At 40.5% G+C, this 247,242-nt stretch overlaps 3 protein-coding genes across 4 annotated transcripts; 2 read left to right on the forward strand and 1 right to left on the reverse strand.

Annotated features, from left to right (window-relative positions):
• Positions 1 to 7,311: 7,311 nt before the first annotated feature.
• gtf3c3 (general transcription factor IIIC, polypeptide 3) lies at positions 7,312 to 27,388 on the reverse strand. The gene is made up of 19 exons (XM_075477444.1): positions 27,118 to 27,388; positions 26,841 to 26,907; positions 25,102 to 25,436; positions 24,900 to 25,023; positions 24,538 to 24,729; positions 20,786 to 20,951; positions 19,769 to 19,916; positions 18,455 to 18,611; positions 18,084 to 18,184; positions 17,808 to 17,979; positions 14,028 to 14,230; positions 12,287 to 12,388; positions 11,976 to 12,108; positions 10,196 to 10,421; positions 8,967 to 9,021; positions 8,669 to 8,804; positions 8,110 to 8,234; positions 7,880 to 8,032; positions 7,312 to 7,652 (listed from the first exon to the last, which is right to left on the reverse strand). The coding sequence occupies exons 1-19, from the start codon at positions 27,208 to 27,210 to the stop codon at positions 7,530 to 7,532; spliced, it is 2,811 nt and encodes a 936-aa protein (XP_075333559.1). The 5' UTR covers positions 27,211 to 27,388; the 3' UTR covers positions 7,312 to 7,529.
• Positions 27,389 to 29,179: 1,791 nt separating this feature from the next.
• Positions 29,180 to 86,872, forward strand: sonb (SON DNA and RNA binding protein b). Of its 2 annotated transcripts, none has more exons than XM_075477446.1 (20): positions 29,180 to 29,297; positions 29,704 to 29,910; positions 32,045 to 32,079; positions 36,072 to 36,286; positions 39,933 to 40,123; positions 41,012 to 41,220; positions 44,137 to 44,287; positions 45,770 to 45,963; positions 49,121 to 49,273; positions 50,042 to 50,217; positions 52,708 to 52,842; positions 53,050 to 53,136; positions 57,313 to 57,519; positions 62,316 to 62,426; positions 63,613 to 63,729; positions 66,355 to 66,502; positions 67,939 to 68,007; positions 68,344 to 68,459; positions 78,224 to 78,325; positions 85,856 to 86,872. In XM_075477446.1, the coding sequence occupies exons 1-20, from the start codon at positions 29,215 to 29,217 to the stop codon at positions 85,931 to 85,933; spliced, it is 2,784 nt and encodes a 927-aa protein (XP_075333561.1). In that variant the 5' UTR covers positions 29,180 to 29,214; the 3' UTR covers positions 85,934 to 86,872. The 2 variants fall into 2 exon arrangements, with proteins under 2 accessions (XP_075333561.1, XP_075333562.1); XM_075477447.1 differs by having other exon boundaries at positions 57,316 to 57,519.
• An 8,180-nt stretch (positions 86,873 to 95,052) lies between these two features.
• LOC142391593 (muscarinic acetylcholine receptor M4-like) lies at positions 95,053 to 182,044 on the forward strand. The gene is made up of 7 exons (XM_075477448.1): positions 95,053 to 95,471; positions 128,147 to 128,745; positions 134,392 to 134,555; positions 136,434 to 136,638; positions 138,082 to 138,165; positions 163,297 to 163,563; positions 171,931 to 182,044. The coding sequence occupies exons 1-7, from the start codon at positions 95,417 to 95,419 to the stop codon at positions 172,174 to 172,176; spliced, it is 1,620 nt and encodes a 539-aa protein (XP_075333563.1). The 5' UTR covers positions 95,053 to 95,416; the 3' UTR covers positions 172,177 to 182,044.
• The last annotated feature ends 65,198 nt before the right edge of the window (positions 182,045 to 247,242 follow it).

A 247,242-nucleotide genomic window follows, 5' to 3' on the forward strand; every position in this document is an offset into this window, starting at 1 on the left:
TGGTCAAAATTATTTGCATTTCAATATCAATAAGCTCCAACTCCAACAAAAATCTTTCTCTCTCGGTCGCCATCGTTCACTGTGAGAAGTGGAACAGAGCCGGAAGGTAAACAATCAATCAACGACTTTCACGATAGACGTCGTGAGATTGGGTCGTCTAACGTAGCGACGCCTACGGGAGGTTAATTGCCTTGCGTATCCAACATCCCAACGGAGAACTTCGAAAGGTTTTTTGACCACGGAGTCGGATAGCGACGGAGAAGCATACCGAGGCCTTTATGTTGATTTGTGTTTCTGTAGACCACACACACCCACATCTCCTCTCATGTCATCACATCCTTCATTAAACCAAGAAAAAGGAGTTTGTGTTTCCAGTGTTTTAATCAACACACCGTGGCGACGGCTTCCTTCACCTGAACCACTGAGTTCAGGTGAGTCTCACTTACAAATTGGTCCTTTTAGCCGGATAGAGCCGTTACCATGCCAACCAGTAGACGCGATCATGATAGAACGTCAAGTCCTCGTTCCCGCAGAACGACCCACAGGCCTTCTCACTTTAAAGATTATGTTGTTGATTATGGAGATGAAGGAAATGGATTGACAACACCTTCCCCCAGGAGTGTAGCAAGCCGAGCAAGTAGCCTTGGATCTTTATTACGGAGCCCTGGTCCATCAAGCCCTCCGACTCACCTTATGCAGCAGATTGTTGAGAGCTCTTACAACAAGTCCTTCTGAGATCCCCCATACAGACCTCCGCCACATCTTCAACAGCAGCATCAAGGCAACAGTCACCATGGTCTCATCTCCAGAAGGTAGATGGCACTGCAGGCACTGGATAGAAGGTATGGACGACCCTATCAGTTTGTCTTTAAATAACTTACCCCCATCCGCGCGCTGCAGATTCAAAATTCAAGATTTTATTTATCCCGAGGGAAATTGCTGTGCAACAGTTATGATATAAGAGGGAAAGTACTCAAGTAAAATAAAAAATAAAAATAAAAATAAAACTAACATTAAATGGACTGTACTTGTATAGTGCTTTTCTAGTCTAACTGACCACTCAAAGCACTGCTAACACTACATGCCACATTCACCCATTCACACAGCACATCTATGTCTATACACACTGGCCCTCATTTATCAAACTTGCGTAAGACGAAAAACATGCGTAGGACGTGTGTACGTTCTTTTCTGCGCAAAGGTTGGCATTTATCAAATCCATCGTGAGCGCAGGAAAGATGAAATCGCCACGACAGGTCTGAAGCCGTGTACGCACTTTTCCATTTTGACTTGCGGTGACTGCAATAGCATACATAAACAGCAGCGTCACTAGTGCGTGCCTCATGAGTCGCAACAAATCCCTAGGTTAAAATTACAGACTTATCACTTCAAAGAAGGCCCATGTTTTATTTGACTTCAACATAAATATAAACATAAACGCAAATTAAATAAATTAAACAAGTACAACTCCGTAATTGGAAGAGTGATGGCTCATTATTCAACCGCCTATTTAAGAGGTGATTCTAGCGGCGCGGTAATGGCGAAACGATGGCAGATCTGGCTTTGTTAGAGGACCTGAACGCGCGCATCAGGCGCGAGAGAGTGTTCCGGGACCGGCAGGATTTCTTTCGGGAAAATGATGAGTGGCTTATGAGCTGTACAGGAGAGGCGCTTTAACACTGCGCATACGCATACGCATACGCATACGCGTGCCACTGTGGAGAGGTGTATAGGGCTCCTAAAGGGCAGGTGGATCTGTCTCTCGGCTGCGGGGGGAACCCTTCTATATACGCCCGAAAAGGTATGCAATATTATTATTGCATGCGGGGTTCTCCATACATTGCCCAAAAAAATGGAGTGCCATTTCCAGATGTACATCCAGAGGACCCCGTACCCAGAGATTCCTACCACCAGCCTGCACAGCCAAGAGCGCTCAGGAGGAGAGAGGAACTTATTCAGCGATTCTGACTTTTGGTAAGCATTCTGTTATTCAAGGAAAAAAGACGTAGCTCCGATCAGGCCAGCCACCCTCTCCTCCAAGGCACTCAAATCCAAACCTGGATCGGACAGCCGTCCCAGCTGTCAACAGCGTTTCTTTGCCGCCTTTTGTCTATCCATGTCGCAAATTCTAGAGGTGCGGCCTCTCAACCCCCTTTTGTAGAAGGCGTGGTTAGGATCATTACGATGGATTTCGGCCGCCGGATTTATCAACAGCCGCTCGGTCTTACGATGGGATTGGTGTGGTACGCATGTTCTGTAAATCTCACTTGAGCCTCTGCGTACGACGAGTTCTCTGCTCATATATATGATGCTTTCTACGACGGCCACTATGTGCATTCTAGTCATTCACACACACATTCATACACCAATGGATTTATCCGTAGGCAAAGTTGGATTCAGTGTCTTGCCCAAGGACACTTCAACATGTAGCCTGGGGAAGCCGGAGTCAAACCGTCGACCTTCCGATTGGTGGGCGACTACTCTTCCTCCTGAGCTACAGCCGCCCAATAACATAAGTAACTGAATACGATATGTAGTGTGCAAATTAACAGCCTCAATAAATAAAATAAAAATTATATATTCAAACAAAGTGATCTGGAGAAAGTGGCATTGGGTTGTGTTTCCACCGACCCTCTCTCTACCTGAGGTAGATGAATGAAACAGTCTGCTGGCCACAGGCAGAAAGGACTTCCTCTGGCAGTCTTCAGTTCAGTCTTACACAGGGGTGGAATGAGTCTGTTGCTGAAGGTGTTTCTGTGTGAGTTTAGTACCTGGTGGAGAGGGTGAGTGTTGTTGTCAAGGATACGATACAGTTTACACATTATCCTCCTCTCAGACACCACCAACAAAGAGTCAAGCTGGACCCCCCAGGAAATCCACCACCAGCTTCTTTGTCTTGGTGGTATTAAGATGCAGATGGTGAGTCCCACACCACCCGACGAAGGAATCCACAACACCCCTGTACTCCTCCTCCCTCCCATTTACTGACACAGCCAACAATTGCAGAGTAATCCAAGATGACTCTTCCTTGCATGTACAGGCCATCGTAGGTATGCTGAGAGCCCTCAATGCAGACGGCCTGGAAGAGCTGCACAGTGGGTCCAATGCAAAATGTCTCCTTAACACACTACCCCGCTCACAGCAGCAGAGATTCAGGAGACACCAGATTAGAAAGAACAATGAACCAAGTAAAAACATCTCTGCTAGAGTTTGCAGAGTGGCTGCAGTTGGAGGCAGACTGTCTTGAGTTTGACCCTGCAGACCAAGGCTTTCAGGCAAAAAGAGAGCAAAAGCCTCGGCCCCTAAATGAACAAGCCACTGTTATGCATGGAGCAGAGCACACTACTGTGGGAGAGCGGTCTGTTCAATAAATTCCCCATAAGAGGCTGACCACGACGAGTCCGACTAATTTTTCTCCACGACACTACATGTGTAGCAGGATGATTGCTTTCCCTGTAGTTCTGCCCGCCCACAGTATTGTCCCCTTTAATTGCCCAGCATTTAAGAAGAGGGATCGGTAGATCTGCCCTCTTTCGCTCTCTCTCTGGCAACGGGTGCATGTGTTCCTCTTCCAGGTTACCTGGCTGCAGGTTGTGCAGACGCTCTGCATTCTTCTCTCCTCTGGTGTTGTGCAATTTATGTTCAACCGCGCAGGTATGTTTTTTCCATCCGTGCACGCTAATTAATGTCATGTGTTTATGTGCAGGCGCTGGCAAGTGGACGGAGCATGCCTGCTCATTCCCCTCTCGGTGCCGGAATTATGCCACGCTGAGGGCTCGGCACCCGGCCAGTGGCGCCACCACGTGGTGGCTAGGAGTGGCTACAGCCACCATCAGATCACTAGCTGCCACCCCGTTAAGGCTGATTCATACTCGGCGCAAACGCCCAACTGTTCTGGCTCGAGAACCATTAATGACGTCATCGAAAGCGCCAGCCCCTTCACAGTTCCTTCAGCTCATAAGCGCAGTTTGCGCCGAGAATGCGTCACATTTGCAGTTCTCTCCAGACCAGCGAGCGTCACTGTTGAGGAAACAAGCTGAAAAGCACACGAAGAAAGCATACACAATGCCACCTGTGGTGTCACGTCAGCAGAGGCTGGCACATCTGATGCGGAATGAATTTACTCTGGGTGTAGAACTGTATATGTATCTCAGAGCTAAGCGGCTGCGGCAAAAACAGAAGAGAAGGTGGAATGTTCGTCCTTTGCAACAAGACGAACGTTGTCAAACGTTGTCCCAGTGTAACTTCATAGACGTGCCGTACAGATGTTTGTAGAGGCGCACCCTCTCAGTCACCGCGGTCTCTGCAGTGTTCATTTTTTCTTTTTCTTGGTCAGCTGTTTCCAGTTGAGCGCGTGTGAAGTCAGAAAAAAAGTTGTGTGCGCGCCCTTGCGCCGCGCGAGGATTTTCTAGCTTGCGAAGGGGGGCGTGGCGGAATTTTGGGACACGTGACCGTTTGCGCCATTTGCGACCAGCTAGTATGAGCGAGGTCGCGCCGAGTAAGAATCAGCCTTTAGCCACCACAAGGGAGGTGGCTAAAGGGAGCGCATACTCTCTGAAGTTAGCATGCTAAGCGGAAAGTTAGCTAAGTAACTAAGTTAGGTGAGTAACTGACCATTTTGCTCAATTGTCAATCTACAGTGGTCAAAGGATGAAACGGAAACGTGACATTTCACAGTTTTTCAAGAGTGGAGGTACTACAGGGGAGAAAAAGGAGAAGGAGAACCCAGACGAAGTTCAAGAAGTATGCAGTGAGGATGTGCCCAGGGAGAGAACAGGGACAGAAGGGGCACACGATGAAGCATCGATTCCTGGGCCTGCAGGTAACGTTCTGCTACTGAATAGGATGTTTCTGTTAATATACGATAACATCAGCAGTATTCTGGCATTGTTCAGTGAGTTAATATTATTAAAGTGTGACAGCAATAATAAGAAATCAGTGTTTTAATATATGAATATACTGTAAATTCAGTAAATCAATAAATAGGTGTTTTTTTTGGCCGGGTATGCCACCCCAAGATTTTGCCTTGCCCCCACCAGCCACCCTTAGGATTTATTTCTGCTGGCGCCACTGCACCCGGCTACCACGAGTTGAATCGCTCTGCGTCTAGGGCTGCTGCTGCTTTATATGGATACGATCAACTGCTTTATATGGATACGATCAACTGCTTTATAGGGATGCAACCAACTACCAACTGTAGTGTGTGTCAGGGTTTAGCTACCTGAAGCAACAGGAGGTGGAAAGCAATTGAGAGTTTCTTTAATCATTTTTTTGATGTTATTTAGATAATTTAATGGATTAGTTTCTTGAGTTAAGTCTGTATAATATTACTTTGATGTCATTATCCTTTTCTTTTCCATCTTTGTGTTGGAACGTTATTTATTGTTTTGGATATATTTTCGGTCTCCCACTAACTGTCCCTCTGTGATTCCGGGAGATTGGACCGAAAAAGAAAAAGTTTTCAGTGCAATCTGTTGGTTTCCTTAGCTAGGAAATTGTTTTTGAATTGGCTCTATATGAACGAATTGGATTATTTTATGAATAATTATGATTACAATGAATTGAATTCCAATTGGCTTGAATTGGACTTACTATCTAAGTGCCTTGAGATGACATTAGTTGTATTTGGCGCTATATAAATAAAAATGAATTGAAAAATTCTAGGTGCTCAGGGCCTCACTGGTGAACCCTTTTTGGTGATGGTGTCCCTTCGTGTGTAGCGCCCCATTCACTCCCTTTTTTTTTTTTTTGCTTTGCCCTTGTGTGTTTGTGTTAAATGTGGATTGCGGTGCTCCCATGTTAAGTTGGTACCTTCACTCCTCCCCTCACTCACCATGAGCACGAAGGCCCCAGCCCTGGAAGATACAGTATTCTTTGCAGATAAGGCAATCTTTTTTTAGCTAGTAGATTTGAACTGTTTTTAATAGTGATTCAAAACTTAATAAACTTTTGTATATTCTTTGGAAACGCGTCTCTTGCCTGCTCAGTGTAATGAACTTGTGTTGTCCTTTGTTTAGATTTAGTAATTTACTTTATTCATAATTTCCATTTATTTCCCTGGGTTACATCCTGAGGTGGCGTTGTTGGTTGTTGGTTTCCTTTTTCTTTAATTAAAATATAAACTATTGGGGCATTATCCCCTCCCCACCTCACGCTCGCCACACATGCAAGACCACCCCAGCAGCCGAACACCCAAGTGCTAGGAGCAAAGGGAAGGTTCACAGGCCTTACTGGAATAGCACCGCACACTATCTGAGCCAGTGCACCGATTTTGTTGCCCTTACAAGAGACCAGGCTGTACACTGGATCAAGGAGAACAAACAATGTGCCCGGGCTTATCTCGAGAAGGACTGTGACCTGAAGAAACCTTGCCACATCTGTAAAGGGAAGCATCTGTCCTCCATGAGGTTAATCAGCGGAGTACTACAGAGTCTACCGACACCCTCTCAGAGAGTGCCACCCTCTACAACTCCCGACTCTGAGCTGCTGTACTTGGACCAGCCCCGTCGTGGTGGGAGAGTGTTTCTCAAAGTCGTGAAGGTTTCATCACCGAGTGACCTGTTAGATTTTTGATTTTTACTGCAAACTGCTTTTTGAAGTAAGGGTTAGGGTGCGCTATTTGGTTGCTTCGACTTATGTCTATGCTGTACACACCCAGCCCGGATGTAAAATCATGACATAGGGATGAAGTCTTCTCATTGGGTAAAAAGCCATTTGCAAAATAAAATAAAAATATAAAATAATAGAAGTTAAATGTAACGCCTGCTGGAAATCAAACTGACATAAAACTGGTTGAGTCCTGCTCATACCCAGGCACACAAAGATGCAGCTTAGAAGGAAATAGAGGACATATAACTTCTAAGTTGCAAACCAGTGAACATGTTCCAGTGGCTCATCTAAAAACAATACTTTAGATCTGTACGACACTCAGAATGTGAGTTATTCTTTACAGTCACACCCTGCTTGGATTTAGCAGATATCTTCTTCATACAATTTCCACACAGTGGTAATGTTGTAGCAAAGGTCATCAGATGCGTATTGCAGTGTGGCTTGTAGTGACTTTAGACAACTGCTAAAAATGTAATGTGTAGCCTCCTTAACTCTCGTTTGTTACGATTTTTACATGTTAATGTTCAGCTGTCGTAATATTATCATGAGGCAGTACTGGTCAGCAGAGTCAAGAAAGCAAGAGAAACGGGTGTTGTACCCATCATAAATCAATTTCAGTACTGTTTTACACAACACTAGTAAAATAATTCAACAGCAAGAAATGAAAAAAGTTTGACAAGGGGATCAGATTTTTTTTCCCAATCTAGAATTATTTAAAAAAATATTTCTTAAAGCTTTTATTCAGAAATGCATTTTTATGAAATATTACAGTATTTACTATTGTATTGGTTTATTAATGAACACTGAATTCTAAGCCATCCATATACTTCCAATGACTTAGTTGCCAGAACTGAATTGGTGTCTCATAACTCAAAATCAAAGATGCCTGCAAACACCAGCTGAAGGACTTCAGTACATTTTCAAACTATGCAATGTGTTTTGATGAGCTGCTTCGCCATCTCCACGTTCCTACTGGCCAGGTAGATGAGTGACAAGTTAAAGGCAATCTCCCTCCTCAGATCAACCTGGTCATCTGGGATGCCCTGTGAGAAGAATGGGTGGTGAAAAGGTGGATAAGTGAAAGGGGTGAAATACAGAGGGAAAAAAAATACTTTTTTAAATCAAATTTGTTTACCATACTTGTGAGAAAGGGTTAATCTAGGGACATTCATCACGTTCAAGGCTAGTATGATGACTGCGCCAACACTGTAGTCAAGATAATATTTAGAATAAGAGAAAGTGGTATGAATGAGTTGAATGGTATACCCACCTCCAGTTTCTGTGCAGGGAGTGTCAGTGCCTTTTGGTAGTAATGTGTGGCCAAATGTGTAAGGCCCATCTGGTGTAGCGCTCGGCCTAAGTTGTACATACTCTCCTGACACTCTCCGCGCAGCTCCACATACCGCCACAGGAATGAGAATCCCTGAAGATACAAACATACATTTCAAAATAATAGAATACTGTTTGAAACAATACAATAAAATCAAATAGAGTGTGTACCTGCAGCACCAGTGCATGTCTTTTGGCTACATACTTCTGAGAGGCCATATGGAAAAAAGTGAGGCCCACACACAGGCTGTGCAGTGGGCTGTCAGGGTGAGTCTGTAAGGCCTGAACATACTGACCTGAAAACACATGAATGTATTGCAGAATTTAACTGTCACTGTGATCAAGCTTCTATTCAAAACAAAACAAAAAACAGTTTCACACGTATGAGTGGTTCATCACATGCTAGTATGTTTACAAAACAAGTTATACGTTTGCAAATGCTTTTTTCTGCATTGTATTTTAAAAAGCAGAACGAGGGAGGAATAAAAAAAAAATCCAAATTTGTGGATAGTGAAACATGAGGATCATGAAACATATGTGGGTTCTCTTTGTGTGCATGTTCCAATCAAAGTTTATTAGAAAGTTCCATAGACTTGAGTGTCTGTGTAAAACCCAAATAAAAAAAAATACAAATGATAAATTCACCATGTAGAATGTAAATAATACCTAAACAATTTGTAGTTTACCAAAACATTTATAAAAGCCAGTGTAGTACTAGTTTGTTAAGCACCAAGAGCATGTTTGAAGCTCCCCGACACCATGGCGTTGTGTCCACAGAGGACACACAAGGCGTGGTTGTCAGGATGTTTTAACAGTAGGCGGAGACAGAAGCGGTGGTGACGCTGATGTTGGGAGGTTATGGTCAGCTAGTGAGAACAAAAGAAATAACAATCAACAATTCAAGTCTGTACACTAGACATATTGGCAATGCATTGCAACATATACCAAACTTGCTTTATGTGAGATGAACATACGAATAAAAATTAAAAATAACAGTAGCTCAGCAAAGATATCAGGGAGGTAGACACCTGATTGAAAATGTTCCAAAGCTGTGGCTGATGCACATTTTCCATAAGCATCAATCTGCAAAGAAAAAAAAAATAAAGTGTTTCTTATTAACAAAAAACAAACATGAAAGAAAAAGTTAATTAGTGACATATTCTCCATCAATCATTAAAGGGATACAAGGTAGTTTAGCGGCAGTATAGCGGTCTCTATTGGTCAAACTGAAATTCTACACTGTCGTAAAAATCCCCACCTGTACACACCCACTAACTAAACATCGTGGCGAATGCTGCCATTGTGTTATTTAGTCAGTGCAGTTAGGTCATCTGATTCACAAGTGTAGACTGCCCACGTAAGATACTATAATCAGAGATTTTCTGTAGAGAGAACTCAAGATAATATGCTATAATCCTGTTGCTGGAGGAAGTGGCCGGGGACAGCTCGTCTGGGTTTCTCTGCTCAGGCTGCTGTCCCCGCGACCCGATCCCAGGACAAGCGGCAGATAATGGATGTATGGATGGACTGTTGCTGATCTTGAATGGGATTCTTCCCTCATCATGGTGTATTCGTGGAGTGATTCCTTTGTATTAGCAGACACTTACAAAAGTTACATCTTAGACAGATGCGCGCAAGCACTACCAACATACACGCCGCAATAAACGCAGACTAGCTCTACTCTATTCCGATTACAATCACAAATTAATCAATTTTCATTTGTAGATAACAATTCTTGTTCGGATCAAAACGCTATTCTTATTCTAATCAGGTCAGTCCGTGTATTTCTGAAGCTAGGCTACGTCTCGAACTCAGGAGGAATTAGAGCACCATCATCACCTGACTCTTTACGATCTAAAACGCAGATCACTATGGTAGATGAACAAGATCACGCTTGGAGAAATTTCACAAAGATGGGAAGTGCCAACATCGAACGTTTCATATTCAGTCTGTGAAAGGCAGAATATGAAACGCTTGGTGTTGGCTCTTCAACGCAAGCGAACACATAGCTACAACTACAGCTAGCATACAGTACCTAGCTAAGTGCCGTAAACACAAACGACTCTTCTCGCGCATCACGACACTTCAGAAGCGGGTCGCTCCTGCCGAAGTTACATATGGGATTTTCAGCATACAGACCCCTGTTGGGAGCGAGACAGGCTTCATTCGCTTACCTTTGACTTGTTTAACCTTTGTTAAACTCCTGAAGGCTATAATTTTAGGTGAAAATGCTACCTAGTGCCCCTTTAAAGTTTACCTGATGTAGTTGTACGCCTTGTAGTAGTTGTGGTCAAGGATGGTGGCAGAGAGGCCAAAGAACTCTAGCTCCTTCCTCCTGGGTTTATTGTCATAGAAGGAGTAAAACTCCATAGCTGACTCCACAAGGAGCTCAGCCTCTTCGTAGCGCTTCACCTCACACAACGTCAGCACGCAGCTCACCAGGAGCTGCCACCAGTCCTCTTTGGATAAAACGTTGGTTTTACCTGTGCAAAAAGATGATCAGGCCATCAAGGTATCAGTTCGTGTCTGGTTATTCTGAAAAAAAATTTCATTTTCTAACATGGTCTTTTTTAATCATCTTAGGGATCTGTAAAGAGTTCTATTCACTTAATTAATTTTTACTGTAAACATATCTTCAATTATGTATTTACGGGGTCTGGGTGGGTATATATATGTATATATATATATATAAAAATATACAAATAGACACACTACTCACAAAAAGTTAGGGACATTCAGCTTTTGGGTGAAATTTCAGAGTGAACCTAAAATGCATTCTAACCTTTACAGGTGAACTTAATGTGACCTTCTGTGAACCTTTGAATGCACATGTTCAACTGTTCAATGTTTCAGTAGTTTTCGCACAAGTTGCTGTTCTCCAACAAGGATGTTTAACGGCAAAATTCACAACAGGTGTTTGATGAATCGACCAATCAATTTCCTGGTTCAATTAGAATCGGTATGTAAACAGTCCTCCTCATCATGCCGTTCACATTTTGGCATCATGAGACCAAGACGACACCTAACAATTGATCAACAGTACCCCGCCGTTGCGAAGCTTCAAACGGGATGTTCTCAGACGGATGTGGCCACTGAGCTCAGAGTGTCACAGAGTGTCATCAGCAGGTTGCAACAGAGATACAGAGAGACTGGAAGAGTCACAGAAAGGCATAGAAGTGGACGTCCTTTGGCCACGTCCCACACTGATGACCGCTTCATTGTGAACAGCGCCCTGCGGAACCGGATGATGAATGCCACTCAATTCCAGGCACATTCAAGGGAGGTGAGAGGCACCCAAGTGTCACGTCAGACCATTCGAAACCGTTTACATCAGCGTGGTCTGCGTGTTAGGCGACCTGCAAGGGTACCTGACCACACCACCGGGCACAGGTGCCATCGTGTTGCATGAGCCAGGGAGCATCTACGCTGGAGACGAGGGACCAGTGGGACTCTCTGCTGTTCTCTGATGAAAGTCGATTCACGTTGAGCAGAAATGATGGACACCAACAATGTTGGAGACGTCGAGGAGAGCGCTTTGCGTCAGCCACTGTTGTCGACAGATGAGCCTTTGGTGGTGGTGGTGTTACAATGTGGGCAGGTGTGTCTAGTCAGTACAGAACTGCCCTACACTTTGTGAATGGTAACTCTGTATCCCAGAACCTCAATGACCTGAGGGCCGCCCTTCAAGAAGAGTGGGATGCCATGCCTCAGCAGACAAGGCGACTTGTAAGGCGACTTGTGAACAGCATGAGACGTTGTTGTTAAGCTGTAATTGATGCTCAAGGGCATATGACAAGTTATTGAGACATTGACATTTTTTGTTGTGATATATCTACCACTGTTGTTGGCTTTTGTTGCAATAAATTGTTTGAGATTAGGAAATCACCAGTGCATGCTTCTACTTAAATGCCCTACTTTCATGATATAATATCACTGTAGCATAAACTTTTTACATTTTCCATAAATTTTGCCAAATATCCCTAACTTTTTGTGAGTAATGTATATATACATATTGATAAATATGGATATATCGACACCTGTGTTGTCCAGATAGGCAGTTTCATGGTCATCGATCTCCGGTTGCATATTTTCAATCTTCACCAGCCTCAGGTGATTCTCTCCTGACAGAGTTACAGAACGCACACATACTTTAGCTCGCTGCATGGCCACCTATAACACATGCATACACAGAGAAGCTCTTAAGACAGGGAAACATTCATGTAAGGCATTAAAAAATAAAAGATTGTCAGTTTCATCTTTTGTATGTAATAATTTTTTTCTCACTTCAATCAGTCATTGTCAATAGACGTTTTCTAGGTAAAAGGTATTCCATGTGCTTGGGGGTTACCTTGAGCAGCATCGAGATCATAGTAATCATAGCATCCAGGTAGTTGTGCATTTGGCCTTGTGTCTTTAACAGTGTTGAGCGATGCAGTAAAAGCTTTAATTCCTAAAAAATATATAGGACAAATTGTTGAGCTACACAATATCAGAAAGAACTGACACTGCAATATTTTCATTTTCTGTAATACAAAACAAAGATTATATTAAAATAATTATAATAGAATGATGGGACTAATTTTGCAGTGGGCGCACCATCGTTAAAATAAGTTGTAAACCAAAAGGAAAAAAGCAAAACAGGAAGCTTTTATTTTACATATTTCAATTTCTGACATTCACTGAACCTCTTGGAGTTAGCTGTGAGATACCAAGGCTTTGGCAACTAGAGTTTAAAACTGTCCTAAAAACACAAGCATCTTAAACTTAAACTGAAATGAGTAAGGGGAAAGAGGAGAGAAAGCTATTAACAACTCATTTTAAAAAAAGAGAAAAAGAGGACACATTGACACTCTCAAATCTGTCAAAAAGATGGCTGCCAAGAAGACACAGGCCTGACCGGCCGTGAAATCAGTATGCACATGGGATTTTAAATTATCAGCAAGCAGTTGAGTCTAGAAGGAGATAAAAAATGTTTTCACGCATTTGGAGAAGCTGTGTGAAGTGATGAAGAAACATTTAAAGAAGCTGCATATTTCTCTCAAACAGCAGATATTTCAAGAAGAAAAGCCAACTGATCTGGAACCTAGATCAACGGAAAAAACAATATTTGCTTCTATGTCGAGAGAGGGGAGAGGAGGGTGAATTGATGAATAATGAATATATTAGTGTCTTTAACCTGGACTATCTGACAGATATTATCCAAAAGAGGAAAAAATAAAATGCATATTAAATAATCTTGAAGGAGACAGGCATCCAATTCAGACAGTGTTTACCAGGATGTGAATCCACTGGGACACAGAGGCTCCAATTTACAGCACAGAAGAGGCCAAGGTGGAATTTCTAAGTCAAAGTTCCCTTTAGACAACAAGTCCATAGTCTTCCAACAAGACTAAACAATGTAATAATTTGAATCCCTCCCATTCCTTTGGCGGTGAAAACTTTCTTGGTGTCTTTTCTTTTTGTCTCCTGCTAAAATTCTGGCAATGTTACAGCGGGTCATTGTTGATCACCTCTTTTACTTAAAACAGATATCATATTATAATCAAGTGAAATTGGATTCCTTAAATGTCAATGGCCTAAATAATCCCATTAAAAAGGAAATATTTGGCTAAAATGAAGAAAGAAAATCTATCCTGTTTTTTATTTGAGGAAACAGGCTTTTTGTTTTGTTTTATTTTTTTATACTGACCAAACAAGCCAGCTCAGTGTTATGAAAATCAACTAGAGTTTATGCCTTCCCAAGAGAGGGGAGTGGCAGGGTTCCTGGTTGTATGCAGCGTTGAGATGTGGTGTCAAATGGAGAGATAGCACTGTTAGCATCAAATGATTATCTTAGAAGATTTATGTATATTTTTTTTTTTGAAGATTTTCTTAGAAGATTTTTTTTGGTGAAAGCGTGTGCCCCGAGTTAAGTTTTCTTGTACATTTCAACATCTGAAATGCAGCATAGCGAACCATTTTAAATATTGGATGAAAACAAATTCCTCGATAGTGAGAAAAAATAAAAATAAAAGAAAGCAACATTTCAGATCACATAAAAAGAAGCCCCTAAATGAAGTCCGATACATTTACAAAGAATGTGTTCTCACCTTCTGTGCGGCAGATGAATCCTGTGCCAATGTTTCACTGTCATACATGGACTCCAGCGCTTTAAGAGCACAATCCATCCGTCCCAGCTGCTGTTGTAGTGTTGAAAGGGAAAGTCTGGCCTCGAGGTGCTGTGGTGCCATCTCCACTACTTTAGTATAGCTCTCTGCTGCCCCCTCCATGTGGCCCAGAGCCTTAAGACACTCTTCAACAGAGAGGAAATATGGATATTTGTAATCATCCTGTTAACCCAACGGTATTAAACGTTTAAACCAGTGCAAAATCATACTTAATATTTACATTTTTTACAATTCCTTGAGGGTTGTTTAAGCTTTCCATTGAGCTCTCAAAACCACTGTAGTCAAAACTAAACTTAAATTAGATTAGATTACATTAGATACAACTTTATTGTCAAAGAGCAAGTACAGGTACAAACCAATGAAATGCAGTTAGCATCCAACCAAAGGTGTGCTTTTATATATACAGAATAAATAATATGTACATAATATACACATAATATATACAGACTAAATATATACACTATATATACACTATGTAAATAAGTAACTGAAGATTAATAAATTAAATAATTAAATATAAATAGTGCATAGACAGTGCAAAACAGAGTGAAAAAGAACAGTGCAAACCAGAACTAGTGCAAACCAGAAGTTGTGCAAATGGCAGTGGAGTGCAAGATGGTGCTATTGGGTGGGAGGGGAAGGGTGGGCGGATGGAGAAGAGTGGGTGGTTGGAGTAGGGTGGAGGGATGGGTTAGAGCTCAGCAGGATCACCGCCTCGTGGAAGAAGCTCTTCCTGAGCCTGCTGGAGTGCTTTCCGGTCTGATGCGGAGCAGTTGCCGTACCATACTGTGATACAGTTAGTGAGAATACTCTCAATGGTACAGCGGTAGAAGTTCACCAGGATCCTAGGACAGAGGTGAGCTTTCTTAAGGCTCAGCAGAAAGTAGAGGCGCTGTTGTGCCTTCTTAACCAGGATGGAGGAGTTAATGGACCAGGTGAGATCATCGGCGATGTGGATGCCAAGGAACTTGAAGCTGGACACACGCTCCACTTCAGCTCCGTTGATGGAGATAGGGGTGTGTGGATGGCTCCCAGCCCGCCTGAAGTCCACGATGATCTTCTTGGTTTTGTTGTTATTGTTTCGCAGTCGTGGGTGAATAGGGAGTAAAGGAGAGGGCTCAGCACACAGCCTTGCGGCACGCCGGTTCAGGGTGATGGTGGAGGAGGAGAGGTTGTCTATTTTAACAGACTGGGGTCTGTTAGATAGAAAGTCCAAAGTCCAGTTACAGAGGGATGAGTTGATGCCAAGCTGGTTGAGCTTTGAGATCAGCTTGGAGGGGATCACCGTATTGAATGCTGAACTGAAGTCGATGAACAGCATTCTGGCGTAACAGTTTGGGGAGTCAAGGTGTGACAGTGAGGGGTGAAGTGCTGTGGAGATGGCATCCTCAGTTGACCTGTTGTGGTGGTAGGCAAACTGATTAGGGTCCAGAGTAGCCGGTAGGCACGGTTTTACGTGTGCAAGGACCAGTCTCTCAAAGCACTTAGCGATGATGGGGGTGAGGGCAACAGGATGGAAGTTTTTCAGGGCCGTAGCGGTGGAGTGCTTCGGCACTGGCCTGATGGTGGCGGTCTTGAAGGTGATGAGGACAACTGCTTGGGCCAGGGACAGGTTGAAGATGTCCGCAAAGACCCCAGCCAGCTGCTCTGCACAGGCTTTGAGTACGCAACCAGGTATTCCATTGGGGCCAGCTGCCTTCCGGGCGTTCACCATGCTCAGGATGTTACAGACCTCCGAGGTGGAGCGTGTGAGAGGCAGATCCTTGAGAGGTAGATCTACCTTGGACATCACCTCCCTGTTTTCCCGGTCAAAGCGAGCGTAGAAGTGGTTAAGCTCGTCTGGGAGGGAGGTGGAGCTGGTGAGTGTCTGTATGCCCTGCCACATACGCCGAGGGTCAGAGGAGTTGAAGTGTTCTTCAACCTTCAGTTTGTAGCCATGTTTGGCCTGTGAGATTCCCCGTCTCAGGTTGGCTCTGGCTGAGCTGTAGGCCTCCCGGTCTCCAGACTTGAAGGCTACATTTCTGGCTTTGAGCAGAAGGCGTACCTCTCTGTTCATCCAGGGCTTCTGGTTGGGAAAGGCTGCCGCGTCAACTCGACTCGGCTTTCGACCCGCGTCGGACCCTAGTCTTTTTGCCGAGCCGAGTTTGGTGTGAACGCAATCGACGCGGGTCAGACGTGGGCGTGGCGTGACGTGAGGAGTTTAAAAGACAGAATGGACAGCTGATTCAGAACAACAGCGACAGGTGAGGACAAGTTTTACTCTGTTTTAGCCTACATCAAGTTCGAGACATTTTTGAAGCTGGCCAACTGGGGAGACAAGGAGGTCCGCGAGCTCCTCAGCCTCCGAGCAGAGGACGTTATTTACCGCCACATTTCGGGGACTATAGTGCTCTTGTATTCTCCGCATATGTTCTTCGGCGGCATCCCACGTTGTGACCATCCACACCCCGTAAAATAACATCTCCATGAACTGCATATACAATTGCAAAAACGAGTCCTCAAGGTGTATTTAACCCTACCTCCGACGCATGGCTTGTGCCTACGTCATTGTACACGCCCAGCATTTTACTTCGTGTGACGCTCTGCCACTAGGCAACGCCCCCTGAACTCGGCTTCAGGCGACACGGGTCACCAACACGCCAAGCATTCACATTGCTCGACGCGGGTCGAAGGTGCAATTTGGACCCGCTAAGGTAGCGGGTCGCAGTGTGAAAGGGGCTGATGGTGGCCTGAGCGGAGAACACATTCCAGTCTGTCTGTTGGAATTGTTACTGAAGAATGGAATCAGCACCCTCGGACCAGATGATGATGGTCCTCATTGTAGGTTTGATCTGTTTGATGATGGGGGAGTACTTGGGGAGCAGGAACAAAGAGAGGTGATCAGAGCGACCAAGGTGGGGAAAGGGAGTGGCTTTGTATGCCTCAGCCACACTGGAGTAAACATGATCCATGCGCCCCTCAAGGTCCACCACGCAGTTCGGAACAGCGCCGCTAAGCCATGTTTCCGTGAAGAACATGAGGCTACAGTCCATGAGCCTTTTCTGAGTCAGGGTCCAGATCTTGAGTTCATCCATCTTATTCGCCAGAGAACGTACGTCGGCGAGGAAAATGCTAGGGAGCGATGGCCGATGTGGATTTAGCTTAGCTTAGCACGCAGACCCCCGCGTTTTCCCCGTCTTTGTTTGCGATCTCGGCGCCAACAACGAAAGTTACCGGTCGGCTGGATGACTCCGTAACACCTCGGTGACTTTACCAACTCAGGTGGGAGTTTGTTAAAGTTGAATGGATGGTCCAAAACTACGTTATTGCTAAGCTAAAAAAATATCCAGAAGTGACTGTCTGTTGTATGATCGGTTCGCCCCGCTGAATCGGAAGAACACACAGGAGAAAACTATATAAATAAGCACTAATTTGCTAAATCTAGTCAGACGCTGAGCCTCGCGATGTACACGCGCCGCCATCTTGGTCAATATACGTTTTCCCTTGGGCTAAGAAATACATACATAAACAAAACACAAAACAAAACTATACAGGAAGGGGTTTCTGTTTTATGAAACTATCAAAAGCCATACATACAAGAATTGGTTAACTTATTGGAAAAAATGGTTTCAATGCCCTACATGAGCATGTTGAGAGAAAGCAGAAAAAGTTCACATCACAAAATAACACAGTATGTTTCCACCAATAATGAAGAACAACTACCTGCATGACGCAGCCAGACGACAGCTAGGTTGTACTTGTCAGATATGACGAGGGCAGAAAGAAGAGGCAGAGCAGACATGTACTCGCCCTGCTCCAGGTAGGCTTCACCTACATCCAGGTACAGATCACCAATCTCCTCTGGACTCTGCTCCATCAGTGAGGACACTAAGCCCTACAAAAATGTATAAACTTTGCTTATTTTCTTGAGAGTTAAATTATTTTTTTAAAAAAATTTTAAATAGTCACCAGCTATGCAATCATGTTTATCCTGTTTACCTCCAGTGGTGTGAAGACGTGCAGGTGTATGAAGCAGATAATTAGCTTAGCCCTCAGGTCCACTGGGACACTGTCCGGTACTTGTACATCTTTAATTTCACCTGGATACACACAATACAATTAAAATGAGTCATAATGTAAAAAAAAAAAACGGCAGAAACACCAAAGAATACAAGCAGGCTGGTCTGTTATATCTCAACAGTAAGATGGCTGGAGGTCATTAATCCTGAGAATTACAGCCACCTTTACTACAGTTTTGCATTCAATGAAAAATAAAATCAAATACATAACATTCAGCATCAATACTGTGGTTCATTATCTCTGTTATGAGCTCGGTCATAAAAGGGAAATCTTTAAAAACAACAGCTCACAGTTCTCTGCTGCAATTTCCTCTGTGGTGTTTGACTTTGTGTCCTCTTCATTTTTGTCCTCTTGCTCCTTTGTCACGCTCTCTTTTTGTGACAGTGTTGTGATTTCGGATATGGATTGAGCTTTAACCAAGACGATACCTGCAAACTGGACCAAGACCTAGGAAACCAAACACAAAATGTAAATCATTAACTTAGGCAGCAACATACATTTACTTTGTCTTAATGACATGAGTAAACAGTCAGCATCGTGCACAAAGAACTAGGGATGTCCCGATCCGATCATGTGATCGGAAATCGGGGCCGATCACGTGGTTTCTGACTCGATCGGTATCGGACGTTTCATCCTGATCAGGGATCGGATATCTAGCCTATCTATATAGGTATATTTATTCTCATTCATTTATTTATTTATTTTTTAAATCAGAACTATAATATTTAAAAACAAATGGGGAAAAAATAACAGGTTAGTATTTACTGTTATGTGGTGGTACAGAGTCAGACCATCTCAACCATAGACATAATATACATAGACGCCTCATAGACTGACGCTGCCTATTGGAGCTGACGTATCTTGGATGGGTCTCTAATGCCTCCACATGGCCTTTATTTCGACTGAAAAACAACTCATGCGGCATGACGTCTCTTTGCTGTGTGACGTAAAGCGAAGCAGAACACGGCAGCAGCTTGAAGGGAATGTCCGCGGTGTGGAGGTATTTTAAAGTGGATGACAAAAACATTGCAATTGCAAACTGTGAGATATGCAAACTTGGGATTTCAAGAGGTGGCAAGGACATCCGTGATGAGAACAGGAACAGGCTCAAACCTGACAAGGTAGACATGTTGGTTTTCATCAAGAAAAACGTACATTTCCTTTTGTGAAGCCAGAGGAGGAGAGTAAGAATAAGGAGTGCAGTTAAAGCCCATTACTGGCCTTACTTTATAACACGGTGGCACTTTTATTTGCTTATTTATTTACATGCCTGCCAGGTATTTCAAGTTGAGCTGCTGCTCATTTTTATATTAGACATTGTTGCACTAAACCACAATGTGAAGAATTTGTTTGTTATTTCATTACCTTTTTTTGTTCAAGCTACCTCACAAAAGTGCTCTGTTTCTAAGTGTTAAATGATAAAATAAGTGCAGAAAATAAAATTTCAGGGACATCCTGGATCTGTTTTTTCGCCGTTCTTAATTTTTTTTTAATGTACTGTAGAGGTATCGGATCGGGACTCGGTATCGGCAGATACTCAAAATCAAATGACTCAGGGCAAAAAAAACCTAATCGGGACATCCGTACAAAGAACACATACAAACCTGCAGGGCCTCTTTGTACTGGTGGTTGGCGATATATAGCTCAGCTGCCATGTTGAGGAAGTCATCACTGACCAAGGAAGGGTGTCGTGCCAGAGCTTCCTCAATCACACTTATTGCTGCGAGGGGGTCATTACTCTCATAGTAACTCCTAAAACACACAAACATACAGGTAAATATGAGAGTCATTTTGATGGGTGCCAATCAAGCTACTGCCCGCCGAGAGACCTGCTTGTTGCCGAACATGAAATTCAACATGAAACAGCTCAAGTACAGAAATAAGCTAAACGATAGTTTGACATGAGATACTGGCTTGCTGTGGTGAAACCTGCCTGCTTTAGTCAGCATGAGGGAGGGAAAGCACACAGAAGCACTTTGTAAGCCAGAGACAGACACAGAGGAGAACAAACAGCTGTTTCAGAAAACATGAAAGTTACATTGAAAAAAATGTTTTAAACCTGGGAACAGCAAAAAGGTCTGCTGAAGACACTGATGTCATTTTTTATGAAGGTCTTAGATTAGAGAGACCTGATGCTATGGGTGGGCAAAGTACCTCTCAGGTAGAGTGTGATGTTGAGTGTGTGTGTGTATTAGGTTGCTTCATAGGGAAAAGATGAGGTCCAGTTGAATGACAGGCTGCTGCGGTGATGCAGTTTGTTTTAGTCAGACACAGGTAGACAGACTCGGAACAAAAATTCCCCCATGAGGTAAACCTGTGAAATATTTTTCTTTGATGGTGTGACATGTATAACATAGCTGTGACAACTCCTAGCTTTGTTCAACCGGGCTCTTTATTTTAAAATGAGGCTGAATAAGCCTTTCCTGGTTGAGGGACACAGAGATAATCTTTGTCTTGGTCAGAACAACCGTGCGGGAGTAGTTGCGCACCAAAACTTGTGACGGAAACAGGAAAATAATAAGTTTGCACAATAGTAATAGTAAATAAATTCCTGGGTGGATGAGTAAATAAAACACTAAATTTTGGATTCTGTTTCTATTTTCTATCATTGTATCCCTTACTTAGCCATGTCCTTTGAGAGCTGCATGAAGTGCTCTCCATCCTCCAGTGGGAGCAGAGACAGGATCCTCCTGTAGCCATCCATACACTGCTTGTGCTCTCCCAAACGCATGTGAAGGCTGGAGCGCTCCCACAGATAGCGCACATTGGTAGGGTCATATTTTATAGCTGCCGAAAAAGGGGTTATACATTAAAGCATATCAAAATATGAACAGAAATATTGAGCTCAAAGCACCATAACATCTTAAAAGATCCAAGGAACTGTAATAAATTCAATAAAACATGTATTTCTAAGCCCCATTGAAACCCCCCCCCCCCCCCCCCCCCCCCCCCCGATAGCTAGCCAGGCCCTTTTAGTGGCTGTGAAGCCACGAAGCGTAGATAGCCCTGTTAGCCGCCCCTCACTAAAATGAATGTTGTTCCAATGTGCAATTTTGCCAAAACAATGTCAGACTCCCTCTGGACCTCTGCCAAATCTGGCCAGTGATTACATGTTAGTCGCATGTCATCCTTAAAGGGGATAGAGAATCAAAATAGTCTTTTTCATGTTTTTGGTGTTAGTTCTGAGTCTCCCCGCTGTGGGGAGTACACACGAAGTGCCAGCAAGTGTCAGAACCTCTGTTTCAAGTACTCCCCTTTTTTGAATATCCCCCAGAAAAAGTGCCAATCCGTTTTTGTGAAAAAGTGATGTCACTTTTTTAACACAGTTTTAACAGCATCCCCAGTACATACAACCGCCGACTTTTCCTTTGCTCTGCGCATTTCACGGAGTACAGTTTCACAAACCTTGCACGATTCCGAGCAGGCTTCAGTCGGAATTTTGCTCAGTACAGGGTCAGTTCCGACAGGGACAGACGCAGACTGCAGCGAGCTGTGCGCTCCGCTGAGAAGGTGATCGGCTGCAGCCTCCCATCTATCCATGACCTGCACGTCTCCAGGACTATGGGGCGAGCAGGTCGGATCACGGCTGACCCTTCTCTATTTGCACCACTCCCCTCGGGCAGGAGGCTGCGCTCCATTCGGACCAGAACCTCCCGTCACAAAAACAGATTTTCCCCCTTGCAGTTGGACTTATGAACACTTCATAATCACCTCATAACCTGCCCCAGTCACTTTACCATCATTAAAATTGCACTAATGAAGCTGCACTGTTGTTGCTCTGTATATTGGATACTGTGTATTGTTGTACACACCTTGTACATTTTATATTCATTTATTTTTATTCTTTATTTTTATATCCTATGTTACATGTTTGCACCTTACGCCGCAGCAAATTCCTAGTTAGTGAACACTGTTCACTAACAATGGCAATAAAAACTAATTCTGATTCTGATGAGCTTTCTTTTCAGTCAGTGTATTACTCTATAGCTCTGTTTTCAGTGAGAGCAAGCGAATAGCGCCAACACCTACCTGCATTTCATAATGAGGTTGCCAGATAAGCTCTGAAACCTGCCAATAAGGGCAAACGACGCATTCTAAACCCAGCATAGTAACATATCTGTTTCAGATAGCCTTTTAGGGAGGTTCTGAGCCATTACAGACCCAACCAATTTTTTTTGGGCTACATATCACATCACAGAACAAGGATTAATGCCCCATTCAACCATTCTCTATCACCTTTAAACTGCTGGTTGTCTAGATGGTGTCCAGCAAACAACGTGGACTACATAGGTAATTGGCAATCTTTCTGGGGAAAACCTGGTCTGATGAGGAGAGACGGCATCACAACACTTTGGAAGGAGCGGCTCTAATTTCTAAAAAATATGACCGAATTTATTGGTCATCTAAAAACATGATAACTCAGTGTTGAGGCCAGGATGCAGAAATGTAGTCTTTCATAATTCTCTGCAGCTTCCCACCTGCTGCTATACCTTCAAAATCCCACAGTGACTGTGTCTGCTCTCAAACCTCTAAAATGTAAAGATTTCTTATACTTTATCTTAGAAAAAAACTAAGAAAATTTAACTGAACGAAAAATATTAAAGGGATAGTTCGCCTCTTTTGAAATGAATCTGTATGACATCCCATATTAGCAACATCATTTATGAACATTGACCTACCCCCTGCTGCGTCCTGTGAGCCGAGTTCCAGCCTCGTTTTGGCGTTGACGAAGGTAGTCCGGCTAGTTGGCTGGGGCCTCAAAAGTAAAGCGTTTTGCTTCTCAAAACAATATGCGTTCAAAAGAGTAATACATTTGCATCACAAAATCGTCCCTCCAGAAAAAGTCAGACCTCACAATCGCTTGGCGCTATTTTTGCCTCCCTTCATATCAATGCGTTCAGCCACCTGCCGATAGCCGCACCTGTTACTGTGTTTACTGCTCGGTCTGCACAGTTTACATAGCCGTAGTGATACGAAGGGAGAGAGAAAATAGCGCCAAGCGATTGTGAGGTCTGACTTTTTCTGGTTGGACGATTTTGTGATGCAAATGTATTACTCTTTTGAACGCATATTGTTTTGAGAAGCAAGACGCTTTATTTTCGAGACCCCAGCCAACTAGCCGGACTACCTTCGTCAACGCCAAAACGAGGCTGGAACTCTGCTCACAGGATGCAGCAGGAGGTAAGAAAATGTACATGCACGATATTGTTAGTATGGGATGTCATACAGCTTCAAAAGAGGCGAACTATCCCTTTAAATGTGGTTTTCTGAATATTAGATCTCTCCTTTCCAAACCTCTGTGAATAAATTAGATTTGTGATCATCCTATTGATATACGCATTTTGTCTTACAGAAATCTGGCTGCAGCAGGAGGATCATGTTAGCATCAATGAATCAACTCCCTCTGACTATTTAAACGTTCACGTTTTGGTTAATTAACCAAAGTCAAGTGACACCATAAAAACACACACTGTGAAAACATACAAGCAATCACAAATTCAAAAAAAAAAGTCATCAAAAGACTTTTGTACATTCAAAACATGTCTTTTGCTATGAAATATGAAACTATGAACTTTTTGAAGAGAGTCTGAGCAAATGTGTACAGAACTACGAACACATAATCGCCTGGGCATAGAGAACTCCTTCAGAACAGTTGGGAGGAGATTGGACATGATTTGGATTTGAGGTACAATATTGCCCTCTGGTGGACATATTGCCTAACAACCGTGCCAGCATAAAGCACGCATGGGAGTATGTGAGCAGTGACGCTTGGCAACGTTTGAAATGGAAGCGGATGTAAAATGATCACAAATTAGTCTTCAGTCTCACCTCCTTTTCATGGCTCGTTTTGGCTACACTCATTCGCTCTTATGTTTCTGCTCAGTCTTGGGGCTCTGCTTACTCTGAGCTGTATGGGCTAATCTGTTTTAGTTTTACCGTCTAGCTCATCCTGCATGTCACCACCAGCCCCCTCACTGCCATCTCACATTTGATGGCAGACGTGGAAGCAGCACCAAAAGGAAAGTCAGTGATTTTAAGGCATTTTGCTGCATCTGCCTCCACCACTTTCTTTTGTCTCTTAACTTTTTTGCATCAAGTAGAGCAGCTTCTACTTGAGGCGTCAAGTAGAAGCTGAGTTGAAAGATGGAGTTAACCAGTTGATATACGTTCCCACCTTCACTATGGTCATGAGCTGTGGGGAGTGATCGATAGAATAAGATCCCAAATATAAGCAGTGGAAATGAGCTTGGTCTTCTATAGCCTCAAATAGCTTTAACTCTTCCACCACCCCCCACCCCTTCTAATAAATAAATAGATGAAAACGTAGATCGAAACAAAGCTGAAGGATCCAATGACACAGCAACAAACTGACCTTTACTGTAGCAGATGACGGCTTGTCGGATGTTGTCCTGCTCAAGAGACATGTCAGCCAGTCGTATCCACTCATCACAGTCCGATGGGTTGAGGTGGGCAGCGATAAGACCAAACTGCAGCGCTTTGTCCATATCTTCATTATCCTCATAGATCATTGCCAATGTGGAGAAGGGCTCATAGGCCAGAGGAGCTAAACAACAGATTTATCATTTGAACTCGTCATGCTGAACAGAACTGCTTACTTTTAGTGAAGAAATTATTAATGTGTTTTTTGTGACCAAGTCTTCAAAGTTGTTCTCTGCCTGCATTGTCTACAAGATTGAGATGAATCTAAAAATAGACATAGCACTTGTTTCGTACCCTGTCTTATGATTTCCATACACATTAAGATGGCATCCTCTTTCTCTCCTCTAGCATAGCGGATGTTGGCCTCTCCCATCAAGCCCCTAAGCGCCTGAGGCAGCTTGCTACCATGACGTCGCCCCTGGACAGACACACGGCCATATAATAAATAAGAAGTGAGGAGAGGAGAGGTGGGAATGACATTTCTTTTCCTTCTTACCTTCATCAACTTCTTGTTTTCTCGGTTTAGCTCCATCTCCAGTGCGAACACGTCTCCCACAGAGACTTCCTCTGCTGTCTGCTCCATGCTCTGCTTCCTCCTCGCACCTCTTCTCCCTTCTCTCCCGCCTCGCCGCTGACTTACCCCTGACTCTTCAGCCTTAACCTTTACCCCCTCATCCTCCTCTGCATTGTAATCCTTATCATGTTCATCATCAACATAGCTCAAGCTGTCCTCTTCTTCCTCTTTCTCTTCTTCCTCTGAAGATGGATGCTCTACTGTTTCTCCTAGAATGGAAGCAAAGGCGAGCTGTACTCCTGGGCTGACTCCTTCCTCTGAGAAGACATGAGAAGCCTTGTCAACTGATGTCACTTTAACGTCAACATTTTTCATTTGTCATCAAAAGAAAGAAATTTCAAGTAGCTGACCAAGTATTTCATATCATTCTTTATAGTGTCTAAAGCTGTTTGCCAGCAAAAAACGAAAAGAAATCGTTAAGAAACTCATTTTATCTTATTTATTCATTTTAAATCTTAAAAGAAAAAAAAGATTATTTAGCAAAAAATGATGGCTTATGTGTTTCTGTAGATTTATGATCCATCTTCCACTTAATCCGACTTGGAAAATTAAACCATGAAGAACCAATTTTTTTCTACTATCTGAATCAGTTTAGTTATCAATGGATTGCTTTTGGCCATAAAATGCTAGCAAAGTACATAACTAATACCAGCAGCATTATTCCTGATGATCACACAAGAGTGCAATCTAAAGTGGAAGCAGATCTTTCAACAATTGCTGCATCAGCGTTGGGTTTTAAAAAGATATTTTCCTTGGATTTATGGCGAATGTAAACATTTGATCACCGTCGTTCATGATCATTTGTAGAAATTATTAACACAGCAGAACCATTACCTCCCTGATAAGAATGGATTTATCAATGTGACTTCTGAGGGGAAATTTGACTGTTATGACTGTCAAATCTAAAATACTCTCTGCTGGAGTTGAAACAATCTGATCATGGGCACAGTTCCCCATTACAACATGTTAAAAGTGTTCAAATGCAGGGAATCGGGCAGATCTCAAATCCCACAACCTCAGACAAATTGCCATGTATTGAGAGTGATGGCTTCACTTCTGAGAGTGTTCATGCAACTCTCCCCAACAGATTATCAAATTACTCCCTTCAGTCTACAAGGTTGGAAACAGGAAAAAAGTACTTCCTGAAGATCTTTTAGGTTACCAGTAACTTACACCCTTCTCCTTTACACCCTGTCCTATCCCCACAGAGCATACCACATCCTATGCCAAAGCCCCATAGAGTCGAATTACAGTGTTGTGTTGTGTTGTGTTGTGTTGGCCATTATGTAAACTGTAAGGTTTGACACTGAGCTGTTGTACAGGAACACTTGGTGACTGTTGTAATATGTCTCATATGCAGTATAGTGCGCTATGCGGAGTGATATGAGAGTCAGCTGCGACACCAACTGCTCTGATATGACTACTACCCGAAGGATAGTACATCTTTAGTCTCCTCTATCCCTTGTTGTTATTATTTACCAATCCAATAATACATAAGTGAAGTATTAAAATTGAAAAAGGTCGACCCAGCCACGAAACTATTCGTCTGCACAGACCGCCATCTTGGCAACTCCTCCGCGACGCACATCAGTTGAAAGCACCTTGTTATATGAAAATCGTTCATTAATGAATCCCCAGCAACTGATAAACAGTAATGTTACCGATTTTCCCATGTGCCTGTGCAGAGGTAGACGGCTGAGCATCATCTTCCACGTCTTCAGTTAATGTCTGTGAGTCATGAGGGGGAAAAAAAAAAACAAAGCATCACCTTTTTATGTTACTAACGAAAGTCACCAGACTCAACAATCCAACGATTTTTTTCTCAAGTCGAGCTGCTCAGATAAAGCATAATTTAACCAGCTCTTTCCGTCAGCCATCTTCCACAGAATATGAACTTTAAAGATTTATGCAATTTACGAGTCGCACTTTTTGATTTACCTCGATTTTCCGCTCGTCTCTCCTTCTGTCGAACTCTTCGAAAGTTATTCTACCCTCCAAATAATCGATCAGCTCAGCGCTGAAACCAGACATGTCGTTCTGCGTGTCCGCTGCTGAAGCAAACGGGAAGTGCTTCTTTAAGAGAATGTGTCACACAAATCTTTAACGTAATAAAAACATCAAATAAGAGGGACAACTCAGGTCTAGTGAGGCTTATGTTATTTGTGTCATTTCTGCCTTCTCGTATCCTCCATAATGTACAACCGGATCTACTGCTAAATGACCCGGATATTCATTGTTTTAGGTCCAATGACAGCTTGCATCCTAAACGTTGCTCACTGCCATCTTCTGGATGCAACAAGCTCCTCTGATTCTCCATGGTAACCCTATGAACAGGTATTATGCCGAAAAGTGCATGCCTGCCGAGAAATGCATCCCCATTCGCGGGAGCGCGCGTAAACCGTTTCAGGCGTGTGGATTATTACATTTTTCCAATAAAGTTACAGCGATGATATTGAGCTGACAATGGTTTTTCATTCGTTCATCTTTTTTCTTCATGTAGATGAATAATACATGTACAGTACACTTATGATAATCCCACAATTGTACAGTTTAGAGCATCTCTTTCACCTATTGTTATATTATTGTACAAATATTGCAAAGTAAGGGCTGTGACTATCACTTTTGCAGTAAGCCAGAAAGCCGGTTGGAGACATTTTCTATGAATATCAGTCTTTACTCAGAGTAGCCCAGATAAAATAATCCAAAAATGAACCTAGAACTATGAAATTTGACTATTTTAATTTAATTTTAGAGGCAATTTTGGACTTGTTGAAATACGCATCTGTTAATTTAATCAGGTAAACAAATTCTAATGTAGTTATATCATTCCATTCCAGACTCTCTTTAAAGCAGGGGACCTGCAGGGGATGCACTTCTCGGCACAACACCTGTTATGGACGGGATAGTTCTCCAGTGCTGGAAACTAGTTTCATACCTATTTTCTTCCCTGTACAGTGCTAACATATAATGGATGGAGAGGGGTATCTGCTCTCTTTTACAATTATTAGATGATTATGGCAATGTTTTAACATGTGATACTTTAATTGATAAATACAACCTTAAGTGAACTAAAAGTCACTTTGATACAGTCAATGAGGCAATCCCTCCTTCAATGATATCGTTACCCAAAGGTATACTGGCATAATTCTGCAGTTATTCCACAAAAAAACCTCCCCTTGGATTTAGTTTAGCTGATAAAGAAAATTTCATTATTGGGTTTAAGGACTACTCTTTCTTCGATATGATTTTCATTACCATAAAAGAGAAAACATCTGTTTGGGGAATATACCAATAAAAACTCACTGCCTCTCTTTTCCAATTCCACTTAAGGTAAAAAGAGTTCACTTTAAGACTCTGAATGACATCTACCCATGTAATGACATTTTACACAAAAGGTTTAATACTGGCCTTAGTGGCCAAGTCTCATGTGGCTCTAACATTGAGACAGCTGAATATCCTGTTATATACCTTTTGGAAGGTTTTCCAGCATTGGACAAGACAACGGAATCACACAATTCCAACTTTCCAAAGAGTTTGGATGTAGCAATTTGATAATTCTGACAAAAACTGATTTTACACAAATACTGCTTCTTTAAAAGCAAACCACTTTTCAATTTCTTTCTGAATTAATTAAATTTGTAAAGAGAAAACGTAATACTTCAGAAAAGCTTAAGAGCTACCACCTTTGTGTCTTTGTCGCGTTTATTTTATTTATTTCTATCCACGTGTGCATTCCGCATTCTATCTGACTGCCTGATTTCATGACAGAAGCAAAGGGTCTGACCCAGACGTCACCCAGCTGAACCTAAGTTAACTGGCTACCAGGTAAGGATACGTGAAATAAATTTAAAACAAACTATTAAAGCTAAGTATATTAGATTAATTTTTATTTCGACATTTTAATATTACGTGGTTTTCAAGCTAAAGTTCGCATTTGGATGGAGACAGGAAAACTCAATTGACACGTCTTGTGTGCCATACCGACGCAAGATTTCTTGTTCCTACCCGGACTTTCAACAAGATGCACACTAAAACATGGCTGCTAACATAGAACAGATTTTTCAAGCTTTCATATTGAAAAAAATCAAGGAAATTGAAGACCAGAATGGCGATAGGCCGTATGTTTTATTTATTTTGTATTCGTCATAGTTTTTTGTTTAGGATTTTCACTAGAACCGAGTTGTCCCGTTGAAGCTAACGATGAACGCTCTGTTAGATTTATCATACAAGCTAACTTCAGCGGCATACAGTATTTACCTGTTTAACGTATCAGTTCATCCTGTCCATTCTTTAAGGGGAATTTTCGGGCTGATATTAAAACACTTGAAAGTATTTTGTCAAGTTTAAAGGGGTTCATATTTCGTTTGATTTGGCGTTATGCAGTCGGGTTTTTAAAGAAGTTATTATGATTTCATTGGATAGTTTGGTTGAAAAAGGTCAAACTCTTTGCTTTTTCCTGTTATTAGATGACATAAATGTTGTCAGACTTCTATTGGAAATGTTCTTTTTTCTGACTTCCAACAGTGATGCCGACGGAGTGGATTGTGTCAGTGAAATGGATGAGGCAGATGACAATAGTCCAGAGAGAGACAAACATGTCAATCTTCGATGCAGTGGATCACAAAAGAAGCACAAAAAACACAAAAGTAAGGGGAAAAGGAGGAAACAAGAGAAGGACAGTAGTTCTGAGTCTGGACCAGAAATGGAGAGAGAGAAAAAACATCTACCAAGGTAAACATTTGTGGAACAGTGGTGGCAATTGGTCCTTAAATCTAATACTGCTGCTTAACGTTTGATGTCATGTATTAGTTGTCATGGTGAGGCAGTGTGTGCGTGCGGCTTGGGGCTTTAAAGTGCTATAGTTGTTCTCACTTTTGGAAGGTAGAAACTGGTTAATTATTTGTTGAACAAATTTAGATAAATAGTTGTTGGCCAGTCTTCAATCTTCAAATTGAATAAATACAGTGGATGTTTTTCATTATCTACAAAGTTACAGTGCAGCTTTAAATTTAGCTGTTTAAGCACTATAGTCATGCGAAAAGAAAAAATATATCTACTTTGAATTGTAAGGTGTCACATATTATGTCACATTAGAAAAAATGAATCATTTGTTTTTTTTCTAGGTCAATAATGTCTGGTAAATGCAATCTCAAATGAAGTATATCTTTGACATGTGTGTCATGATTTATTTAATAACAACTAAGCCAAAATCAAAAGCTCTGCATGAGAAACTAAGTACACCCTTACTGTTTTTGTAAGAATTAATAGGGTTGGTATATAGTTGCTGCTAATCAAAACACTTAATACTTTCATACTCTGCAAGTGTTACCACCTCTTTTAAAGGTTAAAGTTTTATGAGGCCATTTCTAAGCTATTTGGTTTCCACCATTTTACAATGAGAAATATTATTCACATAAAACATTCAAGGAGTGGATACCCCAGTAAGCTCACTCCAAGATTAGTCCGCGCAATCCTCAGTGGAATTGCAAAAGAACTAGGAGCTACACCTCAGACTGTAGACCTCAGTTAGCGTTTTGAATGTTAAAGTTCATGACGACACAATGAAGCCGTTTTCACACATGCACTGGAATCCTGAAAAGTTCCGGGGATGCTTTGGAGGAAAGGCATGTGAGAGCTCAGATGTCTGCTACATCTGTTGCGGAGTTCTTGCAGAGATTTTCCATTTAAGCCCCCCAGTCAAATCTCTGGGGGATCAATTGGTAGGAGACAAGTATGAGTGTGCAGCCTGGTAAGAGTAAATACTTAATTCTTCTTTGACCTGTCATGTTGCTTTCCCCTTCCTCCTTGCTATTATGGAGACATTTAGAGGCATGTCGTACTGACACCGGCATAACAGAGAGTCTTATCTGCTATTCATGAAGAGTTGTAATAAAATCACATGAAAAATAACAGGTTTCCAGACTGATTTCTGAAACATGACTCACCTGTGCACTCTAGACAGACATTGTGTTCATGTGTGAAAACAGCTTTTCAATAATTGCAGAAAAATGACTTATTTGGAAGGGGGGGGGTCACACACTGCTTTTGGAATTTTTGTGTTGTGTGTACTTTATTTTAAGACCAGATGATTTTTCAAAAAAGTGTGAAATGTTAGAATTGAAAAGTCTTTCATTTCCACAAAAAATGACATAACATAGAAATGACTTGATGTTTAACTGCAGAGATTTTACTCCCATCTATTGCGGTTCAGCAATTTGCTTGACGAGATCCAAACAAAACTTGTACCTAACAGCTACACAACTTCAGTACTTTGTAAGTCATAAAGATCAGACTTTAAATGTACATCTGATAAATAATTCAAAGTCTGACCTATTTTCCTGTGTCACAGCAGTTTTTATGGCTTACCCTGTAATGTTGTTCTTTCAAAAATCATATGCACAAATTGTCAGTGATATGCATGATTTTTGCCTCACTCTTAAAGCAACTATAGAACCAGTGGTCCTGCTGTATTGACTTGCGCCAGAGGCAGGAATAAAAATTGCACTTGAACGCATTGGCAAAGGCCAAGTCCCACTCCCAGAGAGGACATACAATTTATGCTTGCGCAAGGGGACATAACTGTTCAATACAAAATAGAGCGGTGGTTTAGCAGTAAGTTGTCAGTGAGGGAAACCAGAAGACTAGATTTTCAATAAATGTGAGTTTGGGTAAAATTGTTTCAATATTAGTTAAATTTTTATGATACATCATAGTTATAGCTCAGCTCAGCATGGTAAAGCTCAGTGTAAGTGTGTTCTTTTATCTTTTACATGGCCACTCACAATGGAAAGAAAAATCCTTCCATTTTCTTAAAAAATTCACTCTTTTCAAATTTGACTAACTCATGTTTTATTTCGCCTCATAGAAGTGGAACGCCAAAATCGGGAAAAAAGGAGCAAGGTAAGCCTGTTCTAATCTGATTTTGAGACTGACTGCATGTTAGCAGTAATCTTTTAAAGCTGAACTCAATATTGACCTGTTTTACACAAACAAGACAGTGGTATAAACACAGAAAGCTGGGTATATAGTTCTGTATAGAGCTGTTTTCTTAATGAGATAACTTAATAGTTACATTTATTTGTAGTAAATTTAAAATGAACACAAACATAAAATATGTAGTTCATTATCAATACTGTATGTTTATTAATTAAGAATGATTTTTAAAAGATTTTTCGTATGATTTTTGTTGGACCAACATGTTCTTTTGCATTTTAAAAGTCAGGTTTTGCTTGGAATAACATTGATTAGTTTTTGCCTTGGGTCATATTCACATGGTTAATCACTGCATTCAGGTGTGAGGACTATAAGTCATCAGTTCAACACAATGTAAGTTGTGTTGCTGTCTTGTTGGTAGAATGTGGACTTTTACAGGTTAAAAAAAAAATAAATGCTACAAAACTTCTTAACATTGGGCTAGGTGAACACGTTTATCCATGCTCTATGTACAACCACAATTCCTAAAAATGTGGGATTCTTTGTAAAATGTAAATGCATTACATTGAACCCATATTTTATTTAGACTGTCTATCCCTCCATCCATCCATTCTCTATACCCGCTTAATCCAACTGTAGGGTCGCGGGGGGGCTGGAGCCTATCCCAGCTGTCATTGGGCGAGAGGCAGGGTAACCCTGGACAGGTCGCCAGTCTATCACAGGGCCACATAGAGACAAACAGTCACACTAGGGACAATTTAGAGACACAACCTAACATGCATGCTTTTTGGACGGCGGGAGGAGGTGTGTAGCATCGCCTCTTCTTTTAATAAGAGTTCGTAAATCTCTGGGAACTGTTATATTTTTTTCTGATGTAGGATTTTCGCTGTTCAACAGTCCTGGTCTTTGTTACATTTTTTGAGTTTAATTATGTACCAACGTTTTTTTTCAGTAGAATAACAGTCTTGACTGCAGGCTGTGTTGCTCTAGGACCTGTTGTTTATCATAGATGGTGCCTTTCCAGATGTACCAGTAGCCAGTGCAAGTTAACTTAGTAAATGTTAAATAACATTACGCGAAGAGAAGCCTGCACATTCTTTCTGGTTCATGGTTAGATATGGCTTTTTCTTTGTTGATTCAACCTTCATTTGTGGGTAATCTTTGAAATTGAGTTGAAAGACTATGCTTGCTGGATGCGTAATTTCCAATTGTGCACAGAGATGCACTGTATTGCCAAAAGTATTTGCTCATCTGCCTTTACACGCATATGAACTTAAGTGACGTTGCATTCTTAATCCATAGGGTTTGATATGACGTCGGCCCACCCTTTGTAGCTTTAACAGCTTCAACTCTTTTGGGCAAGCTTTCCACAAGGTTTTCCAGAAGCACATTTGTGAGGTCAGACACTGGTGTTGGACGAGAAGGCCCGGCTCACAGTCTCTGCTGTAATTCATCCCAAAGGTGTTCTATCGGGTTGAGGTCAGGACTCTGTGCAAGCCAGTCATGTTCTTTCACACCGAACTCGCTCATATGGACCTTGCTTTGGGCACTGGTGCAGCAGTCATGTTGGAACAGGAAGGGGCCATCCCCAAACTGTTTCCACAAAGTTGGGAGCATGCAATTGTCCAAAATCTCTTGGTATGCTGAAGCATTCAGAGTTCCTTTCACCGGAACTCAGAGAGCTCCTGAAAAACAACCCCACACCATAATCCCCCCTCCCCTTTACATTTGGCACAATGCAGTCACACAAGTACCGTTCCCCTGGCAACAGCCAAACCCAGACTCGTCCATCAGATTGCCAGATGGAGAAGCGCGATTGATCACTCCAGGAAACGCGTCTCCACTGCTCTAGAGTCCAGTGGCGGCGTGCTTTACACCACTTCATCCGACGCTCTGCATTGCACTTGGTGATGTATGGCTTGGATGCAGCTGCTCGGCCATGAAAAACCCATTCCATGAAGCTCTCTACGCACTGTTCTTGAGCTAATCTGAAGGCCACTTGAAGTTTGGAGGTCTGTAGTGATTGACTCTGCAGAAAGTTGCCGACCTCTGCGCACTATGCGCCTCAGTAGCCTCTTCGTGGCTGAGTTGCTGTCGTTCCCAAATGCTTCCACTTTGTTATAATACCGCTGACAGTTGACTGTGGAATATTTAGTAGTGAGGAAATTTCACGACTACACTTGTTGCACAGGTGGCATGCTATCATGGTACCATGCTGGAATTCACTGAGCTCCTCCTGACAGCGACCTATTCTTTCACAAATGTTTGTAGAAGCAGTGTGCTTGAATTTATACACCTGTGGCCATGGAAGTGAACACCTGCATTTAATTATTTGGATGGATGAATGAATACTTTTGGCATTATAGCGTATCTCCGGATTCCCATAATCTTTTGATGATATGTACTGTAGATGATGGAATATTAGATGAAACCTCTGCCAAACTTTTTTTTTTTTTGAGGGACTCTGCCTCTAAGGCTACCTTTACACGGAAACGATCTGAAACCAAAACGCAAAAGTGGCGTTTCGTTTTCACTTTTAAATCTGCGTTTAGACGAGCGTTTTAGGGTGAAAATCTGCGTGCATACGGAAACGCAAAAGTGTGTGACGTTTCATATTTATCGATGCAGTGTTGCCACCTAGCCATCTGGCTAGGTGGCAACACTACAAAGACCAAGTATTTCTACTTCACTTATACCTGTTCACTCTAAGCGCGCGAAGTAGGCCTACAGTAAACAAAATGCTGTTATCTGATGAAATGACTCTTGAACGTCAATTACCGCGCCTAAGGCGAGTTGAAAGTCCGCAGGGACGGACATGTTGATAGCCTACTGATGTGTTTCCCACGGTTTTCTGGCGCTTTATTATGTTTGTCACGTCACTTCTATGTGAGGAGAAACGCAGTTTTGCGTTTTCATCCTTTACACGGTGGCGCGACAGTGGAGCGTTTTCAAGAATTCCACTCTGGAGGGCGGTTTCACTTTTTTGCGTTTTCATGCCCCCAAAACGCCGTTACCATCTAAACGATATAGTGCCCCTAAGATGCCTTTTTAACTGTTTTTATTTAGTGACACTTTTCTAGCTTTTTGTTGAAACCTGTTTATATTTTACATGTTAAAATTTAATGTGCCAAATCTTTTTTTGGAATTGGGGTTGTATTTCAACAGACAGTTTTTAGTGTATAAAGCTGTTTTTATTGAGATTCTTTTCTTAATGTTTCTGGTCTCAGACAGCCCAAATAGTCTGAAATAGTGACTGCAGTGCAGAGTGCGTGCAATATTTTTACATATTACATACCATGTTTTCATTCTAAGCAACAAAAGGATTAGTGTAAGTCTGTAACTGTAAGTAAGTACTGTAACATTTGTGTCAGTTACAGTACTGCTTCCCTTCCTCACTTCCTCTCACTAAACAACAGTTAAGTCAGTCACTCAATGTAATCAAATAGTATCGATTTTCCAAAAAGCTATGCTTGCCTGTCTTTGTGTGTGAGACAGGAAGAGGTACTAAATTAGTATGCTGAATGCAACTCCACAGAATAAGAAGACTTAACCATTTTAGAAAAATCACAAATAAATCTGAATGGGTTTACAAATATACTTGGGCATTTGGCTGGGCAGCATATCAACCTCTTAATTTGTTTATCAAATGACTAATAAACTCAGACACTACCAATCTATATAGTCTGTTGCTACCTGTGTCCCTTTAAAAATGTGCCAGTGTGAGTATTTCTCCTTTCACTAAGCACCGAATAAAAGAGTGCTGTATAGGTGCGAAGCATTTACAATTACAGAGCAAAAGCAATGGAAGAGCCACTCAAGGGAAATACATATATTGTTAATAATCGGTTAAGTCGAAAAATGGCTAGCAACAAATTTATAATGAACAAAGAAAAGGACAATGTTTTTCTGGCTGGTTAAGTATGTTCTACTCTCACAGACCTGCTGAACTCTTTGTCTAGGTGAGGATTACACCAAGCCCATGTGCCACAAGTATCACTCCACTGGAAAGAGAAAGAAGAAGAAGAAGAAAAAGAAGAAAAAGAAGAAAAGGACAAGTGGAGAAACCACGACGGATTCCGACTCAGAATTTGTGTCAAAGCAGGGGGATATTCATTGTGGTAAAAGCTTCTCACCAAAACGACAAGAGGAGCTACCTGACATAATCCCCAAACAGGTAACAAAAAAAGTTTGCTAAAGTTGTTGTTGTTCACATACAGTACTGTCAGGAAATGCCAAAAAAACACCAAATCTGAAGAAGAGACAATGCAAGTTAAGGTAAAATTCGGTAATGCAGACAATTAATCTTTTATTCTTGAAAAAAGAGAAAGAAAAAGCCATCATTGATTTCATCATAGCTTTGAAAACTAACCATGTGAGTGAGTTTTGCGGAGTAGCTTGCTTTATCCATTTAGATTGAAGGCATTGCCAGAGAATGTTTAGCGCTTTATTGAACTAAAGCTACCTGGCTTCTGAAAAACATATTAATTTCACTGACTCTGTCAGATTTCCCCCTTATAGCCTATGATCTTGTTAATTCCTGACCAATCACCCCTTCCTTTTTGTGTTGAAGTTTGTTTTCCTGCGTTTTTTTGTACACCTCCATGCTTTCTTATCTTCTTTTTCAGCTGTCTCTGTAAACTCACAGTAATTCATCCCCGATTGTAATTCATCCTACTTCCTTTTTAGTAGCTTTTTCAGGCCACTGGTTCATCGGGGCAAAATAAATTCTGCCATCTGCTGATTCCGTAGTAGAACTAATATAGCCTGTTGCAAGAAGACTTTGTGTGTCGTATGACAGCACTTTCAAGTTTAACCTGTTTCAATAAAACAAAATCTTTTATAAGAATCCAGATTGCATATAACTTCAAAGAAGACTTCAAATAAGAACTAGGAAATGATTGTATTACACCGATTTACAGTATGTTTTAGGATTGATTTTTAGAATTGTACTGTTGACTTTTAAACCTCTTAATGGCCTCTTACTCAGCTGCACAACTGACCTTCTATATAGCTGTATATCATCCTGCAGCACTCTGAGATCTTCTAGTGGAGGATTGTCAGTTGTTCCTTGAACACAACATAAAACCAGATGTGACGGAGCTTTCTTTAAACGTTTTTTTTCAAGCTAGTAAAACAGGGACTTGATGTTCTTCAAAGGGGTGCCAACAAAATTTTGAATATCATCTTTTGTTTGCGTGCAAGTGGGTGAGGGCCCATGCAGGCTTGGTCGAGAGGAGAGGGTTGCTGCTGTTATGTAGATATGAGAAGGAGGGCTTCGGAGTAAAGGAGTTGTAAACCGGCACACACTGCTTTGCAAAAGTATTCAACCCCTTTGCCATTTTTCATGTGTTGTTGCCTCACAACCTGGAATTAAAATGGATTGTTTGAGAGTTTGCACCATTTCATTTACAGAACATGCCTTCAACTTTGAAGATGTACTATTTTTTTTTATTTTGAAGCAAACAACAAATAGGACAAAATAAAAGAAAACTTCAGCGAGCTTAACTATCCCCCCCTAAAGTCAGTACTATGTAGAGCCACCTTTGGATAAGTCTCTGTCACATCTTCCCACTGGGATTTTTGCCCATTCCTCAAGGCAAAACTGCTCCAGCTCCTTCATGTCGGGTGTTTTTCACTTGTGAACTGCAATTCTGAAATCTAACCACAGATTCTCAATTGGATCGAGGTCTGGACTTTGACTAGGCCATTTCAATGTTTCCCCTTAAACCACTCAAGTGTTGCTTTAGCAGTATGCTTCGGGTCATTGTCCTGCTGGAAGGTGAACCTCCGTCCCAGTCTCAAATCACAGGCAGACCGACACAGGTTGTGGTCAAGAATATCTCTGTATTTAGCACCATCCATCTTTCCCTCGACTCGGACCAGTTTCCCAGTCCCTAACCCTGCTGAAAAACATCCCCACAGCATGACGCTGCCATCACCATGTTTCACTGTGTGGATGGTGTTCTTGGGGTGATGGGAGGTGTTGGGTTTGCGCCAGACATAGCGTTTTCCTCGGTGGCCGAAAAGTTAAATTTTAGTCTCACCTGACTCCAAACATTTGAAGAGTCGCCCACATGCCTTTTGGCAAACTCAAAACGTGCCTTCTTATCCATAAAGCCCAGGTCTATGGAGTATAGGGCTTATTGTGGTCCTATGTACAGATACTCCAGTCTCTGCTGTGGAACTGCAACTCCTTCAGGGTTACCTTTGGTCTCTGTGCTGCCTCTTTGATTAATGCCTGTGAGTTTTGATGGGCGGCCCTCGCTTGGCAGGTTTGTTGTGGTACCATGTTCTTTCTATTTGAAGATGATAGATTTAATGGTGCTCTGGGGATCATCAAAGATTTTGATATGTTTGAACCCAACCCTGACTTGTGCTTCTCAACAACTTTGTCCCTGACTTGTTTGGAGAGCTCCTTGATCTTCATGGTGTGACGCCTCTTGCTTGGTGGTGTTGCAGCCTCTGAGGCCTTTCAGAAAAGGTCTGTTTTTACTGACAGGTCACGCGACACTTAGATTGCACACAGGTGGACTTAATTTCACTAATTATGTGACTTTTGAAGGTAATTTGTTGCACCGGAACTCTTTAGGGGCTTTTACATATGCACATGTCAATTTTCAGTTTTTTAATTTTCTTTTTTATATATATTTTTCTCATTTCATTTCACCAATTTAGACTATTTTGTACAGATCCATCACATAGAATAAGATTTAAAAACATTTATATTACAGGTTGGAATATAACAAAATAGGTAAAAAGCCCTGGGGGGGGTGAATGCTTTTGCAAGGCACTGTATACAGACCATGACCTTTTTAGAATAATTTTAGTTTTTAATCTCAGAGTCAGTGTGCAAAAACTTACTTACTTGCTGTTCAGTAAAAAAAATACGTCAATAAGCACATAGTAAGATCATCATACCTCTCAAGAACATTTAGTTTATCAGAGAATCAAGTCCAATTGGAGTGCTACCTGGAACTAGTACTTAGTAGAGATGGTGCTCTTTGGTGACAGGCTTTGTTAATTCCAAAAGTTGTAGAATACCAAGGCACTCATCTTCTTAGTAGTTAAAATGCCTTTATTTTATGGGCAAAACATGATTAAAACACTTTGTGCCGAAACGCGTCAAAGTGTTTTAATCATGTTTTGCCCATAAAATGCATGTTAACTACTAAGAAGATTGAGTGCCTTGGTATTCTACAACTTTTGGAATTAACATTTAGTTTATGATGACCCAACTGTTGTTTCTCAAATTACACACTGTCTCTCTCTCAGTTGGATACAAATTGGTCCTGAGAAGGCATTTGTAGTTCGAAAAATTCAAGGAAAGGATACATGTGTAAATTTTGTTTGGACCGTTTAATAAAATGTCTTTTACAAGATATCTCAGATCCAATTTAAGTCATACAAGCTCTTTCTCCCTGACAGTGTCAATGTGATGCTTCACAAATAAATTAGTTTAATTTCCTCAGCTTTTATTAGAGTTCAATGTGCAGCATAAATTATTACAAATACAAATTCTTAGTTATTTGTGTCTGTATGCAAACTGCATGTTGTTGGTAAACTTAAAAAAAATCCATGTTGTCTTTGATGTGTAGCTTAACTGGTTTCTATGTGTGAAAAGGCAGTCAAATACCAGCTTTAAAAGCAGCCAGGGTTAAGTCACTGACCAGTAATCTGTCTTAGTTTGCAATTGCTGTTAAAAACGACCTACTTTCACAGATCGCTATCCATTTTAGATACCAGCTGCTCTATAACAATACTTCCTATGTTTCTGAAAGCGTGAGGACAAAATGAAACTTTTTAATATTTCTTTCTTACAGGAGTGCTCCAATAAAAGAAAAGGAATTGTGGATAAACATGGGATGAGGAGTATTTATTCACCGTCACATTCCTTTTCCCATTCCCATTCCCACTCATTGAAAAGGAACTCTCGCTCTCGGTCTAGACACCGCTGTCAAAGATCAAGGACTCCCTCCCAATCCACTTCACAGTTCCACAGGACCTGCTCCAGGTAGGCATACAAACCTTCTTGTGAGAAATATAGAACATTGAGAGATTTGGTCTGTACCTCTAAAGCTTGCATGTTTTCCAGTTTCTTGTTGATGCACTCACCAATTTTCTTTAAAATTTAAAAACACTGAATAACAACTCTAAATTCTCTGGTGATGACCTATTTCTAGGATTTGCTGCACCATAGTGGCAGCAAGTTGCAGAAGCTCATATCATATTGAGTGAATTTTTTACATTTTTCCTGAAAAACATGAGCTTGTTGAGAAAGTAACACGTGGTGGCAGAAGTTTAAACCATCTCTTCCTTCGTTCCTTATGAGTAATGTGAGATTACAAATAAAATGGATGAGCTTGTAGTGCTCGTGAGGAAACGGTAATAATTTAATATCCAGTGTTACATGTTTTACTGAGGCATGGCTGCAGGAGCGTATACCAGGCTGCAGCACATCTCTGCATCGCTTTCATACAATATGGGAAGACAGAGACATTAGTTAGGAGTGACAAAAGCAGAGGTGGAGATACTCCAGTCTCTGCTGTGGAACAGAGTTAGTAATTTTGAGGAGGGCTGATTCTTGTAACTACTGTACTTTACTTTGGTGCGCAGAAGCACATCTATCAACTTTATCTGAAATTAACTCTGTGTTATATCGAAACATGATTTGTCAGTACCAAACCGAAAAAGTCTTGGACAAAACACACCTTAAAAGATGTGTTTGTATTTGTATCCGTAGAAATAATAATTAATAAAATAATAATAGTGCCGGGAAAACACTCACAAGAAAGATTAGCTGTTTACATGGGACATAAAAATGATCTTTGTTATGAACCTTCCTCATTTTGATGTTGCTGTTTTTTTTTTCTATGATGTGGTTTGGTGTGGCTGCTGGTAGCTCCTCTGAGAAAAGAGAAGATTTGGACGAATCCATACAGTTCACAGAGTGTCCTTCAAAGCATCTTCATACTCATCAGCACACCATGAGCTTTACCCAAAGACACATCCAAGGAGAAGAGAGGATTGAGTCAAGGACTGCAGAGCTCCAGAGCCCTGACTTAAGGGAAACACCTGGAGAGAAAAGAGAAGAAAAAGCAGAAAAACTGGGTAGGGTCTTTTTCTTTTTACAATGTAGATCACAATGGTTTGATGGATTTTTACACCACAGTTGACTGCTTTTTTATTCAAGGTTTGTGCTTTCTATTAAAACTTTACTGTTTATTTTGCATTTACCAAAGGCAATACACATTATACGTCTAAAGCCGATGTGGATTGCGTTTGTTGTAGAACACTTCCCCTACTCGCCCTAGCCCACCTCCACAGCCCGTGCCAAGCAGTGAAATTTCAACTTGCCGTCACCTACTCAAACATTGAATTGTTTGTTCTGTAATGTAGCTCTAGGATTCCAAAGGGAGGTTGTTTTCCATTAATTTTCAATGTTTATTCTTCTTCTTCTCCAATTCAGAGTTGGCTGGAGTGTTGAATGGTCATCGTGACTACAAAAGCAATATATAAATTAAGTCCATTTATTATTTTACTATAATTTTAATTTATTTGCAGATCATTGAATTCTCATTTTGTTACTTTTTATATGTGGTTGTGTGGATACTATACCATAATACAACATCTTGTTGCAACTTTAAAAATTCTGTGGTTATTCTGTGCTGTCAGAAATCTGCCATCAATTACTGGAGAGACTTAGCTCAGTTCAAGTCAATAGATTAATACTTAATTAATCCCCATAGGAAAAATGTATTGCTGCAGTATAGATTCATTTAGATATGTTATTGTTACAGAAAGATAAAAGTAAATAAAAAATCTGTTGACAAACTCTAAACTACTTTACTAGGCTTGTTGTGATTTTTGTTGCGAAATAAACAAAAAAAAAAAAGCTCTCTTTGGAGTCCTTGAGATAATTTACAGAACAAACATAATTCCGAGTTTAAACGGGTCACCTGAATCAATATGTTATGATCTTTTGGGATTATTTCATCAATCTTCAAGTGGTGCAATTTTAAGCACTTTAGATTTTGTCTCCCGAAAGGATTCAGACTATATTCAATGTATGAATATGTGAAAACTGCTGTAATGACCTGTAATGTCCATTTAAAGGTTTTGCAGTGAGTGGAAATAACTAGTTGGCCTATAATCTGTACAACTTAACTCTCTTGAATGGAACTGAATCATTTTATGACAGAATCAACATTCTAATGACAAGATAGGGGCTGTAATTCAATTTAGGTAGTTAATAAACTGCTGTAACCTCTTATAAGGCAGCTTTAAGGGTATTGTAGATGATGGAAAGAACTTGTTGGACAAAATAACTAGTATTTTTATACATTTTTAGAATCAGCCATTTACCCAATACGTTAGCCTGATAAACCAGCCTAAATGGATTGGATGTCTAATTTAGTCTGGCACCGATCAATGGATACAACGGAACATTGTTGATGAGCACAACCCGTTGTCTTTCAAACCGCGTCTGTGCCTATAGGCCAACGCTCTGACCAATCAGCGCAACTGACTGTGACGTAGTAAGCGCGACAGAAAGCTTTGGTGGGAGGGGACTCTTCCAAAACTGATGCCAAGCACAGATTCTATAATAGGACAGATACGCCACTCACGGTGCATTTCCGGTTTCCAACGAGGCGATTTTGGTTGCAGTTCCACCCTCTTTCCACGTGGGGCGCCCAATTTTGGAGACCAGAATGAATGGAGTCCTATGGAGCTATACGCCCTTTCGTGCCCTTATCTCAAGATATAATTTTTTCTCTAGTAATTCGAATGTTGTTTTCGAAAGAGGGTGTTTAGAAAATACCCATGGCTGAGTTTTAGATTTTTAGAGCCACTCATTTGCTTAAAAAAAGGATTTCAAGTGTATATGACGTCATACATAGCTGGTCGACCAGCTGTCATTAGCACAATGCTAGCGCGTTGTGGACAACAAGAAGCCAACCAGTAAGAAATCAAAGGGATATATGTACTCGTTCAGTTGATTTTTTACTTGAAACCCATGTTGAGCTCTCAGAAACTACATTCAAATCTGAGCGCTCTTGAGGAGACTTAGGTGAAACTGACCATTTGTAGCATCTAGCTCCATTGGGCCCCATTCATTCTGGTCTCCACCGACGCTCCCAGTGGAATTCTGGTGGAACTGCAGCCAAAAAGCCGGTACAATGGGGCTTAATAGAGAGTGGCAAGGCTGTTCGTTATAATGGCTGTGTGCCAAGGCTGAATCAAACGAGCACTGTTCCATTGCCGCCGCCATCTTTCTTGTTGTGCTTTCGCTTGTCTATGTTCGCTTCCACTGCCCAACGTCGCACTGCTCTGTCGTCACTCCCTCAGAACCCTCTGGCCCGCCCGCGTTGATTCAAAACACATCTCTGCGTTGTGATTGGTTTAGTTGCCATCTGCCAGATTCAGGGCAGTATTTTCAAAATGACAAGTGGATCGAGGCCAGACCCAACCGCAGGCAAAACATTTTGCCGTCCAGCAGTTGGCGCTGGTTTTCCAGGCTACCAATACGTATGTTTTTTGGACGATTGAAAGAAGCCAGACGCATGCACAGGAGAACTGGAATGTGTATCGGGAACCCTCTTGCTTTGAGGCAGTAGTTCAACAAAATTACTAGTTTAGTGTGAACTAAAAAAATATTTGTGTTTTCAAAAGAAAGTTCAGTACTCTTTGATTAAGTTTGTTTTATGGAGGGTTTTCACAATTAAAGGTTTAGCTCTCATAAAGGAAGTTTCAGGTTCTTTCAGTGTCTCTGATTATCAGTAGGCAGTAGCTACAGTGGTACCTTTATAAAGAAATGTTTTAATGATTTATACAAATCTTGTTAAACATGTATATTCAGTTATTCAAGGTGTATTTAAGTAAGATAATGGTTCATCACTAAAACTAAAGGTTTTACTGCATCCCAGTCCATACCTACTGAAGCTGAACAGTCCCCTGAGACTTACCTACTTCATTGTAAAGCATCACAAAACCCCAAGTAATTTTATACCAATGTTAAATCACTAGCAAAGAAGAAAAGACATCAGTCCAAGTCTCCACAGAGGTACCAAGAAGATAAGACATCAAAAAAGAAGAAAAGATCCAAGTCACCTTATAGGGACTACAGGAGAAGATCAAGATCCAAGACCCCTTCAATGAAGAGGAGATCACGATCACGGTAGAGTCGCTGTTTGATTGTTTGACAAGATCTTTGTAAGGCTCTTATCGCTCAAGTATGGGCTTAAAATTGTCTCAAAAATAACTGCGAATGCACAGAGGGTTATCTACAAATATGCCTTGAGTTGCACATGTGTTTTGCTATCCAAAAATATAAATGTCCTATTTGTAACTTGCATGTTGGTTTTTACAAATATGTGTATTTGTAAATATATAATTTTCTATTTGTAAAACAAAAAATCCATTTGTGAAACTGAAAATTCTGTGAATCGTGACTGTGGATCACCAATCACACGTTCATATTTTTGGAGACATTCTTTCCGCAAATTCACACAGATCCACAAACAAATAGCTTTTGATTCACAAAGCACCATCCAGTAGATGGCACTTTTGTTCGCTGATGTATCTATGGCTCGACTTAAGAACGAGGAAGAAAGAAGATCGCTGATTAGCAGTAACAACATTTTGTAACAACAAAAATACGAACGTGCGATTGGGGATCCACAAATGCTGAGTCACGATTCACAAACAGACTTTTCAGTTTCACAAATGGCTTTTTGTTTTACAAATAGAAAATGATATGTTTACAAATACACATATATTTGTAAAAACCAACACACAAGTTACAAATAGGACATTTATATTTGTGGATCACCCTCTGTGCATTTGCAGTTATATTTTTAGACAAATTTAACACCATACTCAATGGTCTTAAATGGTTTTTCATTATTGTTGGGCTGCATATCTCTTTTACATCAGCATAAACCATTATATGCTTTCTCAGTAAAGTTAACAAAGTGATATACATCTTTCTTAGTTGTGTTGTACTGCTTTTTTTTAATGCACATTAGAAAAATGAATGGAAAAAGTAATAATTAGAAGAGAAAAAAATCTTCTGCAGAATGTTTTTGCAAAAATATTTTTGTGGAACTAGAAGTGTTTTTTTTTTTTTCTTTTTTTTTTGAAAAAGTGCTAATACATGGAAGGGGGCAATTACATTTTGTGAATAAGTTTTAATATAGTCCAAATGTAATTCAGACTATTCCCATGAATGATCAGGGTTACTTGTTTGTATAATTTTCCTTGTGGTAACCACTATTTTTATTGCAGTCATGCATTAAGCAGCCTTAACCAACAACCTCTGGTGAAATTATGTAGCCTGGAAACATTGCTGATCCACATTAGCCTGACACAATAATGAATACATTTTTAGTTCAAGTTTGTGGTGAAAAGCAATGAATATCACTCTGTTGCCTCTTTGTGCAAAGTTATTTGGTCTTTGCAGAGACACAGGTAGTATTCATAAAACCTTTAGGGTACGCTGTAATAAATCTTCCTATTCATGGACCTTTTTCTCTGAAGGGCAAAATTAGTAAGGTCAGTGTACAACTACCAATCAGTATGATAGTTTTATCAGATTTAATTTGAATGCTTTGTCAGTTACTTCATTACAAATCAATTAAACTACATGTTGTTTGTGTAGGTCAGGGGAGCGGAAGCCACAGAGGTCACGCTCACGGTCAATGTCATGCAGTTGGCGGAGGGTCGCATATTGCCAGAGGAGCCGTTGGAAACGTGAACCGAGTCACTCTCCTGTTCTCATCCTTCGCAAAAATAGATCCCCCTCTCGAAAAAACAGGAGTCGGAGTAACAGCCCACAACGCATCAGTGAACTGGGTCAGATATCATAAACTATTTCTTTTGAATGTTTTTCACTAAGTGCCGTTTCACATATTTCCACTTGCATTGTGGTATTGATGTTTATAAAGTGGGTTTCATTGCCATAAACTTACCGCATTTCACATTCATTTTGCTGTTTAGCAACCTCAGAACTTATTATTATCTCTGTCCATATACAAAGACAAACTGGAAGTATTGCTATGTTGGTAAGAAAGCCATTATGTAGAAGTTAGATCGTTACAACATTTAGAGAAATGTATTTGACTGAAAACCTATTTTCATGGGGCAGTCCTTCATCAACATACACACTCATCTGCTGGCATCTTGTTTGTTTTGAGATGTCTGTGTTTGGGCCATTTTTGGGCTTCTTCCTTTGGGCAGAAGGTGCATAACCTCCAGCTAATGACAGCGTTCAGATGTAAGGACTGAAAAAAACAATGCAATCAGTTGAAATCATCACACAGACACCCAGTCATGCAATAAAGTAATTACGCCCTCTTTCAGTTCCAAGGTTTTACATTTTAGTAGATAATTAAAAAAAAAAATCAAATCGTTACAGGTGTAAAACCTCAGATTAACAACAATACTTGACATTTTACATATTACATTATGTGTCATTATTCATCAACAAAAACTAAGCCACAATCCAGAGATATTATGGGAAAAGCAACCCAGGAATTATAAGGGTAAGTAGCAGCCAGGTGCTGCTAATCAAATGCACTTGATTAAATGATCATCAGCATGTGTGACCACCCCAATAAAGCAGACATTGTCAATTTACTGGTCTTTAGTATTCAGGTATGTATTAAGAGAGTTCCAGAGAGGAAATACATAAACATTGATCTTAGAATAGCAGTTGTTGCTTCTCATTCATTTCTGAAGGGTTATCATAAAATGCCATGTCTGAGTTATTTGGAGTCCATCATTCTACATCTTACTGAAAATATCTTTGTATAGCAGTGCTTCCTGGATTTAACAATATCTATCTGAGGTGCTCTTAGAAAAGTAGACTAGCAAAAAAAACTCCAAGAAGAACTCAAAAGACTAAAGGCATTTTATGTTATGTTTAAAGGAGAGTGCCTTGGAGTTTTTTTGGGGCGGGTATTTCATCATTTTACAATTAGAAAGATTTTACACAATTGGAAAACTATGCTGAATTACTGTGACTGCATGGCGAAATATATACCATATTGTGTGTATTTAGGATGTTTTGAGATTTCCATTGAATATTTTTTTTTTATAAACTTGAATTTATTTGTGATTCTGAAGCAGTAATGCTTCCAGAGTAGTGAACTTCTGGCAGTTTTCAATATCTGTTATGAGTTACCATGATTATGGAACAGTTGTTTACAAAAGGGGGCAGCTGCTGGATCACTCCTAATGCTAACTAAAGCCAGAAGAAAGACTCCAAATCATCAATGATTTGAAGAGTAGACACTGTGGATGTTGGGCAACAGCAAGATGGAGGAACAGGTTGAGAAAGTTTACACAAAGTCCTTTCTCGATACTGATGGGAAATGTCAGATCCCTAGCAAATTGTGTGATATTTAGTTATCCAAGAGGAACAAAAAGTCCCAAAGAACACAAACGTAGTAATCAGGAAGTGATGTAATCCGTCTTACCACAAAACGTCAGCACTTTAGTCATGGGTCTTAATATAGCTTCAGGAATATTTCCCCCAACATCAGGACACACTGAGACCTACTTTGCTTCCCGCTCCAGTCTGACTCCAGCAGACATTTGAAAAGCAGCTGGAGAGACTAAACCAAATGAAGGCTGGAAGTCCAAGTGATGTTAGTGAGCAAAGTTCCAGCCTCGTTTTGGCGTTGAAGAAGGTAGTCAGACTAGTTGGCTGGGGCCACAAAAATAAAGCTTCAAAACAATAGTTTTGAGAAGCCTGTTACGGTGTTTACTGCTCGGAAGCAGGGGAGTGCTCGGTCTGCACTTCGGTCTGCATAGTCTACACAGCATGCAGTGATATGAAGGGAGAGAAAATAGCGCCAAGCGATTGTGAGGTCTGACTTTTTCCTGGAGAACGATTTTGTGACTTAAATGTATTACTCTTTTGAACGCATAATGTTTTGAGAAGCAAAACACTTTATTTTTGTGGCCCCAGCCAACTAGCCGGACTACCTTCGTCAACGCCAAAACTCAGCTGGAACTCGGCTCACAGGACGCAGCGGGGGGTAACAAAATGTTCATAAATGATATTGCTAATATTGGATGTCATACAGCTTCATATCAAAAGAGGCGAACTATCCCTTTAAGCACAGCACTAAATCTACGGCAGAATGTCTGAGAATCAAAAGAATCAAGGTGTTACAATGACCACTTCCAAGTCCAGACGACAACCTGATTTAAATGCTCGAGTGGGACTTAAAGCAGCTATGCATAAATGTCTAGAAACTTAAGGCAATGTTGTAAAGAAGAGTGGTCTATGATGAGACGGATAATGAATATTTCAAGTTATTTCGGCTTAAGGTGGTTACAAATAAGTAACTAATAATGAGGTTGATAAACAATGACACAGTGTAATATGTCGTGCTCCGTTGTTCATCTGGGGTGGTATTTACACCAATTTTAACACTTTCTTGGAGTTTTGGAGTTTATTGATTTTGTCGTCAGTAACTTGGGGAATGATTTAAAAAAAAAAAAAAAAAAACAGCTTATACAGTCAGTACAACATATTTCTGTTCATCTTGATGTTGAGCAGAAAAGCTAATTGATATTGAGTGCTGCCATTCCACTCCCTGGGTACAGGAAACTTTATTTGGCGAAGGGGAGGAAGGACTAAGACTGAACTGTTCACAAGCTGTAACTGCTACTAATCTACATTGTACTATTTTAAAGAAAAGTAATATAGATCAGACTAAAATTTGATGTACACCAAGTTTCATGACGTTCAACTTGTTTATTTTTGTGTTGAAAACATGCCTCCACCAAATTTCTGCTCATAGACTGAAGTGAGCACATCTTAAGAAGTTAGGGTCTTGTGATTTTGCCACTTTATTGCATTTAGACCGAAGGCATCATTCAGACCTGACAGTGTAACAGACCTAAAACAAGGCAGATTTGGTGAGAGAGATGACATAACGTGTCAATGACAAGTCGTTTCAATAAATGACAGATTTTTGTTTCATCTTTGTGTGCTCAGATAAGGACCAGTTGTTGGAAATTGCCAAGGCCAATGCTGCTGCAATGTGTGTCAAAGCTGGTATGCCCATCCCTGCCAGCCTTAGATCCACAGTACATCACCTTGCTCTGCCAAGTATTGCCATGAATGCTGCAGTGGCCAGTATGACTGCTGGTATGATTTCTCTTGCTTCTATGATCTTTTTGTACTGTTACTGGTATGTTTGTTTGATTTTCTACATTTCCATCTCCTTTTAGATGATCAGTCTCTAAAAATATATTTCTGATATATTTCATTATATCAGGAATGCCGTAACTAAGCTAATGCAGTAAAAAAAAATCGTGGTAAATTAGCTACTGTATATCGTGAATTTATTTGACTTATTTGTTAAATTGATCACATGTTGTATTTAAGCTTTTTTATAACGCACCTCCATTTCCAAGCTTATTAACAGTGCCAGTCAGCTACTCATCAAATGTTGAATTCCAGTGTTTCTTGAGCCAAGCTTTTTTTTTCTTGTTTATTATCTCTCTCACCAATAGTTTCTTTAAAGTATTTCAACTATGCAGTCTGCCATTGTGAACCATTAATGAAGAATGTGTTACTTCTTAACTCTGTGACAAACTATTAAATCTAAGTTTTGATGTTATTCATGATCCATTTAGTCCCTGCTCCTCTTATCCTTGGGCAGTCCTCTGGAATGCAATATTCAATATAGCTTTTTTATTCAATTGTGTTTGAGACTTGGCAATATAAGCTTGGCGAAATTTTGTTACTAGTGTACAAGCCATCTTAAAGGCAACCAGTGGTGAGAGCAATATGAACATTATTTACTTTTAAATTTTTTTTCTATCATTACATAATTCCAGTTTTGATATTTTATTGTTTTAAATGTCTACGCCATCTTCGGTCATTTCTGCTCTATCTCTGTCTCCCTTTTAGCCACCGTGACAGCAGCCTTGTCTAACATGGGCACTCTTACTTCACTGCTTCCACTGCCCTCCATCAATAACAAGCCACCTCCTCTCCCTGCCCAGTCCAACATTGCTGCTTTGGAGGAAGTGAAGAAGAAAATAGCAAAGCACGCCAACAGCATCAGCATTAAGGAGTTTACTGATGTAAGAATACCGAGCATTCAAGTTGCATATTAGAGAATAGAGGTTGAGTACTATTCAATTAACCATAGTAATTGGACTGTTTCTTAAGAAAAAAAAAAAAAGAATAATGAGTGGCTTCATAAAATCTATGAAGGTGTATTATGATTAAAAACTAGAAATGGAACATTTGTATTCCTAAGAGCTCGAATAAGGGCACCTGGACTTCATTGTAGATCTTGAAGACATTTCACCTCTCATCTGAAAGGCTTCTTCAGTTCTGAACAAGATGGTGGGGAGTATCAGCTTATAAGCAGAGAGGGTCGCTACAATCACATGTGTCACTGAGCCCCCTGACCTATCACCTCTGAAAGGGCCTGTCTGAAAGGGCGAGTTTCGGTCACAGGATCCAAGGTGGGAATGATTATGAAACTGCCTGGGGAGGAAAGACGATGCTGTATTGTGGGTGCTGGGAGGGTAATACCTGAGACCACCTCCTCTGTTCAAAGATGTTTTTTCTAGTTTAACATAGATGGCTTTCCTGACTCCTCTCTCAAACCATCTGTCTTCTCTGTACAGAATGTGAACATTACTGTCAAAAACGAGTGTCCCTTTTCCTTAAGATGTAGATGCACTTATGAGTCTTGACCTGAGGAGGTGGCTCTCCTATGTTGTGCACACAACATGGTCAGGTGGTTCATCAACAACATTGGTATTGGTAGATGTTGACTGCAATTGACGAATCAGCAGATAGGATGACATCAAACAATGGCAGTGACTCATATTTATCTGGTATATCCTTGTTGCGTTACATTGACTTTGCCCTAAAACTGACAAGATTTATTTACTTTTAATGTCACGTAATTGCTGAAAAGTCACTGAGTTGGTCATGGCGCAACAGACTTAAGTCTTTTGAATTTTTTCTTTTTATGTGAAAGGTTATTTCAGTCAAAGATAGTTTGATGAAGGACTGATATATGTTAGAATGTTCAATTATCTTTTTCTTAAAGCAGTTTTCATTATTTCCCTGGCATCAAAGAGAAAATAAATGACAAAAACATGGCCAAAATAGGATTTTTAACATCTCTATTGGTCATAACATCCCTCTTAAAAGCTATCTATTGTCACACACAATTGTGGATTATGAACAACGCATTTATTTAAAAACTAAAAATTCAAATCTACCTGTGGTGCTGATGAGTTACCACTTTGTCCAGCACCCCAAAATACTTTAAATAATTATTTAAAACATGGTTAAAGTCCTGAATTGTATAAAACTGAAGTTAGATGAGGTTTGATTGCGTTGGACTGAATGTAGGTGTGTTTGTTCATATAATTTATCTAGTCTTTTTAAATTCTCTTTGACTAAAATTAAGCTTTTAACCTATCTTTGATCTTGTGAGGAGCTGATAAATTGAGAAGTTGATTCTATGAGGAAAAGTTAGCTGGGGGCCAGAAGGTGCCAACTAGTTCCATACATAGATATATGGGTGTGTGAGAGAGAACCTTTAGGTTGTCAGTTTCTCCTTGCAGCCACATCTGTGGTGGAGGTCCTAAACACTGTCCATTTGGATTGGATTGAATTGGATTAGGAGAGGAAAACTCTTGCCAGGTATGTCCGGCAGTTTTCCCCACCAACAGATCCAACTCATCACCAAGTGGTGATCAGTTGACAGCTCTGCCCCTCTCTTAACTCAGCTTTCCAAGAAATATGGCAGCAGGTCTGATAAAAATGACTACAAATTCGATCATCAATCTTTGGCCTAAGGTGGTCTGGCACCATGTTCAGGTACACTTGTACGTGCTTGTATGGTCAAACCCATGATTACCGCAGATGTCCAAAAACAAAATGCCGTATATGTTAAGTTCAGGAAAGGCTTTCCTTCCAATCACTCCCCTCCAGGTTACTCTGTCATTACTCTTATGGCTATTGAAGTCTGAGCTGCTATTTGGTGTCTAAACACAAACTCCACACAGCAAAATCCAAGCCGGGGTTTGAACCAGGAGCTCTCTTGGAATTAAATGTTTCATTGATTCATTATTTTTTTTTATATTGAGATGCTTTCATTTTCCTCTTTCTTAGATTTCAAAGTTAGCAACATGAGTTTGTAAACAATTATGACCACAAATAAAAATTCAATTCAGCACTCAAGATTTGAAAGTGCACTTCCACAGAATTAAAAAAAATAAAAAATTTGTTTGCTGAAAATCAAGTTTGCGTGCGTTTAAGGCTTTATGCAGCTTTCTTTCAAAGCTTTCCCCACAAACCTTTTATGTCAAAGCATCTGAATCAACTAGAAATAAGAAATAAATAGTCAGCTTTTATTGTAAAATCTTGACTTGTTTTTGTGTCTTGAAAACTATGGTGTAATGCTCACATTACATCAAATTTGAAAGGTAAAAGAACGCATGCTGCATCAATTATGAAAGCGGTTAAAACTCTTTTCAACTGTTGTGGTACACGATCATTTCTTTGTAGATTATGATAGATATTTCCATGCTCTGTTTTTGTAGAAATGCAAGATGATTGTTGACAGTACAGGAGAGCTCCCTGTGGCAGTGCCTCATATTTCAGATGACGAGGAAGATGACAAACCCTTTGGAGGACCAGCAATTCGAGAGCAAAAAATCATCAACTTCAACATTAACGTAACATCCACACATCCCCTTGTCTTGTATAAATGTTCATGTTACCAAATGTGGTGTTTTCTTGTCTTGTGAATCTGCATCAATACTTAGAAGACAGTGTTGAATAACTAAGCCTATATGCTAAAGCAATATATATGGTTTTAATACTTAAGTAGCTCATTAAAGGAATACAAAAATGATAACATACTAATCTCTTTGTCCGTTTAGAACACAACTATTCGTCCTTCAGTATCTAGTGATGCAGGCATGGCCAAGGAATTTCCAGTTTCTTCAGGGTCGCAACACCGTAAAAAGGTATGAATAGATCTATAGAAAGTTTCTGTGTTCTAACTCCCCTTTAAAGTTTTGCTCAAGAATTACAATATTCATTGGGTTATTTATACCCGAGGTTGATGAACAACAAAAGGTCTTAGAGATTGGACTGTAGGTCGTTTAATGAAGAAAAATATTGGGGGGGTGGGGGGGTGGGGATAGAATATCCATCTGTCTTGGATTTCAGTTGCTGCATTTTATGATGTATTAGGGCAGTGACATTGCAGATATAAACAAAGGGAGTTGAGTTTTTCAAAGCTGGCAGCTGGTTCCACAAGAGAGATGCCTGATAATTCAAGGCTCTGCCTCCCATTCTACGTTAGAAACTCCAGTGTACTCGTCTACTCTACCACAAGTAAGCCTGCAGTCTGAGAGCGAAGTGCTCTGTTGGGAAAATATCAAACTATGAGATCTTTAAAATGGAGCTAGATAGATAATATTAGATTAGTAAGTTCTATAAAGATGGCTCTGCAAAAGAGCAGTGCAAATAAAATACACATCTATAACTATATCTATTAGCAAAATACACAGATGTGGAGGGCAGTGATGAGTTCACCGATTGCACAGGTGAGCTGTTGTGCAGTGAGATGGTGAACAGTAGGAATATTTTCCTGAAGCGTTCATTGTGACTGGAACTGAATCAGTCTGTTGGAGAATGAGCTCTGCTGTCTCTTAAGTGTTTGAGGGGATGTGATGGAATTTTCACAATGAAGAGCTGTTTGGTCAGTGACCTCCTGTCCCTCACTGACTCAAACGTCTCAAATTTCTGTCCCATGGTTCTGCCTGCCTTACGGATCAGTTAATTGAACCTTTTGGTATCTCTGGCATTGATACTGCTCCCTCAGCAGAGCACAGCACAGTAGATGGCACTCGCTACCACAGACTGGTAGAAGATTTCCAGCATTTTGGTGCACATATTGAAAGATCTGAGCTTCCTCAGGAAATACAATCTGCTTATCCCCTTCTTATATACAGCATTCCTGTCGGTCATCCAGTCCAGTCTGTTGTTCAGGTGCACAACTAACTAGTGCTTCAATATCCTCACCCATAACGTCGATGGTCTTGGTCCAAGATCTGTTCATCCTGAAGTCAATCAGCATTTCCCTGGTCATGGTGACATTTAGGAGCAGATGGATTTCTGCAGGACCACTCAGTCCAAAGTTGTCCACCAGTTACCTGTACTCTGACTCCTGTCCATCCCTGATACACCCCACTACCCACATGAGGTTGGTAGGGAAACTGAATGGTGTCCAGAGAAGGTCTCACCTGTGGTCCCTGGTGGGCCAGAACCTTCATCACGTGATGTAAGGGCAGCTGGTCTGAAGTCGTTGAGGCTGGATTGGGGTGGCTTTCTTTGGTACCGGAACTAAACAACATGTTTTCCAAAGCCCTGGTACCCTTTCCTTAAACACACTTATGGCGCTTTTCCACTAACTCGCTTTGGCTCGGCTCGGCGCGCTATTGCGTGTTTCCACTAGCACGCAGTACCTGCAACCGGGTAGATTTTCCGTATCACCTCAGCCCTGGTTCCAAGCGGGCCGAAGCGTTACTAAAATGTGACGTCAGCCGACTGTCTTCCACTGATTGGCCGATGAGTGTCGTCACTTTTCAATGCTGTTTTGTCTGGCGGCCAGGAGTCTTCTCTGGCTCTCTTCTCTTGCCTTCTGTGCAACAAAAAGCCACAGGGTGAGCAGCAACACGCGCGCCTCCATGTCCTCCATGCTATCCTCCTCGTATGTTGTTGTTGTTCTGGTCGCGCAGCCGTGTTACGACGACCCCGCCCACGTCGAGGAGGCACGAAGTGATACTCGGTTGTAAATGGAAACACAACCATACCGAGCCGTGCCGAGCTAGTGGAAATGCACCATTAGGTTGAAGATGTGTTATATGATGCTGGGGGGTTGGAGCTTAGCACGAGATGATGGAGTGTGGGATGATTTTTTGACTGAGGAAGTGTCAAGACTGGTGGAGTGTTGAATTGCCCAGGAGGGGGTCCAGTGCTGAACCTGTTGAAGAACAGACCCAGTTTGTTGGCTTTGTCCCAGCTGCCCCCTGTTGCTGGTGATCTGCTTCATTCTCGCCCATGTCTTTGATGTTGTTTTGCTGTAGTTTGTCCTTCAGCTTGTCTGTAAAAATCATTACATCTCCTATTCAGCCCCATCTTCAGTTCATGCTGTATCCTCTTCAACTCGCCAAAACAGACCTTAAGGCCCTCTTCTTTTTTTTTTTCATTGAGAAGGAGCTTCAGGTTTGTTGGTGATCCAGGGTTTGTTTTTGGAGAAACGGCACACTGTCTTGGTTGGGATGGTAGCATCCTCACACAAATTGATCAGTCCGTAATTGAATTGATGTCCTCCCCATGTGACATGCAGCACATCCTAGTCTTTGGTGTCAAAGCAGTCCTGCGGAGACTCACTGGCTTCCTTTTAACTGCAGAAACATACCGAGGTGTTAAAAAGACCCGGTTATGATCAGAGTGGCAAAGTGGAGGTAGGTCTGTGGCTCTATATACATCTTTAACATTTACAAACGGAATGTCCAGTGATTGACTGTCTCTTGTGGTGCAGTCAACAAACTGATGAAAAGTGGGGACAGTACTGTACTGCAGTTATAGCTGCGTGTGTTTAGTCTGTACCTGAGCAACAGTGATGTGTATTGTATTGCATCCTACTGCCTGATGGTGCAACATAAACACCAACAAGTATGGCAGAGGAGAACACTCTGCAAATAATATGACTAAAGGATAAAGGATCAATATCCGGTGTGCACATACATTCTCTAATGGTAAAATGGAGAGAGCGCTAACAGCTGGTTGTGTGTGGACGTAATCACTGCTCTGCTGTGTGCAGTGCTGCTTCCTGCCGCAAAAAGTGAGAAAAGTGTCAAGAGGGCCAAGGGGACACAATAAAAGTCATGCGGATCCATGGTGATACATGTGCAGCTTGAACGGTGAAAATAAGACCAAAAAAAAGACACTAAGAGACATAAAAAACACTTAAAAGAAACTTGATTTTTAAGATGTGATTTTGGAGCTCGGTAATTGAAAGCTTTATATGTGAGGAGAAAACTTTTAAGAGAAGCTAAAACTGGACAAAGGTCTCTTGTTAGTTCTCATTAGAAGTCTGTCTACAGCATTTAGGATCAGATCAAGGATATTCAGAGAATTTTTTTGGACACCCCAATAATTGCTGTTGTCTGACCTTGAAGTAACAAATGCATAGATACGTGTTTCTCCGTCAGTCTGTGACAGGATGTTCCTAATTTTGGCAATATTGCGAAGGTGAAAGAAGGTAGAGACATGTTTTATATGTAAGTCAAAAGACAGATCCCGGTCAAAAATAATGCCAAGGTTCCTCACTGTTGGAAGCTGGAAGCCAAGCTAATGCCATCTAGATAGCTAGAGAGTTTTTTCCTGAGGTGCTCAGGCCCAAAGACCACAACTTCTCTTTCAGGTAGGGATGGCATTCCGTTGTATTGGACAGGTTGTGGTACATCATTTTTCTTAAAGCAATTGTGCTTTCCATGGCTTTTTTCTTTCGTTTTCTTCTATTGGACGAAGAGAGTCAGTCCTACACTGTGGGACTGATGAGTTGGTGAGCTACCAGCTGCTGTACTGACAAAGAAAAAAATCAAACGTGTTTTATTTTTTCTGCCCGTTGATACTGTCAGTCCCAAGGCAGTTTGTAAATGTGTGTTAATAAATAAAAAAAAATGGCCACACCAGCAGCCCTGTGCTCAGTAATCTTTGTGAAAATATGCTTGTCGATCTAGTTATGCTTACATCACTGCCAGTTGGGACTTATAAATACCAACTGACGACTGTTTCCTGATATGAGACTGATTGCTGATTAGATTGTTGAGTGTGAAATGGACTTTATTTTAATGTTATCTTGATGTTTGAACAGTTTACATATGCAGAGTTACTATTATCACTGAGGAGAAGAGTCTCTGTGCTATTATAAATGCCTGCAGTTTGCATGATACATACATTTCTGTGCACATACACTGAAAATAGACTTCTCATTGAAGCAGAATACAACTTGTGTTATATTTGTATTCTAAAAGGCTATTAGTATATGATTAAAATGATGTTTTAAAAAAACATGTCTTTTAACAATGTAATGTATAATGCATGTTGTAATTTGTTGCCCTGTCGAGGAGGGAGAGGGACTGGGTGCCTATGGAGAGTGGGTTCCAGTTGACAAAACTACGGACAAAGTGACAATTAATACCAGAAAGGCCCTGGCAAATGTCCCCATAGCCACGTCTACCTTACCATCAAGTGATACAGCAGCAGCGTTACCTCACGTTGAACAGCCAGTAATTGTGACAGACGACAGTGTTTTTCCTGACACGCTACAACAGGTGAGTAACTATTTGAAACATCTATGCTATGTATGAAATCTATTTAATAGGTTGATTTAACTGAATGATTCTAAGTAGGGATGCACCGATCCGATATTTGGATCGGATATCGGTACCGATATTGAAGAAAATTCGGGATCGGGTATCTGTGACAAAAACTTTTTAAGTTGGGACTACGTCTGATTTTTTTTTTTTTAGTCTTTTTTTTTTTTGTTTTTACCAAGCTAAAGAAGCTATTGTTTTGTTCAGATACTTTTATAATGGATGTTTAATTCCAATTTTTACTAAACTATATAAAGAGCTGATTGCTATTTATTTTAAAAATCTACCAACCGAGCTCGTGAAGCCATTGTTTTTTTTTTTTCTCAATTTCAGCTAAATTATCATATAAAAGTTACACTTGTCATATTTTTATGGTTAAGATTGTTTGACTGGTGCACAATAATTAAATAAATAAGTAATTCACTACATTTATATCTGTTTATTTGTTTTTAAAAAAAATAGGAAAGAAATGTTTAAAGGTGCCATGGCATGAAAATAAATGGAGGCTTTTATATATTTTTATAGGCTTTAATGGTCCGCTAATACTGTATCTGAGTTTTTTTCCCCAAAATTCTGCCTTGGTGCAGAATTACAGCCAGTCCCAAAATGAGTTTTTCTTAGGATCCTCAGAATGAGCTGTTTAGGGTCTGCAGCTTTAAATGCAAATTAGGAGGAGAAAGGCGGGGCAAAGATGCTAGCAACTAAAACTAGCAAAACCTGTTGAAATGAGCTTACTTTGACAATATGACGAACTAGTTAGTGAACAACTCTCCTAACACAGTCAAACATCAAGCAAGTGCTACACAAGACACAGCAAAAAAGGCGTGGGTGAAGGGGAAAGCAGGAGTGAGGATTTTGATATTCTCATCTGATTGCTCTGGTTTGCAAAGATGCACGTAGCGTGAGTCATTTCAATCAGGGGAAAGGCAGATATCGTGCGCGCCATAACACCAACAGCAGGACAGGTATCAAAACAACAAATAAGTACACAACACTCGCGTTACAGTAAATGAGGTGTCCACTCGCATACCTCATGCTATTTACCGTTACATTAGCGACAGTGACTGAGCTATTAGCTGCAGAGCTAACGACACAGACAGACTGAACGTTTTGACTGGAACCATGAATGAATCATTATCCGGATGAAATGCACTGAATTTGCGGATTCATTGTTCTTCAGCTTGAAGTAGGGGGTTTTGGTCTAAAATGAGCGAGCTAACCATTTAATGGGCATGCAAACACCTCCAACAGCCCAGTTGGCAGAGATAAGAGCTTGCTAACATGACACGCATACCTGATGCTATTAGCTGCATAGCTAACTTTACAGACACTTTCTTGTGGTAACAAGCTATGTAACTATACTGTACATACAGGAAAGCAACACAATTATAGAGCGTTAAATTACTTACTTGTTTGAGGTCTGTAGTTAGGCCAAAGAGAGTTGGTACTGATCCAGGGTTAATTTTCAGACGTTCGGCAAGGCCAGCTTAGTATTGGCCCAAGTTCTGGAAACTTTTGTCGGTCAAATGTTTGGCGCACACATACACAAATCTCTTCGGTTCTGTCATCACTTTCCCAGAAAAAACTAAATCTGTCCACTGGCTCTTTAGAGGTTCTGATGCAGGAGCTCTAAACAGATTTTTTACATCCATGTACAGAGCAATGAGCTGACCAAAGAGCTGTGGGCGGGGAAAGGCAGTTTGGGCATAGCCATATATGGGCTCTGGGGGGAAATAACCTCGACGTCATAAGAGGTGGCTTTCCCGATCAGGCCACCTGCATGGTCACATTCGCAAAGGCTGAGAATAATTTCCAGTGCATGGTTTAGGTCTATCGTCATTTTTAGCCACTGGGGGACCGCAGGCAGGCTAGGGGAACTCATATTAATGTTAAACAACCTTAAAAAGTGAAAATTTCATGCCATGGCTCCTTTAAGTCAAGTCTGATGTTGCCTCGCACAAAAGAATGATCCCAGTCTTTTCCACACTTATCGGTATCGAAGGTCAAAAAAGCGGATCGGTGCATCCCTCATTTTAAGCATCTATGTAATTTAAAGTTTAGGGTTCCAAGAGTCTTAAAAGTTCAAGACGGTATGGATAAGACTCACAGTTAACATGTGAATGTTAATTGGTGCAGGTGCATTTGTAATCTAATTGTGCGCACACACTGAACTGCAGGCAAGCCCCGTGCTCGTACACGAGCTATAATTACATCGTTTTAGCCCTTCAAATGAAACAAATCGGTTTTAAAACTATTTGCTTTACATCATTTACATGAGATCGACTATCCCTTTATTTTGACATGCTGAATGAAACACTGCTGTGTTTGTATTTAAAGTGTCAAACTTAGATCATGTTTCAAACTGGTCATTATACATGGCTTACAAATGTTTGGTGCATTTTGACCAACAGCACTCAGAACTTCAATGGTTAAAAAGAGTTCAAGGGGTTAAAAGATCATTTCAGCCCTCGGTCTGTTGCATTTCCTTTCAAATCTAAGTGACAGAGTAGATTATACAGATTAAGTTAGCTGACATGTTTTGCTTGATTCCAATAACTAAACTGAATTAAAAATCTGCCCGTGTTAGGTTTAGGTGTTGTTGTTTTTTTAATTTGTGTATAACTGCTGTAAAAGAAATCAGAGATTACTGTTTGATAGCTCTAAATCACTTCATTGTTATCACACCCACTGCTGCCATAGGTGTTCACTGTGGAGGAAGCAGTACTTTGCAGATCAGATCAGACCAATGTAAAGACCAGAGCTGAAGATCTTATTGCTCTGAATTTCACTGATTTCACTGTTTTTGTTCTCATTCTGGAGTTCACTTTATCACTTCTGCACACACTGTGTGCCCAGTCTTCTTAAAGGGATAGTTCTCCTCTTTTGACATGAAGCTGTATGACATCCCATACTAGCAATATCATTTATAAACATTTTCTTAGCCCCCGCTGCGTCCTGTGAGCCGAGTTCCAGCCTCGTTTTGGCTTTGATGAAGGTAGTCCGGCTAGTTGGCTGGGGCCACAAAAATAAAGCGTTTTGCTTCTCAAAACAATATGCGTTCAAAAGAGTAATACAATGTGGCCCCAGACAACTAGCCGGACTACCTTCATCAACGCCAAAACGAGGTTGGAACTCGTCTCACAGGACGCAGCGGGGGGTAAGTCAATGTTCATAAATGATATTGCTAGTATGGGATGTCATACAGCTTCATGTCAAAAGAGGCGAACTATCCCTTTAATGGTCACAATGGTGTATAAACAAAAGGAAATGCTGGTCAGCTCCATTTACATAAAATATATTAATATTATATTCAAGATTTTTTACGTGTTTTTATTTGTGCCTTAGAGTATAACCCCTGTGAAACAAGAGAAGATTAATACTAGCCCACCCACCTTTTAGCTCCCTGGTTTCTGCGGTTGAAACGAAGTAGGCTTTGAAAATGAGACCCTAAAAGACCCTGGATCACTGTCTTTAAAGTGATACTCCGGAGTAGATTCAACCTGGGGTCATTTGAACCGTGATATCCAGCCAAGTAGCCCACCCGAAGTTTTTTCGATATTGGCTGAACATCAGCTGAGTTACTGAGTTATCCCGAATAGCTTCGTACAAGGGTTAATGGATCCTGGCAGTATCTCCAAAATTACCACACTAAAATCACATGCCATGACACCAAACTTCTACAGTAGTACAAATATGGTCTGTACTCACCAAACGATGCATTTGGAAGTTTGAAAATAGTCCAGGAGTTTATTATTATCAACACAAGCCTGATAGCTTCTCTGCAGCTAAAGCTGCGTCAACGTCACTTCAGGGAGCTGGGAGCTTCAAAGTAAGATGAGGGTTGATCTACTACTGTAGACAACAAAGCAAGGCTGCTCAATATCTCCATTGATAAAATAATTTCACAACTCTACAACATAAAAATTCATAAAAAAAAACATGTAGAATATAGCATATACTTTGTTGTCTACAGTAGTAGATCAACCCTCATCTTACTTTGAAGCTCCCAGCTCCCTGAAGTGACGTCGACGTAGCTTTAGCTGCAGAGAAGCTATCAGGCTTGTGTTGATAATAATAAACTCCTGGACTATTTTCAAACTTCCAAATGCATCGTTTTGTGAGTACAGACCATATTTGTACTACTGTAGAAGTTTGGTGTCATGGCATGTGATTTTAGTGTGGTAATTTTGGAGATACTGCCAGGGTCCATTAACTCTTGTACGAAGCTATTCGGGATAACTCTGTAACTCAGCTGATGTTCAGCCAATATCGAAAAAACTGCGGGTGGGCTACTTGGCTGGATATCACGGTTCAAATGACCCCAGGTTGAATCTACTCCGGAGTATCACTTAAAGTATCCTCAAAATGTGAAAGACAGCGTGTGCATTTATGATTAAAGATTCAGATACAGGCTTACCGATAGGTCCCCGAAAGCACAACTCCCTGTGCAGTTGTACAGTTCACATACCCTATGCAATAAATCTACCTTAAGGCCACATTAGACATTTTTTACAAGCATTGCTTTCTCGGATAATTACAGTAGTTAATTGCTTTTTACTGGGCACAGTGAGACAGAGTGAGCGACCAATTGCTTTTTATTTGCATGTTTTTTTTGTGTCAGTTTCAAAGCTGTACATCATGCTGATTAAATATTTTTACATTGTTTTTACTCAGTTCGTTGAATGTGAATGTGAGCGCTTTTATTAACAGTGTAAAAGAGCTAATGGTAACTGTCTCTCTCTCTCTTTCTACAGCCAGTAGATATAACTCAGGCTGTAACTGAGAGAATCAAAGCTCAGAAGCGCCTTGCCGACAACCCCAATGACATCAGCGCCATTTGCATGCTCAGCCGGGCACAAGAGCAGGTATGATACATGTCATATCGTATTAAAGGGATAGTTTGCCTCTTTTGACATGAAGCTGTATGACATCCCATACTAGCAATATCGTTTATGAACATTGACTTACACCCTACTGCGTACTGTGAGCCGAGACCTTCGTATCACTGTGTGCTGTGTAGACTGTGCAGACCGAGCTGTCCCCTGCTTCCGAGCAGTAAACACCGTGAAACAGGCGCGGCTATCGGCTGGTGGCAGCACACAGTGATACGAAGGGAGAGAAAATAGCGCCAAGCGATTGTGAGGTCTGACTTTTTCCTGGAGAAAGATTTTGTAATGCAAATGTATTACTCTTTTTAACGCATATTGTTTTGAGAAGCAAGACGCTTTATTTTTTAAGCCCCAGCCAAGTAGCTGGACTACTTTCGTCAAAGCCAAAACGAGGCTGGAACTCAGCTCACAGTACGCAGCAGGGGGTAAGAAGATGTTCAGAAATGATGTTGCTGATATGGGATGTCATATAGCTTCATGTCAAAAGAGTCGAACTTTCCCTTTAATGGTTAAATGTTTCAGTGTCAGGTGTTGTCATGCTGGCATTAAAAAAGTAACGCTTGACATGTTCACATGAATTTGTCTTATTAGTGTGCTTAGATTTTAGAAATGCACATCGTACAAACTCAACTTAAGTTTAGATCGACATTGTTTTTCCTATATTTTTAAGATTTATAATTCAAAGTGGCCTTACTTACCAAAATGACGTTAACATCTTTCTGGGAAAAGGCTTAAGATTAGCATCTTACATCCAAATAAAAAGTAAAAATGGGGGACAGAATGTATTTTTTCTGTATTTGAAATCAATCACCTTCCAATGATTCATTGCTTTCCAGAGCACCCTCCTGGTAGACCAGTGGTAGAGGATAATAACCCACACACTAACACATGACTAGAATTTGAGATTCATTATTATACACAGGAAAATACTATATACCATTTTTGATACTGTAAGGAAAAATGACAAATTAAGAGGAACATAAAGGTTTTAATAGGTCGGGTTTCAGACTAGCTTTATCCCCTAGTGGCACTGGTGGACCTGCATGGGATTCACAATGTCTTTAATCGTCAGGCTGGAATGTGGACAACCTAGACAGCTACCTATTTTTTACAAGAAATATTTGATACACGATTTAACTGTCTGATCAATGTGTTTTGATAGGTAGATGCATGGGCCAAATCCAGTTATGTTCCTGGTCTTTTCACTGGTTCAACTGGAGCTCAGGTCCTTAGCTCAGAGGAGCTGTCTACAAGCGGACCTCAAGCATGGCTCAAGAAGGTAAGATCCATGCGCAACACAATTTACAGAAACCACCCAGTGAACATGAACATGTATAGAGCCTCATTTACAAAACAGTCAGGATGCTCATAAACACATAAAAACAGAAAGCAATGATTTGCAAATATTATGTTGAATTGAAATTAGTTTAAATATGTTGTCTTTAGACAGGTCTTGGATATCCTCTCCATCCCATCTTCTATCCATTTAGTCTAGCTTTGAGAGTGCCCACACTGTTGAAGTAGCTCTATTGTCTTAGCTGCAGCTCAGGCCTCACGTTTTATCTTGCAGGACTTTGGTTGTCAAAAAAAATCTATACTAAGATACTAATCGATACTAAAACATTTTTGTCTTATCAGATATGCAATTGCAATGATCATGATATAAACAGAATGGCCGTCAACTCCTCCATACAGCTCCACCCCTCACTACGTTTAGAACTATTACATGAACCACGTGACAGCCCTAGCGGCGACATCAAAGTGTGTCGTAACTCTGTATTTACTCTATAGCTCTAGCCTGTTGCTCTCACTTTGCCTCGTCTCTGAAAAAGAGTTTATTTTTTAAAGGAAAGAAGCAATCAGACTTTTGACTAAACTGTCTCGAATTAAAGATAAGGATAAGTAGAATCTGCAAATCCATCAGCAGAACATTTATTCCTTCCAGCAAGAAACTGTCATGCCACTTATAAGTTAAAGATAATGCATAGAAAGGGACATTGTATATTCCATGTACTGCTCTTGCTGTAAGCAAACATTTGTGGGGATAACTAGTTTGTTGGCCAAACCAGAAACTTTACAAGTGAAACACTCACAAAGCACAGATGAGCTGAAAATTCCATACATCTAATCATGTTGTAAGAGAGGAACTGGCATTCACTGAATTTATATGCCACGGCTGTAGCTTAGGAGGAAGAGAAGTCGTCATTCAGGAGGTCAGTGGTTCAACGGACCACATCTCCTGTAACATGGTATAGACTAAAATGTGCTGTATGGGTGAACATGGCTAATAGCGTAAAAGCACTTTGAGTAGTCAACTAAACTAGGAAAGCGTAAGTATAGTCCATTTACCATTTACCACATTTAATTGTTTAAAAACAGAGTTTAGGTGAGTCTGACTCCCATAGACTACAAGTGACACTCGTGCCAACCAATTAATTAAGGCAAAATAGTAACTCAACATATTATTTATTCCATCTTCTTCATGAATTACAGTTTTATGTATAAATGATAATTACAACATGTTCCCCACCGAGCCACCATTTGATAATGACTATATTCACACTGCAGGTCTTAATTCAGATTTTTTGCTGAGATCCTATTTTGTTTTGCGTGGTTCTTCACGTTATAATTTAAAAAGCGACCGCCATCAGACTCCAGTGTGAACAATCTACGGGCCTAAAGTGACCCACATGGCGTCACACGCAGCACGCGGCGTTTCTGAAAGTAAATACGAACACATGTCAGTGTGTGTGTGTATCAATTCTGAAGCTGCAATCGGAGCCATTATAAGGATTCTAATGAAGTCCAAAAGCTCACTTTCTTTCCGATGACTAGCTCCATTAAGGGTGTCTGCTATGCCTGTTCCGTCCATTGTTTGCATTTGATCTTGCCACGTTCCGCCCCCTCCAGCGCAGAATTGTGACGTCTGTCTCACTTTAATGAATGCGACATGACAGTTCAGACTGAAGTCACTTTGAAAAACATCAGATTTGTATCCGATTTAGGACCACATATGAAAGTGGGCTGTGTCTGATTTCAGAATTTTTTGATTAAAAAAAAAATAAAAAATTGACCACAGCCTGAGTCTGTTGTGGAGTTTTGCAGCTCTTTCAGGGTTACCTCTGGCCTCCTTGCCACCTCTGTAATGTTTCTCTTGACCGGCCTATGAGTTTTGGTGGTCTGCCCTTTCTTGGCAGGTTTGTTGTGGTAACATATCCTTACATTAGTATTGATTTAAACAGTGCTCTGGGGGATATTTATTTAAAGTTTGGTTTTGTAACCCAACCTAATTTTGCCTTTCTTCAGACCTTTGTCCCTAACTTATTTGGGAAGCTCCTTTTTCTTTATTGTGCTGCTTTTTTCACAATGCCCCTTGCTTAATGGTGTTGTAGACTGGATCATATGACAGTTAGGTTGTATACATTGAACTGATCGTGTGACTTCTCAAGGTATAATGAAAGAAACATCATATCTTATTTTACTGCTTCAAAGTATGACTGCACATGCATGCACTGCATTTTAGTTTTTCATGTTATTGAATTCAATTGATACGCATGTATCATATACACATATATGTTATGTGTGTGTGTGTATATAGCATTGACATCCTCTTGATAACGTGTTTAAACAACCGAGTGTGATTGGTTTAAGACGTCTTCAGCTCTGCAAAAATTAAAGGTACACGAGGTCCTTCTGCAAGCAGCAGTAAAAATTTATAATGAAAACATGTAATGATTGTTTAAGAAAAATGTAAAAAATAAAAATTACCGCAACAATATAAGAAAGCATTAGCATTTTACCCAGCTTCAAAACTTTATAGGATATGCCGTGTTGTAATGGTGTATACATTTAGTGTGATCCCTTCTTTCCACTGTATAATTGTGCCAATTTGCATCTTGGTTAGGACCAGTTCCTCAGGGCGGCTCCAGTATCAGGAGGCGTCGGAGAGTTCCTGATGAGAAAGATGGGCTGGAAGACCGGAGAAGGGTTAGGGAGGAACCGCGAGGGTACGGTGGAACCAATCGTCATTGACTTCAAGGTGGACCGAAAAGGTGTGAAACCACTGAATATTCATTTCCATTTTGAGTGTACTTGCATTAACTCACTTGCAGCGGGATCACATATCATTTACTATGGAATCAACCTGGGAACAGCAAATGTTATTTTCTGATTGGCTTACAAGTTGTTCCTGAGAGAGGTAATTACGCTGACAAAAACTCTTAATTTATTCTATATAATGGGGCACCTCTGTGGATGATATCCCTTACTTCCCAGTGTGAGAAATACAAGGTGTGGTGTCTGAGCATGTGAACTGCCTAAAATACATGTGTTTTGCGGTTGTTGCGTGAGATTTAGAGTCCTAATATCAGTGGCTCTGTCAGTCTGTTGACGGGATGGCATTCAGTTATTCACCCTTTGATTACTTTTCCATTATTGTTCCTCACCCTTCACTGAAGTGACTGGCGATATAAAACATTAAGCAGAAGAAAAATGAGCCCGAAACGTAGCGAGTTCTTTGCTAGTGGCACCAGGTTTTTGGTTGTGGATCCAGTGCTTTGAAGGTCAAAACAGAGAGAACTGGTTGGAAAAGTAGGACTCTAGCTCTGAGCCAAAACTGGAACCACTTTGCAAAAACTCAAAAAAATCAAGTCTTTATAACAATGTGTCTGTATTTTGTCATTGAAACTTCACACCAAGCTAAAAACAAAATGACGTTGATGGGAGCAATTGATTTATGGTCAGACGAAGAGCAGAAACGTCAGCTGCAGCACATAGTTTCCTTTCACTGATTCCCGTCGAAAGCTGAGAAAACAATTACTCAGTGTGCAGATGATTATCTTCGGTACAGCCATTGTAGTTTGGCTGTTGTTTGAGTGTAATTATACAATTGTTTATTGTGACAGGCCTACCGTTGAGGAGTAAAATTGGACATTGTTCAAAATAACTGTCAAGAGTGCCTGCAGCACTTCTACATGACTTGGGACTCTGCGGGAAAGGAGTGCCTTATAGGGCTGATTAGTCAGGTTAGCTGTGACTCTTGAGGTTCCAGATGCTAGAACAAGGTGAAAACGGCAAACTTTTTCCTGTCAGAGGTTTTGTTTGTTTGTTTTTAGGCAGTTTTTATACACTGCACCTGTCCTTTTATAATTAGTAACTGTGCAACTTTATTGTTCCACTGGCGCTGGAAAATTCTTTATTAACATTAGGTTATGGTGAAAAGAGCTAATTATCATAGATTTAACTGTCGACTGTATATGCAGAGATGTCTACATAGCAACGCATTTTAAAATGAACACATTTCAAAACCTCTAATTCCAGCAGAGAAACAACAAAATTTGATGTCAGAATACTTCAGAGGCTGCAAATATTGGTTCATGCTATTCTCTCTTCCACTGATACTCTTTAGGAAGATTTTTAACAGTTGATTATGAGAATAATGACAGTAATGCTGATGGCAGTGAATGCTTATGATTATTTTGTGTTTCAGGTCTAGTTGCTGAAGGAGAAAAGCCACAGAAGCAAACGGGAGGACTGGTTGTAACGAAGGACCTAATGGGTAACAAATTCACGACAAGTGCACATTTATTCCATTAGAGGATCATTTTGAGGATTTATGTACTGTAATATACAATGTATCACCATGGTGAGGGGTTGGTAAATCTTAAAAATGCCATAACCTTGAAAATGCATGAAAACTACTTGAATTTGACTTCGAAAGAAAGAGAAAAACCCAGAGTTCAACAATGACATTCAGCAATGACATGAGCGAAGGGCAGCTTCCAACTAGAAATGTGTATTAATTCTACTTGTACAAGTTCTGCCGTCCTCTTAGATTATTTTTTAATTGTAACCTCATGATCTTTTTTTTTTTTTTTTTTTTTTTTTATTACAGGAAAGCATCCTGTTTCTGCTCTGATTGAATTATGTAACAAGAGACGGATAATGCAGCCCGACTTCGTAATGGTTCATCACAGTGGTCCAGATCATCGCAAAAATTTCCTTTTCAAGGTGAGTTATTTTGATATACCCTCAAAGATTATATTATCAAGTATCAAATATTATAGATATCATATAATCAAATCATATGAGTGGTTTAACACGATCCACTCGTTTAAAGGGAAAGTTTTTTTTTTCTTTTGAGACCTGGACCTTATGTCTGGCATAAAATACGTCCATCTACTCACCGATAACAGTTTGGTGAAAGTCGGCGTCCTTCGGAAGATATTTAGATCACTCGAGATCCACGTATATCCCTATAACGGGAGTGAACAGGGCAGAGACAATAGAGCCTCTAAATAACGCATTATCTGTCTTTATTTCACCAATACTTTAAGATGAATGAACGCGTACTATTGCACTGTTAGCTCATAGCTGCCATGTTGTTGTTATTGGGGGCTATCGGGGGGCTTATGGGAGCTTTCTACACACGTCTACTGGGATGACTTTACCGACGTGCGCCGCTACAGCGCAGCTTATTTACTCCGTGCTCTGTGACAGTTGGTTAACTTCACACGGAGTTTGCTACTCCTAGTTTTGTACAACATGGCAGGATATTTATCAGATTTAATCAGATCTCTCCAAGGTCATGATATGAGATGTCAAAGCCACCGGTCTGTAGTCATTCAGCTCCACCGGTTGCCCTAATTTGGCATACTTGTATGAGACAAGAAGTTTTCCACAGCACTACATTTGATTCCACAAATGGAGATGGAGATAAGCAAAGTAAATGAACGTTAGAAAAATATTGTAGAATTTATAGAACCTAAAAATCCATTAAATTACTTGAATTGAAAGAAAGAAAAGGAATTGGAGAAATTCTATTTACTAATAACTAAACCCGAAGGTCACTCAGCCTGTGCATCTCTTTCCACTTTGCTCTAAGTTATGCATGTGCTTCTCATCTTATATGCTAGTTCAAGTGTGTGTCCTATCATGAAACCGAGAGCGAAAGATGACCAGAGCTGGCAGTTTTTAGGTTTTGTGGCTTGAAAACAAGACATCTGAATTATGGTTAAAATATGAAGTGAATATTTTGAATAACCCCATAAACTAAATGAAATTTAAATAAAATAATACTTAATTTATTCCAAAGGGAAATTATATTTTGCAGTAATTTACATTTTATTTATTTATTATTATAGGCTTTCATTATGTGTTGTTATTGCAGCTGGTAGTAATGATCTCCTGCATCTCTCTGTGTTACATCGTAGCGGAGGAAGCCTTATAATGATTACATTGTTTCAACACAGTGTTATGTAGAGCGTGGTCAGTGTTGTTCTTAATGTTCATTAACTTCCAGAGCAGTCCCCAGCACAGAACTAGCCTCTTATTTTTTTTATCAGTTTGTTATCCACATCAGTGCACAGTTTAGCACTAATATTAGAGGTCACAGAGCAAAACAGATACTGGTGAAAGCTAAAGCAGGTCAATTCTACCATTGATGCATTTGATGACAAGATAGATCTGACCCGTCAAAAACTGTCAGCACTTCTACTTACTACAATCACAGTGGAGGTCTACAGCAACACGGAAAAAGCACAGCTTTCACAACACGAGAAGAGCAAGGATTGCCAAAAATGGAAATTCCAAACCCTACAGCTAAGAGCCAATGCTTCTCGGGAACACATCTGTATCTGTTAGACAAGGACATGATGACACCACAGACATGGGCATTAAGGACCACTGGGCGAAGAACTTAGATAGGGACCTCACCCAACCAGAAAAGGACATTTTAGCCAAATGACTCAACTTTGCCATCTCTCCACAATAACTGTCAGTGGTGGATCTCATTATAGCTACTGAATCTGCAAGAAGGAACAACAAAATCTCTGAGACATAAGCAGAACAGCTGCGAATGAAGGTAACAGCAGCCCTCTCTAGTGCTAAAGGTCCTCCAAACCTCACATCACAGGAAAGGAAGGCAGTGATATTCCTCAGCAGAGACCAAAACATCACCATTTTGCCAGCAGACAAGGGAGATGCACCGTGATTCTCACTACAGTCGATGATCACAGAAAAATAACAGCATTGCTGTGTTATAACACTACTTATGATGCGCTGAATAGGGACCCTTCAAACAACATTAAGATAAAAGTCACAGATTACATTCAAGACCTGAGAAAGGATAAAGTTATTGACCACTCTTTTGACTACAAACTATACCCTGGGGAGGCCACACCATGCATCTCTGGACTTTCCAAGATACACAAGGAGAAAGTCCCACTTAGACCTAGTGATGGGTCGATGAGGCGTCATGAAGCGTTTCGACACATTGCCAAACTGTATTGATACTGTGTCGGTACTGTGTTGCTCAATACTGACACCTCCTGGATCTTAAAAATCATTACCGGCAACCCAGAGACAAACTCAACTGACATACTGGTTTAATGACCTAGTATAGGCTATACAATAATATAATTTAAGGTATTGTATTTTATATCGTACTATTTCATATCTTAATTAAAGTTTAAATATCTTTGATATCTTTAAGGTCATAACATGTAAAAATCAAAATGATGGTGTTGTGAAAGCGAGGATGCTTATGTACTTGTCCTTGACGCAGGAGGGGGATTTTTTTTAAATACTTTTTTATTCAAGAAAATGAGTAAAAATAACATGAATTAATTATCAATAAAGCGACCATGAGGACGTTTTAAAATGTCTCTATAGGCCTACCTGTGTATGTTCCTGGTGTAGTCCTATTTGTGGCCTCATTTTCGTGCCTGGCTCTGTAATGCCTCAGCATTGAAGAGGTGCTTTTATTAATTTAGGACAGTTCTGTCAAACAAATGCGACGTTTAACCTGCCGAAAATAAAATCATTTAAACTGAGTCACTTTGAAATGGATTTGAATTCTGATAGATCAAGTGGGAACTGGAAGGAACAGGATGAAACAAAAAGGAAATAAAAACAAATACCTTATTTGCCGATATAAGATCAAAATGGTCCCACAGGGCGGAAACTTTTCTTTTTCTTTCTGGCTCCATTCGGGCTTGTAGATAAGATGTCCGTTTGAAATGATTGCTTTGGCAGAGGTGCATCCCGTTGACAGATTCGCTTCCTTTTAAACACAGTTTGGCGCGCCGCGTGACAGGCAATACTTCAGCTGTATCAGTCACGTTACTTTCTTGAAGCGATGCGCGCACCGACACGGGGTTTTGCTCATTGAGCTCACCACATGCGCCGACGCATCGGTGTTGCCGGAGCCATCACTACTCAGACCCATTCTCAGCAGCATCAACTTGGTCACCTATGATATTGCCAAACAAGTTGCCCCATTTTAGCACCTCTGGTAGGAAACACTGCAGCAACTACAGAACTCCACAGACTTTGTGAAGAAGATCCAACATCTGTCTCCAGCCGTCTCCAAGTGAAACCAATGTGTCCTTTGATGCAACCTCACTTTTTAATTGTATACCGATTTCAGCAGCGGGGGACACTTGTCAGGAAATTTTAGTCTGATTTTCCTAATGTCGGACAGTCAGAGGAGCTGTATGCATCTTTAAATTTGCATGGAATAAATCTGATTTTTGGTTTTCTCTGGTGGAGCAGTCGACAAACTGCTGACAGGATGGAAGTGAAGCTGAGAAGTCAGAAATCACCGTGGATACGTTAAGTTTTTGCGTTTATAGCCTGCCAACAACTGAGCTGATGACATCACAGACTGTGTCAGCAGGGGCACCATACATATGTACACAGCTACTGAAATAAGACGGGGGAACTCTCTCGGTAGATAATATAGACATAAACTCACAGCTAGCAGTTTAATGTCCCAGGTACAGATCCTCTACTTCACAGGGATATTTCCAGGATCACACAATCTGTTGTAAGCAACAGGCTTCCCATGGGTCATGGAATTTCTGGAATATCATGGAATTTCATAAAAGTTTTTCCAGTCATGGAAAGTCATGGAATTTGACCATTTTGCATGCACAGTCATGGAATATCATGGAATTTTCTTAACAGTTGTGTAGAAGCAAAACTTGAGTGTATTTTGTTGCTTACTTTTTTGTTTGGTGTATAACATTGTTTCTTACTGGTTATAACTACAACGCTTCACCAGAGATGGTTTGGTTTTGCGCTGTAATGTGCAACATTCTAGAATGCAATATCTTCGAGCCCACTGAAGTCTGGCGGTGGTGGTTCGGCGTCAGTTGGCAAACATGCCTGGCAAATGCAGCTTCCAAGAAAGTTGGCTCGAAAATGACGATTTCAGAGGCTGGCTATCGCGAATTGATGACCACAGAGCTAAATGTGGCGTTTGTAAAACGGTCATATTTCTGTCAAATATGGGAGAACACGCGTTGCGGAGCCATGCGACTAGCAAAAAACATGCTTCACGGTTGCGGGCGGTGAGATCGTCGACCTTGACTGACATTTACACTTAAGTTCTGCATATCCGTGGTTGTGTAAACCTTCATATAGACAAAGAACAGCTCTAGGGGTGAAGATAATCTTGTTTTCACACTTTTAAAATCTTTTGAACATCATTTCTTTTTACGGAAGTGGTCCTGAAAATTTTGTTTTTTGGGTCTGGAAAGTCATGGAAAATCATGGAATTTTATATCTGACTTAGTGGGAACCCTGAAGCAAGCAATGCAATACCTCTACTTTTGCTTTTGCTGCTGCTCCCGTTTTTTCTGTTGGCTCGTTTCATGTTGAAGCCGGTAGAGAAGTGTTGAGTCTTACACTGTTTATGCTCCTGTAGCCATGTCTCAGTGAAACACAAAATACTGCATTCTCCATATTCTTTTGGAATATCAATATTCTTTCCAATAGTCTTTTGGAAAGCTCAATTGGCTGCTCCCATTTGTAAACGAGTCTTGCGTTCTCATTGTAACTCATCATAACAAATGTTGAAAAGTGTCAAAAATATAAGAAGAATCCACTCAAGCAGCACAGCTTCCAAACTAGTGCAGACAGAAAAATCTTTAAAAAAAATCACAGATTTGTGGACAAAATAGCTCAGTATGAATCACTTAAGTACAAAAATATACACAGTGCCATCTGCAACTTTCTGCCAACAAATCAAATCTTCAGCAATTAAAGTCTGCATAACAAAAAACACATTGTTCTACCATGTTCGAGTTTGGGCTTTTGAATCGCACAAAACACAAGTGTGGCAAAGAATTTAAGCTACTAGTCACATCTCATCCATATCTTAGATTTTGGTCTTGTTGTAGAGTGTGGTGAACGCAATATCAATAAAATATATTTTAGAAGGGACATTGTATCTTGGCTCCAAAGTGCTCGCAGACTGAATATACCATATTGAGTCTGAGTGGTTCTCAGACTCAATATGTCAATAAAAGTTGAGAAACAGTTTTGCACTTTGCTTCACTGTTTCTGATCTTCACGGAAGCTTTGACAATGCTTGATCAATGGTTCACTGGTTGGCAGCAAGTACAACCGGGTGTTTTACATTATCCCCTGGGTGGTTTCTTCTGTTTGTCATGTTTCCAAAATATTTTAAGTGTAACATCGATGAAGCCAGAATGCTTCATATGCTAGAAGCTAGCTTTTTCTACAGAGGGTGCCAGTCAGATTTTTCCCTTTGCCATCTTGTGCCTTTGTTATTTGCATATTGTATGCTATTTCAGGTTTTCCAGTTGTTCTGTTTAATTTTTCCAAATTCTGCCTTTTATGGAAACTTAATTGATTTTCCATTCTTGCCTCATCCTGTCTATCCAAGCTGTCATTGGGCAAGTAGCACAGTACAATGTGTGCAGGTTGCCGGTCCATTGCAGGGCCAACCCAGAGACAACCACGCACACTCGTACTTGTTCCTACAATAAACGTTCATGTCGGTGGACTTTTGGAGGTAGCCATCTGGAGAGAACCCACACGTGCGAAACATGCGAACTCCACACAGAAAGCCTCCGGCCGAGATCCATCCCCTCGATATTATTCTGTGGAACTGTAACTGGATAATGTAGTGCTAACATTGCAGCCTTTCATGTGTGTGTCCGGGGTTCGAATCCTGACCCTCGCATGAAAGGTACCACCTCCAGTAGGGGTCTTTAGGCAAGACCCCCTTATGCTACCTGCCAAACTAGGATATGGACTGTAAGTCGCTTTTGATAAAAGTGTCTGCCAAATGCATAAACATTTAACAATAAGAAAATGTAATTTATAGTTGTGAATAGATTAAGAGTCCCTGACTGCATTGATGCATCTGAGATTGGATTTTTCCCTCACCCCTAAAGTATAGTGACACTAAACAATAATTTCATTACTTATTCATCTGAGTGAATTCACCGGCTAAATCCAATTAAGGGTTGCAGGGGGTTGGAACCTATTTCAGCTGCCACCGGATAGTAGGTGGGAAACACTGGATGGGGCGTCAATCCATCACAGGGCCACACAGAGGCGAACGAAACAAACAGATATTTACGCTAACTCTAAAAGTCAATTTAGACCATCACCAATTAACCTAACATGCTGTTTTTGGATGGTGGGAATAAGCCGGAGTATCCAAGCATGTACGGAGAGAACATGGAAACTCCACACAGAAAGGCCCCGGTTGGGATTTGAACTAAGAATCCTGTTGCTAACCACCACACCAGCATGTAGCCCATCACTTCCTCATGTACTCATAACTTGAACTGGACTTCTTTTTGGATCTTGACGACGTTTTACCTCTCATCCTAAAGGCTTCTTCAGTTCTGGATTAGATGGCGGGGAGTATCAGCGTATAAGCAGAGAGGGACGTTACATGTGTCACTGAACCCCCTGACCAGTGTGCATGTTGTTAGTCATTATCATTATTATGATTACCATGACCTGCATGACTGAGAATCTTCATCAACACTTATTCGTGGAATATTTATTTATTCATTTTTATTGCATATGCATTTCCACAGAGATCTGAGATTCAGGGTCGCTTTACCAGAGTATGTCTGCTAAAGTTTGTTGCTCTACCTGTTTTGTGCGTGCTGAAGTCTCAGCACTGCAATACTAAGCCTAAAATCAAACCAAGAAGTGTGCTTTAGCTGTATCAACTTAAAACCTTTCCCTGTTAAAAATGTGTATGGGATTTTAGGCGCTTTTTTAAAATCTACCTTAGAGCATAACATTTTATTTGCTGCAAATCACAGAAATATATCACAACTGCTGCTGCCTCTGTGGTTCGCTGTAGAGGCAGCTATAGCACACGGACCAGAGCAAGCTACAAACCAGGAAGTCTGATTCAACTATATTTACTCAATATCTTTTCCATCCGGTTTTAGGTGTATTTATTTGTGTCTTAAAGCATAACTGGTGTGAATTATAATGAATAACGGGGCTGTATGTTGGTGTAGTGGTTAGCACCACCGCCTCACAGCAAGAGGTTTCCTGGTTAAGATCCCAGCTAGGAATGAGTGTGAGTGTGCATGGTTGTGTGTCTCATTTGTCTCTTGTGTGGCCCTGTGATGGACTAGTGACCTATCTAGGCTATTACCCCACCTCTTATACAGGGTTTATCTTAAGTAGACCCCTCAAAACCTTTGCCTTCCACAGATATTTATGTTAGATCATTACCCCTTAATAATTAAATGATACAGAATATATTTAGTTAGTTAAGCAGAGAAGTGTGTAAGACCACAACTCTGCATCCTGGTCTGAGCCCTGGGTTGTCATGTTTTAGGGTGACAAATAAATTTGTCCATATTTCTAGAAATGTGAGCCGCTCCTTCCAAAGTGGGATGGATGCCGTCTCTCCTCATCAGACCAGGTTTTCTCCAGAAAGATGGCCAATTATCTCTGTAGCCCACGTTGTTTGCTGGACACCATCTAGACAACCAGCGATTATAGGACGACATGCGGCTAAACATGTCATCACTGGTCAGATTTGGCAGGGGTCCAAAGAAAACTACAGAGTCCGACATTGTTTTGGCAAAATTACACACCGATGCAACATTCAATTTAGTGACCTCCGATTGGCGTAACCGGGTGTCATTAACGCCGACGTGAATAACTATTTTACTGTATTTACGTTTATCCTTAGCCAGCAGTTTTAAATAGGATCCTATGTCGCCCGCTCTGGCCCCTGGAATGCATTTGACTATGGCCGCTGGTGTCTCTAATGCCACGTTTCTGACTATAGAGCTGCCAGTTACCAGGGTTTTGTCCTCAGCGGGTGTGTCGCTGAGTGGGGAAAATCTATTTGAAGCGTGGACAGGTCGATGGTGAACAACGGGCTTGACTTTAGAGCTATGCCTCTTCCTGACAGTCACCCAGCCACGATGTAATCCCGGCTGCTCGGGTTCTGCTTGGGGGCGGCTAATGAAGCTAGCTACGCTAGGTGGCTCCACACTGGCTAAAGGGACCTGGCTCGCTATCGGTTGATTTTCAACAGTGCAGAGCTGAGCTTCCAATTCAGATAACCTCCCCTCCAAAACTACAAAAAGACTACATTTGTTACATGACCTGAAGTTCTTTTGCCTACCGATGTTGAACGCACTTATTGTAAGTCGCTTTGGATAAAAGCGTCTGCAAAATGACCGTAATGTAATGTAATGTAATGTTATCGCTAAAGGAGGCAGAGGAGTAACTAAACATCTGACACACGGAGCAGGTGAAAGCAGGAGAGAGGGAGAGAACTGGTAGCCATGCTAAGCTAGAGAGCTAGATACCCCGCCAAAAAGTGAGAATAAAGATTAAAGATCTGTAGGAGTGTGTTAGAACAGAACGGTACGCTATAAAGTTAACTATGCAAAATTGTGTAAGTTATAGGTAGAAATAAAAGTGGTTATCAGTAGTCCAAGAGGAGCAAGAAATTCCACAGTACACAAGCAAGGTAACAGGAAGTGATGCAATATGTCTTAAGGCTGAGTTATACTTCTTTTAACTGCCCTTGCGCTTGCTTGTTAATGGCTCGAGACGTTTATGCTTCATTTAGCTTTGTCGGCGGTTGCGTGTGCTGCGTGGCGATTCACCGCCAGGACAGTAGGTGGAATAGCGGGTTTTTTCAATGATAAGCCTACTACAATGAAAGGAAATTCACCGCCAGCCAGGACCTCTTCAGCAAGTCTCTCTTCGACTGGATTCATGCTTCTTCTTCTTCTTCTTGTAAATAGCCGGTATTTTGTCAGATTTTCAACACCTTGGGGGTCTAAACGACTACTTTCTCGCCTGAAAATGTTTCAAATGTTGCTAAAGTTATATATTTACAGAGTTTATAGCTTAAGGGAAATCAGCTTTTCAGGCCGGCTGATTTCGGCTCGGACAGGAGTGAAGTGCACTGTGTGTAAACGCTCTGCATGCTGTCTGATCGATGAGTATGCCGTTTTCAAGTAGTAGGCGGTTTCGAACACAGCCAGTGGCTTGCGCTTGTGTCTTGCGTGAAGTTTAGAAAATTGAGGTGACACACGCAAGCACGCAAGGGGGGGGCTTGCAACCGCGCAAGGGCTTGCGTTGCGTCTTGCGTTGCGTCTTGCGTCACCGACTATAAATCAGGCTTTACCGCAAAGCAAAGCAAAGCATCACCTGTCACTGTTACTATTTTCTGAAACAAACAGTGGTTTGCTTGCCACTGATTAGCTGTGACTCACATTTCCCAAAACAACAACTACAAGACAGCAAAAATGAGTTGGTACGAAAAAGATGCAGAATTGAGAGCCAGAATAGAACTAATGGGACGAAGGGGTTTCTCAACGTTGTCTAATACAACCTCTGGCTGATTTAGCTGTTCAGAGGCAGGATATGCTAGGAAGCCACAGTGCACATGGTGCACACAGTTTTTCCATTGAACATACTGGTATTGAACACATTCATATGCTCTGTTGTTTCAGGTGACAGTAAATGGTGTGGACTACCAGCCCCAGACAGCTAGTCCCAATAAGAAACATGCCAAGGCCATGGCAGCCACAGTTGCCCTGCAGGCTCTTGGAGAGGTAGTACCTGCTCAATCCTTTCTTCTATTCTAAAGTAAAAAGCTATAACATCAAGAGGGTGTACAGGATTTTTTAATTATAATTATACAGAAAACATTCTTTGTATTCAATTTTATATATGTATGTATGTATGTGTATGTACACACACACATGTGTATATATATATATATATATATATACATATATATATACATACACACATACATACATGCATATATTCTCTAACCCGCAGTAGTTGATTGTGAACTGACAGTCTGTATTTATTTGTTTGTTTACATACAGCTTCCCTGTTACCTAACTCACACAGTTTCATCTGCTACAATTTTACCTACCTGTAAAACTACATAGCCAATGTGATATTCAGTACTAAGTTGAAAAATTGAGTTAAAGCTACACAGCCTACTGTAAAGTAATAACATTAGAACTGCCTTGATTTGCAGCAATGCGTGCAACTTTCAGTTAAAGAAACACAAACATGTTGATATTGAAATTTGTTTATTTGTTTCCATGATTCAATGTGAATTTAGGCTACTGAATGTTAAATAGATGCTCAGGTAAAACCATAATTTGACACTGGGCATCAAATAGCAAAAATATATCATGCCAAGGATCTAACTTGGCTGATTTGTCACTGATGGTGATGGCGAACGTTATACAGTCGTTACCCTCCTAATCATTATCATTTTCTCCAAAGTTATGTGAATACTGTATCTGTGGTGGTAAGTTTCCATTTGTTCATCAACTCATGCTGAAACAATTTTATGCTGTACCATACGTCATCTGTGGATCAACATGTCTCTTCGTTGTCTGCAAATCAAAGAGGAAATCCTAAGGCCATTCCCTCATTACTGCTATATATAAAGCTCCTCTTGTTAATTTTATTTGTGATTACTGGACGTTTTAGTGCAGGGATCCCCAATCACCAAGTTGTTAAAGAGAAAAAGATCAATTTAATTAAGCCTATGGTGGTTTTTCCATAACGGCATCAAATTCAGCTTTATTTGCTGTAGTGGCTTGAATGCAGCGTATGCTAGTATAACAAACTTTACTGGAACATGCACTGTGATTGTGTCACTGTCTCCCACAGTCACTCTTTCAGTGATGGTGTGGTCAGTCACAATGTTTTAATTCTTATGAATAAAATAATGTTGTGCTTCCATTAACAATGACATACACATATATTTCCACAGCTGAAAAATAGCCTAGCTTGAGTAACACGTTTATGCCCCCCCACCCTAACACAGGCTATATCATAAGGTTGAGGACAGCTATTTGGACATTTTTAGTGCCCACCAATATGATATGTTTATGAATTTTAGTGCAAAATAATTTTGTGACTTGGATCAAAATGACAGAGCGCAGTTCCAATGTGTTTTGACATCTAGTGAAGTTTTGAAAAAAGCTTGATTACTTCTTCTGTAAGATAGTCCTTTGCCCTTCTCTAGGCAAGGCAAGTTTATTTGTATAGCACAATTCAACTACAAGGCGATTCAAAGTGCTTTACAGATACATTAAAACAGTAGATTGCATTAGATAGTACATTAAAACTTCTCTAGAGGGACACCTCATGTTGGTGCATTACAAAATTGTCAAAAAAAAAGAGTTCACCCCATATTCAGTAGCATTTGACGCTGTAAATGGGACAGCTGATTACTCCACCACAGTTCTGTAAGTGGGAGAATGAAAAGGAAAAGCAGGACAGCTGACTAGAAAGTAAATGTTAGTAAGAGAGAGGAAAATTGAGGCATTCTGTTACATCTACTGAAATGAAAAATAACTGCCTATGTACATACAATATCCTATTACAGCCTTATTCCCAAATAGATTAAATTAATCTTTTACCTCAGAATTCTACACACAATACCCCATAATGACAAAGTGAAACAAGTTTGTTTGAAACTTTTGCAAATTTGTTACAAACAAAAAATAATTTACATAAGTATTCACAGCGTTTGCCATGACCCTTCAAAATTGAGCTCAGGTGCATCCTGTGATCGTGCTTTAGAAGTTTCTACAACCTGATTGGAGTCCGCCTATGGTAAAGTACACACTTTTCTTTAAAAGGTCCCATAGTTGACAGCGCATGTCAGAGCACAAACCAAGAAATGAAGTCCAACGAATTGTCTATAGATCTCAGAGAGAGGATTGTATCGAGGCACAGATCTGGAGAAGGCTACAGAACAATTGCTGCAGTATTGAAGATCCCAATGAGCACAGTGGCCTCCATCATCTGTGAATGGAAGATGTTTGGAACCACCAGGATTCCCGCCCGTCCACTCTGAGCGATCGGGGTAGAAGGACCTTAGTCAGGGAGGTGACCAAAAACCCATTGGTCACTCTGACAGAACTCCATCATTGCTCTATTGAGAGAAGAGAACCTTCCAGAAGGACGCCCATTTCTGCAGCACTCCACCAATTAGGCCTGTATGGTAGTGTGGCCAGACAGAAGCCACTCCTCAATAAAAGGCACATGACATCCCGTCTGGAGTTTGCCAAAAGGTACCTGAAAGACTCTCAGACCATGAGAAATAAAATTCTTTGGTTTGATGAAACAAAGATTGAACTCTTTGGCCTGAATGCCTGGCTAATACCATCCCTACAGTTAAGCATGGTGGCGGCAGCATCATGCTGTGGGGATGTTTTTTATCAGCAGGAACTGGAAGACTAGTCAGGTTCGAGGGAAAGATGAATGCAGCAATGTACAGAGACATCCGTGATGATAACCTGCTTCAGAGCGCTCTAGATCTAGGACTGGGGTGAAGGTTCATCTTCCAACAGGACAACGACCCTAAGCACACAGCCAAGATAACAAAGCAGTGGCTTCAGGACAATTCTGTGAATGTTCTTGAGTGGCCCAGCCAGATCCCAGATTTAAGCCTGATTGAACTTCTCTGGAGAGATCTAAAAATGGCTGTGCACCGACACTCCCCATCTAACCTGATGGAGCTTGAGAGGTTCTGCAAAGAAACTACCCATAAATAGGTGTGCCAAGCTTGTAGCATCATACTCAAAAAGACTTGGGGCTGTAATTGCTGCCAAAGGTGCTTCAACAAAGTATTGAGCAAATGCTGTGAATACTTATGTAAATGTTCTATTTTTGTTTTTTTATTTGTAATAAATTTGCAAAAATTTCAAACAAACTTGTTTCACTTTGTCATTATTGGGGTATTGTGTGTAGAGTTTTGAGGTAAAATATTAGTTTAATCTATTTGGGAATAAGGCTGAAACACGGGATATTGTGGAAAAAGTGGAGTGCTGTGAATACTTTCCGGATGCCAGGGACGTTGCTAGGTATACAGCTGTACAGGGGCACAGGCCTCCAGCCAGAACATCACCACCAGATACTGTATACAGAAAACGAGCCTGTACTGGATGTATAAGAACATTTATTCAAATTTGCATGAACCTCAACAGGTTTAACAGAGCTATAGGTTATCTAAGTAAATAAAAACACTTTTGAGTTCAGCCATTTAGCTTTTCAATTCATCCTTCTGTAGCTCATCAAACCTAATCAAATAAGCCTTTTATAAGAGGCAATATTACTAAAAAATACAGTATGCACAGTGTTACAATTTTCAACAAATACATAATAATGAACAATATTTCAGTCCAGGTACTGAACATTTTTTAATCTTACTGTAGCACAGTCAATAAATACTTCTACAAGAGGGAATATTGTAAAATAAAAAGTCAAAATCTTAAATTAAGAGTACCTGATATGGTCCCCTGATTGAGTAGCCTTTTAAACTGGCCTACGCACATTTTACCCATTTATGATGCCTAAGACATTTTAGTAAATTGGCTATAATAGGCAGAATTGGATATTGTCATGACCATGTATATGCCATCGAACCAGACACTGTTTAAGCCTAAATGCAAACGTTATGTATTTGGTGTAAGAAATGACAGTGGCCTATAGGTAGGGGTGGGCGTCGACACAACAGAGAAAACAAATCTCTCACCTCCCTCCACTTCATGCTCAGTTCTCCTTGTTGCTTCTCTGTCCCTGACTCTCCTCTGTGAGAATTTCCTTTAGTCCATCACCACGATGACAGCAACCCATCAATGTGTAGTGGTTCATATAGCCTACTAAGCTTCGATTGGCAAAATGTGTGGGCTACTATCCGCTGATAAATATGACGTGCGGGCCGCAGTATCTTGCCTTCCAAATCTGATTTTGCACGCTACGCGTCACACACGGTCCATTTGCTTAACATGCACAGACACCCAATGCCTGCGAATACAACCTCTTCACTTCACTCTTTGGTAGACCTAAGCAGGCTAAAGTAGGTTACGTGGTTAAAATAGGGAAAATTGTGCCTATATTATTCTCCCTTGGCACATCAGTCTTAGCGTAGTCTAAAGGATGTATATGGGAATTTTTACAGGGGCACAACGCATGTTTACAGAGGCACGTGCCCTGGTAAAAAGTGCCTGGTGACGTGCCTGCCGGATGCACTGTACACGTCTCTACTGAGCTATATCCTTTAGTCAGCTCAGCTGCAATGCTGAAAAGAAACCAAGGGTTCTTCTTTTTCATCAATCAGTGATTGATGATAATCAGGTGTAGCACCCTGAAGCATTTTTTAAAATATTTTATTGAACTATCCTTCCAGACTAAGTGAAATGCTTTTAAATTGGTTGAATGCAAATTTCTTTCCAACCTCTTTGAGGTCAACTTTCAAGCACTTAACTGTAAATTTGAAAAAAGAGCCAGTCTCTTCCAAGAAATTACCTTATTTTTTAAGGAGGAACTTGGTCAAATATTGTAAGTGTCAAAATATATATATATATATATATATATATATATATATATATGTATGTATATATATATATGTATGTATATATATGTATGTATATGTATATGTATATGTCAGGAACTAAGGGGCCATGCCCAGTTCCTGAAAAGCAACCCCACAACATAAGTCCCCCCCCCCATGAAGCTCTCTACGCACTGTTCTTCAGCTAATCTGAAGGCCACATGAAATTTGGAGGTCTGTAGCGTTTGACTCTGCAGAAAGTTGGCGACCTCTGCTCACTATACGCCTCAGCATCCGCTCTGTCATTTTACGAGGCCTACCACTTCGTGGCTGAGTTGCTGTCGTTCCCAATCGCTTCCACTTTGTTATAATACCACTGACAGTTGACTGTGGAATATTTAGTAGCGAGGCAATATAGGCAAGGCAATTTTATTTGTAGAGCACAATTCGTACACAAGGCAATTCAAAGTGCTTTACAGCTACATAAAATCACAAGAAGGCAAAAAAATCATTCCAAAAAAACAAAAAATAATCATTAATTAACTAATTTAAAAGTGAAAAGTGCAGATAAAATACTTTCAGGTGTCATATGCACAGCTAAATAGAACTGTTTTCAGCCTGGATTTAAACATTGTCAGAGTTGAGGCCTGTCTCACATCTTCTGGAAGACTGTTCCAGATTTTAGGAGCATCAAACTGAAACGCAGCCTCACCTTGTTTAGTCCTGACTCTGGGCCCCAGCAGGAGACCCCTCCCTGAGGTTCTCAGAGCCCGAGTTGGTTCATATGGCTCTAACATGTCAGAAATGTACTTTGGAGCTAGACCATGAAGAGACTTGTACACAAGCAGAGCTGTTTTAAAGTCTATTCTCTGACCGAAAGGTAGCCAGTGCAGAGACCTGAGCACTGGACTAATATGGTCGTATTTCCTGGTTCTAGTTAGGACTCGAGCAGCAGCGTTCTGGATGTACTGCAGCTGTCTTACAGCCCGTTTAGAGAGCCCAGTGAGCAGGCCGTTACAGCAGTCTAACCTGCTGGAGACAAACGCATGGATCAGTCTCTCTAAGTCTGGTTTAGACACTATTCCTTTGATTCTGGCAATGTTTTTTAGATGGTAAAAAGCTGCTGATGTTTCTGATTTAATGTGGCTGTTAAAGTTCAGGTCTGAGTCCAATATTACCCCGAGATTTCTAACTTTATTATTTAAGAGAGAGAGTCTCAAGGTGACCGACAACACTTTCTCTTTGTTTCTGTTGGCCACAGACAATGATTTCAGTTTTTCTGAGTTTAGCCAGAGAAAATTGTTCTGCATCCACACACTGATCTGTTCAATGCAGCGACACAGTGTATCTACAGGCCCGTGTTCTCCTGCCGTCAGTGACACGTAGATCTCAGTGTCATCTGCATAGTTGTGGTAGGACACAATATAGCTGCGTATTAGCTGGCCTAGTGGAAGCATGTACAGATTGAACAATACGGGTCCCAGGATTGACCCCTGGGGAATCCCACAGGTCATAGCCATTTGGTCTGAGAAACAGTCACCGATTTCAACAAAATATTTCCTGTCCTCCAGATAGGACTTGAACCAGTTTAAAGCACGACCAGAGATTCCCACCCAGTCTTCTAACCTCTGTAATAAGATTGCATGATCAACTGTGTCAAAGGCAGCACTCAGGTCCAGCAGAACTAAGACTGTGACTCTACTTGCATCTGTGTTCAGGCGGATGTCATTTGTCACCTTGATCAGAGCTGTCTCAGTGCTGTGGTGGGGCCTAAAGCCTGATTGGAAAGTATCAAAAGCATTGTTAGACAGGAGAAAGTCACTAAGCTGTTGGGACACAAATTTTTCTAGGACTTTGCCTCAGAATGGCAGGTTTGATATTGGCCGGTAGTTGTTCAATACTGTGGCATCAAGATTGCTCTTCTTTAGAAGAGGCTTAATGACAGCAGTTTTTAAGGCCTTTGGAAATGTTCCAGTCTGTAGTGAGATGTTGACTAGATGAGCAAGTTGTGGTAACAAACTGCTCAGCACAGACTTTAGGAATCTAGTGGGCAACTCATCAAGGCAGCACATTGATGAACTCAAACAGCAGATGATCTCTTCGACTGTTTTGTCAGTGACAGGTGTGAAATGTGTCAGCTCTAGGTGTCTAGCTGGCTGCAGAGTAGTTATTTGTGTTGTGGAAATTATTGCATTTTTAATGCCTTGAACTTTGTCATTAAAGAATATTGCAAACTCATTACACTTGGATGTAGAAATGAGTTCTAAAGGCAGTGAAACTGGAGGGTTTGTCAATGGGTTTATATACTGTATATGCTTTATGAATTGGCATTATATGAGTAGAACTATAATGAATTTGGCTTTGTTGGATTTATTTGAATTAGAATATATTGGATTTGGGGTTTTTTTCAGTTTAAGGTGGACTGAGATGATACATGCTGGGAATTGCCACTAAATGGATGAAGTGAATTTAATTCATTAAGTGCTATGCCATTAAATGTGCTTATGATACCTATGACTCATGTCAGTAATTGAATATAATGATACATATTCCTTAAAAAAAACAATGAAATAGTGCTTGTGGTATCCTTTGTTTATAAACAAGGCTCTCCACAGTTCTGAATCTCTAACTTTGGCAACGATTACTGTAAACTCCTACGGTTAGAATTACAAGGATTTTGTCAATATGATAAGATATTAGATTGTGTTTGCTGTGCCATCAAAATGTTACATGCTGGGCTCTATTCAAATGTGTTCTGTTTTGTTTAAAGGTTCCTGCTGATGGACCTGGACTTTACACTGGCCCTATCTTCACTGCTGCTTCAACAGGCCCACTTTTCTCTACATAGACATACAAACAATATTGGGAATTCTCGTCAGACCTTTTTCACTGCAGAAATTTTTACTTGTGACCGTCAGGAAAGCACACAATGTGTTCCACTTACACAAGTTTGTGTTTTTAGTATATGTTATTTCACTGTAATGATGTACTTGTACAGGTAATTGAATTAAGCCATAACTAATTTTACTTATTTTTTCTCTCAGTCAAAATGTGAAGAAACAAATTATCTTTATGTCGGTGTTGTTGTCCAGATCCACTTGCAAGGTTATTAGGATTGATAATGTGTAATTAAATTAAAAGTGGATGAAGTATGCATGTAATGTATGTATATAAGTTAATGTACATATATATGATGTATGTATTGTATTGTAGCAGTTGTCTAACCCTAAGTAAATACAAGTTTCTTTTCAAAGCATTTGTTTGTCACAACCAAACAAAGCCATGTTGGTCTGTTAGGTGAAGATTTATACCTGTAAATTACTTTGTTTGGTTAACCTCTCTGTTTGACTTGATATTGTGACTGGCCTTATTACAAAATGATTGTCATACAGGCTGTTAAATTCTAAGCATAGCTTTCTAAAATATTCTACAGGAAATAAAGATTATATTTATGTAATGCTGTAGAGAAATCCCTTTGCCTCTCTTCTTTCAGTTTTGTTTAATAGGGTCCCCTGACTTTCCTGTCTTGTTTGTTCCATATGAGCAGTATTAACTTGTCCAGTGTTTGTTTTTGAGAGAATATGTGTGCAAAACTAAAGACATTTCCTTCTGCCTCTGCCATACTTTGTGAATGACATATTCTGGATATTTTTCTTTATCCAAGATGGCACCTATAATGTCATAATCCTCTGTCGCCTCATAATGATGTGGATGCAGGTATCATGCCTCGGACTGTAGGCATGCTGCCTTGTAATTTAGTTTATTAAACCATGTTTTTATATCGTCAGCCATTTTCCAATGTTGATCCTCATGCAACAGTTCATCTGTGGGTTGCTGAGCACAGATTATTTTGGGGGGGGGGCATAATATGTATAAAATATGAAGTGGTTATACAAGAATTTGCTCCTCTCTATTTCTTATGTGAGGGTTCTTTTCACTTTTCTATGATTCACTGCAGCTGCACATCTTATATCAGAGCAGTCATGTTGTTTTGCTAATAAAGCCACTTAATACAGCCAATTTCCACAAGATGGATGGTAGTTGTCCAGCCTGCCGACCTGCACTCTGCTGCCAGTCCTTAGTATTTTGCCCATTTCCACTTGGGTATTCAAAATCAAATCAAATCAAATCAAATTTTTTGTATATCACATTTCATGTACAAACAGTTCAAAGTGCTTTACATAAAATAAAAGCATTGCAGCAGGGAGTGTTCAGTGAATTCCCTCCTCTCTTATGGTAAGTCCATTGAGTAAAGCAGTCTTTGGTATTATGAAATAAGATTGCCCATTAAGGAATGTCTAGCTAAAGTGATGCAGATATCTTTAGTAGGGAATTGAAGCTATTTACTGATACTGACCTTCATGCTCCTGCCCATCCTTTGAGAGAACAGTTTTTAACAGCTTAAAAAGGAGAAAGTTGTTTACAAGCAGAAGCATCTGACTGCCCAGCTAACGCTTAGCAAAAAGACCCCAAATTCACAATAAGATGAAGGTGACATTACAAAGGTAGGGAAAAGGATAACCGACAGAAAGGAGAAGGAAGTTTAATCCATTTCTAGCCTCGATCATGTGTTATTGTAAGCTCACGGACAAATTGCACAACCATAAGGCACTCATTTTTCAGACTTGAATACCCCTATGCAAACACAAGGGAGGAAGTATTGTTGTGCTTGTTAACCACAAATGGCATAATCCTGTAAATGTTAGTGCACTCAAAACAAACAGTAAGTTGTCAGTCTGTATATTATTTAGTGTAAGAATTCAACATGTTATTTGTGTGTTTAATGTTTGTCTCTTACCCAATGCATGATGTGACATGATCAGCTTGGTCATTGGCAAGCTGCAAACACAGAACCCCAATCGTGATATGACTTAAATTAAGAATTCAGTTAAAACAAAAAACTGATTTTCTCAGAACTCAGTTTTTCTTTTGATTCAGTCTTTCAAACAATTTCAAAAAATGAATTATTAAAACAATATATTTAGGTTTTAACAAGAACTAGAAAATTTAGATTTTTTTTCGGACAGGACACGTTAAAAAAACAAAGATTTTTATGTGAAACCAAACACAGGCCCAGAAAGTATCCTTTAAAAAAAAAAAAAAAAAATTATAAACTGGTTTGAGCCATGTTTACAAACGTAAAACAATATCCTGTTTCCAGTGACAAAATCTTTTCCAAATTTGAAAATATACATAAATATTACCTAGAAAAGTACAGATATCTGACAGTGACACTGTGCACATTCATATTCACTTATAAATAGAAATAAAAGTGCCTCCATGGGAAAAAAAAAGTTTTTGTGTCCGATTACCCTTTTGTAAACATAGTATGCCACATTGGATGCTGTTACAAAAAATATTTTTTTTTATTTTCAAACATAACTTTAATCAAACTACATATTTTTGCAGTTAAAAGATACCTCTTGTATACAATTGTGGAAGATAAAGAGAAAATTCTCCAATGGTTGTCAACAGCAGGAGCACAGCAATGGGATGGTTCTCATCCTTTCTCTTGTGGTCAGTGGTGGACAGGAGGCTGAGAACAGATTTGTTGGACTACTTTGTGGCATTGTGTGAGAGCAGTCACATTTTTAATCTAAAATTTAAGCAATTCTAAACTAATCCTAGATATAAGTGGGAGTATGTATGGCTGTTAGTCTGTGGCCCTGTGATGGACTGGCTACCTGTCTAGGGCGTACCCTGCCTCTCGCCCAATGACAGCTGGGATTGGCTCCAACCATGGGACTTGCAGTTATCCAGCTAGCGCCTGATCTATGAACCTGAACCTGCTGGCATCCAGTCTGTCCCTGTTCTTGTCCCTGGGTCTGCAGGGTACCCATGCGCTGTAGTTTATCTGTCTGCCTCAGGGTTTGTGGGTATCCAACCAGCTCCAGCCCAAGAGGGACCCTGCTAGAGGGACCATGCAGACCTGGCCCACTGGGTTGGTTCCCAGCGCTTCCCCACCTTTGCCTGCTTTTTCTGACTTTCCAGTCCCACCTGCATCCTGGCTGGCCCCTAAGGGTTGTTTTTTTAAGCCCTTTCTTTTCCTTTCAGATTTTCTTGAAACACTAGCTATCATCTGTATTATGAAAATGACAAAGTTGAATGTGGTCATGAAGAACACAAATTACAGCTGAATGCAGATGATGTTTTAGCAATACATTACATACATGCAGAGTCATATTCTATCAGTATCTGCATTATGTCACATATTTACATTTAGATTTGAGTTGTTTCTTTTAGACATGAAATATTCTGAACTTAGAGTGTACCAATAATTGATAAAGCCTACCTCGCTGAAATATAACCTAGCACAAAAAAGTCAGATAAAGAAGTCAAGAAATTGGAGTCAACTAAACTTTGTTCCGGTTGCTATGTGCCGGCCTTATCGGCAGCAAGTCTGTGTAGCTCTGAATTTTGTTTGTCGTTTATACTGTATAATTATATGTAATTTTAGTTTTAATCTAGACATTTTCAGTGATTTTTTATGATCTGATTTTTATTTACAGTTTGTTTTATTTTCATTTTTTGACAATGTGAACTGCTACCAGTAGAGCACTGTACACAAGAGAAGAACTGTTGGCACTGTCAAGGATTGGACGCGGAATTATACATCCAATTCCGACCGAGCTAAGAAAGCTGTACCGTGGATGCAGAGCTGGAGCAAAACTAAAGGCAAAGAGGCACAACAGGGGGTGGAGATACAAGCCTTTTCTGCCCTCTGTGATTATGGGAAACGCTAACTCGCTACCAAACAAGCGGGATGAGCTAGAGGCGCTTGTGCGGAACCAACGGCTGTATAAAGAGATCAGTTTGATCTGTCCGAGTCCTGACTCATCGACAACACACCAAACTCGTGTGGACATACCAGGCTTCACAAAGCCATAAGGCTTTTTAACAGTGACTGCTGACGTGTTTTTCTCAAATGTATTTATTTGGTCATTTATTATTATTATTATTATTGTTGTTGTTGTTGTTCTAATATACAATCATTGTACTCCCTGGATAAGTAATATTTAAATTCACACATTTATTGTCAATTAAGCTCGGAAAAGTAGTTTACAATGTGGAGGAATATGAGTAAAATAGTCTGAATCAGGGCCAGTGATCCATGAATGTAATTTCCCCCCTATTGACATTTGAGATTACATGTAGCAAGATAATATCAGTTGCTATTCCTTGTCAGTGGTATAATATTGTACATTGTAAGTGTGCTTACGATGGATCTAATTATAGATAACATTTTATAACAAACTACAGGAACCAAGCAATCTCATAGGTCTTTTACATTACATTTTATTGCGTCTTTGTGTGTGTATTCAGGTTAACTTTTCTTTCCACTGCTGCATTACCTCACTATTAATATTTAATTTAATGGGTATCAAAACATCTCTAACTGTGTTTACAATGAATTGCTACAACACATAGTGCCAAAAATAAAGTGTAGGTATGCATGCTTTTGAATCAACAAGCTTACATAAGTAATTCTATCTTCGCCATTACTGGTTGAAGTGGGCTCATTTTGGCTCAGCCATCAACCTCTTACACAACCCACTTCAGTGAAAATAGTGTGGGTGTGCTTGTGTTTCTTTCTTTTCATATTATTCATGTGCTTTTTTGGCATTCAGATAATTTCTACAATTGGGGGTTATAGTTCTAATGTGCCCAAGTTTGAAGAGAGGGAGAATTAGACTTTTATTGCTCTGAAGCCAAAGAAAGATTTTAAAAATCACCCCCAGTGCAAGGTTGTGTGTATGACACACCATAGTCACACTATATTTTGAAACTAAATGAAGTTCACTGTAATTATTGAGAGATAAATGTCACAGTGTTATGTTGAACAGTCACAACTTAATATTGTTATTCAAAATATGGTGCAGTCCACCACATGGTGGTGTAACATTACATGACTGAGAAATTGATGCATTGACTTTCATGTCACTTAATCTATAGGTAACAACACTGAGTACAGTATTCATTATGAGATAAACTACTAAGATAAATTCTTGAAATAAAGTAAAGTCAACCTTTCGTGATTAAAAACTAAGCAACAGTGTCTTACATCATTGTGAGAGACTTTTAACATTTGACTCCTGAATGCTTAGGAACATTGGGTCTCATGCAACAACCGTTCGTACGCACAGATTTGTTCTTAAGTCGTGCGTACGAGTGATTTAAGATAATTTGTGCATTCAGCAATTTTTTCGTATTTTACGTTTTCTTTCAGGTACGAACAGAATTTACGAGTGATCAAGACCTGTCGTAGGAGATTCGTAAAATAGTTTGCTGTTATTCCAATCAAGTTTGCTTGACTATTTAATTACTTTGAAGCAAACATAAATAAATATATACATTATACCCCATAATGATGCTGACATTATTCAGTTTGACTTAAATTATGCACTAATTGAAGGTTAATTTAACTGTATATAACAAGGTTAATGGGAAGCGTAACCAGCGGCTGACTTTCTACTTTTGGATGCCTTAGTGCATGTGTGCTCCAAGACCGTGTAGACAGACGAATGGCTTACATCCCAATTTAGATTCCCAAGGACTATGCTGCTGCAAATATGCAGCTTGCTAGAGCCACAACTCCAGAGAGAAACACGCCGATCAAACCCAATTCCACCACACGTCCAGGTCCTCACCACCCTTGGAATTTTGGCCACTTGAACCTTTCAGAAGGAGATTGGAGACAGATCGGGGGTGTCCCAGTCCTCTGTGAGTCGTGCGCTCCCCTTGGTCATCAAAACTCTCATCAGATTATCACCCATGGTACATCAGATTCCCATACACCGCTGTCCAACAAGTACAAATTAAGAGGGACTTTCATGCCGTGGCTGGACTGCCAAACATAATCGTAGCACTAGACTGCACACATATACGCATCAAAGCACCCGTGCCGTTGTGGAGCGCAGCAGTGAGTTGAAGGCCAGGTGGGTGTGTCTCGACACAGCGGGGGGGCAAACTGCTCTATAGCCCAGAAAAGGCATGCTAGATTTGCACAATATTGCCATGAACGAGGGTCTCCACCTGAACCAGCCCAGGCAGACCAGAAGGTGTGGTGCCAGAAGACCCCCCTCATGGACCACCCCATCAGAGTGCCATCATGATGATGCAACAACTGATTGCACAGCTTTAGTTGCAGTCATAGAGCGCCTGGCCATGGCCAGACGTTTTTTTTTTAAGACATTTTCATATCAAACCATTTATTTTTCATTTCGGTTACATTACGAACTACAGGTGACACTGAATTAACAGAACTTGTAATGGCTTCCCATTTCTTCGCTTTAGCAGGTCCTGTAATTCCAATGCTGACTCTGCTAAAAATGACAGATTTTCCTTTTTGGATCTCTGAAAGCAGAACTTCAGTCTCAGAGCCCCTAAAGTTGTTCTTTTTGTGCCTTGATGCCATTCTTATGACTCAACACTCAACACTTCCTGGCACAGAAGAGAGGAAGCGAAGACTTATATGGTATAATTTTGAGCGTGGAGTATGCAAATCTAGTATCCTCGTGCACGTGCACTTAAATATGCACGGCATGGCGGGGAATATTAGCTTAGAAGCAGAGAGGGGTCATTCACACTTGGCGGGTTGTCACAGTCACGTGTCACTGAACCCCCTGACTAATGTGCATACTATTTAAGTCATACTCGCCTACAGGGGCGCAGAAGGAATTTTTGAACAAAGAATTATTTGAAATCATGGATAAACAACAATGAACATGGTAAAACAAAGGCCTACCCGATTAACACTAGCCATTGAAATGATAGAAATCACTTCAAAAGGGGGAATTGTAAAAATTGGCCTTGTTCTTAGACATTATGACTGTATTCTCCATGACCTAAAGTGATCCAGGATGGACACGACACATGACCTTAACTGAGACTGACCCAGACAGAACAGGGAACACTGAGAAACCAGGTGCGAAAAGCACACACACATTATCTGGGTTACTCAGAGACATTATTTGGCTTATGACGAAGAACCTACTCATATCCAATCATATTTGATCAATAAGGGATCCAACGTGTGAAACAATGAGACATATAAATACAAAATGTTACCGGAAATCGAGACTCTGTCTGACGGATTCCTGCGAGAGTTCTGTCATACCGAGTCCAGCGCTGAAATACTTCATTTGTTGCCAGAAATAAAGACTTCATTTTCACTTGAATTACTCCGGTCCGTTCTTGAGCTTTCAATTAAAGAATCAAATCTAACACCATACATTATGAAACTGTCTGGAATACCAATCACCTACCAAAACCTCATGCTTTACCTAAATACGTTTTATTTAAACATTTGTGTGTGAACTCACAAACTACAACATATTTTTATAAATAAAAGTAAGTATGCATATTGTCAATGAAACTCAAATTTTAAATGACATTAGTGGTACTATTTGGATTTCCCTATAGTGCAGCCAAACAAATTTATTTTCTAGAAGCAGACTCAATGAAGGACCCAAAAACATCTCTCCTCCTTTCATTACCCTGAACGTTTATTTTTTTCTTGAATTGAAATCTTCCGCTCCGTCAATCATCGGTTTTATCTACGATATTTGCCGCCTTAAGTACGGACGGGTTGAGGGTGACGAATCGGAGTCACTATGAATCTGCGGGGGTCACGCCCCCCCCCCCCGTCCCCAGTGCCATCTGCGCCCATGCTCACGTATGAATTGTCTACTTGTCTGAGAGAGCAAGTTTTGATCACAGGATCCAAGGTGTGAATGGTTGTGAAACTGCCTCGGGAGGAGAAACAATTCCGCATTGAAGGTGATACCTGAGACCACCTCCTTCGTTCAAAGATGTTTTTTCCCTGACTCCTCTTTGAATCCATCTGTCTTCTCTGTCCAGAATGTGTACATTACTGTCCTCAAAAGAGTTTCCCTTGTCCTTAAGATGTAGGTGAACTGCTGAGTCTTGACCTGAAGAGCAGGCTCTCCTATGTTGTGCCATGCGCTTGTGAAGCTTTTTGGTCTCTACTAAACAGTGGTCTGTACACTCCTCGCTGCACTGAACTGCATATGCAATGCCACTCAGTTTGTGTTTCAGTGTTTTGTCCTTTGGATGGAACAGTCTCTGTCTGAGGGTGTTCTTGAGTTTGAAGTGCATTGGAATGTCATGTTTGGAGAAGATCCTACTAACTTTCTAGGAGACTCCTGCCACATATGGAAGTACAATATGTTCTTAGCCTTTCGAACAGTGTTGTTTGGTTCAGATGTCTTTGCTAAGGCCCTTGGGTTTGAAGAGCTTTCTTGGAGTGTTGATTTACCTTTTGTTTTCCCTCAGCCTTAGTAGGATCACTCTCAGCCCGGTGATGTAGTGTTCTGATGAGAACCAGTTTGTGTTCTTATGGATGAAGTGTCAAAAAGCTGTGCTGTCCTCTTCAAAGTGCCAAAAAAAGGCAACTTGTGCTTTTGCATCCTCCCTCGTGAACTTGATGTTGCTGTCCACCAAGTTGCTGTCCTCCGTGAAAGCCTCAGCTTCATGAGTTTTAGTCTTGACCCAGGTGTCATCCACAAATCTGAACTGAATCTCATCTGTCCAAAATGATTTCGATCCAAAAGCATTGTGGTTTGTTCAGATACAGCTTTGCAAACCTTGCAACTATACTGAATGTTTTCCACTTGTGAATAATCTTTCTTAAGTCAAATGTCTTACTCCAAATCCTTTTGGAAAAGGTCTTACAACCCTTCCAAAATGGATGAGCAACACCTGCTTCTCTGACATCACTGTTGATGTCTCTCCTCTTTGGCATTGTGTTGACATAGACCTGAATGCTTCAGACCAGCAAATATCTAGGCTACATTTAGGATTCCAGCTCTGTCAATAATTTGTTAAATATTCAAAACAGCAAGTTACCGGTGATTGGCTGAAGAAAATTACATCACAACTCCCCTCCTCTCTCCCAGTCTTTCTCTTTTCCTCTCCCTCTCTTTCGCTGCTCTCTGTTGTGCGCTAGTTCAGGGCCAATGATTGTCTGCTGAGTGCACAGATGTGACAGGAACTGATCGCTCACACTGTTTCGGAAGAAACCATGAGCAGAAAGCACAAGTGATTGGTTTCTGTTATTTTGTTTTCATCTTCAGATATTATTCATGTCCAACCGTGTGACTGCCACGGAGAAAAACTACAATATAAAAATGTATTGATATTACATTAAAAAGAGAATTAGATCTGACCAAAAGAAGAAAAAAAAAGGAGAAAATATCGTCGGTTGTCAACAGAAGAGCACAGGGGAGGGTACAATTCAACAACGACTCAAAAGGGAGCATCATTCGGTGGAAAACTTCGGGCTCGATATTGTTATTCTTTGCCATGAAACATGGGAAATGACAGTCATGGAGTTTGGGGGTTTCAACCTCTCTGGAACTTCAGCGGTGAGTGAAAGGCTCGATTACTTTATAAAATTGTGTTTTTTTAATCATTTATTTCCTTTAACAATTGCAAGCTTTTGCCTGTCAGCTTTAACCATGTACCGCAAATGCCGTTGGTATTAAATAAACGAGGCAACAGAATCTCGATTATAATATAAACGAATAAGAATTAAAAAAAAAGCGTATCAAATTCAGTCCAGTGCGTTGTCCTGAGAACCCGATGTGTTGAAAGAATATAGTGCGCGTACCCCTCCCTTATTACATTACAAGGGCACTAGATGAGCACGATATAAATTATACTAATAAAACGTGTGTAATAAAAGTCAGTAGTGTGTTCAAATTTCAGTTAATAAATTAAAAGAATCCCCAAAGGAAATCAGCGAAAAAGAATCAGAAAACATACTCTGCAAGCATTTTATTTATGCAATGTTACTTTATTGAAATGATATCGGCTCAAATAAGAGATACGGTGTTCATTCATAGAAATTTCAATGAATAAGTGAGCTGCCAAGACTGCTTAGCCTGAAAATGTCTTTTTATTTGTCTGAAAAGCTCATTAGGCGCTGATTGTCTTCCAGGTAATTGAAGTTGATGCCCAGGAAGATGTTATTCTTCCATGAAAATATGTACATTTTTTGAAGGGAGGGGAGGCAAATGGCACAGACAAAGCATCTTCTCGAGGCAGAACAAGAATAAATGAAAATTATGAGAAAGGGTCATAAAAGGAAGAAAATGATAAATTATAGCAAAAATGTAATGACCAAAAAGAAGAAGGAATCTCTCTAATTTGACTGCTACTTAAATTGGGTGGATGATCACTTGAGTTGGATGTATTTATTTTTCAAAGTTGTGCTTGTTGGTGCCTTTTCAAAACACAATATGAAAATGAGAGACACTCATTTGTGCAGACATTCCAAGCAGTGAACAGTTTTTTTTTTTTTTGTAGTCACTCATTGTTTGATGATTATATTTATAATTATTATATTTATCATATATATTAATTGAATTATAATATTTATTACATGTACGTTTTAAAGTAAATGTACTACTGTAAATAACTTGCCAGATGGAGAATAGTTGCATAGTAAGGAATGATGGAAACCTCTGGAGTTCTAAAACAGCAGGTTGTTGTATCAATTTTTTGTTAAATGTCGAATTCCATTTCTACTCTAAGGCATGCCAGAACAATAGGCCATGCTAGAAAAAATTTACAGTGATGACTTCTTGTTGTTGTATAAATGGTAATTGATAGCAGTTTTCTACTATTTTTTTTCACCTGCATGATTGGTTTCCTGGCAAAATTTGGTGAAAGAAGATAGTGGAAAGTAGGAACCATACAGTATCCATAGTATTCCCTGCCTGTGCTTGAACATACAAAATGTCTTTTTTAGAACATACTGCTTGCAAGACATTGCATCATCACTCGCTTACACAAATATTCAACAAAAAAGAACACAAGGTATAGTTAGTTTGCCTTATACATTTACTCTGTAGATACTGTAGGAATTACAGATAATATTGTTCTGGTCATTGATGTAAGATGACAGCAAAAGATAAGATATACTCATGAGAGTTTTCCTCAGATGAGTTTAACATCAAATGTTAAATTTCTGTTTCCCTGGAAGGTGCCATCTACACAAGTAAACTTTAAAGTACCTTCCTTGCCCTGCGGTGGCTTGGACTGAGTCTTATTTTTACCATAGACAAAGGTGTGGGGGTTTAAATCCAAAGAAACACTTATTACAGCTATAAACAATTGTGACTTAATCTATATTTATGAAATCATAAAAGAAAATATTTTTTTAGATATACATTGAAGCTACAGATTTTAATGCACTGTAAAAAAGAAAAAAAATTATATTCGAGCTGCTTGGATGCCAGAAAAAAACCCAAAATAGTTTTTAACTCTAATTTTACATGAGATCCTATGTTTATTTGGGGGGTTTCCAATGTTAAATTAAGAATGCTCAAGCATGCAATAACATGGCAGATTTTAAACATATCTCTAGATAATGTTATTGTTATTGCATGCCAGACTTGTTGTAATAGGAGACTATACTGCTACACTGAACATTATCATATCTATTACATAATCTTAAACCCTCATTGATATGTGCAATCGACTGGCAAATAAGCTCTACTCTCCCAGAGGTAGAGTATAAAGAGATAAACAGCAGCTCTTTGTCACATGTTGCAGCAATAATGTTAAATGTTATGCCAATTGTTAATCAAATTTAACACTATTCTAAGCCATTCAGACATTGAAAACCACGACAAAATTCATTTTCAATAAAACTGAGCCACATTTGCAGTATCAAAAGAAACAATTTGGACTTGTCTCTTGTCTCCTGTCAGTCATTGAAAGACCAGTTCTTAAAAGGGTTAGCCTCAACACAACAATGTCACTGGCTCATCAAACGTTATGTCTAAATCTTCTTTCTTTTACTGGTCTGATAGTTTGATAAGTATGCCCATGTGTAATTGTGCAGGCAGCTGTCAGCACATGCTTATTTGATTAAACTTTTCCATGTTAGGTTGATTGGTGATTCTAAATTGACCACAGGAGTGGTCGATGAAGCGGGTATAGAAAATGTACTTACTTTCTTCATCATTCAAAAAGCTTAACTGACCAACAGTTGGGCTTATTGCTATAATGTAACAGAGGTCAGTTGCTAAATATTCTCATTCTTCAGCATGCTGGAGATATAGCACCTAAAATTGTTACAGATTCGATGAAGTTGAATTCCTGCAACATTCAAATATAGCCTTGTCTCTATGCAGACCAACAGTGACACATCTCTTGAGTTTAAAAAAGCTGTTGTTTTCACATATTTTTCTCTAGTTTTACATATAAAATGCAACCAAATGTAACTGTGTCTTTATGCACATGCATTAAAAAATGTACATTCCCATTTGTACTAAAATGGGCATTTTTGATTTAAAAACACTATGATAATTACTTACATATAGACAAATTGCCTGTGAATAGAATGAAAATATCCCTCAATGTTTTGTATTTGGTGTCTTGTTACATACATTCCAGTGTAAATAGATCTCATTTGGTGAATTCGCTTTTTTTGAATTTTTTAGTTTTATTTTAAAGGGTGTTCCTAAAATTCTGTTCTTAATCATTTACAGACCTCCAGGATACTGTGCAAGTTATTTCGACTGATTTTAACTATTTTATCTTGACCGGGGATTTTAACATTCACATAGATAATATGACGGATGGTAATGCCAAAGAATTTTCTTCTGTGCTGGACATGTTTGGTTTGTGGCAGCATGTAACAGAACCAACCCACCTTCGAGGTCACATTCTGGACCTGCTCATTTCTAAAGGTGTTGATATTTCTTCTGTTGTTGTTACTGATTTGGCCTTGTCTGACCATTTTTGTATTTTATTTGATTTACATATTACTCAGAATGTTCAAACAACCAGCTTCTCAGTTAAGAAGAGGAACATCAATGAGAAAACAAGTGCTCAGTTTAGGGAGGCCATAGCTATGTTACCAACAATGAGCGCAGAGTCGGTTGAAGGTCTGCTGGATAATTTTAACTTGAAAATTTTTAATGTGATGGAAGCTGTTGCACCGATAAGAATCACGAGCACCTTGATCAAACAGAAAACCCCATGGAGAAACACCACTACGGTCAAAAACCTGAAAAGAGAATGCAGGAAAGCTGAACGTAAATGGAGGAAAACAAAGCTTCAGATTCACTATGAGCTGTACAAAGAAAGCCTGCGTAGTTATAACAATGAGCTGTGCAAGGCCAGACAGCTGCATTTATCTGAAATCATTTATAAGAATGTCAACAATTCTCAAACTCTGTTTGCTATGGTTGAAAAATTCACAAATCCAAAGTGTTAAACGACATTAGGTTGAATACTGATTCTGGTAATGTTTCAGTCCTGGTTCTGTTGGACCTCAGCGCTGCGTTTGATACTGTAGATCACAGAATCCTGTTGCACAGGCTGGAAAACTGGGTTGGACTTTCTGGAGCGGTCCTTAACTGGTTCAGGTCCTACTAAAGGCTGATTCATACTCGGCGCAAACGCGCAACTGTTCTGGCTCGAGAACCATTAATGACGTCATCGAAAGCGCCAGCCCCTTCACAGTTCCTTCAGCTCATAAGCGCAGTTTGCGCCGAGAATGCGTCACATTTGCAGTTCTCTCCAGACCAGCGAGCGTCACTGTTGAGGAAACAAGCTGAAAAGCACACGAAAAAAGCATACACAATGCCACCTGTGGTGTCACGTCAGCAGAGGCTGGCACATCTGATGCGGAATGAATTTACTCTGGGTGTAGAACTGTATATGTATCTCAGAGCTAAGCGGCTGCGGCAAAAACAGAAGAGATGGTGGAATGTTCGTCCTTTGCAACAAGACGAACTTTGTCAAACGTTGTCCCAGTGTAACTTCATAGACGTGTCGTACAGATGTTTGTAGAGGCGCACCCTCTCGGTCACCGCGGTCTCTGCAGTGTTAATTTTTTCTTTTTCTTGGTCAGCTGTTTCCGGTTGAGCGCGCGCGAAGTCAGAAAAAAAGTTGTGTGCGCGCCCTTGCGCCGTGCGAGGATTTTCTAGCTTGCGACGGGGGGCGTGGCAGAATTTTGGGTCACGTGACCGTTTGCGCCATTTGCGACCAGCTAGTAAGAGCGAGGTTGCGCCGAGTAAGAATCAGCCTTTAGAAGGCCGGAGTTATTTTGTTACAATTGGCAGCTATGAATCTGAGCGAGTGGCCATGACTTGTGGAGTCCCCCAGGGGTCAATTCTTGGACCTCTTCTGTTTAACTTGTAAATGCTCCTTTTGGGTCAGATATTGCAGAATTTTAACATCAATCATCACAGTTATGCAGACGATACACAACTTTATGTGTCTCTGTCACCGGACGACTGCAGCCCAGCAGACGTACTGTGTCAGTGTCTGGAGGAAGTAAACACCTGGATGAGAGAGAATTTTCTACAATTAAATGAAGACAAAACTGAGATCATTCTGTTTGGTAGCAAAGAGAAGAGGGTCAGCGTTGGTACATATCTTGAGACTCTGGACCTTACAATCACTGACCAATTTCGTAACCTCGGAGTGTTGATAGACTCAGATCTGACTTTCAGCAGCCACATCAAAGCTGTCACCAAGGCAGCTTTTTACCACCTCAGAAATATCAACAGAATTAAAGGTTTCCTCTCCCAAAAAGACCAGGAGAATCTCATCCATGCATTCATCTCCAGCAGACTCCATCACTGTAACGCTCTTTTAACTGGACTTCCCAAAAAGAGCATTAAACATCTGCAGCTCATCCAGAACGCTGCTGCTAGAGTTTTAACCCGGACTAAGAGATCTGAACACATCACAGCAGCTTTAAAGTCTTTACTCTGGCTTCCAGTCAGTCACAGAATAGATTTTAAAAGCCTGCTGATGGTTTACAAATCCCAGAACGGTTTAGGGCCAAAATACATCTGTGATATGTTCAGAGAATATAAACCCAGCAGAGCTCTTAGATCCAAGGACTCAGGTCAGCTGGTCCAGTCCAGAGTCCAGACTAAACATGGAGAAGCAGCATTTAGCTGTTATGCTGCCAACAAGTGGAACAAACTGCCAGTGGAGATTAAACTTTCACCAAATGGAGACATTTTTAAATCCAGGTTAAAAACATTTCTTTTCTCATGTGTCTATGCATGAAATCTGCACGCTATCTTTTAACTTATCTAGACTGTTGCTTGTTTCTAAATTAATTTAAATTATTTTATTTGTTTCTCTTTATATTCTTTTATGTGTTTTAATGCTTCTTCCACTCCCTGCTGCACTGCTTTTATTTTATGTAAAGTACTTTGAATTGTTTGTACATGAAATGTGCTGTACAAATAAATTTGATTTGATTTGATTTAATTTGATCAGTCAGACACAGCATTATAGCTGACTGCCTAATATTGTTTTGGTTCTCATGATGCAGCCAAAACAGCTCTGACCAGTTAGGGTGTGGATGAAAAAACACCAGAAGTTGTCCTGGAGTGTTTGGTACTAGGACGTTAGCAGAAGATCGCTTGGGCCCTGTGGGTTGTGGGGTGGGATCTTGTTGAATGTGCTTGCCTCCTACAGATGTTCTCAGATCCCATCAGATTGATATGTGGAGAGTTTAGAGTCTGGACGAGCACTGTTCTGCAAAAATGTTTGATACTTGCTATCTACCGAAACATTTTTGCTCCCCAACTTATGGTAACAGTACTGTACTACAGTAGCAACCTCTTTGATAAGTATCCGCCTCCAAAGCCATTCAAACTCTCTTCAGATGCCAAAACAGCGATTGCCAATTAGCTCTCCACTGACTTTGGCTGTGGAGGGAGAGCTGTCTCTGTTTTGCTGCCCCTTCTTTAGAGTAAAACTGTTTGCACTGGGAGAGGTATCCCATTGTGAAGACGATCTATTACAAATCTCTTCCTTCCACATAAACACAGTCATTCGTGTAATCTTTCAAATCTCATTACACTGGATTCCTTGCTCTCTCCCATATGATGTTGATTTTTTGAGAGTTAGAACAGATATTGCTGATCACTTTGCTCAACCTAAACTTAACCTCTAATCTTCATTATAACAACAATAAGTAGTGTGAAACAAATTATTTACTCTCATTGAGCTGTTTACCATGGAGAATATGGATTTTATTTTCCTTAATAAAATGTGATGGATTGCTTTGTTTTTTGTCTGTTATTTTATGTTGGAAGACTTGCTTCTCATGATATATGGGGAGATGAGAACCCAGATGTGGGTAGAGAGCAGGCAGGACGCAGGCAGACACTGGAACAAGTTAACTTTAAAATAATCAAGGCAAAAGACTCTAATGGCAGAGAACTCATAGAACACAAATCCAGGATGCAAAACAGAACATGACTGGACCATATGTACTGACGAAGGTAATGAGAAACACTAGACAGGTGTGGCTTTGATGGAACTTGTTGTATGGTGTTGGTAATCATGGAAAAAACAAAGAATGAGGAGCAAAGCAAAACAAGTCACAAACCTGGCTTGACCCTGTGTATCCCAACAAGTGATGGAGTGCAGGTGCCAGAAGGTGAGCCAACCAGACAACGACCCCCACCCCCAGAAATTGACCAATATATAAAATATTTAATCACTTCACCCTGGCTAGATACAAGCACTCTACCTTAAAAATTGGTAGATCTTTGTTGTTTGTCAGCAGGCAACGTGGGGTTCAGTGTCTGGCCCAAGGGTGCTTTGACAAGTGACCTAGAGTTGAACCACTGACCTTCCAATTGGTGGGCGACTGCACTTCCTCCTGAGCTACAGCCACCCCAACTAATATAATGCTGTAATCTCAGCTCATTGGAATAGTACACAATGCAATATATAATTTTATACATAGAAATATATGTATATAAAACATATTATACATACAAAAAACATTTAAATTTATTAACTAAAGTTTATTAAAAAATCACTTCAATCATTCTGCTTGCTTGTTTTTTTTTTTAAATGCAGGATATTGAATGAGATGATGTAATTAAGATGTTAACTTTATTCTAAATCCCTGTCATCTCTGAAACGAATGTGTGCACAAGTAGCTCTATATCGCTTGTTGGCCTTGATATTCCGTACACAGAATTTGTGAAACACTTTGTTTTGCTCAAGATCAGCTATAAGCTTTTCAAATACCATACTTCATTTTGGTACAGAACACCTTCTAACATAATGTGGATTATGTGTGGGGGCAATAACTTTGTCCCATCAAAATAGTGCAACTTATCAAATTATATAGTGCCATCCAACATTTTTCTTATTATGCAGGATACACTAAATATGATATATGTGCACTTAAATTGTTCTCACAACTAAGCTATCTTCATGGATTTTTTTTATTGAATTATAAATGTATTGACATACAGTAACAACAAATGACCTAAGCCTAAAACCTATGACCTAAACCCTGTGAAAGGACCTGATCATATGAGCTGAGATTTTCAGCTGAAATAGTTGCTAAAGCAGCTGTCAAGAATAAGTGGTGGAACCAATATGCAGTCCCAGAAATAGAGTTAAGGTCTTGGATCTATTTATTTACAAGCAGGGAATAAAATTAGGAGTTGGTGGTGAGGGTCTGTACAAACAGGAAGCTCTGTCAAGAGCTTTGCCTGGTGATCTGGGGCCTCATGTACGACTTGCGTGGATTTCCTTCCGAAACATGGCGTGCGCTCAAACCCAAAAGCCCTCCTACGCACAAAAATATCCAGATGTCTGAATCTCTGCGTACACATGACTCCAAGCACATTTCCTTTGTACATCCCAATCAACGTGGAATTGAACGCACATGTTTGAGTACCCGACTCCTCCCTGTCCATGCCCCTACTTAAATATGCAAATCATATTTAAATGAGTCCTGCACCTGCGATTCCCCTCTCTGCAGGATCCTAAAATAAAGAAAAAATTATGAGTAAGATGGGAAAAAAGGACTTCACGGAAAGCGAGATGTCGGTGCTACTTTCTGAAGTGGAGGCCCGAATAAATATGCACATTGGCACACTGTCCTCCGGCATAAGCAGCTAACGTAAGAGGAGTGGGTGGGAGAGCATGTGCAAAGCTGTTAATGCTGTGGGGTCTGAGAAGCACACACAAGCAGAGGTGAAGAAGAAGTGGTCCGACATAAAGGTGGCTGTGAAGCGGAGACTGGCTGCCCACCGCTGCAGTGTGGCCAAAACAGGCGGGTGGGGGGAGTGACCGACTCTGTTTGAACAGAGAGTTGGCACAACTATGGGTGACACTGCTCTCTCATGGGGTGGTGGGAGAAAATGTGGGTGACTGATTACCCCCAAGGTAAATACCTATGTTTTTTTTTAACTCACAACAAATGTGTTCATACAGTAACCTAGTGCAGAAGTGCGCCAGGGAAAAGGTGGCTGGTTAAGACATTTACACTTTACACATTTTACATATTATTAACATTTGCACACAGAGACGATCAGGGGCTTTTTAGAAAGATCTTAAGCTGAAGTTTAACCAGCAAAAAACAGCAAGAAACTAACTTTAACCAACGACTATGATGCTGTGAAGACGGGATAGAAATTTGCACGACAATTGCACGAATAAAGTTACTCACCAAGAAGCCAACCATCACACACAGTGCCACCTTGTAGTCTGTGCCCAACATTGCTGTTACTCAGAATGTATGAATCGTGCGTTGAACCAGGCCACCTCGCCACAATGTTGGTTAATTGCATTTGCGCATCACATATGATTTGTACATTGATCGAATGAAAATGTTTCCTGTTAACATACAAATTCATCATGTGATGGCGCTTTAATAGCAATGTGTGTGCAGTCGATAGCTCCAATTACATTAGGAAAACCGGCTCTCGCTGCAAATGGCCTGTTCAATGCATTGTATGGGAATTTGAAATACCTGTCTGAGATACGGATAATTCTGTCTGACTTGGCTGGCATGGCTCGGCTCAGGGTCAACTGGCACAGTCCCAATCAGTTGGCCTCTGTGTTGCGCTCCAACGCCGGCCGCAGTTCTGCGCACAGTTCCAGGAGCTCAAGTCGTATCTTGAACCTTAAGCGGCAGATGAGCCAGCACATCCTCTCTGTTTCTGAACACACGCTCTCTTCGAATTGGACCATTTGCAAAGTCCAATACTGCTAAAGCAGCCATTGTTTTTAATGGTATGCATTGCACCACTTTGCGCATCGTTTTATATCCACTTGTGTAATTACAGACACATGGGTGTGTTAATTGTTTATCAGTATTAATTGTTTATGTGTCTCAAATGTGCACATCACAGTCTGAGAACTAATTGTTTTCACATTTATTATTATAACAGTTTCCCAACATCACCTCTAAGTGTTACCAAAGAATCAACGGATGTAAAGTGTGTACGCCAGCCATAAATTTGGCGTGAGGCACCGCACATTTCCACAGTCATTTTGCTCATGAAACATCTGATCGTTGACGTGAAAAAGAGTGTACGCCACTTTTTTGTGCGTACGCACCCTTTGTACATGAAGCCCAAGGACTGTATCGTCGATTAAAGTAGAGGGAAGGGAGAGGGTAAAAACTGCCCAGAGGGGAGAGGGAGTTGCAGGCATGCAACATAGAGGATGGTAGGTTTGTCAAAGAAAAAGAGAAAAGAAAGATATTCAGATTTTGATAGATATTAAATACTACTACCTAATTGGATACTCATTTGCTGCTGTATCAATGCTTACAGCACTGTATTCACCACCTCCAGTTGAAACACCACTTCACAGCACAGCTGCCGTGAGACACACAGACCCTCCTCTCACAACAACTGAACACTGTTTACACCCAGAAACACCAACCCTGGCATATTTTAGTTCCCCTTTCTTTGAAAGTTCCTCATTTAAGGAGCCATTCTGATTTTCATTTCAAAATTATATAATTTCTTAGGTTCACTCCACCTTGACTTCTGAGCCCCGGCCACATCCACCCTACTAGGCCGATGAAGCAGCTTCTTGTGGAAATGTCCTGTTATCAGCTGTAGCATGCATCTTACATCTACCAACAGCCTCAGAGAATATAAAAGCCCATTAGAAAAAATATATTCAAGGGTAATGTTCCAGGAATAGTTTGTTAAAGTATGTATTTGTGTACGTACAGGAACCACTTTTCATCGGGCTGTTTTAACAAATTGATCCAGTTCAAAACTGGACTGAAAATACTGAGCCACAAATAGGGATTAGTTTTAACTCTCAGTGTCTGAATTACAGACAAGGTAAATGGAAGTATTTCAGGAATTATTTATTTTAGTTTTTTCATTTAGCAGTAGCTAAGACTAAGGCTTAAGTAATGAAGATAACATACAGCAACTTCTAAGCAGTTATTGCTGTTACTTTTTGAAAGATTAACATCATTGTTATGACTTTAGTAATTGAATGCTTTCTAGTTGAACGACTGTGTTCTGTAATTCAGACAACACACAGTCGTGTGCATCTTTTCAGCATTGGTCTGCTCCTCACTCTCGTTGCTACATTGAACACTGAGTAGTGCTCTCATTGTGTTAACACTATCGTTTGTGAAAAAGATGTGGGTCTCTAAGAACAGTTGTTTGAAGACATTATTAGATACTAGATGTTTAAATGCATGTATTACTATGAGCTACGCTGTGTACACCTACGGGTAGGTCCATTACAGTACGATCAGAAAGCATTGTTTAGTAGCACCTGCTGCTAACTTACAGCTATACTTCTAAACTATTTCTATTTCTGCTGTTTAAGAGCAGAGTAGATGGTCATACAAGGGCTACTGTGCTTAAACCAACAGGTATATTGATCAAAGCTGGTCAAAGCTTTTTTCATACTTCTTGATAAGGTGTAAAAAAAAATTGGGTTAGAATTGTTTATTAAGAAAGGGCATGAAAAAGCACAACATGTCACCTTTAATTTTTGGTCTGTGTCTGTTATATGCGGTTTCAAATACTCAGTACCGTATTTTCCGCACTATAGAGCGCACTGTCAATGAATGGTCTATTTTCGATCTTTTTTCATATATAAAGTGCATCGGACTCGAAGGCGCATTAATCGAAACAAAACAGTCAGACAAGTCAGTCAGTCAAACTTTATTAAACGTATTCTCAATAACTCCCAACCTTGTTCAGTTGTAACATGTAAAAAAAAGTCTGAATCAAACCATAGCGTATTCACAATAACTCTCACAATTGTTCAGTTATAACACATAAAATACAACACAATATACACACTTTTTCAGTTCATCCCTCGTACTCAAATTCCTCAAATTCTTCAGTGTCCGAGTGAAACAGTTGGGTGATTACGGCATCCAGCATGCCCGGATCCATCTCGTCATTATCCGAGTCAGTGTCGTTGCTGTTACCTAGCAGTTCAGTGATGATTCTGGCCTTCGTGAAAACTCGGACCACAGTTGAGACTGATACCTTAGCCCAGGCATCCACGATCCATTGGCAGATAGTAGCGTATGTCTCCCTCCCTTGGTGAATGTGTGTTCGCTTTCTGTCATCAAATGCTGCCACGCAGCTCGCAGTTTAACTTTGAACGCCCTGTTGACACCAATATCTAGCGGCTGGAGTTATTTAGTTAATCCACCTGGAATGATGGCAAGCTATGAATTGGTTTGCTTCACTCTGTTTTTGACAGCATCGGTGAGATGGGCGCGCATGGAGTCGCAGATGAATAGGGACGGAGAGATTTGGAAAAAGCCATCCGGTCCATTGACGTAAATTTCTCTCAGCCACTCACTCATCTTTTCCTCGTCCATCCAGCCCTTCGGGTTAGCTTTGATGATGACGCTGGCTGGAAACTTTTCTTTTGGCAAAGTCTTCCTCTTAAAAATGACCATGGGTGGAAGTTTCTGGCCATTAGCCTGGCAACCGAGAACTACAGTGAGGGATGACTTCTCGTTCCCTGTGGTTGGTATAGACACCGTTCTGGTCCCTGTTTTCTCCACGATGCGTTCAGGGGGATATCAAAGGTGAGGGGAACCTCGTCCATGTTGATGATGTGCTCTGGCCGGATCTTCTTTTCTTGTTTTTGCAGTACGTTCGAAAAGTGGCTAGCTTTTACTCGTAATCTTTTGGCAGTTGCTGCGAGAGGGTAATTAGTGTGCTGATAGAGAGATTACATCTTTTCATAAAACGAAAGCACAGAGTGTCACACCAATTTTCATAGTGTAGTCCCTCCGTTTTTTAGGAGAGGTGATTTGTTTTTTCCTCCGTAGTAGGAGTGACTTTTAGTTCAAAATAAAGTTTAATAGACCCTTTTGTTTGTTCCTCCGCATAGTGGAGTGATTTTGATTTCCTTGATAATTTTCATAGATATACTTCTCTATTTTGGAGAAGTGTATAACTATATATATATATATATATATATATATATATATGCCTGTTTTATTTCTCTCTCTGGAGAAGGTTGTTAACATCTGCTCCCAGAATAAAAGCTTTGGATATTACATCTCCTGCTCCTGCGTCCTCCATTCTCTGGGTGTGACACCAAGAAGGACAGCCTCGAAAGTCACTGATATTCATTTCCCGTGCTAACGCTGTTGCCTTCAGTCGAATAGAGACTGTAGAGATCCTTTTACCCACTGCTATCTGTTCAATAACCCACTGTTCAATTTTTTCCTCTAACTGTGGCCATCTCGCTTTGTTCCTGCGGAAACTCTGTGTGGTCTTCTTTACCTGGCGCAGGTCATCTTCTTGCTTCCTCCACTTCCGTACCATTGATTCATTAATGTTGAATTTTCTCGCAGCTGCTCCATTCCCATGTTCTACTGCGTGACTGATAGCCTTTAGTTTGAAGTCTGCGTCGTAAGCGTGTCTCTTGACAGGTGCTATTTTCGGGTCCTAATACACACTCACTGTAATATTATGGTGAAGCACAGTATCTATTACTCCGCCATGCTCATGACTACGGTAGCCGTAATGCTTTCAAGCGGTGCGGCTTTGTAGTTTACCAAAGTCGTACAAAAACATTTTGACAGAGCGCCGTTTACCACACAAAATCGCTTCAAGGTCAGTAAGCACAACCAGAATTAATCCATATATAAGGTGCTCCGGATTATAAGGCGCACTTTCGTTTTGTGAGCAAATTAAAGGCTTTTAAGTGCGCCTAATAGTGCGGAAAGTAATATTTTAGTTCTTTGTGAACCTTTGATTTATCTTCATTGTGGTTTGGACCCCTAAAAAGTGACCACTCTTATAACGAGTAAATGAGTACCAAACATACTGAATTTAAAATGTATTAGGAGAATTGTGTGCATACTTTTTGACCGTAGTACAGAGACAGACTGAGCTATGGAGAGTTTGAATATGCAAAAAGAAAGGCCCCTGCCAGGATTTAGACTGAGAGGCATCTTGTTATGAGATGACCGTGCCAACCACCACATCACCGTGCACTCGCTTTTCATTTAATTACATTTTTCTCGATGGCTAAACACCAACTCAACAGGACTGAACACCAATGACTCCTATATATTTTCAATAATGAGAAAAATTAATAGTAGACTTCATGTTACTTTGGAACACATTTAAGGCAGTATATATGTAACATAGTTTTTCATGTTTTGGGGAAATTTTTCTAAGCCTCTTTGGTTCTTAAGATGATAAGCACTAGAAACCTGATGTCTCACATCCAAAACCTGAAGCACTTTGTTAAATACATTGGACATATAGTTTGTGCCTTGGTCAATTATAATAACCTTTGGTATCCCAAAAGTAGTAAAGAACTTCACCAATTTGTTCACACTTGGTTTACGTTTAAGGAAGTGCAAGGGTTTTGTCTCAGAGAAATGAGTAGTGGCACAAGTAAGACTCAAAATGTATTTAAGACCAGATTTTGATTTTAGTAGAAGCCTTACACAGTCTATAACAAGTCAATTTTTTTTTTTTGTGTGCAAATTCAAATAAGCTTGGAAAGGAGTGGGATGAAGACAAGCTTATAGATTCCCACCCCCATTCAGTCATTGGATTGCTATGATTTCAGAATGAACATTATGCAGATGTCTTCACTTGGCAAATCAAAGTCCAATCAGAACCGCAAGGAAAGGCAGTCAACAGAAGGTCATCTTCCAGATAGTCGCCAACATCAGCTGTCCACAAACATATTTTATACTCAACAGTCTCAAGCTTCTCCCTTCCAAACCCTACCCTCAGTTGAGCATCAGCAGAGGCAATGGGGTTGCACAATGTCAACCCAACAACCTTGGGTAAAGTAGATAACTCCCTCATTGCCTAAAACAAAAGAGTAGTCCCCTCTACTTGGATGTGCAGACACAATCATTTCAAATACACCATTTGCAAGGGTTCTCTGAGACAATACAATCCATATCACTGCAATTGCCAGATTTACCACTTGGGCCAGAGGGTATAGAATTGTCACCAGACGAGCTTGTAACATGACAATGCCATGGCAAGAACTAATTTTTATCATTGGAGAGAATTTTGTGGCTAAACATTTGTAGGCCAGACCATATCCAACAGCTAACATAAAAAAGCAGCTTTTTCAAAGTTCAATCAAATATTAAAACTACCTTTGAAACACAGTTTTTCTACTCCTTCAGTAAACATGAAAGTGCTGCTGCTAATCATCTGGCACTACTTCATAAGAATACATAATAGTAATAGTAGCCTTTACAACCTGAGCAACGTTCAACAATTGTTAAGGGTTGGATGGGATTTCTGACCCACAAGGCAGAACAGAGGACCAGAAGAGGGAGATAGTGCCAGTGAATAATTGTCTTTATTGTAGATGGGTAGAGTGGTGTTCTGGAGCAGACGAGTGAGCATGCAGAGTTTCCAGAGCTGGGCCGGACGGGGAGGCTGAGCCGAGCGATGTGATTCCTTGACCGGGGGGAGTCTAAAGCAGACGGAGATAGAATTAAGGAAGCAATACAAAACATACATATGCCGGCTGTAGCAGCCAACTGGTGTTACCACGGTGGGTGAACAGACGAACTGGCGAGGAGTGGAGATCTGAACCAGGCTTTATTGCAGCAGGAGTGGTGGCTTGATTGGAAATGAGAACCAGGTGAGGTGTGGAGATTGCAGGCCCAGCTCAGCTCCAGACTCCCAGGCAGGCAGACAAACAGACACAAGAGGGCGGGGACACACCAGACAACAAGGAAGTGGGAAGACGGCCCAGCACCCTGACAACAATCCAATGGTCACTGCAAAGTGTTGATAAAATCTGACATTTTTTCACATATTTATCATTGAATGGAAGGTCCAAAATCACTCTTGGAAATAACTGTAGCTCCACTGGCTAATTTCAACTCTCAACTCCATCTACTTAATTTCCTTCTCTTGAGCAAACCCCAACTGTCCTAACAGTTCAATCACTATAACCTGTTGTTGTATATTTCTTAGCTGAAGCTTTAAATTCCAGTTATCTTAATCCAAAACTTTGTTTCTAGGTTGCATGCCGCAACAACTCACCAGTCCTACTTTCTCTTCTCTGTCAGTGGATGTGGCAACTTGTTTATTTGGTAACTCAAATTCTAACATAATACACTTTGTTCAGTAAGGGCATTCATCATTTTTGCATGCAACTGAGTGAAGATCACACATCATGATGAAATCATACAGCAAAAGCCACCTCCTACAAACAGAAAAGTAGCATACAGACAAACTAGCCTATCTAACAATGTAGGGCAATGTGCTCTTAACAAGAAAGAACATCAAAGCATATCTCTCCAAGCCTGAAAATGGTTGGATTAAAAAGTACTGCAGCTGTGGTTATAAACGACAAAATACAATACAAAAAACAATACCAGTGTTAAGAAAAGTTAAAGAAAGTTCAAGCTCATATCGTTCAACTTACAAGGTGCAATCTTAAAAAGTAAATCCACACCAACAAAAAGATCTCACACCAGCAAAACTACAATGGCTAGTAAGCTACTAGCCTTACTCTATAATTGTTAAACAAAAGAACACAGTTTGTATTTGAATACACAACACTCAACCTAAAATACTTTAACAAAGGTCGTATAAAAAGTAGGCTTTTCATAGATCATCATATGTTACCACATGCTATTCCTAAGTCTGAGGTTTGGCATGCTTAACTGATTTTCTAGACTCAAAATGTTCTTACTAACTAAAAACTTTTGCTACCAAAAGCCAAAGACGCACCGGCAGCATACTGTGGCCTCTCATCATATGACTTGCCTCAAGCTCCACCCCTGGCACGAGTAGTAAGAAGCCTAGAGGAAAGTGCAGCCAACATCTGACCACATAAGTCATGGGCTGTGGTGAAGTTCCCAGTCATAGTGGTCAGTTTTTAATTGATGTGTTAATAAAAAAAGTCATATTTTGATCAGGGTTATTATGATCTGGAAGCAGCAGAATAACCTAAATAGTTGGTAAGCTAACATTTCTTAGTTTTATGACTACATAGAGCCTAAATTTACTATATTATTCCTACAATTTATACCAAGGGGTCACCTGGAACAGCTGAAAGGTACAGAGTGGCAAAAAGGTCTTCAGCCATGGTGTTTGCAGGCTAAAAATCAGGCTTGGGAGGAATTTGGTGAGGCTATGGAGAAAGACTTCAAGGATGCTCTGGCAAACCATTTGGCAACTCATAAAGGAAAAGCAGGATCTGTACCAGGTTGTGCTTAGCCTGGGTGAAGAACCGCTGACCCGAACTGAGGATATCATCGGGGGGGAGTGGTTGGGATGAAAATCAGTTCTTCCAATTCCAAAGCCATTGTTTATAATCGGAAAAAGGTGCTACCTCTGGGTCAGGGATGAGCCTCTGCCTAAGCGCGGAATTTAGGTATCTTGGGATCTTGTTCAAAAGTGATGGAAAGTTGAAGCGAGAGATGGACAGACGGATTAGGTGGCAGAAAAGGAGGTGGCAGGACACGGATGCGGACTTCAGGGGTGAAAAGCAAACTTGGTTTATTTTTTCAAAACAACAAAAGTCACAGCAAAGGCGCGGCTGAGCCGGATGATGTAACTAAACTGTGGAAACAAAACATGAGTATGAACGTGACAAAAGACTTGACATGACTTGAAAACACTTAACTTGGTAGATGTGGCATGGCATGAAAGGTGAAAACAGCGTAAGGATTCACAACTGAAAGGGGAAACCTGGAAACTAAATACTGAACAGGGTGATTGGTAAATGAGTGCAGCTGAAGACAATGAACACAGGTGACGTGTGTGAACAATGACCAGAACATGGGGACTGAGGAAAGAACAATGGCAAAACTAAAACGAGGCAAAACTTAACTAAACATGAACTTAAAAACTAAGACGTGACATAAACTAACAAATGATAAAACACAAAACTAAAAACATGAGGAAAACCCCATGGACGTGACAGAGCCCCCCCCTTCAAGGGATGGTTCCCAGACAGCTCAAAAACCGGTGGGTGGGAGGGAGGGCCTCGAAACCGGAGGCAGTCTGGCGGACATCCAGACTTCCGGTGAAGTGGGGGCAGGAGCCGATCTGGCGGGCGACCAGACCTCCGGTGACGGGGGAGCCCCCCCTTCAAGGGATGGATCCCAGACATCCCAAAAAGTGGGTGGGAGGGAGGGGCTCGAAGCTGTGGGTCCTTGGGCTGTGGTTCTATGGGCTCTAGCTCTGTGCGCTCTGTGCAGACGGGGGCCTCAGGGCAGACCCAGAACACCCTGGAGGGATTACATATCCTATGTGTCCTTGGAATCCCTCGGGATCTCCCAGTAGGAGCTGAAAAGTATTGCTTGGGAGAGGAATATCTGGGTTGCCTCAACGACCCAATGTCGAATAATCGAAAGATCTTGTATGGTTGGATGGATGGATTTGATACTTCATCAGATTTATATTCACAACGGACAGTGCAGGTACTGTACGAGTTCATGCTCAGGTAGGATGGTTATATTCAAGCTGAACTCCAATTATAAAGTTAGTATAAAGTTATTTTCATAACCAAAGAAGTACACCCCAAAACTCACACATCACAGATTAAGTGCTTTCTGGAGTCTTAATGGTTATTTCTTTTTTTAATTGTTGAATTTAGTGAACTTTGGCTTTGTGAACTCTTATAACTGACATCTGTTAGACTGCTAACCGTTTTGTCTTGTCTGTTATGTTTGTTAAATGCAGTTGAATTTAAGGATTTAACTAAGGGAGCTGGATTAATGATTTTATGCTTGCAATACTTAGAACTTTTGCAAATGGTGTTTACATTTTGTAAAGCTGTATAAGTAAGTATAGTATACCAAAAATTATAAAAAATTATATTGCATTAGATCCCAGAAAATGCTACACTCTGAAAGTTTAAAAGGAACTCATTTAGATTGGCAAATGAGAAATGAGCAAATGAAAGGAGTGTTACCACTGATTTCATCACCATCGTCTCACATACTCATATGGATATGCATTCCAGGGACAAGAATCTAGACTGCAAAAAGCTGAAACATTTACATCTCTCCAGCCAGGGCTTTGCATGCAATATCAACTAGCAGAAACAACCATGAGCCAGCATTCTTTTCTATTAATATTGAAATATTAATTTAAAATTGATACATTAAACGATGTTTCTGATTTCTGCTAAGATTCTCAGTTATCAGCAGTGTAATAGGCTCTATGATTGATAAGTTAATAGTCTATAGTCTGATCAAGTCTATAATTGATCAGTTTGCTAAAATGTGCTTGATTTTTAACCTTAAAATATCCCCTGCCCCACTCAAACAACACAATTATTCACTTACAGAGTTTTGAGTTTGGGATGTTTTGGATTTAAAACAATTAAAGAAAAAGAAGAAAGAGCATAGCATCTCTTTTGTAACCCAGCTAATTTTGAAAAGGTTTTGTCATAATAGTGGAGTTGCTATAATTTATACATACTTTTTGCAATCCTCCTCAAACTATATGTTTACCAAATAATATTATATAATATATTTACTAATGTTTACCGACCTCCAAAATTCTTTTTCACAGTATGGTTGATATGATAAATGCTGACTGTGCCTGACTTAAAGATTTTCTTGTAACTGTTCAATGGAGCCTTTTCTTATCTCCAGCCTTATTTGATTTGTCTTGACTTCTTTTCTCTGATTCTTTTGTCTTAACCCTTTGAGTGCTGTTTTTTAAAGAAAACTTATTTTAATAACAGGATTTTAAAAGGCTGCAGTTTAAAAGTGGTTTGAGATAGAGGGACACTGTAAAAACAATAAAAACATTTCAGTGAGATCTAAAGTTTATATGTGTAGTAAATTTGCCATCACTGTAAGACATCCATTTTTGATTTCAAGTTTTTATGATAATTTGATCTAATTTTCTCAATTCACGTACACAATTATGAACAAAGCTATTCCTTGTTATGATCTTTTTTCATGTTTTTTTTGTCTGTTTGTCCAGATAAAAACAATTGGAAAATCATTCAAAATGCATGTCAGTCAGAATCAATACAATGTTTTTCAGTGTCTTTCAATATCCTTCAACAGTTTGAAGTGATTCAAAGAGTGGTACCTCTCATAGCAAGGTATGGCACACAGGCCTACCCCACACTGACTGCACCTGCACTTTGTCTGGCTGCGTCCATTAGGGCTGCTGCGGTCTGAGCATACAAAACAGTGCGGCCTGTCATCAGCAGTGTGGTGTTCGGTTGGCCCTGCGCCATTTCTACCTCCTGCATGGAACGCCTTCCTCCTTTGTTAAAGTCCTTTTTAGCATAGCCCTCAAGTAAGCCTGTCACAATGTCCTACAGGAAACACTTCAGAGACTTGCGTGGACCCATAATTAATGATAATAATAAAAATAATAAATTAATAATAATAATAATAATAATAATAATAACAATAATAATAAACGAGACATTATAAACAAAAAGACAACAGAACAAAATACACTGTTACAGACATTAGGCACATAGTAGGGGGAGGGGGGGGGGTGGAAGATGGCGGGGGAGAGGAACATTTTATCAGGTGTTGTAGGTGATTCTGAATAGGTGGGTTTTGAGCTGGCTTTTGAATGAGGGGAGTGTATCGGAGTTCTGGATGGCGGGGGGCAGGGAGTTCCAAAGGGTAGGGGCGGCGATGGAGAAGGCTCTGTCCCCAAGGGTGCGGTACTTGGTCTTGGTGATGGGAGTGAGGAGGTTGGCATCAGATGAGCGGAGACGTCGAGTGGGGGAGTAGCGGTGGAGGAGGTTTGCAAGGTATGGAGGTGCAAGGTTGTTAAGGGCTTTGTAGGTGATGAGAAGGATCTTGAAGTTGATTCGCTGTTTTATTGGAAGCCAGTGAAGTTGATGAAGGATGGGAGTGATGTGTTGTCTGGAGGGGGAGTGAGTGAGCAGTCGGACGGCCGAGTTTTGAACATATTGCAGTTTTTGAAGAGCAGAGGAGGGGAGGCCATACAGGATGCTATTGAAGTAGTCGAGTCTGGAGGTGATGAAGGCATGGACGAGTGTTTCGGCAGCTGAGGGGGAGAGAGTAGGGCGAAGGCATGCAATGTTGCGGAGGTGGAAGAAGGCTATTTTGGTAACATGGATTATGTGGGATTTGAAGGAGAGTGTGGGGTCCATGATGATGCTGAGATTTCTGACCAGGGGGAATGAGTGACGGAGTGACCATCAATGCAGAGTGAGAAATGCTGGGAGGTGGGGAGGGTGGATTTTGGGCCAAAGATGATCATTTCAGTTTCATCCAGGCTTTGATGTCGGTGAAGCAGTTGGTGAGGGTGGAGAGAATGGCAGGAGTAATGGCAGTGGTGGTGATATATAGCTGGGTATCGTCGGCGTAACAGTGGAAGTGAAGACCATAGTGGCGGATGATGTGACCTAGTGGGAGCATGTAGAGGATGAAGAGGATTGGTCCGAGCACTGAGCCTTGGGGAACTCCGTGTGAGACAGGGGTTGTGAGAGATTTGTGATTGTTGATGGAGATGTAGTGGAGTCTTTCAGACAGATAGGAGGTGAACCAGGAGAGAGCGGAGTTGATGATGCCAATGGCTTGCAGACGGTTGAGGAGGATGGAGTGATTGATGGTGTCGAAGGCAGCACTGAGATCGAGGAGGAGGAGAGTAGGAGGTCATTGGTGACTTTTAAAAGTGCTGTTTCGGTACTGTGATGGGTTCTGAAGCCGGATTGGAATGTTTCGTACAGGTTATTGGAGAGGAGGTATTGCTTTAAAGGTAGGGTAGGAGATCCTGGATTTTGAGTCCAGCGAAGCTGCATTTTGAAAATACACAGGTAAAAAGTCCCAACCCTTTTCTTCACTTTCCCCCCGAAGGCACGCCTCTAGAGTACATGAACGCGCACGAACACGAAGGTGCACGAGCGCTGTTCTGACAGCAAGCATCGATCGTTGCTGTATTTAGTATTTAGTATTTAGTATTTAGTATATGATAACTATACGTTTAATATTACTAGGTGCTAGCCAAGCTGGCTCTAGTTTAGCTTCCTGCCAAACAGTGCATGAGATCTTTGTAGGCGAGGGCGTGAACTGTGAGACCGGTTTTCTTGATTAATCGTTCTAACTGTCTGCATTGTTTTTTGGGTTTGTGAAGTTCCGGGGTGAACCAGGGGGATGAGTGAATGAAAGTGACAGTTTTAGTTTTCAGGGGGGCCAGTTTGTTGAGAGAGATAGACAGTGTGTTGTTGTAGATGTTGACGAGGTCCATGGGGGTTGGATTGGTAGAGAGGGGTAGGCCGGAGAGAATGCTAGATATGCAGGTGGAGAGAGCGACTGGACAGACAGACTTCAGGTTGCGGAAAGTTATTGTGCGGTCCTGTTTTGGTTGGGGGGCGGGAATGTCAATAGTGAGTGTGATGGCCAGGTGGGCGGAGATGGAGAGGTCGGTGCTGGAGATGTTGTGGATGTGGAGGCCGGTAGAGCAAACCAGATCTAGGATGTGTCCAGGGTTATGGGTGGGGAAGTTGATGTGTTGGGTGAAGCTGAAGCAGTTGAGTAGGTCCAGAAAGTCAATGTGGAGGTTGAAATCACCGAGGAGTAAAACAGATGGCGAGATGGAGGACAGTGCAGTGATGAATTCAGAGAGGTCTGGTAGGAATAATGGATTGGGCTTGGGGGGGCGGTAGATAGTTGAAATTATGAGAGGTTTAGGGCCAGGGAGTTTGAAAGCCAGGTGTTCAAAAGATTTAGCGGCAGGGATGGAGAGTGGGCGGGGTTGGAGGTCCTGATGGTAGATGGCAGCAATGCCCCCTCCTTTGCCCTCGGAACGTGGGTTGTCCATGTATGAAAATCCAGCAGGAGTATAAATTGTATTTATAATGCACTTTCATCAGGGATCTCAGAGTGCTATAAGGAAGCAACAAGTTAAAAGCATAATAAAGAAAGAATAATGAAATACACAGATCATAGTCATGTCAGGAGTCAGAGCACAGCCAGCTGTTTTTCATCATCCACAGTTCCTGTGTGAACCAGGGGGCAGATCGTTGGAAATTGACCTCCTGTGTCTTGACAGGGGCATGGAGGTCAAGGATACTGCTCATTGATGTATGCGTTTCAGATTCCTGAAGGACATTTGGTACTTAGGTCCAGAAAGATGCAGTAGAAATGGCAAGACCATTGAGATGGCCTTGTGGTCAGACACCCCGAAATCATAGACCTCTAGGTTCTTGATGGAGGCTGAGTCAGTGATTACCAGATCTAGGGTGTGGCCCCTGTTGTGTGTAGGGACCTTGACATGTTGCTGTCAACATGGATATTTAAATCGCCAATGATGACAATGTTGGTTGACATTGTGCAAAGGGATGTGAGTAGATCATGTATGAGGAGGAATGAAGGGTTTGGCCTAGGGGGTTGGTATATGAGAAGGACTGTCATGGAGTATGGTGGTTTGAATTTGCAAGTTAGACACTCCATGGGTGTAAGGTCAGGCATGGGCAAAGATGAGTTGCAGTTCAGCCCGGTGAAAGATGAGTAGGCCACCACCTCAATCTGTGCTGCGGGATTTCTCCATGTAGTTGTAGCCAGGGAGGCAGGCTTCATTATGCAGAAAGTGGTCCCCTGGCTTGTGCCACGTTTCTACTAGAGACAAGAAATCAAGCCTTTTTTACAGAATATATTCATGGATGGAGAAGGGATTTCTTGTTGAGGTGCTTGTGTGTTAAAACGTTCCAATGTGACTGAAGACAGAGTTGGTGGTGGGAGTCTCTGTTAACTCCGCAGCACAGTGCGATCCACTCCATATTTTCCATTTTCGCCTACAAATCCCTAGTGTGCAGGTGTTCTGATGACGTCGTAAAGGTGTGACGTGGTCGGATGAGGACCAGATGGATGGAACCGTAGCAGAACCATGCTGGGTGTAAATAAACTTTTTCCGGGCGCTTCTGAGGATATAAAGTGGTCAGCATTGAAGTCTGAGCTGTCTGATGGTTGTGATGCATGCTGGAGTGGTGGAGTTACAGAAGCTCAGCAGCTGCGAAGTGGAATATTTCATCATCGGGCCGGGCGCAGGTGAAGTTAGCCTAATTCTATTTCTTAACCACGCACAGAGCTGGAGGACTGACCAGATGGTTAATTGCATTGGAACAGCTCTGGCTGAAAGCCGGCGTCAGTATAATCCGTGCAAAAAGAGTAAAACTTGTATGGTTTAGAAATGGCCAGAAAAAACATAAGCTTTTGTTTTGAGACAGAGAAGCGGCGAACAAACAAACGCCAGTGTCCTCTCTCGTCCAAGTCAGGAGCGTAGCGTTAGCTCAGTGAGTTCCATTAACCTGGATTACCCTGAATTACCCTGCAGTAGATGATATGAGCACTGACCATATTCAAGACGCTCAGGACTGCAGTGAAGATTTGGCTGTACCACTGTGTGGAAAGAGATGGGCCATCATTCTTTGATCAGTCTTATCTTCGCCGCCAATTAAACTGGTGTACCTATAAACACAGACAGGTTTCTTGACCTCACGAAAACCAAGAGAAGTCAAATGACAATGGGAAAACCATCCTTTGCTTTGATTATTTTCTGAACACGTGTTTCCATGAAATTATGACAACAAAGTAAGGTACTTTGTGTCATGCCAACAGTTTATTGTTTCTCATGAATATAGGGTCATCTTCCCTCATCAGAGATAACTAGGCTGGTCTCAGGCCATTTGGCATTCTTCATTGGAGTTGACACTCCGAACCAGTGTCATAATCCTCCAATTCACTCGCTATAGCTTGTGATGTGTAAAAACTATCCTCATGCCCTTTCATTGTGTATTGGGCCATCAGTTGAGACACAGCAAGATAGGTGGCACCTAAATTTTCCACATCCTGGTCAGCATACTGTCCAGAATATAAGGACCATACAGAACATATCCTGATTTGGCCTCACTCAAAACAAATGCTTTGTAGCCATATTTATCAGTTTTTTTGTGATTCTATTCCATTTTTTTGTGATCTATAGGTGTTTGGGTAGACTATAAACTTGTGAAAAGCATGGGATGATGAGATCCAGCACTGGACGCACCTTGAAGAGTCACAACTTGTAATGGCCTGGCTGCCCCTTCTCAACATGCTCAATGGTATTGGAAAAGTGCAGGAAAGAGAGTATTAGTTCATATCCTGGGCATCACTTTCCCAACCCCAGATGTGCAGGTTAGCCAAAACCCGGCCCAGAAATCCTACAGCTCTGTTTTTTCTACCAGCCACATTCACAAATGCAGTGCCAGCAGGCTTTCATATCTGGGTCTGTCACATCATGCCACTTGTGGAATCTTTATTTTGGCTTCAGTGTGTAAAGAGCCAGGTACTGGTTTGCATGTATGTTGGTTTCACTTGTTATCAATGTCCAGAAATCATTAGTTAGAAAAAGTGACAAAAACTCACATTTGTCAAATCCTTGTCTCCTAAGTGCCTTATCCAACCCAAGCATCTCCGGGCCACATGTTGAAGTGTCCTTGGGCAAGAGACTGAACCCCACATTGCCTACTGATCCATCCATCGGTGAATGGTACATCCATCCATCCTAAGCTATGAAAGGAATCTATTATTGTACCTGTGTCTAAAAAGAAATCCCTAAAATAACTAAATGAGTTTTGACCTGTGGCTTTAACCTCAATTGTGATTAAACGTTTTGAGCATTTAGTCAAGCAAGTACTCACTACTAATGTTCAGGGCCAGCTTGACCCATTGCAGTTTGCATATCAGGCCCACAGAGGAGTGGATGATGCCACTGTCACCCTTTTAAATTATTTGTATAAGCACCTTGGGGGCACAAAAACTCATGCGCTACTTTTATTTGTGGATTTCTCCTCAGCTTTTAATACAATCCAACCCCACATCTTGGCTAGCAAACTCTTGTCCATCTTCAACCTTGATGCAGGGTTGGTGAGATTTTGGACTTCTTAACATGTAGGCCCCAAGCAGTCAGAACAAATCGTGTCCTGTCTAACAAACAACTGTCATCAACAGATTCTCCCCAGGGATGTGTTTTGTCCCCTCAGGCAGGAGTGTCTATGAAAACAGACACCTCCTTACGTTTGCAGACGATATGGTTTTAATTAGTCTGCTACAGGATGGAGAGGTTCATCATGGGCCAGTGGTGGATTACTTTGTGGAGTGGTGTGACAACCACTTCCTCAAGTTAAACATCAGCAAAACCAAAGACATGGCCATTGACTTCCGGAAAACCTCCTATCCAGCTGCCCCAACAATAATTAAGGGCTCACTATTGGATAGTGTGGACTGTTACAAGTACCTGGGAACAGTTTTGGAAAGGAATCTCAAATTTGATCTAAACACAACTGCAATCTGCAAGGAGGGCCTGCAGATACTGTACTTTTTGAGGAGACTGGGGGCTTTTAATGGAGACAAAACATTGATGGTTCTATTTAATAGGTCATTCATTGAGTCTATTTTAACTTTTTGCCTTGTCTGCTGGTATGGTAATCTCCCAATGAAAAACAAAAATAAACTGTCCTGTATTAAAAACACAGCCAGTAAGATCATTGGCATTCAAAAACTATCTCTGTCACAAATATGGGGCAGACAGTTGGTGAGTAAGGCAAGGTCCATTTTAACGTGCAATGACCATCCCCTATTGGAGGAATTTGTTCCTCTTCCATCTGGACATAGGTATAGGCTACCAAGGGCAAAGTGCAATAAATACAAGTTTTCCTTTGTCCCTAATGCAATCAACGTACTTAACCAATCATTAAATAATTAATGACATGTAAAACTGCACTGGAATATATTTATTATATATATTTTTTATATTCATCATTCTATTGTTGTCACATTTTAATAGACTATGCAGACAAATTTCTTAGTGCAAGTGTGGCTGAGGTTGGTAAGGTTGTCTGTAAACACTCCTGTGTTTCATGGTTGTGTTAAGTCTTGTTTTGTATTTTTGTATCTTGCGTTGTTTGTCTTTTTTGACCACTGATGCAAACCAAATTTCCCCCTGTGGGAAAATAAAATGTTTGAACTTGAACTTTTGAACTTGAACTTGGATGTGGGTGAATGATTAGAACAAAAAGCACTGTGTGGCGTGCTGAATGAGTGCATGAGTGAAAGGGTGAATGTGACATGTAGTGTGAAAATGCTTTGAGTGGTCAGATTGACTAAAGAAACCAACTCTTTCTAAAGAAACCAACTCTTGACCCTTCAGAGATCAAGAACTACATCCCTTCTACCCTTCCTGTCCAAAACTCTTGAACGTGCTGTCTTTAAACAACTATCCTCTTACGTCCATCAGAACAACCTCTTGAACCCCCACCAGTCCTGGTTCAAGGTGGGCCACTCAACTGAGACGGCCCTCCTGAGTGACTCAGTTACTGCAACTGAGTCACTCCAAACTGCTAGAGCAAACTCTCTCTCCTCTGTCCCGATTCTCCTGGACCTGTCTGCAGCATTTGACACAGTGAACCAACACATCCTTCTCTCTACCCTGGAGGGAATGGGTGTCTCTGGCTCTGCACTCTCCATGTTCTCGTCCTACCTGACAGGTCCCTCCTACCACTGAGAGGGTCTGTGTCGAAGCCACGTAGGCTCACCACTGGGGTTCCCCAACGTTCGGTCTTGGGTCCTCTTCTTTTCTCCCTCTACACATCATCTCTTGGTTCTGTCATCCACTCCCATAACTTTTCTTTCCACTGCTATGCAGATGACACCCAGCTGATTTAGTCTTTTCCCCCATTCTGAGACCCAAGTGGAGGCACGCAGCAATGCGTGCCTGGCAGACATCTCAGGGTGGATGTCGATGCACCACCTCAAGCTTAACCTGAACAAGACTGAGCTGGTGTTTCTCCCGGGAAAGGGCTGCCCGTACCGAGACCTGGCCATCACCATGGATGATTCCGTGGTGACGACAACTCGGACTGCGAGGAATCTGGCTGCCATCAGACCTCTGGAGCTGGTACAGAAAGCTGCTGCTCATCTGGTGTTCAACTTCCCCAAGTTCTCCCACACGACTCCCCTTCTCCGCTCTCTACACTGGCTCCCTGTAGCTGCTCGCATCCAGTTTAAGACTCTGGTGCTGGCCTACAGGGCAGTGGAAGGAACAGCTCCTTCATACCTCCAGGCTATGGTCAAGCCCTACACCCCCGCCAGACCACTTCGCTCTGCGGCCTCCAGGCGCCTGGCTGCCCCGTCACTCAGCAGTCCCTGCACACGATCTTCACGGCTTTTCTCTGTTCTGGCATCCCGATGGTGGAACGATCTCCCAACTGATGTCAGGACAGCTGAGTCGCTGCCCATCTTTCGCCGCAGGCTGAAAACCATCTCTTCAGGAAACACTACCCAGATCCGCCCTCTTAGGACATCACCTGTTTCGTCCCAGCTTTCTACTCACTTATTTGTTTTCTAAATTGTCTTTTTTCCCATTTGTCTAGGTACCTAATTTATTGCACTTCCTCTAGCACTAGTTATACTCTTAGCTGTTTGGTTTTGGAAGGAAATGCACTTATGATTTCTTGTGACCTGAAGTTCTTTTGCCTACCGATGTTGAACACACTTATTGTAAGTCGCTTTGGATAAATGCGTCTGCAAAATGACCGTAATGTAATGTAATGTAATGTAATGTAATGACTAGAAAAGTGCTATACAAGTTCAGTCTATTTAACATTTAACAGGCCCTGACACCTAACAAGCATGTGAGTTTTGTTGCAGACACTGCAGTATCCATTTTTGATCAGACCCTAGGTAGCGTATTCCCCTCAAGCCGAGGTACTCCTGGTAAATGGCCACATGATATCTAGATAGATATCATGATATCCACATGATATCTAGATAGATTTCAAAAGCCTACTGATGGTTTACAAATCACAGATGATGCTGACATTATTCTGTTTGACTTAAATTATGCACTAATTGAAGGTTAATTTGACTCTGTATATAACAAGGTCAATGGGAAGCGTAACCAGCGGCTGACTTGCTACTTTTGGATGCCTTAGTGCGTCAGGCTCTTGAGACCATGTAGATGTCCTGCGGAGACAGACGAATGGCTGACATCATGATTTAGATTGCCAAGGACTGTGCTGCTACAAATATGCAGCTTGCTAGAGCCACAACTCCAGAGAGAAACACCCCGATCAAACCCAATTCCACCACACGTCCAGGTCTTCACCACCCTTGCAGTTTTAACCACTGTAACCTTTCAGAGCGAGATTGGAGACAGATCAGGTGTGTCCCAGTCCTCTGTGAGTCGTGCGCTTCCATTGGTCATCAAAAGTCTCATCAGTTTATCGCCCATGGTACATCAGATTCCCATACACTGCTGTCCAACACGTACAAATTAAGAGGGACTTTCATGCCGTGGCTGGACTGCCAAACATAATCAGAGCACTCGACTACACACATATACGCATCAAAGCACCGGTGCCGTTGTGGAGCGCACTGAGCTGAAGGCCAGGTGGGTGTGTCTCCATACAGCGGGGGGGTAAACTGCTCTGTAGCCCAGAGAAGGCATGCCAGATTTGCACAATATTGCCATGAACGAGGGTCTCCTACTACCTGAACCAGCCCAGACAGACCAGAAGGTGTGGTGCCAGAAGACCCCCCTCATGGACTGCCCCATCAAAGTGCCATCATGATGAGGCAACAACTGATTGTACGGCTTTATTTGCAGTCATCGAGCGCCTGGCCATGGCAAGACATTTTATTTTAAGCCATTTTCATATCAAACCATTTATTTTTTATTTCAGTGACATTACGAACAACAGGTGACACGGAATTAACAGCACTCATAATTGCTTCCCATTTCTTCGCTTTAGCAGGTTCCGTAATTCCACTGCTGACACTGCTAAAAATGACAGATTTTCCTTTCTGGATCCCTGAAAGCAGATCTTCAATCTCAGAGCCCCTAAAGTTGTTCTTTTTGCGCCTTGATGCCATTCTTATGACTCAACACTCAACAACTCCTGGCACAGGAGAGAGGAAGCGAAGACTTATATGGTATAATTTTGGGCGTGGAGTATGCAAATCTACTATCCTCATGCACGTGCACTTAAATACACACAGGTGGCATTCATCATTCACGCAGGTCGTTTACTGGAGCGTTTGTTGAATCTGACATGGCGTGTTCGTACAAGACCTTCGTATGAAAAAAGTGAGAGAAATTTAGAATAAAAATACGAAAATGTTCTTGCATGAGGCCCAATGATTGTATGCCACTTATAGGCCATTCAGCCCTTATCCACTTCCAAAGAGTAAATATTTTATTTTACACCAAAGGATATTCAAGTCTATGGTGTAAATGAATCATTTTCCAGACTTATCACCCTTGGGACTAAAAATCTTCATCTATTCTGATTTGCTAAGCTGTGGAGGACAGATCTTCCCCTGGGGAGAGAAAAATCTTCTTTGTATCATTGAATGTTACAGTACCTGCAGCTTGGAAGGGAAAAGTTATGAAGTAGTTTGCTTCGATTTCCCTGACGCGTTGTTTTGCTTCGTCAAACTCTCTCCGCTTTAGAAAACACTGTGGACAAGTCGAGATAAAAAGATATTCTTCTCTGGTCAGGGCTGGGTCTCTGATAGGGAGAGCAGTGAGCTCTATCCAGGTTGGCATGGCCTCCCTAAATATCCATGTCAAGAAGGTCAGGAAGCCAGTGCTTGAAAACTTCCAAAACATTATTTCTCTATATTAAAAATATGTGTATTTATTATGCTGTCCCCTGTTCTCTAAGTCATCAGTGTGGTGAGAGAGGGACACAACATTCTTCTTGAGAATTTACAATTTGGTAGCAAGGGACTTTGGTAGTCTCCAGTCGTTCTGGCCTCTACTTCATCCAGCCTGTCATTGTTCCACTTCATCTGTTTGGGATCATGTTTATCATCAATAGCTGCCATCAACTTACTAGTTATCAGGTTAAATGCTTTGGCAAGCCCAGGCTCCAGAGCCATCTCACTGCTATTGTTCTTGTACTCGCTGCCATCTTGTAACATATTGCTCAGCAAAGCCTTGCTGTTGCAATTTAGTTAGATTTTTACCATTAGATGAGGGCATCTCTTAATGATGTCTTGTCCAGAAGTGCTTGCAACACATATTACTTAATTTGCATAAAAGAAATGGACTAACTTTAGAGTGAGAATGATGACTATTACACAAATGTTCAATGGAGCCCCAAAAAAACGTCTGCCTCCTAGCCTGTCATCAAGTCACTCCCTGGGAGATTGCTTTGAACTATTTGGGATAGATGTTCAACTACCATTGTCCAAAATACTTGAATCTTGGGACAATCCCACAGGCAGTGAATCAAAGTTCCTTTGTCAGTCATGCACCTAATCTTGACATCTGGAATGTCAGGGGAAATATGATGAAGTCTTATAAAAAACTCTCAATAGCCACTTTGATCTTAGGTTAATTGAACCTTTCTGGACTTTTACCAATGCCATTTCCCAATCTATTCAGGTAATATTTTCTTGTATGTATGTCCTCCAAGCATTCAGTCCATCTAATGATGATTCTGATGAATAGTTTGCTAAGATATTATAAATTCTACTCTACTTTCAGAATTAAGGTTTGAGACGATCTCATCCCAGTTTTGGCCCTTGAAATATCCATTTAGTCTACTTGGTTTAAATTTCTTGTTTCCCCAAATCAGGATAAACTGTGATATGGTTATTTTGTCCAATATAAGCGTGTACCGTATAACATATTGATATTGTGTTTTTGACAAATGGGTTCTTTTTGTACTTTTGAAGTGCAGGAGGTGTAGAAGAAGAAAAATAGAACATTGCAGAGCTTAGCTGGGTAGCCCAATAGTACCATTTAAGGTTTAGGACCTGCATTCCTTCCCTTTAATAAGGTAGATACAACAAATAAAGCCATTATCTAACCTTCCTAATATTCAAAATGAATTTGCTAAAAACATGGTCAAGTTTCTTCTCGAAGTTGCCTGGTAAAATCATGCATATATTTTCCCCTCTTGCTTTATTTTAGTCAGGCTAGCAGAGGGCCAGGATTCTATCCCAGCTACAATCAAATCTAATTAAATCAAATCTAATCAAATTTATTTGTATAGCACATTTCATGTACAAAACAATTCAAAGTGCTTCACATAAAATAAAAGCATTGCAGCAGGGAGTGGAAGAAGCATAAAAATATATAAAAGAATATAAAGAGAAACAAATAGAATAATTTAAATGAATTTAAAAACAAGCAACTTGTACTCCACTTGTTTGCAGCATAACATAACATAACATAATATAAATGCTGCTTCTCCATGTTTAGTCTGGACTCTGGACTGGACCAGCTGACCTGAGTCCTTGGATCTAAGAGCTCTGCTAGGTTTATATTCTCTGAACATATCACAGATGTATTTTGGGCCTAAACCGTTCTGGGATTTATAAACCGCAGCAGGCTTTTAAAATCTATTCTATGACTGACTGGAATCAAGGAAGAGGCAGGGTCCACAGTCCATAACAGCAGTTTAAAATTAGATAAACTATTTTTAATCACCTAATATTATAAATTGTAATAGTAATAGTAAATAAATACTAATAAAATGTACACCATTCTATTTCCCATTGTCCTTTGACTTCTGACTTTCCATTGTAATCCAGTCTAAAGTTGAATCTTACTACTGTGCCATCCTAAAATATTTCAAACTTTCCTCTGATATGTCAGTTACTAACAAGCATAATTACCCACAAAGATACTGTATTTGCTGTTATTTTGAAAACTCATGTAATACTTTTTAAATAAATTATTGTTTTTTACTATCTCAAAAAATACATTTTAGATTCTGCCTTATGATGGAACGCCAAATGTTTCTCTTAATCTCTTTTCTTTTCTCTTTTTCCCCTCAGGGTCGTTGGTCAACCAGTCAACAGACCTGTTCTCGAACACCTCATGTAACCAGTCAAGCAACGATTCAACATCCTGTTCTCTTGTTGACAGTGAGATGCGGGAAGGAAGTCCGTATAAAGCTATAGAGATGTTTTTTATTGCTTTGGTGACAGGATCTCTGAGCTTTGTGACAGTTACTGGAAATATCTTAGTCATGCTCTCCATCAAAGTAAATCGCCATTTGCAGACAGTCAATAACTATTTCTTATTTTCATTAGCGTGTGCTGATTTGATTATTGGTGCTTTTAGCATGAATTTGTACACAGTCTACATAATTGTTGGCTACTGGCCACTCGGACCAGTGGTCTGCGACTTGTGGTTAGCTTTAGATTATGTTGTTTCAAATGCCTCTGTGATGAATTTATTGATCATCAGTTTTGATCGCTACTTCTGCGTAACCAAACCCCTTACATATCCGACTAGAAGGACAACTAAGATGGCAGGATTAATGATTGCAGCAGCATGGATCCTGTCATTCATCTTGTGGGCTCCTGCCATCTTGTTCTGGCAATTCATCGCTGGTCAGCGAACAGTACCACCTGGAGAATGTTATATTCAGGTAAATTCAGAAAACTCTTTCTTTCTTTTGAAATGGGGGTGTCTAAAGTACTTATAAGCATTTATTTTCTTGATAGGAATAGATAGCAAAGTGTGCTCAGAGTGAAGAACCAGTGGCGCAATTCTGACAGGGTTAACTAACTGACTAAGTACTCAGAACAAGGCCGCTGAATTTTTACCATCTGAATTGAACTGATTTGAATGTATTGATACTTTATTAATTCCTAAAGGGATATTATATTGTTAAAGTATGAAAAAAACTAAATATGATGTAAAATGGAATAGTCATTGACCACTAGTCATGTAAAATGGTCATTGTTTAGGGCTATTACTGTGGGCAGAAATTACTTCTTGTACCAGTCTTTGTTGCAGTGAAGCTGAAGAAGCCTCTAATGGAACACACTCCACTGTTCATCATCAATCATTATGTTGTGCAGTGGGTATATAGTATTGTCTATTATATTTAACAACTTTTGAAACATCCTTATTTGCACAATCGGCTCTATGATCTCAAGAGCAGTCCATTGAAAAGAATCAGCTTCCTTTACCACTTTGTTCAGTATTTTTTTTTTTGATTAGCTAGTTCTGATGCTGCCACTCTACAGTCCTATGGTGGCTCTATACTGCTGACCACCGTCTCACACACACAACCCTTTAGTCTTACAAAATGTGACATATTTGATAAAATGTTGGTAACTGTGGAGGTATGCACTTGTGTTTTTTGGAGCTTCTTTTACAACACTATAAGCTTTCTTGTGTTAAAAGCACTCAAGAAATCAAAGAACATGATCCTCACACTGCTGCCTGCACTGTCCAGTTGAGAGTGGCCACTGAAGCAAGTAAATTAAGCCATTTCAAGCCTCCATACCAATATGATGAGCAAATTGTTGTGTGTCCTGAAAAGTGTTTACTTGCATACTTAGGTGAGCCAATACCAGTCTCTCCAGGATTTGTATGATGTGGTATATTAGGGCAACTGTTTTATGGTCATTAAGGGCAAATGGTTAATATTTTTCAGGTAATGGAACAAAGCATGATGTTCTCAATAGCACTGGAATTTTCTCCTGACTCAGTCTAAGGTTGAAAAGGTGCTGCGGACTACCACATAGCAGACCATCAGGACTCTAGCTGACACCATCTGGACCTGCAGCTTTGTTCAAGTTCAGTATCTCCATCTAAGGCTGTAAAAAATCTATGATTGAGGTCCAAAGTTATAACATTGAGGCATAAGCCGTGCAACTGCAGCACTAAAACTTTCTCCTGACTCAGGCTAAGTTTAACTGTGTGAATGTGTGTGTCGGTAGGGAGGGGAGGAGAACGTTCAGCATTGTCCGGAGCTAAAGCCTTTTCAAAAAAACCTATTAATCTCACAAACCCCATCCAGGCATCCCTCCACCTTGAAGTGTTTTCACCCCTAACCACACCTCCTATATATTGTTCTGCTGAAGTTTATTTTCCGACTTTTTTCTGAAACCTTCTAGCCCTCTCTTAGCCAATATTTTCAGATGCTTCTAAACACTCCTTTATAAGTACCTGTTTTGCTCTCTGTAGGCTTACTTCTTCTTCTGATCCAGGGCTTCTGTTTTGGAGAAGCATCTCACCAGCTTGGTGAGGATGATATTCTCCACACAGTAGTTTATGTAGTCTATCACACACTCTATCGTGGCATTGATGTAATTTCCGTGTGGTTCAAGGAGTCCAATCCAGTCTGTGGTCTAAAAGCACCATTTCAGAGTTTCTTCAGCTTCCTGAGACTACCAGCTTACAATTTTTATTTTAGGTTACAGATGAACAGTAGGTGTGTAGGTGGAGATAAGAATTATCAGATTATCCCTGTTCTCATCTCACACTCAGCTGTGAACTAGTGCAGTATGTACAAAAGGTCATGCCTTGAAGAAGCCAACAGAAATAAATCATTTCCAAAAAAGAGGCAACCCTGAACTTCCCAAATCAGACATCCTCGTCTTCACACTCATTTCTTAAGATAATATCTAGGAAAACCACAACAGAATCAGTGACAAGGGGCAGCCTTTGTGGAGTCCAACACGCAACGAAAACAAGCTCAGCTGTGTATTCAGAATGTGGATTCAGCACTTGCTTTGATTATACAGGGACCAAATAGCCATGACCTGGACTAAAATCACACTGGTTTTCCTGGATCTGAGGATCCACAGTCTATTACTCGGCCTCTTTTCCATCGCCCTGGAGTAAACTTTCCTAACATAGACTGTGTTCAGATCAGGGAGGCCCTTCCTGTCAGTCCCTCCAGGTCACTCCATCACTGCCCACATGGTCACTGAGCTCCCCCAGGAGAACAATGGAAACCCATGTGGCACCAAGGGCTCTAAATTAACAGCTGCCAACCCGTCAAATGTGAGTTAAAATTTATTTTGGCAGTTATAAATGAAAATTTACCAGCTACTTTGGCTGGTGATGAATTAAGCAAATCATTTCAGTTATTTGTCCTGGCAGTGCTATCCCTACAGTTCTCATGAATAATATGCCATGATGTATCATACATCCATTGGATGTCTACCTGCCTGAACAAAGTCCAGCTAAATGAGTAGCGAAATTTAAGCGAAGTGTGAAATCTACTAGCCATATTGGCTTATGATAAAAAAAGTTCATTTAAAACCCTCATGGCACCCCCACCAGGACACCAAGAAGGCCTACTAAGGTGATCTTAGCTTCTGTTTGGTGAATACACACAAATCACAGTGAGAGCATTTCCTCCCCTGTAGCAGTATTTCAGTGAAACACAATAATGCGTCACTGATATTCCCACTGTGTCATCGTCAGTCCTCAAAGTTTGTTCATTTTATTTGCTAATGATCTTACATCCCCCATGATGATCAAGGGAGGAAATGATTTATACTTCCTGTCCTTTTCTTTCTATCCTACCCATACATTCTTGGCATTTGTTGTGTTTAAAAAAAGCTTAGTTAACTACTCCCACTTGTAAACAACTCTTGCATTGGTATTGTTATTCATCATAACATTAAAGTATCAGAAATACTGGGAGAAAGCAGTAAAGCTGCACAACTTCCAAAAAGATTGCATTTCATGGGAAACCTCAGTAAAATATCTCAACTAGAGATAGATACAAAGAAAGTTACAACATGATTGGAGCTACCAACATGTACTGCCACTAATTTGGTGCATTCCTAGAATCTTTGTCAAAAACAGCTATTATTTTTCAGGCTGTTTGGCAAGATGGCAGTGCACAAAGACAGCTGTTGAGAGCTGTCTAAAGTGGAATTGTTTTTTCTGTTGTTGTACTAGATTGTATCCTTGGAATTAAAACCAGATTTAACTCCAAGGGTGTAATAAATGTACATTGGGGTGACACAACAACAGTTTGTCCTGAGTGCATATCAGCACATCCATGGGTTTCCTACGGAGATCACCAGGGCGCCGGGGTCCCTGTGGATTACCATACCTGGCAATGGATGCCGAAGGTGGCAGAGAGAGCAAAAACAAAAGCATGGATGCAGAGCTGGTGTGCCCTAATAAAGATGAATTCTTATAGACCACCGCTCCCCAGTCTCTTCGTCTCCAAGTAAGGTCTCTAAACAACAAAATAGACGAGTTGGGACTCTGTTTATCATCACGGTCCATCATCTAAGAAAGTTGTGTGATGACCATCATTGAGACCTAGTTCACCTGGGAGGCCCTGACACAGCTATTGACTAGCAGGCTGCTCTACAAATTGCAGTGACCTAGGACTCCAGTAAGAGCCACAGGAGATATCTGTTGTTGTTGTAATAGCTGTGTATATATTTCACCTTAGGCTGATGCTAATGCAGCAACTAGCTTCATGCTAACAATAAGAAATAAGCAACAGACTGTATGCTGTAGCCCAAAGGGGTGTTTATAGTGGCCGGTGATTTCAATCATGTCAACTTAAGGACTGTGCTTCCAAGGTTTGAACAACATGGGAAATGCCCAACCAGGGGTGAGAACACATTGCTCTGTGCATATGCCAACATCCCCAAAGACTTTGGAGCAACAACCTTCCCTCACATTGGACAGTCTGATCACCTGTCACTTTTTCTAACCCCAGCCTTCGGCCCTATAATGATTTGACACAATTTTCTGAGGTCTTATTGAGATGTATGAGACAGGCTTTAGTAAAAGTACCTATCGGTTTAGGTACAGTGGCTCTTGTCTCAGCCCTGTAATTAAACCAACAGTCTGTTAAGAGGTCGTCCCCACCCCGCCCACTAAATTGCTGAGGGTTCTCTGCACAGTCTCAGCTGGCAGCATGCTCTGGAAGAAAATTTCTGATCAGAAAGTAACTTTCTCTGACAGAACTGTGGTATTATATGTTAATCATAATAATTATATATCTATATATTATTTATGCTTTTCTGTGCTTTTCATTTTTTCTCTTATTTTACTATCAGAGTAATACAAATATTATTTCCCATTTATATATATATATATATAAAAACTAACAAACAAAATATTGGATTATCCTTCAAAGAGTGAGGCATAACTGCAACCAAATTATTACTAACAAAAATATGTTTCTTTTTCTCATTTCTCCTTGAATTTTCAATGGATGACACTTTAAATATTAACACAGAACCAAACTATTATCACTAACATATAGTGGTACATGATGATCCTAACAGACAGCTCTATCCCCTTACAGCTGTGTGTTTATGGAAGGATCTAAATGCAGAAACATAGATTTGAGACTTAAACAGAATAAAATAATTTAAGGGCAGATGATTCAAAAGCATGAATTCAAATGGCTGAAAAAACAAAGATTTGGAACAGAACAGGAACATGATGGGCAGTGACGTCATGCAACATGATATAACCCAAACTAAAGACTTTGACACTCCCTACCGATATGTATGTTGTATTCCTGTCTCACCTTTCCTGAGTTGTGACAGCAAGTCTGGACATGTGTGCATTTTATTTGAATGGTAATCATATGGTTAAAAGGGATGTTTTTTTCCCCTCCCCACTGTCACATAGTTTTGCTTTTAGGGAATTATGTAAAGTATTTTGAGACTTTTTGTTAGGAAACATTCTGCTGTGAGCCCAATTTGAACAAATAAATGGACTGCACTAGAGTGTTTTACATTTTTCTAACTTAATAGTTTTTGTAGTATAGATAAATAAAAACAATTTTTAAAAAAATCAAAGGACAAATATATACAATGATCAATATTACTACACAAAGATAGCCCTCTCAGTTTCTATTTTACAGTTCTATGACAATGTTTCCTATAAAAATTCCATCTGTGGATCTCTTGCCCACATTAGTTCTGTTTACGAGGTGTAGAGGATATGAAAAATGAAATACCATTGTACTTGTGTCTGTTGTTGGATACCACTACGGCAACAGCTCACACATATAGATGTAATTAGGAGGGGGTAAGATTGCAGGCAGGTTACTTTACCTGTGTGTGACCATTAACTTACAGGTCATGAGGTGTTGTGTTTTCAACTTTCATATCAACTACCACGCTGTAAACCATAATTGTTTTGTTTTGTTTTGTTTAGATATTTAAACTTTGATTTTAAATTGTGCTGGGAACTCATTGCATATTTTTTTTTTTTTAAAAAAGCATGTTTAGATGCACTCTAGGAATGACACAACTATCTTTCTTTCTTTCTTTCTTTCTCTTAGTTCCTGTCTAACCCTGCGGTGACATTTGGGACAGCCATAGCTGCATTTTACCTCCCAGTTATTATTATGACAGTCTTATACATCCACATATCATTGGCATCCAGGAGCAGAGTCTCCAAACACAAACCTGAGAAGAAAGAGAAGAAAGAGAAGAAGGGCATAAAGTAAGAACACCCAAGGAAGCAAATCAATAGCTTCACAAATCTTTGAAATAACATTTCAACAAAAAAACAGAAATGCAAAGTGAAATGGTTAAAAATGGTTAAAAAAAAATCCAGAGGCACTTTTTTATTGTCCCGCTATTTGTTAACGTAATAGTTTTACTTGGTTCACTTTGTTTTTCATGTTTAGTTTCTCTAATATTAGGGAACACATAACATATTCAAGTATCACAAAAATTTTCTTATATTTTAAGATAACTCTTTATGTCTGAATGTGGGACATTTTGCAAACAGTCATTAAAAAAAAACGTCACAGATAAGTACTGGGACAGGCTCTGAAGGCTGAAGTTATTTTTTGTTAAAACTAACAGAAAGAAAAGAGACCTGCAGGAAGACAGGTCATGCAAAATGGAGTCCAAAAAAGGTAAAAAGGCAATGTATACAGGTTGGGCTGGACACATAAAGCATGAAACATTGAAGAGAAGAGAAATCAGTGATTTGGCAGAAGAACACTAAAACTCATTGAGTAAAAAGGCGTATTAATTCATGTCCTGGGGTTGTGTTCGAATTGCCTGCTATAGACTCCATTATTTATTGTGCTGTTGGAAAATTTCAACTTTAACTTTTCATCTATTATATAGTGCACTGCAAATTTGTCCCTTGGTAGATTAAAAAGAAGAGCACAGAAGCTGCACAGCGTATTAATCTAAATAGATCATTATGCATTGCAATCTGGAACCAGTAGCTAGCTTTGGAGCTGACGAAATGTGGTAACACTAATGTGCTCAGCTTATGTTTGGGATTTTCTCACCTGTAGAGAATGCCTGAGCAAAAAACATCATTAGATGTCTCAACAGTGAGGTGGATAGTCTCCTTCTCTTTTGGTGATTTTAGACTGATCTTGTTCAGTCTAAACAGTAGACAAGTTACAGATTTGTAGCACAAGCTACGATAATTGGGCTCTAAAACTATTGCTTACAAACAGTTGCTCTGTTTTGACAGTTTTAATTGCTTTTTGGGAGAAATATTATTTCACTACTATGTTGAAGATCATTATGCAACTACTGGTGTAGTCTATGCTTGTGTGGGTGGATACAGTACTAAAGAAAAGAGACACAGGGGCACACAGATCCCTTAGAACATTTTATGTCAGCTCCAGTTAAAAACAGCAAAGGTATCAGTTTCATCAACTAATTCAAAATATGTCCAAAATGCATTAACAGCTGGCTACCCCATTCGTTAATGAGTACTCTACAGAGTGAGGACTGTATAGTGTCAGAGTGACTGAACAAGTGAACAATCTAAACACAGGAATGATGCCTGAGTGAACATAGATATGAGGTAGTTAACTAAACAAAAAACTAAAAAAATAGTTGTGGAGCAAAACAAACACAGAAAGCAAGACCGAAATACAAAGAGGAAAAAGGTATTTCAAATTCAAACAGGAAATTTACATATAAGATGACACTATACAAAAGTATGGAGTATTTCAAAGTTAAACAAAAAACCCAAATTAATGACAGCAAATACAAATACAAATACAAATAATTGAAGATGATCTGAAAGTTGCCATTTCCTTCATGAAAACAAGAATACACAAACAAGCAGGTCAAGTCTAAAGTCTGGTCTATGTACATGTATGCATGTGTTATGTGGAAAGGAAAGCGCTGTGCTTACGATCATAAATTGTCGTCTGGTTAAATTATATAAACAGTTTACCAAAAATATAATACAGTAATATATGAATGATTAATGATTCATCAGGAAATATTCTGCATATATCTGTAGCTCATTACAGTAATTCAGTTGTGACATATTCAGCAGATACATATTTTTAGAATTAAAGTTTTTTAATTAATTATTATTGTGCGTTTTCCCCAGGTCTCCCAGCCTAATAAAGAGTCACCTGATGAAGCAGAACAATAACAACGAGAGCAGTCCTCAGGCCAGTCCCCGCTCTACTGCCAAACTCAGTCTGGACTCAACTGCAACTGCTGAGGAGGCTGTTAAGAATGGGAAAGTGGAGGAACTGAAACCAGAACAAAAGGCAGAGCCTCTAGGACATTCTAGTCCAACGCTTGCACAGGTACTTACTCCAAAGCCATAGCTATCCATCCATCCATCCATAGACCCTGGGTACTCCCCGACAGATCACCTGTCCAGATTTTTATTTTTTGTTTTGTTTCTAAAACTGGCTGAACAGTGGTGTGGTAGTTAGCACAGTGGCCTCTTAGCAAGGAGGTTTCTGGTTCAAATCTTGGCAGTGGCCTTTCTGTATCAAATGTGTGTGTTGTCCCTGTGCATGCATGGGTTCTTTCCAGGTACTCCAGCTTCCTTAGGGATCAGTCTGAGTGTATGATTTGTCTCATTTGTTTCTTTATTGGCCATGTGACTGCTGACTTGTTTTCGCCTGATGGCAGGGAGAATAGAAAATGGATGGATGGATGTTTCTAAAGTGTGGAACCCATGGACATCACCAAAGAATGAGTTTCTTCTTTGGTGATGCTTTTTTCATGTCTTTACTACACCTATGTCAATGGGTGGTTTGTGGGTCTTTTTGCCTTTTTAGTGGGGTTCAGATCAGATGTCAAACTGGCCCATTGGAGAATGTTCCAATTCTTTGTCTTAAACTTCTGCATTGCTCAAAATTAATCCAATTCATGCTTCTTTTTTTAACACACCATCAAAGAAATGTCCAAGCCATATATGACCACGTCATCCCTTTATCTTCCATGTGTTTTATTAATCATGTATGCCTCATGTCATGAGCCATTCTAAGCTTTCTCCATATTTGGAGAAAGATTAACCTCCATAACAGTTTTATCTTAGATTTTATTGTGGCTGTTTATGCTAAATCTATTTCTTCTTCTTGAAACCTATGAGTGGTTGCACCTTGGGGCAAACTATATTTGCCCCTGCGATATTGTCATGTTTTACCTACTGCCTTGAGAGTGCTTTTTGCATCTTGAAAGTGTCCTGTGATCATCCACCAATTTTGTACTCTACGGACATCCAAGCCTTCCATGATCTAAAGCTTGTCAGTGTATTATTTATTTCTATTCAAACATTTTCTCACAATATACCAACTAAGTGTTGATTTGGCCATGGCTAATGTTCTCCATGTCTCTGATGGATTTGTTTATTTTTTTCTATCCTGAGGGTGGTCCCTTGCATTTGTACTGAATGTTCCTTTTTCTTCATGTAACGTCTTAAACGCCACAGCTTTCAAATATTTAGCCACACATACCATCAACTCCAGATCTCCTTAATGGTCTAAAAATTATTAAAGTATTACCCGTAACCCATTGATTAAACAGATCTGGGATTCTATTGTCCCACGACTTTTAAGCCCCTTCATAAGGGTCTCAAAGACCTATAATTCCTAATCTCTTCCTGGAGTTTGCATGTGAATACTCTGAAATTAGAACAGATAGTCTGTGCTATAAACCCATGATAATAATATAACTGAAAGTATGTTGAGTATGTGTGGTAACTAACTGTACCTAACTGATGTATCTAATTCATTTAGGAGGAAAAAGAGAGCTCCAACGATTCATCCACAGCATTCATTCCTCCTACACAACCAAAGACCAGCAATGTTGTGACATCTGAGGTTTGTGTACATAATTTGGGAATCAAACACAGCATTCTTTGTGCATGCTTAATTGCACAGCATTTTTTCCATTTGTGTCAGACACTTTTGTACATTAATATTTGCTTAATTCCATTGTTTCTATATTTTGTTTTCTATCTCATTTATTGGGAAACAATGTAATTTCTTTTGAAGATGACTTGATTATATTTACTGTACATTGTTCTTTTGGGAATTGAAATATGTTAGGTAATTCAGCAGCTGATGGGAGATTATTAGTTTTATAGGTAAATACAGTGCAGTCTGGACAAGTGTGGTGTTACTGTTGAAAATAAATCAGCCTTTTAATTTCTTACAAGAGACAAGTTACAGCTGTGTGCAATGCATAGAGGATGTGGCTGTCCTTTCTATGCAAGTTTACATGGATTTACCATGTTCCTGACACAAGCATTGAAACAGGATGGGATTGTCATGCAGTGGTCTATGTGAGGAGATGGAAGTAATCCAATTTGAGTTGTTATCGGAAGTTATTTTCAAACTAAGTTGATGTAACTGCATTTTGAACTGGGTTTCCAATGAGTGTTGATTATGATTTGTGGCCAGTAAGTCAAATAGATTTAATCACTGTTTGGTGGTGGCTTATGAAAGCTTTATTTAAAGGATTAACAGTTATGAGGCAATTGTTCAGTGTTAGAGAGAGAGTAATTATCATAGTTGCTGATTATATGGACACGGTTGAACAATGTCTTGGGAGTCAAATATCGTAATTGCTAATCATGTGTATGATGCCTTTGGTTTAAGCAAAACCAAAATACAAAACCTTCTCTCAAAAGAAATTCCCTGACACAAACACAATTTGCAGCAACTCAATGTGACAAGTAAATTTTTTGCCACAGAAATGTTCTAAAACTTTCATAAAAAAAACAGTAAAAAAGAACCTGATGAAATCTGAATTTAACTTTGTAATAAATATTCTCAATAGCAAGATATGAACCAAATGGGATTTCCTCTCAAATTGTTGGCAGATTGTTATTTTACTCAGAAAAACCTTAAGAAAAAGCATAGATGGAGAGTTGTTTCTATGGCCTAGGTAAGTATAATGGACACCCCTGAATTTCAGAAACAAAATACCAAAAATGTCTTCAGATGTAAATGTAAATGAAGAACTTTTGTGCAAGGCCCATCCATCCATCCATCCATCCATCCATCCATCCATCCATTATTTTTTTCATCTAAGATCAGGTCACTGAGACAACAGGTCCAGGATAGAAATGCAGACATCCCTCTTCCCAATGATAGTCTCCTGCTTCTCCTGTGGGATCCCAAATGGTCCCAGGTCAGAAAAGAACAAGAACAATTTCTGTCCATTCATAGCAGCAGGGTGCCAGGAAGCTTTTTAACTGTTTGCAAACTCTTTCCCCAAGTCCTGTCTCTACCTGCTGAGGTGATGGGCAGGCTAGTCAGATTAAGGAGATCATCAAAGTGATCCTTCCACCATTCAATGATATTCCCAGTTCGGGTCAATCAGTAAAACTTGGCCCTGCTTCCTCTTTCTGAGTCGCTGAATGGTTTGCAAGAACATACTTGAGGCCAACCCAAGGTTCTTTTCCATGGCCTTGCTGAATTTCTTCCCAAGCCTGAGTTTTAGTTTACACAAAAACCCACACTGCAGCCTTTTTTGCCCACGTGGTACCTGTCAGCTGCTTCAGGTGACACCTGGAACAACCAGGACTGAAAGACCTCCCCCTCAGCTTGATGGCTTCCCTCACCACCGAGGTCCACCTGTGGTTCCTCCAGTTGCCGCAAAAACAGGCACTGTCAACCTTGTGGCATCAGTTCCTGGAACCCAGTGAGGTCATGGCCCATTCGCATTCCATGTATCCAACTTACCCAAGAAAGTAAAACACTTAAGGAGTACATTAAGGATCTCACGGATAGGGGCCCAGCAGTCTTCTCTGCCACAAGATCCACAAGGTGATGATCTGCTGACGGCTCTGACCCTCTTCACAGTGTCAAAGACATATGGCCGCAGGTCTTATGATACAGCTATAAAATCGATCACCAACCTCTGGCCTAAAGTGGCCTGGTACAAAGTACACTCATGAACCACCTTATATGAACCGCCAGATATATCTGATGGATACTGCTCTACCTCACATACCAGCTCAGGCTCTTTCAATATCAGCGAGGGAATGTTGCATGTCCCCAGAGCCAGTTTGTGATGTTTTGAATATGCATGCCGAGGCCCCCGCTTTTGCCTGCAGACCAGCTCTACTCGCCTCAAATTTCCTCCAAGCTGGTGGTGAGCCCTCATGAAGGCATTATTCCTCTTCAACATGCCCCAGTTAGAGAGTAAAACGTTTTTGTTTTATTTACAACAGCGTTAACATTCTGTAGGTGGTTGGCAGAACCTAAAGCAGACTACTAAGCGGTAGGACAATAAAAAAAAAAAAAAACACTAGATGACACACTTCATGCAATTAAAACACTTTCAGTAAAACCATGCAAATAAAAGTCCGCGTGCCCAGCCTCTGTCTCCCGATACTACTACCACAGCTACGAGGTGCTTTGGCTCAGGGTTACAGTTGCTAAATAAAATCAATAAAACCAAAAGAAAATACTACTAAAACAACGGCTGACAACGGCACCATGCACCCGTCTCCCAAATGTTTGTGGCCAACTCCTGCTGTCACCTCTATCTGATGGTACAATACGCCTCCGTCACCTGTGTGAGCATTTATAAGATAATGTTTAAATCTCTGGGCACAAGTTATTTTAAAACAATTTAAGGTTCCTGCTGTACCTACCCTTGCTTCTGGCTTTTCTGCTCACCAGAGAACAAAGGACAACCACACACCTTGCTGTCTGTGCAGCACAGCTCCTACTAGCTTGTGTCTTGGGAATTAGACACACCTGGCCTTAATTACCCACTACCCCTGTCACATTCACGTAGCAGCGACACCTCTGTGATGGAGAAGATTGCAACTACTGGTGCATCGACTTGCGCCACCATAAATAGCCGGCACGAAATTGTGACGTCATCAACACCACTCATGCTAGCTGACGCGGCAACCAATCTAGAGCCTTGAGAGGGTTATATGCTGGGATTAAAGACAATAGCAAGTGGTCAAACTGCCCCAGGTGTGGTAGTGGTTTGGCCCTGTCGCCCTGCTTGATGTTTGTATAAACTTTATTCAATGTGTTGACTTCTCTCTTAGCACACTTGACATGCTGTTGGAATTTAGGGAGCACAGATTTTAAGTCGATGTGGGAAGGACAAAAATAAGCAATAGAAACACAAAACACTGGAAGGCAGAGCACAGAGCCACTGCGTCTGTCCGCGCCGCCATCTTCCTGAGAGGCATCAAACCAGAACACAGCAACAACATTCAAACAGCTAACACAGTCTGACGTGATCACACACCTCCCCAGCTGCACATCTGCTACACACAGTTTCTTAGCATTAATGCTAAATATCAGGAATTAAACTTTGATGCTGAACAGAATAAAAGTCTGCGGCAAACTTTCAAACATCTTGAGAAGCTGAAAAGTTTAAAATGGTCTCCTTGTGGTAATATAAGACGCATGGTTTGACTTTGCGTCCAGATATACTGCATATAATTTCTACACTGAAAAACATAACTCACAAGATTTACTTAAAAAACCCTTTGTAAGTATTTGCACTCAAATGATTTAAGTAAAATGTAATGCTGCAGCACTCACTTGCCAGTATCAAGTAAATTTTACTTACCATAAATCATAACAGTTGTGAAGATATTAAGTAACATTTACTTTACATCTAGGTTTTGAGTTATATTTATTTAAATAAATTAAGTAAAGTCTACTTGTTTTTTATAGGCAGGAACATCATTTTACTCAAAAATTTAAGTAAATTTTATATATCTGTAATATTTGCTGTTATGAAGTAATTTAGTAGATTTGAATTATTTTCTTGTGCTTGACATTTTAATTAACTTGGTTGCATTACGTTAAATTACTCACCACTGTGCAGAACATGTTAGTTTGTCTAGCTAAATAAAACAATCAACACATGGCAGATGTATTTGCTAGTAGAACGTGTAATGAACAATCAATTCTTTCATTTAAATACAAAAACATGAATCCTGAGTAAAAAAATACCCCCCCACACACACACTTACAGGCCAGCATGGACCAATGTGGTGCTATGCTAACTTTAAATTAACTTGAACAGTGACATATCTTGCGTCAAACTACATGCAGACTTATATATTATCACAAATTTAAAATAGAACAGTATTAACTTACCTGTGAAATGACTGTCGTTCATGCTCCACCTCACTCTGTGATCCTGCATCTAACGCACGGATGAGCGCCAATCCTGTTGTAGAATCAACGTTGCGTCGTGCATGCGTTTCAAAACGAGACACTTTCAGAGTAAAGTTTATGTAGTATTTCTAGGTTTATGTACATGCAACTATTAAACATTTAAATTGTATGAGGAAACCTAAGTAAAACTTACTCTTCCCCATAATTCATGTATAATGTTAATAAAATGTTTAATTTTAAACTCTAGTTCTTACTGAATCTTAAAAATACAAGGTAGAAATTATGACAGTTACTCTAATAGAGCTTACTTCACCAAAAAGTCTATTTTTTCAGTGTATATGCATATTATTTATATGCATACTGTACATACACATATTGTTTATGTACATACTGTCACATTTTGCTATTTCCTGTCGATGCATACTCCCTACACTTTTAATTTATATTTCTATATAAATAGTTATATTTCTTAATTTCCCTTGTATATATTATAGTGCCCTTATGGCTTTCTTTCTTGATTCCTATTTGCCTGCTATACTGTATTTTATGGTATAACAATGTGATTTCCCCCGCTGTGGGACTAATACAGGTTGATCTTATCTTCGGCCAGGTTTGTGTAAAATACCCAGTCAGAGCAGTTGCTATATAAATGAGAACAGAAATAAAATATTCTAACCAAGAGACCATGTTTGTGAATACATCTTTAATTATTAATGTGTCGGAACGTGTCGCTGAAGCAATTCCCACACAAATCAAATAATTTTTTAAGAGGCCCTGGCATGAAACCTCTTTTGGAATTAGTAGTTTTAGAGTAAACATTTTCATCCAACATTTTAGAGGGCCAAATCAGTTTCATGTCATAACCAGTGAAATCAAATATGAGCTCAGGGATTCCCCAAGAAAATCTAACATTCAGTCCACAGACTCAGAGGACGCTTAAATATAATATATATATATATATATATATATATATATATATATATATATATATATATATATATATATATATATATTTTAATTTATCCCAAAGGGACACTATATTGTTGCACTATTGTCTCCTATTGACTCCTTGTTCGTCGCATAAGGATGCAGGTTGCTGAGGCTCTTGATCCCCTCCAGTTTGCCTACCAGAAACACATAGGAGTGGAAGACGCGATTCTGTACATGTTGCATCGGGCATATGCTTATCTGGATGTGCCTGGTTCATATGTGAGAATCATGTTCTTTCACTTCTCCAGTGCCTTCAACACCATACGGCCTCCCATACTGAAAGACAAGCTTCTAGGTATGGGTGTGGCCCCCTCCCTGACATCATGGATTATAGACTATTTGTCTGCCAGACCACAGTATGTCAGGATGGGGAGATGTGTTTCTGGAACACTGGAATGCAGTACTGGGGCTCCGCAGGGTACTGTTTTGGCTCCTTTTCTTTTCACCCTGTACACATCGGACTTCAGGTACAACTCAGAGTCCTGCCACATTCAGAAGTATTCTGATGATACGGCTGTTGTGGCATGTGTGCGTGGTGGACAGGAGAACGAGTACAGGGACCTTGTGGAGGCCGTTACTGACTGGAGCAAAAATAACTGTTTGCTCCTGAACACCACCAAAACCAAAGAGCTGGTGGTGGACTTCAGGAGATCTAAAACTCCATGCCAGTCAGTCTGCATTGATGGAGGGGAGATAGAGACTGTTCAGACCTGCAAATACCTGGGGGTGGTGCTGGATCATAAACTGGAGTGGTCTGCCAACATAGAAGCAGTGTACAGGAGGGGCCAGAGCCGTGTCTTTTTCCTGAGACGGCTCAGGTCCTTCAATGTCTGCAGTGATATGATGTGCATGTTTTATCACACTATCATTGAAAGTGCACTGTTCTATGCTGTTGTTTGCTTGGGGAGTTGCACGACAGACAAAAACTGTAGAATCAAGAATCTTTATTGTCACTATGCAGGCACAATGAAATTTAGTTCAGGAGCTCTTGGCTTTGGATACACAAAAGGTATAAGGCACACAGTATAAAGATATCTAAATAATATACAAGAGAATAAAAATAGTAAAAGTTAAAGTAAAAAGTTCCAGTGCAATCCGATTGTTGAATGACTGTATTACACATATTGCAGCATAAGTAAGTCAAATAAAAGTGCAGTGCAGTGCGAGTCTCTGTCTGCAGGGGTTTAGAATAATCAGTCTATGGGTGGGGGTGGAGGATGATGGATTTTGCAGCTCTGGGGAAGAAGCTGTGTCTCAGTCTGTTGGTGTGGGTTTTGATACTTCTTTACCTCTTTCTGGATGGAAGAGGCACAAATAGTTCATGTCCTGGGTGGGTGGGGTCTGTAGCTATAAGACTGGCCCTCCTTTGGACCCGGCCGTCGTATATTGAGTCCAGGTGTGGGAGAGGACTCCCCACAATCCCCTGTGCTGTCTTGACCACACGGGCCAAGTCCTTCCTGTCTTGTGCAGCGCAGCTCCCATACCACACTGTTGCACTGAGCCAGAGGATGCTCCCTGTTGTGGCTCTGTAGAAGTTTGTCAGAAGCTGAGGGGAGAGTCCAGTCCTCTTCAGCTTCCTCAGTAAGAAGAGCCTTTGTTTGGCCTTCTTCACCAGGTGGGATGTGTGCATGGACCAAGTGAGGTCAGATGTGATGTGGATGCCCAGGAACTTGATGTTGTCCACCCGCTCCACCTCCGCCCCATGAATGAGGAGAGGGGTGTGTTCTGTCTTTCTGTATCTCCTGAAGTCCACAATGACCTCCTTGGTCTTGCTGGTGTTCAGGACAAGGTTGTTGTCTGAACACCATCCTGTCAGGTGCTGGATCTCCTCTCTGAAGTGAGTCTCATCGTTGTCCGATATGAGACCCACTACGGTGGTGTCATCTGCAAACTTCACAACCATGTTTGTTGGTTGAGTAGCAGAACAGTCGTGTGTGAACAGAGTGAAAAGGGCCGGGCTGAGCACACATCCCTGCGGTGTGCCTGTGCTCAGGATCAGTGTGGACGATGTGCAGTCCCCAATTCTCACCACTTGAGGCCTGTTGGTGAGAAAGTCTTTGATCCAGAAGCACAGGGGGCCAGACAGTCCCAGGTTGTGGAGTTTCAGCGTCAGCCTGTCCGGAATCACAGTATTGAAAGCTGAACTGAAGTCCACAAATAACATCCTGACATAGGTGTTGGGATGCTCCAGGTGAGTCAGGGCCGTGTGTAGTGCTAGTGAGACTGCGTCCTCTGTGGATCGGTTCTCCCTGTAGGCGAACTGATGTCTGTAGCAGGAATGATGTCCTTGATGTGACTTAGGACAAACCTCTCAAAGCACTTCATGATCACCGTTGTCAGAGCGACAGGGCGGTAATCGGTGAGGCTGGTGATAGCAGGACGAGAGCCTGGGATTGCTCCTCAAGCGGTGGCAGATGAACAGTCTCTCTGCTGCCAGGTGTGTCGAAGCGGGCAAAGAAACTGTTTAGGGTGTCAGGCAGGGTGGGGTCGTGGCTGATCTTCTGGTTGCTGTTCCTGTAGTCCGTTATTGTTCTGATGCCTCTCCACATTTCCCGTGGGTTGTTGTCGGCAAAGTACTCCTCAGTGCGCTGTCTGTACCTGTGTTTGGCCTGTTGGATGCCCTTCCTCAGTTCTGTCCGGGCCCTGCTGCCATCCTGTCACCTGACCTGTAGGCTGCATCCCGAGCTTTGACCAGAGACCGCACTGTGTTGTCACACCATGGTTTCTGATTTGGAAACACCTTGATGGTCTTCGTGGGTAGAACAGCATCAGTGCGGAACTGCAGATAGTCCAGGACAGATGATGTGTAGGCCTCCAGGTCTGAGCTGTCTTTAAAAACTTCCCAGTCAGTCATTTCAAAACAGTCCTGTAGTGCTGAAGAAGCCTCCTCAGTCCATACCTGAACTGTTTTGGTTTATATGCTGGAGTCAGCTCCACAGAGATGTGATCCGACATGTCCAAGTGAGGAGCTGCTGCAGCCTTGTATGCTCCTGGGATGTTGCAGTAAACTTGATCTAATATGTTATTGTCTCTGGTAGAAAAGTGAATGAACTTCTCGAATTTTGGAAGCACTGCTTTGAGTTCCACATGATTGAAGTCTCCCGCCACAATCACAGCTGCCTCTGGGTTGGAGTTCATCTGCTTGCTGACCAGACAGTAGAGCTCCTCTAGTGCTAGCTTAGCATTAGCCTGCGATGTAAACAGCTATGATCAGGATGGAGCAGAACTCTCTCACCGTCTTGAATGGCCTGCATTTCACAGCCAGGTATTCAAGGTCAGGTGTGCAGTGCGTTCCGATGATGTGTGTGGCTGTACACCAGGAGTTGTGGATGTAAAGCGCGAGCCCTCCGCCTCTGCTTTTACTAGAGGCTGCAGTCCTGTCTGCTCGAAACAAAGAGCGTCCCGCTAACTCGACCGCGCCGTCAGGTGTGTTGGAGTCCATCCAGGTCTCCGTGACGCCTGGACAAACTTGTAAAAAAGGCTGGTTCTGTTGTTGGCAGAAGGCTAGACCCTCTCAGTGCTGTGGTGGAGCAACGGATGAGGAGGAAATTATATTCTGTTTTGGAGAATAATAAACATCCTCTCCACAGCATCCTGGCAGGACAGAGGAGCAGCTGCAGTGAGAGGCTCATCTCTCTGCGCTGCAGGACTGAGAGGTTCAGGAGGTCCACAGCCATAAGGCTTTTTTAACAGTGACTGAGTTCTTCTCAAATTGATTGATTGATTGATTGATTTAGTCATTTCTTCTTATTATTATTATAGTAGTAGTATTTTTTAATAGTATTGTCATTAGTGTTGTTAATAAACAATCATTGTAAATATTTATATTTTTTGAGCTACTTGACTAATTTGAATTTCCCCCATTGGGGGATGAATAAAGTATCTTTCTATTCTATTCTATTCTATTCTATTCTATTCTATTCTATTCTATTCTATCATTTTACTTAACAGTCAGCACAACCTTTCAGTAGTTATTGCAGCTAGCAAGAAGGACCTCCTGTAAATCTTCATGTTACAGCAGACCTGAAAAAGCTTTGCACTGATAACACTCAGTTTTCACACAGTGTTATAAAGTGGATGGGCAGTTTTGTTCTATATATTCATAAACTTGTGCAGCATTCTTCTTTTTACAATCAGGTCCAGGGGCTCCAGAGTAGTCACCAGCACAGAGCAAGCCATTTTTTATCAGCTTGTTCAGTTTCTTGGAGTCCCTGGCTCTAATGCCACTGCCCCAATAGATGCCTGTAAAGCAGATTGCACTCTCCACCACAGACTTGTAGTAAATATGTAACATTTTGGTGTAGACATTGCCTCAGCCTCAGTATTGCATTTCCAGTCCAGCCTGCTGTCCAAGTAGACTAGTATCTGTATTCATCAACCACTTCCACCTCTTCACCTAGGATGGAGAAATCCTCCTAAAATCCACAATCATCTCTCTTGTTTTGTTTGTGTTGATGAGGTGGTTCCTCGACCATACCACAAAGTGAATTATCAGTTTCTTCTTGTCCATCACTGATACACCCAACAACTGCAGAGTCATCTGAGCAGTTATATAACAAGACTCTGAGTTGTACAGAAAGTCTGAGGTATACAGGGTAAAGAGAAATGGTGAGAGTTCAGTTCTCTGTGGTACTTCTGTGTTGCTGACAACCTTCTCAGACACACAACCCTATAGTCTTGAAAACTGTGGTCTGTTGGCCAGGTAGTCAATAATTCAGGTTGTTATGGAGGCATCCATCTGTATTTTATGGAGCTTCTTACAGAACAGTACAGGCTGAATTGTATTAAAAAGACTAGAAAAATTAAAGAAGATGATCCTCACAACGCTGCCTGCTTTATCCAAATGACAGTGGGCTCACTGAAGCAGGTAGATGATGGCATCTTCAACACCAACTCTGAGACGATAAGCAAACTGTCGTGGGTCCTGTTCACTTTCTTACTTAGGTAAGCCAATAAGAATCTATCTAAGACTTTGATGAGGTAGGTCTGTAGTGCAGATGCATGGATTATTTAGGTTCTAGAACAAGGCAGAATGTATTCAATTGCACTGGAACTTTATGTTGACTCAGGCTAAGGTTGAAGAGGTGCTGTAGAATCCCATTTTGCTGTTCTGCTCAGGCCTTCGGGACTGCGGCTGACACCATCTGGACTTGCAGCCATGCTCTGGTTCAGTCTCTCCAGCTGCCTCTTCACCTGGCTGCTGGAGACACTCTTGCTTGAGGGGGATACGGAGGAGGTCTCAACTGTTTCTTGATGTGGGTGTAGATATTGGTTGGGCAGTGTTAAGATCTATGACTGAGGTGGAGGGGGACATTATGGAGGTGTTACAGGGAGGATGTGGGTACAGGTAGGGTGTGAGATATGTGTTACTGGAAGCAGGGAAGGAGCAAGATGAGTGTTGATCCAACTGGGAGGATGCCCCAGGGCAGACCCAAAACTCACTGGAGGGATTATATATCTCCTCTGGCCTTGGAATACCTTGGGACCCCCCAGGAAGGGCCGGAGAGTGTTGCTGGCAAGAGGGATGTCTGGGATGTCTGAATCTGTTGCCTCCGCGACCTGACTTTGGATTAGCGGAAGACAATGGAGGGATGGATAGATGGACTGTACTTATAAAGCATTTCTCTAGTCTAGTTGATCATTCAAAGCAGTTTTACACTGCAAGTCATATTCACCCATTCACACACACACACACACACACACACACACACACACACACACACACACTCTTAGTCTATATATTATTACAGGCTACACAGTGCTTTATTTCCTCTATCGCACACATTCACTCACTGTTGGACGAATCGGTAGGCAACATGGGGTTTAGTGTCTTGCCCAAGGACACTTCAGCATGTGGTCCGGAGAGGCTGTGAGTCTGCGTAGGTATCACAATCGCACACTAAAGACATAGACTATTTCGGTCACCCTCCAGCTGTGGTCTACGTTATCAACATTGTCTCACTTACTTACATTTCCCTGGTGGGTACGTTCTAGCTGTCAAGGATTTGGCAGACTTACAGCAGGGGAGCAGTACACTCAATCTGGCTTTCGCAACAGTATATCCATTAATTGTCATGGTGGGTTTGTTAAAGATACAGAGGAGTCAGGAGACTTACATCAACATAGCATATACAGGGGAGCATTAGACTCAGTTCAGCAGTGACAGCAGTGTATGAGTCTATCCATTAATCCCAGCTATCTCTGTTAAGAGTTTGAAAAAAAAAGTTGATAATAGGGTACATGTCGACATTTATCTTGAGCTTTATATATCGCTTGGCGCTGCAAAAAAAATTCTCTGAGCAACTGCTGACTGTAGTTATTCCTGTATCTTTGGTTCTCTGAGTAAGTAGAAAGCCCTGAAACCTTGTTTAACTTAAGTACATAAACAACATAATATCAGCAGCACAAGATGGTGAACTTTATCCTACTCTACCAAGCATAAATCTGATTTTCTGAGATGGATACTTCCAAGCTGGTGTGTTGCCAGGTCTGCAGTGGTGCTGCATTGCAAAACCTTTCACATTTAACAAATTCTCATTATTCATTTGCAGTTTAAGTAGATAGCTCAAGAAGTGCAAGTACCAATATCTGAGAAACACGCTTTTCCGCGATGAATGAAGAACAGTTAGCCATCTAGTTGCTGGCCAACTCCTGTATTATGGGTGAGTTTGCTTTTGCTTCCCTTATGTACACAATCCCTTGCATCATGGAATTTGGATTTTAGACCTAAAATTTTTGAGTAAAAGTCCATGAAAAACTGAAACAGCCCAACTGTACATTCCATAAAAAAAGTATTTTAACGTGTTCGAAGTAACTATTCTTCAACACATATAACATGAAATCTCTTAATTTGCTTTCCTCAGATCTCTGGCTGTTTCACATAAATTATATTCAAAGGCACAAATGGAAAAAAAACAGGTACAACCTTTAGAAATATTGAAAATAAACAGATTTTTAGTAAATGCTGCTGAAGTGCATATCCTTGTGTTTCTTCTGTGGAGGACACAGCAGTCTGATTGTGATATGAAGGGACTGATTTTAAGCAATGAAATGTTAATCTACTATTTTTCCACAGTGTTTATGTTCTAAGGCACAAGCATGTTAATCTCTGATTGTTTCACAGTGGTGAAATTGTAAAAACACCCACAACCCAAAATGTAAGACAAAGATAAGATAAATAGATTTTAAATCACTATAGCCGAAGCACACTTCCAGGTTTGATAGCTTGGTAGGCTGCTGCGTGACCAGTGTGGCAGTGCCAGAGAGCAGTGACATACTTCAGTTTACCTAATCTGCATAATCTACACTCTATATCAGCCATCAGTGGTAGTGAAAAAGACTCAGGGCTGAAATAATCATTTAGCTATTTTTAAAGAAATCACTAAGTCAGTTAAGGTCACCTTTTTTAAACATTTTGGTGATGCAACTGATGAAAGCTGTTTTCATGAATGCACACAGAAGATTTTCATCAGAAAGTGTGGAAATTTTCCTCTTTTTCCGCAATTGCTGTTCACAAAAAATGCTTCACAGCAGGAGACTGTATGTTGGATAAGTGTTCTCACAGCAGAGAATTCAGGGTAAGGGATGTGTGGGAGTGTATGTCTAGGGCAGTCTTTATGCTATGTATAAAAAAAACTATAATGTGTTGCATTTATGAAATCAATTAACTGCTATAGAGAAAACAAAATTGTATTTCTGCATGTACCATAAACATTTTGAATTCTGAAAAATGGTTGGCCTGAGGGTCGAAAAGCTCAATAAATTGTGTGCCGGCAGGTGTCGCACATCGGCAGTTGTGACGCATATTTTGAGCGACAAAATATTAAACACGTTTTATTTTAATGTTATAATATCACCATAATCTTCAAATTTAGAATTACATTTAAAAAACTCACACTAAAATGAAATACCTTTAAATTAAATACTTATTATCTATTTTCCAAAGCCATGGAGGGTTAAAAAAGCCAGATGTGGCTCTGGAGCAATGGGTTGATTTTGAATTAAATGCTCTGGAAGATTTGATGCAAGGTTTGTAAATTGTCGTACACACTAATTTGAACAAGATTTCACTGGAAAGATATACTGCAGACATGTTCACAAATACCATATATCGCCTCTGGAACGTCCCAAGAATATTTCAGGAACCCAGTGCATATGTGAAAAAGGATTGAGTGAACTATCATAGGGCTGATGATAGCATATCATGCCTGCAGGGTAAGGCTGGCGGTTGTTGACTAGAAATTGCAATCCTACAGTAGCTGATTTATATGGCCTTGACCTAACTTTTTTTTAGATCATGGTCTACCATCTGCCATTTAATTAAAGATTTGCCAATATTTTTACCAATTTTTGCCAATAAGTTCTTAAAATTCTCATTCTCAAAGCTGGGAGAGGCTTCAGCCCCCGAATGACCCTTAGTTGCACAAAGTGGATATAAAAAATTGATGATGAATGTTTTTTAGGCAACTAAAAACAAGAACTGTTCATTCATGCATAATATGTGCTCAATCCTGCCCCTCTCTTAATGATGGCTGGGACATGTACAGGTGATATACATCCTGTAGCTGGAACACACTCCAGGACTGCCTTAAAAATTGGAACCACCACTCCAGTTTGCCACAGGTGTCGCCTCAGATCTCCATGCAACATTGAATAGGTGTATCAGCTCCACTATGTCAAGAACTTTCAGCATCTCAGGGGAAAACCTCCATTCCCAGCACCCTGCCAATGGGAAGCTATCTCAGGAAACTATACCAAGGTGACGGATGAGTCTTGACCCAAGTCCTCAGATTCTGCCTCCTCAGTGATGGTTGGATTAAGTAGATCCTCAAAGAATGGCATCCACCACTTGACAATTTGTTTGGGTCAACAGTATTCCAACCAGACCAAGCCTCTGCTGTCTTTTTCTGAGCCAGCAAACAGTTTGACAGAACATCCTTGAGGGCAACCACAGTCCTTTTTCAGTGTCACTCAATGCTGAGATTTCGCTTCCACAAGCAGTAACACTGCAGCCTTTTTGGCCACTAATTACCTGTTGGCTGCTTCAGGTCACCCCTGGGACAACCAGGCCTCCCCGAGACAAGAAGACCTCCTTCTTCAGCTAAACAGCTTCCCTCACCACCAGTGTCCACCAGCAGGTCCTCCGGTTGCTGGCATGACAGGCACCAATGACCTTCTGGCCACAGCTTCTGGAAGCCACATCTGCAATGAAGGTCTTGAACATGGTCTGTACGGGTTCCATGTCATCAAAAACTCTCCTTGGGGTGTGCATTGAATATATCACAGACAGAAGTCACTGCCATTCCCAGTTTGGGCTTTCTTGTTGTGTACGGCAATCTTCCATGCGAATGGATTCAACTCACCACCAGATCAATGACCAGCTGAAAGCTCTGCTCATCTCTTCACCTGAGGGTCCAGGAGATATAAAATGCCAAAGGTGGCCGTGTAAGTACACTTATGAAAAACCTTATTCTTGAACTTGGTGTCCAAACACAAAACACCATTCTTCAGATCAGGGATACCATTCCACCAAATGTCACTAGCCCAATTCACACTGAGGAAGAACCCACGTTTAATTCACGAATTTAGTGTGTCCGCTGTTCCTTTCACACTGACGATCCGGGCTGGGGTGTCAACTCGATTCGCCATTCGACCCACGTCGGACCCTAGTCTTTTTGGAGAGCCGAATTTGATGTGAAAGCAATTGATGCGGGATGGACGTGGGCGTGGCGTGAAGTCTAAACGTCTTCGTCGATTGCGTCGACGCTGTTCGCGTTCTTCTGCTTCAAATTGTCGATGGATTTCCTCAACTTGGACACTATAGTGTTCTTGTATTCTCCGCATATGTTCTTCGGCAGCATCCCACGTTGTGACCATCCACACCCCGTAAAATAACATCTCCATGAACTGCATATACACTTGCGTGACCGAACAAACAGCCAGCAACAAAAACAAGTCCTCAAGGTGTCCCGCATTGTTGGTTTGAAAAATTTGATGCAGACAGGTGTATTTAGGCCTAGCTCCGACACATGGGTTGTGCCTACGTCATTGTACACGCCCAGCATTTTATTTGTTTCGTGTGACGCTCTGCCACTAGGCAACACCCCCAGAACTCGGCTTCAGGCGGCACGGATCACCTAATACGCCAAGCTTTCACATTGCTCGACACGGGATGAAGTGGCAATTTGGACCTGAGATGGTAGCGGATCTCAGTGTGAAAACAGCTACTGAAGCATTGAAATCCTCCAGGAGAAGATTGGCTGAATAATCTTAGCTTCTATTTGGTGCATAGGCACAAACCACAATCAGAGCCTTCCCTTGTGTGACTTGTAGCTGCTGTAAGGCAACCCTCTTACTTACTGTGGAGACCTCCAAAAATGAGGTTCTCTGCCAGGGTCTTTTGGATATTCCAAGATCCTACGACTCTACTCCATCTTGGCAACTCCAGGGTGGGAAGAGAGTCAAGTTCCTGTCCAGGAATTTGGTCCTGCAGCCCATGCTGTGTGTAGGGGTGAGCTTAACTATATCTATTTGGTATCGCTCCCCCTATCACACAAGCTCAAGCATTTTACCCACCAGCAAGGTGACATTCCACATTTCCAGAGCCAGTTTGCAATGTCAGGAATCAAAATGGCCAGACCCCCACCTTTTCCTACTGCTTAGCTCACACTGCTCCCAACCTTGAATTCCCTCCCTGTAGATGGTGGGTCCAAATGATGGATGCATCCTGTGGCTTCTCCTGGCTGAGCAGAGTTGAGCACCAGTAGCCAAGACTCAGGATTTGTTTTTGTTTTTGTTTTCATGGCAAGCAGAATGATTATCTGAATGCTGTGTTGTGCTAAACACATTTGCTATATGGATATAATCCTCCACTTGATGCTTAAGTACTATATATGTATTAATAATTTTTGTTAAAATTCTATATTAATGCTGAAGCTGACAAGAGGGGAGAGTGCAGAAAAGAGAGAGGAGACAAAGATCCAAAAGATAAAAAACACTACTCCAACAAATGTATAAGAAAAGACAAAGTAAAAACCAGACAGCCCATCGGCCCTGCCAGGCACAGGCTACCCAAGCATGAGCCAAGAAGTGTGGGAGCCAGGGCGCTGCTATTCTGAGAACCACCTAGCCCTCCTTACAGAGGCCCATGACACCCAAGGGGACTTGGCCATCCCAGACAACCATCCAAAGGCCCAGGGTTTGTTGGCTGCTCTTCTCATAATTCTTCTAGGAATTCTAGAATGCACCTCACCGAAGTGGCAGAAAGTTGCAGTAGCTCAGATCAAATTATGCGGAATTTGGAATTATTAGTTTATTTGAAAGCTGTGATTTATTTATTTATTTTTTCTTGTTTGAAGGCTGTGCTGCTTGCATGGATTTTTCTCGTATCTTTGACACTTTCAACCAGTGTTGTATAAAGTACTGAAATCTCACACTCAAGTAAAAGTATAGGTACCCCTCCAAAATATGACTTTGGTAAAAGTCCAAGTCACTGACGGAAATGTTACTTGAGTTAAAGTCTTAAAGTATCCGAAACGTCTTGTACTTAAGTACGAGAATTACTATAAAACTAGATGTACTTAAGTAATGTAATGAAAAGTATAAGTAAAAAGTAAACAAGGCAAATGCAGTTTGAATGACATTTTTTATATTTTGGTAAACTTTGAAGGTCAAATACACTTAAAATCTACACACAACCAAGTGCAGGCAAAATTTAGACCAGGTTTAGACAGAAAATACAAACTTTATGAACCTTTAAGTTTTTCTTCTTCAAGTAAGGTCAGTGCTGAAAATGAGGCGGACATTACACCATTAAGAAAAATATTAAACAAAAGAGGCTGCTACTGTTATTGCCATCATTATAAACAAAATTTAAAAAAAAAAATAGAAGAAAACTGAAGCTTATCTGGCATCTGAAGAGGGAGTCCAGTTTGAAACCCCTTTTGTAAACCTTTCTAAAAAATAAATAAAATAACTCTAACAGAAAATGTGGCCAACATCACCAAGAAAAAAAGCTGTTACGATTACTGTACTTCACAAGCTATAGGAGGTGCACACTTGGTGATGTGGTCATTATACAAAATAAAATAAAAATAAAATAAATTAATAAAAAATAAAATTAAAAATAATAAAAAATAAAAAATAAAAAATTGGGAGGGAACTGCAGCTTATCTGGCATCTGAAGAGGAAGACCTTTTTTTGTAAAACTACCTTAAAACCTAAAAAAGGGGAGTTTCTGTAAGATAGAATTTCCACGTCTTTGGGCAGGCATAACATGCATGGGGTCAAAACACTGTTGCGTTTTTTCTCTCTCTCTCTCTCTCTCTCTCTCTTTTTTTTGTAACGAGTAACTAAACCGAACAATGAAAATGTATTGGAGTAAAAGTATGCAATTAAGTTCGGAAATATAGTGAAGTAAAAGTGAAAGTTGTCAAAAAATTTTAAACTCGAGGAAAGTACAAAGTATTCCAAAATATACTTAAGTACAGTAGTGAAGTATTTTTACTTTGTTACTATACAACACTGCTTTCAACATCTTTTATGATTAGTTACCATGCCAATAGAAGAAACGTTTACAAATTACTATAGTTTATGAGGAATAGCAATCATCTGCCAATTGGAAGGTTGGTCATTTCAATTCATGGATCCCCCAGACCACATGTTGAAGTGTACTTGGGCAAGACACTGAACCCCACATTATCTCTGGTGCATCCATCGGTCTGTGAATGTATGTGTGGTTGAGAAAAAAAGAAGTACGTAAACTGTTACACTCTACAGACTAAGACGTGCTGTATGAAATGTGGATTGTGTTGTAAAAGCGCTGAGTGGTCAGCTTTACTAGAAAAGTGCTTTTTAAGTACAGTCCATTTGCCATTTGTAATTTGGAGCGACTAATTGAGCTTCCAAATGCCAACTAAAGCCAGAAAAAAATCCAAATCCCAAACGATTTTAAGAGGAAATGCTATAGATGTTGGGCAGTAGCAAGTTGGAGGAACAAGTGAAGGTTGTTCAGGCTAAGTCTTCCCTCAATACTGATGGGGAATGTCAGATTAGTAACAAATAAAACAGACAAGGTTGGAGCATTCAGGAGGAGACAGAAATAATACTTGACAGTGTAATACTTGAGATGTCACTGTGAAGGAGAAGAACTGTACCAGGGACTTTGAACTACTGGCTTTGAAATTCCACAGAACATCTGAATGTTATTCTGGTTGTCATTTAATGGGAGATAGGAAGCATAGCCTTATATGGTATTATTTTGGGCATGGAGTATGCAAATTTACTATCCTATCTGCATTTGTTCTGTGTATCAGTGATGGACAAGACAACAGTGAACTGGCCATTCACTTTGTGGCATGGTGTTAGAACAGTCACAAAACAAGAGAGATGATTGTGGATTTTAGGAGAGCCAGGAATAAACCAAACACTGTCTCCAATCAAGGAAATTAGGAAAAAATGAGGAATACAGATACTTGGTGGTTCACCTGGACAGCATACTGGACTGGAAATGCAACACTGATGTTGTTTTCAAGAAAGAACACAATAGACCGTACCTCTTAAACAATTAGGTTCACACAAAAATGCTGTATATCTTTAGCCTAGAAATCTAGACGCCCCTAGCGGCCGCAAATGGAATTTCCTCCGGGGCTAGTCTAGTCACTTGTGGTCGTTTTGCAAGGTTCCAAATCAAAACTTAATCGAGCCAATCAAATCGTGAGGAGCGGGGTCGGAGGCCGGGCTACCTAGTGACGACAGAGGTGCGACGTTTCAGTGTGTAGTTCCAGAGAGAGGTTAAAAAAAAACTCTCTTTAGATTTATGGGAAAACGAAGTACACTTACATCTGAGAGCAATCCCCAGTCAATTGCGAGCATGATGTACCAAAGACGGCGGGCCGATCTTCGTCTCAGGACTGACAAAACTCTCCGGTAAGGCATTTGAACGGTCAAATTCCGTTAACGGGACGAGAGTAGTCAAAACAGCAAACCGGAAGTGCGTTGCTCACTGCGGCTAGCTTTAGCAGCGCCGAATTCGTGGGAACAAAATTGTAAATAGCCGGTATTTTGTCCGATTTTCAACACCTTGGGGATCTAAACGACTACTTTCTCGCCTGAAAATGTTTCAAATGTTGCTAAAGTTTACAGAGTTTAGAGCTTAAGAGAAATCAGCTTTTCAGGCCATAGACTACTGACCACAATGTACATTTCGTCGCGTTGACTACGTAAAACTTCTTCATCGCTCTGATTGGTTGTTGCGCCATCCTATTACGTGGCGTTGAACTTGACAGACAGCCGTTTATCCCGCCCACACTGCTATCCAGCGTCACTAGACCCCTGTACAGCTTTTTGCTGTACGGGTCTGGCTTGCTGGGCTTGTATATCTTTGATATGTTTGTGGTGGACAAAGCAATCCGCTCTGCCGCAATCATTTGGGGCGACAGCATTAGAGCCATTGACTCAAATAAACTTAAAAACCTTATATTAACTTAATATTTAGCCTAATAATTTAGCAACCAGCTAGTGTTACTCCCCGAATGAGATTTAACCGTATTGTCAATTACTATAATGATAATGATAATGATAATAATAATGACAATAATTACAAAATACTCTTTCCTACTGCTTTTTCTGTCAGTAAAACTAAACTGCTTTTCTACTACATATATTCACTACTATGAAAAATGTATCCTAAGCAGGTCAGTTTAGTTTATTTACAGCATAAATTTACAATATATGTTATCTCGAGAAGCTTTACTCAGAGATAAAATAAGATAGGATGCCACTGGCACACAGGGCCAAAAGCCTAGCTCTTTTTCTTTTTAATATCCTCTTTAAAATTATGCCGTGATTAATGTGCTGGCTCCGGCTGGACAACAACTTTAAAATCGCAATATATGCATTCCTACTCTTACCATCCATGTTTACTTCCGCAAACACTGGGCACGCTCATGATGTATGAGGTCATCGTACGCTCTTCTGCGCATGCGGGATAGTATGGGGCGGTAAGCTGTTCACACAGCAGGCCACATAGAGGTCGCATTTAATTGCAATGTGAACGACCCCACAAAAAAATCTGATTTCACAAAAAAATCGGAATTGAGCATCAAGGCCTGCAGTCTGAACGTAGCCTGACGGTCTGAAAATGTCATGTGGGGTGGGTGCGAGGCGTAGAAGGACACGGATGCGGACTTCAGAAGTAAAAGCAAACCGATTTATTTTCAAAAAACAAGGTTAACATAAAGCGCGGCTGAGCCGGAAGACAAAACTAGACTTTGGTGAAGAAATTATGGCTAAGAAAAAAACGAAGAACATGACTTGGTAATACATGAGAGAACTTGGCGTTGTGAAGGTGCAAGGATCTGACAAAGTACATGGGGAAACCTGGAAACTAAACACTGAGGAGGGAGATTGGTGAGTGGTGTGCAGCTGAGGAGAAAACTACAGGTGAAGTGAATGAAGGTGGATGAGCAAACAGAAACTGTGGGGAAGACAATTGCAAAACTAAATACAATTCAAATTCAATTCAATTCAATTCAATTCAATTCAAAAATACTTTATTTATCCCAGAGGGAAATTAAATGTTGATGTAGCTCAATTAAATCAAAGAGTTATTATAGATGCTGATGGCTGTGGGCAGGAAAGATTTCCTGTAGCGGTCTGTTTTGCATCCAAACTGAAGAAGCCTTTGACTGAAGAGACTCTGTTTTCCGATAACAGTCTCATTGAGAGGATGTTCAGGGTTGTCCATAATTCTCTTGATTTTATGCAAAATCCTTCTTTGCATTATTGTCTCCAGAGGTTCCACAGTCGTCCCCAGAACAGAACCAGCCTTCCTTATCAGGTTGTTGAGTCTTTTTAGGTCCCTGGTTCGGATGCTGCTGCCCCAACAGATGACGCAAGAGGAAATGACGCTCTCAACAACAGACTTGTAGAAGATCTGCAACATCTTGTTGCAAACCTTGAAGGACCTTAGCTTCCTCAAGAAGTACAGTCTGCTCTGTCCTTTCTTGTAGATTGCTTCACTGTTGTGTCTCCAGTCCAGTCTGTTGTCCACATGAACACCAACAACAAGACCTGGACTAGAAAACTAAAACTAAACGAGCTAGAAAACTAAGACATGAAATAAACTAAAACATGATAAATCACAAAACTAAGAACTCAAAACATGGGAAAAACCCCATGGAAATGACAGAGCCCACCCCTCAAGGGATGGATCCCAGACAGCCCAAAACCTGGGTGGGAGGGAGGGGCTCGAAGCCGGAGGCGTTCTGGTGGACGGCCGGACATCCAGCGATGTATAGGCAGCCGGAGACTGTCCAGCGGGCGGCCAGACATCCGACAACGTGGAAGCAGGAACCTGTCCGGCAGGCGGCCAGACAGCCAACGACGTGGATGCAGGAACCTGTCCGGCAGGCGGCCAGACAGCCAACGACGTGGATGCAGGAACCTGTCCGGCAGGCGGCCAGACAGCCAACGACGTGGATGCAGGAACCTGTCCGGCAGGCGGCCAGACAGCCAACGACGTGGATGCAGGAACCTGTCCGGCAGCCGGCGATGTGGACTCTCTGGACTCTGTGGCTGCTAGCTCTCTGGACTCTATGGCTGCTAGCTCTGTGGGCTCTCTGGGCTGGGATGCTGGAGAGATGAGGGAGGAAGTGTGCTACTTTCTCCGGCTCCATGCCGAAAATGTCCAGCACCGCCGCACGCTGTACACTCCTCGCGTCATCTCAGATGTGTAATGTGCTCACAGCCCAAGACTCGAGAACTTGTTTCTTTAAAAAAAAAATCCAGGAGTTCATTTGACACCTGCAATTTTTCCATGAGCTGTTGTTACCAACCGAGCAGCTCCAGACTTTCAAATGACCTCTTCAAGGTGATACTGCTTGACAATGCTCACGATGTTTGAGCTGATGTAAGATTTGATATGTTCAAATTGATCTTTTAATTATAAAGATAATTACCTCAAATTATTCTTGCATCAGGAGTTCTTACAGTTAATCTCCATGCTAATATCGCATCCATTCCTGACTCTGAAAATCACGCTTTCCCAATGTTCCCTTATTCCCTTATTTAACACAACCCCCCCGTGTTTTCACATTGTGGTAATTCAAATTCCATCTGACTTTATTGATCAAATACACTTTTATTGATAAAATTCCCCATAGTAAATTCATTGAATCATTTTCCACTTACCGCTACATGACATTTAGGTCATGTTTTGATTTTTTTCAGAATTAGCTTTTACAAATCAGAATTCAATGTTCAGTCAATGACTATATGGGACTAGATGCATCAAATGGGTCTAGATCATGATACAGTCACCACCATGTTTTACAGAGGAAATAAGGTTCTCATTTGAAAATGTCATATTTTCCTTTGTCCAAAGGTAATGCATCTCATATCATCCAACAGGTTTATTTTATTCTCAGTCATCAACAAAACACCATTCCATTAAACTTCTGGCTTATGAACCCTCTGTTGATTAGAAGGTGTAGAAAAAGTCGATTAGGGTTCCTTTGTGACCCCATTGCCCATCTCCTTCAACAGACAACTTCTTGGAAGTTTTTTTTTTGGAATGTTTTTTATTTCTCCGTTCTGCTCCAGTTCCGCTCCGATACCGCTCACACCAAGAGTCTAGAGCATGCACAGATCCACAGAGAATTCACCTGTGCCTTCAACAAATAACAAAACTGTCAGCCTCCACTTCAAAAATCGTTTGTTGTGTAACGCAACAAACCCGCAACACGTATGCCATGCAGTGTGTCCCCGGATGGATAACTATGGGGGGAAATTTTGGTATTTCAAGTATCTCGGGGTCTTGTTCACGAGTTAGGGACAAATGGAGATTGACAGGCGGATCGGTGCGGCGTCTGCAGTGATGCGGGCTCTGCACCGGCCCGTCATGGTGAAGAAGGAGCTGAGCCAGAAGGCGAAGCTCTCGATTTACCGGTCAATCTATGTTCTTATCCTCACCAATGGTCACGAGCTGTGGGTAGTGACCGAAAGAACGAGATCGCGAATACAAGCGGCCGAAATGAGTTTCTTCCGCAGGGTGTCTGGGCTCTCCCTTAGAGATAGGCTGAGAAGCTCGGTCATCCGGGAGGGGCTCGGAGTAGAACCGCTGCTCCTCCGCATCGAGAGGAGTCAGATGAGGTGGCTCGGGCGTCTGGTTAAGATGCCTCCTGGACGCCTCCCCGGTGAGGTGTTCCGGGCCCGTCCCACTGGGACGAGGCCCCGGGGAAGACCCAGGACACGTTGGAGAGACTATGTTTCTCGGCTGGCCTGGGAACGCCTCAGGGTCCCCCCAGAAGAGCTTGAGGAAGTGGCCGGGGACAGGGACGTCTGGGTTTCTCTGCTTAGGCTGCTGCCCCCGTGACCCGATCCGGACAAGCGGCAGATAATGGATGGATGGATGGATGGATGGATGGATGGAAATTTTGGGTAAAAAAAAATGAATATAAATATGAACGAATTTATAAATGTATATATAATATATATGTACATATGTGTATATATAATAAATTATACATACATTTATAAATTCGTTCTTATTTATATTAATTTTTACTCACATATATTTCGATCACATTTTTATTTTTATGTTAATTATATATACATTTATAATTTCGTTCATATTTATATTCATTTTTTTTACCCAAAATTTCCCCCATAAATTGCTTCTTCTTTAAAATTTGAGCGAGCGTGGAGCGATTTCACCGGAGCGGAATACATTTTTTTGGTGAGTGGGGAGTGGAACTGAGCGGAGAGTTTTGGTGTGACTTTGAGTGGTGGAGTGGGGGGAACGAACACCTATGTGAGCGAGGAGCGGAAATTCTTACTGCTCAGCTCCGTCATATACTGAACATGAGGTCTAAAGGGCCGTGTATACTCTCGCAGCAGTGTGTCGCAGTGAGCTTGTCGCAGACATGACGCAGTTATTTTTGATTTATTCCCAATTTTGAAGCGCGGTCTGCGCTATGTTAATCCCACGCCACAACGCAAGAGGGACAATCACGAACAAGCTAGGATTGTGGATGTGGTGGGTGGCGTGTTTCTCTTCCGGTTACGGAGGTCATTCAACAACAATGGCGACTGGACGAATGCGCACTTTGATTGAGATGCAGCTGATCGATCTAGAAATAGAAGAAATATTGCTACTACTGGAGCTGGCAGAGAGGCGAAAGAATCGTCACCATTAGCTGGTTAGCAAACCGGAAATACGCATAGTGTAGAGCGGATGTAGAGTTGACCAATCAGAGGCCTCCTTTCTCTCTTCCCTGCGACGATATCTGCGACGATATCTGCGACGATATCTGCGGCACTGTCTGCGGTCACTTACAATTTTGGGGAGGTGCACCAGAGTGTCTGCGTAAGGGGGGGGGGGCATGTCTGCGTTAACTGCGACACACACGCAGACGACCTGGTTTCCAACCATAAACCGCCCTTAAGAGTATTTATTTAATCATTTTTATCATGTTAGAATTTAATAGTCATATTTTTGTTTTTTATTTATATTTTTATTTGAGAATATTTATATTTATATCACACAACAACTTTGTACCCGCTTTTGCAATAAAGAATTAATATTTTTTTCCGTCCAATCTGTCCCTGTAGTATTTTAGAAGTTGCAATAATGTTTTAAAAAATGTGTTAAAGAAATCAAGGGAAAATCCAATAGTATATATTAAATTTCGCTTTTTAGAGGAGCATTGGTTGAATTACACTTGTTGTGGTGCAAAGTGATAGCTCTAATTAAAAGAAAATCCCTGAGTTGATCAAAATCATGCATCCTTAAACAAATAACATTTCGAAATGGCAATACAAATTCCTAACAAGATTCTCTTGGTTTTGTTACAGGCATTAACAAATCCCAATCTAGTAGTCACATCAGCAACCAACTCTGAGGTTCCCAAGATCAACCACACCTCAAAATGGTCCAAGATAAAGATTGTCACGAAGCAGGCCGGAGATGAATGCATAACAGCTATAGAGATTGTCCCACCTGAGGGAGCAGAGAGGCATTCAATCCCAATCAGCCGTCCAAGGACTGTGGCACGAAAGTTTGCAAGCATTGCCAGAAGCCAAGTCAAGAGGAAAAGACAAATGGCTGCCAGAGAAAAAAAAGTATGTAAATATGCTGAATAAGTATTTGGATAAATTAATGTATAATAGACAGTGTGATGATGCATGGCTGTGCATGAAATGACATGACTATGTGCATGCTTTAGAAAGATACACAAGAGAAACATGATTTTGGGATTTAATAGAAGTTGAATTATGCCCCAGTTTTTGGCAGTTCAATTAATTGGCCAGTTGAAATTACATGGCAATTTATATTAATTTAACTAAATTGTTTTTTCAATGTCCCATTAAAAGGTACAGTATTTAATTAGTATGGAGGGCTTAAGTTTGCTGATTCTTTTTGTAGCTTTTAGTTGTAGAAATGATAAATATAATATAATAAAAATCTAGTATTTAAACATTTCTGTGTCATCATTAGGTCATCAAGGTAGATGTGGAATTGAAGCAGCTAGTATAGTATCAGGCCACTGCGATCTGGAGCTATCTTTGAGCTAGTGTGTGCTTGTAGCCTGGGGCTTGAAGCTGTCAGCCAAAAACATCTTGTATTTCAATAGCAAGGCTGCTGGTGTAATGCCTTCAAACCCACCCACAATTCATTGTGCTGCTGTGAACCTCACCCAACTGTTCTGAAAGAGTTCAAGAGAATGGTATTGTGCAGACTTTAAGCATGCCAACAGCAGCAGTAAATAATTGCGTAATTGTAAAAGCTGTGCACATACACGAAACAGGGCCGAAAAGGAAAATATTCAGTCCCATAAGAGGAAACAAAAAGTATGCAATTATTCACATAAAGTATGCACATTAAATAACACTATTTACTCCACAAATTAAATGTTTTCCATCAGAATAAACAAAAGGATAGGACAATGAGCTGTTAGGGATCAAGCAGGAGCTGGATTAGTTATTTGAATATGTGTTCAAAAACAGTTATTAATATTCAGTAATGTTATTCATGAAAGTTTATGCCTACAAGGCACCATTGATGAATATCAGAAGCTAATAACTAAACCATCATCAGTCTCAAAAGATGTTGGTCTATACGTTTGAATCTGGGACAGATATTACAAGTGCACAACAGATGTGAAGGATAAAAATCCAAGCAGTGACCTTCGTAACCAGCAGTTATTACAGTGAACATACACAATGACAACAAACAACTTCTCCTTTAAAAGATTACATAGAATTATTGTAGTTGTAGTTGGCATAATGATTAAATCAATGGTACTTTCATCAATAAACCCTATTGTCTAAAATGCTGCAATGTAAATATGCACTATGTACAACATAAGCAAGCAATTAGAGACAGACCATTATTGTGTGCGCCTGTATGGGAGAAGAGGGTGTGATCATGAGACAAAATGGCAGCTGTGATCATGTGATTGTGAGAGCACAAGATGTTGGCTGTGATCATGTGCTCAGTAAGTCCTGTGTTAGCCAGAGAGGCTACAACAATAGTGGGTATATTTACCACATGTTAACTGGAGATCTCTGGGCTCGTGTAAGCATATTTGACAGAGAGCGCGTAGAGTAGGATGTTCAGATCCCTTTCTGTGTGTCCAGTTCTGGTTTACAAAAACTTAATCTGAACAATTTGGCAGATCCATGTCTCAAGCTAGCCTGGAAATTCCCATGGTGCTTTGCGCGCGATTTCATTCTCACTGCAAAGTCAGCCTGGATGAACCACCACCCTTATTTTTGCCAGAGTTTGGGAACCAATCACAGAACGGGGGGGGGGGCAGCAAGACGTTGACAACGTCTATGCGCTACACCGAAGCTTGTAGAGTGTTAATCCAACATGGCAGCGGACACAACGTTACCGTTCGATGCAGCCTTAGAAAGTGTTTTAAGTAGCTTAGAACGCAAGTTTACTTTTATTTTACTTTTTTTTCTTCTTCTTCCTCGTCGAATTTCTGTCGTCATCTGGTATAAGTGATACAATTGGCTATGAATCGTGCGCAAAACAGCATGGGAAGAACAAGACGCCATTTGATAGACATTCGTAGCGCCCAATAAACGGCTCTAGGCATTCGTAAACCACGCCTCAAATACGAGAAAATGCACACCTAGTTCCCAGACCACCATCTCATCGAGATTGTGGACGCGTCAGCCAGGCTAGTCTCAAGCAGTCTCTCTGCTGAAAACGGGGAAATAACAGCAAGTCTCCTTTGATCATATTTTGGACATCAATGTTACTTAAATAGATTGCTGATGAGTTGCTGAACTTCCTTGTTGTCAGGCAATCGTATAGTCCATGTTTTAAGTAAGTATCACAGTCTTATGTTCAGATATTTAATCTTCAAAACTCTATTTGTTTGACTCATACAAACCAGGCCATAAGAAAAATTTCAACATATTAACTAGGGCTGGGCGAGTTAACTCATTATTATCGAGTTAACTCATTAGTTATTTAACTTCAATAAATATTTTATCGCGCATTAACGCATGTTTCATTATTTCTTTTATTATTGTAAAAGTCTGTTGCTCACAGGCTTTTATTTTGTAAAAGTCTGCTGCTGTCTGCTGCGGAACCGGAAAAGAAAGTAATCGGCGGATCCACCAAACATGGAGAAGGGTACGGAACTTTTACTCGGCCATTTTCATTTTAAAGTTCTTCCAGACCGCGGAGTCGACAGAACCAAAGTCATCTGTAAACACTGCCAAGTTGAATTGTCTTCTCACCGTAGTAGTTCCAGTCTAAAACATCACTTAAAGGCAAAAAACACAACTGATAGCAGCAAGTCATTCAAGGAAACAGACAGTGGAGCGAGGCTTCTACATAAAAACTACATCAAAATGCTGATGTGAAAAGTGTGTTTGCACAACAAATGTTATGGCACTTTCATTCATATGGCAGCACATTTAAAATAAAACTAAATGCTAAAAGCTATACACTACTTTTGAATTCATTTTTGGATTTTGCGTACAAATGCGATTAATCGTGATTAATCAGGGAAATCATGTGATTAATTAGATTAAAAATTTTAATCGTTGCCCAGCCTTAATATTAACAGCTTGTATGCTACCGCAGCCCTGTACTGCTTTAATGGACCGGCAGATTCTTGATTCTTTATGAGTTACAACACTGCACACTGGCCACAGTGAAAAAAGCCCGATGTTATTTAAAGATGGATCACTTTTGAGAACATTCCAGTAATATTTTTTTTTCAACTTACCTGCAAATAGTATATTGTATATTGTAATAAATCTAGTGAGGGTTTAGATAGCTCCTTTTTCATGTCCTCAGCCTATCAGTGGGTCTTATATGCAAGGCTTTGTTAGGAAACCATACCTGCATTACATTATATCAAATCACATTAATCTTTGAGATGGTTTTATGCACACTGACTTACAAGCAAGGGTAACCTTGGGCCTCATGCAAGAACCGTTCATACGCACAGATTTGTTCTTAAATCGTGCATACGAGTGATTTAAGAGAATTGGCGCATTCACCAATTTCGTATTTTCTTTTCGTATTTTACGTTTTCTTTCAGGTACGAACAGAATTTACGAGTGATCCAGACCTGTCGTAGGAGTTTCGTAAAATTGTCCGCTGTTATTCCAATCAAGTTTGCTTGACTAATGGATTGTATATTTAATTGCTTTGAAGCAAACATAAATAAATACATACATAAATACCCCATAATGATGCTGACATTATTCTGTTTGATGTAAATTATGCACTAATTGAAGGTTAATTTGACTCTGTATATAACAAGGTCAATGGGAAGCGTAACCAGCGGCTGACTTTCTACTTTTGGATGCCTTAGTGCGTCAGGCTCTTGAGGCCATGTAGATGTCCTGTGGAGACATAGCCTGGCGACGCCATCCTACGTACTTCCGCCCAAAGATTTTGGCTATATTTTTGAATTTTGTAAAACAGATTGTTTCATTCGGACACAAGACTTTTTCAAATTTTTATTTTTCCTAACGGGTGCCTACTGCAGCCAATATTCTAAAACCATCAGATACCAAACTGATTATACAGTCATTTGCTGGTATAAAATACAAGCCCAAATCTAATGAAGTTAGGATGCTGTGTAAAAGTATGCAATCATTTGCAAATCCTATAAATCAATTACTTAAATTTGATAGCAGCAAGAAAGAAGGGTGCAATAAAAGACTTGAAAAGTAAGTGGTACTTAATATGAACAGCTAGAGTGGCATGTTTAGGATTATTTAGGTTAATTGACAACAGGTAACATGACTGCTTATAAAAAAAAGAGCATCTTATAGAGCCACAATACTTCAGTAAAAGATCGTCAGAGGTTCAACAACTTGCAAAAATATGCATCTAATGTTCCTAAATTGTTACAACTTTTTATTTCCCCTCTTTTGTAAACATCACTGTGTGCGAGGGACATGACCCAAAAAACAATATTGGTTGATTTTTGGTTCCTCAGCACTGCAGTAAAAACAGCACCATTCTGTCAAGTAAATTTCGACACGTGGTCAAGAACACTTCCAGAAATAATTTTCTTTCAACACATCTCATTATGCCATCCACAAATGCAGATTGAAGCTCTATCTTGTAAATAAGCCACATGTGAAAATGATCTAGAAATGCTGCCATCTTCTTTGGGCCACAGCTCATTTAAAATGGATTGGGAAAAAGTGGAAAATTGTTGTTCGGTCAAACAAATAAAAAATTTAAATTCTTATTGGAAATCATAGATGCTGCACCCTCCAAGCTAAAGGAGAAAGGGACCATCTGTCTTGTTAGCTGTGCTTAATTAAAAAAAATCTGCATCTCTGTTGGTATGGGGGTGCATTAGTTCCCCTGTAACTAGCAAGCAGGCACTTGACTGGATTGCCTGCAGTTCAGACCTTTCACCAATTAAAAACATTTGGTGCATCATTAAATGAATAATAATGCCGCAAAGAAAACCCAAGAATGTAGAGGAATAAGAATGGGACAACATTCCTCTCCCAAAAGGTGCAACAACTGGTTTCCTCAGTTCTCAGATGTTTTCAGAAAAGAAGAGACAGTGCAATACAGCAGCAAACATCCCATCTTTTTTTGTATATACGATATACTGCCAAAAATTTCAAGATGAGCAAATACTTTTTCATCTAATAGTCAAATAAATATCTTTAAACTAACTAGGCACATTATAGATATAATCTAATTTAATCAAATTACAATTAAAATTCAGTCAAATTGATTGTAAGGGGATGGCTAAGGGTCAGCCAAGTCAGCATTAACGTTCAGCTTTATTCATAAGTAAAGTTTTTAGCCTATACATGAAGGTAGAAAGGATGTCTGCCTTCCAACCTGAGAGCAGTTTTCATGAGAAAGGAGATGATAACTGAAGATTTTGCTTCCTGTGATACTTGTAGAAACCTATGGAACCACAAGTAAGCCTGCAGTCTGAGGAGTGTCGCGGCTATGAAATAGCCTATACACACACACACACACACAAGGGTGTACCCAAGAGCAGACCCAACACAGGTATATGAAAAGAAGAAACAGTTTATTTGTATGAATGAATTGAGGGGCGAGTCCACAGCGAATCCAGTCCAGAGATAAACTCTAAGAGAAGTGGGAGCAGTTAGATAGATCCAGTTATATTCCCTGAAAGGGAATCTGTCGTTGAGCGAGCGCTTACTATGTATCCAGGAGGGGTGCAGAGTTGGAGGGATAATGAAATGATGCAGGCTACGGTGTGGTTGGTCCAAAAGCAGGTAGGTATAAGACAGGCAACAGGATGTTTATAGGTAATAAATCCAGAGACAGAGGTAAATCAATGGAGATGTCCAGGATAACAGGGGTAGCGATGATGTGCTAATAATGAAGGGAGATCGCAGTTAGACAAGGTAGAATTCACTAAGGAAAAACCACAGTGGAACACTGGTCAGCCTGATTACCACAAAAACAGTGAGAACAATCTGGCGAAGATTGAAGAAATGTGATCTCTTCTACTAATTCTCATCAGAACTATCACTGCAGCTGAAGCTTATCAGAGAATTGTTGTGACAGCCCAATAATAAGGCATTGCAGAAGTATAATCTCTAAGAACCAAATGCATGAACTAGTTTTTCCACACCAGTTTGAGATAGCATTTTCTGAATTTTACAAAATTTTAAAGGTGAAGGTAATCCCAGAAAGATGATGGATGAGTCAAAAACAACTCAAGATTCCTTATGGTCATACTGGAGGTCAAGATAATGCCTCACAGAGTAATAACATTGCTCGGCAGTCAGTATGGTTTTTGACTCAAGTAAGGTCGATGCCCTGCCTCTGCGGATTGTATGAAAAAACATCCAAGGCAGTCTGCTGCTTACAAGTTTCTCTGTGGGAGATCATTTTACATGTTCATAGCCAAATTCACTTCAAAGATGTTGTCTGTAAGTCCCTTGAATGTTGTTTTTGTCAGATGATGCTGCAATAAAAATAAAAGGATTTTATTCCATTGAAGCGACTGTGTGGATATGCTTCAAGGTACCACAAATTGACACGTAGTGTCAAATGTGGTGATTTTTTTTAATCTGATGCATTTGGCTTTATTAGGAATTCAGCTGTATAGTAACATATAGTTAAGCAAAAAATAGACTTGTGCTTTACTGTTTTTATAAAAGAATGCAAAAAGTTTGAACCTTGGTGTTAGGGAGGATCCAGAGGGAGACAGAGGCAGACAAGATAGGTAAAAGGAAAGTGACTTTACTTACTATAGTGATAATAATATTGATTTGCAGACGGGCTCTGGCTTCTTCACACTCAACATTTTCCTGTGGCAAGTTTGTGGTTTTGTGAGAGGAGAGGCTGGTTATGTAGAGTTTGTTTTCTTTCAGATGATTAGTTTTACTGACCACTGACTACGAAGGTTGAAACATGAACTACAAGACTTTCCTATGATTGTCCAATTGGTGAGGTGAATGGGGTTGCATTGGTGATGCAGAGTTGACTCTCCTTGCTGTGGCAGTTGAGCTGAAGATTGGTCATCTGTTTTCTAGTTTCACTGTGAAGAAAAGCAAAGAGTCTTTAGAGCGATATCCACACAGTAACTTTACTTAAACCTTGAGAAAATGTGAGCACTTGGCCGGCGTAGTTTTAACTGAAGGAGAACAACGATCTGGCGCAGAGCAGAGGAGAAACTGGAGCTTACAGGAGCCACAGGATCAGCCACAGGTTTGATGGTTGATGGTTCAACTGCAATTTTTTTGTGTGTATAAAGTGTATTTTATTAAGTAAAGGTTTCATTGCAGTAGCCATACAAGAATGGAGTATATAGCTTGTCAGTAAAGATAGATTGTTTCAATTTAATATGGAAGTGTTTATTAAGGGAAAAATCTCTTGAAAGAGTCTGTTTGGGATGAGGTCTAAAATATAGGTTCATGGTTTTGATGAAGCTATTGTTGAAAGCTCAGAGAGCATGAGAGAAACAGTTGAAACATAAATCAGGTTCTAGAGACACTTCTAAAGCTGCTTGTAGGATTTGGCTGAGTGGTGAAAGGAGGCTGGACTCAAGACGTCATCTGGTGCTTGACTTTTATTCAGGTTCACCGGTAAAGTGACATGTGCAGTTGTGCAAAGGTGCATTGTGAAGGAAAAATAACAAACAGGGAAAACTAAGGCAACTAACTACAAAAATCTTCCAAAATTAACCAACTTAAACTCATCAGTCACATAGTTTAACGTCAGGCCCTTAGCTGTCGGTCTCTAACACTGGAATCTTTCAGGCCCAAACTGCACGAGGGGCTGCTACTTCATACTGGAAGCCCCTGCTACAAGTAAAACCAATATCAATTAACAGTCATCCATGTCCCACAAACACATTTATACCATAGTATATTTGCATTAATATAAATGAACCAGTATAATTGACATGACAATGAAATACCGGTACTCAGATTCACTACATTTTTAAGTCTAATGAATGAGGATTCTTTTAACATTAGTAGAAACACCCCTATATAGTTTCACACTATTGGTACATCCCATGCTTCTTGCACTATGAAAGCATTGGGACACTTCTCATTCTGGTTTAAATGCCAGTCAAGGAAACTTTGTACAGGTGAGACAAGGAAACGACACACGCAATAATCCAAACATCCAAAGAAAGGTTTAAAAGTACCTAACATGCCTCGTTAAGGATAACGCTCTGCTCAACACAGAACAAATGAGCTACAAGAGCACATTTAAAAGCTACAAAATGGCTTGTACACTTTCTCTTTTACGGATACATATTCTAGCTAAAAAATGTATTTTGTGAGAATTGCATGTAACACCAGGGGAGCTAAACATCAGCTACTGATTGACAGAATTATCTTGTCTTACAGATAGCCTATTTTAATAATATTTTAGAAAATGAAATAGATTATTAATTTTTTAATTAATTGTTAATTGCTAATTTTTCAGTTTTCTTTTGTCAAGAACACTTTTCTGCTCTCTCCCTTTCCCCTTGTGTGTAGGTAACCAAGACCATCTTTGCCATCCTGCTGACTTTCATCATTACGTGGACTCCGTACAACGTCATGGTGCTGATATCAACCTTCTGTCAGTCCTGTGTGCCTGACACAGTTTGGGCAATTGGCTACTGGCTGTGCTACGTCAACTCTACCATCAACCCAGCTTGTTATGCACTGTGCAATGCCACATTCAAAAAGACTTTTAAAAATCTGCTGCTTTGCCAATACAAAAATATTGGCACCAGATGAGAAGAAAAAATAAGATTATAGGTGGGATGGGAGGGGAAACCATTTGAAGAGCAGAAAACAACGGAAGGAGAGAAGAAACATTTCCCAAAGGTAAGTAAAAATGACTGAAGAAGTAGGACAAGATAAATAGAAGGCAGCATTTAGTAAAATATTCTATCTGAAGAAATTAGATACCTAAAATGGATGAGCAACTGTTCATTCTACAAGTGAATACCAATTTTCCTTCACACACAGCAAAAAATGTGAGTAAGTGTAAACGAGTTGTAGTTCACCTGCCCTGCTTCCTCTAAAATATAGCTAATTAAACAGCTTATTGAATTATGGTTACATAAACACAGGAAGTTACAGTAATGGTGAAACTTGGATTACTGTGGGCTGAGAAGTCGAGTGGTAACTGTAAAGGCTGGGACCAATAGATGGAGAGAAGCTGGTAGACCAGCTTGTTTTGCACTGTGCAATGCCACAATCAAACACTTAAAAAAATCCACTACTGCACAAGGATAAAGATATAGTTACAAGTGAATCAAAACTTGTTCACTTGCAAGTATTGACTGTATTGATGTATTTTCTTGCTTCCCAGGATGCATTAACTTTTTTGAAAAAAATCATTGTGAAACCATTTGCATACATTTTTATGTGAAGGACACTGTTTTAACTTAAATAGTACTGAGGACAATTGGCCACTGGCTGTATTGTGGCAACTTGACTTTCAAGCCAGATCTTTATAGACACAAGACCCTTTGAAAACTCATTCATAATCCTGCTGCTCACCCAGAAAAAAAGTGTACAACACTAGATGGACAAAGGAGACTATGTATTGGGAAGGTATAAACTAGAATAGAATAGTAAGCGTGCTGTTTATGTATAGCTGCAAAAAGTTCTTAAATTTTTACCTTTATACTCAAGAAGTGTATTTAGCTTTGACAGTTTCATAATAATATGGAAATCACTTCAATCTTAGACCATATCAAAGTGAAATAAATTTAATTTGTAACATTTTCTTGATACACCTAGTTTTCTAAATGTTATAACCAATATCAGCAGAATATATCAGAATATATATCTGCAGATATCTGCATTAGTTACTTCAATTTGATGCAGTGAACCATGGGTAGACACTGGCGTTCAAAGAAGGATGCGTCACGAGATGTACTGCTGCATTCTGGGCCATTTTGAGGAGTTTCACTGTGCAAGCAGGGAGACCTGCAAAAAGAGCATTGCACTGGTTAAGGTGGGAAATACCCATGGTTTGTACCAATATTTGGGTGGCATACTGAGACAGATTTTTCTTATCTTGTTGATTGTAGATTTAGAGGAACAGATGAAACATAGTAAGAGAAGGATAGCTGGTCATCAATCAGGACATTCAGGTTTGCTGCAACCTTTTTTTGAGAGATAGTTTGAAGAAGTAATGTTCACCGCAATACTGTGTTGGATGGAATGATTGGATGGAATGATTAAAAGCTCAGTTTTAGAGAAGTTTAACTGAAGGTGGCATTCCTTTATCCATATAGATATTTCAGAGAAACTAGAAAAAGTGCCTTGGGTCGTCAACTTAACTACACTTAACTTTATTTAGTACATTTACCATTTAATTATGTAAATTCACAACTATCTTTAGGATGAAGATTAGATTGTCAATTTTCTGCCAGTTAGCTTATGTCACTTTATCTAACTTCAATCTTACATTTTGAGTGTTGTTATAATATCATTCATCAGAGGAGATTAAGTAGTTCTACACAACATACTTTAAGTGTAGTTGTGATTTTACTGTCTGTGATGTAATCAGGAAAATAATAAGTGAAAGGGTGTTGTTTTCACAGACTATTTACTACTAAACACCAAACATAAACTGTCCTGAGGCAGGTTTGACTAATTATTCTGTTCTAAACAGACATCTAAACAGACTTATTTTCCAGAAATTTCTAATCAAATCTCTCTTGTTCACCAGCTTTTATATATAAGGATTCACAAATGAAATAACATGTATGTGTAGAGGTTAGTACAGTGTGCAGATGGAAGAAAGGAACATGACAGACAAAAAAAGATAGCTAAATGGGTAAATTCCATTTTGTTGTCATATGATTACCCAAGGTCGGTTTACAGAGGCAACAGGTTCAGGAGAGAAACACAGAGATCCCTCTCCCCAGTGACATGCTCCAGTTCCTCTTGAGGGATCCAGGAGGAGCTGGAGTCGTTCCTTGGCCAGAAGGCAAGGCAAGTTTATTTGTATCAATACAAATTAGGAGGCCACGAGGGTTGGAACAAAGATGCACCAGTAAATCAAAAGCTTCGCCTTCCAACTCAGGTCCCTCTTTATAACAACAGACATTACAGCTGATGAAGCCCCAATCTGTCTGTCCTTCTCTCGCTCCAATCTGCCATCGCTTGTGAACAAGATCCCCAGATACGTAAACTCCTCCCCAAGAAGCGAGCTCATACCAAACCCGCAGAGAGCATTCCACCTTTTCCTGGTTGAGAACCATGGCCTTGGATTTGGAAGAGCTGACTTTCATCTTTTCATGTGATCCCCCTGTGGTTGGAACACACTCTCTGATCCCCCTTCTTAAAAATGGGAACCCCCACCCCGGTCCACCACTGCATTGGGGGCTGTCCCAGATCTTCATATGACTGTTGAACTGTTGAACCATGTCCAGAGCATCTCAGGGCGAATCTCGTCTACCCTTTTTAACAACTTCAGCGACTTCCGCCAAGGTGTTGGAGGAGTCTTCCCCCAAGTCCTCAAACTCTGCCTCCTCAATGGAGGAGATGCTTGCTGGATTGAGGAGATCCTCAAATTGCTCCTTCCACTGCCCAACAATTATCCTCAGTTCGGGTCAGCGGTTTTCCACCCAAATCAAGGACAACCTGGGAAGGCCCCAGCTTTCCCTTTCTAAGTTGACGAACGGTTTGCCAGAACATCCTTGAGGTTAACCAAAAGTCATTCTTCATGGCCTCACTGAATTCCTCCCACACCTGAGTTTTAACTTCTGTTACCTCCAATGAATAGGCAAATAAAATAACTGACATATCTTCTCTTACTGTAGGTATGTCAAACAGGTGAGTTGAGCTACCTTACATAAACCAGTGAAGCAAACATGGAAAGGAGGGAGCTTGCTTCAGCTGTATTCACTCCGTTACTCTGGAATGTTCTTCTACCGATTCATGGGAGTACCTGTCGGCACCTCCTCTCTCACGCAGCTTACTTTACTACTGTTTGTCACGCCCCACTCTTTATCTGTTGTCATCTGCTTGAACCTGACATGACTGGAAAAGGTTTAATTTTGTGTTTATAAACGTATCCATATTTCTTGAGCTTCATCATGAAGAAAACTGATTTTGCAAGTTACTGTGGAGATTTTCCTTCGAATGACCGAGACAGACTGCTAGAAATGATAACCTGGGAGGGCTCAGTCAGATAAGTGTGGCACTTTAAGGTCCACTCCAAAATCACTTGAACTCTCACAAGCACTGTCTCCCAGCCAGGGCTGTTCTGGAGGATAGAGAAAATCCCCTTGTAATTTGAACCACAGAGATGTGATCTACAAACCTGCAAGGATTTACTTTCCATGGCAAAAGCGCCTGTTCCTGGTTAAAATATACAGCTTAAGTGAGCAAGGGCTCACAGGTAATGCCTAATGACAGTTTAACAGGTGACTTGGGTCAGATATGTGTTGAGTTGTCCTCGATAAAGAATGGACATTGTGCATAGTGCATGAATTGAGTGCATCTTTTTCTAAAATTAGAAAACTGAATGTATTTCTGTGAATGTAAGGATAACTATCATATTAAAAAGTGCTATGTAGAACTTAGGCTCTTTTAGTCAAGACCGTTTACCACTGAGTGATTTGTGTCCACACTTTTTTCAGAATTTCTTTTCTGAATGCCAGTGCTTTTTTTTTTTTGTTATTCCAAATGAGAGCATATTTGACCAAATGCAGCTTCGTAAATTAAAAGCACTGTGCCCAGCTTCTTTTTTTCAGAGTATTCTGCCATTTTTGCTCACTTCAGGTTAACAATCTCTGAACTTTTCAGAAAGCTCGTCGTGACAACAATGTCGTCACGATGTCGCTTTTTCCAGGCAACCAATCATTGCCAACAACTATCACCTGCGTATCTAGTACAATGGTAAATAAACTTATTTTCAGTGTGTCTGTCGATCCTTAGTGGTAGGCTGATCATTTCTGTCTGATGAATTATAATATACCAGACCTGCAAGTCGGTCACAGGTCTCTGTGAACCCTCTGACAGAAGTGTTACTTAAAAATCCTTTTTTTAAACAAAAAAAACAGACCTGGAGCTGACTCCCTCACATAGTACTAGCACTTGTACAAGATTATGAAATTCATTGTAATGTTTCCTTTGAAAGAGTTTGTCTTATGCAAACATCTAACTGTCAGTTTGAGTTGGTACAAAGCTTATCCATTGACAGTATGAGGAGAAATATCCATTTGGTTGGCATAATATGTTAAACAAATAGTAGACTTAGAAATAATGCAAAGTGAAGGGGTAAAGTTTATTATCATAAACAGTAGTGTAGATGTTACACTAGATATGGTTGACATAGTAACAAAGAAAACTAAACAAAAAGTGCAGGATCATAGGTCAGGAGAAGGAGCAGTCTTCTGCCAATCGGAAAGTGGGTGGTTTGAATCCCAGCCGCCCTGTATTACAGGTGTGTGAATGTGTTTGATTGGATACTGGATAGACTAAGTCGTGTGTGTGTGTGTGTGTGTGTGTGTGTGTGTGTGTGTGTATGTGAATGTGGCTTGTAGTGTAAAAGTGCTTTGAGTGGTCAACTAGACTAGAAAAGGGCTGTACAGTCCATTTTCTGGCATCCAGTGAAGATATATTTGAGTAAAGAATGCAGCATATTTAGCTAGCAAGACTTCAGGTGCATAGTGAAATGGCATAATTAGCTAGTCGTACTTTGAGGTTAAGAATACAAATTGAATACAAGTTCCACTGCATCATGTAATCAGAATTTCTGGCTCGGCCAGAAATATCATGTTGTACCCTGTTATCTCAAACATGAAAGAATCTCAGAAGCAGTATTCTAAATAGCTGAATGATGGCAGAGATGACTCTGCTTAATGCCAAAGCCACATAGTTGTGATTGCTGGGAGCACGTGTTCAAGGGTCATCACAAGCATAAAAATAGGGTCATCGCTCTTACCCATTTGCTCTAAAGTCACTCATTAATTCCGATGATCCACTAGGCTGTGCATTAGTTGCGATTCCTCAAAATTTCTCATCCAACGCAATATCACCCTTTTTAAAACAACCACATTAGGGCATATAAGGTAACTATGTGCATACATGCAGTTAACTACACTGTTTTGTCTTGCATGCAAAGTCACAGGGAAATTTTAAGCATATTAATCTTGTAAACTCTTGTTAGTATTTTCTTTATGAATTAGTACTTTACCAAATGCCACTGTTACAGCCAGGGGCCAATGATGAGCCAAACCAAGGCTCAGTAAAGATTATCTGATAAACAGATGGTGAGTGTGAGTGACAAATCAATTTACTGCGTAAGCTCATAAATGCTGTGCAGCGATAATGGAAGACAGGTTTTTATCACTGAGTGAGAAGGATTCAAAAAGAAAATACTTCCAATGATAAAACAGAATAGGATATGCTGCCATGGTAGTTAAAAAAAAACATTTCTGTTATCTATTTAGGGTAGAAACTTCTTAAATGACCAAATAACACAAGGTTCCACTTAGCTTTGCTATTCACTTTAAAATACTGTAAACAATTAGTTGGTAAAACTCATGCAAAGTGAGCAATACAAAGGTAGTGAAAAAACCCTGGGTTAAAATACACCACTTCAAATGTAAATCTGAGGGGAATCTATGTAAATATACAACCCAGTTCTTCTGAATATTTTCTGATTTACATCGCATACTGTGAGTCCAAAGACAGAGAAATTACAATTGTATTATTTCAAAATATATTAAATGTATTTACTTCCATGTACAGAGCATGCACTTTATATTGATGTGAAAGCATTGTGAATTGTTGTATTTTTTTGTCAAGATATTGTTGCAAAGATTAAAATTAGTTACATCAGATAAATGATAATGCAAATTTGAACCACACTGAGGACCAAGTGATCATTTTTATATTCTGGTTTTTCTTTTTAGTTTCGATTCCCCTCATTGAGATGGCATGTGTTATCTTGGGGGCTGGAGTTGTAATATAAATGCCAAAAGTAAAGGAAACAAATAGATGCCATGTCTTAGTAATGTTTCCTGTATGTTGGTAGCTTTCTGTAAATGTACTTTATATGCTTTAATCTTATCTGTAACTAAAACAGAATTGTGATCCCATGACAAGATACCTAAATGAATGACTCTGTAAAGGGTAAATCAACACACGCTTTAGCAAGACTTTTGTTTTTAAACTGGAGTCTTAAATTGGGGTGCACACAGACTGAACATTTCTTACCTAAACAAGGACCATATTGGTGGAAAAATTTGTCCTTTTTCTTTCTACAACAAACCTTGAAAAGACTGAAAAGGTTCTTTGGGGCAGGATTTGTGTTCAAAAGGCAGCTTTATTCTTCTCTCAATGGAAAAAAGGTGATAAAAAGGTAGATATATTGTTGAATGTAATCTCTCTGTTGGAGATGCCCTATTCTGATCATTTGTAGCCCATTACATGGATGTATATCAAATTGATATTTTTACTGGTTGTCACTCAACCATATATAACACAATACAGAAGAAGTCAACTAAATCAGATGTCACATAATGATTAAAATTAAGTCCACCTGTGTGCAATCCAAGTGTCACATGATCTGTTGATCTGTGTATATATAGAACCTTGTGTATAAAGGTCTGCAATGCAACTAAGTAAGTAAATGAAGACCAAGAAGTTTGGGGAACAAAACTATGTACGTATATATTAGAGTTAGGTTAAAAACAAAAAAGTTAACTAAAATTAACAACTAAATTTCTCAATGCCCAACAGAGCCCACTAGAATCCATTTCTGAAAAATGGAAAGACTCAACTGCCCACTTTCATGTATTCTCTTCACTTTAAAAGGATAAAAAAAATGTGGCACCACAACAAACATGGCAATTCTCAGGAGAGTATTAATCAAATTAAGAAAGATAACACGGATGGTATTCTTCACTATAAATTTGGCATATCTGTCCATTGGACCACTTTAAACTTTGTGCTCCAAAAATCAGGGCTTTATGGATGGGTGGCCAGAAAACACTACTTGCTTGTAAACAAACAAACAAAAAAAGCATGTGGTGGAAGGCACTCCTAAGCTTTATGCCACCAAAGAAAACACTACAAGTTGAGCAACTGTAACACCTCATCATCTTTAGAACACCAGGCTCACAGTGATGCATGGTGGTGGCAGCATCATGCTGTGGGGACCTAAATATGCTTTTCTTGTCAAAACAAAGTGTGTTGGAGAACCTGTGTTATGTCTTAGAGACTGCCGTAATCCCTACAGTATATTATAATGGAGCTGAAGTAGTTTTGTCTTGGGGGAACTGGAACAATTCCATGTGGCTAGAACTGTTAAAATTATAGAGATATGTCCCATATAACTTGCAAAACTGTTCCTAACAAAATATTGATTTTATGGGGTGAATACTTGTCGTCTTTCTTTTTGTATTTTTTTTTGTTTGTCTCACATTTATAAATACTTTACACCTTTAAAGTGGTAAGCCTTTTGTTTTGATCAAACCCCTCTCAAAATTCAAATGATTCCAGCATTAAAGCACAAACATAATGAAAAAGATTAAAGGAGTGAATACATTTGCAAGGCATTGTATGGTCAGCTGTCTTACATTTTGATCACTGACAGAGAACAATCCAGATCATGCGTTCAATTGTCTGTGGTCACTGGAGTAAAATATCAAAACAATTTAATACAGAAATGAGTCTCAAGTGTTATTGCTGATATATGTTGCCAGGCCGTTCGCCCCACAAAATGTGGATTTAGCTGCTGGACTTAAAGGTGGTAACAACACATTTAGGCTTCCCATTAGTGGAGGATGATTCAAGTGCTTACATTGAGGATATAATCAAGAATTTGATTGTTATAATTTTCTAGAGGAGGAAGGGCAGCTGCCCCCACAAGAGAGTGTTGCCAGAGTATTTTTCAAATGCTTGTTCAATACAGTTCTTTATTCATAAAACACAAAATCACAATTCAAAAATTAGGTTATGTGAAGAGGAAACCTCCAGCAGAACCAGACTCACAAAGGGAGCAGTGTTAATTTCGTCAGCTTTTTTAAATTTAGTCTTAGTCTTAGTCACAATGTCGAAAATCAATTTTAGTCTTAGTCATATTTAGTCATTTTAGTCAACACTGTACATAATAGAACTTCTCCACACACTGCTTCTCTTTTTAACATATATCACACTGTACAGAATAAAAAACTTCTCCAAACACTGATTCTCTTTTTTACATATATCACACTGCGAAATGGCTCCATACATCCAGGCGTTGTTTTCGCCCAGCTCCAACAAACCGTATACCGGTATCCGAGCCCGACGCCATGACTGGACTGCAAAGTTGAACTAGCTACGGTTAAGGTATAGCTAGCTATCGGCTACGTTACTTGACATGAAAAGGGCCTAAACTCGACTCACTGAACTACTGATTGAGGCACTGTGGGACAGGCGCCGTGTAGGGACAAACAGGGCAACAGCACGTAATCTTCTATGAAGTTCAAGAAACACTTATATTAAAAATTACAAATTAATTATAAACAATTACATTTTTTAATGTCCATTCATCCATGGCTTGTAAATTTCATCTTGTCTTAGTCTCGTTAACGAAAATCATTTTTTATTCTCGTCATATTTTTATTTTCTGGAAGCAATTTTGTGCGTCATCGTCTCGTCATCGTCATGGGAAAAAGGGGCGTTAACGAAATATTTTCGTCATCGTCCTGGTTGACGAAATTAACACTGAAAGGGAGTCTGCCTCGACCAATTGGGAGTTGAGAGGACAGTGAAGAGTGGTAACATACCCGGCCAGGGAGACCTGCTGGCAAAGAGAAACACAAGTTAATAACAAAATAATGTTACATGTACGTGGAGAGTCAAGAGAGCTGAGTGAGGAAAGGTGCTCGGTGCATCATGGAAGGTCCCCCAGCGGTATATTCCTATACCAGTATGGGTAAAGTATATTTCAGGGTAGCCTAAGCCATCTCAAACTATAAGCTTTATCAAAAAAGGAAAGTTTTAAGTCTGATCTTAAAGGTAGACAGGGTCTGGCTTCAAAACCCATACTGGCAGCTGTTCCTCTTTTTACTGATTTATTGATGTCTTCAATTTTAAAACTTTCTGATTTGAAAAAACATAGGGTTGTGTGTTGAAGACTAATTCTTTTTTTACTTGATAGTGATAAATTGCTTTGTTATTTTGAAAGGTCATATGTGAAATCTTCAAAAAGGAATTCCTTCGCTAATATATATATATACTTTGAAAATGTGCTAATACATAATACTAAAGTATTGTAGACAAATAAATATAAAAGTAGCAATTTCGCAGATAGGCTTGGTGATACTAACAAACATTTGCTTTCCAATATGAATTGTGGTTGATTTACCCTTAAAAAATAGTGAATTTTTCTGTAGTCAATTCCTTCATTTACTTAGGTTTCTAGTGGCTTTTGGGAGAACCTATCATGTGATTTATTTTCTGCATAATACCCTATGGCTGTTTGTTTGTATATTCTCTTGTTATTTTTCCATTTAAAAAACTTTTTAAATAAGCATATAGTTGTGCTCATTACTTTTTTAATGACATGTCTAAAAGATATATCAGAAACAACTTGTGATTATACAAAACTGTGATGCAAATAAATACTTGATGGTGAATGCCTTTATTATATGTGTGGGCTCAAATCACATTAAATAGTAGAAAAAATTCCAAGGTATTTATACTATAAAGAAATACTATAGTTTGGGGACGGATGTAATACTTCAAAGATTCATATAGATTGTGTACATTGGAAAAAAGGGACAGTATGGTATTTAAACAGTTCACCATCTTGACAAATACATCTTAGTCTCTGTTACTGAACAAAATCAAGCAGTTTTGAAGATGGAAATATTCTTTGAAAAGTCTCTGGGCATTTGATCCCTACTTAACTGAAAATGCTTGCATAAGTAAGCTTCGGCTTTCTATGATACGGATTCTTAATTTCCTGCTAGTGTGTGACTGACTCCAAACTAGCTATTTTGTTACAAGATTCGACTAGACTCACAGTCAAGAAATAGGATGTAATTTACAGCTTCAAATTATGGAGAATTTCTTGCAAAGAGAGAATACATCTTGATGAGAGAAAAAAACAAGAAAAGATTTTTACAAATTAAGATCAGTATTTAGTTTTTTTACAGTTGTGTCATGTGGAATTATCTTTCAATGGATTTTTTCTGGCCTTTTATCTATTTGAGTAAGCTGTAGGGCTGGAAAACAGAGATAGCCCCCCCTCCTCTCTCTGGCACTTAAATGCCAACGTCATGTGTTACCATGGCAACACACATAGAAACTACACACATAATTTATTCCAGTGCAGGATTCCAATGATTCAGAGCACAGAGATCAGGATATGAGAGCTGACCTAGATAGGGGGGAGTTGTTTATTAAAAGGATGAACAAAAGTGATAAACCATATGGACAAAAAGCTAGTTACTACTGTTTTATTCGGTAAGATATCAATCAGTTATGATCTCATAGAGCATGTAAGAATTCCATTGGGATGTGATCCTCATATGTATTATCACAAGCAGTTGTGAAACACTGGATCAACAAATGCTATATGATTATTGTTTTTCTGTATTTAAATTTAATTTAATCTCACTCATATTTGTATCTAACTGGTGTATAATGTAATTTTTTTTTTTAGAAAAGCATTCCTTCAGCCTTCGATTGACCCCTGAAGAGTTTTGAATGATTAAACTGATACAAATGTGGAAATACATACTTTTATAATTTGATTATACACATGGTAGTTCTACATATATGCATACTGCATATGTATTCACTTATTTCTCTAAAGCTCATGAAATTATGATTAGATAGTAACAAGTTCTCAATAAAATTTACATTCATGTAAAGTATATGAATTTGACTGCTACTCACATGACGTAGCTATGGCTCAACAGTGGATCTGCAATTGGACAGGCAGGTGAGTTCCTCCTTGGAAAGTGTTGAGATGTGTATTCCAGGAAGAGGTGCCAGGCGATTATGGAGCCTTCCAGGAAACTGCTAAATCTCAGGGACCAGGGACCTGGTTAATCAAACCGCCAGGTGTGCAGTCCAGAAAACCAGTTGAAACCAGCGTGGACGGAGGAGCCAGGGCAACAGGGGAATCTTTCATGATGTCCATGGGTTCGGTGGTGTAATGGCATCAAACGGGATCGTCTTTCCGGCGGGACCAGCTGAGGTAGGTACAGATACTTCCTAAGAGGAACACAGAGAACACAAGGTAACAAGAGTCATGGACTGGGTCAAAGAACTAGGAGTAAGTAATTTGGCCGACGTTTATCTCTGAGACAAACTAAACGATCTGGCGACAAGTAGTGTTCCAACCAGGTTAGAAAATTAGCTCTAGCGATAAGGCAATGACCATCAGTTGTGAGAACTGGGAACCTGCCAGAGAGCAGAGACGACCATGCCCACACTTCACTCATACACACCCACACACACACCAGCACACGTACCAATGCCAGAGGAATGAGCCTCATGACCCTTTGTTTGCCATACCCTTGCATATTCTAGAGACAATTCTGGCTGAAATATCGATGTATCAAATTTTGTCATGCTTGAAAACGTAGCGTGTTTGTCAAAGTTCCTCTATTGTTTAAGAGTTGTATTTCACAACTATTCTCTACCTCGCCCCCTCAGCAAGCCTCCGGGAATTCAACTAATAAGAGAATACTTCCCCTCTCATTCTCAGTAAGACTCTTCCCCCAAGAGAAAGCTCTCCCTTATTCTGAAATAATTATACACTATTTGCAGTTCTAATGGGGGCAGAGCTTATCTCGAGGGACTCAAGATTATCATGACATGTCCACTTTAAGAGAGCAGTGAGAAAAGTTCATCATATCATAATTAAAAGAAACACCTTAGCATAACTAAAACCAGCCCTAACTGTAAACTGTATCAAAAGAAGGGTTTTAAGACTCGTCTTAAAACTACAGATACTATTGTAGCGTAACTTAAACCTTATTTAACCTTGTATATATGGGCACCACCTTCAAAGAAGGAAAAAGACAGAATCTTTCGATTCTGGTACGTTAAAATTAATGTTAAAATGACTAACCAGTCTCAAATTGCTATCTTTGTGAATTCTCGTTTGGTTTGACCGACATTACGTAAAGAAAACATACAACACAACCAGTTAATTTTATATATATATACAGTGGGGAAAATAAGCATTTGATACGCCGCCAATTTTTCCCACTTACAAAGAATGAAGAGGTCTGTAATTTTCATCATAGGTACACTTCAACTGTGAGAGACAGAATCTAAAAAAAAAATCCAGAAAAATCACATTGTATGATTATAAAATGATTCATTTGCATTTTATTGCAGAAAATAAGTATTTGATACAATAGAAAAATAGAACTTAATATTTGGTACAGAACCTTTGTTTCACAATTAGAGGTCAGATGTGTCCTGTAGTTCTTGACCAGGTTTGCACACACTGCAGCAGGGATTTTGGCCCACTCTTCCACACAGATCTTCCAGGTTTTGTGGGCTGTCGCTGGGCAACACAGAGTTTCAACTCCCTCCAAAGATTTTCTATTCGGTTCAGGTCTGGAGACTGGCTAGGCCACTCCAGGACCTTGAAATGCTTTTAAATGGAGCCACTCCTTAGTTGCCCTGGCTGTGTGTTTCGGGTCATTGTCCTGCTGGAAGACCCAGCCAGGACCCATCTTCAATGCTCTTGCTGAGGGAAGCAGGTTGTTTCCCAAAATCTCACAAAACATGGCCCCATCCATCCTCCCCTCAAGACGGTGCACTCGTCCTGTCCCCTTTGCAGAATAGCACCCCCAAAACGTGATGTTTCCACCCCCATGCTTCGCGGTTGGGATGGTTTTCTTGGGATTGTACTGATCCTTCTTCTTCCTCCAAACACGGCGAGTGGAGTTTATACCAAAAAGTTCTGTTTTGGTCTCATCTGACCACATGACCTTCTCCCATGCCTCCTCTGGATCATCCAGATGGTCATAGGCAAACTTGAAACGGGCCTGGACATGTGCTGGCTTGAGCAGGGGGACCTTGCGTGCCCTGCAGGATTTTAATCCATGATGGCGTAGTGCCTTACCAACGGTAACCTTTGAGGCTGTGATCCCAGCTCTCTTCAGGTCATTGACCAGGTCCTCCCGTGTTTGGTTTTGGGCTGATCCCTCACCTTTCTTATGATCGTTCATACTCTACGAGGTGAGATCTTGCATGGAGCCCCAGTCCAAGGGAGATTAACAGTCAACTTGAGTTTCTTCCATTTTCTAATAATTGCACCAACAGTTGTTGCCTTCTCACCAAGCTGCTTGGCTATTGTCCTATAGCCCATCCCAGCCTGGTGTAGGTCTACAATTTTGTCCCTGGTGTCCTTAGACAGCTCTTTGGTCTTGCCCATGTTGCAGAGGTTGGACTGATTGATTGCGTGTGTGGACAGGTGTCTTTTATACAGGTAATAAGTTCAAACAGGTGCAATTAATACAGTTAATGAGTAGAAGATAGGAGGGCTTCTTAAAGACCAAGTAACAGGTCTGTGAGAGCCAGAATTCTTTCTGGTTTTTAGGTGATCTTATTTTCTGCAATAAAATACAAAATAACTATTTGATAATCATACAATATAATTTTCTGGATTATTTTTTTTTAGATTCTGTCTCTCACACTTGAAGTGTACCTACGATGAAAATTACAAACCTCTCCATTCTTTGTAAGTGGGAAAACTTATTTTCCCCACGTATGTATATGAACTATTTATTAAGACGATATGACCAAAAACATGAACCTTAAAGACAAACAGGAGAAATATGTTGAGTATGGGTGATTATATAGGAAACACTTAGGGAATTAAAATGTAAAATGGAGAAATACCGGAATTACTGAAAAAAGTCTAGATTTGTTTACTATTTGCAGTTAAAGGCTAACATCTTGGAGAAATTTATCATTTTAACAGTGAATTCTCTGGAGGTAAGAAGAGGGCAGACCTTACTTCTTTGTTGACACTTTAGCCCAGTTAGTCAGCTCTGAACAAACCAGGTGATGGCCACAGTGTCCAAGTGGGTTTCTCTCGGTTCCACCGTCTCAGGGCCTTCCTTAGTTGTGGGTGACTTCCCGTGGACTTTCAAGTTGCCTGGGACGGTAGCTTCTTCTCCACCGGGGCTTCTCGTTGCCAAGGACACGGAACTGGCTGGTATCGAGGATTTCACCGCAAAGAATGACAAAAATGTCCATGTGTCAGAGTTGGTTTGGTTGCTGACCAACTCTGATGAGCTGAACTTAAATTCACAAAATATCAACAAAAAGGTGACAATCTTAAGCTGGCTTTCTTGGTAAGAAAAACTAACTATGTGATAACGTGTACAGCAGCGGAGGTTAAAAACGTGCAACGTAAAAAGATATGGAGACGAGATGACGATGGACGAACGAAAAACACAAAAACGTATATTTTTCTACTACTTCATCCTGTTTCTTTCTTTGCTCTGATCTTTTTCTTCCTCCTCATCTTTCTATCCTGTCATCTCTCTGTCTGTCTTAGTCTTTCCATCTTCTTCCATCATTCTTTCATTTTTCTCTTGTTCTTACGCATTCTTCTTTCCTTCTAACTTTTGAGTGTCGTCACTTTTCAATGCTGTTTTGTAAAAGCCACAGGGTGAGCAGCAACACGAGCGCCTCGATGTCCTCCATGCTATCCTCCTCGTATGTTGTTGTTGTTGTTCTGGTTGTTGTTCTGAAACGCTGTGTTGATCCAACGTGAAGGATGAGGCGGTGGCGGAGGACAGACCCACCGGGAAGGCTGAATCCGGACTTACAGTTGCCGCGTCGCTCACGGCGGTGGCGGACCGTGACGTCAAAATGACGTTTCAGGCCTGGCGCTTGCCTTGAAAAGACGGCGCTGTGCGTTGTCGTGCACTAGTTGATTTTTGTAACTTGGCTGCGCCGAGAACGACGAACCGGATGGACCGATGTGAGAACGGCTCAGTCAGGAGGTGCGTTTGTACAGGCAGCTGTACGAAACTGCAGTGAAACAGCACAGGGACCACGTAAACTCCCAAACTGGTGCACAGAGATGGGCAGAACTTTGGGGAAAGAGGGAGAGTTCTGTAAGAATGTGTGGAAGCTGCGGGACAGATTTGTGAAGGCAAAAAAGAGGGCAGAGACTCTGTTGATGCCGGGGGCTTCAGACCTTCACCTCTTTTAACTGAATTAAAAAATTAAATGATCCGAATACTGCAGCAGTATCATTAATGTATTCCTGCTCTTGACAGGGACATTGTTTTCTTCTCGACTTCCGTGGTTATAGAGTAGCAGTAACGTTCACGTAGCAGCGTCACCTCTGTGACGGAGAAAATTGCAACGACTGGCGCATCAATTTGCGCCAGTATATATTGCGGGCACGAAATCAGTGACGTCATTAACACCGCTCGCGCTAACAGACGCGGCAACCATGCTAGAGCCCCCCTAGAGGGTACCATGCTGTACCCACCGGGAAGGCTGAGGCAGCATCGGCGGAACGACCCACCGGGAAGGCTGAGGCTGCGTCGGACCAGCTCGGTGGTGCCACCATGTGGTCACGTCAGTGGCGACAGTGGCGACAGTGGCGACAGGGTGAGGAGAATGGTGTGGACTCCGCTAGACGTATAGCATCCAGGTCAGTTGGAAGTCCCAATTTCTCCAGCAGCAGGATTTCAACGTCCCGATATAAATTCCTTAGAGCCAACTCACACTGCTGCTGGGCTCCTCTGTGAGGGTCTGCTGGGTCCTTTTGACGGCCGGATCCTACTGTCATGGTGTGTTAAGGGAGGACCCAGGTGCAGACACAGACGAGAGCCAAAATAAAGTTAAAGGATTTATTTTTCAAAAATATAAACAAAAGGCGCAAAAGGTGAGACCATAAAGGCGAGGAATGCAGACTAGGATTTCAGATCAGGGGACAAGACAAGACAAGACCAAGGTATAGGATGAGGATCTGGCGAGGAGTGGTGGAACTAGAAAGGCATATATTAGTAACGGGTTAGTAACGGGTTGCAGGTGAGAGTGAATGAGAGCAGAGGGCAGGAGACAGACTGAGGAGAGAGAGCGATGGCAGAACACAGGGGGCGAGGGGGAGCACACTAACTAACACAAAGAATACACAAGGATAAATTAAACAACTGAATACCAAGATAAACAAAGACTGATCTAATAAAGAAGGCACAAAGTACTGAATAAAAACACCAATAACTAAGTCACAAAAACATAACCGAAAATCCAGATCCTGACACCTTTAGTGTAGAACACCAGCTGTACCAACAGGAATTAAGTTTGATGTTATTTACCAGGCTATTTAGCATCTGTCTTCACAACAGCTTCTTGTTACGAGATGAAGAAGCCTCAAACTGATCACACTCCATTGTGTATATACAATATTGTGAAGAGGATGGGCAGCGCTGTTCTTTATGTTCACCAACTTGTGCAGCATTCTTCTTTGTACAATCAGGTCTAGGGGCTCAAGAGTTGTCCCGAGCACAGAGCTAGCCTTCTTCATCAGTTTGTTCAGTTTATTTGAGTCACTGTCTGTGTCCTGCCACCACAGCCTTGCAGAAAATATGCAACGATTTGGTGCCGACATCAAAGTATCTTAACTTCGCCAAGAAGTATAGCTTTTTTCCTTTCTTGAAAACAGCCTCAGTGTTGAATTTCCATTCCAGTCTGCTGTCCTGCTAAATATTCCTCAACTACCTCCGCCTCTTCTGCTAGGATGGAGACCGTGTTTGGTTTATTCCTGGTCCTCCTAAAATCCACAATTATCTCTTTTGTTTTGTGTTCAAGATGAAGTTATTGTTCCCACACCAACTCAGAGTGATTGACTACTTTCCTGTACTCACCCTCTTGTCCATCACTGATACACCTAACATCTGCAGTAATCAGTATCTCTAGAGATGACAGGAGTTATAGTGGAGGTCTGAGGTGTACAGAGTAAAGAGAGTTCAGTTTCCTGTGGCACCCTTGAGCTGCTGACCACCCTTTCAGATACACAACCCCTTCATTCTCACAGACTGGTTTGTTTGTCGGGTAGTCATTGAAGGGTGACAACATTGAAGTGTGACAGGTTGGGTTTGAGGTCTGTGTTGCTAAGGAGGAGCATGCTGAGTGTTGATCTGAGCTGAACCTATTGAAATACATATTCAACTCATTGGCTCTGTTCATGTTTCCATCAGCCTGATCTTCTTTCACTTTAAAGTCTGTGAAATTTTTCATCCATAACCGTACATCTCACATTGTTTTGCTGGAATTTTTTCTCCTGCTTTTTTCTGTACACCTTGTACTCACACTCACTCATAAGGTCATTTTAGAATCGTTCTCTCCGTGCATGCGTGGGTTCTCTCTGACTATTCCGACTTCCTCGTACCATCCAAAGACATGCATGTTTGTTTAACTGATGATTCAGAATTTACCATAGGAGTGAGCATGCATAGTTGTTTGTCTCGTTTGTCTTTGTGTGGCCTTGTGACAGACTGGTGACCTGTCCAGGGTATACCCTGCCTCTATCCCATTGGTAGCTGGGATAGGCTCCGGTCAGAAGTTGATGAAATGTGGCTCCCAGAGAGTATTCCAGTCCCTGTAGTTCATCTTAAGCCTCCTGAGAACATTTTTATACTGTAACAGGTTGCTGTTTAACAATGGATGTAAAGTTGGAAGTGAGGAGAACCAATCAATCAATCAGTAGCTGCTGACAGCCAGCCTCAAGCACACTTCCAAATGTTCATCAATCAATCAATCAATCAATCAATCAATCAATCAATCATCTTAATGTGTACAACGAAATTAAGTGTTATCCAACGACGAAGTGTCATCCAATCAGTGTATTAAAAAAAGGAAAAGAAAAAGAAGCATTTAAAAACAGATGAATAAATAACACACACACACAAGCATACATACAAGCATTATTGCACTGATTTCTGAGAGCATGTAAAAAGAATTCAAAAGTCATGTATCGGTAGCGTTAAGTGTGGTGACTGCAGTGGGATAAAACTGTTCTTTAGTCTATTTGTCTTTGTTTTTAAAATTCTGTACCGTCTCCCTGATGGGAGCAGTTCAAAGAGTGGATGTCCAGGGTGAGAAATGTCCTTTTTGAGGATTTTTGCCTTCTTGAGGCACCGGGAACTGTGCAGCCCCTCCAGTGTGGGGAGATAGCAGCTGACGACCTTCTGTGCGGGTTCAATGAGCCTCTGAAGTGCTGTTCTCTGGACCACTGTGCAGCTGCTGTACCACACACATATACAGTATGTCAAGATTCTCTCAATGGAGCCCGATAAAAGGACACCAGCAGTCTCTGGGAGATGTTGTTTTTCCTCAGAACCCTCAGGAAATGCAGTCTCTGCTGGCCCAGGTCAGGTCCTCCTCAAGATGGACTCCCAGGAAGCGGAAGTCCACCACCCTTTCCACACCGTCCCCGTTGATGTATATTGGGAGAATATCTGTTTTCTTCCTCGTGAAATCGATGATGACCTCCTTTGTTTTGGAGGTGTTGAGGAGCAGATTGTTCTCCCTGCACCACAATGTCAGCCACTCCGTCTCTTCCCTGTAGGCGGTCTCATCCCCCACAGAGATGAGCCCCACCACTGTGGTGTCATCAGTGTAATTCACGATGGGGTTGCTGTGGTGGGTGGAGGTGCAATCGTAGGTGTAAAGCAGGGGTGCTCACACTTTTTCAGCATGCGAGCTACTTATAAAATGACCAAGTCACAAAGATCTACCCCCTACAAAAATTCACAACATATATTTATTTTTAACATATTTATTGAGGATTCTTTATGTTGTATGTATTACAACATATACAACATACAACAATAATTATGTATGTTGATTTACCTTGCGTAACCGCAGGAGCAAATATTGCACAACACAACTTAATTAGCTATGAACATTTTTTGTGAAAGTGCACAAACAAACTAAAACCTGTTCCCTCTGAAACACGTTAGGCCTTGATAATTAATAAATAAATAATTAATAATTAATCAACTGAACAATTAAGAACGTATAGTATAAAGAAAATGGCATTCAAAGCATTTGCTCTTCAAAGGGAACACCAACAGTTGTGAGAAGTTCAGTTTAATATTTTCTCTGTTGAGCGGGAAGAAATGAATCACATTAATCTGTGCTTTTAGCAATTTAAAGCTGCTCTTACAATATACAATATTTTACAATAAAATATAATATACAATAAAATATACAATATTTTCATATGAACAATAGATCAAATGGCTATGTATAATGTGAAAGGGGTCACTATTGATCTGCAGTTCAGTTTCCCTTCAGCTACATGGAGCATTTTTTAGCATCTTTTAACTTATTGGTTAGTTAAACTGTTTTGGTCAGACAAAATGTTAAAGAAACACAAGACATGTAAAAAGACACATTTAAATAGAACTACTAAAACATACTTGGGGTTTTGAGACTAGTTTACTTTGATGACTTGCACTGAATTGAATCAGTTAGGGATGCATAGTCCGGACAGTAGCTGCTGACAGCCAGCCTCATGCACACTTCCAAATGTTCATCAGTCATGGTGGAACGGTACTTGGAGTTAATGATCTTCATGTGAGAAAAGGCTGACTCACATAAACAAGTGGAGCCGAATTATGCAGTCAAGGAGGTAGCACATTTCTTCATGTTGGGGTACTTTTCCTCTGTGAGTAAGTCCCAGAACAGTCCATGAGCTCTTGACTTCAGCTCGATGTCGGCTTGAAGAGTCAAAATCTCATCTTCCACTCCAGAAGAGTTCAGGTGAAACAGCGTTGCGATTTTTGATGCGAGTGAATTAACCTCAGCATCTTCCCGAAAAGGATAGCATATGAATGTAGTGACTGGCTCCAGCAAAGAAAAGTCTTGAAAGCGTTTGTCAAACTCTGACAGACAATTGTCCATCTGCTCCGTGTAGTTACAAGTTGCACACAGGCCTTCCCTTGCGTCTCCAGCTCTGACGCCAGGTTCTGGAAATTTGCCAAATCATGGCGCTGCAGCTTTGAGGAGAGATGTTGCATCTTTCGTTTGAAAGCATTAACTGAGCTGATCATATTGATCACTGTTTTGTCTTTTCCTTGCAACTCTAGATCAAGGTCATTCAGCATGTTTGTCAGATCGGTTAAAAATGCCAAGTCTAACAGCCACTGACCGTCATTTAGTTGCTTGTATTCTGTATGTTCAGCTTCACAGAAAAACTTGATTGAAGATAATATTTGAGTCAGCTGCTTCAACGAATGCCTCTTTTACCATATCTCCGTCTTGGAAGGACTTCTTGTTATTAACGATGGCGTGACTCACCCGGGAACGATGCTTCGGTGGCGGAGGTATGTTGTATGTTATGTTTCGCTTTTGAAGTATGTTGTGTGAAAAATGACTGCTCTCCGGACAACTGGGATTTTAGTTCATTAACCAGTCTCTTTCTCAGCTCGCTTTTTTTGCGGGAAGTCGGTGTCGTATTTGCCATGAACAGTCCGAAAATGCCGCTCCTTCTTTGGTATTGCAATGGTAGACTGGCAGATGAGGCAAACGCACTTGGAAAATTACATCGTGAAAAAAAAGTCCACCTCCCATTCCGTATGAAAGTGATACGTTTTTGTCTTCTTATTTGGTCCAGCAACCCCACTCATTTTTGATGCTTTCTTTAGTTTTAAAATTGGAGATAACTCGCTGATAAGCTTGCTAGTTTTGCTGCACTTAGCGTCTTTTCGCGCATGCGCGGTGACCTAACGGTCAGAAAAATTCAGTTGTCATCTCATTAGCTGCCCTGTATGTCAATCCAAAAAACTGCATCTTCTGTGGACCTGTTTGCCTTGTATGCAAACTGATGTGTGCCAAAAGTTGGTTGGAGGAGTGAGGTAATATGAACCCGTACAAGTTTTTCAAAGCACTTCATCACCATTGGGGTGAGTGCAACTGGCCGGTAGTCACTGAGGCAGGTGATGTGGGGTAGGGGGACTATGATGGAGGACTTCAGGCAGGGTGGGACAGTGGGCTGGGAGAAGAATCGGTTGAAAATCCTGGTGAAGACTCCACCTAGTTGGTCCACGCAGTCCTTCAGCACACGTCCGGAGATGCCGTCAGGTCCACTAGCCTTCCTTGGGTTTACCCCAAGGTTAGTCCTGTAGTTGATGAGGTCCTGGACTCCCTGCCACACCGACATACATGCTCTGCTGATTGCTAATGCTGCCATATAGATATCCGATTGCCGAGTTAGCATTAGCGTCCGGGGGGGTTGTAAACAGCAGTTATCATGATCATAGTAAACTTCCTTTGGAGATAGATGGGCCTGTATTTAACAGTCACATACCCCAGGTCTGGGGAGCAGTGGCTGTCAACAGTCACTGCTCCCCAGACATTAGAGATTGCACCACCTTGACCTGGCCTCAAGATCCTCATTCTTGTCTGATTCTGTTGTCTCTTTTCAACTGCTGAACTTCTTCCTCCAATTTAGGGATCTGAGCGGCTTTTGCATGCTGACTGTAGGCTCTCCATCATCTCCAGCGTCATGATCCTACCTCTAACATTTTCAATGCTACGTTTCAGTTCCTCTCTCTGCTGTGTGATCTGCTGTTTCAGCTCTAGGGACTGTGTCTTGGTATTCTCATCAATAATTTTTTAGATCATCCCTTAGGCACTGTAACACTTCTAGGATGGTCTTTGATCAGACACAGTTGCTAGTCCCCTGGTCTTAAGCTTTGTTAACATTGACGGCAAGTATAGCGATCGCATTGGCTCATTTTTAAATTAATTAATTTAAATTTATAAATAGAACTGTTTTCAGCCTGGATTTAAACATTGTCAGAGTTGAGGCCTGTCTCACATCTTCTGGAAGACCGTTCCAGATTTTAGGAGCATAAAACTGAAACGCAGCCTCACCTTGTTTAGTCCTGACTCTGGGCACCAGCAGGAGACCCCTCCCTGAGGTTCTCAGAGCCCGAGTTGGTTCATATGGCTCTAACATGTCAGAGATGTACTTTGGTGCTACACCATGAAGAGACTTGTACACAAGCAGAGCTGTTTTAAAGTCTATTCTCTGAGCAACAGGAAGCCAGTGAAGAGACCTGAGCACTGGACTAATATGGTCGTATTTCCTGGTTCCAGTCAGGACTCGAGCAGCAGCGTTCTGGATGTACTGTAGCTGTCTTACAGCCCGTTTAGAGAGCCCAGTGAGCAAATTGTTCTGCATCCACACACTGATCTGTTCGATGCAGTGACACAGTGTATCTACAGGCCCGTGTTCTCCTGCCGTCAGTGACACGTAGATCTGAGTGTCATCTGCATAGTTGTGGTAGGACACATAGCTGCGTATTAGCTGGCCTAATGGATGTGCAGATTGAACAACAGGGGTCCCAGGATTGACCCCTGGGGAACCCCACAGGTCATAGCCATTTGGTCTGAGACACAGTTACCAATTTCAAGAAAATACTTCCTGTCCTCGAGATAGGACTTGAACCAGTTTAAAGCACGACCAGAGATTCCCACCCAGTCTTCTAACCTCTGTAATAAGATTACATGATCAACTGTGTCAAAGGCAGCACTCAGGTCCAGCAGAACTAAGACTGTGACTCTACTTGCATCTGTGTTCAGGCGGATGTCATTTGTCACCTTGATCAGAGCTGTCTCAGTGCTGTGGTGGGGCCTAAAGCCTGATTGGAAAGTATCAAAAGCATTGTTAGACAGGAGAACGTCACTAAGCTGTTGGTAAAAAACTTTTTCTAGGACTTTGCCCGGTAGTTGTCCAGTACTGTGGCATCAAGATTGCTCTTCTTTAGAAGAGGCTTTATGACAGCGGTTTTTAAGGCCTTTGGAAATGTTCCAGTCTGGAGTGAGATGTTGACTAGATGAGCAAGTTGTGGTAACAAACTGCTCAGCACAGACTTTAGGAATCTAGTGGGCAACTCATCAAGGCAGCACGTTGATGAACTCAGACTGCAGATGGTCTCTTCGACTGTTTTGTCAGTGACAGGTGTGAAATGTGTCAACTCTAGGTGTCTAGCTGGCTGCAGAGTAGTTATTTGTGTGTTGGAAATTATTGCATTTTTAATGCCTTGAACTTTGTCATTAAAGAATATTGCAAACTCATTACACTTGGATGTAGAAATGAGTTCTAAAGGCAGTGAAACTGGAGGGTTTGTTAATCTGTTTACTGTAGCAAACAGGACACGAGAGTTGTTACTGTAGTTTTTGATGATTTCAGGAAAAATAACTCTCCCATGTCAAATTCTGGTTGAACACACATAGCTTTTCTTCGTAAGTCTCATAATGAACCTGGAGCTTAGACTTGCGCCATTTCCGTTTGGCTCTCTGGCACTCCCTTTTCTGTGCCCTGACCGACTCTTCTTTCCTCCATGGCACCCTTTGCCTCCTTTTAACCATTCTAACCTTGAGTATGGAAGATTGTTTTTTCTCCATTTTGAATGACACATACTCAAATGATGAAAAACCCCCAAATGACAACTTGTGGGTGGGTATATTGTCCCTGAACATGGCACAAACACCCCCACCCCTTTGGTTTTCTCGTGTTTCAGACACAAAATTGAAGTGAGGTGGACTAGACTCAATCAGGACTGCCTTTGCTGTGTTTTTGTCGAGCCATGTCTCAGTTAAAAACATAAAATCAAGATTGTGAGAGGAAATAAAACTATTTATCAGGAATGATTTGTTACTTAAAGATCTGACATTGAGTACTGCGCGTTTGAGATTAGTTAGAGTTGAACTGGACGCTGTGTTCTTGCAAGGGATATGGATAAGATTTCTCTGATTGTCCTCCTCTTCACTTCATCCTTGGACCTCTGGCTGAGATGGTGTTTACTAACACAGAGGACATTCTAGGACTTTAGCAACAAATAGAAAACACCCTAACCCTTCCCCAGAGTGACAGGGTTAAAGACAACTGTCTCCTACATTCTACAGTGAAGCTTTCGAGTGTCTGATTTGGTACATTTGTGTGACACAACTAGCCTGGGAATTCCCATGCTGCTTTGCGCTCGATTTCATTCTCACTGCAAAGTCAGCCTGGAAACCACCACCCTTATTTTTGCTAGAGTTTGGGAACCAATCACAGAACGGGGGGGGGCGGCGGCGGCAGCAAGACGATGACGTCTATGCGCTACACCGAAGCTTGTAGAGCGTTAATCCAACATGACAGCGGACACAACGTTACCGTTCAATGCAGCCTTAGAAAGTGTTTCGGAGTAGATTCACCCTATGGTCATTTGAACCGTGACATCCAGCCAAGTAGCCCACCCGAAGTTTTTCCGATATTGGCTGAACATCAGCTGAGTTACTGAGTTATCCCGAATAGCTTAGTACAAGCGCTAACGGACACTGGCAGTATCTCCAAAATTACCACACTAGAATCACATGTCATGACACCAAACTTCTACAGTTGTACAAATATGGTCTGTACTCACAAAACGATGCATTTGGAAGTTTGTACATAGTCCAGGAGTTTATTATTATCATCAACACAAGCCTGATAGCTTTTCTGCTGCTAAAGCTGCGTTGACGTCACTTCTGGGAGCTGGGAGCTTCAAAGTAAGATGAGGGTTGATCTACTACTGTAGACAACAAAGCAAGGCTGCTCAATTTCTCCATTATTAAAATAAATTCACAACTCTACAACATAAAAATTCATGTAGAATATAGCATATAGGCCTACTTTGTTAAATTTAAGTAGCTTAGAGCGCAAGTTTACTTTTATTTTCCATTTTTTTCTTCTTCCTCGTCGAATTTCTGTCGTCATCTGGTATAAGTGATACAATTGGCTATGAATCGCGCGCAAAGCAGCATGGGAAGAACCTGACGTCATTTGATAGACATTCGTAGCGCCCAATAAACGGCTCTAGGCATTCGTAAACCACGCCTCAAATACGAGAAAACGCACACCTAGTTCCCAGACCACCATCTCATCGAGATTGTGGACGCGTCAGCCAGGCTATGACACAACCACAATGCATTTCAAAAATACAAAAATACAAATTGTTGCAGCAATATGACACAGCAGTTGTCGTTCTCTTTATGTGTGATAACCTATATAATATAACCAAATACTCTGAGTGGTGGGTAGTCTTTTATGTGATTTGCCTTTCTCCCCACTGGCTACACTCTCTTACTGTCTGTCTTTGCCTCTGTATTTTCTTCCCTCTCTCTCTCTGTATCTAGGTCATTGCTGAATCCAACCAGTTAATCCAACTTTTTTCTTCACAGATGAAACCTCCATGGAAAACAAATGCATATTTGAAATCAACATGCATCCATGCAAACACACACGTACACACAGATATTTTCTATTTGTATATATATGTATACACACACACACACATTTCATTTATACATATTTATTCTATTTTATTATTATTCTGTCTCATCTCTGCTGGACTTGTGAGTTACAAACAAAATTGTGTAGTACCTACAAGAACAATAAAGAGATTGTGATTCTGATATACTGTGAATATAAAGAGGCATCTTTATAGTGCCTGTGTTATTTTTCAGGCACCAGTCTAAATGCTTGTCTGATTCCTACTTAAAACAAACAGAGAAGCTAACTGTGATGGTCATTTTGTCAAACTATTTATGGGCAGGCTAGTATTTTTTTTTTCAGTACGTTCAAACACATGTAAATCAATTATACAATCATTTATAACAAGTGGACAAATGACTAAATATGACAATAATGACAACATAGATAATTGGCAAACTTATGGGGGAAACCCAGTCTCATTAGGAAAGATGGCCAACCTACTTTGGATGGATAATTAATTGGACAGAAATGTGGAGACATTAACAGCCATCCAAAATCATAACAAGAGCTGAGCCCATGACGCAGAGCTGCAGCTTTAACCTCTGTGCAACTTCTCCTTCTGCAATCCTCCCCAAAATCCCATAATAACTGTCTTTGCTCACAGACCAAGCAAGTTAAACAAAACATAAACTAACATAAGCGAAACAAGTCACAATTAATACTTCAATAGAACAAAAAGAGACAATTAAATGGGGTTTGTTGAAAATTAGGTCTCTCCTCTTCAAGTTTCTGTTAGTAAATGACTTGATTGGGGATAATGTTAACATTAGTGAATCAACTCCTATGAAGAATTCTAATTTCACTTCATTAAATTCAGTTCAATAATATTTAATCCAATCCAATTTATATACCCACTTAACCCAATTTAAAGTTGCGAGGGGGATGGAACCTTTCCCAAATGCCAATGGGCGAAAGGTCATCAAAGGGCACTTTATTAATCCCCGAAGGGAAATTATATTACTGCTGTATTTGTTAATATTGAAAATCAGTCGTCTAAAAAGAAAAAACTAACAAAAGAAACTAGTTATTGCACTTATTTTTACACTTATTTCTATATTGTAATTGTAATTTTGGAGCTATCTGGCACAGGAATTTCCTTGGGAATTAATACAGTTCTTATCTTGTCTTATCTTATCTTATCTAACATGTAAAAAGTTGAAGTGTCACAGAGAGAAAGGTGCCATAGAAATTCTCAGCCTCCCCGCACAGTCCCAAAGCTAACTAGAGAGGTTCCTGCACCCATGTCTCGATGGAAAAATAATATCACTCTCCTGATATCCCTGCTGTTTCCTCATCAGGGTTCCAAGCTTATCCAATTCATCCACCAGTGTTTCCACACCTCCCATGACGATCAAGGGAATAATGGTTTAACCCTCTTTCACCTATCACTCCACTTCGTTCTCTGCATTCACAATGTCTCCTCTTCAACTCATCTTGATTTGGGAGTCTTATTCCAAGCATTACTTGGGCATAGGAAGGCTCAGTTAGCTGATCCAACGGGGTCTTTCCTGTTGCCATGGATAGGTGTCATATCAGTTGTAAAAATTGCCAGAGTTAGCAGCAGACACCCTTCCAGCAGCAAAGCATCTACACTAGCTTAGAGATATGCTCCAGAAATCGGCACTTCCACAGAAAAATCTCAGTAGAAAATCCTAAGAAGATACAAAGAAGGACACAGTATGTCTACTGGCTGCCTGTCTCTAGGACGCATTCTTCAAATCAAGGTTAGTATTCAGTCATTGACCTAACATTAATTTAACTCAGCCTTTTTTTGTCCTGAGTATATGTGAGTAAAAATAAAATAATTATTATTATAAAATCAAGTGGGTGACTTTAACATTTACGTAGATGTTGAAAATGACAGCCTAAATATCTCCTTTAATATAATATTTGACTGAATCTGTTTTTTCTCAAAATGTACATTGACCTTACATTCTTTTTGTGATATTCTTGATCTTGTTTTTACATAGAGCATAAAAAGTTAACAGTTAATGGTACTTCCTCATAACCCTGTCATATCTGACAATATTTTAATTACATTTGAGTTTACGTGACTTGAGTGCACAGCATCTGAGAGAAAATTTCATCATAATGGGTGTCTATCAGAATTAAAGAATTTATTTAATTATTATTTACTTCAGTGCCATGTGCCAATACAATGGAGGGCAGCTATCTAGACTTTACTCCTGCACAAACTAATGATCGTTGCTACAGCTCAAGTATAAGAAGTCATTCAGTCAGAGCATGCTGGTGTCATGATCCAGCAAGGATCCAGGTCCTCTCTCTCTCCTGTGTGTTGTGGACAGGGCATCCCTGCATTCTTGACAGGCTTTCCAGTGCAGCTAGGGCTCATTTCCTCATGACCCTGTCAATATAACTTCACCAGTCTGATATTCGCTCATCTCCAGGGGACTCATGTACAAAGACTTGCGTGGATTTCCTACTGAAACATGGTGTACGCTCAAACCCAAAAGCCCTCCTACGCACAAAAATATCCGGATGTATGAATCTGTGCATACGCATGAATCCAAGCACATTTCCTTTGTACATCCCAATCAACGTGGAATTGAGCACACATGTTGGAGTACCCGACTCCTCCCTGTCCACACCCCTACTTAAATATGCAAATCATATTTAAAATCAGCCCTGCACCTGCGATTCCCCTCTCTGCACGATCAAAAAAAAAAAAAAGAATGAGTAAGACGGGGGAAAAAAGAATTTCATGGAAAGCGAGATGGAGGTGCTACTCTATGAAGTGGAGGCATGCAAATACTTTGGCACGCATGTCCTTTTGCCTGCCATCAAGAAAGGAAGTCTGGCTCTTCCTGTCCTGTAATCCCTACATTTTTCTACTAGCACTTGTAAATAAAACCCATTCCAAGTTTAAAACTGTGGATTTGGGTCCAGCCTCCAGAGTTCTAATTTCTTGAAGAAAGCTGGAACTGCTTGTTATTCGTCAATAATAGAGGGAAACTAGAAAATTTCTGAAGAAATTTTGGATGGGTGCCAATCTACTGCCCGTCCAATCGATAAGTTTAGAGCCTCCTGACACATATAAACTTTGAATGAGGTCTCTGTGATGTCGGATGGCTGAGTTATGAGGCCTCCAAAATAGGGCAGTTTCTGGCATTAGAGGCAAAAGTGACTTGTTTGTCTCTCCTTATGACCATGAGATTTAATCCTGATGCATATGCCTGGAAGAAAACTATAAAGTTGAGAGCCTCCTGTCCCATATAAACTTTGAATGAGGTCTCTGTGACTTTGTATGACAGAGTTATGAGGCCTCCAAAACGGCATTTTTTGGACTTTTTGGCTCGTTAAGTGCTATTCAATCGATTTTCATTTGAATTTTGGGTCTCTGCGAGACCCAAAATTCCTAAGACAGGACTTCTGAAGAAAGTTGAGGGTGTCCTGTCATACAAAAACTTTGAATGAGGTCTCTGTGATGTCGTATGGATGAGTTATGAGGCCTCCAAAACGGCATTTTTTGTCATTTTTGGCTCATTAAGTGCCTTTCAATCGAATTTGCCTTTGAATTTTGGGTCTCTGCGAGACCCAAAATTCCTAAGACAGGTCTTTTGAAGAAAGTTGAGAGCCTCCTGTCACATATAAACTTTGAATGAGGTCTCTGTGACTTTGTATGGCAGAGATATGAGGCCTCCAAAACGGCATTTTTTGCATATTTGGCTCGTTATGTGCTTTTCAATCGATTTTTCCTTCGAATTTTGGGTCTCTGCGAGACCCAAAATTCCTAAGATGTGTCTTCTGAAGATAGTTTGTAGATGTTAGAGAAGTGTGAGCCTTTCAATTGTGTCATTAATCTGGTGTCTGAGTGGTTCCTGTGGATTTCCCTGTGTTTGTAATGGAGAGGGCCATTTTTTAAGAACCTTTTAAGTAATGAGAGCCAAAAGTCATTGCACACCTCTACAGACCCAGACGGACATTTTGAGGTATAATTTATATAGGTTGTGTAAAAACTGTGGGAGGAGATAGTCGCCGACGGCAAAGGAGGGTTCAGTTGTAATAGTAATACTAGAAAATTCCTAAAGAAATTTTGGATGGGTGCCAATCTACTGCCCGTCCAATCGATAAGTTTATTAATGTTCAGTTAAAGTCGAGAGTCTCCTGTCACATATAAACTTTGAATGAGGTCTCTGCGATGTCGGATGGCTGAGTTATGGCAACTCCAAAACAGGGCAGTTTTTGGCATTAGAGACAAAAGTGACTTGTTTTTCTCTCCTTACGACCATGAGATTTAATCCTGATGCATATGCCTGTAAGAAAACTATAAAGTTAAGAGACTCCTGTCACATATAAACTTTGAATGAGGTCTCTGTGACTTTGTATGGCAGAGTTATGAGGCCTCCAAAACGGCATTTTTTGGCATTTTTGGCTCATTAAGTACTTTTCAATCGAATTTGCCTTTGAATTTTGGGTCTCTGCGAGACCCAAAATTCCTAAGACAGGTCTTCTGAAGAAAGTTGAGAGCCTCCTGTCACATATAAACTTTGAATGAGGTCTCTGGGATGTTGTATGGCAGAGCATTGAGGCCTCCAAAACGGCATTTTGTGGCATATTTGGCTCCTTAAGTGCTTTTCAATTAATTTTCCTTTGAATTTTGGGTCTCTGCGAGACCCAAAATTCCTAAGACAGGTCTTCTTGAGAAAGTTAAGAGCCTCCTGTCACATATAAACTTTGAATGAGGTCTCTGTGACTTTGTATGGCAGAGATATGAGGCCTCCAAAACGGCATTTTTTGGCATATTTGGCTCTTTAAGTACTTTTCAGTCAATTTTTCCTTTGAATTTTGGGTCTCTGCGAGACCCAAAATTCCTAAGACAGGTCTTTTGAAGAAAGTTGAGAGCCTCTTGTCACACAAAAACTTTGAATGAGGTCTCTGTGATGTCGTATGGCTGAGTTATGAGGCCTCCAAAACGGCATTTTTTGGCATTTTTGGCTCATGAAGTATCTTTCAATCGAATTTGCCTTTGAATTTTGGGTCTCTGCGAGACCCAAAATTCCTAAGACAGGTCTTCTGAAGAAAGTTGAGAGCCTCTTGTCACATAAAAACTTTGAATGAGGTCTTTGTGATGATGTATGACTGAGTTATGAGGCCTCCAAAACGGCTTTTTTTGGCAATGTTGGCTGGTTAAGTGCTTTTCAATCATTTTTTCCCTTTAATTTTGGGTCTCTGCGAGACCCAAAATTCCTAAGACAGGTCTTCTGAAGAAAGTTGAGAGCCTCCTGTCACATATAAACTTCATCTTAAGTCATTTTTATCAATGTCCAGTGTAAAAAAACAGTTTTTATTCAATTTTAAATAAGCTTAAGGCCTCCACCTTGGCCTTTTTCTCCTAAGCAGTCTCTGTGTCAGCCCATAGCAGGCTCTTAAGCTTGTTGCTAGGAGACAGCTCGTCAGCACGTCCAACTGACAGCTGCACCAACTGACACAGACTTTTCCCTGCTTAAAATGGAGCATTTTTGATTTTCGGCTACTTTCTCGAACAAACGGTCACAGCTCGAAAAGTAAAGCTCGAATCCGTATCATTTTTGTACCGTGAGCGCCACAAGGGACGGCCGAATCCAGCGGTGTGATTTTCATTCGGCTAACCCCTCGGGCTCCTTTTAAATGGCAATTTTAAAATCACTTTGAAACACTGATTTTAGGATTTTAGACATTTATAATGGGATTGAGGGATGGAACTTTGCGCTCAAAGGCAATTTGTGATAAATGTGTGTGGCAGAGGTCAATGAGTGTGACATTGTGTGAAAGAGGACAAAAATACCTACGTTTTGCTGTAAAACTTGTCCAGATCGGCCAGATATTTCAGACGTGAGAGAGTTTTGTTTGAAGAATCTGTGATTAATGATTTTTAGAGTGAGAGGTTGAGTGGGAGAGACGCCAGATTTGAAATTTTGGCACCCTCAAACGTAAACTGCCGTCGTGTCCAAGCCGTATTGAATATATTCAAGCCCTTCGAGTCAGTTATAGCCGAGAGTCTCGTGTCACTTACAAACTTTGAATGAGGTCTGTACGATGCTGTATGGCTGAGTTATAAGGCCTCTAAAAATGCCCTTTTTCAGCTCGTTAAGGTTCCAAATCGGCAGTTTGTGACTTTTGAATAGGGATTTCCTGTTTAAATTTTCCGACGTTTTCCCAATTTGCGGGAATTCCTTTAGACTAATGAGAGAGAAAAATAATAGCACACTTCTCCTGAGGAAAGCGCACCTAACGGTGCGCTTTTTGTGTCGGTGGGACCAACGCTGCCAGACTAGTAGCGAACCGAACTTCGGGCGGAAACGGAAAAATAATAATAATCTGGCACAATAGTAATATGTTTGCCAATGCCTTTGGCATTTGGCACCCATAACTAGAAAATTCCTAAAGAAATTTTGATGGGTGCCAATCTACTGCCCGTCCAATCAATAAGTTTAGAGCCTCCTGACACATATAAACTTTGAATGAGGTCTCTGTGATGTCGGATGGCTGAGTTATGAGGCCTCCAAAATAGGGCAGTTTCTGGCATTAGAGGCAAAAGTGACTTGTTTGTCTCTCCTTATGACGATGAGATTTAATCCTGATGCATATGCCTGGTAGAAAACTATAAAGGTGAGAGACTCCTGTCACATATAAACTTTGAATGAGGTCTCTGTGACTTTGTATGGCAGAGATATGAGGCCTCCAAAACGGCATTTTTTGGCATATTTGGCTCGTTAAGTGCTTTTCAATCGATTTTTCCTTTGAATTTTGGGTCTCTGCGAGACCCAAAATTCCTAAGACAGGTCTTCTAAAGAAAGTTGAGAGCCTCCTGTCACATATAAACTTTGAATGAGGTCTCTGTGACTTTGTATGGCAGAGATATGAGGCCTCCAAAACGGCATTTTTTGGCATTTTTGGCTCATTAAGTGCCTTTCAATTGATTTTGCCTTTGAATTTTGGGTCTCTGCGAGACCCAAAATTCCTAAGACAGGTCTTCTGAAGAAAGTTGAGAGAGTCCTGTCACATATAAACTTTGAATGAGGTCTCTGTGACTTTGTATGGCAGAGATATGAGGCCTCCAAAACGGCATTTTTTGGCATATTTGGCTCGTTAAGTACTTTTCAGTCAATTTTTCCTTTGAATTTTGGGTCTCTGCGAGACCCAAAATTCCTAAGACACGTCTTCTGAAGATAGTTTGTAGATGTTAGAGAAGTGTGAGCCTTTCAATTGTGTCATTAATCTGGTGTCTGAGTGCTTCCTGTGGATTTCCCTGTGTTTGTAATGGAGAGGGCCATTTTTTAAGAACCTTTTAAGTAATGAGAGCCAAAAGTCATTGCACACCTCCACAGACCCAGACGGACATTTTGAGGTATAATTTATATAGGTTGTGTAAAAACTGTGGGAGGAGATAGTCGCCGACGGCAAAGGAGGGTTCAGTTGTAATAGTAATACTAGAAAATTTCTGAAGAAATTTTGATGGGTGCCAATCTACTGCCCGTCCAATCGATAAGTTAATCAATGTTAAGTTAAAGTCGAGAGTGTTCTGTCCCATATAAACTTTGAATGAGGTCTCTGCGATGTCGGATGGCTGAGTTATGGCAACTCCAAAATAGGGCCGTTTCTGGCATTAGAGGCAAAAGTGACTTGTTTTTCTCTCCTTATGACGATGAATTTTAATCCTAATGCATATAACTGGAAGAAAACTATAAAGTTGAGAGCCTCCTGTCACATATGAACTTAGAATGAGGTCTCTGTGACTTTGAATGGCAGAGTTTAGAGGCCTCCAAAATGGCATTTTTTGGACTTTTTGGCTCGTTAAGTGCTTTTCAATCGATATTTCCTTTGAATTTTGGGTCTCTGCGAGACCCAAAATTCCTAAGACAGGTCTTCTGAAGAAAGTTGAGAGCCTCCTGTCACATATAAACTTTGAATGAGGTCTCTGTGACTTTGTATGGCAGAGATATGACGCCTCCAAAATGGCCTTTTTTGGCATATTTGGCTTGTTAAGTGCTTTTCAGTCAATTTTTCCTTTGAATTTTGGGTCTCTGCGAGACCCAAAATTCCTAACACATGTCTTCTGAAGAAAGTTTGTAGATGTTAGAGAACTGTAAGCCTTTCAATTGTGTCATTAATCTGGTGTCTGAGGGCTTGCTGTGGATTTCCCTGTGTTTGTAACGGAGAGGGCCATTTTTTAAGAACCTTTGAAGTAATGAGAGCCAAAAGTCATTGCACACCTCTACAGACCCAGACGGACATTTTGAGGTATAATTTATATAGGTTGTGTAAAAACTGTGGGAGGAGATAGTCGCCGACGGCAAAGGAGGGTTCAGTTGTAATAGTAATACTAGAAAATTTCTGAAGAAATTTTGATGGGTGCCAATCTACTGCCCGTCCAATCGATAAGTTAATCAATGTTAAGTTAAAGTCGAGAGTGTTCTGTCCCATATAAACTTTGAATGAGGTCTCTGCGATGTCGGATGGCTGAGTTATGGCAACTCCAAAATAGGGCCGTTTCTGGCATTAGAGGCAAAAGTGACTTGTTTTTCTCTCCTTATGACGATGAATTTTAATCCTAATGCATATAACTGGAAGAAAACTATAAAGTTGAGAGCCTCCTGTCACATATGAACTTTGAATGAGGTCTCTGTGACTTTGAATGGCAGAGTTTAGAGGCCTCCAAAATGGCATTTTTTGGACTTTTTGGCTCGTTAAGTGCTTTTCAATCGATATTTCCTTTGAATTTTGGGTCTCTGCGAGACCCAAAATTCCTAAGACAGGTCTTCTGAAGAAAGTTGAGAGCCTCCTGTCACATATAAACTTTGAATGAGGTCTCTGTGACTTTGTATGGCAGAGATATGACGCCTCCAAAATGGCCTTTTTTGGCATATTTGGCTTGTTAAGTGCTTTTCAGTCAATTTTTCCTTTGAATTTTGGGTCTCTGCGAGACCCAAAATTCCTAACACATGTCTTCTGAAGAAAGTTTGTAGATGTTAGAGAACTGTAAGCCTTTCAATTGTGTCATTAATCTGGTGTCTGAGGGCTTGCTGTGGATTTCCCTGTGTTTGTAACGGAGAGGGCCATTTTTTAAGAACCTTTGAAGTAATGAGAGCCAAAAGTCATTGCACACCTCTACAGACCCAGACGGACATTTTGAGGTATAATTTATATAGGTTGTGTAAAAACTGTGGGAGGAGATAGTCGCCGACGGCAAAGGAGGGTTCAGTTGTAATAGTAATACTAGAAAATTTCAGAAGAAATTTTGATGGGTGCCAATCTACTGCCCGTCCAATCGATAAGTTTAGAGCCTCCTGTCACATAAAAACTTTTAATGAGGTCTGTGCGATGTCGGATGGCTGAGTTATGGCAACTCCAAAATAGGGCCGTTTCTGGCATTAGAGGCAAAAGTGACTAGTTTGTCTCTCCTTATGACCATGAGATTTAATCATGATGCATATGCCTGGAAGACAATTATAAAGTTGAGAGGCTCCTGTCACATATAAACTTTGAATGAGGTCTCTGTGACTTTGTATGGCATAGTTATGAGGCCTCCAAAACGGCATTTTTTGGCATATTTGGCTCTTTAAGTACTTTTCAGTCAATTTTTCCTTTGAATTTTGGGTCTCTGCGAGACCCAAAATTCCTAAGACAGGTCCTCTGAAGAAAGTTGAGAGCCTCCTGTCACATATAAACTTTGAATGAGGTGTCTGTGATGTTGTATGACTGAGTTTTGAGGCCTCCAAAACGGCTTTCTTTGGCAATTTTGGCTGGTTAAGTGCTTTTCAATCAATTTTTCAATCAATTACAGGTCTTCTGGAGAAAGTTGAGAGCCTCTTGTCACATATAAACTTTGAATGAGGTCTCTGTGACTTTGTATGGCAGAGATATGAGGCCTCCAAAACGTCATTTTTTGGCATATTTGGCTCGTTAAGTGCTTTTCAATCGATATTTCCTTATAATTTTGGGTCTCTGCGAGACCCAAAATTCCTAAGACATGTGTTCTGAAGAAAGTTGAGAGCCTCCTGTTACATATAAACTTTGAATGAGGTCTCTGGGATGTCGTATGGCAGAGCATTGAGGCCTCCAAAACGGCATTTTGTGGCATATTGGGCTCATTAAGTGCTTTTCAATTAATTTTCCTTTGAATTTTGGGTCTCTGCGAGACCCAAAATTCCTAAGACAGGTCTTCTGAAGAAGCTTTAGAGACTCCTGTCACATATAAACTTTGAATGAGGTCTCTGTGACTTTGTATGGCAGAGTTATGAGGCCTCCAAAACGGCATTTAGTGGCATATTTGGCTCATTAAGTACTTTTCAATTGATTTTCCTTTGAATTTTGGGTCTCTGCGAGACCCAAAATTCCTAAGACATGTGTTCTGAAGAAAGTTGAGAGCCTCCTGTTACATATAAACTTTGAATGAGGTCTCTGTGACTTTGTATGGCAGTTATGAGGCCTCCAAAACGGCATTTAGTGGCATATTTGGCTCATTAAGTACTTTTCAATTAATTTTCCTTTGAATTTTGGGTCTCTGCGAGACCCAAAATTCCTAACAAACGTTTTCTGAAGAAGGTTTAGAGCCTCCTGTCACATATAAACTTTGAATGAGGTCTCTGTGACTTTGTATGGCAGAGTTATGAGGCCTCCAAAACGGCATTTAGTGGCATATTTGGCTCATTAAGTACTTTTCAATTAATTTTCCTTTGAATTTTGGGTCTCTGCGAGACCCAAAATTCTTAAGACAGGTCTTCTGAAGAAGCTTTAGAGACTCCTGTCACATATAAACTTTGAATGAGGTCTCTGTGACTTTGTATGGCAGAGTTATGAGGCCTCCAAAACGGCATTTAGTGGCATATTTGGCTCATTAAGTACTTTTCAATTGATTTTCCTTTGAATTTTGGGTCTCTGCGAGACCCAAAATTCCTAAGACAGGTCTTCTGAAGAAAGTTGAGAGCCTCCTGTCACATATAAACTTCATTTTAAGTCATTTTTATCAATGTCCAGTGTAAAAAACAGTTTTTATGCAATTTTAAATAAGCTTAAGGCCTCCACCTTGGCCTTTTCTCCTAAGCAGTCTCTGTGTCAGCCCTGAGCAGGCTCTTAAGCTTGTTGCTAGGAGACAGCTCGTCAGCATGCGCACAGGTTCCAACTGCCAGTTCTCCAACTGACACAGACTTCTCCCTGCTTAAAATGGAGCATTTTTGGTTTTCGGCTACTTTCTCGAACAAACGGTCACAGCTCGAAAAGTAAAGCTCGAATCCGTATCATTTTTGTACCGTGAGCGCCACAAGGAACGGCCGAATCCAGCGGTGTGATTTTCATTCGGCTAATCCCTCGGGCTCCTTTTAAATGGCAATTTTAAAATCACATTTAAACACTGATTTTAGGATTTTAGCCATTTATAATGGGATTGAGGGATGGAAGTTTGCGCTCAGAGGCAATTTGTGATAAATGTGTGTGGCAGAGGTCAATGAGTGTGACATTGTGTGAAAGAGGACAAAAATACCTACGTTTTGCTATTAAATTTGTCCAGATCGGCCACATATTTCAGACATGAGAGAGTTTTGTTTGACGAATCTGTGATTAATGATTTTTAGAGTGAGAGGTTGAGTGTGAGAGACGCCAGATCTGACATTTTGGCACCCTCAAACGTAAACTGCCGTCGTGTCCAAGCCGTATTGAATATATTCAAGCCCTTCTATTCGGTTATAGCCGAGAGTCTCGTGTCACTTACAAACTTTGAATGAGGTCTGTATGATGCTGTATGGCTGAGTTATAAGGCCTCTAAAAATGCCCTTTTCAAGCTCACGAAGGTTCCAAATCGGCAGTTTGTGACTTTTGAATAGGGATTTCCTGTTTAAATTTTCCGACGTTTTCCCATTTTTCCGGAATTCCTTTAGACTAATGAGAGAGAAAAGTCTTTGCACACTTCTCCTGAGGAAAGCGCACCTAACGGTGCGCTTTTTGTGTCGGTGGGACCATCGCAGCCAGACTAGTTACGCGCCGAACTTTAGGGCGGAAACGGAAAAATAATAATAATAATAATCTGGCACAATAGTAATATGTTTGCCAATGCCTTTGGCATTTGGCACCCATAACTAGAAAATTTCTGAAGAAATTTTGATGGGTGCCAATCTACTGCCCGTCCAATCGATAAACCCTTTAGTTCACTTAAAGTTGAGAGTCTCCTGTCGCATATAAACTTTGAATGAGGTCTCTGCGATGTCGGATGGCTGAGGTATTACAACTGAAAAATAGGGCCGTTTCTGGCATTAGAGGCAAAAGTGACATGTTTATTTCCCCTTTCTGACCATGAGATTTAATCCTGATGCATATGTCAGGAAGAAAACTATAAAGCTGAGAGTCTCCTGTCGCATATAAACTTTGAATGAGGTCTCTGTGATGTCGTATGGCAGAGTTATGAGGCCTCCAAAACGGCATTTTTTGGCATATTTCGCTCGTAAAGTGCCTTTCAATTGAATTTGCCTTTGAATTTTGGGTCTCTGCGAGACCCAAAATTCCTAAGACAGGTCTTCTGGAGAAGGTTGAGAGCCTCCTGTCACATATAAACTTCATTTTAAGTAATTTTTATCAATGTCCAGTGTAAAAAACAGTTTGTATGCAATTTTAAATAAGCTTAAGGCCTCCACCTTGGCCTTTTTCTCCTAAGCAGTCTCTGTCTCAGCCCTGAGCAGGCTCTTAAGCTTGTTGCTAGGAGACAGCTCGTCAGCATGCCACAGGTTCCAACTGCCAGTTCTCCAACTGACACAGACTTCTCCCTGCTTAAAATGGAGCATTTTTGATTTTCGGCTACTTTCTCGAACAAACGGTCACAGCTCGAAAAGTAAAGCTCGAATCCGTATCATTTTTGTACCGTGAGCGCCACAAGGGACGGCCGAATCCAGCGGTGTGATATTCATTCGGCTAACCCCTCGGGCTCCTTTTAAATGGCAATTTTAAAATCACGTTGAAACACTGATTTTAGGATTTTAGGCATTTATAATGGGATTGAGGGATGGAACTTTGCGCTCAATGGCAATTTGTGATAAATGTGTGCGGCAGAGGTCAATGATTGTGACATTATGTGAAAGAGGACAAAAATACCTACGTTTTGATATAAAATTTGTCCAGATTGGCCAGATATTTCAGACGTGAGAGAGTTTTGTTTGAAGAATCTGTGATTAATGATTTTTAGAGTGAGAGGTTGAGTGGGAGAGACGCCAGATTTGAAATTTTGGCACCCTCAAACTTAAACTGCCGTCGTGTCCAAGCCGTATTGAATATATTCAAGCCCTTCTATTCGGTTATAGCCGAGAGTCTCGTGTCACTTACAAACTTTGAATGAGGTCTGTACGATGCTGTATGGCTGAGTTATAAGGCCTCTAAAAATGCCCTTTTTCAGCTCGTTAAGGTTCCAAATCGGCAGTTTGTGACTTTTGAATAGGGATTTCCTGTTTAAATTTTCCGACGTTTTCCCAATTTGCGGGAATTCCTTTAGACTAATGAGAGAGAAAAATAATAGCACACTTCTCCTGAGGAAAGCGCACCTAACGGTGCGCTTTTTGTGTCGGTGGGACCAACGCTGCCAGACTAGTAGCGAACCGAACTTCGGGCGGAAACGGAAAAATAATAATAATCTGGCACAATAGTAATATGTTTGCCAATGCCTTTGGCATTTGGCACCCATAACTAGAAAATTTCTGAAGAAATTTTGGATGGGTGCCAATCTACTGCCCGTCCAATCGATAAACCCTTTAATTCAGTTAAAGTCGAGAGTCTCCTGTACCATATAAACTTTGAATGAGGTCTCTGCGATGTCGGATGGCTGAGTTATGGCAACTCCAAAATAGGGCAGTTTCTGGCAATAGAGGCAAAAGTGACTTGTTTTTCTCTCCTTATGACAATGAGTTTTAATGCTGATGCATTTTCCATGAACAAACCTATAAAGTTGAGAGACTCCTGTCACATATAAACTTTGAATGAGGTCTCTGTGACTTTGTATGGCAGAGTTATGAGGCCTCCAAAACGGCATTTTTTGGCATATTTGGCTTGTTAAGTGCTTTTCAATCGATATTTCCTTTGAATTTTGGGTCTCTGCGAGACCCAAAATTCCTAAGACATGTCCTCTGAAGAAGCTTTAGAGACTCCTGTCACATATAAACTTTGAATGAGGTCTCTGTGATGCTGTATGGCAGAGTTATGAGGCCTCCAAAACGGCATTTAGTGGCATATTTGGCTCATTAAGTACTTTTCAATTGATTTTTCTTTGAATTTTGGGTCTCTGCGAGACCCAAAATTCCTAAGACAGGTCTTTTGAAGAAAGTTGAGAGCCTCTTGTCACACAAAAACTTTGAATGAGGTCTCTGTGATGTCGTATGGCTGAGTTATGAGGCCTCCAAAACGGCATTTTGTGGCATATTTGGCTCATCAAGTGCTTTTCAATTAATTTTCCTTTGAATTTTGGGTCTCTGCGAGACCCAAAATTCCTAAGACAGGTCTTCTGAAGAAAGTTGAGAGCCTCTTGTCACATAAAAACTTTGAATGAGGTCTTTGTGATGATGTATGACTGAGTTATGAGGCCTCCAAAACGGCTTTTTTTGGCAATGTTGGCTGGTTAAGTGCTTTTCATTCAATTTTTCCTTTGAATTTTGGGTCTCTGCGAGACCCAAAATTCCTAAGACAGGTCTTCTGAAGAAAGTTGAGAGCCAACTGTCACATATAAACTTCATTTTAAGTCATTTTTATCAATGTCCAGGTTAAAAAACAGTTTTTATGCAATTTTAAATAAGCTTAAGGCCTCCACCTTGGCCTTTTCCTCCTAAGCAGTCTCTGTCTCAGCCCATAGCAGGCTCTTAAGCTTGTTGCTAGGAGACAGCTCGTCAGCATGCGCACAGGTTCCAACTGCCAGTTCTCCAACTGACACAGACTTCTCCCTGCTTAAAATGGAGCATTTTTGATTTTCGGCTACTTTCTCGAACAAACGGTCACAGCTCGAAAAGTAAAGCTCGAATCCGTATCATTTTTGTACCGTGAGCGCCACAAGGGACGGCCGAATCCAGCGGTGTGATTTTCATTCGGCTAACCCCTCGGGCTCCTTTTAAATGGCAATTTTAAAATCACGTTGAAACACTGATTTTAGGATTTTAGGCATTTATAATGGGATTGAGGGATGGAACTTTGCGCTCAAAGGCAATTTGTGATAAATGTGTGTGGCAGAGGTCAATGGGTGTGACATTATGTGAAAGAGGACAAAAATACCTACGTTTTGATATAAAATTTGTCCAGATCGGCCAGATATTTCAGACATGAGAGAGTTTTGTTTGAAGAATGTGTGATTAATGATTTTTAGAGTGAGAGGTTGAGTGGGAGAGACGCCAGATTTGACATTTTGGCACCCTCAAACGTAAACTGCCGTCGTGTCCAAGCCGTATTGAATATATTCAAGCCCTTCGAGTCAGTTATAGCCGAGAGTCTCGTGTCACTTACAAACTTTGAATGAGGTCTGTACGATGCTGTATGGCTGAGTTATAAGGCCTCTAAAAATGCCCTTTTTCAGCTCGTGAAGGTTCCAAATCGGCAGTTTGTGACTTTTGAATAGGGATTTCCTGTTTAAATTTTCCGACGTTTTCCCATTTTTCCGGAATTCCTTTAGACTAATGAGAGAGAAAAATAATAGCACACTTCTCCTGAGGAAGGCGCACCTAACGGTGCGCTTTTTGTGTCGGTGGGACCAACGCTGCCAGACTAGTAGCGAACCGAACTTCGGGCGGAAACGGAAAAATAATAATAATCTGGCACAATAGTAATATGTTTGCCTAATGCCTTTGGCATTTGGCACCCATAACTAGAAAATTTCTGAAGAAATTTTGGATGGGTGCCAATCTACTGCCCGTCCAATCGATAAGTTTATTAATGTTCAGTTAAAGTCGAGAGTCTCCTGTCACATATAAACTTTGAATGAGGTCTCTGCGATGTCGGATGGCTGAGTTATGGCAACTCTAAAATAGGGCCGTTTCTGGCATTAGAGGCAAAAGTGACTTGTTTTTCTCTCCTTATGACAATGAGTTTTAATGCTGATGCATTTTCCATGAACAATCCTATAAAGTTGAGAGCCTCCTGTCACATATAAACTTTGAATGAGGTTTCTGTGACTTTTTATGGCAGAGTTATGAGGCCTCCAAAACGGTATTTTTTGGTATATTTGGCTTGTTAAGTGCTTTTCAATCGATATTTCCTTTGAATTTTGCGTCTCTGCGAGACGCAAAATTCCTATGACAGGTCCTCTGAAGAAGCTTTAGAGACTCCTGTCACATTTAAACTTTGAATGAGGTCTCTGTGATGTTGTATGGCAGAGTTATGAGGCCTCCAAAACGGCATTTAGTGGCATATTTGGCTCATTATGTACTTTTCAATTAATTTTCCTTTGAATTTTGGGTCTCTGCGAGACCCAAAATTCCTAAGACAGGTCTTCTGAAGAAGCTTTAGAGACTCCTGTCACATATAAACTTTGAATGAGGTCTCTGTGACTTTGTATGGCAGAGTCAAGAGGCCCCCAAAAAGGCATTTAGTGGCATATTTGGCTCATTAAGTGCTTTTCAATTAATTTTCCTTTGAATTTTGGGTCTCTGCGAGACCCAAAATTCCTAAGACAGGTCTTCTGAAGAAGCTTTAGAGACTCCTGTCACATATAAACTTTGAATGAGGTCTCTGTGACTTTGTATGGCAGAGTTATGAGGCCTACAAAACGGCATTTAGTGGCATATTTGGCTCATTAAGTACTTTTCAATTGATTTTCCTTTGAATTTTGGGTCTCTGCGAGACCCAAAATTCCTAAGACAGGTCTTCTGAAGAAGCTTTAGAGACTCCTGTCACATATAAACTTTGAATGAGGTCTCTGTGACTTTGTATGGCAGAGTTATGAGGCCTACAAAACGGCATTTAGTGGCATATTTGGCTCATTAAGTACTTTTCAATTGATTTTCCTTTGAATTTTGGGTCTCTGCGAGACCCAAAATTCCTAAGACAGGTCTTCTGAAGAAGCTTTAGAGACTCCTGTCACATATAAACTTTGAATGAGGTCTCTGTGATGTTGTATGGCAGAGTTATGAGGCCTCCAAAACGGCATTTAGTGGCATATTTGGCTCATTATGTACTTTTCAATTAATTTTCCTTTGAATTTTGGGTCTCTGCGAGACCCAAAATTCCTAAGACAGGTCCTCTGAAGAAGCTTTAGAGACTCCTGTCACATATAAACTTTGAATGAGGTCTCTGTGATGTTGTATGGCAGAGTTATGAGGCCTCCAAAACGGCATTTAGTGGCATATTTGGCTCATTATGTACTTTTCAATTAATTTTCCTTTGAATTTTGGGTCTCTGCGAGACCCAAAATTCCTAAGACAGGTCTTCTGAAGAAGCTTTAGAGACTCCTGTCACATATAAACTTTGAATGAGGTCTCTGTGACTTTGTATGGTAGAGTCAAGAGGCCCCCAAAAAGGCATTTAGTGGCATATTTGGCTCATTAAGTGCTTTTCAATTAATTTTCCTTTGAATTTTGGGTCTCTGCGAGACCCAAAATTCCTAAGACAGGTCTTCAGAATAAGCTTTAGAGACTCCTGTCACATATAAACTTTGAATGAGGTCTCTGTGACTTTATATGGCAGAGTTATGAGGCCCCCAAAAAGGCATTTAGTGGCATATTTGGCTCATTATGTACTTTTCAATCGATATTTCCTTTGAATTTTGCGTCTCTGCGAGACGCAAAATTCCTAAGACAGGTCCTCTGAAGAAGCTTTAGAGACTCCTGTCACATATAAACTTTGAATGAGGTCTCTGTGATGTTGTATGGCAGAGTTATGAGGCCTACAAAACGGCATTTAGTGGCATATTTGGCTCATTAAGTGCTTTTCAATTAATTTTCCTTTGAATTTTGGGTCTCTGCGAGACCCAAAATTCCTAAGACAGGTCTTCTGAAGAAGCTTTAGAGACTCCTGTCACATATAAACTTTGAATGAGGTCTCTGTGACTTTGTATGGCAGAGTTATAAGGCCTCCAAAACGGCATTTAGTGGCATATTTGGCTCATTATGTACTTTTCAATCGATATTTCCTTTGAATTTTGCGTCTCTGCGAGACGCAAAATTCCTAAGACAGGTCCTCTGAAGAAGCTTTAGAGACTCCTGTCACATATAAACTTTGAATGATGTCTCTGTGTCTTTGTATGGCAGAGTTATAAGGCCTCCAAAACGGCATTTAGTGGCATATTTGGCTCATTATGTACTTTTCAATCGATATTTCCTTTGAATTTTGCGTCTCTGCGAGACGCAAAATTCCTAAGACAGGTCCTCTGAAGAAGCTTTAGAGACTCCTGTCACATATAAACTTTGAATGAGGTCTCTGTGACTTTGTATGGCAGAGTTATAAGGCCTCCAAAACGGCATTTAGTGGCATATTTGGCTCATTATGTACTTCTCAATCGATATTTCCTTTGAATTTTGCGTCTCTGCGAGACGCAAAATTCCTAAGACAGGTCCTCTGAAGAAGCTTTAGAGACTCCTGTCACATATAAACTTTGAATGAGGTCTCTGTGATGTTGTATGGCAGAGTTATGAGGCCTACAAAACGGCATTTAGTGGCATATTTGGCTCATTAAGTACTTTTCAATTGATTTTCCTTTGAATTTTGGGTCTCTGCGAGACCCAAAATTCCTAAGACAGGTCTTCTGAAGAAAGTTGAGAGCCTCCTGTCACATATAAACTTCATCTTAAGTCATTTTTATCAATGTCCAGTGTAAAAAACAGTTTTTATTCAATTTTAAATAAGCTTAAGGCCTCCACCTTGGCCTTTTCCTCCTAAGCAGTCTCTGTGTCAGCCCTGAGCAGGCTCTTAAGCTTGTTGCTAGGAGACCGCTCGTCAGCACGTCCAACTGACAGCTGCACCAACTGACACACACTTCTCCCTGCTTAAAATGGAGCATTTTTGATTTTCGGCTACTTTCTCGAACAAACGGTCACAGCTCGAAAAGTAAAGCTCGAATCCGTATCATTTTTGTACCGTGAGCGCCACAAGGGACGGCCGAATCCAGCGGTGTGATTTTCATTCGGCTAACCCCTCGGGCTCCTTTTAAATGGCAATTTTAAAATCACGTTGAAACACTGATTTTAGGATTTTAGGCATTTATAATGGGATTGAGAGATGGAACTTTGCGCTCAAAGGCAATTTGTGATAAATGTGTGTGGCAGAGGTAAACGAGTGTGACATTGTCTGAAAGAGGACAAAAATACCTACGTTTTGATATAAAATTTGTCCAGATCGGCCAGATATTTCAGACGTGAGAGAGTTTTGTTTGAAGAATCTGTGATTAATGATTTTTAGAGTGAGAGGTTGAGTGGGAGAGACGCCAGATTTGAAATTTTTGGACCCTCAAACGTAAACTGCCGTTGTGTCCAAGCCGTATTGAGTATATTCAAGCCCTTCGAGTCAGTTATAGCCGAGAGTCTCGTGTCACTTACAAACTTTGAATGAGGTCTGTACGATGCTGTATGGCTGAGTTATAAGGCCTCTAAAAATGCCCTTTTTCAGCTCGTTAAGGTTCCAAATCGGCAGTTTGTGACTTTTGAATAGGGATTCCCTGTTTAAATTTTCCGACGTTTTCCCAATTTGCGGGAATTCCTTTAGACTAATGAGAGAGAAAAGTCATAGCACACCATTCCCGATCAATGCGCACCTAACGGTGCGCTTTTCATGTCGATCGGACCAACGCTGCCAGACTAGTAGCGAACCGAAATATAGGGCGGAAACGGGAAAATAATAATAACTAGAAAGAGCTGTTCCTGCGAAACAGCTGTGAGAATGCATGAGCTGAATTACCTTAATAAAGAAAAATCTTAAAAAGCTAAAAGATTTGAAGATTTTAAAGTTTGAATGGTGTCTCTAGCTGAAAATATGCAAAAGTAGTTTAGATTTGAAGGATTTGAAAGGATTAAAATTACCTGAAGAATTTGAAGGATTTGAAAGGATTGAAATTATCTGAAGAATTTGAAGGATTTGAAGAATTTGAAGGATTTGAAGATAAAATTAAGCTAAAAACAGTTGAAATGGCTGAAAGTATGCTTAAATAATTATAAAATAAAAAAATTATAAAGTGTGGTCTGACATGATGGGGATTGAACCCGGGCCACCTGCACGAAAGGCAGGTAGTGTTACCATTAAGCCATCTCGTTGTGTTACACCGGAAGTGCATTTGACCTAGTTAAAGACTACACAGAGAGACACAGAGCTAGCTGCTGCAGCCGCGGGACAAATCTGACTGTCTTCAAACACGTTTTGTGACAAAAGTTGAATAGCTAGAAAGATAATTTTAACACCGTTAGAAGCAGAAGGCTTAGAGGAACTTAGCAAAGTAGTTTTACATCTGTGGAGTCAACTATATTTAAATCGAAGCAGGTTGAACACACACAACATATATGGAGAGATGAGACGGCCGCCCGCCGATCGCGGGAGAGAAATGACACCGAACACTGACTTCAAATACATCTTGTGAGAAAAGTTGAGCAGCTAAAAAAATAATTTTAACACCATTAGAAGCAGAAGGCTTAGAGGAACTTAGCAAAGTAGTTTTACATCTGTGGAGTCAACTATATTTAAATCCAAGCAGTTTGAAACACTTGAAGCTGATTCAAAAATGGCAGATTTCCTCAAAATTTGACAAGTTGTTCAAGCTTAAAGGCTCATAGTTCAAAATCTGTCCATGTGAGCTCTTTAAGAGTTACATTGGCTGAAAGAAGACAAGTTTTCCTACATTTTAAGGTATAATTTGTTTCTCTCAGTTAAACTGTATGAAAGTTATAGTAATTTGTTTGAAAAGTTGAAACTTATCAGCACTGCTGAATGTCTCACTCTAAAATCCAAGAAGGAGCTTCATTTTCCTATTTTTTAAACTGTCATATTTCAAAATTGGCTGAATATTTTTAAAAGATGAAACAATTGGTAACAGCTGAATGTCTTATGAACATTTTAAAATTTGAATGGTGTCTCTAGGTTAAAGTATGCTGAAGCAGTTACGATTTGAATAGATTTGAAGATTTTGAAGGATTTGAAAGCATTTGAAGATAAGGATTTGGAGAACTTAATTTTCATATTTTTGAAACTGTCATATTTCAAAATTGGCTGAATATTTTTAAAAGATGAAACAATTGGTAATAGCTGAATGTCTTATGAACATTTTAAAATTTGAATGGTGTCTCTAGCTGAAAGTATGCTGAACTAGTTAAGATTTGAAAGATTTGAAAGGATTTGAAAGGATTTGAAGAGATTTGAAAATTTAACATTAGTTTCAATGGGAAAAAAGTTGAACAAAAAGCTTAATATCTTAAAAAGTTGAAAAGTTACAAACACCAAAAATACATTCCCATCAAGAGCTGAATGAGCTGAACATTTTGATACCAAATTTGTTGAAATAGCTCAAAGTATGCTGAAGTAGTTGAATGCCAAAAAACGGCGGAAGAATAATAATAATAATAACTAGAAAGAGCTGTTCCTGCGAAACAGCTGTGAGAATGCATGAGCTGAATTACCATGCTAAAATATCTTAAGAAGCTAAAAAAAAGCTAAAACAGCTGAAGAAGCTAAAGCTGAAGTAGCTGAAGAAGCTAAAGCTAAAGGAGCTGAAGAAGCTAAAGCTAAAGGAGCTGAAGAAGCTAAAGCTGAAGGAGCTGAAGAAGCTAAGAGCTAAAGGAGCTAAAGAAGCTAAAAGAAGCTAAAAGCTGAAGAAGCTAAAATAAGCTAAAACAGCTGAAGAAGCTAACAGCTGAAGGAGCTAAAGCTAAAACAGCTGAAGAAGCTAAAGCTAAAGGAGCTGAAGAAGCAAGGAGCTGAAGGAGCAAAAGAGTTAGAGTTAGAAGTTAGCTAAAGAAGCTAAAAAAGGCTAAAACAGCTAAAGAAGCTAAAAGAAGCTAAAAGCTGAAAGAGCTATGGAAGCTAAAAAAAGCTGAGAAGAAACAGGAGTTTGAAGTTGAAATGACATTTAAAAGATGAAAGTGTAATGATTTCGAGCTAGAAAGAGTTGAAATGGCTGAAAGTATGCTTAAATAGTTACAAAAAAACTTTTTTTTTTAATTTTGAGCTGACATGCTGGGGATTGAACCCGGGCCACCTGCACGAAAGGCTGATAGGGTTACCATTGAGCCATTTCGTTGTGTTACACCGGAAGTGCATTTGACCTAGTTAAAGACTACACTGACAGACACAGAGCTAGCTGCTGCAGCCGCGGGCAAATCTGACTGTCTTCAAACACGTTTTGTGAGAAAAGTTGAATAGCTAGAAAGATAATTTTAACACCGTTAGAAGCAGAAGGCTTAGAGGAACTTAGCAAAGTAGTTTTACATCTGTGGAGTGAACTATATTTAAATCGAAACAGGTTGAACACACACAACATATATGGAGAGATGAGACGGCCGCCCGCCGATCGCGGGAGAGAAATGACACCGAACACTGACTTCAAATACATCTTGTGAGAAAAGTTGAGCAGCTAGAAAAATAATTTTAACACCATTAGAAGCAGAAGGCTTAGAGGAACTTAGCAAAGTAGTTTTACATCTGTGGAGTCAACTATATTTAAATCCAAGCAGTTTGAAAAACTTGAAGCTGATTCAAAAATGGCAGATTTCCTCAAAATTTGACAAGTTGTTCAAGCTTAAAGGCTCATAGTTCAAAATCTGTCCATGTGAGCTCTTTAAGAGTTACATTGGCTGAAAGAGGACAAGTTTTCCTACATTTTAAGGTATAATTTGTTTCTCTCAGTTAAACTGTATGAAAGTTATAGTAATTTGTTTGAAAAGTTGAAACTTATCAGCACTGCTGAATGTCTCACTCTAAAATCCAAGAAGGAGCTTCATTTTCCTATTTTTTAAACTGTCATATTTCAAAATTGGCTGAATGTTTTTAAAAGATGAAACAATTGGTAACAGCTGAATGTCTTATGAACATTTTAAAATTTGAATGGTGTCTCTAGGTTAAAGTATGCTGAAGCAGTTACGATTTGAATAGATTTGAAGATTTTGAAGGATTTGAAAGCATTTGAAGATAAGGATTTGGAGAACTTAATTTTCATATTTTTGAAACTGTCATATTTCAAAATTGGCTGAATATTTTTAAAAGATGAAACAATTGGTAATAGCTGAATGTCTTATGAACATTTTAAAATTTGAATGGTGTCTCTAGCTGAAAGTATGCTGAACTAGTTAAGATTTGAAAGATTTGAAAGGATTTGAAAGGATTTGAAGAGATTTGAAAATTTAACATTAGTTTCAATGGGAAAAAAGTTGAACAAAAAGCTTAATATCTTAAAAAGTTGAAAAGTTACAAACACCAAAAATACATTCCCATCAAGAGCTGAATGAGCTGAACATTTTGATACCAAATTTGTTGAAATAGCTCAAAGTATGCTGAAGTAGTTGAATGCCGAAAAACGGCGGAAGAATAATAATAATAATAAAGAGAAACAGGAACTTAATAGTGAGAATGCTTTATGCATTCTCACAATAATAAAGAGAAACAGAAACTTAATAGTGAGAATGCTTTATGCATTCTCACAATAATCTGGCACAATAGTAATATGTTTGCCTAATGCCTTTGGCATTGGCACCCATAACTAGAAAATTTCTGAAGAAATTTTGGATGGGTGCCAATCTACTGCCCGTCCAATCGATAAACCCTTTAGTTCAGTTAAAGTTGAGAGTCTCCTGTCAAATATAAACTTTGAATGAGGTCTCTGCGATGTCGGATGGCTGAGTTATGACAACTCAAAAATAGGGCCGTTTCTGGCATTAGAGGCAAAAGTAACTTGTTTGTCTCCCCTTATGACCATGAGATTTAATCCTGATGCATATGTCAGGATGACAACTATAAAGCTGAGAGACTCCTGTCACATATAAACTTTGAATGAGGTCTCTGTGACTTTGTATGGCAGAGTTATGAGGCCTCCAAAACGGCATTTTTTGGCATATTTGGCTCGTTAAGTGCTTTTCAATAGATTTTTCCTTTGAATTTTGGGTCTCTGCGAGACCCAAAATTCCTAAGACAGGTCTTCTGAAGAAAGTTGAGAGCCTCCTGTTACATATAAACGTTGAATGAGGTCTCTGGGATGTCGTATGGCAGAGCATTGAGGCCTCCAAAACGGCATTTTGTGGCATATTTGGCTCATTAAGTGCTTTTCAATTAATTTTCCTTTGAATTTTGGGTCTCTGCGAGACCCAAAATTCCTAAGACAGGTCTTCTGAAGAAGCTTTAGAGACTCCTGTCACATATAAACTTTGAATGAGGTGTCTGTGATGTTGTATGACTGAGTTTTGAGGCCTCCAAAACGGCTTTCTTTGGCAATTTTGGCTGGTTAAGTGCTTTTCAATCAATTTTTCAATCAATTACAGGTCTTCTGGAGAAAGTTGAGAGCCTCTTGTCACATATAAACTTTGAATGAGGTCTCTGTGACTTTGTATGGCAGAGATATGAGGCCTCCAAAACGGCATTTTTTGGCATATTTGGCTCGTTAAGTGCTTTTCAATCGATATTTCCTTATAATTTTGGGTCTCTGCGAGACCCAAAATTCCTAAGACATGTGTTCTGAAGAAAGTTGAGAGCCTCCTGTTACATATAAACTTTGAATGAGGTCTCTGGGATGTCGTATGGCAGAGCATTGAGGCCTACAAAACGGCATTTTGTGGCATATTTGGCTCATTAAGTGCTTTTCAATTAATTTTCCTTTGAATTTTGGGTCTCTGCGAGACCCAAAATTCCTAAGACAGGTCTTCTGAAGAAGCTTTAGAGACTCCTGTCACATATAAACTTTGAATGAGGTCTCTGTGACTTTGTATGGCAGAGTTATGAGGCCTCCAAAACGGCATTTAGTGGCATATTTGGCTCATTAAGTACTTTTCAATTGATTTTCCTTTGAATTTTGGGTCTCTGCGAGACCCAAAATTCCTAAGACATGTGTTCTGAAGAAAGTTGAGAGCCTCCTGTTACATATAAACTTTGAATGAGGTCTCTGGGATGTCGTATGGCAGAGCATTGAGGCCTACAAAACGGAATTTTGTGGCATATTTGGCTCATTTAGTGCTTTTCAATTAATTTTCCTTTGAATTTTGGGTCTCTGCGAGACCCAAAATTCCTAAGACAGGTCTTCTGAAGAAGCTTTAGAGACTCCTGTCACATATAAACTTTGAATGAGGTCTCTGTGACTTTGTATGGCAGAGTTATGAGGCCTCCAAAACGGCATTTAGTGGCATATTTGGCTCATTAAGTACTTTTCAATTGATTTTCCTTTGAATTTTGGGTCTCTGCGAGACCCAAAATTCCTAAGACAGGTCTTCTGAAGAAGCTTTAGAGACTCCTGTCACATATAAACTTCATTTTAAGTCATTTTTATCAATGTCCAGTGTAAAAAACAGTTTTTATGCAATTTTAAATAAGCTTAAGGCCTCCACCTTGGCCTTTTCCTCCTAAGCAGTCTCTGTGTCAGCCCTGAGTAGGCTCTTAAGCTTGTTGCTAGGAGACAGCTCGTCAGCATGCGCACAGGTTCCAACTGGCAGTTCTCCAACTGACACAGACTTCTCCCTGCTTAAAATGGAGCATTTTTGATTTGCGGCTACTTTCTCGAACAAACGGTCACAGCTCGAAAAGTAAAGCTCGAATCCGTATCATTTTTGTACCGTGAGCGCCACAAGGGACGGCCGAATCCAGCGGTGTGATTTTCATTCGGCTAACCCCTCGGGCTCCTTTTAAATGGCAATTTTAAAATCACGTTGAAACACTGATTTTAGGATTTTAGGCATTTATAATGGGATTGAGGGATGGAACTTTGCGCTCAAAGGCAATTTGTGATAAATGTGTGCGGCAAAGGTAAACGAGTGTGACATTGTCTGAAAGAGGACAAAAATACCTACGTTTTGATATAAAATTTGTCCAGATTGGCCAGATATTTCAGACGTGAGAGAGTTTTGTTTGAAGAATCTGTGATTAATGATTTTTAGAGTGAGAGGTTGAGTGGGAGAGACGCCAGATTTGAAATTTTTGGACCCTCAAACGTAAACTGCCGTCGTGTCCAAGCCGTATTGAGTATATTCAAGCCCTTCGAGTCAGTTATAGCCGAGAGTCTTGTGTCACTTACAAACTTTGAATGAGGTCTGTACAATGCTGTATGGCTGAGTTATAAGGCCTCTAAAAATGCCCTTTTTCAGCTCGTTAAGGTTCCAAATCGGCAGTTTGTGACTTTTGAATAGGGATTTCCTGTTTAAATTTTCCGACGTTTTCCCATTTTTCCGGAATTCCTTTAGACTAATGAGAGAGAAAAATAATAGCACACTTCTCCTGAGAAAAGCGCACCTAACGGTGCGCTTTTCATGTCGGTGGGACCATCGCAGCCAGACTAGTAGCGCGCCGAACTTTAGGGCGGAAACGGGAAAATAATAATAACTAGAAAGAGCTGTTCCTGCGAAACAGCTGTGAGAATGCATGAGCTGAATTACCATGCTAAAATATCTTAAGAAGCTAAAAAAAAGCTAAAACAGCTGAAGAAGCTAAAGCTGAAGTAGCTGAAGAAGCTAAAGCTAAAGGAGCTGAAGAAGCTAAAGCTAAAGGAGCTGAAGAAGCTAAAGCTGAAGGAGCTGAAGAAGCTAAGAGCTAAAGGAGCTAAAGAAGCTAAAAGAAGCTAAAAGCTGAAGAAGCTAAAATAAGCTAAAACAGCTGAAGAAGCTAACAGCTGAAGGAGCTAAAGCTAAAACAGCTGAAGAAGCTAACAGCTGAAGGAGCTAAAGCTAAAACAGCTGAAGAAGCTAAAGCTAAAGGAGCTGAAGAAGCAAGCAGCTGAAGGAGCAAAAGAGTTAGAGTTAGAAGTTAGCTAAAGAAGCTAAAAAAGGCTAAAACAGCTAAAGAAGCTAAAAGAAGCTAAAAGCTGAAAGAGCTATGGAAGCTAAAAAAAGCTGAAAAGAAACAGGAGTTTGAAGTTGAAATGACATTTAAAAGATGAAAGTGTAATGATTTCGAGCTAGAAAGAGTTGAAATGGCTGAAAGTATGCTTAAATAGTTACAAAAAAACTTTTTTTTTTAATTTTGAGCTGACATCCTGGGGATTGAACTTGGGCCACCTGCACGAAAGGCTGGTAGTGTTACCATTAAGCCATTTCGTTGTGTTACTCCGGAAGTGCATTTGACCTAGTTAAAGACTACACAGACAGACACAGAGCTAGCTGCTGCAGCCGCGGGCAAATCTGACTGTCTTCAAACACGTTTTGTGAGAAAAGTTGAATAGCTAGAAAGATAATTTTAACACCGTTAGAAGCAGAAGGCTTAGAGGAACTTAGCAAAGTAGTTTTACATCTGTGGAGTCAACTATATTTAAATCCAAGCAGTTTGAAACACTTGAAGCTGATTCAAAAATGGCAGATTTCCTCAAAATTTGACAAGTTGTTCAAGCTTAAAGGCTCATAGTTCAAAATCTGTCCATGTGAGCTCTTTAAGAGTTACATTGGCTGAAAGAGGACAAGTTTTCCTACATTTTAAGGTATAATTTGTTTCTCTCAGTTAAACTGTATGAAAGTTATAGTAATTTGTTTGAAAAGTTGAAACTTATCAGCACTGCTGAATGTCTCACTCTAAAATCCAAGAAGGAGCTTCATTTTCCTATTTTTTAAACTGTCATATTTCAAAATTGGCTGAATATTTTTAAAAGATGAAACAATTGGTAACAGCTGAATGTCTTATGAACATTTTAAAATTTGAATGGTGTCTCTAGGTTAAAGTATGCTGAAGCAGTTACGATTTGAATAGATTTGAAGATTTTGAAGGATTTGAAAGCATTTGAAGATAAGGATTTGGAGAACTTAATTTTCATATTTTTGAAACTGTCATATTTCAAAATTGGCTGAATATTTTTAAAAGATGAAACAATTGGTAATAGCTGAATGTCTTATGAACATTTTAAAATTTGAATGGTGTCTCTAGCTGAAAGTATGCTGAACTAGTTAAGATTTGAAAGATTTGAAAGGATTTGAAAGGATTTGAAAAGATTTGAAAATTTAACATTAGTTTCAATGGGAAAAAAGTTGAACAAAAAGCTTAATATCTTAAAAAGTTGAAAAGTTACAAACACCAAAAATACATTCCCATCAAGAGCTGAATGAGCTGAACATTTTGATACCAAATTTGTTGAAATAGCTCAAAGTATGCTGAAGTAGTTGAATGCCGAAAAACGGCGGAAGAATAATAATAATAATAACTAGAAAGAGCTGTTCCTTTGAAACAGCTGTGAGAATGCATGAGCTGAATTACCTTAATAAAGAAAAATGTTAAAAAGCTAAAAGATTTGAAGATTTTAAAATTTGAATGGTGTCTCTAGCTGAAAGTATGCAAAAGTAGTTAAGATTTGAAGGATTTGAAATGATCTGAAGAATTTGAAGATAAAATTAAGCTAGAAACAGTTGAAAATGCTGAAAGTATGCTTAAATAATTATAAAATAAAAAAATTATAAAATGTGGTCTGACATGATGGGGATTGAACCCGGGACACCTGCATGAAAGGCTAGAAATGTTACCATTAAGCCATCTCGTTGCGTTACACCGGAAGTGCATTTGACCTAGTTAAAGACTACACAGAGAGACACAGAGCTAGCTGCTGCAGCCGCGGGACAAATCTGACTGTCTTCAAACACGTTTTGTGAGAAAAGTTGAATAGCTAGAAAGATAATTTTAACACCGTTAGAAGCAGAAGGCTTAGAGGAACTTAGCAAAGTAGTTTTACATCTGTGGAGTCAACTATATTTAAATCGAAGCAGGTTGAACACACACAACATATATGGAGAGATGAGACGGCCGCCCGCCGATCGCGGGAGAGAAATGACACCGAACACTGACTTCAAATACATCTTGTGAGAAAAGTTGAGCAGCTAGAAAAATAATTTTAACACCATTAGAAGCAGAAGGCTTAGAGGAACTTAGCAAAGTAGTTTTACATCTGTGGAGTCAACTATATTTAAATCCAAGCAGTTTGAAACACTTGAAGCTGATTCAAAAATGGCAGATTTCCTCAAAATTTGACAAGTTGTTCAAGCTTAAAGGCTCATAGTTCAAAATCTGTCCATGTGAGCTCTTTAAGAGTTACATTGGCTGAAAGAGGACAAGTTTTCCTACATTTTAAGGTATAATTCGTTTCTCTCAGTTAAACTGTATGAAAGTTATAGTAATTTGTTTGAAAAGTTGAAACTTATCAGCACTGCTGAATGTCTCACTCTAAAATCCAAGAAGGAGCTTCATTTTCCTATTTTTTAAACTGTCATATTTCAAAATTGGCTGAATATTTTTAAAAGATGAAACAATTGGTAACAGCTGAATGTCTTATGAACATTTTAAAATTTGAATGGTGTCTCTAGGTTAAAGTATGCTGAAGCAGTTACGATTTGAATAGATTTGAAGATTTTGAAGGATTTGAAAGCATTTGAAGATAAGGATTTGGAGAACTTAATTTTCATATTTTTGAAACTGTCATATTTCAAAATTGGCTGAATATTTTTAAAAGATGAAACAATTGGTAATAGCTGAATGTCTTATGAACATTTTAAAATTTGAATGGTGTCTCTAGCTGAAAGTATGCTGAACTAGTTAAGATTTGAAAGATTTGAAAGGATTTGAAAGGATTTGAAGAGATTTGAAAATTTAACATTAGTTTCAATGGGAAAAAAGTTGAACAAAAAGCTTAATATCTTAAAAAGTTGAAAAGTTACAAACACCAAAAATACATTCCCATCAAGAGCTGAATGAGCTGAACATTTTGATACCAAATTTGTTGAAATAGCTCAAAGTATGCTGAAGTAGTTGAATGCCGAAAAACGGCGGAAGAATAATAATAATAATAATAATAATAATAAAGAGAAACAGAAACTTAATAGTGAGAATGCTTAATGCATTCTCACAATAATCTGGCACAATAGTAATATGTTTGCCTAATGCCTTTGGCATTGGCACCCATAAATATGAGGTTTTTTTCAGCATTGTACCCAAGTTTACTAAGAAACATAGCTCTAGTGAGCCTTGTATGAGCTTCTTTACCAATGAAACTGTTTCTGTAAGAGACAAATTATATTCCTTTCCTTTCCTATTCTGTTGCTGAATAATCATCAATTATCGTAGCTTCAGGATCATCATTAAATCCTCATTTTTGTTTGTACCATCTCTATTCTGTAGAACTCTCTGAGGTAACAACAATAGCTTCTTCTAAACTATCAACTTGTCTTTGGAACCATACTGTTTTAGTTTGTTATTCCTTTCAACATTTTCATATTGGTTCTAATCAGTCTATCTTTATTGACAGACTATCTACCCAAAGTCCTTTAAGTTTAAGGTTATTCAACCGTTACTTACTTGTGCTAGTAAGGTATACGCCATTATCCAGTCTTTCCTTCATTTCTAAAATTATTGAAAATCCATCAATTCAATATAATTAAACTCAATTCAGTTCTCTTTATATAGTGCCAAATCACAATAATGTAATCTCAAGGCACTTCAAAGATACAGTCCAAATAAAAGCCTAGTAGAATCCAATTAAATCTAACACAATCATAATCCAGTCAAAGCTCAACAGGAGGATGAACACAGTAGATTCATTTCCACCCTTTTCTTCTTTCTGATAGAGATCCACCTACAACATTCAGTTCAAAAACTTGAGATGTTTCCCTGCTTCAGCACACCTGATTCAGATCAATGCATCATTAGCAGGCTTGTGCAGAGCTTAACAATCTTCTGAAGAGATCCATTTCATCTGAATCAGGTGTGTTGAAGCAGGGAAACATCTAAAACCTGCAGGACAGCGCCCTCGAGGACCGACTTTGGACATCCCTGGTATAAAGCATCCCAGACAATGGACCTCTATTGACGGGGACTGGCTGGCTAAGTCCTCCCTCTACCTTCAACAACACAGTAGCATCTGAATACTAGCTTCACCCATGAAATAAACGTATTGCTAAAACCAAAGCCTCAAAAGTTTTAAACAGGTATATATGGTCAATTCTGTCTAAAGCTTTCTCCTGGTCAATGGAGAAAAGTCTAAAATCTAGGTTTTGAAGCTTTGATAAATCAATAATGTCACATATCAAAACCAAATTGTCCATTATTGAATGTTAAAGTGCCAATAGGGAGACCGTTGAAAATGTACATCCATCCATTTTCTATACCCGCTTAATCCAATTTTAGGGTCGCGGGGGGGGGGGGGGCTGGAGCCTATCGCAGCTGTCTTTGAGCGAGAGGCAGGGTACACCCTGGACAGGTCACCAGTCCATCATAGGGCCACAGAAAGACAAACAGGACACACAACCATGAACGCTCACACTCAATCCTAGAGACAATTTAGAGTCACCAATCAAACCTAACGTTCATGTTTTTGGACAATGGCAGGAAGCCGGAGTATGAAAATGTACTTGTAAAGAAAAAACAAAAATCTAACAGGTGTTATTGATGCACTGACTAGCTTGTTGCTATAAGTTTGATTCAAATCAATCATGTCCAACCTGGCTGCCCGCACACTATCCTCAGAGACTTTTACCCAAGTATATTGTTTGACTGTTGGGTTTAATTTTTTCCAGACATCAGTAAGATCATTTTGTGCCATTACCCTGAAGAGAGAGGCTGATGGTGGGTGTGGTTCTCCCGTATTCCTATCAGTTGCATGTGTAGTACAGTTCCAGTCTCCCCCTAATATTGCCACAGCTGTTAAACTGTTTCAGCTTGTCATCTAACTTATGAAATAATCTGACACGATCTGAACTATAGTAATATGCATACACATTGATAAACACAGTGGGGTTTTTTTTTTACAATTGCCTGTAGTACCTGAATTCTACCCTCTTCTACCTCACATGGTACAATGTTTGTTAGAGTCAGATACTGTGAAAATAAGATAACACTGAGATTGGTGCCATGACTTAGAAAAAAATAGACCTCTCCATGTCATTACCAAGTCTACCTCATTGTCAGCTGTGCTATGTGTCTCCTGTAGGAAATACATAGCAATATTATTGGTCTTGCTCAGCTCCGTTATCACAGCTTGCACGTCTTTGTCTCTGCCTCCATTTATATCTAAGGATGCTACTCTGAGATGTTCTATGAGAAGTACAAAGGGAAAAAAGAAATTAATGAAAGTCATCAGATGTACAGTAAAGTAAAGCCTTTCCAGGAAGAGAGGACCACCTTAAGTGTTTCACCCATTATTATTTTTGTGCATGTAGATTTTCACCCCATTTCCCCTTTTTTCTTTCCTAAGTTTAGTTAGTATTTTATTGAAGAAAAATCTTTTTTGCTTGCTCAGCTGCTTGTTTTCTTATCTTTTGGACTGAACTAATAAATATGTCAATATCAGAGAAGAAGTCGGTTATTGCCACAGACTGTCTGCCATATGTCTCATCAAGGAAGAAGTTAATCTCTTGTAATGCATATTACTGATGTTGCACGTCTGAAGCTGCAATGTCAGAAAACTGAGACAGGGTTATCATCCTCAAGCATGTCTTCATCATCATTGTTCACGTATAACATCATTTGTTATATATATGGATATTTAGTTGAGATTTAAGATGAATGTGTATTAGGTTGACCTCATTACTCCCGATTTTGCTAAATAGCTGAGTTCTAATCCGGTTATTTTAGAAAGAGAAGAGAGGAAAGAGAGAAAAGGAAAAGTGAGTGGAAAAAAAGGGGGTGAGAAAGAGAGCAGACTTCAAAAACATCTAAAAGCTTTTGTGGCTGTACAACAAATGAAAACAACAGCACACAAACACACACTCTCTCTCTCTCACACGCACACACAGACACACACACACACACACACACACACACAACAAAACTCAACACACACACTAAAGGTTGGAATTAAATTAATTTTGCCCAGAGAGGGAATTACATAAACCAGATAAAAATGAGCGGCAGTCTTACTGCATCAGAGGACAGGAGACGAAGAAAAATGAGAACACACACACCTTAAGCCTAACGCACACACACAAGCATGTGTCACTTGCTCTATTGAACTCTTCAGTTTGATGCAGTCAGTCTGTGTGACCCTTATGGGAGCTGTCTATCTCTTGTGAATAAAAAAGGATGAATTTTTGAACAGACGGAAAAACAGTATATATTTGAATGATGGAAAAACGTCTTTATCCATTTTATTTTGAAAATTTAGAAAAATCCACAACCAAACAAAATTTGAATCTGATGCCTATATCACACACACATACAAACCTGGGAGAGAGGCAAAGAGAGAAATAAAACTCTATAGCAGGGGTCTTCAACGTTTTTCAGGCCAGGGACCCCCAAACTGATGGAGAGTTAGAGCAGGGACCCCCCCTACTATTTATATGGCATACAATTGTGTTTTATATTTAACGGGGCCTAGTGCCGTGTATAAACATAGCTACTCTGTTTTTGTACATTCAATACTAAGCTATTCAAATAATACACAGGTTAACATATTCATGTTTTTATTTTAAACATGTGCAAGGTACAGGGTGGCCGTGCCACTTCCATTTATAAACAAACATCTTGCATACAACACTGAGCTATTCAAATAAACCACAGATTTTAACTTTAAACATGGATGTAGATGGGACAATGAATCCTCAAACTATCTGTGGATGGCACACGTTTGCATACAATTTGTGAGAAAAAACTGTTTGAAAAAAAAAATATGTATATATATATATATTAAAAATTGTCTAAGCAACCAAAGATTTTGCGACCCCCCTGCAGTACCTCCGCGGACCCCCTGGGGGTCGCGGACCCCCTGTTGAAGACCTCTGCTCTATAGAAAATACAAATAATGCTGTTCTGGAGGATTCTACAATCCGCAGATCATGATAAAAGTTGAGGGTGTCAGGATTGGGTAAGAGAATCTCCCTCAGCCTTAGTTTTCTCAAATGAAAGTGGGTTGTGAAATTAAATTCAATTATAAACACTTTATCTATCTCAATGGGAAATCATGTTGTTGCAGTAGTTTTTCTTTTTTCTTTTGTTTCTTCTATCATCGTCCACCGTCATCGTGTTTGGTTATTACTGCTGAAAGGATTGACCTCCTTTACTGCTCTGTTCTACAGCGGAGCAGAAAAAGCCTCTAACTGAACTCACTCTGTTGTTTCAACACTATGTTATATAGAGGGTGGCAGTATTGTATATTTTGTTCATCAACTTATGCACCATTCTTCTTTGGACAATCAGCTCCAGGGGCTCCAGAGAAGTCCCCAGCACAGCCAGCCTTCTCTATCAGTTTATTCTGTTTCTTTTAATGACTGGTTCTGATGGTGCTGCCCAAACAGATAGCTGCAAAGCAGATTTCACTCTCCACCCCAGATTTATGGAAAATAGGCAGCATCTTGGCGCAGACATTGATTTATCTAAGCTTCCTTAAGAAGTACAGTGTGTTTTGTCCTTTCTCTGCTTCTGTCTTTTCCAGTCTAGTCTGTTGTCCAGGTAAATTCCCAGTTAACTGTTGTCGTCTACATCCACACGACCACATCTTCTACCACAATGGAGATAGTGTTTGGTTCATTTTGTTTTATTTGTTTAAGATGAATTGTTCCTGCACCATGAAACAGTGGGGTTGACCAGTTTCCTGTACTCAGTCTTTAGTTTATCAGTGATACACCAAACAGCTGAAGAGTCATCTAGGTCAGGGGTTCCCAAACTTTTCCATGCCAAGGCCCTCCAAACAGTATTAGCTTCTGCAAACCACAGACAATGTTACAAAATATGTAAAGAAACATCAACTTTTAGAACGTATTTTCTTTCTTTTATTCACTATTCAATAATTATTACATTTGTTTAGCATAGGAATATTATTAATCAAAATGTTTTCATCTGTAAGCCTCGATGTAATCGTCCAAAACATGAAAACATTATTTTCCAGTGGTTCTTTTTTCAAGTGCTTTACAAAATAGCTTCTCCTCAAATATAATAATAATAATAATCCTCCACAAATCTTTCCTGGGAAATAAATCTAATATACACAAGCAGTTGGGCCTCATTGGATACATCTGTGCTCTCATCCAGCTGAAGTGCGAAGTATTCGCTGGCTCTCACCTGCTCCAAAAGCTGAGCGGATACGTCCTGGGCCATGTCAGCAATCCGTCGGCTCACAGTGTTATCAGAGAGTGGGACAGCGTCAATTTTTTTTTGGCAACATCCTCACCAAGCAATTCTCAGACAATGTCTTTGGTAGCTGGTAGAATCGAATCCTCTCCAATTGTGTGAGGTATTTTAGCACGAGCAATGTGGTACGAGGCTAAAAATTATGCCTTCAGGGCCCGCTCGGGGACAGTAGCTATCTGTGTGAATGCAGCAGATTGCCTGACTAAATGCTCTTCTTTACGTCTGAAGAAGTCTACCGTTTTTTCGGACTTCCGGATGTTTTTGTATCAAGTGATGCTGAAGTCTCGAAGGTTTTAAACACTCATTTGAGAGGGTCTCCAGACAGAAGACGCATTTAGGGCAATCGTGGCCATTTTTCTGTATGGCTGTAAAGCCAAACTTAATATATGCTGCCTCATACTTTCTGATTTTAGTTGGCCAGTTCTTAGGTTTTTTTGAAGCAGTGTCCTCCACAGCAGGGCTGTTGGTCTGTTCCTTCAGTCTCTTCCTAGTCAAAAATCTGTCCATTTTGGCTAGCTACCTACATGCTAGCTTGAGCTGCAGAGCAGCTTGAGAACAGGCGCACACCGTAGCATCCGTATTTTTTATAATGATGTTTAAAAAAATTAAATCCAATTTTTTTTTTGGCATTTTTTTCTTTTGTACCTCTTTTTTTCTCTTAGCCTTCCTAGCGCCCCCTGGCGGCCCCCACTTTGAAAACCACTGATCTAGGTATTTCTGGAGATAACAGGACTCTGAGTTATACTGTAAGTCTGAGGTGTATAGAGTGAAGAGAAACAGAGAGAGTATGCTTCCGACCACCTTCTCAGACAAACAACCCATCCATCCATCCATCATCTTCCGCTTCTCCGGGGATCGGGTCGCGGGGGCAGCAGCTTGAGCAGAGAGACCCAGACGTCCCTGTCCCCGGCCACTTCCTCCAGCTCTTCTGGGGGGACCCCGAGGCGTTCCCAGGCCAGCCGAGAGACATAGTCTCTCCAACGTGTCCTGGGTCTTCCCCGGGGCCTCCTCCCAGTGGGAGGAGGGCCCGGAACACCTCACCAGGGAGGCGTCCAGGAGGCATCCTAACCAGATGCCCGAGCCACCTCATCTGACTCCTCTCGATGCGGAGGAGCAGCGGTTCTACTCCGAGCCCCTCCCGGATGACCGAGCTTCTCACTCTATCTCTAAGGGAGAGCCCAGACACCCTGCGGAGGAAACTCATTTCGGCCGCTTGTAATCGTGATCTCGTTCTTTCGGTCACTACCCACAGCTCGTGACCATAGATGAGGGTAGGAACATAGATTGACCGGTAAATCGAGAGCTTCGCCTTCTGGCTCAGCTCCTTCTTCACCACGACGGGCCGGTGCAGAGCCCGCATCACTGCAGACGCCGCACCGATCCGTCTGTCAATCATTCCCGACCCGGAGAGGGCATTCCACCCTTTTCTGGCTGAGGACCATGGTTTCGGATTTGGAGGTGCTGATTCTCATCCCAGCCGCTTTACACTCGGCTGCGAACCGCTCCAGTGAGAGCTGAAGGTCACGGCCCGACGACGCCAACAGAACCACATCATCCGCAAAGAGCAGAGACCCAATTCTGAGGTCGCCAAAACGGACCCCCTCAACGCCCTGGCTGCGCCTAGAAATTCTGTCCATAAAAATTATGAACAGAATCGGTGACAAAGGGCAGCCCTGACAGAGTCCAACCCTCACAGGAAACATGTCCGACTTACTGCCGGCAATGCGGACCAAACTCTGACACCGGTCATCCAGAGACCGAACAGCCCATATCAAGGAGTCCGGCACTCCATACTCCCGGAGCACCCCCCACAAGAGTCCCCGAGGGACACGGTCGAACGCCTTCTCCAAGTCCACAAAACACATGTAGACCGGTTGGGCGAACTCCCATGCACCCTCCAGGATCCTGCGGAGGGTATAGAGCTGGTCCACTGTTCCACGGCCAGGACGAAAACCACACTGCACCTCCTGAATCCGAGATTCGACTATCCGACGGATCCTCCTCTCCAGTACCCCCAATACACCTTACCAGGGAGGCTGAGGAGTGTGATCCTCCTATAGTTGGAACGCACCCTCCGGTCCCCCTTTTTAAAGATGGGGACCACCACCCCGATCTGCCAGTCCAGAGGCACTGCCCCCGATGTCCACGCGATGCTGCAGAGGCGTGTCAACCACGACAGCCCCACAACATCCAGAGCCTTGAGGAACTCGGGACGGACCTCATCCACCCACGGGGCCTTGCCACAGAGGAGTTTTTTGACCACCTCGGCAACCTCAGCCCCAGAAATGGGAGGCCCCACGTCCGAGCTCCCCAACTCTGCTTCCTCATCGGAAGGCGTGTCGGTAGGATTGAGGAGGCCCTCAAAGTATTCCCCCCACTGACACACGACGTCCCTAGTTGAGGTCAGCAGAGCCCCGCCCTCACCTCACACGGTGTTGACGGTGCACCGCTTCCCCCCCCCTGAGCCGCCGGATGGTAGACCAGAAACTCTTCGAGGCCGTCCGGAAATCATTCTCCATGGCCTCCCCGAACTCCTCCCATGCCCGAGTTTTTGCCTCAGCAACAAGGCCGACCGACGGGCCAAGCGGAACGCGGCCTCGGCTGCTTCCAGAGTCCCACTGTCCAAAAAGGCCATAAAGGGACTCCTTCTTCAGCTTGACACCAGCGGGTTCGGGGATCGCTGCCATGACAGGCACCGAGCACCTTACGGCCACAGCTCTGGTCAGCCGCCTCAACAATGGAGGCACGGAACATGGCCCATTTGGGCTTAATGTCCCCCACCTCTCCCGGGACATGGTTGAAGCTCTGCCGGATGTGGGCCTTGTGTTGAGTGTTGATAGACTCAGATCTGACTTTCAGCAGCCACATCAAAGCTGTCACCAAGGCAGCTTTTTACCACCTCAGAAACATCAACAGAATTAAAGGTTTCCTCTCCCAAAAAGACCAGGAGAAACTCATCCATGCATTCATCTCCAGTAGACTCGATTACTGTAATGCTCTTTTAACTGGACTTCCCAAAAAGAGCATTAAACATCTGCAGCTCATCCAGAACGCTGCTGCTAGAGTTTTAACCCGGACTAAGAGATCTGAACACATCACACCAGTTTTAAAATCTTTACTCTGGCTTCCAGTCAGTCACAGAATAGATTTTAAAAGCCTGCTGATGGTTTACAAATCCCAGAACGGTTTAGGGCCAAAATACATCTGTGATATGTTCTGAGAATATAAAGCCAGCAGAGCTCTTAGATCCAAGGACTCAGGTCAGCTGGTCCAGTCCAGAGTCCAGACTAAACATGGAGAAGCAGCATTTAGCTGTTATGCTGCAAACAAGTGGAACAAACTGCCAGTGGAGATTAAACTTTCACCAAATGGAGACATTTTTAAATCCAGGTTAAAGACATTTCTGTTCTCATGTGTCTATGCATGAAATCTGCACGATATCTTTTAACTTATCTAGACTGTTGCTTGTTTTTAAATTCATTTAAATGATTTTATTTGTTTCTCTTTATATTCTTTTATGTATTTTAATGCTTCTTACACTCCCTGCTGCAATGCTTTTATTTTATGTAAAGCACTTTGAATTGTTTGTACATGAAATGTGCTATATAAATAAATTTGATTTGATTTTGATTTGATAATATCAAAGATGTTTATATTAACTGATTGAAGAATAAAAACACTATATACAGTATTTTAGAACATTTGGCATTAATTTAAACTCAATAGATTGCAGCCTGTCACTTAGCAGCAGCAGCAACAAGTGTCATGTTAGCATGTGTTGATGTGAGGTGTTTCATAAGATTCGAGTTGCTTAAGGCAGACGTGGATAAAGTATTTTTTCCTGGGCATAGCGTGGATGTTACATAAACATTCTTGCCTTTAATTTCAATGAGCAAGAAGTAGTGCCGGTACTTCCAGTTTGAGAAACGCTACCTTTGAATTTCCGCTCTCTTGTTGTGTTTGGTAGTCAGAGCGTGCAGTTAGACAGTGTGAGCAGGGCATGATCCACCCACCCAGCCAATTATCATCGCATTTGCAATGGTGTAATCATCCCCACCCCTGCTCTCTTCAGGCAGCTGATATGTGGCAAAAAACCTGACACCTTGCGCTTCATTCAACCAAATTGTAGTAACGCGCCACTTCACATTCTCAGTAACGCAACGGCGTTGCAACGATGAGGAAAGTAATTAATTAGATTGCTCGTTACTGAAAAAAAATAATGCCCTTAGTAATGCCGTTATACTCTAACACCATTATTCTCTAACGTACCCCACAGCCATAATGCTTTTTTTAACAGTGACTGATGACATGTTTTTCTCAAATTTATTTATTTATTTGGTTATTACTATTATTATTATTATTGTTCTAATATACAGTCATTGAAATTATTAAAAAAGTTTTGAGCTACTTGACTAATTTCCCCCACTGATTCTTCTATTCTATTCTATGTAGCTCACAAGAAAGGAATCTCTTGCTTTTCCACTCCTAAAACTTTCTACAATACAAACATACATCATGACTTGGCTTAGGTACAAACATGTTAAAGAGAATTGTTTAATGTAAAAAAGATGTCAGAACAGCAACCATGATGAGCTGGAAGTCTTATTTGCACTTATACAGTATTTAACTTAGGTCCATTGTAATGAAGGTAATGTTCATTACTGACTTTTGGTCTTGGAGGTCACATGAGTAGTATGTTAAATAATGAGGCACAAACAAATTGTCATATGTTTAATTGAATGTGTGTATTGACAACATGTGGGTGTGCGGGTCCTGTGTTGCCCTCAGCGGGGAATGAGGGGGGACCAGGCCTGTAAAGGGGAAACATCCAGTTCGTTAGTAGCCTGAAGGCTCTGTGATAAGTATACATTTAGCTAAAGGATGTGATAAACTGTGACTATGCTGTCTGGTAATTGAAATGTGTGTGTAAAGTCACTCACCTATATCTCCTCTCCAGGGTGCTCGGGCAAAAGAGTCCCTACATTTAGTCTGCAGCATTTGAAGGCTCCGGGTCATACCATATGCTGATTGGTGTAGGGGGGAGTGCACCAGAATCAGTTAGGGGAAGTCTTTTTTAGATTTAGTACTATGGTTTACACATGCTTGGAAGTATAATTGATTGATTTTATAATGGAGGGTAAATGTATTTTAAGGTTTTAGTGTGTTGTTTGCTATGGTTGAAAAACTCACAAATCCTCCTAAACAGTCAAACCCAGACCTCCTCTCCACTGAGAAATGCAACGAATTTGCCAACTTTTTTAGCCAAAAAATCAAAACAATTAGACAAAACATTCACGCAACACAGAAAAACAAGAAAACTAATCTGTGTCTAAAACCTAGAAATAACTCTGACGTTATGTCACAATTTAATATTGTTGATTTAAAAATCCTAGAGGAAACAGTTCGGCAGCTGAAATCAACAACTTGTTCTCTGGACATAATACCATCCGACTTTTTAAAAACTGTTTTTACCTCAGTAGAAAGTGATCTCCTACGAATAGTTAACAGCTCACTGGCATCAGGCATTTTTCCCAAGTCACTAAAGACAGCTGCCATTAAGCCACTCCTAAAGAAGAGAACTCTAGACGCCTCTATGATGAACAACTACAGACCTGTCTCTAATCTCTCTTTTATATCTAAGATTATTGAGAAAGTTGTATTTAACCAGCTCAACGACTTTCTGAATGAAAGTGGAAGTCTTGATAAGTTTCAATCAGGCTTCAGACGTCATCACAGCACTGAAACAGCTCTGGTCAAAGTGTTAAACGACATCAGGTTGAATACTGATTCTGGTAATGTTTCAGTCCTGGTTCTGTTGGACCTCAGCGCTGCGTTTGATACTGTAGATCACAGAATCCTGTTGCACAGGCTGGAAAACTGGGTTGGACTTTCTGGAGCGGTCCTTAACTGGTTCAGGTCCTACTTAGAAGGCCGGACTTATTTTGTTACAATTGGCAGCTATGAATCTGAGCGAGTGGCCATGACTTGTGGAGTCCCCCAGGGGTCAATTCTTGGACCTCTTCTGTTTAACTTGTATATGCTCCCTTTGGGTCAGATATTGCAGAATTTTAACATCAATTATCACAGTTATGCAGACGATACACAACTTTATGTGTCTCTGTCACCGGACGACTGCAGCCCAGCAGACGTTCTGTGTCAGTGTCTGGAGGAAGTAAACACCTGGATGAGAGAGAATTTTCTACAATTAAATAAAGACAAAACTGAGATCATTCTGTTTGGTAGCAAAGAGAAGAGGGTCAGCGTTGGTACATATCTTGAGACTCGGGACCTTACAATCACTGACCAAGTTCGTAACCTCGGAGTGTTGATAGACTCAGATCTGACTTTCAGCAGCCACATCAAAGCTGTCACCAAGGCAGCTTTTTACCACCTCAGAAACATCAACAGAATTAAAGGTTTCCTCTCCCAAAAAGACCAGGAGAAACTCATCCATGCATTCATCTCCAGTAGACTCGATTACTGTAATGCTCTTTTAACTGGACTTCCCAAAAAGAGCATTAAACATCTGCAGCTCATCCAGAACGCTGCTGCTGGAGTTTTAACCCGGACTAAGAGATCTGAACACATCACACCAGTTTTAAAATCTTTACTCTGGCTTCCAGTCAGTCACAGAATAGATTTTAAAAGCCTGCTGATGGTTTACAAATCCCAGAACGGTTTAGGCCCAAAATATATCTGTGATATGTTCAGAGAATATAAACCCAGCAGAGCTCTTAGATCCAAGGACTCAGGTCAGCTGGTCCAGTCCAGAGTCCAGACTAAACATGGAGAAGCAGCATTTAGCTGTTATGCTGCCAACAAGTGGAACAAACTGCCAGTGGAGATTAAACTTTCACCAAATGTAGACATTTTTAAATCCAGGTTAAAGACATTTCTGTTCTCATGTGTCTATGCATGAAATATCTTTTAACTTATCTGGACTGTTGCCTGTTTTCAAATTCATTTAAATGATTTTATTTGTTTCTCTTTATATGTATTTTTAATGCTTCTTGCACTCCCTGCTGCAATGCTTTTATTTTATGTAAAGCACTTTGAACTGTTTGTACATGAAATGTGCTATATAAATAAATTTGATTGGATGATTTGATTTGGATGTGTAATGGAAGGAGCAGGAATCCCCTAGGGGTTTGGTTGGTAGAGCCAGAGTAGGATATGAGGCTGCCAGTTGTACCACACGTGAGAGAATTTTTCCTGTTGCTAGTAATGCTGCTAGGACCACAGTGCTCCTGGTCCGCAGTATGTGTCTATATCAAAGTCTGTCTGATGTAAAGGTTGGTGAATAAAACATCTGGTTGGTTCATCACTACCTCTGCCTCAAGCCTCCTACCTTGCGTATCCAGCCGCTACATGCCCATCCTAACATGCATGAAAAAGTGGTTGTTCCTGTAACCACTGGCTGAGTGTAAAGTAAAGGTAGTTTCAGACTCTATTCTAAACTTATACACTAAGAAAAGGGAGTTATTGAAGGCCATCAAGAAGGACAAAATGTATTTAAGATTTAATAATTTTATTTGTCACATACAAAATTATATGGTACAATGTGCAGTGAAATGTATTTTTGCGCCTATACCCCTTTTAAGACATTTGTATGTACATATCGGGAAAAAGAATATATACATATATAAAAAACATATAAGACGTATACATAAAAAGTTGTGCATTTACAAGGAAAAGGAAAAGCAACTTCTCCTTTAACCAGAACATTGGGCTTGGCAACAAGGTGGTTCTGGCAAATGACAGTAAAAGTCTAAAAGAAAAATGTGTGTTCAGCCACTGGAAAGGCATGTTTGAATTTTGCATTGGCCCTGGAAAGCATACCACCTGGTACCACCTGGTACCACCTGGATAGAAGGTTCTTTGCTATAGTCACAAACCACACAGCTCCACCAGAGCCACAAGCCAAACCAGCTGAGATCTACTGATACAAGGATCTACTATCACTATGCAAATGTAACTACACTACTAGACTGACTACTAGATTCCTTAGGATTCTTGGGATTCTACTATCACAGTGACCCCCAGTTTGCACCACAATGCTGTCTGATGGAAAAAAGAATGGATCTTTCCATCTCAGACAACCAGATTTGCAGAGCTAAGAATATGATTTTAAAAGCACCAGTTAGAAACTTAGAAGAGTAAAACTCATGACTTGAATATCCTTTTCAACATAATCACCATGTGTTCTGTGTTATTCTACAAAGTTTAGTCAGATAAAAAATAAATGAAAATATTTAAGTCCTATAGTTTGACATTTACAGTTTTTTTCATTCGCTAACAAACGTCTGTCCAAACAGTTGTCACATTTTCAAAACTCTAAACACAATTAGCACAGCATGGGTATTTTGTGGCCATACCATTCTCACATTTCATGTCGTTTCCACACAATATGCAGTCAAACACATTTCCTTAACAGACAAGCTATACCCCCCAACAAAATTATGGATCGTTTTTGTATTATTTACGAATGTTAACACACAACATCCCACAATAGCAAAAACAATATTCCAAACCTTAGATACAGTATAAAAACCTCTGCTTCTGCAGTGATATCAGTTCAAAAACAATATATCTCAGCTGATAATAAACAAACAATTGAATAATTGACACATAGCTGATTTACGTTGGGTAAATTCAAACTAGAATTGTGGAGGACCATGAGATATTTGACAATATCGATAGCATCAGCCTCACAACCGTTGCACGGACATTGTCCAAACACAGAGTGCGGATGAAGCAGCTCTACACTGTTTCCTTTGAGAGGAACAGTGAGAGAGTCAAGGCGCTACGACGACAATATGTCCAGGTATAGTACTGTATATTCAATTCAATGTCCAGTTCTATAAGCTTTGCACTTTGCAAGTAGGTAACCTACACAGTAATAAGTTACAGTACAGTATGGTATGCAGTAATGAGATTTACATAAACTTTGTTTCAGAGAGTTATGGAATTTGGAGGCCAACCAGGCCCCTCATGAATTCATATACATAGATGAGGCAGGATTCAATCTGGCCCAAAGGCGTCGACGTGGACGAAATGTAATTGGAAAAAGGGCCACAGTTGATGTGCCACGTCAGAGAGGGGCAAACATTACCATGTGTGCAGGAATTGCAAATGCAGGATTACTCCTTCACAGATGCCAGGTAGGACCCTACAATACTGAGCGCCTCCTTGCCTTTCTCAATGATCTCCACCAGCGCCTGGTTCCAGAGCAGGATCTGCAGGGTGAAAACATGAGGACCTTTGTGATCACCTGGGACAATGTGTCTTTCCATCATTCGCAAGTAATACCCAACATGGTTTGAAGTCCACCTATGACTGGTACGTCTCTTCCTTCCACCCTATTCACCTTTCCTCAACCCCATAGAGGAGTTCTTTTCTGCATGGAGGTGGAAGGTTTATGAGCATCAGCCACATGACCAGATGTCCCTCCTTGAAGCCATGGATGCTGGCTGCAGGGACATCACAGTTGATGATTGCCAAGGGTGGATCCGACATACCAAGCGGTTTTATCCCAGGTGCATCGCCTTGGATAATATCAAATGCCTAAAACATGTGGCCTAACCCTGAAGATCGCAGAGATTAGATACAGTAATTTTGTGCTTTTTTTAGTCCCCCCCCCCGCCCCCTTTTTTTTATCTGGGCTTTTTGCTGTTGTTTTTTTGTTCAGAATGCTCTTGTGTGTTTCATGGATTTTTTGTTCACTGTAAATGAACTGTTTTCTGTTCTATCATATTGTAAACAGTATTTCTACTGTACCTCCTGTAGTAAACAGTAAAGGAAAAAAAACTTATTTGCTTTTTACTGGAATGCCTTTGAATGTGAACATTACATGTGGACATACAGTTCCCAACCAAGAAATTTAGTGAAAAAACGGTGGATTTCATGTTTTGCATGCAAATACCTGTAATATTAGTATGCAGTTTTTGTAATGTCAACAATAGCCAGTATTTTGAAACCTGGTGTACTTTGATTGACTGCATGTACCTTGTGAAGTGTTATTCTTTGACAGAATAATTTCATTTTGAGTCAGATTTCCAGTGTTTTGGTAAAGTTAATGTGTGCAGAGAAAGATGTGTTCTATTTTGAAATGAAGAGTCATTATATATTTAACAAAATGTGGTTTTGAGAAGAAAATTGTCCATTTAGCCAATTGTGTTTTGTAGGTGTGAGTCTGTGTTAAGAGTTTAGAAAAAGTATCTGAAGTATGGGTAAGCGCTTGTTAGCGATTGAAAAAAATCAATACTATCTATCTATCTATCTATCTATCTATCTCTCTCTCTCTCTCTCTCTCTCTCTCTCTCTCTCTCTCTCTCTCTCTCTCTCTCTCTCTCTCTCTCTCTCTCTCTCTCTCTCTCTCTCACTCCAAAAACAACAAAGATAGTTTAGGTTAGGTAACTTGATTGCAGTTAAAAGAGTTGGCTGCTTACACACACACAGACAACATTGTGCACAAATGGTGAACATAACAGTGACAACAGTGCTCCAGACATGGAAACATGGATAAAAACTATTCAAAAAGGTATGAAACACATGAAGGATGAAGGCTGGTGATGGTTTTTATTTATTTTCCCAAACTAGATTTTTAGGCATTCTATAATCTAAGTGGTTTAAAAAACAAAATAAAATAAAGCACATACCTGTTGTTGATCTTCCTTGTGTCTGACGTATTAATGAGGGGTAATGAAAGCAATCATGGTTAAAACTTTTGAAAAAAACTAAGTGTTTTGTGTTGGTGTCTGTCAGTATGTTTGCCAAAGAGACGGAGAGGTGGAGAGAAACTGAGGCGAGAGAAGTAATTACAGTGGGAGGAATAATGCTCACCTCTGGACTCGCGTGGGCAGACTGTTTTACTGTTTTTGTGGGAGAGCCTGTGCATATGTCTAAGTACAGCGCATTTGTTTGACTCCAGAGTGCTCTGACATGCATTATATTTCTCTCTCCATCTGCTGTTTTTTTTTATATGTTTCTCCTAAACCCATCTATCCCTCACTCTGCCCCTGCCTCTGTCTCATCTCTCCTCCTCATCCTCCCACTCAGTACACTTAGTATTACAAATCAACTCGCCAACACATGTGCACACATGCGTGTGTGTGTGTGTGTGTGTGTGTGCATCCGAATAGCCAAAGGGTGACACACACAGACACAAAAACACACAAAAGGTTGCACTGCTATCCTTATTACGACAGTGAAATTACTTCAACCCACTGTGTACATCCTAGGTAGTCAGAACTACCAAAGATATTCTGCCTTGTTCCAGTACCTAAAAAAATGTCATCCTCCTGCCCTCTGTGATGACAAACCAGCTGCCCTAACATCACACATTATGAAAGTCCTGGACAGACTGTTTTTGGATCATACATGTGAACATTTTTTCAGGACCCACTACAAATTGTTTAATGTCCTTGAGTTGGCATTGAAGATGCCATCATGTAATATACCTACTTCAGTGAGTACACTTCTATCTTGAAAAATGGTATAATTGTAAATGGACTGCACTTATATAGTGCTTCTCTAGTTTATTTGACCACTCAAAGTGCTTTTATACTACAATCCACATTCAGCCATGCACCCATACTCATACAGCACTTCTTAGTCTATACAGTGGACACATCAGTGGATGCATCAGAGGCAACATGGAACTCAAGGACACTTCAAAATGTGGCCTGAGTAAGCTGGGAATAAAATCACAGACCTTCCATGTGTAACCGACTAATGTGGTATTATTCCACTAGAAATGGCACGATTTATTATTTATGTGACATGTTGGCTCTCGGGCGCCCTCTCTCATCACTGGTCAGTAAATACCACTGTCTGTGACAGATCTTTGCCGTGAGACAGACATGCCCGAGGTAGGTGGGTTGGTGCAGCACTGCACTATATTGTACCATAAGTTGTTGTCATGGTTGCCTTTTTGGGAACATGGGAGTAAGGTATATTTTGTAACTACTACTGAGATGTATGAGTAATTCAGTGGCATTTTTATCCCCTGGGTGTTGGTAAAAGGCACTTACGCTGATGTAAGTCAGCTAGCCTGCCCATGTTAAAGAGGTTTCCTGTCGATATAGTGTGCTGCATATGAACCATCTGTGAGAGCCAACCGTGTTTGACCAGCATCTCTGTTTTATCAGGTACATATTTTCTTTGTGTGTTTGTTATATAAATTGTTATGGCCAGTGATGAGACAGACAGAGTGTGCCTGAGTGTGCTGCATATGAACCACCTGTAAGAGCCAACCATGTTTGACCAGTGTCTCTGTTTTGTCAGATTAAACTGTGGCATGAATGACAAGCCGGCCGTCCTTCCTCTTATTTCTACACACAAAGCAGAGTAAGAGTAAAAAGGTTTCCTGAACCAGCCAGTACCGGGACTGGCTGATTACATATGCTCTTCCTCCTGAGCTACAGCCACCCCCTCGAGGCAGTCAAAGTACTCAGACAGGACTGTGAGTGTAAGTTCTGTGTGTAGTTCTTTCACTTCGCCTGTTCTTTTAACACAAATCAACCTGCACTGTTGTGTAAAAAAAAATCCCAGAGAAAAAAAGTGAATGCTTTCACAATCATCTGAATTATTGACTACATCAAAAACAGATCCCAGTTTGTGAGACTGAAAAGCTGTGTGCCCGAGAGGATGGTCAACAGTATATCAGGAGCGCAACATTCTCACTATTCACTGTGTACTTCGAACCTCCAGTACAACTCAGAGTCCTGTGATCTGCAGAAATACTCAGATGAATCTGAAATTGTGGGGTGTTAAAGTGATTAACATAAGGGTAAATACAAAGAACTATTCAAAGGCTTTGTGGCATCGTATGGGAACAACCATATCATGTTGTACATGAACAAGACAAATTAAATGATTGTAGATTTTAGAAGATGTAGGAATAAGCCCAAAACCTTTTTCCATCTTTGCAGAAGAGGTGAGGTGGCACTGATGACTTCATGTGCTTCTTTACAAATAAATATGTTTCTTTTAGAGAGAAGATGAACTGCATCCTTCACACTATTTTTGCTGATGTATAATGAAAGACATACTATGGAAATGTGCTTGGATTCATGGGTACGCACAGATTCATCCATCCGTAATATTTTTGTGCATAGGAGGGCATTTGGGTTAGACCGTACGCCATGTTTCAATAGGAAATTCACGCAAGTCTTTGTACCTGAGGCCCCAGTTCCCTTCCGCAACTCTCTCTTTGCCAACACGTTGCTCTCGGTCGGAAGATATTAACTCTCAGTAAAGTGGCTGAGCTCGTGCGCCACATAATCCAGTCAGTTTGCGGTGCTAAGTAGAATCCCTCTTTAGACTCCAGTATTATACTGGTTGGTGCTTTATGGCTAACACTTACATGGTAAACGCCGGTAGCCGCATGGGTCACTCTTTCTTCCTCTTGTTGCATGTGTGCATTCAACCCAACAACAAGGTATGTTTCCACTGCAGTGCTTAAACGCATCATTTCAGCTCTGCAATAATAGCACCAAACTTTGTTCTTTTTTTAGCACAGCAACAGCCCAGTTGATTGAGCTGTTACTTGTGTGACGTCACAATCAGCTGACCGCTGCTGTTTTGTCTGTCCGCTGCTTCGTTTCTGCTTTGTCTCCGTTTTTGCGTTCCTACTACTTGGCTGGATTGCTTAATCTGCGTTGCTTAGCGTCTGCCACGTGCCACCACTGCATTTTCTTTTGGTGTCTGCTGCTCCCACGGCCTGTCTGACTCTGCAGCGCTATTCTGTTGGTGAAGATGATTATCTGTTTTCTATCCTAATTTTGTTTATTTTTTTGTCAGCCCTTTGCTGCATGTCATTCCCCCTCTCTCTGCCCCCTGCTTCCTGTCTCTCTTCAACTGTCCTGTCCATTAAAAAAAAAATAAAAAAATAAAAATTACATAATGTTTTGAACTGTGAACCATGTCTCATGCCTCTCGAGTAGGACTTACTTGCATGACCTTGACTAATGTAAACTGATTCTTTGGGTGAAATTCCCAAGGTGTGCCTTGTCAGCAACCTGTAGGCTAATAGCAGGGCCTTGTCAGTCTGTTACCACTTTCTAACAGCCTGTTACCCCTCCCTTTGTGCCACACTGGGACATTCCCAACCTAGCTGAGTTCTAGCCTCTTCAATGCTTTTTACAGTCTCCATATAAAACGGTGAAATATGTCTACAAAACCACCAATAAAAAGGTGTGGCCGGAATGTAATCTGTGTAGACATAAAGGACATGTTCCTCTACTGAGCTCCAACAGAATGATTTGGCTCACTACTTCTGCTTATACTCGAATGTATCATTTTGTGTGTATCGGTGAGGGCCTAAACACAGTTAAACTAGTTAATCGAAAGATTTGCCTTTAAGCTTTGATGTATGGACATAATAGAGC

The sequence above is a fragment of the Odontesthes bonariensis genome, chromosome 11 (assembly GCF_027942865.1).
Source record: "Odontesthes bonariensis isolate fOdoBon6 chromosome 11, fOdoBon6.hap1, whole genome shotgun sequence".
Classification (NCBI taxonomy): Eukaryota; Metazoa; Chordata; class Actinopteri; order Atheriniformes; family Atherinopsidae; genus Odontesthes; species Odontesthes bonariensis.

Coding starts and splice junctions, on each gene's coding strand:
- gtf3c3 (XM_075477444.1), bottom strand. CDS start 27,210: ATGTCTGGTTTCAGCGCTGAGCTGATCGATTATTTGGAGGGTAGAATA. Junction 17,980..18,083: donor ACGTCTTCACACCACTGGAG/GTAAACAGGATA, acceptor ACATTTTTGTAG/GGCTTAGTGTCCTCACTGAT. Junction 8,805..8,966: donor TTTGGAACATTTTCAATCAG/GTGTCTACCTCC, acceptor TGTTCTCACTAG/CTGACCATAACCTCCCAACA.
- sonb (XM_075477446.1), top strand. CDS start 29,215: ATGGCTGCTAACATAGAACAGATTTTTCAAGCTTTCATATTGAAAAAA. Junction 41,221..44,136: donor AGAAAAAGCAGAAAAACTGG/GTAGGGTCTTTT, acceptor TTAAATCACTAG/CAAAGAAGAAAAGACATCAG. Junction 68,460..78,223: donor GCAAAAATTTCCTTTTCAAG/GTGAGTTATTTT, acceptor CTGTTGTTTCAG/GTGACAGTAAATGGTGTGGA.
- LOC142391593 (XM_075477448.1), top strand. CDS start 95,417: ATGGGAAATGACAGTCATGGAGTTTGGGGGTTTCAACCTCTCTGGAAC. Junction 95,472..128,146: donor ACCTCTCTGGAACTTCAGCG/GTGAGTGAAAGG, acceptor TTTTCCCCTCAG/GGTCGTTGGTCAACCAGTCA. Junction 163,564..171,930: donor TGGCTGCCAGAGAAAAAAAA/GTATGTAAATAT, acceptor CCTTGTGTGTAG/GTAACCAAGACCATCTTTGC.